This window comes from Salarias fasciatus, chromosome 14 (genome assembly GCF_902148845.1).
Source record: "Salarias fasciatus chromosome 14, fSalaFa1.1, whole genome shotgun sequence".
NCBI classification, from domain to species: domain Eukaryota; kingdom Metazoa; phylum Chordata; class Actinopteri; order Blenniiformes; family Blenniidae; genus Salarias; species Salarias fasciatus.
In genome coordinates, this window is record NC_043758.1 from 15,930,769 (window position 1) to 16,193,268 (window position 262,500).

The 262,500-nt window shown below is 42.2% G+C and overlaps 9 protein-coding genes across 15 annotated transcripts; 2 read left to right on the forward strand and 7 right to left on the reverse strand.

Moving 5' to 3' along the window:
• Positions 1–38,106: 38,106 nt before the first annotated feature.
• LOC115400777 (WD repeat-containing protein 49-like) lies at positions 38,107–72,256 on the reverse strand. Its single transcript, XM_030108796.1, has 18 exons — positions 71,769–72,256; positions 69,753–69,848; positions 68,824–69,132; positions 67,038–67,211; positions 66,490–66,573; positions 65,804–65,896; positions 65,482–65,653; positions 62,209–62,376; positions 61,348–61,496; positions 60,585–60,818; positions 60,076–60,240; positions 55,113–55,228; positions 49,910–50,040; positions 43,616–43,717; positions 43,305–43,376; positions 40,949–41,148; positions 39,088–39,285; positions 38,107–38,205 (listed from the first exon to the last, which is right to left on the reverse strand). The coding sequence occupies exons 2-18, from the start codon at positions 69,831–69,833 to the stop codon at positions 38,107–38,109; spliced, it is 2,547 nt and encodes an 848-aa protein (XP_029964656.1). The 5' UTR covers positions 69,834–69,848; positions 71,769–72,256.
• A 2,045-nt stretch (positions 72,257–74,301) lies between these two features.
• Positions 74,302–82,326, reverse strand: LOC115400293 (programmed cell death protein 10-A-like). Of its 4 annotated transcripts, none has more exons than XM_030108079.1 (9): positions 82,217–82,326; positions 82,017–82,063; positions 79,498–79,691; positions 77,569–77,622; positions 77,254–77,371; positions 76,371–76,497; positions 74,966–75,044; positions 74,784–74,866; positions 74,302–74,394 (listed from the first exon to the last, which is right to left on the reverse strand). In XM_030108079.1, the coding sequence occupies exons 3-9, from the start codon at positions 79,585–79,587 to the stop codon at positions 74,313–74,315; spliced, it is 633 nt and encodes a 210-aa protein (XP_029963939.1). In that variant the 5' UTR covers positions 79,588–79,691; positions 82,017–82,063; positions 82,217–82,326; the 3' UTR covers positions 74,302–74,312. The 4 variants fall into 4 exon arrangements, with proteins under 4 accessions (XP_029963939.1, XP_029963942.1, XP_029963940.1 ...); XM_030108082.1 differs by having other exon boundaries at positions 79,498–79,724; positions 82,217–82,279; XM_030108080.1 differs by lacking the exon at positions 82,217–82,326 and having other exon boundaries at positions 82,017–82,207.
• Positions 82,327–82,878: 552 nt separating this feature from the next.
• serpini1 (serpin peptidase inhibitor, clade I (neuroserpin), member 1) lies at positions 82,879–100,333 on the forward strand. Of its 2 annotated transcripts, none has more exons than XM_030108078.1 (9): positions 82,879–82,974; positions 92,262–92,559; positions 94,040–94,270; positions 95,042–95,236; positions 97,045–97,249; positions 97,944–98,041; positions 99,317–99,403; positions 99,512–99,601; positions 99,738–100,333. In XM_030108078.1, the coding sequence occupies exons 2-9, from the start codon at positions 92,283–92,285 to the stop codon at positions 99,812–99,814; spliced, it is 1,260 nt and encodes a 419-aa protein (XP_029963938.1). In that variant the 5' UTR covers positions 82,879–82,974; positions 92,262–92,282; the 3' UTR covers positions 99,815–100,333. The 2 variants fall into 2 exon arrangements, with proteins under 2 accessions (XP_029963938.1, XP_029963937.1); XM_030108077.1 differs by having other exon boundaries at positions 82,895–82,974; positions 92,216–92,559.
• Positions 100,334–110,336: 10,003 nt separating this feature from the next.
• Positions 110,337–126,909, reverse strand: golim4a (golgi integral membrane protein 4a). The gene is made up of 16 exons (XM_030109044.1): positions 126,234–126,909; positions 119,860–119,934; positions 118,684–118,733; positions 118,409–118,462; positions 118,089–118,239; positions 117,902–117,984; positions 117,683–117,766; positions 115,640–115,861; positions 115,293–115,553; positions 114,882–115,180; positions 113,766–113,842; positions 113,539–113,612; positions 113,187–113,396; positions 113,045–113,113; positions 112,860–112,958; positions 110,337–111,370 (listed from the first exon to the last, which is right to left on the reverse strand). Exons 1-16 carry the CDS (start codon positions 126,418–126,420, stop codon positions 111,215–111,217), a joined length of 2,151 nt encoding a protein of 716 aa, XP_029964904.1. The 5' UTR covers positions 126,421–126,909; the 3' UTR covers positions 110,337–111,214.
• Positions 126,910–129,000: 2,091 nt separating this feature from the next.
• LOC115401211 (lysosomal amino acid transporter 1 homolog) lies at positions 129,001–137,126 on the reverse strand. Its single transcript, XM_030109434.1, has 9 exons — positions 136,989–137,126; positions 135,588–135,632; positions 135,228–135,501; positions 135,013–135,142; positions 134,701–134,788; positions 133,961–134,070; positions 133,775–133,876; positions 132,571–132,756; positions 129,001–132,228 (listed from the first exon to the last, which is right to left on the reverse strand). Exons 3-9 carry the CDS (start codon positions 135,428–135,430, stop codon positions 132,112–132,114), a joined length of 936 nt encoding a protein of 311 aa, XP_029965294.1. The 5' UTR covers positions 135,431–135,501; positions 135,588–135,632; positions 136,989–137,126; the 3' UTR covers positions 129,001–132,111.
• A 1,290-nt stretch (positions 137,127–138,416) lies between these two features.
• Positions 138,417–219,307, forward strand: veph1 (ventricular zone expressed PH domain-containing 1). The gene is made up of 15 exons (XM_030107847.1): positions 138,417–138,551; positions 148,732–149,255; positions 149,763–149,981; positions 153,894–154,068; positions 179,493–179,656; positions 180,866–181,075; positions 186,825–187,045; positions 188,694–188,939; positions 191,073–191,449; positions 195,545–195,684; positions 196,083–196,217; positions 204,086–204,203; positions 215,564–215,700; positions 218,664–218,717; positions 218,810–219,307. The coding sequence occupies exons 2-15, from the start codon at positions 149,118–149,120 to the stop codon at positions 218,990–218,992; spliced, it is 2,517 nt and encodes an 838-aa protein (XP_029963707.1). The 5' UTR covers positions 138,417–138,551; positions 148,732–149,117; the 3' UTR covers positions 218,993–219,307.
• On the reverse strand, positions 162,251–168,904 carry ptx3a (pentraxin 3, long a). The gene is made up of 4 exons (XM_030107850.1): positions 168,606–168,904; positions 166,475–166,637; positions 165,942–166,366; positions 162,251–163,588 (listed from the first exon to the last, which is right to left on the reverse strand). The coding sequence occupies exons 1-4, from the start codon at positions 168,742–168,744 to the stop codon at positions 162,951–162,953; spliced, it is 1,365 nt and encodes a 454-aa protein (XP_029963710.1). The 5' UTR covers positions 168,745–168,904; the 3' UTR covers positions 162,251–162,950.
• Positions 219,308–223,123: 3,816 nt separating the features above from the next.
• ccnl1a (cyclin L1a) lies at positions 223,124–231,643 on the reverse strand. Of its 3 annotated transcripts, XM_030107848.1 has the most exons (10): positions 231,334–231,643; positions 231,013–231,087; positions 229,865–229,974; positions 227,943–228,063; positions 227,746–227,810; positions 225,558–225,657; positions 225,329–225,433; positions 224,964–225,217; positions 224,777–224,875; positions 223,124–224,697 (listed from the first exon to the last, which is right to left on the reverse strand). In XM_030107848.1, exons 1-10 carry the CDS (start codon positions 231,580–231,582, stop codon positions 224,202–224,204), a joined length of 1,674 nt encoding a protein of 557 aa, XP_029963708.1. In that variant the 5' UTR covers positions 231,583–231,643; the 3' UTR covers positions 223,124–224,201. The 3 variants fall into 3 exon arrangements, 2 of the variants coding, with proteins under 2 accessions (XP_029963708.1, XP_029963709.1); XR_003932770.1 differs by lacking the exons at positions 223,124–224,697; positions 224,777–224,875; positions 224,964–225,217 and adding an exon at positions 227,283–227,296 and having other exon boundaries at positions 225,415–225,433; XM_030107849.1 differs by lacking the exons at positions 223,124–224,697; positions 224,777–224,875; positions 224,964–225,217; positions 225,329–225,433; positions 225,558–225,657 and adding an exon at positions 225,658–227,296.
• A 6,313-nt stretch (positions 231,644–237,956) lies between these two features.
• LOC115400159 (leucine-, glutamate- and lysine-rich protein 1-like) lies at positions 237,957–261,359 on the reverse strand. The gene is made up of 5 exons (XM_030107851.1): positions 261,120–261,359; positions 253,500–253,575; positions 249,117–249,281; positions 247,701–247,880; positions 237,957–239,255 (listed from the first exon to the last, which is right to left on the reverse strand). Exons 1-5 carry the CDS (start codon positions 261,215–261,217, stop codon positions 238,818–238,820), a joined length of 957 nt encoding a protein of 318 aa, XP_029963711.1. The 5' UTR covers positions 261,218–261,359; the 3' UTR covers positions 237,957–238,817.
• Positions 261,360–262,500: the final 1,141 nt, after the last annotated feature.

Sequence of the window (262,500 nt, forward strand, 5' to 3'; positions counted from 1 at the left end):
AGTAAAACTTCTGCTCATCCACAGGGACATTTACTGTTGTTGGACTGTGAAGGTGTGATATATTTGTGAATCCAATAACTCGGAACATTCTTTTGTAGTCATATTTGCTCAGTTGCATATTTCTTCTTAACTTTTTTTTTCCCATTATTAAAAACTGTTACAGATAATTAAGCTCAACAACCCAGAACAATAGAAATACTTGACTGTTCTGCAGAAACTTGTTGTGAATGAAGAGAGGTCTTACAGTGCAAATTTCTAGCAGCGGATCCACAAATCATTCCTCTTCCTTTCTTTCCAGTCTTTTATCTCATCTTTATTATGGATCGCTGTAATTAATTCATTTATGAGTATTATTGAGCTCAACTTTTTTCCTTCTCTCACACATTATTATTGTGTGTGTTCATATGCGTGTGTGCATGCATGCAGTGCCTCCAGCTGCGACATCGCCCTTTAATGGTCCCATAAAGCAAGGCCTCATTTCCCCTCTCAGACCAGAGGATAAATTACAGCCCCTCCCCAGGGACTAGGCATCCCTATCAGGCTGCAAGCAGCATATCACTACACTCTCTACGCGACGCAGAACGAAATGAGGTGCTTTTCTTGTCTGGATGATTCTAGAATACAGCACAAAGGGGGAGGTTTGACATGACTGCGTCTCTGCACTTTTTGGGTTTGGTGAATTTTGTGCCAGTGTATGACGTGTGAGACACTTCTTGAAACAAGTTATAACACTGATATGCATATGTGATCATGTCTGGGAGAGAGAGAGAGAGAGAGAGAGAGAGAGAGAGAGAGAGAGAGAGAGAGAGAGAGAGAGAGAGAGAGAGAGAGAGAGAGAGAGAGAGAGACTGGTGTGCTAATGTGCTAAAGTGCAGTTTTCCGACAGAATGGCAGAGACAGTTGTAACACTTCCCATTATAGCCATCATTAAAGCGTGCAAGGACTATCCAAAGTGTGTGTGTGTGTGTGTGTGTGTGTGTGTGTGTGTGTGTGTGTGTGTGTGTGTGTGTGTGTGTGTGTGTGTGTGTGTGCATGTGTGCATGTGTGCATGAGTGTGTATTTTGTGGATGCATTTAGCCTACGTGGTTGCCCGTATCACGATAACCGCTGCCATTACGCCCATTACCGTGGGATACAGAGGGCAAAAGGTCCTTTATCGGACAGTGCAGTGTCATCATCATCATCATCATCATCATCATCAAATGCAGTATCCAGCAAATTACCACATCAAATGTTAACGCACTGTGGCTGCTGTTCTTAAATGGCTTTTTTCACCACAGAAGGGGCAGAAAAGGTCAGACGAAAAGAAAAGAAAGAAAAGAAAACAGGTGAATGTTAGCTCAACTGGTTTGCCCCCTCCCTGTCTTTCATTTCCTGTCAGTGTTGCTCTGTATCTCGCCCTCACTGCTCTCCTCCTGTGTCCCACAGTGTCTCAAAAGCATCTGTTATTTAATGATAAAGCCTGGTTCACCATTGCCAAACGTACAGTAGCTGAGGATTTAGGAGGTGGCGACGTGAGAGCAAGTGGTGGTCCGGCGAGCATTACTCAGCACGGCTTTCCACAAACACACGCCCCCTTATAGGTCTTTCCATACCTCGTTCACACAAACAGGTGCAGACCCTTGTCGCTCCTTCTGAGCACGAGTGGATGAAAAGTGAGGACGAGTAAACACAGTGCCCTCGCAGGTCTCAAGTATCGATGAATGAATCCAACTAAACTGTTATCAGTGCAAACACAAACACACAAGATAGGCCGACAGATTGGACAGTCGAGAAAGAGAGCCTGGCAGAAAGGAGAAAAAAGGAGGAGTAAACACGAGGGAGCTCAGAAACAGAGACGTACAGACTGAAAAATGGGCAGATGGAAAAGCTAAAGGAGAAGCGATCAGAAAAGGTGTGAAAAAGAAAGAAAGATATACATCGCAAAAAAGAGCGGAGTGGGGTCGGAATCACTGAATATCCCAATGACAGCAGAAGGGAGAGACTGAGAGAAACGTGCTGAGCAGGCACCAACATGAGCAGCCTGAACAGTTTGCTCTCTGTTTGACCGGGCCTTGATCCGTAAATCAATCAATAGCCACATTTTAAGCACCCACACATCCAAAGAGAAGTGTTCATACACCCCAACGAGCTTTTGATGGTCTTAACCAAAGCAGTATTAAATCAACAGTCTGCCCTGCACTCGAACCATCATCCTGTGATTTCTCTGGAAAACAAATGTCAAGAATCACTTCAGACACACTAAAACGTTCATTTTCAATATAGGTTGAGTCAGCGGACTCCAGACATGTTTAAAAGTACCTATTTTCTCAATTTGCAGACAACTTTTTGATATGTGCAACAAGATGTGACTGTCAATTTAGAACATCTGATGCTTTACATTTGCTTTTCTTGTTGAGAATGTCTTCCAGCAGAGTGGAAGGCTTCAAGGCTACAGTAGTGTGTGTGTGTGCATGTGTGCGTGTGTGCAATCATACCACTCCAGCAGTCCGGACTTCACACTGTCCGCAGGTCGTTCCTTTCAGTCTGCTTTTTCTTGTTGTTTGATGACTGAAGGTGGGGTCTGGAGGTGGTGGCTGAGGGGGGGCTGTCAGAAAATGTGCAGCTCTCAGCATAATTTTTCATTGAAAATTGGGTAGTAAACCAACTTAGTTGGCAGATTTCTTTATCCGTCTACCTCAAAAACTAACAAACATACACATCAACAGTGAAACAGTGAGAACAAAAGTAAAGTACTCCACAGCTGGGCATCAATGAATATGAGCATCCACCAAACTGAAATAACTGTGCACAAAGCACTGAAGCAATAAAATGTCTGAATGTTTCACTGCTTACGTGCTCTTAAATATTAAAGTCTGCATAAAGGATTGACAGCATTTCAGTAAACGGTCAACGTATTAGCAGTTTCTCAGTGCATATCTATATCTGTGGAGGTGTATCACACTTGAAACTTCTCACCTGTCAGCAGCGGTTCGTCCTTTAGCACTCGGATTCTCACTTTACCTGCTGACAGCTGTTGATTAGACACACTGTGAGTAACAAATCCATCTTCTGGAACTGCGCTTCAATATATGTGAATGATTATGATTCTAAAATGTAATTTAAAGCAGTAAACTGTGCACCAAAAAGGACTCTTGTGTTTCAATAAAGTTTGTTTAATAACCTACAAACAATGCCACATTTGTGGGATGAGCAGGGATGAATTTGTTTTTGTAGATATCTAAAAGCGGCCGTGTTCTAAAGCCAAGTTAATTCATACGCTCAGTTAGGACCGGTTTGCTGAGTTCTTGCACGCAAAATTGAGGCCATCTCACCGAAGCAATGGAATTAGACTTTGGATATTTCTATAACTCAAAGAACATGGTGCCAGTAAGGCAACAATGAATCAAAAAGCATTCAGTCGGGCTCAGGCAATCCTTGATGTCACAACCCAAAAGAAACCGAGACAATCAAGCCTGAGCCTCCAGGTTAGTTTGCAACCGTATTTAGCATGAAACCATATGTGTAAACAAATCAAATCTCCATAAACATTGCATATGATAATCTAAGGTAAATGCATGCAGAAGAAATCAAATATTAGGAAAAGGTTTGAACGTACCTTTTGGAGTCTGTTTTCTGTCATCTTCTTCAAATTGTTTACCTGGAAATTGCTGGTTAAAGAGCCATATTGTCCAGATGCCCATTTCACCCTAATGGAGAATTGAAACAATGGAAGAAGAGGGTAATGGTTTTACATGTGGCAACTCACAACAAGTTATAGAGAAGTATTCACTGACAAAAACTGCAGCAAGGCCACAGACACACTCTTTGTTTTTTCACATACTCTCAATCTACTGTAGCTCAAGAGTTTATTGTGCTAACAGCACTTGTATGAATGATCCATAGTATACAATAAGAGAGCTCAGTCAGAGAAGTAAACAGATTCTTTAATGTGCTCATTTGTCTTGGAGAAAATGCAACCAACATCACTCTAGAAGTAAACTGAGCTTAATTAGATTCACTAACTGCAGCACCTTGGTTTTATCTAACTTTGTTATTTTGACAATGAAAGGCAAAGCGGATGATAACAGAATGTTAAAATTGCCTAAAACCTCCACTTTCTCAATGAATATGAACACCAAATTCCCTCCAGTCAATGGAGTTATGCTGTTATTGAAGACACAAGGACATTTGTCATTTCATTACAGTAGAATTTATCATTATCAACCCATTTCCAAAATGAACTGCACAAAGGTTTTAGGAAACCGAGACAAATGTTGCTTTCAAAACATAAATGTATATATATATTATTTATATCACTTAACATAATACCAATTCAATTCAGTCAGTTTGTGCTAGATTTCAGAACTTTCGATGAGCTTCCTATCTAATCAGACTTTGCTAATCCCATAGGGGAAATTCCTTTTTCCACATTTAAAAAGACCAACCAGCTGCAGGATTTCAACCTGCGAATTCCCAATCTCAAATCCGCTTCTCTCGCCTCTAGGCCACCACCGCCTCACATGGTTTTCTTCAAGAGCTAAACAAGCTGTCTTACACTCAGAAACAGTCTGTGTCGGGATGATCCAGGTTTCACCTTTACTGCTCATATTTGGAGCAGCAGAGTCAGCCCAGTATCTCTAATTAGCTTAACAGCAGAGTGGATTGATGTGAATTATACTCTCCAGAAAGTTCAAGGTAAGTACTCGGGATGGTACTCTGCTTGACATGATACTTGCCAAGTTTTAGTAAACGGAATCCTCAGACTCATTATGGTAGCAGACCTGTTTACAATTTTCCCATCAGTAATAACTCATTGTCAAGTATAAAATGTGCTGACTGGGTCACTAGCTATAATATGCATGCAGAAGTGCACAGAAGCTGTGGTTCAACAGGGTAAAGTGAAGTGTGAAGGGCCACAGGTTTTTTTTATTTGTTTTTTTTTCCAGGGAATAAACCATTGCTCAATCCAATGACAACAGGCGGTGGGAGACATTCACAGTCTTTCAGTCAAAAAGTATAAAATTCAATTACATGGAAGGGCACTGAAGCCAAGCCGGTTCAAGTTTTCAAACAGCTTCCCTGTCGTATTGTGGTGTTAAAAGCAAAACTGGAATCCAGCCGGATGATTTCTCTCCGTTGAGATGGGTGGATCATAATAAAGATTCCATCCTGTGTGGATCAGGAAGCTTTCCATGCAGAGTGAATAGGTGGGCTGGCTTTATGTCTGGAGAGACAGCTCACTCACTGCACTTAATGACAGACGAGGTCAGAAGCTTGACGCCGGGATCATTCAAACACGTCACCGCTGATTTGTTGGTGATGGGAATCACATCAAGGGAGTGATGGCTTTGGTCGGGGAGATGGTACAGACTGTCAGCTCATCTACCAGCTGTTAGGTTTATACCCTTTAAACCCCACCTAAAATTTTTTCCATCCTCTGTTGTCTTTTGAGGTTTCATCCTAACATCAGCTGGGCTGATGTAAAGGGATCTCATTATCTATCTGAGCAGGCCCCAGTGCTCGGATCCATATTACCGTCTGGAGTGACTGTTGCAAACCATTAGAGTTCACTTGTGGTCACTTCAGTCAGAGAAAATGCCCGGCCACATATGTCACTCATGAAATGTGGATTGTTTTCTGTGAATTGGCCAATTCGGATTTCCTTATCACAGAAATGATTCACTCTGGCAGTCCTGAGTTCAGCCTCATTACCCAGTTTAAAGGGCCCAGCTCCCAGATTTTTAATAGTGCACGCCACTCTGCTGTGAGCCAAGGCGACAGTAACATCCTCCATACAATTGGTCCTATTTTTGGTCATATTTCTCAAAAGAGGGGATTTCTTCTGCCAAATTGAGAATGTGCCAGGGTTTTCAAAGCAATAATATGGCACTCGTGTGACTCCTCCTGACTTAAATAAAAAAGTTGGCAGGGTTTCAAAGCCGTGTTGAATGAAGAAATGAGTCTTACTGATAAGTAATCAATGTCATGGACAAGAGGAGAAGGAAGTCACATGGATGCTGCTGCAAAATGAGTTCATGAGGCTCTCATTTGTTGTTCGCACATGCAGTCTTATCCTCAATTTGCATAAAAATCTGACTTTACAGGTTATAGGATTATGCCTACACAAACAAACATAGAAGCGTGCTCTGAATACGTGGACACATGTGCACATGGCTCAGTTGACCAAAACATAGCCTCACTCAAATTTCTTGAAATTAAAATTTAATGACTTATGTTAACTCAATTAGCATTTTGTCCAAAGAAGAAAAACACAGCGCTAAATCCCCACAACATCAGCAGTACCTGGACGACAAACACACACACACACACACACACACACACACACACACACACACACACACACACACACACACACACACACACACACACACACACACACACACACCACACACACACACACACACACACACACACACACACACACACACACACACACACACACACACACACACACACAGGACACTCCTGTCAGTTTCAGAAAGTGAAGACGAGTTGAAGGATTCTCATTTAGATGCGAGTTATTCATGGTCGTGTTGTTGAATTATTTATGCTATTTATGCTATTGTGATGTCTGGCTGTCTTTGAAAAAAGTTTATTTTGGATTGAGCTGGCAGGCTGTCACGGCACAGGAACTCAGACACAGAACCTGCATGTGTGTGTATGTGATGGCGAGAGTTGCCAGCAAGCCCGACGCCGTCGCTGTGCAGCATTGACATTGAGGGTGGGCGTCAGGTAATCATCCTAGCACCATCGCCTAGGCAACTGGACTGTCGCTAGGGGAGACAGCTGAGGCACACCCCTGTCAGTGCAGGGTGACAGGGTGTCCCTTCGGGACAGACACCCTGAAAAGATAAGGTGTGTATGTCTGTCTGTGTGATTCCCTGGACCACATCAGCTGCATCACTGACACACACTAAATCACACCCACACATATACATGAGTAAACATGCTAATCAAAGTAATGATAGCTTAAAGTTCTTCTGAAAGACCCAGGCTCTGTTCAACAATCAGTGTTTGAAACACACACGCACACACGCACACACACACAAACACACACACACACAAATTACATACACAGAACACTGCCTTTTAACCACCTCTCTATTGCTCTAAGGTGCACAAAGTAGATTTGTATATATCTATGGATGGATGGATGGATGAATGGATGGATGGATGAAGTCTTCCTGTCCTTTAAAAATAAAAAAATAAAAAATAATTAAAAACTTTTGAACTCATCCACGTAAGTGCAAATTTAAGATTCAGTTTCAGCCGTAACTTTTAAACAAAAGTTTATCAGGTTTTAACAGTAATGGGCATTTCTATTACATGAACAAATGAGATCAGAGACCCTCAGATACAAATGATTCACTAGATTGTTTTGGCACCTGTCGTTCTCGATTGCAAAGGCAGTTCACAATGTGAAACAACCATCAAACCAGCCTAAAGCGACACAGTGTCACTTCATCCAAGTCAAAGCACGAACCATAGCAAATTCTTACCTGAGATGAAACTCAGATTTCTAAAATACATATAGATATCTCTAAGTAAAAATAGAGGGAAAGTCACACCAAATGATTCAATGGTGAGCCAAGGCAAACACTACCTGCTAGTTCTGGACACACTCAAGCCTGGGACATACGCTCCAACACACACACGGGTATCACCTTAAATTGACCCGTTTCACCCAAAGGGGGAAGTGACAACATCTGTGTCCACCACATACACACACATTCATTTGCAGTCAAACTTTGAAGTGCAAAGCCAAAGTAATCCTGTCTCAACTCAATAGTGTGAGTGTCAGATGAGAGGGTAGAGGAAAATCTGAGATAACTGAAAGAGGGAGGAACTTTTCAAAGGCAAAAATTCTGACATGAATTGCTACATAGACAGATGTTCGTGCATTTCAGTCAAACATGTAAATATGCACACCTAAAGACACACAGTTGCAGTGGCTGTAGTGTTGAAGTGAAAAAAACTCTGATATTCAACACATACAACACAATATGAAATTGTGAGTAGATTGTATTGGGCCTGGTGGTTCTAGGTCTGTAGTAACAGTGATCTAAGGAAGGAGAGACCGTGAACCATTGGCAGGATCAGCAAGCGCCAAAGATCATAAATGTCAAAAGTCAAAGGCTAACCTGTGTTTTGATCCCATGTTAATACTTACAGCAAATAAAGGGTGTCCGAACATACTGTGCTTCAGAAAATTGCTCCTTGTGAGTCTGTACAATTACAAACAACCCAAGGGCCTGTACAAGGAACTCTCCCCACTATTTGACTAGGAAGCAATGGAAAAAGAGGGTATCCTATCAGGATGACTGACTGCATAAGCACCTTTTAACTTGGTAAAAGAAGCAAGACGAATTTAGCAAAGAGGGCAAGTCAGAGGAGACAGTGCAGTGTGAAGCGCCTGACAATATTCTGCTGGGAAACCCTGGATCCTGTCAATCAAGTAGATGCTGCTGTGACACATAACACCTATCTGAACATAATTGCGGACCAAGTTTACTCCTTGATGGCAGGCTAATGCTCTGATGGCAGTGACCTCTTTCAGGCAGATATGAGCCCTGCCACAATGCAAATATTGCTCGGAATGATATAAGAAACTTGACAAAGAGCTGAAAGTGTTGACTGGAACAGATCTCAGCTCTTCTGAAGCCCAGCAGAGCCGAGGCCTCCGGGGGTGAGGACTGTTTAAGCAGCAAACAAGAAACGAAGACAACATAGTATAAAGCAGATGGTCATGGTGGACAAGATGATCAGTGTGCAAAGTTTAATCAAACTGGAAGCTGACAGGATGCAGCACAAAGCAAAAAGAGCAGAGAAGTAAGGGGGGAAAAAAGAAACTTCAACCGTACTTTTTTTAGATAAGACAAGAGCTAGTGTCTGTAAGCCGTGTGGCCTAAAGACAAAGCCACATTAAATCTGCGACTCGGGCGGGCCACAACAGAGAATGATGTACTACATTTGCCTCAGGCTTCTGCTCTGGCTTTATTATCACTTGTGTACCATCCACAAACTGATTATACCACACCTTCTCCTAGAAAACTGAGCTTTTTCTTGTCTTCGGGTCCAGAGGACAAACGCATACAAGCCATTTACTCTGGGAGTTCTGAGATCCAACAGACAAAGAGAGAAATGCACATCGGTGCTAAATAGATCTCCAATATGCTGCACACTGTACAGCTTAAGAGTGAATCACAGATGAAGGACCTCTATCGGCATCTTCACCATTTCCGTGATTCAGAAAGACTGTCGACCAACAGTCACCAAACACAGCAGCGCTAAGTGAATTTGAGGGAAAATAGTTATACAGCTACACATGAAACTTGAGAGGTAGCTGTTCCATATAAATCTTCCTCAGACATGAAGGGCACAGAGTGAGTAGCAGTGTCCCTCTTTCCCCTCTGCACGTGCTCAGAAATCAAAGATTTTATAACATTCACCCACGCAGTCCTTGGCAACTCTTCACAGCTAACGTTAACTGCACATGATGGAAAACTAGTCAAGAGTTACTGATGAACTATTGTCCTGTTGATTGATTTTCCAAACAAAAATAATTAAATACAAACTAATCATGAAATCAGTACAGAACTCTGCAGTTGTGGCCTTCAGCCAAGATTAAAAGCTACAGTTCACATAATTGCCGGCAGAGACTGAATAATATATAGAGCCCAGGGTGGTAAACCCATAATTGTTAGCACCTGACCAAACAGATACATAAAAAACATGTTAAAAATAAAGATTTGTTTTATTTTTATCCGACTGAGTGAAACTTCACAGCCACCCAGAGCGCACTATTTTATCTTTTAAACACTTTGTAGCTGAGCCAGGTGTGTCCTTCTCCTTTCTTTGCACAGTCCCTCTCATAGTTAGTTAAACTTCTGCTGCACTTTCAAACTTGCTCACACACAAATATCTTTTTCAAACTAGATATACCATGATAATTCAAAGACACGAAGCTTAAAATACCTGTGGAGTTGTGTGCGTCTTTATAGATCAAAAAAACCACAGAACACAAGAAAGAGACAGACATATACACACATATATACACACACACATGCATCATTATTTATGAGCGGCTCATATCAAAAATACAAGCAGATAGCTGCAAACACAGCCGTCGTATCTTGGGGCCAGCGGAGCAGTAAATGTTGCAGTACTTCAGTGTGACAGAGAGCATGTTTATTTGGGCAGTCTGACAACACAACAAGGACAAATGCATTACTGCTTAATTAGCACCTGGCAAACAATAAAACTGTTTAATACATACGAAAGAAAATTTGCACATACGGCACATTTGTTAACACTGCGTTTCAGAAAGAGATCTGACCTCTCTCTCCTCTCATGCTGTCTTCCTATATGTGCGTGTGTTTGTTGATGTGCATGTTTGTGTGAGTTTCAAGCTGTTGTTATTTGAGGGAGTATATATAAAACGCGTAATGTGCCTTTTCCTAAAGCTGTCTCTGAGTTTTGTCCCCTCATATTGTGATATACTCCCCTATCACGCTATTCGCCATAACTTTATGTGCAGAGCAACATCTCAGAGTTATTAATGAAATGAGATGAACTGCGAACAGACAATAAAACAATCTCATTAATAACCGGCATTTATTTTCATTACGCAAATTAATTTCCTGCTCACATGAGCTGGAATGCCTCTAAATCTGGATTTGTTGGATAGCAGTCAGACTATAATGGGGGTAGGTACACGCTCTGCAATGCAATCAGAGAAGAAATACTATTTGGTGTTTGTGGCGGTGAGCTAACCAATCCATGTTAAATAATGTCCAGATGCACTATCAAGACTTGTCATAGAAAAACTGATTGTTACAAAACAAAAATTTGCCAGTGTTATTTTGTGACATGCATGTATTTTGCAGTTGTTTTAATTATTCCATTTGACTTGAACATGGTGTACAGGACTCTGTGAAATCAATCAAATCAACAAATTGTACTGACATGCTCATATGGCGTACAAAACTGTTCGCGGTTTTGCACTATGGAGGTCTGACTATCAAATGTAAGCACTGGAATGTGTTGGGGTTTGGATTCAACAGTTCAACTGACGTTTCAGCGTCCTTCTCCATACAATTAAATCATGCCGATAATGAGGTGTGCCACATGGGGCCCATCAAGTCAGTACGATGCTGACATATCACAAAGCTGCTGCATAAACTGGAAAGACATCAATCAGTTATAATCACCACTCAAACACTCACAGTGAATCACTGATGAGTTCAAGTTTTAACTGTTAAAAGTGAATTGATGAAATTTAACATTGGAATAATATAATTACTGTCAGGATTCTGTTCAGGCAGGCAGCAGGCAGTCTCAGGCTCCCTGGGTCCATCTGAGAGGTGACTGCCTCCACCTGTGGACTCCGGAGACTCCCCCCATCAGGACAAGACTGAGCGAACTTTCGACGCTGCCACCAGCCAGCAGCCATCTTTGATGATCACCCGTTACAATAAACTTGGTCAAATGCCGACCCTGGTCTGGCCTCTCTGCATCTGGGTCTAGCGGCATACAGATGACGACAATTATGAAGAACACATGAGGGGGAAATAGAATAGAATTGAACTGAAAGTCCTTTATTTGTCCCACAAGGGGGAAATTGCAGGGTTACAGCAGCTCAACGTATAAAATAAAAGTGAAAATTACAAAGCCCAACCACACATAGAAAAGTTAGATATAATCTCAATATAAATTTAGGATAGATATAATTAATAACTGATATAAACTGACCGACATAAGTAAATATTGACTATAATTAAATTATATATAATTTAAATACAAAATTAAGACAGATAAAATTTAGAATAGAATAGGAAAGACGTGGCCAGTGAAGTTAAATGAAACTGAAAGAAGGGCAGGTACACAAGCAGACCACACAGAGGAGTGACTGAAAATCAAAGCATGGACTTCTGGACTGTAAAAGTAATGCTAAGCAGAAACAATACGGACTTTAATTCTGCTTTCCAACCCTTCACTTAACTGCATTTCGTGTTTTGTGTAACTCATCTGATGTCGGAAACATTAGCGATCAAGTTCACTCAAGCAAACCGCAGCTGCACACAAGTTGTCGATCCAATGACCTTTAGAGTCGCTCACCACGCGGGCACAAGCCCACTTCATCTATGACTGCCTCTTTCCAATTTTCTGACTGCACCTTTATTCCCTCCGCGTGAACCTTTTCTTGACCTTTACAGGAAAGGAGTCGGTGACCCCTCCTCCCCTCGTTTGATGTCCTCCTCTATCCGTCTCTATTACTCAGTGTCTTTCTTGCTTGCTCTTTCACAGCTGTTGCAGTCCTTTACCTTGTTGGCCTCCCCCTCTGCATTATATCTCTCCATTACTCCCGTGCTCTGTTCAACTCCCCCAGGTTGCCATGCTCATTCCTTGAACACTGCTGCGTGTACAGAATTTATCTCTTCTTTCCCCTTTTTTGATTCGGTCTCTCTCTTTCTTTTTTTTTTTTTTTTTTTCTTTTTCTGACGATTTTGTCCTTGTTGGAAAGTGACAGAGAAGACAGATAGGAAATGCATGATAAATATGATAGAAGGGGGACACCATGAAATCAAGGACCAGCTGGACAGGATTCAAACTATGTCCGTGCTGTGAAGGATATTTTTGTGAAGTTTTGTGTGATTCAACCAACCTGTCAGCCTCTCTTTCCCTCTGGCTTTTTCTTTTCTTTCCCGTGAAAATTTCATTTAATTTTAAAAACAGAACAAAATAACTGAGGTAAATTCTTTAATACTGGCCCATCCATCCTATCCATACTTCTAAGTTGCTTTATGCTCTACATATGCACAAAAATAGGACAGGGCTTTAAATAGTGTAAACACCCCTCCCTAGAATGTGTTGGAATGAGCCTTTAGTAATCGATCACTCAGACGGCGCCACTCTGAATCAACGCACTGGCCAGAAACCAAGAATAAACATACGTAGTTTGAGAAGAAGGAAGTCAAGGACAATGGTGACAGCAGGAGGTGGCAGTCATGTTGGTACTGAGAATGAGGCACCATCAGAAGCACATGGCAGTGGTCTACAAGTCCAACAGACATATTTGAGGTTTAACACAGCCACTCATTGATAAATTTTGCCAGTGGTTATTCCACTACCATCAGGCCAGTGTTTGTGCTAATGCTTATCTAACATCAAGCATATAATAGACTCTCTGAAGCTGCATTTTACAAGAACCGAACAGATTCAGAATCCTTCAGGAATTATATCAGAGAGCTACTAAATACCCCTACGTTCAAATGTTTGAAAATCTTCAAAGGAGAAACAACATAATTTGATCTGACTGACAGTTTAAGTGAATAGAGTGGATCAATGTTGCACAATGACATCACTTCTAACTGTTAGTCAAAGATGGCTCCACACTCGGTGTAGAGGGGACACCATACATATGTATTAGTATTCTGATTGGATGTAACCTTAGTGAACACCAACTAGTGCAGGATGAGTCATCCTTACATGACGTTGCCTTACATAAGAAGGAAAAAACAAAGAAAAAATAAAGTGACATTTTTTGAAAATTATTTGACACAGATCAGATATAATAGAAATGACAGAAGAAACGCATGGTTAAACTGTGAGAGGGTAGGATGTCAATTCACTCAGTGGTATTCATATCACTTATGTGCCACAATATTCCAAGAGATTTCTGAGTGAATCTTGTCGTATTTCCATTTTTTGAAATAGATTTCAGTATTTCAGCGTGTTGATCTTTTTTTTTTCCATTACACCATAATGATACAACAACTTCCATGTCTAAAGAAATACTTTGTCTATTACCACACAAACTTTGAAGTATAGGCGTGTAAATTACACTTTCTACAAGGTTCTGTATAGGTCAGGCTTACAAACCGGTCTACTTTTGTTGGTGTCTTGTGCATCACTGGTTTACCCAACAAATTATTCCATATAACAGAATGGAGAAAACACCAGGAAAAGCAAAAGTTTGCATATAAATGATTCAGTAATCTAAATTGTACATGTCCTGAATAAATATATGAGTGTATGATCAATTTTAGCTCCGACATAAAGATCGGCAGTCTTCCTACAGGTGTGCATTCTTTGTACAGTGAGCCACATCAGCCCTGCACCGCGACCGTTAGCAGCATTATGAACAATCTCACCTTCTCACTTCAAATTTCTCCAATTCCCTGTGCCGCACCTTTACTTCTGTGCAGTCCTTTATTCTGGGTCATTAAATGTTACGCCACCACTCACCCTCTCTCCTCCTTCTCTTTGCTCATGTTGTCTTTCAGCTGTTTCAGCTTCTCCTCCATCTCTCTACTCTTATCAGCCAAAGTCGCAGTCACCTTCTGCAGGTCTTGTAAGTTCCTGCGGCGACATAAACAAGCACATATATATACAATCAATCAACAGCAATCAATCATACAAATGACCTACTTTGTCAGATTGGACAGCCTGCTTTTTCATCAATACGTTCAATTCATCTTCTGCACTAGCGGATCCCAGTCGCCATGACTAATCGATACTTTAATCAATTAGTCACTGGATCAGAGTATCACCAAGACAGGCATCTATTTAGTCAATTACCTGGTGGCAAATGAGAAACTATAGTTGGGAAACTAGACAAAAAAAAAATAGTTGTGTAGAGCTTTATGAAGACAACAAATATCCTGCGATCAAAAATACACGATCCAGCTCAAGAAAGTCTATTCTGTGAAACAACCCATTGTGAAAATATGCTTTGATTGGTTACTATTGCGCCACAGTAATCCTAATAGGCTTATATCAAATGCCTTAAATCACACCACTGATCTCATCTCATCTTACCTGGCATTGAGCTTGACAGATCTGGCCTTGTTGTTTGGAGGCAACTGAAAGTCATTTACATTCATGTCTCTTCTTTTCGGTGGCTCAGGTATTCCTCTCGTGTCTTTCTCTCTGCTTTTTACGAAGAGTCTCCTCTGCAATAAAAAAAAGAAAAAAAAACCCACAGTAATGGCATAAAACTGGATATCATGCAGGGCTCAGGCTGAATCACACACGGCCATAAATGAATACTGCTGCAGTGAAACGGGCAAAATAGCAGGGACACATTCGCCCAAATGAATAAGAGGATGTTAAACCAAGCAATCCTGTGAGTTTTAAATTGTTTCTGACACACTTAAAAGGATGATAAATGGTTTTTCAGCAGTAAAAGCCAATTAGGGGAAAAAAAACGAGCCTGGAAAGGCAGATATTATTACACTAAGGTAGCCAGGCTTGATACCATCTCATCTGGTGGGAAAATGTAGTTAGGTGGAGGTGAGAGAGCCAGTAGGTAACTTCTTAACAGCCATCTATCCAAAATGTAACCTCTAAAGTGCTTTATTGAAACTTCTCACCACCCAACTGTCAGAAAGTGTCATATGAAAGAGACTGCATTTAAAAATGTAATATATTTTCATAGAAGGCAAAGTAAAGGTCTGACTGAAACATGAAGGGCTCAGTTAAATTTTACTACACTGACAAGATTCCATTAAGTCTCAACACACAACAAGGCCGCCCACATGCTGCATAGTCTGCTTTCTATGAGCTCCACACCCCTAAAATATCTAACAATTGCTTGCCCCTCCCAAAAGTCAAACTGTGAATGTACTAACACTAAATCGCTAATGCCCTCTGTCTCATTTATGCTCTAAAAAATAACCTTGATTCAGAGAAACTCGTCTCCACCTGGACTTGGTCATATGCCTTCGTAGACATTTGTCCAAAGTGGCTTTACCACTACATGAATTGAACTGATAAAGGTTGTCTACTCTAGTCTTGCACAACAATCAGACATTTTTTCACAGAGCTTCCTGGTGTAAATCCAGTGAAATCTGAAACCAAACGATGACCTGCTGCTCATACTGAACTTTGAGCTTTGTCTGTGTTTTCAGATCTGCTGAAATATCCGAAATCCTACCTGCCACAGAGTTTCTCTTTAGATTAATGTTGGCAAAAATCGTGTTGCTTCAGGGTGCATGTACTCTGCAGTGCTCGCGGTGTGCGTGTTTGCACATATTCACCCTGACAGCATGCCTTTGATGGTGTCGCTACTTCAGTGGATGAAGGTAGCTAGCTTTACTGCCGCATCCCTGTTCTCACGGGTCTCAGTGATGTTATGTCCTCGACTTATACTAAAAACCTGTGACAGCAGTGAATGAAATAAACATGTGAATCAATCAGAAACAGACACTTCTAGGTCTACTTTATTATTTATTTATTTTTTTGTTTTTTGTTTTTTATGTTTAAACAGATGCCTTTTTTGTACAGGTCATTCTGCAGGCTGGAAAATAAACCCTCAGGTAGGCCAGTTTGGGACTTTAAACTATATGTTTGACTCCCCTGGTGAGGCTCATTTAAAGCCAATATCTTGCTGCAAGTCTAGAAATAGCACCTTTTTTTTTTATCACAAACCACTGAATAACCTGTGGTAATCTAATCAACTGCACAAAAAGAGGCACGTGTTATCACATTCTCCCAAATGAAAAAACAACAAATCTATTTTAAAAAAGGAAAAGAAAAGCCTAAAAACATAAAAATAATACATCAAATCAGGAGCAAATATGCGGTTGTATCCACATCAGATGAGAAAGTAGAAACAGCTTTTTGGAAAGTGCGGTGAAGGTGAATCCGTGTAGGTGGCAGGTGCAATAAAGTCGTTGGCAGTAAGGTGTGTTTATAACGTGAAAACATGGAAACAGCAGCAGCTCAGCTGCTCAGGTGGGTTGTGGCGCTTCACACGCTTACTCAGTAAAATCTAATTACAAACAAAAGGAACCGTGATGTTGTATGTTAATATTGTAAATATTAACTGTCATCTATAGGATACAAATGTACCAAACATATTTCGAAGCGCTAACCAAGAACGCGCTAAACGCTCCAGGTGCGCCGTGACGTCAGTTTAATTTTGACAAAACGTACCTGAATCTCTCAGCGGCGCTCTTCGGTCGACCGACACTTCGTGGTGAAGTTACAACTCAAAACAGCGACGTCGACATTGATTGCCACCGGGTGACACGTTTCAGAATCTTCTCAGAGTGTCTGTTGAACTGTGGTCACTATGGAAACCAAATTTGGGCTTTTCTCGCGATATCTCAGGAGACGACGTGAGTTAGTGTGTGTGCGCGCATGTGTGGATGAGTGAGTGAGAGAGAGAGAGAGAGAGAGAGAGAGAGAGAGAGAGAGAGAGAAAAAAAAAAAAAAAACAGGAAAAAAAACAAAACTTATTTTCCCTGTTAGGCCCACTCCAGCTGAAATTGGCATGTACGTGGTCCCTGAACTAAAATGTGTTCGACTCTCTAGTTTGGATTATGTTAATTAAAAAAAATAATAAAAAAGATAAACACACAAGTGTTGTTGTTATGAAAATCTCGCTGTCTGAATCTGCTGACTAATTTGTGACTTGTTAAAAAATAATCAGTGCTCTATGTCTTTGTTTATTCAGGGAGTAAACATCAAATTCAAAGGCATCTATTCCCATATTGCCTGAGTAATCGTGGGTAGTGGAAATTCCCTTCTAATTAGAATCCTCACAGCATCTAGATATATTTTATAGCACTGATTCCAGCTTTGAACCCTCATTATTTTTTTAATTTATTTATTTATTTTTATTCAGCCGAGTCATCTTCAGTCATACAAGAATAATGATACATTTTATTTATCGGCGCCTTTCAGGACACTCAAGAAGAAGACTGGAGACAGACTATTTCATGTTGACAATCATTAGAGATCAGAGGCGAAATTATTTCTCATTACCCCTATAAGATAAATGTGGATTGCCACGGTCCCTCAAGTACAGTCATTTAACATTGGATTGTCTATAAGTAAACTACAATGTACAATATTAATAAATAATATGTCCTGTTTGAATTTTAATATCTAATATCATGACAAATGAACTTCTTAAATTTAGGGCAGTTTATAGCAGAGTATTTTATTCCCTGAGCAAAACAAATATGCAAATTTTGTTTTAAAAGTTCTACCTATCGTTTGAATGGAAAACACAAGAATTTTACATTATACAGAAAAATACATTGCACATCTAATCAAATGAGTTGACTGGAATAACAGAGACCGCAAACACTATCATTCCCAGGATCAGAATGTTAAGCACAGTGTATTAATTTATGGCATCGAGAATTGAATAATCAACAAGGATACAGTAAATACATGTTGGCGTTGATGAGTGTTTAATGAATGAAAGAATGAATGAATGGCTTAATATGGTCATTGCTCAAAACATGTCATGTATTAATGCAAACTATCTTTATAAGAATATGAATAGAAACAAAACAAAACAAAACCATTTAAAGAGCAATACCAATAACATTAAAAAAATATATATATTCCTTTCCTCTCCTGTAAAGCCTTATAAAGTCTGATGGCCACAGGAAGGAAGGATCTCCCGCGGTACTCTGTGGTGTATTTTGGTGAAAGGGGTCTTTTAGGTGCTCCTGCTGTTGACCAGTCAGGAGGGGTGCGAGACATTGTTCAGTGTTGGACCTCGGTTTGAAGCAGACCACCCCTGTGAAGTCGCTAACTTTTTGAACATAAACATTGAGCCTGTTGGTGTTGCACATCCTCACTTTGCTGCCCCAGCATAGAACAGTCATCAGGAATGAATACATGGGACTCATATCCTGTGCAGTCATTCCATGCATCATAGTTGTGATCTTCTTCCTCCTCTTTGTTTTATTATTGTGTTCATCTTCCTCTTCTTTTTCACTATAAATATTAGCGGTATTATCTTGGAGTCAGATATGTACATGACAGGCATGTTTGTCCCACAGCAGTGCGGCTGGGCGTTCGTCCATCCGGCCTCATTTGTATTCCAGGACAAAAGAAACTTTCTGAAGAGTACAAAAGCACTGTTCTTTTGCCAGCTATTCCTTCTCTTCTCCCTGTTTTTTTGTCTTCATCCTTCTGAGCTGTCCTCCCTCAAAACCACAGGACAATTAAGGCTCGGCAAGCACACCTCTATTTCATCCCTAAATCCTGCTTCCCCCACCTCCTCTCTCTCTTTCTCTCTCTCTGTTTCCTTCTCTTCCAACATTGTTGGCATATGACCTATTGCTCCTGCCATCAGAAAAGTGTGGGTGTATGACTTATTGAGCGTGCCTGCGCGTGTGAGGATGGTCATTTAGGGTCGTGACCCTCCAGCTGGATTCTGTCTCTGCCACTAAATAGTGACTCTCTCTCCTTATTTCCGTCCCTCCCTTCCCCTCCGCCTCCATCTGCCTCTCTCTGCCTGCACAGACAGCAGGGTGTGTAGCGGCATACCGATGAGTGGATGAGTGAGAAGAAGGGAAAGACGGGGTAAGAGAGGACGCGAGTGGTGCAGACATGAGTGGTGGAGGCTAGAGATGTCGAGGGGGAGGAGGGGGTGCATCGCGAGGGGCGAGAAGGCACATGGAAAGGCATTTGGAAAGAGAACAGGGGAGCAACACAATGCATGGAAAGTATGACTACAACAGCAGAGCAGTCGCAGTAAAGGACAAGCGTTGCGCTGTAAAATGTCAGGGCCATTTAATTCATTAGGAGGCAATGATAATGGCGCTGTACTGAATGTCATCTACTGGGTTAAACCTTCCTCAGCAGCCCCATGCTGGATATATATTGACTGTTTGGCAATGGCTGGAAACCTTTTAGCAATGACAGAGTAGCAGTCAGCCGGCCAGAATCAACACAATTTTTTTGTAACTCCCTGGTATGCACGGAGGGGGTTGTGGATAATCCTGGGAGTATATTGACGAAATAATGGAGAAATCGTTAAATAACCTTGAAAAAGGTGGTTGGGAGCTTACATCCATCCATCATCTATACCTGCCTATTCCTATTCAGAGTCACAGAGGGATAAAGACTAGGCCTGCATTCACAAATGGGAGGAAGGTCACCAGCCCATCATGGGATTAACAGGCGCATGTTTTCATACGGGCAATTTTAATCTTGTAATTTGCCTAATCTGCATGCCTTTGGATCACGCAGTGACATCAAAGCATTCTCGGGACGTTCCTGCTGTGACCGTCATGCTAACCACCGAGTCTGCGACTGTCCCCCACTGTAATATAATAGTAAAGCCTCATGCTGATTGGATCCTGACCTGAATATGTCGAACCAAATCAAACTAAATTGCTCATAAGTAGGATGAATATGGGATATATTAACCCAAATCAACTCACATCAACTCAAATAACCATCAGGAAAGTGAAACAGCATGAGATCAATTCATTTCGCCATTCAAGAGAGAGAGAAAAGGTGGGGAAGGAAGAAAGCTGGGTAAAAATGCGATGCTTCATGATCAAAAATGAAGAATATATTAATCTCTTTTCATGCTTTCAAACTTCTAGACATGACCAATTACCCCACAAGCAGCCAGGAATAAGAATTACCTGAGCAGTCACAGCTCATAGGTTAGAATGCAACCTCAGGTGGTGGGTTTTATTCACAGAGACAGACAGAGGCTGTCTTTTTGAACTTGTAATGCACGGCACTGTCTCTTACTGTGACGGTGAACAGGCATGAGAAAACAAGCGGCTTGGTGTGTGACTGGCTTTGTCTCACAAAACCCAGCAATGTTTTTTAAATAACATTTGAAACTATTTAGTTGCTTTTCATTTGAAATATCTGCCAAGTGTTTTTGTGCAGTCGGCAACTGCGGTGATCTTTACACTCACAGATTTGCACTTACTCTTGCTTCATCGTTTTAATTTGTCTCTATTAGCCTACAATTACAATGAATTCTGGTAAAATTTGTTTTGATAGAATAAGCTATCTCTCATGTAACAGTTATCATAGCTTTCTAAAATCGAATGAACACAATTCTGCTGGCAGATGGCACCCCTGAGGAAATGTTCTCCTCACACTTTGAAAACCACTTCTTCAAACCGTATTACATGCTAATAGAATTGTTTTCCGTTTCTAGACTGTATGACTTGTCAGCCTCTTTTACATAAAATTGGTCTTTTCGTGATGCAGGTGTTTGTGGGAACATTTTAAATTTGCTCAATCAGACTGATTCATGTTACTTTTGAGTTACAAGTGCACTTCATTCACACGTGATTGTTTGAGGTGGATTAACAAGAGTCATTGTTTACAGTTCAACCTGTGTTTTCTCTTATGCAAGCCAACACACACATTTTGTGAAGCCTGATAAAACACTGCTCTGAGGATTATTGGATGATAGTTTTGGCACTGACTGCTGAGTTTCCTTCAAAGAGACATTGGCTCAACCTCACCACGACTAGTCACGAGATGAAAACATTCCTGTTCTGCTTGCTGATGTCTAATCTGTTTCTTTATGGTCTTTATGGTGAACAACACAGCTCAGATTATATTGCATGCTTTACTGTTACCAACAAAAGACAAATACTGTGAAAGAAAAAGAATGTCCTCGTACAATGTAAACGTTTCTGTTCACACAATAGAGCATGTTATTGTTTTCACTTGTGTCGTCAGATATAACCTTTGACTCTTGTTCAGTTGCTGAAGGCTTCAGAACCAGCTCTGATTCCATTATGACTGGCGTCTTCTATGCTCCGCTACATAAAAATTAAACTTCTAAATGACAGCTTGCGGTTGATCCTGCCTCTGTCCACAGCGCTCCATCTAAAGATTTATTTTGAGAAGATGCTCTTTTAGAACTAAAAATTAACCTCTACCATATTACCGGCTGGCATTGCTGGTCTGAACAGATTTGTTAAAATTCAAAACATAGATAAGTTCTACCAATACATGTTTCAAGGAAAGAAGCTAATTTATTCTGAAGGCAGTGTGTATCCAACAGCAGGTCCCATCCTTGGAAAATAATGAGACATGTTCTGACAGGGGTCCTCATTGCTGGAAAAAAAAAACCTCTCTCAAGCCATGATTGTGAAGAGTGGTACTCAGTGGACACATGAGCCTGAAAGATGTGAGCAAGATGAGCAGAGAATGAGGTTCAGTGCCATCACCGGAGGCCACAGCGGGACCTGAAACATGGACAGGAATACATGTATGGGGTCCTTAACATCGTGAAGAGTCCAGTGTACCGACTGCACTAATGATGTCTTCATCCTCCTGCGACTGTGTGCTGAAGGTCCCACAGGGTGCATAATTAGCCAACGTGTACACAGCATGCATTAGTGTGTGAGCACGCATGCATATGTTTGCCTTTTTGATAACCATCTTAAACAACAGAAAGTAAACTGACAACAATAATCTGATGAAGTAAAACAAATAGGAAAAAGCAGTGCATTAGTCACTGATTGCTACTGTGAAACGCAACTGAATTTTTAGAGGCCTTATTAGTGTTGTTCCTGTTACTGGTCATCTGTGTATAAAGAACTTACTTCCTGATTTCTATTAAAAAAGAAAAGAAAAGCTTTTTTAGTGATCCTAATAGCATGTATGTAATTGAAAACACATTAGGTGCAAGGCAGATACACTTTTTGACATTACACTAAAGTTATGATAACACGCAGACTGAGCCTCTCCCTCTACAACTGAGTCCTGGATTTCTTTTACCCGCAGACCGTCAAGATCCACGACATCTTCTCCTCCCCCACCACCCTCAGCCCTGGCTCCCCGCAGGGCGGTGTGCTGAGCCCCCTCCTGTTCACTCTGCTAATGTATGAATGCTCTGCCAAACACCTGAACCGTCACACAGCGAAGTTTGCAGACAACGCAGCAGTGGTGGGACGTCTCACCGACGACGACGAGTCTAAACACAGAGAGGAGGTGGAACATCTGGAGAGCGGGTGCAGAGAAAATCTCTGCATCAAGGTGGAAAAAGAGGAGGTGATCGTGGAATTCAGGAAGAGCAGATACACCTCATAACTTGCTTCATCACAACATCATCATGTTTATGTCACGTTTGCTGCATAACAGGATCTTGTGACCATGTTCGTCGCTTCACACTGATGGCAAAATAGGGAAAAAGGCGTATTTGCTTTAATTGCTAAAAGTATCAGAGAGCGATGAGGTGACTGGCAGATGGGAGAGAAGGGACAAAAGTGAAATGGCACGGAGCGAGTGACATGGAGAACTGCAACAAAAGTGAAGGGAGAAATAGCGCAACAGGGCAAATAGGATATCAAAGTGTCAGGAACTGATGGCCAGGATGTCATTGAGAAAGAGACAGAGTGGTAATGAGAGCCCCGGGTGGAAGGGAGAGAGGCCAGAAGGGCTGGATGCAAAAGGCCAAGTGAGAAATTGAGAGGTTGAGTGTGGAAGAGAGGAAAGGCAGGGGGAGATGGATGAGCAAGGGAGGCGAAGGTGCACTTGGATGAGTAGGGAGAGGAGCGGCGAGGAACGCAAGCGGGTGGCTCTTCATCATGTGGAGGAGCTTAAATTGATGGCTCTGTGTCACACACATATACATACACACACACACACGCACGCACACACACACACACACATGCACACACACAAATTACATACACAGAGATCAGACACATCAGTCAAAGCTCAGAGGAGTTGCCGACAGTCAGTGGGCCTGAAGTGTCGATGACGGCAAGCAGTGAGTCTAATGATCACCTGATGCAGAAGGAAGACAGAAGGAAAGGAAAAAGTCATATAACGGGGCAACCCATCAAAAAAACACAAATCATTCATGATAGGAAAAAATATCTGATCAAAGCAATAAATGACAAGATAAAGGGTCTGCAGGAAATACAAAGAATAAAATCCCAATAAATGAATTGACTGTACAAGAGGGGATACAGTAAACTATACCCTCCTTCAAACAGCGGTGAACTGTCTGTTTTGGCTTGGGTATAATGTGTGACAGTCAGGAACACAGACTGTCTTGTTAAATCTGTGTTGAAATAAAATTACGTGTCACCCCTCCCTTTTTTGAACTTTCCTCAATTTTATTATATCAAACTCCAGGAACAAATGAGTGTCACAGTAAGTGCTGCGTGGGAAATCTGGGTCAGACATGACGGTTAATAACCAGGGAACAAGACGATACTGTTAGATCACATCTGCCTATTGTTCTGCCATGGATTATAGAGACAAACGGTGGCATGAACAAGATTTAAAATAGACAGCCCCCCCAACATCTGTAAAACAATGTGCGTGGAAGCACACGTAAAATAAACCTCCTCTACCTTTCAGTGCTGTTCTTTTTTTCCTGCCTGATCACTCTCTCTCTCTCTCCAATTCACACAAACACAAGCATATTTTTGGAGACAGATGCACACACACCTGTGCTTATGCACATGCACGCAATCACAGCAGCCTATCAGTGAGCCATACTTCTACTGCCATCTCGAGGTCACACGTGGAACACGTCTTCGATTGATTGCACTGCAGAGATGAGCCCTCAGAGTGACTGTCCCCTTCACCAACTACCTTGTGGAGAGAAGTGTCTGTCATATGAGGCGATCGGCAAGTCAACGCTGACGTCTCGCTCGGGTTTATTGCAAATTGCATATCAAAGTAAAATTATTGCACGGCCAAAGCAGGACATCAGTCGTACATGCGCTTCAGTGATTGCCTGCACCTCTGTGAGGTCTGTGTACACAACAGCAACGGCTGACTAATGCCTGTGTGTTTATCTGCGGTAGCTGATAGGACTGTTTGTACCCATTTGTATGGATGGAACAGCTGGAATGCACGAGGGCTGTGTGTAGGATTTTGGAAATACAGACAGATGCTCTTAAAAGGGGTTGAAAATACACACCTATCTCACATGTGAACTCACACAAAACACATGTTTTGACTTGATCGTGAAAAAAAACAACCAAAAGTGCCTCTGATGATGACATATTTAAACCTTTCATTTACATTCACTATACAAAAAAAGGAACATTTGTGGATGCAACATAAAACAAGAGCTTTGTTAAATCTATTTAAATAGATAAATAAATAATAACAACATGTGCAATGAAGCATTTTCAAAGGGCATGATTCCTGTTTGGAAGATTATTTTGATAATTAAATCAAGCACCACCCTTTTCCTTCATCTTCACACGACATTAAACTAAACTAAGCTGAAGTTAACAGCTGAATAGTTACTAATTACTTCTCTAAAAAGTTTGACTTGTCTCTTGAAATGAGCAAGTTGAAATGAGAAAAGTAAGTCCTACGCTAGTTTTAATTGTATTATTTAGGATGTTTGGATAATGAGTACATGCTGTTCCATTCTTGTAGTGTTGCTGCAACACATTTCTCAGTAATTTCAACTGATGTTCCAGTTACTTGGAAGTAAAATCAAAATGCTAACACATTCTTTTTGGTTCTTTTCAGGTGATTAATAATTATTAAAAGTTGGTATTTTGAAATGCACACGCTCCTGTGACAGGGAAACCATTTTTTTTTTTTTATCCACCATGTCAAATGAATGAAGCAGTAACAAACCAACTGAGATAAACCATACTCTAAAACAGATTGTAGAGATGTTTGTTTGTTTTAATTCCACTCGTTTGACATGTGGCTCTGTCTCTCTCTCTCTCTCTCTGTCTTTTGTCTCAAGTGTGATCAATTTTCCTTCATACAGTAGGCTACCCTGTTTCGTATATTTTCATATTATTTAGTGTAAACAGAATGAAATCCTGTCTCTCACACATGCATACACATTTCAAGCTCCGGGGGAATCAAACATAAAAAGAGGCAGAGGACATTATCATTTAAAATTTGTACAGTAGGTGTATTTGCCCCAAAAAGCCCGCTTCTGCAGTCACTGAGCTGACACAAAGACAGCATTGCAGTCAGTAACGTCATTAATTTCACTAGCTCCCAGGCACCATTCGCGTCTCCTCTCCTTCCCCACCTCCTCCATGTTGAACACTGAGGCAATGCCCACTGTTTAGTGAAGTGAAATGGCATTTAATTAGCTTTGTTGATCTGTGTTCATTTATTCAGCCCACACAGTAAACATTCCTGATTTTTAGTCAATCATCCCTGTATCAGGCTGTCCCACCTGTTGATGCTGATTACTTATGGATTAATGGCCAAATCTAAAAGACTTATCTCCCACCGTGCACGCGCACACGGGGAAAACACACCTGGAGAAAAGTTATGAAGCAGCACCCCATGTGCATGCAGACATACGTAGGCGCAGCGCCCGGGATGGACAGTTTCTGTCATCGCAGCACTTTTTCAAAACAGGCTCTGATTAAACAGCAGCTTAGAGCGCTTTAATTTCATGGAAGAACAGACAGCAAGAGAGGGAGCGTTGGAGAGAGAGCCTGAAAGAAAGAAGGTGTGGGAAGAGAGAGAGAGAGAGAGAGAGAGAATGCAGGGGCAACAGATGTATGGACTGGAAAAGAGGAGGGGTGCCCGGTTGGGGGGGGGGTCTGATAGAACTCCAGAGAATGGAACAAGCTGCAGCAAGAGAGTAGATTGAAAAAGATGGATGGAAGATGAGAGAGAACGAGTGGGACAGAGTAAAGAGGGAGATTACTTAAGCCAGTGAAGGCAGCAATGATGGACAGGATACGGAGGAAGGAAGGGGGACATGGAGAAGTGAGGGCACAGCAGAAAGGAGGTAAAGAGAAAAAAGAAAGAAAGTGAACGATGTATAAAAGAGGAGATCTGAGGGGCCGTCCGGAATTAAAAAAAAAAAAAAAACCTTGAACAGGAGGTGAGGAGAGGTTGGAGAATATATACGCTGCAGGCAGGTGGAGGGCTTCAATATTTCAGTCACATAAAAAATTAAAATCCCAACTTAAATCTGTGAATGCTGAATGTTTCTGATCGCTCCTATGTATTCGTAACACAACACGCGTTCTGATCTTATCATTATCACGACTCGCATATAACGGCAAACACACTCCCACTCCCACACACACACACACACACACATGCTTCTGCTTACCGGCTGAACGGAAAAGGGAGAAAGATTATAGGGGATATCAGTTACGGGGCTGTGGCCACAAGGCCAGACTGTCACACCACGTTCTGAGCCAACACACAAGTGAGCGTTTGTGTCGGCGGAGTGAATGGCAAATGAAAGGAGCCGAGCCAGCATCGTCCAGCAGTTTTAAGCGTGCAGTTAAGCGGAGCATTTTCTGCACTTTCAGATGTGTTATTCTATACATTTCCGCATTGAAGCGGTTCACTCAAGAAGGTTTTAGGCATTCAGAGGAGACAATTCGATCTGCAAGTGTATGTGCGCGTGCGCAAGCACACACATAACAGACACACACAAGCAGGCTTTTTGAAATACTGCGTTTTATAATATATGTTAAAGTACTTACAAAGCCATTTTTGCTTTGAAGAGCTTACTGTGGCCTAAAGGAGAACTGTGCAAGAAGCCTGCTATGGCACCAGAATAGTAATAATATATGAATATTAATGCCACATTCTCCATTCTCAACTGCCTATAGATGACACGAGACCTTTACTGCTGGATGTTTGCATGCAGACTACTTAATGTGCGTCCGAAGAGTATATGGACACTGGAGCTGGATGTGCAAACTGCTCCTTAACCTTTACCTCCAGAGACTCGACAGGATTAATATTACATAGATCTATCAATGGGCTGACAGCAACATCAAAAACGGGCTGCAGGCATGTTACGGTTGACTTTTTTGTAACTTTGAATCTTTTATATTTCTGATCATCCGCAACCGTTGGGGCCAATTTAGCAAAAATCCCACCATCTGAAAGGAGGGGTTTGAAAGATTTTCTGCACGTTGGAGAAGAAGATGCTCATCGCTGTGTCCTGTGGAGAAGCAGAGAGGAAGAGGAAATGAGGAGGAAAACGCAGAAAAGTGCGCCACATGACAGGCGGATGGAAGAGAGCTTGGCATGCACAAATTGGGACGGAGGTCATTAGCTGCTGCGCATAATAAGAAATGTGAGATGTGGAGTGAGATATGACGAGAGTAGAGTGTAACAATCGCGCGCTCGCGCTTTCCTCATTAAATGCACAGCGGACATCTAAACTGGTTGCTAATCAACTAAAGATGGACATAAAATGCTTCTGCCTTTTAGTGTTTTTCTTATTGAATATTTCTGGGGGTTTGTTTTCCTTTTAGCCGCCCGTATACCTTTACATTTCCTCTCCAGCACTTGTCTCCTGTCCTCTACTTCATCTACCCATCCTTGTTTTTCCGTTTTCTCTTCACTCCTTTGTATCTCTGCCCTCTTGTTTCCTCTCACCGGCCATTCATTTCTGTTTACGCCCCTCTTTCCTCCAGTTATTTTTCCGACTCCACACACATATTCTCCTCACTTACCTTCATCTTCATCCCCCCCCTCCCCTCTCTTCTCTACAGTTGGACAGACCAAGGTAGATAAAGTGAAAAAGAAACCTGTTTTGACTAGTGAGGGCATCAGTATTTACAACCGGGCCGTGTGTGTGTGTGTGTGTGTGTGTGTGTGTGTGTGTGTGTGTGTGTGTGTGTGTGTGTGTGTGTGTGCGTACTGATCGGTAGCAGCCGTAGCCCAGGGAAGCAGCACCCAGTGTCAAAGTGAATTTATTGCCCTACACCTTCTCGACATTAAGACTGCTTAAAAGCGCTGCTTAGCATTCTGATAGTATGCATCTTCCTGCTCTGAGTCAAATGTTCCTGCACTGATTGAGCCCCGATACACACATTAACGGACACACACGTCCATACACGGGCAAACACTAACACTACACTGCTCTCATGCACAGAGTTTAACACGTGCCACGTGGACTGATGGATGGTTTTCATCTAAATCTAGCGCTTTTGTCTTTGAAGACGAGCATGGCTGTAATTGACTGTGCTAAATACGATGCGCCGGTGGCAACTCTGGCCACTCGTACACACTCCACCACCCCCGTCGGGGGAACAATCACACAGCACGTTTGACCGACGGCCACGCGTAATGTCGGATTGTGCGGTAAATAACATGGGGAGAATGGACTGAATTGGTCTATAACATGACAAAAATGTGCTCTATTTTGCCATTCTGTCCGCTCCCTCCCGCTCATAAAAATATAATCTGCAGCTATATCCATTTGAACAAGTGCAGCAGTAATCATGGGGCAATTAAAAAGGCATTCAGGCCGCGTCCCCATCAAAATCAGCGATGATGGGAGATGAAAACACAGACTGGGAGAAAATGGTAAGAACCTCAGACACGCTTTATCTGCAAATAAATCAAGAATTGAACATACAGGCCTTTTTGCTTTCAAAGCAACATTTGCAGAAAACTCACTCAAAGTGAAGGAATTATTGCTGTGGCACCTGTTTACCAGTGACTGCTTGCATCTCTGAGAATTGCTCAATAGCGACTAAAATGTTGCACATGATCGTATTGTAGATAAATCTAAAAATGAAAGATGCAATAGAAAAAAGCTTTCACTTTAAGATGTACTGTGAATGTATATGTCGCTTGTGTTTGATGGGCTTACTAGGCCTCAACCAATGAGTTCACCACAGTTGGCTGCACTGGTGCATTTAAGATGAATAGAGATTTGATTGTTTAAATTTTGTGTTTTATGGATACTACAGTGCCTTTTTTTAATGCTGCTTAAATTGAATTGCTCCTTGGGGACAAATGAAGGGATCTAATTGAGTTTTATACTTTTGGTTTTTCAATAAAGCTCTCCAAAGTAATGACATACATTTTAGTTATGCATGCACGTATTGTTGAACAATTCCTTTTTTTTGTTATTTCTTCTGTAGAAAATAAAATCTGGAAAAATTAAAGTTTGTCTACATATCGCAAGGTATTTTTAGCCCTTTGACGTAGCATTTCTGTCACCTATGGTGAATAACAACCTTCACCCAATGCAGCTTTTAACTGGAATCTTAGAGGATAAGACATTAGACTCAGGACAGTGGTCTGCAACCTGAGGCTCTGGAGTGATTATTTAGTCCCACTGCAGTGACTTCTTGCAGAATTTAACCATTTTATTTTTGTCTTATTTATTTTCGACTCACACAACAAACTTTATCTCAAATCAACACTTCAGAATACATCAGTTTTTCTTTTCTGTTTCAGAAAAGTTTTGCGTTTACATGGCAGTGTTTTCTAAATGATGTTCGTTTAAAGCTAAAAAATTCCGAAAACCATGTAGTTCTCATGAATGGACACTAGTCGATGGTTTTCAGAGATCAGTGTGTTAGAAACATGAACAACAGTGAATATCTTGTAGGGAAAGACTTTATTTAATATTAACTCGTTTGCCTTCACTGCCAACGATAATCAATTTGGATTTTTTTAAAAACTCTAAAACTGTTAAAGGTTGTATTTAATTTTGCATTATGAAGGGTAGAATGTTTTGTGACACATTCACTGTGCTTATATGGTGTGAATTCCAGGTGAAGAGAAATAATCAAGAAATGTTTTCAAAAAAGAGAGAAAAAAAAATAACCTTAAAATGCAACATTGACCTCAGTCACTTTCAATTTCAAATGTTGCATTCTGTATTACCGAATTTTAACTTAGGCTTGATGTTGGTGAAGATAAAGGCTCGCACATGTCAGCCAATAATTGTAGCTCTTCAGTCTTTAGTAATATTCTGCTCAGGGATTTTACAACAAAAGGACACATTAAAGCAGGTGTTTCATTCCTGTTGGGGATCTGATCTTGCGTCTGTGGCAGTTCTGTTATACTTTTGTTTTCCTCATCACCGCATCTCATTTAATAAATCTACTCACCTCTGAATTTTTACATCTGTTAATGTGATAGTTCAGCAAATTATTGCATACACTATTTGGCGAAACCCTCACAGATGACATTTAAGCCATTGTTGTCCTCTTGTCAATCGCTGTTAAATGCATCTATTTATTTTGGATTACAGTTGTTGTTGGCAGAAGTAAAGTGTCCATTTATGCTGAGTCTTTTTTCAGATCTCCCTGGCCTGGAGAGATGAATAAAGATAAATGTTGGCGAATCAGTTTATAATGGCCACCGGCAGAAACAACGCGCATCAGTATTTTCTGTGCATGTTAATGGTCAAACGTCAGCTTCGATTTTGTTTATTTGAGGAGCTGAAATCTAAAAGCACGACCAGGCGACACATTTGTCTGGTCTGGATGTGTTTGTTTCCAGCCGCTGACAGGCAACACCGTCCAAAACTACCTGAAATAACTCAAATAGAACTCACAATGGAAGGGAAATGATCAATGTGGAATGTCCTACTTTAATTTGTGAAAGGCTGCAGTTATTTAAAGACGGCGTTTATTTGTGGAGTTGTCCACCTGGGCTCCCACTGGCTTTATTTTTGGTTGCCGAGTGCAGCTTTGAGAGAACATCTTCGTTTCATCCTGCTTCAAGGAAACCTGATGATTTCTGGACTCAAGGTGTTCAGTGAAAGCACACCAGGATGTAGACGCACAAACGTCTGTGTACTCGCTGAACCAACAGCTCTTAATAAATTAGAGGGTGTAAATTGCTTACTAGATATTTCATGAGAAGAAAGAAATATTCCTGCTTTGCATGAGAAAACGCTTAAGGGGTAGGGGGGATGGGCGCAAGCTCTGTTCTTCAGAAACTTCTGACATTAAAGGAAATCTAGGAGTAAAATCAACCTTTTTCAAGTCTAAAATAGCCAAGCGCAAACATGGAGACACTCTGGGTTTGAAGGTCGTGTTGTGACATCTCTCCCATGGCTGCCTTCTCGCTATGCACACCAGCCTTCTCCGTATCTCGGTAAAAACAGACGCACTCGGTAAATTGGCTGGTAATCGCACGATAGAGTGCGAGAAAAGGAGTGCGGGGCTGCGGGAGCAAAAGCCAGGCGGAGAAATATTGTATCTGAAGTGTTAAATGTTCACACACAGTCGGGGTATTATGATAAACTCCCTCGAGACACGCGTGGGAAGTGTGTGCGTGAGCTTCCCACGCGCGCCTGTGCGGTTTCTTTGCGCGTATGTGTGCGTTGCAGTTATTAATCTGTATGACAATAAATCTTATTTGTGGTGGACGCTAAAATTAACCAGGCAATGCCAAGATGAGAACTAAATTACATGACAAATGTAAATTTGATTTATGGTAATTATGCTGCAATCAGGCGGCCCGTGCTGCAGCGTGCATGCAGACTAATTCACCTGCCACCAAACTCATACATACAAATGAAGCCATCTTAAAAATAGAGTATATGAACGGAGATTCATGCACCACAGAAATAGATAAAACAATATTACACGTCTTGGTGGCTGCGGGCCAATTAATGTGCTGTGTATGCATGTGCAAACTTACAGTACTCGCACACACACAGAATGTATGTTTGCAATAACTGTAACCTCAATTATGACTTAAAATCAGCAATAAGTGAGCGTAATTCTCTGAAGGCAGTAAGTGAGGGAGCTCACATTGAGGAATTGCAGTTTAATGACTCTACAAATTATGTGAGCTTACCAAAGTTGCACAATGAAGATTCACTCGGAAAGTGTGCCTGAGCGATGAGACGTCCACAACCCGAATGTCACCTTAGAAATTAGGCGAATGACTGAAACCACCAAATTAATATAAATTGAACCTGAAAGGCATGCAAATTATGGAAACACACACGCGCACACACACACACACTGGAGATAAGAACGCTGCGCTGAGAGGGCCGTATAGTGGTGCACTTTAATCACAGAGTTCATTTCATTTCCTCCCCTCTCTCCTTTATCATAGGCTCGGCTCTTATTCATCTTCATAAGAAAGCAGAGGAAGAGGAGCCAGCTTCTAATAGCTCACTGATTTACATGATGAGTGTTTAGCCCCACAGACAAACTCCTGGAAAAACAGGGACAAGTACGCTCACACACACACACACACACACACACACACACCCAGACACACACACAGGAATTTAATGTGTTTTCATATCACTGAGACAAAGATTCAGACGCCAATAAGCACACACATCTACACCCAAATACACACAATAAGTAGAACAAACAAGGAGGGCCCTGCTATAAACAGATGAGTTAGCAGTCATGCACCGCTTTGCTTGTTTAGCGTGTAACTCAATTTGAAATGCTAACACTGCCATACGCTCAGGGGTATGCAACAGCAGGGCAGCAGCGTCGGCTCACTTCCTGGTAATTTAACCCAACTCTGTTGACACAGAACAGTTGTGCAGTGGCCTTATATTTCACACACACTGAATGAAATTAATTGTTTTGTTGTTTTTTTGTAGGGGTTGCACATCATTTGCACAATGGATCTACTTTGAATTGCAGATGATGTGAGGTTGCAATGCACCGTCCGCAGCGTGGATATATACATGTGAGCTGTGTGTTGCTGAGAGCTGAGATGCACACGTGCACGTGCACGTGCCCGGGACGATGTGCATTAACGATAATGACAATCGCGGCACACCATCCCCATGTGTTGGGCGATAAAGAGGACGGTGAAGTTGTATAAGCTAATGCACACATGGACCTTACAGATAAAACTATCTCCATCATCGTGTGTGAGCTGTGTGTATATGTGTGTATATGTGTGCATATATTTCACGACAAAGTGGATGATAGTGCACTCTAATATTCAGTTGAAAAAAAAAAACCTTTTCAGAATAAATTGCACGCTACTGAGTACTGCCAATAATCACCTCGTTCTAAAACTGTTCAACCAATTTATTAAAAGAACTTGGAGGAGGAACTGATGATTAGGCTGCAGGAATTAAACTGACTGAAGGAGGTTTGCAGGACTGACAGCTCCGCATTTATGTTTGCTGGCTGTCGACAATAACAGGTGGAACTCACAGCGAGGGCTCCAATTAAAATCAAAATCAACCTGCCTGCTTGTAATTGCTTTCCCACCTTCACATTGGCTCCGTGTGTGTGTGCATGTGTGTGTGTGTGTGTATGTGTGTGTGTGTGTATGAAGTTGATAAAGAATTTGAAAGCATCTAAATTTCACAGACTGGTTTGGCTGTTAGTCTTGTTTACAGTATTCACTGTTTCAGTGGCATTAGTTATAATTTTGAGCGTGTGTGTGTGTGTGTGTGTGTGTGTGTGTGTGTGTGTGTGTGTGTGTGTGTGTGTGTGTGTGTCTGTCACAGGGCAGCATGTCTTATTCCTCCTGTGGATACCGGAATACTTTGCGTTGCCGCAGAGATTAGACTGAGCGCCCAGACCCATCAATATCCATGACTCCTGTATTGCTCACAAACACACAGAGACGGAGAGAGCGGAGCAGACCTGACACACTCGCTCACTGGCGAATGGCTGCCCTGATGGACTGAGGCTATTTAGAAACACACACACACACACACACACACACACACACACACACACACACACACACACACACACACACACACACACACACACACACACACACACACACACGGGGCTGGTGATGGAGTGAAGCCATTCCCTCTCCTCACCTAACGCCAGGTCGCTGGCGAGGAGCCCAGTCAAGACCTGCCAATTGTTACTTCCACCAAATCAACCACACAAACTTTTTTGATGATCTCAGTGCAGCGAGATTCACGTTGTGATTTCTCCCCCTGCGGACACGTGGCACACATTTCTCCCCACAGTTCAGTTGTTTCAGGTGTTTCACAACTTAGTTTTTCTGCTAAAATGTGCAGCCCTTTGTCATTTGACTTGCCTTTGGGGCTTACAGAGACACTTAAAATTTCTTTCATCCCCCACATCTACCATTTTCATTATCCAAGTGAAACTATAACACTGTGGATTAATATTACATTATTCTCCTGATTGCTAACATTTTTATAGTCACATAATGAGAAACGGTGAACTTAGGTTCCAATCACACAGATAGGCTTTTTTTCTGGCCTCTGTTCTTTTATTTGAGCTAATATTACAGCTCAAAAATGGCTTTGACGGGGCAAACATGTCTGATAGACCTTTATTAACTGGTTTCGTCGCTCATCGGCTCCCACAGACATCATATAATTTGTACGAACTGTCACCATGACCCATGCAAATCCTCATACTGTTGACTGGGAAAACTGTCACTGCTGACACCACTTGAGAACATCTTTCTTCTTGACTTAAAGGGAATATCACTAACTTCACTGAAGTTACACTGGTGCTTTGAGTTTACCAATCAGAACATCATCTCCCAGTCGTTGCACTTTTTTGCCTTAATTTTAAATTCAACCTGATCTAAGGCTGTCTCAAAAATATAGGTGTGTTACTATGAGAAAGACTAATGACCTTGTTTACATGACATTTTCAAGTGAAAACAGGAAACTGTTGTTGCAGTTTGGAAGTCTGTTTACAGGACAGTGGAGCTCAGAATCACTGAAAACAGAACTCTTTAAAAAAGCACCAATGAAACGGGGGGAAAGGTGCCTCTGTGTATCTGCACCACAGCTATAGTAAACTAGAATTTGGCACTCAGAGAGCGCAGACCTCCACCACAGGTCAAATCAGTCACCAACAACAATAAGAACACCATATATAAATATAACTAAGCAGATGTAAACAAAGCCTGTCATCAATTTAAGACGTAGTACTGAGGCCCTCTGCTGGATAGATACAGTACTACACTGGTCAAATGAAAGTCGTCACCCCAACGTAACTCAGCAATAAAAAAAACAACACAGTGACGGACATGCAGAGATGCATAACAAAGGAAACAAACAGTCCAACATAGGGTGAAATCACTTGCAGACAAAGCTCTGATCAAGTTTTGAAGAAAAGCCAACTTGTGGCAATTTTCTCGTGCTGCTGGTGAAACAGGTCCAACTAGGAACTAAAACTAAAGTTCCGCTGGGCGGTGCACCCTATCGGTCAATGATAAAGAATCCTTTAAAAAATTCCTGGATCCAGACAGTGATCCAGATCATCACCAAAATTTAATGGATTCTAAGTTAGCCCAAGACCCCCCTTTCCACAAAGTTTCATTGCAATCCGTCCATAACTTTTTCCGTAATGTTGCTAACCAACCAACCAACCAACCAACAAACTGAAGTGATTACATAACCTCCTTGGCGGAGGTAATAATAACATTAATAACACTGGCGTCTCCAGAGTGGCATACGTCCCTGTCCATATGGGACTTGGTAGCTTTGTAGGTGAGAATCACCTGCAACAGCAAACCAACTAGGTCGTCTGTCCATATGAATGCCAGTGGACCGTATGTTTTGTAGCGCATTGTTCTCTGAGCGTGTGTGTGTGTGTGTGTGTGTGTGTGTGTGTGTGTGTGTGGTTTCATTAGGTAAACATACAGCCCTCAGAGATCTTGCAGTAGAATGAAGACGGCAAACAGAATTTCAGGTAAATGGTAACCTGATGCTCAGGGTTGATACAGTAAGCAAAACAGGGACTTCAATGTTTTCTGGTGCAACAAAAGAAAAGAGTTACAAGCATGCACAAACCTCACACACAAATGTTTTCACTTCCTCAAACAGTTCCTAGCAAAGTAGTGACAAAAGCTGTGATGGTACAGGAATACATTATTTCTAATTCTGGCAATTAGATATGGCATTTCAGCTAAGCAGTGGCCGAAGGAAAGCTATGTATGACATCTTGCATTATTGCTAGTTTAAATGTGAGTTTGGAAAAAAAGAACAAGATCTTATATTAGTCTTCTTCCAAACAGTTGTTACTCAAGAACAAACTGACAAAATCCTGAATCTTGAATCCTGAAGAATACCCTCACGGTTTATTTCCCAAAAGATAGAGCCGAGCATTCATGCTTCAAGTGATTTATGGTCTTTATGGTGTAGATACAGCATCTAAGCAAGTGCTCACAGCAGCTGTGTTTTTCTACAGCTTTCGTAGAATACAAAATCCAGATCTCAGTAAGGAAAGCTGTGTCACGCAGACAAATATCACCAACCATGACATTTATACTTTCTTAAAAGTTCATAGGAAGCTCAGGCAGAGGCAGTAAACCTTTGATGCACTCTCGCATTGAGGAAAGACAGCAAAATCTATTCATTCATTCATATTCCACTCTGCTTTGTCCGACGTAGGGTCACCAAGGCGAGATCCATGCTGACAGGGGCGGTGTACTACACCCTGGACAGGTCCCCAATTTATCTCAGGTCAAATACAGAGAGACAGACATTACCATAACACACCTCACACCTATGGAGAATTTAGAGTTAGAAGCAAGAGGAAACCCATGCACATTCAGGAAGAACATGCAAACTGCACACAGAAAAGTCTGAAGCTCAGAATTGAACCAGTTATGTTTATCTTTGCTGCAAACATCAAGAAAATTACTCGTTCGGAGGACATCATGAAAAAAAGGGTGATTATTGTGGCTTGTGTGAGTAAAGAAAACTAAAAAGTCGATAAATGCTTGAACGGGAACAGAAAGTTTGACTGAGAATGTGTGCTATTTTAGAAACTGTCTATTTCCAGGAACAGTGTGTCTTCACTTCACTGAGAAACTATACAGGGAGCCATGATCAATACACAGCTAAAAGAGTGGGAAACATATCAGCAGCCTGCTGGAAGTTTGGTTTGGTGATGATTATGAGGGTTTTCTGGATTTTCAGAGCTCCGTCATGCATTCATCCTTGAGTCACTCTCATCTGTATCTGCGACATGAAAATCTATCTCTATCTGGAAAACCAGACAATCCAAATCTTTCATTTATCTGGTCGAAAGTGCACAAAGGCCTGAAGGCACCGGCAGGGAACGGGAGTGACTCTGAAAGCCCCAGTACAGACTCCGACTACTTTTATGGACTTGTGTTATAACACAGCAATCACTTTCAAACTATAAGGTGCTCTGTGATTCCCCGAAAGAATGCTGACTGTGAACTCTGCTCCACAGTTTTCTGTGCATGAAAAGCAGCAGAATGGGAAACATCTCATCTGATATTTTGTGCTTGACGGCTGTGAACGACATTCATGACTGCCCGCTGTTTGTACACCACACTGTCCTGAGGCGGAGACATGAAATGTGGGGAAAGTATATGTGATTCTCTAATTCTGCCCGCACGATGGACAGGAACCAGTTTGTTTTGTGCAACTGTTTGGACAATCATTAAAAAAAAAAAAAAAAACTGATAAAGAAAAAAAAAAGTTTACACACAAATAAAATTTTCAGGAACAAAATCACAAAAAGTCCTATATACACACAAGACAAATTACACCAGACTCATTAAAAACAAAAACAAAGCGCAACTTCAGACTCACCCAGATGTATTGAGGCCAAAGTTTCAACAAAAATATGTCTTATGTCCATTCAAGGTTCATTCTCACTGTCCTCTGATGTGCCTTATGTTTGTTCTGTTTGGTTCTACCAGAAGGGATCATTCACCATCGTCTTGCCGTCTGTCTTCACTCGGGTCCTCGTCCAGTTCCTTGCGTGGATCCAGTGGTCCAGGTTGCTCTAAACACCAAGGGTCCTCCTGCCAATGAAGGACAGCTTTTTGTAAAAAGTGATCTAAAGTTTTTGACCAGTTTATCTAGGATCATATATATCTGAACATATGCAACCAACCTCGTAGACGTCACAGTCATGAGAAAGTGAGAGCTTTACTGTAAACTACTGCTTCTTTGTTTCCCTTTTGGTCTAAACATATTCATAATTAACAGGCTGAAAATGCACTGAATCTTTCATTTGCAGAATTTCTCTTTGATTAAATGCTACACAAGCAGTCTGTGAATCCTGCAGTTCACAAATTATCGGTTAAAATAGATCAGCTCCGATGACCATGTGCTGCTGCACGTGAGCCATTATCAGCATGCCAGAACGAAATCCAGCATATTTTCCTCAAGGTGTTGTTGCATTATATAAATCCGGTACATGAAGGTATACAGCACATGCATGTTTTCATTCCTTCATCCATGCTTTATGTTTGGCGAATTTCTATGAATATATTTAGTGTGACAGTGTGTGGGTGAATGCACGCGTGTGTGTGTGTGGGCCTGAGGCAAACTAAAATGAAGCAACACTCAGCAGACACCGCCCCGGGCCAACTTAATATGGACCTCCTTTGACACAAACACACACATACACACACACAGAACAGTGGCTTGATGCTGGGTTTCACATCCGTTTCGTCAACTGGATACTACCACCCACCGGCACACCGCAGAGAGGGCGGCGCGGCTTTATCAGAGCCAGGCTCTACATTTGAACTGTGAGGATCTAAGGCTGTCACCTTGACAGCGTGGTGCTGAACAACGCCTTCACCCCCCACCTCCCCCCCAAAAAAAATGATTTCAAGCGTACCAGTCCTGTTATGTAATTCCAGTTGCTGCGCTGTAGCACTGTAAATATTGTTTACCTGTCCGAACAAGCCAAGAGTCTCTCCGGGGAGGTGGCTGAGGGCCACGCTGCAGTCTGATGACGCCGAGATCAGGAATAGCCGATTGTCAAGTGAGAATATCTCCAGGTGAGTGACACGATCAAGGTGTGGGTGGAACCTTTGGAGCAGTTTTGGGGACTCCTTGATCACTTCTTCCATCGAACGTGAACAGTAATGCTATGGGAAAAACAGATATACATTATATACACAAGGAGAGACCACAATTCCAGCTTTGAAATGTTTTCTTGATGCTAATTCTTCTTTGACTCAACTCTGTTTCCACATATATGGGGATTGACATTTTTGCCGATAGTTTCAGCATTCTGTTCACACGAATTATATGATGCATCATGTGAGGGTGTGACTGCAACTGAACCGTAAAGTCGCACAATACCATATACCGCGCGATATTGTTAGTCATCTGCTTGAATCCAAGGCGCGTTCCAGACTTGCCGAAGGACAGGATTTCTACCAGAGCACTCAGCTCGCCCAACTTCTTCAACTCTGCTACATATATACATAAATCTCCATAAATTAAACTGGAAGCCAAATGAGACGCACCCATCTGAATTCATCCCCTCTTATAAACTGTGACAGAGAGTTGAGCTCTGAATATTGTGGCAAAAATACCCAAGAGGGTGTTCTTTTACTGCGATTAGGAGCTTGACAGTGATGCAGCTATGCCTCATACCAAGGGCGCAATCCAAGTCTCCATAATCAGAGTCAAAAAGTCAAAAGGCCACTCCGAGGTATCAGAAACTCTTCAGTCATCAAATGCATGAGATGTGCTCATGGAGCATTGAGTGGGTTTTCAAGAGTATTTCAAATAACTGTCCATGTGCGGACATGTATGTATTAATCATTGTTCAGATCATTGGGGACATCATGAGGTCTCTTCACGCTTCGGGGGAAAATTGTTCATTTTATTGGTGAGGGTTAGTGTTTTGGCGAATGTCACCTTTTGCATGAACAACTTTGCGTGCGCCAGCCTCAAACCCTTCTCCAGATTCCGCAAAATTAAAAGAGCAAAAGAAAAGAGTCGTCATCTTGTCAGTGTGGTGGGCTGTTTGTCCAGCAGCTTCTGCATTTCTTATTCACATTTATTATAAATCAGAACTGCTGTAAGATTGGAGTTTTGTTGAATGGAATGCACATCTTGTATTGTCCAAAACATTTTGTTGACTTTATGGTCTTGCCTACTAGCAACTTAGCACAACTCGGTTTGATTGCAGTTTGAGGGTTAAGACTAGTATAAAATAAGTAAGGACCAAATCAAGGCCTCGTTTACATGACAAAGTAAAAAAGTAAAGTAAAAGTAAAAAAGGACCTGAGGGCCAATAAACAAATATCCCAGATAATTCCAAACATTTAAGCATGCTTTTTTTAATTGAGAATTTGTTCATTCTCACAAATTTTTGATTCAACAAAACACGAAGGATTGTTGCATCCACCTTCTCGTCCTGCTGAGGTATCAGGAGATATTTTCTAAATGATTGAATGTCTTCATTGCGTTCTATCAAGCTGCCGAGGCTTCAAGATGACGGACAGCGCTGTCATTTTCTGAGGGAACAACGTGTCTGCTCTAATAGAAATATCGAAGGTCCACTATTTCTTCACTGCCTATTACAGTCCTCCCCTTTATCTCTCTCCCCCTCTGGCTCTGTGTTCTCCAGGACCGATTACCTCCCCTCTTTGTCACTCGTTGCCCTGTACCTCAAACGCCATGGCGAGGAGAAGACGGCAGTCTGAGAGTGAACTAGTGAAGCCACCTGCAGCTGGGATATACAGCGGCTCAGTGTCATTAAAAAAAAAAAAAAAAAAAAAAGGGAACAAAACCCACCTCTATGTCCCATGTCTTGATTGCTCCTTCTCTGTTGGCTGCAGCTAAATATTTTCCGCAGGGGCTGACGGCCATAACTATAGATCCGCTGGACCCCAGGTCTCCGCTGTGAGGTGAAAACTGTCCAACCAAACGGCCGTGTTGACTGTTCCACAGCCTGACAACACCCAAAATGCCGCAGGACACCAAATCAGCACCATCTGAGAGAATAGCAGTAAAAAACAAAAAAAGGCATTCAAAACATCTACAGGCATTTTATGATAGCGTGAGGTAGGTTTATAAAACCAGCTGCTGTTGGACTGGAGAAAAGCATTCAAGATGGAAAGGGCCCAACATTTAGACACCGGTATCCAAAAATGTATACCACCAAAACCCAGACTAATAAATACAGTGACCCAAAAACAAGAGAACAATCCGGCAATGTCTCAGGATTAACCAAGAGAAGAGATGAGGAGAAACAGAAAAAAAAACTGAACTCATTATGACTAAACTGAGGAGCAAAGTGAGGAAGAAAGACAAGAAAACCAAACAAGGATCAACAAATGAAGTCAAACAGAGGAACTGACAAGACACAAGGACTGAGTGAGGAATGCAATAAGACACGAGAGAGAAAACAAGTCAACTGGCAACAGTCAAAACTGTGGAATTGAGGGGAGACACATGGAGAGTGAAGAAGGAATGAACCAGAGTCAAGAGAAGAGAGGTGGAGCACAAATAGAGCGACATGAAACATGAATCAGGACACAACATGAAATGAAGAGCCAGGAGGGAAATCAGAAAAAAAGAATAAAAAAAGAAGTCAAGAAAACCAGTAGGCTAAGCAATGAGACTATAACAGGAGGTCAAAGTTATAAAGTTGGGTTAGTTGGACACACGAAGACTGGAATAGTTGAAATGTTTTTGTTATAATTCATAATTAGAATTTATTGTGAAATTCCAAAATTTCATTTGTCTTTCACATCTGCTTCAACCAACTGAGGAACGCAGAGGCTGGAGCCAATTCGAGCTGATTTTTAAGCAAAAGCAAGATTACTGGACAGATCAAACAATCACATACAAACTCACACCTATAGGCAAATTAAAGTAACCAATTAGGTTAAGACGCATGTCGATGCATGTTTTTGGATTGTGAGAGGAAGCTGGTGTATCCAGAGAAACAGAGTGCCTTTAACCATTACACCATGATTGTTGCTAAGGCGACTCTGCTCTTATCAAATTGATTTTCTATTGAACACCCATGTGCAATTCCCACATTTTATTTGAATGTCGACAATCTGTTCAGACACTGAGCGACAGTGTTTTAACTTCTTGTCAAACAAATTACCTAACAAGAAGAGTCAGAACAGAACCAAGGCTGCCCCGGCGTCCTTCTCTCAGGGGCTTTAGTCACAGGAAACGAGATGTATCTGGCTCTCTTGAAGCACACAGACTCAACAGCTCTCCACTCAGACCTTGTCGGCTTTGCCACTTGGTATGATGAGCAGACACGGAGGCCGGAGTGCAGAGGCAAGCTCACGCTCCATGATTTTATTTTATTGATCTCACCTTTTCAAGTGGTGAGATGAAGCACCGTGGTGTAGTGGTTACCACTCCTGCCTCATAGGGAGACAGCCGGAAGTCTCCTTTTGTGCTGGGTTTGCATGTTCTCCCTGCATGTGTTTGCCAGTCTTGTGTTTGCCCCCGTGATGGACTGGTGGACTTTTTGCAGAAGAACAGCATCTGCTTCCACTTATAGTGAATAAATCTTAATGGGTTTAAAAACTCCAGCAAATATGGGTAAACTTTAAACACACCATTGTATGGCGCACATACAAAGAAAAAGTCAAAGCTGAACTGCAGCCACATCAAATATTCATTGAAATGTAGATGCTGTACAGCATCAACTATTTTTGCAGAGTGTAAACACAATACACACAGAGTAATGTGCATCTGTGTATTTCAGCAGCTCAAACAGGACTGCATATACACAGTGTAGTATATTTTTAAACAGGATGTTGATTGTAGGATGCTCTAAACTTTATACTGTCTGTATCAACCACAAGCTTTAGATTTGTAGGTTCCCGCAATACAACTACAAGTGCAGTATTCACACAAGAAGGATGTATTTAAAGGAGCTTTGGCCACAAAACTGCGAGACACAATCCGCCTGGTTTCTGATTACTGTGAGACATAACTGGCAACAGTTTTTGGCAAAATATTCATGTTCAGTTTGGAAGCATCAGCATCACTTGAAACAAAACACAGAACTTAGTAGACACAAATATTTTCTTCCAATTATTATTTTCAGGAAACATTCCTCAGCCTGCTCACATTCTGACACGTCTGATCATTCCATATGTGGTTAAAGAAGTTTTACCTGTGTTTTCAGTCAAAGATGTGCGTTTCGGGATGAAGAATAATCTGGTGACGGCAGCACAACTGTCAGAGTCTTCTTTTCCATTCAGACCAAGTTGAGGAAATTATCCAGGGTAGCAGAGCCGAGAACAATTTTGGAGAAAGGAAAAAAAAAAAGCGCTAAAGAACAAAGCCAAAGAAACAAGACTAATTTGGAGAGTGAGAGTAAACATTAGCACTATTTATGTAGGGTTGAAGATGCAGAACAAATTGAACCAAGTAATTGCAGAATAAAGTGTTGAATTGGTTTGCATTTGTTTGTGCGTGTTAGACCTTGTTGCCGAGCGTGTCCTTCGTGTTCAGGCTGTGGTCGCAGTTTTTTCAAAGCTTTTTCAGTGCTGCTGTTCCACATTATGATCTCTCCATCGTAGCTTCCTGCACACATCAAGATAAAGCAGAGCGCAAAGTAAGTTTACGTACCACAGCCTGTCCCATTACTGCTCTTCGCCCCATTGCTTTAAGTTCTATATTCATGTGACTCATATCCCGGACAATGAGAGAGGCACTTTTTCTGAAGGTGTGATATCCTCCCACGAAAACTTTTTGTCCACATGCACACTTTAGTTTGTCTTGCAGCTGTGAGCATGCGAGCAAAGCCCATTAAAGCAACATGATAAAGCTCAACATCTGTCCTCAGCAACCATCTGTTCCCACACACAAGCCTCGGATGTCACCTCAGGAGAACGGGCCTTTCCGCTGATTTACATTATATAAGAAAGTGCGGGCATGTCTGTGTGTGTTTATCAAATAACTGCGGGGATCTCATCAGGTGGCTCCACAGCGAGACTGCAGGACTTAATGAGTTGTTGGCTATGGTAGGTGAGTGTGAGCAATAGGAGGTATAAAGTTTATGAGAGTGTGGGTCGTCTGCATTATTCATGCAGCCCAGAGCTGGCTTCACTATTTCAAGTGACTTTTATCATGTCCTCTGTGTGTGTGTGTGTGTGTGTGTGTGTGTGTGTGTGTGTGCCTTGAACAGAGTGGGACTGTGGGAATGAGAAAGCATACACATCTCCCAACGTCTACACAACGCCGAGCTTTAAGATGCAGATGGCTTAATTACCCTTGTTAGTTTTCAAAAGTGATCAGAAGCACTGAGCCCCGGCAGTACCGGCACACGAAGCACACAGCTCAGTGCCCAGGTCTGAAAACAGGGGCACAATAAGCGCAATGACGAAGCTACAAGAGCCCCGCAAAAAAGTGTTGAAGAAGCATATGACACAGATTCAAGTGTTCCACTCTTGAAATTTTGATGGACCGATTAAAAAAACGGACTAATTGCTGTACTTTTAAGAGCCTCGCTTTAAAGTAAGAATCTCATTGGGTTGAGTATAAACAGGGTCTTTCTATGCATTTTGCATGTTTCCCTGAACATCTGTGGGTTTACTTGAGGTACTCGTAGACTAATTGGCGTCTCTAAAATTGGCTGTTGGGATCAATGTGAGTGAGTGTGTCATTTTTTTGTGCTTTTTTGGTGTTTGCTCTGTGATGGACGAATGACTGGAGGGAATAACACCAACCCTCACACAGCAGGACATGCAACATGGATTTGCTAATGGATTGACTCGGATTGTACACTTCTTTCATACACTTCTTGATGATGAAAAGCACATCGATTTAGGATTATCTCACGTGTTCCAATTGTGAAGGCAGTCCAACTTTCAGCTCTTTCTGCTTAGTTGCCAACGTGATGAATATTGAGGGTGAAGAGTGTGCAAAATATGAAAAAGGCCATTCCAGCACATCCACAAACAGCTTAGATCAAATAGGGATAGACCAGAAAATTATGCCATAATAAACTGAACTAAAACTACCAACAGCCCAAAGATGTCCCCATAATTTTTATGACAAAGTGATATGAGTATATCTAGAAAACTCGGTGCATTATTTCACTACATCAACTTTTATTATTAATATTATGTTCTATTTCTCAGTGTTATGTTATAGGCCATACTCCTCCTGAACAATGCTCTGCCAGTGGACAGATCAGGGGAAACACTTAATAAATCATTTTTTTTTCCCCAACTCTCTGTAAGGTCACTCTGGATGCCAGATCGCGCCCTATTGTGAGCTGATTTTGGCCCCCAGGCCCCATATATAGCACCCCAGAGTTATAATGCATACTGCTTTGGTGTTGGGAAACTACACAAAATGCTCAAAGCATTATTTTACAATGCAGCCGTGTTTTGAATTCACAATCTGCAGAGTCTTATATTCCTTTTGGTTCTGATGTCTGTTTTAAAAAAAATCAAAAAAGACTTTGCATGTGAGAAGCAGGGATTAACTGGTGGCACATTGCATTCAAGCTAAGGTATTTATTAACTCCCGCTGAGTGAAGGTAGCACATCAATCACCGGAGCGCCACGGGCTGGAACAGTAACAGTTGGGCACCTCAGATCAAACTACAGCAGCGATCCAGCAAAAACAGCCTCCTACCACCGCTTCACCTGCTGCAGCCAAACAGCAGCTGGGCTCGCAAGCAGCAGCAGTTCGTAAAGATCAGACTTTAATGAAGAATAACAAAAAGCATCATGCAGCCAAAACTATTAGATGTTCTCTGCAGAGGGCTTCCCTCGACTGGCAGTGTGTTATCAAAGCAGCAAAATGAAGAAACACAAGTGTGTCATGAGGCAAACTAAATCAAAAGCATAGATCAGAAGTCGCCATCAACATGTCGCCAGCATAACTTTCAGGAGCTGCAGAGACGGCGTTCATCTGCTGGATGTAGCAAGGAGGAGGAAGGAGAACAGCACAGATGTGCCAGGCTTTTATTCAGTGGTGCTGATTGAAAAGGAAATGCGAAATTACATTTCAATATTTTTGAAACCTATGGATGCAAAGTATAAAATATAGATCCTTATTTTATCAGATTTAAAGCTGCACCCACTTAATGAATAAACAACTTTAAAAGTGCTTCACAATTGAATGAATATAAAGAGAAGAATGCAAATAACTAATCAACTGAGAGTTAAGCAGCTCCGGTCTGTTTTTTTAAAAACCAGATGGCACTGTCATTTCTGTTTGCAAAACACTTTGGCCATCAATCAGAGTTCATATGAGTTGGTACTTGGAAGACGCTCAGCCATCAAGGATTAAGGGATCTGAGGAATGAATGGAGAAAGAAAAGAAGCGGGTGGGATGAGGGAGGCATATAGGACCCCAGTGTACATGTGCCACAGTGTGTGTGTGCGTGTGTGTGTGTGTGTGTGTGTGTGTGTGTGTGTGTCGCAGGGTCTGTATATGGGAAGTCAAGCAGAACACAGCAGAGACTCTGAATATGGATGAGGGCGCTGCAGTCCCACATCAGCCAAATGCTCCTGCTGCAAGTTGAGACACACACAAACACATGCATGAACACTCCCAACAAAACTAAACACATAAACACACACACACACACATGTGGCTCCAAACAGAACTTTAAATTAACTTTTTGGCCCCGGTGCCCGCGACGCCGCCACTGCTCTCACTTGGCGGCTCCGGCGCGTAACTTGGCAGCACACACGCTTTGATGTGAAAACAGCATTACTCACTGCAAACCTGAAGAAGCGCGCTGCCAGCTGAAACTAATGCGTCACCGCTTTTCAGATGCCGTCTTTGTGCTAGGTGGATTTGTGGGAGAAAGAATTTGCAAAAGAAGTTAGCACAGAAGAAAAGACGGAGAGAGTTCACATGCACATTTTACTTCTGCGCACGCGGGCGTGTGTGTGTGCGTGTATATACAGCAAGTGTGGAAATGCAGGAAACAGGAATTTTTTTTTAACATACCTAAAGCTCAGAGGAAGAAAGCTATTCACAGGATATTAAAGCATAGGAGGAATTTCTGAATGAATTCCATCAGTTTGCTTTTTATTCTCTTTGGACAAGACATGAGCTGATGTGAGAATTCAGCACGTCGGATCATCACAGTAAACTATTTCAAAAATTCAAGGGTCGCGTTTTAGATCCACACAAAGCATTTTTGGTGACACTGTTAATGCGTTGCCTTTCAGAAGCATTTGCGTTAAAGCGTATGGTATGAAATACCATTCATGAGGGGAACCATTTGCATACGGTTGACAGGCTGCTGAGCCCTCGGGAGACATCAACATTGTAAAGCAACTGGCTGAGTGACAGCAGGTTATGAACAAAAACCAACTGCAATATGAAGGGAGGTTTTTTTGCAAAGCATCTGCCGGCAAAGTCTTCAGTCACATCGTCTACTTTGTTAGTTTGTCCACTAAGCATTCACACAGAGCTTGAATTATGAGAAACCAACATGCTAACATGGATTTATATGTTGCCTTTGCAACTGTGCAATACATATGTCTACACACACACACACACACACCATCTCATTTCCTCTCCCTCCCACTGTGAGAGTTCTAATAAATGTAATTTAAAATGGCTTCTTGGATTAAATGGGAAGGAGGGAGTGGTGTGTGTGTGTTTGTGTGTGTGTGTTAGTTAAGGTGCTGGGCTGCAGCAGGTGTAAAGACGAGCCCAACGCACCGGCAAAGAAATTGCAGAGGAAACTTTGAAGAAGTTTCCAAGTTGTTCACAAAGTAGCTCCTGAATTGTGCTTTTGTTCCAGCTCCAGCGATTCATTTCCTCCCAAACCATTTCTCCCTCCAGATTCGAGAACACCCTCCTTATCTCCCCCTCCACCTCCATCCCTCACTTTATCGCTCTCAGCACTTATCTCGGAGGCCGATCGGCCTCACGAGGCCACGGAGGGCCTGCGGTTTATAGTGAGCTCTCCGCTCGCTCAGGCTGCTAGACTGGAACTGAACTTTCAATATGAGAGCCAATGTGAAACAACTCCATGATCTGGAGAGCATACTTGGGCAAATTGGGTGCAGAGTGTTTGCAGTTTGATGGTGATAGAAGTGGACCAGAGACTGGAGTGTTGCCAGTTCAATCCCCCGGGCAGAAGAATCCAAGAATGTGATGAGCACTTAGGGGACTTGTTGGCATTTGAAAGTATGCCGTGTTCACAAACTAAAGACTGTAATGGACCCAGTTAATCCTGGTTTTCTGTCAGGATGTTGACTTTTGTCACGTAGCGAGCCAGCTCTTTTCTTTCGTGTTTAATCGTGGTTGACAGTCGTGAGTCGCTCAGTTTGACAGGTTGGCACGCCCGATCGAATGGCCACGGGGTTGAATATCGGGACTCGCAAAAATAATTTGAAAAACGTAAAAAAAATGGGCCTCAAAAAAAAACTTTGGAGACATGTCCCAGAGTTTGTGTGCACTCACAGAAGCAGAATTAAAAATAAAGTGATTGTTAGATGAGAGAAGCTTCCTTGTCTGCTGCTCCATTAGCCAGAGGCGCCCAGCGTTTCTGCATTTTAATAAGTGCTGGTGTGATTTTATGACTCTGCACTGATTTCATGTGTGACTCATTTCCATTTTGCACTGACCGGTCCGTACCCCGTCACTGCGACTGCAACCTCGAATTCTGCAACGTGCATTAGTGCATTTTTCATATTCTAGTTTCACAATGCCACTTCAAAACAAAACCAAAAAAAAAGCTCTTATTAACTGTTGCTGCGAACTCTCAGTATTCAGGGTTAGAGTATATTAATTCACATACAACCAGGGAGAGATGAAATAAAAGCACACTACATATATGTGGTGCTTGTGACGCTTTATCAGGAGATCTCGATCTTATTAGATGAATCCACAATTAAATGCAGCAGTGTGTGTGTGTGTGTGTGTGTGTGTGTGTGTGTGTGTGTGTGTGTGTGTGTGTGTGTGTGCGTGCTCTTTTTCATTACAGCTTGACCTTTCCAGTTTGCTTGCCTTTATTACAGCTCTAATTAAGAATTTAATTAGGAAGGAACTTGCAAATTAACGGGTTCTCACACTGGAAAGTTTCAGTCCACGGTGGCGGCAAATGTCGGCTCACAATGGAGGAAAACTGAACCTGCGGAGCCTCCGAGGAGCAAAATACTTGTTTATTTCAGAAAAATGTTAAAAAAGAAAAATAAATTACCATGGTAGCTCTGATCAGTTTGTCGAAGGCATCAGAGAAGAATTTTAAAAACAAAGCTTTGTAGATCTACTGCAAAATAAAGCCACAAGGGGGCTTCGAATTTAATCTTTCTCAGCTCCCTTGTGCCTAATCTTTCTTAGAATTACCTAATTGTTTTACTTCTAATGTTGTGTTTACATGTGCCGCTACAGAAGCATACAGGAAGTCTAATGCAGTTATATTTCTTACATCTGAGAGGTGGCTTTTCCTCCCACACATGTGCTCCAGCACACGAAAACACAGAACTGTTTCCAGCAGAGGAAAAGGAGAGTGGAGCTTGAGTCCTTTGATAACAACACCACTTACTTTAATCAGCAGACAACTGCTTCCAGTTATTTTCCATTTCGCTGAAGTTTTTTCAAACTCATTTTTTATTTTCCAGCCCTTGTTTTTTTTTCTCTCTCTCTCTTCTCCTTCTTCCCTACTGCATCTATTACTTTAGTGACGCAATAAGCACGCACATGTACCGTTATGGCACTTCGCTGCTGTAATTTTGACTAAAAATAAACAATATGAGACCCACTTCTTATGTTGGCACAAATAGACACACGCACCTGTGACGAGTGTGTGTGGAGGCTGGAAGGCAGCGCAGAGCACATCACCGCGATGCTGAACGCCTCCCTTCCACTCCGAGGGCTCCACCAAGGACTGCGAGAAGGAATGCAGACGGAAAACTGCAAACATCCTAGAGAGAGCGAGACGGAGGTGGTGAGAAGTCAGGAAAGCGCATAAGAATGTGTCACATGTGTGAATCTAACAGGAATACATTATTATTATTATTCACTCACCCTCGCCACATTATTCAAACCACATCCTGTTAGCTGTGATGAACAAAGGTGTAGTTTTATATATTCACTACATCCTCATCAATAGTGCTTGTAATATCATCATACCTGCAGCAGCAATATGCAGACGCGCCGTAGCAGCACTCGCTTTAGTGGTAAAACTTGTTATAGTAGTCACAGCAGCGATGGTGATAAAAGTAAAAGTAGAGGTGGCAGAAGCAGGGACGGGAGAGGGTGTAAAAGTCAGTTTCGGGAATTGACACATTCTCTCTTCTTGTGAATTATTTTTATTAGAGTAGTAAAAATCGGACTCCCTCTCACAGTAAATAAAGCTGCCTCGCCTGAAGACCAGACAAAACACATCAAATGACTGTATTTTAAAATCCATGTAAAAAAGGATGCCAGCCTGCCTAAGGCTGTTAGCATTTAAAGATTTTGTTGTTGGGGATCGAAAGGTGATAAAAAGCATTAATGGCAGGGTGCTAAACTTAAGAATTTACTCTGAAATACCTGTGGTACTTAGGCTTTTCTTAACTTCCGTCTGAGTCTTTATCAGGCAAATCGACTTGATAGGACCCACATTAATCCTGCTACTTTTAAATTGATTTTTGTAAATATATGACAACCAGAAAATACTAGTTCCAGTATTTTAGAAGTTCCAGCATGAACAGTCTCCATGAAGGAACTGCTGACACAGCAATACTCCCAAAGGAGTTTGGATACAAGATGGAGATGGTACATAAGAACCGGTATCCTTCATGGAAAAGACGGTTAAAGGCGACAGTAAAGGCAGCACTGAGAGAAGTCAACTGGCTGGCAGGGGTACATAAAGAGAACTTGGTAAATAATGTGTTTTTTGATCAAAATAAAAATTTGTTTTAAGCTCTGCTTATTCCTTTTTAAGCACATGATTTCTTCTTCCAAGACAAAATGCATCCTGGGAAATGAAGCGCCCCCATGCATAGTAGAAGGCATCCCTGACAAAAGGAATCAATTGATTGCTTTGAGATCATTTGAGATCACAGACGGACCATGTTGCTCCTTAAACACCCCAAATGTTTATTCAGAGTTGCTCGGAATCAGCTGTTCGCTGCGTGTCGCAGGGACCGAACCATGAAGACGGAGCTTCAACATTCCGCCCGAACGCCTCCCTGATCCAACCATGACCGACAGCTTTCATCTCTACACTCAGAGAAGCTGCCAGTCATGATGCCGCATAGTCGACTGCATTAATTGGCTCAATAACTAATTAAAATCCTCCGTATCACTTGGTTTGACTCCTGTTCTGTATTTCAACAAGAAACGTGAAGATTTTAGTCACTGAGGTGGAGTCAGCCATCAACAAGTAATGAGGAGTTTCAGGGGTTTTCTTGCAGGGCTGAGATTGTGAAGAAAAATGACATTAATACAAAAAACATTACCCAGGGTGCAGCTCACTTTATGCCTCATGAATGGATTGGAGGTAGAGGGAAGACAGGGAGAACGGAGGAGGAGGAGGAGGAAGATCTTTCAAATATTGATTCACTAATAGATAAAACATGAATCAGGTCTAGAACATAAAAATGATGGGAGATAGAGAAGAATAAAACCACATTGTAGGACAAGACATGTAAGATAAGCGTTCGGTCTGACCCAATAGCATTTGAAATGATTGATGAAAAAAATAATAAATGTGGAAATCTTCCGTTTCTGTCAGGCTTCCTTCAAGCCTTCACAAGTCAGCTCAACGTGCCTTACAAAGGCTAAAATTATCATTTGATACCTTTGCTGTGATGAAAGTCCATTTTTTTAAATATTTGTAAATCAAACTGCAATTTGAATAAAATAGCCAGTGATCATTTTGAATGTGTTTTACACAGCGAGTGGCATGTAAAAGAGGTATTTTCTAGTCTGAGGTGCTGCAAATTTAGGAAAATAAATTTGCTTGGGTGAGTCAATCATAGAAAATTCTTGGTTTTTAGAAGCTATTTTGCAAACCTCCTCTTTCATTAAGTGTTTTGTGGATCCAGTCTGTCAAGTGTACTTTAATGTAATTGATATAAAAGACAGGACAGCGCTGGACTAGCAGACATGACTCAGAGTCTGATTTGTGATAAACGCAGAAGGAGAGGATCTTATCAGCAATGGCAACAGGTGTGGCTATAGCTTTTATGTCGAGGAGCCAAGACAGAGGACCCAAACTCAAAGCAAAAGTGAGAATAATCCCAAATTAGAACACACAGTAACCCAAACTCAAGATAATACGGAAAACATGCGGGACTTGTGAAGGCTGAAGATACATGCCAGCATCAGAATGCAGGGATCGATGAGACGCAGGTAAAAACACTGAAGGGAGTAATCGGGGCGGAGGAGTCACACAACCGATGAGGGGAGGAGGAGCGCTCAAACAAACCAGACACGCAACAGACAGCAGAACACAACACATCAGCTACAACATGAATTCAAGAAATTCTAAAACTAAAGTCAGAAACAAGAAGACAACATGACAGGAACAGAAACAAACAAGAAAGCCTCAAGAGATGAATTGGATAAGCAACAAACAACACACAATCAGCGCAACAACCTGGACCTACAGTTATGATATATTTTATATGGAAAATACTAAGAAATTTGGAATTCAATTATAATCTCTCCCTTGAATTTTCTAGTTAACCACCAGAGTTTCACTCTCGGTGTACCAGAGGTGGCAGCCCTGCTTTAATTACATTTTACAATGCATGGATTTCCCAGGTTTTTGTCTCATCTGCTGCTGAAGTAGCTTGAAGTTCACCAGTAAAAATGTCTGGCTGTCGAAGTACACATCCTGCATGTTTTCACCGTTTTTCTGTTCCAAAAATACCTTACTGTTATGGAATTTGTGTGCTGTTTCTGCTGTGTGTTTGTAGCGTTGCTCATTCCACTCACAGAGGTGGGAAAATGAGTTTTCGCCTTAATGAGCAGGAGGGAATTCTCATATCCTGAGTTCAGTGTTTGCATATGTACCAATGTATCTTAATCCGATAACCGTATGGGAAAAGCTTCTCACGTTTTGATGAACTTTTTAAAAAGGGTTTCTATACCACTGGCTTGTGATTAACTTTACCGATAAATAATGGATCATCTATTCTTTGTGAAATGCTTTTGACTGCACCGGATTTAAAGTTTGCTCCACACCTGTGATGCATCAAGGAAATATTTGTAATGAGCATGGAAGTTGATCCTTTACTTCACAGCGCTGCTGCAGCGTTATGAATATGCAACACGTTATTATTCATTATCTCAGGAGGGTTTTTAAGCACACCTGCAAAGAGTTCTACTTCTTTAATCTTTTGTTCCATGTAACGGCAGCACTTTGGCTTCGTTCATTGTTGTGCGGGTTCCATATGTGGAATAAAATAATGATGCGCTGAGGTTTCAAACTGCGGAGCTGGTCTGTCAGTGGGATGTGGCCATTTCAACCGGCATGACACCGTTTGAGTAGCGCGAGGCAATAGGGCTTTGAATTAGGTGCCATGCGACGCGGCGCCGTGAGGATTAAACTGTGGCGGAGGTTGATGTGGAGAAGCAGGAAACGATATGAGTGATGAAAGTCGTAACAGAACTATTTTCTTTTACTGCCGCTGATCTGTCGTCTATGTTCTCTTCACCACTGTGACACCCCAGAGAGCAGGAAAATGTGGGCGCAGGAGTGTGTGCGTGTGTGTGAGTGTGTGTGGAGAGGAGTACAGAAGACAGAAAGAGAGGGAGTCGTATAACTTGACAATAGCACACTGCTGAGTTCAGCTCACTGGGTGTGAAATGACGATGATGATTATGATGAAGAGCAGATGTGATGTGGGCATACAACGCGCACACACACACACACACACACACACACACACACACACACACACACACACACACACACACACACACACACACGTGCACGGTAGTGATAGTAAAGTGAATGTGCGCTCCCTGGAGCGGTCTGACTTGTTAGGGTCCAGATGTCTGGTTGGCTCTGAATTGTCAGGCATGCACACAGAACAGAAAGGACAAACACACACACACAAACACACACTTGAAGCAACAAAACCTAACCATTGAGTATTTCCCTATAGTGTGTTTGAATAAAACTCTCAAAGTAATTTGTCCTGATGGTGATCGGCGGTGTTCGGGAAACAGCAGAAAACTTGTTAACACGACTTTTTTTTTTTTTACATTTCTGATAAACATATAAATAGAAGTAACAGTGAAAAGTATTTTCAACAACCTCTCAATACCACTTGAAATGTGAAGGAAGGGAGTTGAAGTGGGGTCAAGAGCAGAGGGCCACAGTCCACGTTTCCCTCTTCAGCCCACCTGACTGAGACGAGCCGTTATCAGGCTCTCTGCAGAGCGTCAGGACGACACATTCATTATGGTGGAGTAGGAAGACTTACGACTGTCAGTAGTTCATACGTGCTTGATGTTTACCACTGGCATCGTGTCAACAGCAGACTGTGTTTGCTTAGTGGACAGATGAAGTTGGTCTTGTCCGGTGTGAAGCAGTGCACGGTCAGTGATGGATGGAGTGCCAGCACACAGCACACCAAGAGTGTGTTTTCTCTGCATTTACATCACAATATTCTACTTGTTTCAAAGTGGTCTTTTAATGGTGTCTGCATAATGGATTTAAACATGTTTTTACAGTGAGTGTACATGTGTTTTCAGAGTGTAGAGAATTGGAGGCCACTTATTTTGATATGTAAAGCAGTATTTTATATTCATTAGATTCTAAAGTGTATTCTATTTTATCACTATTGTCTCTCATTAGTGTGGATTTCAGGATTCCTATCAGGTTTGTGTGGATGTGCTGTATCCTGTGTTTCCCATGTGCTCTGTGAGTCAGATATTTTGTCTAAACTTTCAGATTGTTTACACACATTACCATCATGTGATCGTGTGTCATGCTACACTGGTTATGCAGTACGAAGGATGCGATGAGCATTTTAAACACAGACGCTCCGAGTACCTTTGCCAGCCCATCACCAGGATGCTGCTTTTCAGCAACAAGATCTGGGAGATGTCCACACTGCGACCCAGTCCGGCATTCATTCTGTGCAGACAGCGGCCATGAAAGTCCCAGACCTGAAGAATAACAAAGATTATACACAGTGAAAACAAATGGGCATAAAAGTGGATGTGTGGTTTAAGTGACGTCTCTTTTGTTCTCTGGGTAACAGCAGTGAGTCAAGACCCTCTGAGTGCAGCACTATACCACTGTTTTTTTTTTTAAGTGTCTGAATTCTGCTTCTTTGGTTCTTGCACTGAAGGCAGGAAGAGTGATGAAATGACTCACTACACCTCCTTTTGACAGAACGTAGTGGTGCATTGCCATGTTGGGCAGGATGATCCTCTGATGGCTCCAGAGACAATCCCGCCAGAGACATAGAATCCACTCTCTCATCTCTCTCATCTCAAGTCCACTGGTGTTTCTTTTTTTTTTTCCTCCTCAGTGGCTCTCAGACCCGGTCCACCCCGACATACAGTCACAGAACCATCAATCCTTTCAGCGTGGCATTCCCTCAACTTTAGTCTTTGATCAGCCGTTAAGGAACTGTGTGGTACATTAACTTATCATTGCATTTAAGGTAATATTTTCCATTGTCTGTCCAATTTTCCACCAGGACACAGTTTGCATCTTTGTTTGTGGCATTTAGCGCAGACGCACTGATTGGCTCAATGGGGACGCTGTAATTAAAAGGTCAAAATTTCAAATTCCGAATGGCCCTAACTGCTACACAACGGGTTCAATGTTGATGAAAATTGGAGAGATGATGCATGCCGTCGGTAATTGGCCCAACGGGTGCCTGCCTCTTCTGCTGAGGAAGGCTTGTGCGGTTGTTTCAAATTGCAGTGTGAGCATATCCGCACATGGCTGCTCTCTCACAAAGGCTCATGGGGTCAGGGAGCTGATGTGGTTGATTATATTGATTACAAAACGCATAATTATTTTATTTGTCGGTTGAGAGCAACTGTAGTAAACTTTGAGTCATCACGTAGCGCTTTAATCTGTGAAACAACAACTGCAGACTACCACAGGCTTGAAGACGCTGACCCAGGGGTCTGGAACCTGCTGCTCTGGAGTCTGATGTGGCTCTCCAGCTCCTCTGCAGCGGATCGCTGAAGCTTTCAGGATGTGAAACAAATAAGCGTTTATTTCCATTTTGATTTTGTTTGTATTCCACACCGAGTTTCAAAAATGGTGGGATCTCCAGGTTAGAATCAGATAAATGAGGTCAAACAGCTCAGCCAGACAGAACTGAGGAAGAGGGAAAAAATGAAAAAAGAAAAAGGGGGAAAGAGGAAACAATCAAACAGAAAAGGAATAAAAGGAAGAGAAAAATAAAGGTCGCACACTGATGAGCTGGAATCAGGACGGCTCACATCAATCAATGATCATCCTCAAACACAGAACAATACGAGGAGGACACAACTGGACCACAAGAAGACAAAACTGAAAGAAAAGTGTGAAATTACTGACATGCATTCCAGAACAGCAGAAGGAGATGAATCAAAGGAGTGACTGATGAGACAGGAACTCTTGAAGTGGACCAGAACCAGACGTGTTGACATTGTGCAGACAGCGCCTCCTGTTGGTGTGAATGTGCAGAGCATGCAGCCAATGCAGTGAGGCAGATCAGATTCTTTCTGACTGAAGTTTTCTGTTTTTTGAGATTTTATTCTGGTTCATAAGATCTGGTTTACTTCTTTGAATCTATTTGCGATCAATTTAATGTTCCTAGTTTCACTCCATCGATCCCGTGAGTATGGACTCAGTCCATCCTCTGTCAGCACCTTCAGCAGGGTAAACTGCTATGTATTGAATAGTCAGTCATTGAAAACATTTGATTCAGAAAATCTTGGTTTCATTTTTGCTTATTTATTGATTTGGTTTATTGATATTTGGGACTGTGGGAAGAAATCGCAACACCCAGAGGAAACCCACGCAGACGCAGGGAGAACCAAGAAATGAAGGGAAGGGAGTCTCGGAGAGGGGATGGACATGAGCTTTAGGTGGGCTTTTCCAGTCCTGAAAAAACTGCAGATCCTTTTCCACTGTGATTTCTTCTTTTTCCGATGAGCAGTGCCAATCTAATTTTTTTTCCAAAGTCGTCAGCCTCTGGTCCAGCTCGTCCAAACACATCTGCTTCATTGACATGTTTTCTTGGAGAGCCTCCTTCATGGTCCTGATTGACTCGAGAAGCTCGGACTTCTGCTGGCTCAACCCGGACCTTTGGTCTTCCAGATCCTCCTGAAGCTGGCTGATGGAGGATGCATATTCATATTGAGCTAAGAGTGTGGACATGGAAGGCTATTATTTTGGTGTTTGGCTTCCGCATCTCCTCAAACTGCTTGTGTGGGACTTGAAGTACTTCTTGGCTGTGCTGGTGGTTCTGAGAGCGGGCATATTTGATAGTCTGGTGGTGCTGAGGCTGAGTTGTGATTGTCTTCCCCGCAGATGGTTTCCTCCAACAGTGCAAACACATTTATTAATAACTCATATAGGTATGATGCATTTCTCTCTATGTGATGAACTGGGGACTTGTCAAGCGTGCAGCCTGCCGTAATCCATAGCAGGACGGCTCTAAAGCCTCTAAAAAAGCGTTTTCCGCAATGAATGAAAGCGCAGCCGTCATAAAAGCGCCAATGGACCCTGCCTCGTGGCTTCAGGCACTCGGACCACAGGAGTCTGGAGATGTTCCGAACTGTGCCGAGCGGAGAAATTAATGCCGCAAGTTTGTAAAGTGCAAACTGAGCTGGCGGCTGAGCCCGATTCTCAGCTCCTGCTGCAACACTTTACAGTCGACACTCTTTAGGCTGTTTCTCACCACCGCTGCAGACAACTTTTCAATAGGTGAGCAAATTTATGAGGAGCATAAATGGAGACCAGTCTTAAATCTCAGCAATATATGCACATTTTAAAGTTATTTCTACTAATGTGTATTTTTTGTGCATACAGTATAAAATACATTATTTAAATTGATGGTGATCCATTTATCTTCATATAGCTATTGGCATTTTTCACTGCAGTGCAGGTTTATTTATCAAGAACCATAGTAATGCACAATTTAAGATGCTTTAGAAAAAATTGGAAATACTAATAAAACATTCAAGGCACATTAAAATTCAGTTTGAGATCATCCAAAACAGATGTTAATAAATGAATATTTGAAGAATTACAGGATTTAGGTAGTACAAGCAATTAAATGAGAAGAGTTTAAATGGACATAAAGTGTGGACCACCGATGGATACAGTCCATCTGAAGTTTGTTCTAAAGATGGCAGCAGAAAAAGAAAACGCTGCTGCACCTCGCTCAGAAAACTGAAACAAAAAAGACATGTTCCACATTATCTCAGAGGTCACACGGGTAAATCATACATGCATTTAATTTGTCCGCGCATCAAAATTAAAGGTGCCACTTTTCTAAATGATTGCAAACTGTTTACAGCAAACCAAAATGCATGCGAATATACATGTTGGTCCAAATTACCAGCAGAGATTGTGTGTGGATATATATGGTGAATCGTTATCATTCCTGCACCTCCCAATTATCGGATGCATCTTAATTAAAGTATAGTGCAGTGATGCAAACACAGTGTGTAGAGCGGCGGAACAAATTGCCGTCCACAGCAAATAATGAAGTAAAGAAACCAATTAGTTTGGTTCGCGTTGTGTTTGCTGCATCATTTTCTCTGAGCGACACATGAAAAACATTGATACACTAAACTGAGAAGAATAACTGACTTTTTGGAAAATATGTATTTCATTAGTGAACTGCACACAGCGATCAGCAAGATAACAGACTTGTTATATAAACATGATCAGAATTTGAATTTCTTTATTGTCATTAAACAGCAAAGCACAATGAAATCTGAAGTAACATAATTAGCACTGAAAGCAACAAGAGCACCAGAAAAAGTGGAAACCCCTGAAAATAAAACAGATCAGGGACTTTCATTGTGTGGGAGGATAGGCCCACCCTCCTTACCCTCCTGCCCTGCTGGTGTAGTAGAAATATTTGGTTGAAAGCCAGACTCTGTAATATTTTTCACTTCATTAGATATTATGGTTGACACCTGGGGCCTGTGCTACGCCGCTGGATTAACATGCTCTGGTATCTCTCCGTTTTCTGGGTTGACTCGTCCAGACAAGCGCCGTCCTTGATAAGCGGTACTACGAAGCAGGTTATCAGCTCTGTAATTCAGCCCAATGGAAATCAGTGCGAGCGCAGAGCCTGACCAATTATTCTAAACATGGAGAAATCCCAAAGAGCGACGTGTTTTACTCAGGAGGATCAGACTATCATTCTACGCAAATATGACGAATTCTGCACCATCATGCAGACCAAAAGCGACAACGTTGCCACAGCAAAAACCAGGAATGAACGCTGCCAGAACATACCGAGTCTCTACATGCGTAAATTCATGATATGATGCTAAATTAATCCATCAACATTCTAAATGGACAGCACTCTGATCACTCAATTTAACTTTTAAACAGCATAGGCGTTTCATTCCTTTTGTTTGTATTTTCTATGGAGTTATTTTGAGGCACAGCATTGGAGCGTATTGTGTTGAACCGTTCATGTTTCTGCAGCTTTGCCATGTGTGACCATTATTCAGTCACTCTCACTATTTCAGATACAACCTGAGTGCAGATTAACAGACTTTGGAACAAGTCAAGATCCAGCTCAAAAACATGACACTGGAAATCTCTGCTGTATACGCAATGAATCAGTTTGCAATGACGTGCGGAATGATTACCTTCACATTTTCTTTATTTAATTTTTATCCCGCTGTCTTCCGTAAAACAAAATGAATGAAAGTAATCTGCCAGACCCCCAGATTTTTCGATATAAATTGATATTAAACATTCCCAAACATGCTAAAATATGTAACGTGCATGTGTGCGTGCGTGCGTGCCCACCTACCTTGACCTCTCCATCAGTGCCAGCAGTAAACAGCCGTGTCTGCGTCCCATCAAGGGCGATGGTGGAGATCTCGGCGTTTCCATGGCAACGGTGAAACTGCTTGACCTTTCGGCCCGTGTCGGCTGACCAGCAGATCACAGACGATGAAGAGTCGCTGCTGACGACCTGCAGAGCGAGAGAGAGGGAGAGGGAGAGGAGGGGGAGGTCAGCACTCATTGATAGCTTGATCTACTTTGCGCTACGTGAAATTAAAAGTGCACTCGCGGATTCCCCAAAGGGTCTCACATAACCAATCCGCTCTCTATTCATCGGTGCCCTTCACTAATTCAGTGCGAAGCTCTTACAAGAAAAAAAAATATGCAGCCGATTCTGCCGTCAAGTGGATAAAATCCTGGCAGCACTTCTAACTACACACTAAAAAAATCCACAGCAGGACTGATATTATTTCTCTAAGGTCAAATAGAAATCAACATCTTGATTTCACAAAGTCTCATTTATTTCACGTGTACCTGTTTGAAAAGACTGTTGTACAGCACACAGGTGATGGGATGTTCATGGCTGCTGGTCTTCCTCTCCTCCTTCACCGTGTCGAGCAGCACAAGCAGGCTGTTGAAGGAAAGGATGACGTGTTGACGCTCCTCCTGGACGAAGAGGAGGGTGTGAGGGTCCTCGCGGATGTCTGGGAAGACCCCGGCCACGCGGTGGGCACACAGCCGGTTGGCCACGTCCCACAGGCAGAGCACCTTGACAGTTCATCAAGGAAAAGTTGGGATTACAGTCGGAACAGGATGCTGCGCGCAGTGACCCTGACTCATAGTTGTCAAAAACTCCACCTCGCCGCTTTTGCAAGCGCCCGACGAGATGACTGTTGTTTTTCAAGCAACTATTCCTGAGTAAGCTGAGGTGAAGCCTTCAGAGTTCCGCGCAGGAGCAGATGGTGTTTGAGCAGAAGGCAGATGGAACATAAATCACTCCTAAAATATTCATTCTCCTCAGAAAAGCCAATGAGAAAGCAAACATGCACAGTGCAACAACAGATAAAGGAAATGCGGCACAAGCAGCAACCTCCTCTCTGCATGAGGAAGAAAACGGGGCTTTAAAGGAAACATGTTTTTGGAGAAACACCTGCTCTTTCAGAGGCAATAGGAAATAGGCTTACCAATCATCTGCCTCGTGGCCTCCTTCCTCTGCACTGATTATGGCGGGGAGTCACAATTAATTTTACATTTATCTCCACATTATCTGCTCCAGCAGAGTGCTGCGCTCTCTCACCTTATCTTTGGAGTAGCTGAGCAGTTGCCCCTCGGTCTGCGTGAAGCGAACAGCGGCGACGGGGGCCGCGTGGCCGCTGAGGGCGCACACGGCCTCAGACGTCACGTACGGGTTCCACAGCAAGACCTGGTGGTCCACACCTGCCGTGGCTGCAGCCAATCACAGCGTGTCAGTTCAGAGCTGCCGTTAATTACAGGAAATCACAGCGCCTCTCAGGAACAAGCTGCTCAATGAGGCGTCTGATGCTTTTGACGAAGGACTGTAAACACGACGAAATCAGGTTTGTCATTTAATCAAGCGCTACGGCTCAGTATGTATAAAGTGCATCTTCTCCTCACTTTTTTTTTTTTAATTCAAAGAAAAAGCCTGAAGACAGTTTGTGTCATATCCTCTTGGGACCTGTGCTCAAAAGAGTTATTCAAGTTTATTTAGTTTTTAATTTAAAGTTTATCTTGGCACCCAGTATTTGAGTATACCCCTAAACAGAAATAAGAAGAGTAGTTAAAAAAAAAAAAACACGAAAAATTGCTAGTGCATAGCAAAAAATTATGAATTTTAATCAAAAAAAGGTAGCTGCGTGATCGTTAAGTGGATATCACTCTCACAGCATGAAGTTCAGGTTCGGATTGTGGATGTTCTTTCCTCACACGGTTCAGATGCATGTCTGAGGCTTATCGGTGACTCTGTTGTGAATGTGAGCGACTGTCTGTCTCTGTGTGTTTGTCCTGACTTGTTCCGTCCCAAACCTCTCTCCCTGTCGTCGTTTTAAAATGCTTCATGAATAAACATGGATAAATTTCACAAGATCAGATCAAAGCACAGAGATTTTCTCTGAAGTGAAGGAATATAACAGTGCCCCACCGATGAGACCGAGCCCAGCATGGTGGTCCATGTCCCACACTCCCATTTTTGTGAAGTAAGAAGTCACTCTGAGGCTCCTGCTTTCTTTTTCCTTCCAGCCAATCACCATGCTGCTCTGTGGCCTGGTGCTGCAGGACACCAGGGCCTCCAGCGAGCCCAGGTAGCGCACTGCAGAAACAAGACAGAGGCACACAATGAAAGCAAATTAGATGTGACACATTGCAATTAGTTTACCACATCCAGAGAGGAGTGAGTAAGACTGGGAGAAGAACAAGCCCGCTGACGACGGAGCCAATTTGAATGTGGATGGGAAGAACACGGCATACAAACAGACTATTAAGTATGCAATTAACGGGACAATTAAATTAAATTTCTGTCTGCGGTTTATGTACTTAACCGTAAATCTCTGTTTTGGCATCAGGAGCTCGTGAGACTGCAACAAAGCTGAACAAATCAGGATGTAGAGCTCAGAAAGCACATTTGATGAGATTATATTTCACAACAGCAGCTGACTTGTAGTTTTGTTTGGGTTTGGTTTTTTTTTTTTTTTTTTCTTGGTAAGCATCTCAGGAAAACCTCATGTCTGGGAGAAATATTTGATTTAAGGGAGCTGATTGAGTTTTTAATTGAAATAATAATTAGACAAAATAGGCTACATAGCTCGGCGCTGAAATACGCTGAAAACACACACACACACACACACACACACACACACACACACACACACACACACACAGAGAAAATGTTCATATCTAATAATGTCAAGAAAAATGTGGTAAAAAGCAGTTTCATGAGAATAAATAAGAAAGCGGTCCAGGTGTGTAGCAGTGATGTTCCTGGCACCACCTGAAAGTCCGACATATTTACAGTGGAATAATAATGAATATTTGACAAAGACACACTGTTTTGGGAATTTCTGTTCTTCCTTCTTCTGTGACACTTTATTTAACCGAGAGTTACGGGGAACCAGTCCGACAGTGGCCAAGGTAAGGTGTACACCCACCACTTTGCTTATTTACACGAAAGAAACAAGCATTAAATTCAGGTTTAAAAAAAAGCATTTATTCAAATGCTTCTCCTGAAGTGATGCTAAGTTTAATTGTTTATTGCTTAAGGAGATCTTTTCCCAAACACAACCAAAATCAAAAGTACTTCCTGTTGAGGGGCTGAGCTCGACAGTCGAGGGCCGCTCTGGCTGTGTATTAGTAAACCAAACCATTTTCACAGCCAGGCTCAGTGCCACAAAGAATTAGCTTGGCGTGATTTGCTCAGCGGTATTACAGAAACGTAATGGATCTTGCATCACCATCTATCTCAATTAACGCTTCGATTGAGAAAAGCTAAAGCGGATGCCACGTGTCTCCAGATGAAGCCGCTTAATTTCCAGAGGCTGCACAAATAACGGCCGGTCGCGAGATGCCATGTGACAGTCCCGGGTCAGAGATCGGCCATGAAGCTGGTGCAAATAATTACATCTGATTGGACTTCATACAGCACATCTTTTCTTCCACTCCACGAATTAAAAGATAAGATTATTTGCAGACGGTGTCGCATGACTCATTATTGATTCGAGTGGCCTTGTCTTGATCACTGACACGCACAAATCAAGCAGACTCCTGCTGCGGAGTTACGGCCATAAACTAGCAGCCTGCATGAAAGCACATTTCTTTCTTTTTTCATGTGTTGTTTTTGCACATTTAAGAGATATTATGCCCCCACTTATTGTTGTTTCTTTCCATTTCCGTAGATCACAAAATAATGATATGTTAATGTCTTTCTCCTTGACAAACATGCATCCCTGCGCCTCGCCACTCTTATCCTTATGGGTCTGTGTCCGTTTCCCAATTTCCTCCTAATTTCCTCTCAGTTTCCCCTCTGTGTTCCACCACCCTCTCCCCCTCTCTGGTGGCCCGTGAGCTGGAAGGTTTGGAGGTCTGGATAACCAGCCGTGTCTAATGGTACACAGCCCACTCGTACTGCAGGGTGGGAAACTTCAAAAGAACAGTAGCAGCACCCCAGAGGTATGCAAACGCTCACACAAACTCTCAGAGGCTCCCTCCTTTCCTCTCTCTCACACTCTGAAAGCACGGCACACGCGCCGCCTTGTGCGCACACACACACACACACTGCCTGTAAAATTTCAATTACTCAACGCTTCTAATGTTTTGTCACCCTCACCTCTGTTTCCCCCCTTTTTTGTTGTCCCTTTGTTTTCCCATTTGTTGTCCTTGCTTGTGTGTACTTTATTCTGCTCTTCATCAGCCGAGCTGGTCTCAGAGCGTTGAAACATTACCTAAACAGCCCAATAAACACTGTCCCGAATGATGCAATCCAGACAAAACTAAGCGACCTCTTTTAAAAAAAGAAAAAACCCCCGTGCTGAGCTGAAGTGGGGAGTCCCTGGGGGCCGTACCTCGAACCCGTGACTTCATGCCAATAGTCTGGCTCAGAGGTGGAAGAATCAGGGATCGATGTACGTGCTACAAAGCCTGTGCGCTTGCATCCATGAACAACATCTGCTTGAACATTTCTATGGTGTTGCATTAGTTGTTACTGTAGTGATTGCTTTAAAAAAAAAAAAGAAAAAAAAAGGGAGAAGCAAGCCTGGTATCTTTCCTCCCCAGTGTCAAGGTGAGCAGGTGCATGTGTTCACATTAGGTGGCCCTGACACCCGGAGTGTGTTCGCTTTGTTGTCTGCTCCTGCGTCATCCCAGCCAGTGATTTAGTATTCTTGCTTTCGTCCTGTCTGGCTAATGAAAGCTATTTTTTGACCCGGGGCCTCAGGTGAACGTGGTTTCATTCAGAGATGAGAAAAAGCGACGTTTCGGCTCCCATTTGGCAACATGAAACTCCAGCGATTTCAAATGACAGCAATCAGAGCAGTCTGGCTCTTCAGTTTCCGGTTATCTTTTTGAAAGACATCTACTGCTGTATGGCTCTGTCTGCCTCCTCATTCATTTGTGTACAATACCAAATAATAGATGTGTAAACAGAGAAGTACGTTCTGGGACGAGATTACAAAATGACACTGGCAAAGCATGCATTTGTTCAACAACTTCAGAATATTCTCACAAAGAGGCTGAAAGAGACTTTTAAATCTTTGTCTGGCACTTTGTGGAGACCTGAATCCCAATTAGGAGGAGAACAAACACGTCTCTGTGTATTAACAACATTAAGAGGTTAAACAGCATGATGGCTAAGGTTAATTTTAAGCATGTAAGCCCATGAAATGATTCCAGCTTCATTGTTTCTGAGCAGAAGTGTGTTTTCTACCTTTCCTAACCCAGGCAGGTGCGTGAGCTTGGTGCGTCACGGTGTAGCAGGAGTGATGCCTCCCTTTGACCAGGTCGTCCCACAGGACAATGTCGGCGGAGTCGGAGTCCGTCCTCCGACCGAGTCTCTTGAACAGAGAGATCTGGGCTGAGGTGAAATGCAAAGCATTGACCTGGGAGAAGGCATAAACACCCACACTGAGTCCCGGAGCGATAGACCGCTGAGCACAAACAGATAATGCAGAAAAATGAGGGCACTTCACAACGTTCAGCCTCCCACCGTCTGCTTTCGCCTCTCTCTGCTCTGCTTATGAATGTATTACCTGTCCTCCAATGTCACCGATGGCGAGGACAGCGTGGTCAGGCCGAGACGCATCCACCCAGTAGTCTAGACACCAGGGAGTGAACTTCAAGCCCTGGACACAAAACGAGCAGTCTGTGCATGTTTACTGACACATATATAGGTTGTAGGCTATACTGTACTCTATTGTTTGGTACTCACTTCATATTAATACTAAAAGGATAAAGGCTCATTTAACAGGAAAATCCAAACCGCCACATAATACGTATTGTTATAAACTGTTATTCTTTCCAGAGGATTAAATATCATTGCTCACGGCCAGTCAATTAGTCTGGAATAGGGCCAGTTCATGATAGTATTGCAAATGAGGGGCTTCAGAAACGTGGACCGAAGTGTGGCTGATCGAATTAAATGCTATTTATACAGTTCAGTGGGAAAACAGAGTGGCATCTTAAGAGTTTTACTTTCTAATGATAAAATATGCAAATGACATTAATAAAGCGGTGTATTATACTATGATGACACACATAAGGCCTTTCTACTGACATCTTTGCAGAGAATAACCAAACTTCTTGTGTCTTTTTCAGGTCAAACTAAAAGCCAGGTCGTTTATATAGATATTCATTCCTTTTTTAAGCACTAATTCCACTCAAAGTGTAAGCCTAAATAACCTCAGAGGCCAAATGAAACCCCTGCTTGGACTGTTACCTGGAGTTTATACTTGCAGCTGAAGTCCTGATTAGAGAGTATGTCATAAAAACACACCTCTTTACTTGTGAAAGACACAGCTATCTGCGAATGAAGACAAAACACGTTACACACGGATTTAACATTTTCCCAGACTTACAATAATCATTGCATCGCTGAAAAATCATGTTATCCAATTCAATTATGTATGTCACCCATTAATCTTTAGATTAAAGACATACTAATTGCAAGTAGTGATCAATAATTGATCAAAACATGAATATTTACTTTCTGAACTTTATGCAACAACTTCAACGCAATTAACCAAAACCACTGATCAATAATTCATGAAAGGGGTGAAATACTTGTTTACCTCTGTGCCTTACAATATCTGCCCCAATAACTTGAGATTGTTTATCAATAATTCATCTACATTTACATTTCAATGGGCAATAATTCTTGGAGGAACCAGAACATGACCCCCATAACCAGACGCGCTGCCAGCTATCTTAATTGGGCTGCTTTCATTGTTGTTACGCAACGTTTGGAAAGAGATGCGACGAGATGACCTTGTGTAGGTTGTGCAGCAGCGCGGCGTCTGTGACCCAGAGGTCTTTGGGTGCGACCGTGCTGTTCTGCAGCCGACGTGTGAGCAGGAGGGACATGTCCCGTCCGTCCCGCAGCCCCACCGTCCCTCCTTTGCTCACAGCGAGGTACTGACCCGAGCCGCGCTGGTACAGCACCTGGGAGACCAGAAGACATCGCAGAACGTCATTAAAGTCAGGCCCAGAAGCCGATCTGGCAACGGAACAGAAGAGTTCAACCTTCAGAACAGCGTCGACGCTGGGAAGCAGTTTGAGGAAACCAGAAAGTTAATTAGGAAAATTGATGCTTCAGATCTCAAAATAAAACTTTAAGTGTTTAGATTGTCTTGTATTTCTTGTTCTATGCTGGATATCGTATCGCCATAAATCGACAGGAGGATAAGTTCATTAAACGCAAGTTCCTCCTTAAATCATCGTCTTGCTGGGTGCAAGTGAATAAAACTGAGCAGGTCACAATCTGAGCTGGAGCCAATAAAACAGTATCAGATTAATGAATTGCAGGTTTTTACTGGCTGATATACAACAACAAAAACTGAGAGCTGCAAATTTAAAAGGCAACAACTGACGGAACCTGATTAATAAGAGACACTGCATAACTTTAATGAACAAAAAGATTCATTAACACTGGATAAAGGGCCAGGGTTTAGTTATCACAACATTTTAAATACTTCCAATTGTCGTTTTGATCAGTTTGTATAATCTCTTTCATCAGGGAGCCAGGAAATACAAGCAGACAGTTGAAGAGGAAAGGAAACTTGTTTTATTTCATAAGGTTGTAGTGAGTTGATGTAGTATCCTATCTGTTTTGAAATAACTCTTGAAGAAGATATAAGTCAGTGTAAATATTAAAAACCAATACAGTAACTGAGTTTTTTTTTTCAAAGATGCATTTTTAGAGCTCAGCAAAAAAAAAAAAAAAAAAAATTCAATGGAATTTAATTAATTTAGGTTGTTTTTTTTTTAAATAAATGTAACTGTATCTGAATAGCGATCATATTCTGAGAGCGCTGTTATGAATATGTTCCTTTTGTGATGCCAAACTCTCCTCCTTAGGTTTGGCCTGACAGCGGGCTGCTGCAGAGCCTGAACGGAGAATTAAAGTTGTTTACTGTAAACCAAAAAATCCATAGAAGTCATAGTCATGAGCTAATTCTATTGCAAACTGCCACTCTGTGCAGCCACTTTCATCTCTGTGAAATCTTTGCTGCCGTCACAGAAAACATTGATTAGGAAGCTTTTTTTCCCACATTTTCTATTTCACACTTTACTGAGTTTGGGCGAAGAAAATAGAGTTTCTGAATGACAATAGTCCGCCAGGCTCTTTAAGACTGATCTAAGCAAAAAGGGTCAAGACCTTCCAGCCATTTGGAAAACAACTGACGCCACAGTCTGACGTTTTGACAACCTCAGGATTGAAAGATTAAAGTGGCGAGCCTTCACTTTATCCACAGCAGTAGGCACTTTATACTTGCTGCCTCATTTACATATTAATTGATAGATGTTAAAGGAGTCCAGAGCCATTTATCTCAAAAGAGGTGTGCCATTTTGATGAGCAAGACCCTAATACTTTTGAACGTTTCCTCGCAATGTTTAATAATGTGGAATTTCTCCCAGTCAGCAGAGCTCTGGATTCTCTGTCAATGTCAAAATGTTTTTCAGATAACATGCCACGGTGGGTCATCCACATGTTGGGATGCTCGCAAACACACTCCTCTGTTCATTAATCTCCAAGAGGCCGGCGACCTTGTACCTTCTGGACGGGGTCTCGGTGTGGGCAGGTCAGCGTCCGAGGCGGCTTCCAGCGAGGTTTGTTAATGGCTCTGCCGTTTTTGACTTTTTCGGACAGCTCCAGCAGCAGGAAGGAGCAGAGCCCCGGCCAATCGATGCGTCCCTCTTCCTTCACGGCATCGCCGTCCAAAAAGAGGCCGCGGTGCTCCTGGGTGACCACCACGCCGTCAAAAAGGAGGCCGTAATCCTCCATGGACCCACGGTTGACCGATGACCAGGCCAGATTAATGAATTCGGTTCTGGACAAGGATCGAGGTGCTCCCGAGGAGTCCTGTGTCAACGGTCAACAGGATTATGAGACACAGCAGCACACGGGTGGAAACGGCTTTCCAGGGTTTTCGAGATGTGCTGCAGCTTGTTTCTGAAGCATTTAACATTAGATCTAAGGCCACAGTTTTATGTGACGCTGATAATCTCAGAGATATGTGGTGTGATTTGCCACCGTGATTAAAGCTACTTTACCAGCAGGGCAGACAAAGCCCATCAAATAAATCTATTTTAAAGGCCAAGCGGAGCGGAGATGCAGAGTGAAACACAACTGTGAACTCACACTCACACACTCCGTCTCACTTCAAGCTGTATGGATTGGATGTCCAAATTCCAGATGTGTTTCACAATTAAAAATATTACTCTGACCAAAAATAAAACACATTGAATCTCCTCTGCTAATGTAGTGACACTCCTTTCTATAAAGCCTGTAACGGTCACACCTGTTGCACACAGGCTTTTGCACCGTAGATTATCGCTAATATCAGTTTAAAAAAAGCAGATATTAGTTTCATCTCTACTTACTCCTTCTTCTGAGAATTCCTTTACAAAAAAATGCATTATTCATTTGAATCAAAGATGTGGCAAAGTCACAAAATCAAAAAGTGAAAATCAAAGACTCACAAGGAAGAGATTCTGCAACTTTCTGTAGTCCTCGGTGTTCATCCTGCTTTCAAGCTGTGCCACCTCCATCCGCGTTCCCATGGTTACAGCTTAGGCCTGTCAATCAATCACCGCCGCACCAGACGAGGTCAGAGAGGTAAAGCGTCTGTGCCAGGGTGTGCGTAGAAGGCTCACAGTCAAATAATAGATCTCCCGCACTTCCAAGTGTTATGGGAGGAAAGGAGATGTCCCCAGCCGGAGTAATCCCCCGGTAACCGTCTGTATCTATTTCACAGCTTGGTGCCGTGTCATCCAAATCATAGCGCAGGGTCACAGCGGCGGACACATTTTGTTGTTGTTGCTGATATTGGCTCTTTTCACTCCAGCCAAACATGAATAATGTGCAAGCGTCTGATTTAAAAAAGAAATGTCCTTGACTTGACAGCTGTCAAAGGTTGAATGAGCAGATCCCCCCAAAAAATGGAGAAAATGTTGAATAAAATGAAGTGGGACGCACATTGCAAACATCAATTACAAGAAGAACAAAAGGTAAAATTTGTTATTTTGGCTGTCATTAAGAGCACATTTCAAATGTGAGAGACAAATCTGAGATGGAAAGACTTTTCATTTTTCTTTTTTTTTTTAATATTCCGTAAAACACTAAAAAGGTCGGAGGAGGACAACAAATGCTCCCAGTTTCATTTTTAGCATCGCATAAACATTTATGAGACAATTTCATTGGTTGTTGCATCAAACTGAACAAAGATTTAGATGACACTGTGTGTAATGAAAGCAAAAATCAATACTTTGCTTCAGCTATTACCTTGTTTATATATCAGCAGTTAACTGCAGCGCGATCTTGATATGATCGCTCACTACCTTTTATTTACATCTCTGACAAGTACACAGGAACAGATGTCTTTGTGGAATTGTAACAAAGAAAAAGACCAGCGAAGCTCCTGGGATGATTTGTTCATGTTTTGTTTATGGGTGTGATAACTTCTAATCAACCACATCCGGGCCCGTTTTCTTACAAGCTGCTGGCATGTGGCTGCACGGACAGAAAGGAGCCCTTCACCAAGTACGCTCCGCATTGTTGATGCCAGAGGGCAGAGGGCAGAGCAGGCCCAGACTGGGGGAAGACGACCAGACGACGGTCGCAGCTCAATACTTGTTGGATTACAACCATCGCAGATTGTTTGGCTTTGAGGGTTCAGCAGCACAAAACCACACCAGGTCCCGTTGTTTAGCAAGTCAGAACTAAAGCTAAAGACAACAAAAACATTGGATAATAGATGATTGGGGGAGATGTTGCCAGCTGTGGTGAGTCCCAATTTCTGCTGCTTCATTTTGAATTATGTTGGCATCACTTTAGACATGAAAGAATAAATCTGTTCTGCTTTGTATCAACAGCACAGACTGTTGCTGCCTGTGCTGCAGCAGCTTCTTGACCACAGTGAGCGTCCTTAAAAGGCTATAATGTTCCAGATGTTATTGCTGAACATGTTACCAAGCTCCAGAAACCTCAAACAGTTTTCGAGAACATGCATGAGAACGAACTGGAATCCTGTGTGAATGCTCAGTCAACAAATGTGCAGTTACAGTGATGTTATCACATGGATCAAAATCTCAGATGAATGTTTTCAGCACCTTCGATCAATGCCAGCAGGTTTAAAGGCAAAAGTGAATCCATCAAAGGTTGTAGGAGTGAAATGAATTTGATGCTGTGACTTGCAAGTATGAATCTTGCAGTATATATTATTCAGTACAACCCAATTGCATTTCCTTCTGGAAGGCCACTCTAGTTCCAGACAATTCGAGAAAATGTCACTGCAATGTTTTTATCCGATACTTATTGGAGTGGCAGTCAGGAAAAGTAAAAAAAAAACAAACAAGAAAAACATCCCCGCCTCAGGCTGTAAGTGAACAATGACAGGCTCTTGGTCTGTAAGAGCATTCACACACTTCACTCAAGTACATTTTTAATCATAAAGGTCAAACACACCGCTCCTCGCTTAATAACAAATTCAAACTTACCAAGACAGCCAATTTCAACCTTTCAGTCCACAGTGGGCGCCCACAGTACACTGTCCAGGACTCCCCGTGCTCTCAGGTGTTCAAACACCATTTTTAAATCGGTGACATTTCAAACAAAATCTCCAGCCTGGGGTTGGTCCGTCTTGGCCTTGACTGGGTCTCTCGCCCGGAGGAGATGCGGCCGATTCCGGCTCGAGCGGCTGTGTCCGGGGGTTTGTCTCGGCCAGCGATGTCTGAGAGGCAATCAGCGTTAACAACCCCGGCTGCAGCACACACACACCCACCGAGAGTTAACTAACTGCCCCCAGTAGCCCAAGCAGTGGCAGAAGCCACACACACACACACACACACACACTTCGTTTCTTTTATTATCCTCACTCTTAAAGACTCAGACTAAGTTTCCTGGCAACCACATAGTCAAAAAGAGTTGTGTTTGTGAGTCAAGGCTCTATTGTCTGCATGCACCAGTGTGTGTGTGTGTGTGTGTGTGTTACATCTATTCACAGATTAAGCCCAGAAGAAAACACAGCATGTGTGAGTTACAACAGCTCACCCTGAACAATTTGCCCGTACACCATGGCTACAGCAACACAATTCACATTAGTATTCTACTGCCACTCATAAAAGAGTTCCAGCACCAACAACAACTGAAAACGTCAGAGCTTTACAGGAATCTTTAAATTCCTTTGAGAGGTCATCTTGTAGTTGTGCTCACAGCAACACACCCCAAACTGTTAAGGATTGCCCACATGGGTGACACAAACCTCCAAAAGTGTAAGTCGAGCGTCGATGTTATCGCTGCCCTTCCTCCCTGCTGCTTCAGCGCCCATGACCAATCCCTATATGGGAATTAATGGTCTGGAATAAGTTGAATTAGCTGATTACAGCGGTCGTCAACAGTGACAGGATGGGAAAATTAGGTCTCAGCAATTTCAATAATAAAGCTTTAAAAAATTAACACTATCACAATTGGATTACAGTGGTGCATGTAGGAGCCAGTACAGAGCCCAAAATAGCCCTCCATAAATCCACCGTGGAAAATCTACCATTATACAGGGAGAAGAATAAAGTTGCTGGAATGAGGAAAGGGGGAAGAAATTGGTACAGATCTTAGCACTGGAAGTGCAGTCGAAGAAAAAGAGAATGCAAGGGCAGCCGAACGGGAACAGAGCACTCTCCAACAACAATCCAAATCTGAAACCAGACCCGCCTCTTGAAATCTTTCAGAGCTCTTTAATTCGTAATAAATAGGAAAGTTTATTCACTTTTCATGCCTCGTTTCCAAAGAATTGCAGGTCCTGTTCTTTTATTTACACTTGGATGAAAATGTCAATGCAAACAATGTTGGGGAAAATACAATCAAAGAGTGAGAATGAGAAACAGAAGCGGTAATGGTACATTCATTATCAAATGCATTTTTGTAAACACCTCACATTTTGAGTAGTAATGACAATTTTTCAACTCATTTCAGTGAAGTCTGAATTGCAGATTAGTAGTACAAGCAGTATTGGCATGCTTGACATTGTAATGAAGAACTTTAATTTTTACAGCAACTTTCTTTGTCTGAACCTGGAAGCCAGCTTGTTTTAAGACAGTAGAATGTCTGAATCAAAAATGTCACATACTCCCTGTCTGTCAAATTGCTGCGTAAACTAAAAGATAAGCTACATTTTTCAATGCCGATGGTCTTAAATAATAAGCTACTCATGGATTTCTGGAAACTTTTGAATGCAAAGACGGCGGCATGTCAAAAATCTTAAAGCAAAAACGTTTAAAGACAATTTCAAAGACAAGGATCGTCTTAAAAGTCGTGGTGACACTGACCTGATATTGTTTGAGGTTGAGACAACATAAATAGACAATAAACACTCCCCATCTGTCTCCAAAGCAGTGCTTTACACCGCCTTAGATTTGACTGCAATGTGTTTTGGTTAAATAATCATGAGCTTGAGTGAGCAGGGAAAAAATAAGAAAAGCTGCACATGTCTGCAGTTCCTCTGTCCAGCTTTCTCAGCAATGATTTATTTATTGTCAAACTAAGTAATTGGAGAATTTTCACTGCAGAGAAAATGCAAGACATCTAAAGACAACCCTCCACTTGTTTTGCATTATTATTGATGTTTAAAACACCGTTGATCGAGTCCAAATGACAAGAAAACAACTCCCACGACTGCAACTTTACAAGACTGTTGCAATTACCAAACTTTTAAGTTCATGGGAAATAATCACAATTTTATTTTTTATTTTTTTCTCAACCAAAAGACTGAAGAGGGAAATATATGAAAGAATGAAGAAATATCGACTTCGGAATCTGATAAAAGGAAAACATAAAAGAGAGTTAAAAATCCCTGGCAATTACTGTCAACCTGACTTGCTTTGAAACTGGAGCTACCTGATCTTTTCTCAAAGCCACAGAATTATAAATTATACAGCCCAAAATAATAAAACGTCTTTACAAATTAGAAAGCCTCGCATCGTGTATTCTCTAATTGAAACCTCTCAGCATGTGTGTGTGTATGTGTGTGTGTGCATCTTCTCAGGCAGCTACACCACGGTCTTGAAGGCCTGCTGTATCATGTTGGTTTGGTGGATGAGCTGGTTGGCGCTGACAAACACGTTTATCGCCCTGGAAACAATCGTGGCAGAGACACAAGGACACACGTGTCAATCACGGACCGGAGAAATCCGCGGCAAAAAAAAAAAAAAAAAATGCTGGGATTGATCTCGGAAACACTTTGATCTGGCTGGAATGGAGAATGTCAGGCTTCAGAAAAATACAAGCCAGCGTGAGTCCGCAGGAAATGGGTCAAGGGAATTATTCAGCAATAGGCGGATTTGATCGAAGTGGGCAAGTGATCAAACAACCGCCATCTACATGAAGGCAAGGGTGTGTGTGTGTGTGTGTGTGTGTGTGTGTGTGTGTGTGTGCGCGCGTGCATGTGGCACGTATGACATGAGACACAGATAGGTGAGAAACATGAGGAAAAACAGAATAAACCAGGAATGGTGTCATACTTTCCATCTTTGAAGTAGAATTTGAGAGTGTCGCTGAAGCTCTTGGAGTATTTCACAAACTCTTTCTTCTGCTGTTCCAGAGCCTGACCAATAAATACAGACAGGCTTTCAGCTCCACTTACTTCACAGCTACTGTGTTTGTGTGTCGGCATTTTTTTTTTCATTCTAATGTATCTACTTACCCGTCTGTTCTGATACTGGTATTTCTTGATGGTCGTATTAACCGTATCTAGCAGCTCCTTGATGGCGCTGGCGATGTCTCTGCGGATAGCATGCACAAGCAGGAGCGCATTAAAGAGAGAGAGACTGTATCGCTAAATCTGTCTGTTCTTATTGGGCAGTGCTCCCCTGAAACTGCGGTCCTTTGATCCTGCTCATTGTCTCCCTTTCTCTCAAATCTTCTCGCAAACACACTTTCACCTTCAACTCCGTCTCCCCCTCGCATGCGCTCGAAATCGGCCGTTTCATAACTTTAATTTCTTAGCATTCCCTTTGAATTGATTTTATTTCTAAGCCCTCCGCTGGGTAAGTAACTTAAGCAGTGACTCACTAAGAGTATTGAATTCGATCAAAATAATGGTAAAGTGGGCCAAGAAGATGAAACATCTCTCACTTTCTTTCTAAAGTGTGTGTGAGCATGTGTGTGTGTGCGTGCGTGCGTGCGTGGCAAGGACATAAAACTGCACATACGACCTCAAAATTTTGACTTGATTTCTCACAATTAAAAAAGAAGAAAACTTGAAAAAAAAATACTGATCCAGCTCTGTATTTCCACTCCTCAATTAGAAAACGATATCAAAACTGTAAAACTGGAAGGCTCCTTAAAATAAGTGAATATCCATCCATCTGAGAATGTTTGACACTGTTTAAAGATGCAATATGAACAGGCTTCAGATGACTCCATTATTGACAACAGCTACCGCTTTTCAAAGTCATCGTGAATCCCCAAGATGCAGCTTCAAAAATGTTTCATCAATGCCTCAAGGTACAAACACGAAAACCAAAGTAGCCCACACACCCTCGCTCACTCATCAGGGACGGAGTAACTTGCCCTGAAGACGTCGTCTATTGTGGTCAATACAAACAGAATCACAACAGTGGGAGAATATTGACTTTCTGAAAAATGTCAAAGTGATCATTTGTGCAAAACTGTAAAAGGTGTAATTTGATCCTTTCTCTGGAAATCCTCGTTAACACTGACTGAGTCTCCACTCATATTCCCTATCGGTATCAGTGGGAGGCATTCGATTTCTAAAAAACTGACTCGATCCATAACTGTTGTGAAGCTATTCAAAAGTGGAACTTTAACAAAAAAATGATGTAAATGCTGACTGACCAGCCGAACAAAAAAATAATCCTCTCTCCTTGTACACAATTAAAAAGTAATTGGAGCATACTTATTACAAGCAGTGAATCTTAAGTCATTAATCAGCATTTGTAAAGGTTGGTTAAAAGTCCCCCTTAAGACAATTTGGTCGACACTATATTAAATTAATACAAGAAGTCTGATTGAAACTTTTATGAAGCATTTAACTCGACTTATACTGCGCGCACGGTGGCTCGCGCTCACAGCCACAGCTGTCTTACTTGATGGTTTGCAGCAAGCTCACTCTGTCATTGATCTCATCTGGTATGGTGCTCAGGATGTGTTTCAGAGCTCGGGCCCTCTCGTTCAGCTCCTGGAACTCTGGCTCTCGCCTGTCAATCCTGAAGTCTGTAAACAGAGAGGGAGAGGGAGAGAGAGAGAGAGAGGGAGAGAGAGAGAGGGAGAGAGAGAGCTGCAGACTTCAAACTCCTTGGTGATGAGTGTGTCAACACACATGCAAATAGGTGCAGGGGAACCCAAAATGAAGCAATTAATGACTGTGGCACGTGTGGAGGAACATGCGCATGCATGTGTGTGTGTGTGTGTGTGGGGTGCACACATACAAAAATGAAGGCAGGAGCAAGTACACACACTTTAAAGTGACAGTGCTGACTTTGTTAAGTGAAGGCAGGATTAAGGGAGAACTTGGGATGTGCCATGCAGGAGGTACATTTAAAATTCATCCAAAGTGTGTGTGTGTATGCGTGTGTGTGTGTGTGTGTATGCGTGTGTGAATTCATTACTACCATCAATCACTGTACTCGGCACAAAGAATTCAATTACAGGCAAGAAACAAGGAACATCTGAGAGCAGGAGGAGGAGGAAGAGGAGCTGATTTGTGATGAAACAGCTCCCCCTAGTGGATAATTGAGCTCATGGAATGGTGTTCGGGCATCAGAATCCAAAATGAAATGAGACTGGTAATGATCCAGTCTGCTGAAATGTGTTTAAGCGGCAGTGTGCATATCCAGGCTCTGCTTTCCAGCGAGTAAAAGGCTCCTCTGTTCTGAATCAGTGTTTTTATTGGACTTCTTGTTATTGATCTCATGTGAATCTTGTAATGGAACGCATGATCTCTGAAAGCACGACGACTGAGAAACCTACCTTCAACGTCCTCTGCGGCCATGCGGAGTAGAGACTCGCAATAGTTAATCTTTAGGTTCCTCTTCTCCAGTATTTTCATAATAATGTCCTGAGTCAGACCCGGGTTCCCCTTCTCTGCCTTCACACACACACACACACACAAACACACACATACATAAACATTAGTCTGCACTGTGCAACACTAACAACACTACCACATTTTTATCCAGTTGATTTAAGAAACAAAAAAACAAAACAAAAAAAAAAAATAGTATTAGAAGTGAGATGGAACATGCTTTGTGAAAAGTAAACCGGCCAAAAAAAAAAAAACTTTACCTTCTCAAACGCCGTTCTCAAGGTTTGCGCTGCTGATAAGTTGACTTTCTCCAACTGAAAGTTGTAATACACAGACACACAAAGGTAAACCGGCAGCACAGAGCAAGGCACACATCCAGCTTAGCTGTTATCACAGCACCTCGGGTCTGTCCTCAAACGTAACGCTGCCAGAAGTACACACAAGCCCAGGATCGAACCATATCAAAGAGGGACACTGTGGCGTGGTGAAAGGCAGCGCTGAGTCCCCTTGATCTGTATTATCCCTGTTAACTCCAGGAGAAGTAAAGCCTATTCAGCTCCACCGAGCTGAAATTTGTTATGAGACGTTGCATCACTTGTTCGACTTCAGAGTTGTGTCAGTCAGTTTGCACACGGCAAAATCAGAAAGCTTAAATCGCTGATTTCACATACCGATAATAACACAAATAAAAACACAGCCGACCTTTTAAAACCAGCTGTCGCTCGGATGTCATGTACGGATGATCACAGTTTGCCGTTCACAGTTTATTTGGAGAAGGAGGCAGACGTCTGAAGTGTGTGTTTGTGCTACCAGCTAATTTCACAGGAACAAGCAGGGATGCTAAATTAAGATGCGTCTGTTTTTAGACTTTTAAAGAGTACTTCTTATTTTTACAAAGCTATACACAAATAGCAGCACAATGACAGCACAACATATAGGTTTGTCATGGTCATTACATGACAGGCTAACTGCATTCGTGGTTGATTATTTAGAATCATCCATCTATTACACAGCTTGATCCAACTTCATGATTCTCAACATTAACTTCATGAAGCACTGGAATTAACCATAATGGTTTCCAACCACCTGTCTACATAGGACAAGCTTAATTCCATCTCATTTTCCATCCTTTGACTTTCTATCGGTGCTCCTCATCTCGTCACGTCGTTCCTTCTGCTGTGGTTTAACGGCACAGGTGGGAATTTACAGCCGATAGCTGTTTACCTCGAGCCACTAAATTTCTAATATTCAACTAATGACATTTTGATGAGAAGCAATTCGCACTAACATCATGAATTTAGTTGTGAAACCAAACAGAGGAGATCAGCTGTGAGAGCAATTTGAGACAATTGAAAATTAAAAGGGTGATAACTTGAAAGAGGTGATTTGTTGGATTTGTGGCTTGCTATAATATGGCAATAGAGAAGCACAAAAATTAGATAAAATTGTTGATCAAAATTATTTGTTGAACCCTAATTGTCAGCTAAAATATATGATTGCAGCAGGCCTCATGCAGGCTGATTCTAATTACTAGGCAGTGTTTGAATCCATTCACAACAAGAAAAATGTCATATTACCATGATTATTTCCACATTGTGACAGGCAGTCAGAGGAACATCCTTGAGCTTTGTTTACACTTTAATGCCGCAAGTGGAAAAATAGTATGATCAAGTATTGATGTGAAGGTGCAGTTTGTAATATTATGAGTCATAAGCAAAATAAAAATAATCCTCATGATGGAGAAATAGTGAAGAAGTCAGCTGTTCGATCAGTGTTGTAATATCACATTGTATCACAAGGTGGTGCATTGAGTCGATCTACTCTTCTGAAATCAGTCCAACAAGAGAAGAAGTAGCAGAAATACTTGAAACAGTGGAAGTGACTCACTACTGCCCTCCAGTGCTCACATACAGCTGTGTAACACATAAATGTGTTTTACTAACACTAAAGACATTTAAAGGACAAGCCCTGGGCCTGACTACAGTCACACCAACACGTGACTGCTGGATGAGTCGCATTACTGTAACTCCGTCCTCCGTGTTTCTTGCTTCCTGGTTTCCGTGTAAACCTTTGAACCTAACACAAGAGCCTTTCCATCAATAAATGCACATCATGCCCTCGTCTCCCCGTCATGCAGAATCTTTTAGTGTTTTTAACTGTTCCTTCATTTCTGAAACTGCTTTTCTTACCTCATTAAAGACAGGATGCATGACGGTGTACAGCGCCATCGAGACTACTGAGGCAGCGTCGGCTTCATTCTTCATGTCTTCCATGGTCATCCTTGACCAATCAGTGGCCCTTTGTGCATGTGCTTGTCCACCGACGCCCGTTCCACTGCATTCAATCACTCACACAGAGTGACAGAATGGGACCAGATGAGGACCTGGTGAAGGAAGCAGCACGGCAGGTGAGCAAGCTGAGAGAGATAGATGATAGTAGATAAACCGTTAGAGGTAAGAGGGAAAAAAACAAACCCTGTGCAATATTTACAGCTGGGATAAGTCACACTTAGCTTCCAACTGTTTAAACAGCCCCAGAAAGCTTTATTTGTCAAAGAAGCATCAATTCATTAAGCAAATCTTCATGACAATTGCTCCAGAGCACTCTTTATTTTCTACCAATTGTATGTATCTGATCCTGGGCGCACTACTTCCAAGAAAGCCCTTTAGTCACAGACATGATGGTCCCAAAGCAGCCACAGAGTGTGTGTTTTACTGGTCCTCTGGGTGCAATTGTGACAAATGGGTAAGAGTCACACCTGAAAAAGAAGCAACCTCTCCGAAATTATTGCTGCAATAAAAAAAGAAAAAAAAAAATCAGAGCGATAAAGACTAAGCTTTGGCACAAGGGTTTGCTGTTATTACTGCCCCAGTCTTGTCATAAAGAAACAGCAAACACTCGCTTGTAAAGCAAGAAAGAATTATTCAACATGTTCTCTATGACCGACCTGGAACGTCTTTCAACACACCTCAACGTGACGCCACCAGGATGAGTTCTTCCTCAGCCATTGTTCACTGTGTGGCTGAGTTACAGCCCGACATGACGTCAGCCCGCACTCCACTGATCACACAACTTATTATTCAGAGGGTGGGGACACACACACACACACACACACACATACCAACCCTTTGTTCACTTGTGTGACAAGGCATCAAGCAGTCATCTGTCAGAGAGGACTCTGAAATTTATCATATGATTCTGCCAATGGCTGAAGTTCAAAACAGCAGAAACACAGAAGATCATAAACGAGTCCAAAGTGGCAATCGGTAACTGATTGAGATAAGATTACAGTCCTAAAACAAAGCGGATGAAAGATATGAAATTATACAGAGGGTTGCATAATGGCTTTTACAGTAAATTGTGATGAAGCATTGGAAAATTCAATAAACATGAAGTCATCTTTGTCTTCCAAGGAGTACATTGTGGGAATTCCTTTCAAGTGTTTCAGTGTTGCTTTATCATCCTGAAAGTGTTAAAAACAACCCACTTTTAACTTTGAAAAGCATTCTTTCTTTCTGTCTTGAAACATAAAATTGCATTGAAAAGTGAACTTTGGTGGTTGCACAGTGGTTAACACTCTCATAGCTGGAAGGTTGTGGTTTGAGTCCAGTCCGGGGCCTGCGTGTCCAGATACTCCGGTTTCCTTTCATAGTCTTTTCTAAAAACATGCTTTAAAAGCTAATGCTTGACCCTAAATGATCCAAAAGGATGTGTCTGTGTATATCTGCTTTAGCCCTGGACACTAAACTGTACAGAGCAATATAGAGGATGGAAGACTGAATGGTGCACTTTATGTCTCAAAAATCAATAAACAGAGCTCTTCTCCTATCCAAAATCAAACAAATGCAGTCATTATTGTTTGAAACCACTCATGATCAGACAGGGTGAAGTGACTCTTTAGGTAATTCAAGTGTCAATTATACCAGGTTTTTTTTTTCTTTGTTTTCGTTTTTTTACACCCCATAGCAATCTGCGAAAATTGGAGGAGTTGCCTGCCTAGCTGTGTACATGAGCCATAAAAATACATTAGGGTATAAATAATATATATTTTCCTAGATACAAACCTCGTTTTGACAAACACAATCCTCACAGACAATCATAACAGCATTATACTTGGGTGTGCCTGTAAAAATAGATCCTGGTATTGTGCATGCAGGGTTCATTGGTCTCACTTAATGGCACGCTTAAAAGGAATAAAAAAATAGCTTTATGGAAAGTGAAATACATGCCAGGACAAAGGTCTCAGACTACTTTTTGAGTCATTTGTGTGAACCATTATTATTCTACCCGAATTAAATGGACAATAAAAGCTCGAAAAACCACCACAGCAAATAGCCTGTGTGGCAGACCACCCTCCAGCTGCGTTCAAAGCCATCAGGGCACTTATAGTTCCACAGTGGTGAACCTTGCATCCAAATAGTGTAATTTACACCAAAACCGGTGTAATCTTAGCTAAAAGAGACATTTACGACTCGAACGTCATGGCTTTCGTGAGGTGTTAAATTTCACTTTAATATCTTCACTGCGGTTGCCGTGGAGGTAGCACAGTGTTCCGTTTTCCGACTACTTTAAACACAACATTGCGGTAATTAGCAGGCGAGTGACACCGTCGAGAGGTGATGAATCATACAGTGAAAACAAGTCAATGTTTCACCTTCACTCAGTAATAATACATTCAAGTGGGGAACGGTAACCACGCGGCTCTTACCTGCTGTCAATGAGGGGAAGAAGAGCGGTGCACGGGACGTGGATAACCTTTAAAAGGAGAACAATAAGTTACCTCTGTAGGTAACGAGCTAATGTCAGATTATCAGCTTAAAGCAGGTGAGCGACTCCGCTCTGCCGCACGCATTGTTAGCTTGATTGGCGATAAGCAAAGCAATAAAGCAAAGATGTAGAAAGACACACTCAGACAGATGCCTTCGTTGTTTGCCCCTCTTGTTGTGGTTTGTGCGTTATTCAGGAAGTTTCTGACAGGCAGAACTGTAGCCGGTGTGGGCGGTGTTGTGAGTTTGCTGCTGGCATGGAACCACAGATTGGCTGTAGTTCTTTCCGCGAGTCTCCTCCATGCATAATAACAGCAGCAGCAGCTGCGACGGACTACAAATCCCTGACAGGTGCAGGTGAAACGGTCGTGAACCCGTACGACCTTTTGTTGTTTGGGTGGGGATGAAGAATTTAAACTTAAGTACATCGAATTTATAAATCAAAATTTAAAAAAAAAATGTATTAATTGCTAAACTAAAATTGAAACATAGCTGCACAAAATTTTGAGTTTCAATGTAGGTCAAGATAGTTCACAACTGTCCAAATTTAATTAAATAAATGTAAACAATATATTGCGGTTAAGGTTTTTGGAAGTACTTTTTTTTTCGTATTTATTCTTAATCAAACTTCAACCAAGCTGATATGAGGGCTTACAGAGAGAGTTTTGTGCTTTATATGGCTATAGTCTAATGAATAACACGAGCAAGCAGACGCAATGTACAGATATCTTTCTTGTTTAAACGCTATACTCTTTGGCAAGCATTGATTGGACCAATCGGTGTGGAGGGGGGCGTGGTCTGCGGCAAACGACCAGGCAGCGAGCTGCGGAGGAGAGCAGCAGAGAGAGACGCACTTATCCCTCCATCCATCCATCCATCCTCACCGCACAACCTTTATCGGTAAGACCCGATTTATGCAATAGCCTATAGCTGGTTCAGGCACAACGCCTGCTCTGATTTTTCTGAATTACACGGCAGGGTAACAAACCTTTTCTTGCTCTGGTTTTGCTAGATAAAAAATAAGTATACCACAGGCTATTTCTGAGTTTTTCCTTAGGATTACTTTTTATGACCAAGGTGCGGGACTGTGGAGGCGTTATTTAATGGTATGGTATACATGGATTATGATACCGTAATCAACATGTGTGGGCTTTAAATAAGAGGGCGGGTGGAGGCGCACATCGGAGCCAAACATATTGATTAAAGCCTTTTTCCCGTTTGTCCAACACCCAGGGCTATTTATTTTTGTTGATGGTCGATTATTGCATTGCTTTTGTTGATTTTCTTCTAATATTCAAATCCTCCCAAACCGGTTCAACGGGTGGTTCATGTCCTTGAAACACAAGCAAAGGCGCATTGAGTGTATGTGAGTGAATTAACGAGGCAGATTGTAGTAGCCTGGACCTACCTTATCCCCACCCCACAGTCACCACACACACACACACACACACACACACACACACACACACACACACACACACACACACACACACACACACACACACACACACACACACACACACACAGACTGTGTTCAAGGTTGTTTTGATCAAAAAATATAGCAGGTTTTATCACTCAGTTAGAAATGCTGCGGGTACCTAAGAGGAAAATTATCCAAAAGAAGTATCAAATTGTAAATCCTTTTAGTACATCCTGATTTATAATACTATCAGAAAATTGTAAGGAAAGAGGTCAAGCATTTAGTGAAGAAAAAAGGAACATGGTAAAGAGATATTTCTGATGGAGCTGAGATCAACTTGTTCTAAAATAACTGATATACGTTTGAAACTAGAAAGCTTTGGGATTATTTCAAATTCCAGAAAAATTACATAAATGTTTCACTCTTTCTCTCTTGTCTCATTCTCTCAGTCCATGGCTCATCTGTTAATCTCTCCCTCTAAGATAATACCTTTTTAAATCCTCATTTAGGCCCATAGTTGCAGTTCCATATTCAGTGAAACAGAGCATCCTTTTAAATCATAATCTCAATCCCATATGCATCTGAATCACTGGGTAATCTCTGCTAATATCCTACTGTTTGCTCCCTCTGCCTGCTTACGGTGTGTGCTTGACTGTGCGTGTATGTGTGTTGTGCCTATTCCCTCAGACGCTGCATTAATTGCATTTCAATAATTAAATGTCTTTCAAATCATCCTAGCGAAACAAAACAAGCAAGGGGAGAAGCAAGTGCCTGGGTTTGGGAAAACAAAAAACAAAAAAACTGCCCTGCACACCCACTAAGGCTGCAAGCAGCTGTTAACCCTTTAAAATCTGTGTGCGTCAGTGACACAGTTTGTTGCATAGAGTAAGAGGATATCTGCAAAGAACTGCAGGTTTCCGCTCTAGATTAGATATTTTCTCAAGCTTGTTCAGTGCTTCATTACAATCTGGAGGTAAATCTGTCTTTGACCTGAAATACTACTCTTTGCTGCCCCCCCCCCCCCCTTTTTTTAAACAATATTTTATTACATTTTCAAATAACAGAACAAATAAGAAACCAGTCAGCACAAGGTGCACCCAATCACATCAACAGATTGCAATAAGGAAAAATAAAGATAATAATCAGCACACATGGTCATGACATTACACGAATTACATTCTTATCGTCTAAACTTCTTGCCCCCCCCTTTTTTTTGTAATGCAGTGGAAGAATAGCTGGTTGTGATCAGCATGAAAATCTGAAAATATATTCTCCAGAAAAGGCTTCAAAACACATTAACAACATTTTAAAGAAGATGTTGACAGTTCAAATTAGGTATTGAATCAGCCAAGTGTAATTAGAAAAAAAGAAATAGGGAGAAACTGAATTTCTATAGTTTAGTTGGGTTTTTTTTTCTGTTTTAACTCATTAAAAAAAACTCCTACTGAAGCTGCCCACCTGGACATAGGCACAGGCAGGCAGCAGGTTTGTCCTCAGCACACTCTGCTGTAGCAAAGACACAAGGGAGTAGTCTGTACACGGAGAGAGCAACGAAGTTCACAGAGAAAAGAGGGCATGTTTCACAGAGAGACAGAAGACATCAACCGTGTGGAAATTAATTGGTGATTAGGTAACAGATCTGAGCACTTGGCACACAAATGTATTGTTTTTGGCAGAATTTACTGGAGTTTATATGAAATTAGGAAATAACTCAAAATACAGACGCTATGCAGTCATTCTTGGCATTTGAAATTATTTTATATTTGTTCGGAGGTGTAACTTTCATCCATCCAACTTGGAGACCCCATCAGGTTAGATGGTGGCTTTAACTCAGCCAGAAGAGATGATCTCTCCTGAAGCAGGTATTTTCAACACTGAGCAGCGGCGGCTCTTCCTCAGTAAAGCACAGCATGCAGATCTTCCTTTAAAGGTTTTTCCTCTTGGTTTCACTTTACAGTTCTGGCCAAATGGCTCCAAAAACCAATCAATTTAAATTACTCTCCTAATTTTCAGACTGTGCTGAGTTTGGTGCTAACGCAGCACCTCCTGAAGTCAGCACCACCCGTCAGGGTTCGGTTTTGTGGGCAGTTCAGTCACCCTGATTATCACCGCCGTCATTTTTCACCTTCCCTTCGTCCCGCCCTCCTCGCCTGCCCCGACTCCTTCTCTCTCTCACCTCTGCTCCTCACCCTTTCAAACATACTGACACATATCTGCCCTCCCCCGCCCCCGCCTCCGCCCACACACAGGACTAGTTGATGGTGACCTTTCCGATATTCCTCTATCTCCCTGGTCTTTAGTAGATTTGAAAAAAAGCCTCCGGTCCTTTCACTTTTACCACTGACCCTGAATAGAGGCCGATCCAATTACAGCTCAAACCTCCGAACCCCGCTCCCACGGCACCGTGTGTGTGAGTGTGTGTGTGTGTGTGTTTCTGATCTAGAGAAAGAAAAGAGACAGTGTGTAGTGCACCTTGGCAGAGTGTGAGGCTCAGCCAACCATCTTGCCGCGCTTCTTTGCAGGAGGTCGTTAGATATTGGCTCGGAGTCAGAGCGGCTATCTGCAATGAGGCTACCTCTATTCTGGCATTCAGAGAGCCTCCATCTCCATCTGTTTGTCTGTCTTCTCCAGCTTTGTATCTTATGCTCTTTTGCCAATATTCTTTTTCTTACTCACTCACTCTCTCTCTCTCTCTCTCTCTCTCTCTCTCACTCTCCCTTCCCTCCTCCATCCATTTAACTGTCTTCACACCCCTGTGTCTCTCCCACTGGGTGTCTCTGTTAGCAGGGATTAATAAAGAGCTGTTAACCTCTGCTCGTCCTCGGTGGAGAGCGCAGTGAGCACCACGGGATTTTCAGCAGGTTTCTCATTTTGTTACTTCCTAACGAGACCGAGCTGAGATGAGGACGAACCACTGGTCATTTTCCCCTGCAGCTGGAACTGGTGCCGACCGCTCTATTCAAATATCGCTTCAGGTTGCATAAAAATATAATGGGATCAGTGTTCCAACAGGTGCAGTCAGTTGTGCTTTTAAAGATTTGCTGAATATTGGTGGATGGTTAGATAATCCTCATTACTCACCATCGTTGTGACAATCGTCCTTTCCCTATTAATTATAGAGAAATACTGTATATAGCTTAGTCATTCAGTCTCAGGCCTCCTGAATCAATCTGGGTTTCTCGTGCATGAATGTGCCTGTGTATATATCTAACGTTGCCTTCTCAATTACGGAGGAAATCTATAACACATTTCACACTTGATTATTATTTCCCATGCATGAGGAATTGAATTCATTGGATTGCCCACTTCACAAATTAAAAGCTGTAAATGAGTCGATCATGAAGTTGTCTGGGAGTCAATTCCGACTTTATTTTTTTTTCTCTTTCGTTTCTATTCTCTCCTAACTCAATTTAAAAAATGCCATCTTTTACCAGCTCCAATCATCAAAAACACAGCTGGATTTTAAATGAACAAAAACATATCTGTCATGATTTGCATTTTGTTTGTGCAGTTCACATTATGTGAAATATTATTTACAACCGGAGTTTCTAAATTGTCACATTTCATTAAATATAACATGTCAACCAACAGCTGTGGAGCCTTAAAAAAGTGTGAGAAACTGAAATGAAGTATGATTGAAATCCGTCTGACCTGGTTCAAGCTGTTTTACAGTCACAGCTTTGGCTCACTTGAATAAAATAAAGTTATTTTAACACCACCACCCCTCCCTTTTTTTTTAGAAACGACTATCTCCAGTCAAAACGGTGCTGTGAAAAAGGTCAAGTACTAAAGAGCCCCTCAAACACCACTAGTCACAACAGCGGTGAATTGTTAAAGGCACTAGTATTAAATCTACTCCTAACTTTGGTCTGCAGAAGGATACAGGTCCAGGTTTGCTGTTTTTTTTTTTTGCATATTTCAATATTTATGTTTCATAAAAAAATATTCTTGTGTGATAATGATAGTTAAAGTGGGGACAATTTTCATACTTAGATCATGTTGTTAAGTCTTGTAAGATATATTTATCATTCACAGTTTCCTTCAAATTCCCGTGCAGCAAGTTTGTTAAATTTACACTCGTAAAAGACATTAATGTAGACATATGAAAACTTCAATACTGCTCAAATTTTGACCATATTGTTGGTCGTTCTTTTGTATCCTGAGCTCCCAAATTATGCTCCAGTATCAGGATGCTGAGACGTTTCCTGCTCCAGACAGGTCAATCAAATCAACACATCGTTCGTAGGCCAGTGATACGTGGGAACCAGGTGTCTCGTGAGGTTTGTAAGTGATTTCAGATTGGTTGTGTAGGTTTTATGAAGGTTTAGTCATTTTTATCTTGGGTTAGTGTGGCTCTTTTGCATTTGCCTTGGTTGAAGTTCCTTTACAGCATGGCCCCCATGGCACCTGGGAAGAAAAGTCGAAACTCATGAATGATAATCGAACTCTATTATCTTTGCACTGCAAAGCCCTTTACCCCCTAAATATATTCCTGGTGAAACCATGCCAGACCATCCTGCCCTTGTAAAGGGAGCATCCATTGCAGATGTCAAGCTTCTGTTTTTTTGTTTCTTCATGCTTTTAAAGATTCGGAGGGGTTTCAGGCCTCAGGTTACAAATTAGTGTTTGACTCTGAGCTAACCCCATAAAAACAAAGCCGTTTGTCTGTATGTGTCTTTTGAGACATGGATTTAATGCTTTTGTGTAGGAATAAATTAGTCCACATGCTTGCATTATGAGGATGTAAATCCCCTCAATACAACAAAATGGATGTCTGGGTGAATGCAGGTTTCGATCTAAGGCAGGAGTTTCCAGAGTGTGGGAGGATGATTCCCCCTCATGGAACCTGGTTCAGAGTTCTCTGCTCCCCCTCAGCTCTTACAGCGACTTTGTCTCACACCAAGTCGTGTTTTGTTGATTTCCTTTTTTATACTTTTAGAGATATTGATATTGGCTGTTTGAATCCATAGGCAATAAAAAATATTACTCATCTTGTGCTTGTCAGATGCTTCTAAATCACAGATCCCCTTCGTGTGTGTGCGTGAGTGCGTGCGTGCGTGCGTGCGTGCGTGTGTGTCAGAACCGGTGCTGGTGTGCAGAGTTGTTGCACTGAGAGGCCTTACGGGTGACAGAAACCGCTGAGCAGAGTAAGAAAAGAGGAAAGAGTTTATCTTCCTATATGGAAGAAGGAAGATATCTTTTAAGGGTAAGAAATTCTTTCTGTCAGCATGGCAAAATGAAAAATGTCCATCACTCGCAGTTGCCTTGGTAACCTCGGCTTTCAGTTCTGCGTGGAAACTTCAAAGCATGTGTGTGTGTGTGTGTGTGTGTGTGTGTGTGTGTGTGTGTGTGTGTGTGTGTGTGTGTGTGTGTGTGTGTGTGTGTATGTGTGTGTGTGTGTGTGTGTATGTGCTCAGTGTGTACCTGTGGATGTGAACCGTGAATGCAGATGCTCGTGTTTAATAAATTCCCCTGGCCCCTCGCCGTCTGGAGGTGTTCGGTTTAAATGGCAGTAAGGATTAACGGACGCGCCGCGGTTTTGAGTGACGTCATGTTTTAATTGTCTAAATGTCAATGAATTAGGATTACACCACGAGATTAAAGGCTGCCTTTAAAGTCCACTGAGTTTAATTGTATAGAATTCATCAAGTGGTCAGGATTAAACTCCTGCAACTTAAACCTTCTGGTCACGAGAGAACATTTCATCGCCCGGCGTCTGGTGTCTCTGCTTACCTGCGGGCATGGCTGCCAAAGTTGGGCTCCCAGTCATCAGTAACCCAACTGGCAAGAAAACGGGACCTTTTTACAGACGGCGTGCCGCAGCGCGAAAGGTCACAGCGGTGTCACCGTTACAAGTAAAAGCCAGCCACCCATGGTGTTATTATCCACTCACACATGCACACTTTGCGGGCCGACACACAGGAGTTCCACACACAATTATCCTGTAAACGACTTTCCCTGGCTTAGCTGCATGGCTGCGTCTTTTCCTGATGGAGAAACAGGGCCGGCTGTCTCCGAAAAGTTCAGCTCCCACAGCTCAGAAGGTCAGGAACATTACCTCCATTTACATCTCTGCCAGCCCCCCCCCCCCCCCCCCCCCCCAAGTCCCTCTCACCTTCTCTGGTTCGCTCTTCCTCCCTTTCCTCACAATCTCTGACTCACAGTGTTACCATATGAACTGCAAGGCATCGGGTTTGTTTCACTGAACATCATGTCTTTAAGATTTGTGTCATTATTAAAGCAACAAGGCTGCTCCTAAAACTTCACTATAAATCTGATGTGCAAATCTTTACATTAATCGTACGTTTCTGACTTGGATGCATCTAAACTGAACAGGCGGTTCAGTCTGTTGCCATGTCTCTGGCGATATCTTACAGAATTCTGTATCACAAGCATCCATTTTCTATATTCTTTATTTGTAGACTGGGGCTTTTGGGGCATTGGCTGAAACAGGGCACATATTAAGCTTTCAGTCAGTCATTAGACTCATAGAGAGAAACTGATTCACCTCCAACACACAGGAATGTTAGAGAAATGGAACAAGCCAGAATACACGAAGAAAAGGTCTATTTTATTATTTGGACATTTTATTGAATTAAATTGAAATTTCAGTTGATTAATATATTTTCATATTGTTCAATTGAATTCAGCTTTGTTTATCATCCAGTACTGAACAGTCATTTCTATTGACTTTTACAGAGAAAATTAAGAAATACTGAAACTTGTACATATAAATAACGTGTGCCTGCTCTTATGAATCCTGAAGCATCTCTGTTCTCTTAAAACCAAACAAAAGAACTTCAGCTTATTCATCTCTTTAAAATATAATTATAAAACAAAGGTAGTTTTTGCTGGCAAAACTCAGACAAAAGGAAAATATTGTTTGTTTTGAACTCTTTTCCTGTGCTCCACAAGGTTTTTATTTTTAATTACACCCACTTAGTTCGTTTTGCCTCGTTCAATAATACATTGGAGTGTCAATAACATTATAGAAGATTAAATGAACATGTCTCCTCATGCAACAGTAATTTGAATCCGTTCGGTGTCATTTATCATTTTTAAACTACAGTGGAGCTGTATCAATACAGGAGTGAGATAAGCTGTGTGTGTACACACACACACACACACACACACACACACACACACACACACACACACACACACACACAATATTATTTAGTTGCGACAGATCATTGCTGTCTTTTCATAGGATGTTTTGACAGATTTGGAAATGTTGCATCTGGCATAGTGGCACTGAAGCGGTTTATTTCGGGAAGCGAGATTGTTTGTCACATGCCAGAGCGGAGCAGGTGAAAGGACAGTACACAACAGGATGGGGCACTAATTTTCTGGCTGCTGCCCATTGTTAATGTTGTTGACACTCAGGTACATTGTCGCTGCAGTCACCTGCCATCTCACATGCACAGCATTAGCCAGCAGATTCCAGCCCTGCGCGGCCGCGCTAATTGAATTCCTCTGTGTGAGCCGCACAGCAGAAACAAAACAAACGTCTGTGTGTGATTTCACTCTTTATCACTCTCTCCGCACTCGATATCCTCCTCTGTGTCAGTGCTACATATCGTTGACTCCCCGTTTTCAGTTTTGGACTGCACAAAAACAGTGTTGCTTGGCTACGGCCGGCGCCGGAGATGCAGTGCGGCGTGCGTGCGTTCCTCGTTGTTTCCAGGAGGTAAAGAGACCAGAGAGGTGGGGAAGTGGCGAGAAGAGAAAGAGACAGAGAGAGAGAGAGAGAGAGAGAGAGAGAGAGAGAGAGAGAGGAGGGGAGGAGATCGGGGGAAGATGGATGAAATATGGATAAGAGGAAGATGAAAAAGGAGGGAGCTGCGATGGCATGGAGGGATGAGGGGATGGAGGGTGGTGAAGAAGAGGAAGGGGGGAGGCTTTTTCCTCACCAGTCATTCTGAGATGTAAACTCATCCATTCGCATAGGAAGTGTACTCACACACACACACACACACACACACACACACACAACATATTTTGAAGGACAGAAGCTGATTGAACTGGGGATGATAAAAATGGCTATGAAATATGTATAAGCTCATTTAGCAGTTGTGCAGTGAACAGTGCTGACTGCAGTCAGCAGGACTGTTGTTTCGTGTGTGTGTGTGTGTACAGTGTTTATGTATGTTAACGCCACACACCATCCCAGCTCCTCATCCTCACTCCAGCTCTTGTTTTCATCCCTTATAGGTCATAGTCTAAACTGAAACTGCTGTTTTCCATCTGAAAGTCTTTCTTTTTTGCAGTTTGAATTGACTGAATGACTGATGGTGTCTTCCGTTTCTCTCTTGACCTCCTGTTTTCTGTCCCATTTTCATTTCCATCTCATTTTTTTTTTTAAATCCGGTCGTTCTTCATCTTCATTTCACTGTTGCACAATAATATTCTCCACCTTCATCTCTTTCTCTCCACTCTTCAATCCTGTTTTCTCCCTTTCCACTTGTCTCTCTCTCTCTCTCTCTCTCTCTCTCTCTACTTTTGGCTCTGTCCTCCTCTCCCTTGCTGTAATCCCTCCATCCTTCCCTTTGCACCTCTTTGCCGGCCCGTCCCCCTGCCACCTCTCCAATCACTCATTTCTTGTCCCTCAACCCTTCATCCATTTATCCTGTTTTCCCCCCTTCTCTCGCCGTTCCCCTCTTCATTTCATCCCTCTCTATCCTTTTATTTCTCTCACCATCGCCTCGGTCCCCTCATCAGATCTCTCTCCTCTTCCTCCCTCCCCGGATCTTTCTGTGTCACTCAGCTCCCGGTGGTCTGTGCTGCGATGTTGATGCTGGACGTTTTGTCCCCGCTCCTCCTCCTCCTCCTCTTCTCCATCCTGTTGCCGGGCTACGGTTGCCGGGCGGCGGACATTCCAGAGGACGCGACATCGGAGTTCTCGGTCAGACTGTACCACCAGCTGCAGGCGGCGGGGGGTCAGGACAACATCATTTTCTCCCCGCTGAGTGTGGCCGTGGCCCTGGGCATGGTGGAGCTCGGCGCCAGAGGGGCTTCGCTGGAGGAGATACGGCAAACTGTGGGATTCAGCCACCTGGTGCCAGGTGGGGGGCACATTCCAGAACAGATTCACACACATCGGAGCTTGATGAAATTCAGAAAATGAAACAAAAGAAATGCAGAAGAAGTTTTTAACTTGAAAACTCTGTCAAAAGATTATATATATATACTCTGGTATGTAATACAAGTTACAGAGAAACTGTTACTTGCAGAAACTTAAGGTACTTAAATGAAGTTTACTGTTGTTGTTTGCTGTTGCTGCTTCACTAAACTCCTGTTAAATCAGCAGAAGTAGCTCTGTCCTCCTGACAAGAACTGAAAAATGTCCATTTTGCTTCCCAAATTTTTGCTCTTATCACTTAATAAATTAGAGTTTTTTTCCAACAAGCAGTAAACATTCATATTATACATCTTTAACTGACAGTACAACTAACTACATAATTATAATGGTTGTTATTACTATTTTATATTAGAAAAAAATGTCTTGTACATTATTTTTTTAAAATGAAAATGCGTATTTTAAAACTCCAGCATTTTATCTTGGCCAGCTTGTGACAATAGCTTGATCGTCCCAGTTTTTCTGAAGATAGCTTGCCTGTTTTATAGTCCAAAAATAATCAGTGTGTGGTTTTAAAGTGCAACAGGCAGCTTTGTGTGTCAGATCGTCTCGCAGCTCGCTGGAGCACTGGACAGAACAGTGTATTCTCCCACACAGAAACGTGTGCGGTGTGCAGTCTACGCAATGAGCAAGGTTGAATGACTTATTTAGACCAAAATAGCTGAGTTTATGATTTTTTTTTTGACACGTTTGCATTGTTTGTGCATCAACTAGATCTGCTTTGTGTTCAACCTGTGAACAGGGCCGGCGAATAGGCTGGGCATCCGGGGCACTTGCCCAGGGCGCCGAGCCATAGGGGGGCGCTTGATGTCACTGTGAGGCGCACCGCCCAAGTAGCGCTGCTGTGATGGCTGTTTGAGCAGCGCACTGCTTGGTTCGCGTGCACGGGCCCTTGACAAATATTGCCGACTGCCCCCCCCCCCCCCCCCCCCCCGACAACTTTCGACGATACCCCCCCCCCGCTCAACAACTCTTGCGGCGCGACACTACCACGGGGCGTCAGGCTTGCCCAGGGTGCCTGACAAGCCCGCGCCGGCCCTGCCTGTGAATAGCTGACATCCTGTATTCCAAGCTCAGTATTGTATTCAAAAACAAGAACATAAAAACAAAAGAAGTGCTTTAAAACTGGATGTACGTCGCAGTAATAGGAAGACATTCTAGCACCTGGGACTTGATGAGGTGGATACAGACAGCGCAGGGAAAATGGATTCGCAGGTTAACACAAATCAACAAAAACTCAGTCATAAAACCAGCGTAAAGCTTATTCGGTAAATGAAAACAACTGGCAATGAGCAGATTGCACAAGAAAACAATGCACAGCTGCAGCACATGGCTTCTCTAATGGGATTATATATGAACGTGTGTGTGTGTCTCTCTCTCTCTCTCTCATTCGCCCTGTTCTGCAGGTGTTGAATTCTCTTTGCTCCAGAACCTGACGACGGCGTTAACAGACGACGACGCCCACTACGTGATCCGCTTCGCAAACAGCCTCTTCCTGCAGGAAGGCGTCACCTTTAACCCCGAGTTTCTTCACCTGATGAGGAAGTACTTCCGGGCCAACGTGGAAACGGTGGACTTCAGCGAGTCGTCAGCAGTGGCCGAGCAGATCAACAACTGGGTGGAGAATCACACAGAGAGTGAGTCTGAATGAGGAGAAAGAAGCACAAAGACACGAACACAGAGAGCACAAAATAAAAAATGGTGATATAGTGTGAAAGCCACAGTTAAGAAGATTCAAAACTACCAGGAAACAGTGCAATGGAGCACATATACTAGTCTGTACTGTGACTCCAATGACTTCAGGAGAACATTCAGTGACAGACAGGATTTATCATTTTGTCACATTATGTCATATATTTGCAACAAGCACAGTCGGATTGAAGAATTAGCAGATTTAAACTTGATTAATTTATCTGGAAAAGGAAACCAGAAGCACTCGCTGATAATATATTTGACAATTCTGTACTACCGAAATCAAATTCCAAGATGTTGAAGTCATAAGAGACTTTAAAATCAATGACTTGTAAAGAATTTTCCAGAACATTTGAGGGAATGTAAGAAAAGAAAAAACAGCTGTCCATTTTGTTTGTCGTGCTTTAATGCCACAGTGTGTTATTTGGCTAATATGTTCTTGCAAAGTCACACTTTTAGCCCTCTCAATACCAAAGCGATGAAAACATCAGCGATACCACACAGCCTTACCTACTGCAAAGGAAGGTACATCCTGGAACACTAATGAGAATTTAACCCTCCTTGTCGCTGAAGATTTACAGGTGCTTATGGTGCTCATTAGAACTTAGAACTATTGGCGGAGGATTTTTCACACATTCATACATTTTTCACTGTGCACTACAGCAAGCGATGCTGTTGAGTTATTTGACTCTGATACGCTTCCAAACGTCCTCCAGGTAAGATCCGTGCGCTGCTGTCGGCCGAGGACTTCAGCAGCGTGACTCGCCTGACCCTGGTGAACGCCGTCTATTTCAGAGGCTCCTGGAAAAACCAGTTCAGGCCAGAGAACACCAGGACCTTTTCCTTCAGCAAGGACGACGGCTCAGAAGTCCAGACTCTCATGATGTACCAGCAGGGAGACTTCTACTATGGTATGGATGAGAACGGATCTGTCTTTGTGTGAAGCACATTTGTGGAATTCTACTTATAGCTCTTTCTCTGGAGCCCCAGATTCCCTGCTCATTTTTCCTGAAGTTATTTAATATGTTAATCTTTGATCTAAAATATTCATATTTGGAGAGTTATTCCCAGGAAAGGCTTCTCTGCGCTGCTCGGCGCTCACTCTTCTCTTCTCTTGCACAAACACCTCTGGTGTGTCGATTTGATTCCCTGGTCTGTTTTTAAAAGGCTATTTTCTTCCGTCTGAAATGCTCCCAGTGCCGTGACGACGTGTGTGAAGTTATGAATGACTGCAGTATGTTTTACTGGTATATTCAGGGCGACGTTTCGTCTGTTGAATCAGCGACAAAGCGTGTAAAGTGCATTTAGATCACTCAATCTGTACAATGCGCTGCTTGAGTAAAGTCTATTTACCGTTTCTAATAGCATTTTGTGTTTTGCCATCATGCTGAGATGTTAGACTATTTCAAAAAGAGTCCTTCACTTTGGCTTGTGCGCTTTTCTATGCGAAAAGATTTCATTTTTTTCTTAATAATCATCCTTTGCTCCCTCTAAGGTTGCTGCATTATTTTGGTGTTGTCCTTATGCGTGTAGTAAGCCTGCAGAGTGACACACACCGACGTTCACACACACTCACACATTCAGGAAGGAAAAAAAAAAAGAAAGAAAGAAAGAAATCTGTGTATGCGTAAACCATTTTGTGTGTCTGTGCAGATTGTGCATGTTTGAGAGCTGCGAAACAAGGACAGGTCCTGAGGGAGAACGCTGCATTTTAGAGCACAATCATATTGGTTCAAGTAAAATGTTTTGGGAAGCGGCATCCCATCCTCTAACGCATCGCCGCCTCGCCCAGCGCCAGCAAATCCTGCCCAGAGTGTCAAGTTAATGAAAGATGATCACTTTTAATGCAATCATTTTCCTTTTAAGCAACTTCAAAAGAAAAGAAAAGAAAAAAAACCCGGCATGCAACAGACTGGGTTCGGATCTGGATTTGGTGGTTTCTTTATAATCTCACTCTGCAAAGCCTTTACAAGCGGGATAATCTTGTGTTTTGAGTTAAAATCTATCTGGACGTCTTTTGGGTATAAAAGGATTATCTCGTGCACGCTGAGAAATACACTCCTACTTAATGCAAGTAAATGTTTCTTTCCTTGTCTTTATTAGATTTTTTTTTTTTAATCCGAGAGTTTTGTTTAATTAGACTAAAGAATGAGAGTCTGTAAAGACCGATCTCAGGGTGATAAAGCTGTCACTTTCTAGTCTCTGTATCTTAAAAAAAAAATGAGTTTCTACTGTGCGTGTGTGTGTGTGTGTGTGTGTGTGTGTGTGTGTGTGTGTGTGTGTGCACATGATGTGTAATGGCACATGCAGAATTTTTGTACATGTGTGGGCAGATGTATTTGCAATTCTAAATGTTTTTTTTTTTCATGTTCTTAAATTTGGAATCTTCCTGCCTAAAGACAGTGCCAAGTGCATGTTTATGTTAAAAAAAAAAAAAAAAAGGCATTGCTGACAGTCACACAGAAACCCAGCATCCTTTTCTGGCTTAATTGAATTTTGTGTGGGATTCCAGCGAGGCACTGCCAGTAATAGTAGGCGAGTGTGTATGTAATCCCTTTTCCTACCAAGTGGAACAAAAGGTTACAAATTGTTGCATCAGTGGCTTTTAATTCAAGCGTTAGAGAAGTGACCGTAAACACTTAAATCAATAGATCATCCCTGCATACGCATGCAGGAATATCTTTTAACACCTGTGTCGTGCGTGTTCCCACTCCGTCAGGTGAGTTCAGCGATGGCTCCCAGGAAGCTGGAGGCGTGTACCAGGTATTAGAGATGCCCTATGAGGGAGAGGACATGTCCATGATGATCGTTCTGCCTCGACAGGAGGTACCGCTCGCTTCCCTCGAGCCCATCATCAAAGCCCCACTGCTGGAGGAGTGGGCCAACAATGTCAAACGACAGAAGGTGGAAGTCTACCTGCCAAGGTGAACGATGACACATGTCTGGGTGCTATGATATGACCAGCAGGGTTATTGTGTCCCGTGCAACAGCGTCTTACTGCGCCGTGCTACAAATAGGATGTAATTTGTGAAAAGAGATGTAGAAGGGGGGGGGACATGTTTTCCCTAGCATGCCTTTTTTCCTGCCATTTTGAAAGTATAAATAAGTGATGAAACAAACAAAGGCATAAAAGGAGTTTAAAAGAGAGTTTTAGATATGAGAGTTGCTTGATTATATTAATATAAGGCCCTGGTTTTGCAGTCCTGGATGCAAGTTATTTATTGTGAAATCCAAAATTTGCAAATGAGATGTACAGCATGTGATCTTAGACTTCGTGTTCACTCTCGATGAATGAGGGTTCATCGCCCTGCTTTACCTGTTTGATGTGTTTTGTCTGTTCTGCCAACTTCAATCAGTAAGAAAGGGAAATAAATCTGATGCCCCTCAAATAAAAACAGAAATTCAGCAAATATTGTGGAAATCGAAGCCTACCAGTACTTCATGATCAGTTTCCTAAACACATGCGCAGAAACAGTGACTAACGAACTCTGATGACAAACATTGGTATCCATTCAATATTCAGCTACATAATCTGTTGGCCTTTTCTTCTAAAATCCTTAATAAATCATCTATTTCTTGGTTTGCATAATGTGAGCTCCTTTATGACTTATTTCCCAGGTTTAAAGTGGAGCAAAAGATCGATTTGAGGAACACCCTCCAGGAGCTGGGAATAAAGAACATCTTCACCAGCGACGCCGATCTCTCTGCCATGACAGGTGACGCTCAACTGCCTCGAAAACACAGAGCTTACCAAACCCACTGCGCACATCAGTGAAACGTTGACGTATTTACAAATAAAGTCTCACAAAACACTCGTAGACACAAGAGGAAAGAGCCAGCGACATTCCTGAAAGGGCTCAGGGTGCTGATTTGATATTCCCCCTTTGCAGCGACAGAGGAGTCTTTGGTTCGTTCAGTGAGGTATCCAAGGTAACTGGCAGAGAGTGGGCAGGTCAGATCTGTCACATTGTGTGTGAAAATAGATCCAAAAAGAGAGACAAATCTATCCATAGACATCGTGGGACTGAACTATAAATACGCCGGCGTGATCTGCCACTGAAAGCCACAGTAACATCAAAGCATGTTGAAGGTTCAATGCAGGGCCAACACAGAGAAACCGTTTCACTTTCCAGTCAGCAATTAAAACTAATATTCACTCCCAAACCTGGAATATTCTCACGGTTCAAGAAAAAGTGCTGCTTCATCGAGGCTGAAGCTACTCTGTTGGCTGTGGTGGATTTTGTCTCATCTTGTTCTCGCTAAAACATCCCGGGCTTGACTTGCTCTCTGAGGACGGGGTTTGTTTTGACAGGCAGGTAGATAAAAGGGGGGGAGGCGTAAAAAGCTTTAAATCTTCGGGGAAATTATTGTTCTGGATTGTCTGTCTCAGCTGACATCACATTTTAAAAGGTGCCACCTGATGGGATCCCTCCTGTCTGCTTTGCAGCATTGAATCAACAGAAAACAGCCTTTTACTTTGACTAACATGCTTTACACCAGGAGCCTTGACCCTCTCAGCAGTGGCTTCCTGACGCTTCATTATTATTATTTTTTTACAGTAAACAATCTTTTCAAGGGAGTCTTACTGTGTAGTTTATTAAAATCACACTTAAAGAGTAGAATTTGTCAGTATTTTGCACATTTAATGAGTATATATATCACATGAAACTGCGTCACTTTACAGCTCCGCAGCCCTGAGTAAACTTAACCACCAAACTAACAATAGTAACACAAGCCTCAGTTGTATTTAATGTCATACATAAAACATCAACTAGTTTTGCAAGAAAAGTATGAACAAAACTTTCTAAGCTTTCTTATCTGAATTTCAAATGAGGTTTTTCGGTGGAGTGAAAGATTCTCTTTTGATCGTGCAGGTTGCAGAACCTTCCTCCAGACCTTCAGATGTGCACGCCTCACCTTTTGTGCATCACTCTCAGATTTCTTGTCATGAAGATGAGGCAATAAGCTGTGGTTCTGTGTGTGTTTTGCAGATGGTAAAGATCTGTACATTGGCAAAGCAGTGCAGAAAGCCTACCTGGAGGTGACAGAGGAAGGAGCAGAGGGAGCCGTCGGCTCAGGTCTTTTTCAATAAGAAGAAGAATTCTTCTGTTATGTGACCAAACGTCTTTCAGCTACAAACTTTGACAAAATGACAATATTCTCTTCTGTCCTTTTTTGTTACTTAGGAATGATTGCCCTGACCAGGACCCTGGTGCTGTACCCGCAGGTCATGGCCGACCACCCTTTTTTCTTTGTCATCAGAAACAGAAGGACAGGTGTGTGTTAGTCCAGTGTTCGGTCTTGAAGCAGTCACCAATGTTCAAGTGACTTTCACTGGCAACCAAACAACCTTTATTCAAGTATTCATGATGCAATGTGCTTTAATCTGACTTTATTTGCTTCCTTCTCCAGGGTCCATCCTCTTCATGGGCAGGGTCATGACCCCTGAAGTCATCGAGCCCAGCGACCATGACTTTGACTCCATGTAACCTTGCTGTGGGGTCAGTCAGCAATCTCAGCCAATCAGAACCTGACGTCATAAATTGCTACCTATCGTCTATCACCATCTTCAGCTGTGTTTTTTACTCTTTATGGGGAAAGAAAAGTATTTAAACTGAATATTATATGATATATTCTATATTGAAACATGACATATAACACATCATGTGTCTGTGTTTTGATACTTGGAAGCTTTAAATTCTTGGATACAGACATGCAAAATGAGGAAGCTGTAAATATTCTCAAGTACAAGTTTGGTTTGTATGTCAGCGAGAACAACACATGCTATGTAATCCACGCACAACCCCTTTAAGTTCAGCAGCTTTGTACTCACTTGCACCCACACACATACACACACACACACACGATGCACAAAAGTATTTACTCCTCCTCCTCCCGATGCAGCAAGTGCAGGTCGTAAGTTCCACGTTTTAATTACACCCTTGTACATTTGACTTTGTGTTCTATATAAGCTCAATATTTATTGCAGAGTAAACATGTGCAAACATTTTGTCCTTATACGATAAATCTTAGTAATATATTTGTTCCAGACAGTATTGAGACATTTCCACACTGTAGGCACATGGCTAAACTGCTGATGAACTAATATGCCTTATCACACCTGCGTGATTGATGAAAGCTCCAGCTGAGGAGGTTGTAACTACAAGGCAAGTTTTAATGAGGATGGACTGGAGTATACAGGCCCACTGGGAAAAAAAAGATCTGCTGCACTGTTGTGGATGCACATACAGGGAGAAACAGTATCACCAGCTGTATACAGTCTTTTATCCAATAAAATATGAATGTGTACCCATTAAATATTATAAACATCCTTCTTTATGAGTAGAGGTTGTTTTTATTTGTATGTTCCTGTGACACAAGGACACACCGTGACTATGAGGAATGCAAAGCCTGATTAATGAGTGAAAAAACAACTTTCAGATTACATCTAGATTTCCACTGGGCCGTGCAAGTACAACACAGATCATTACAATAAGACTTGTATGCAGATATGGCTTAAATCTCGTCACCTGGTATGGAAAATGTCAAATGTGTGATAAAACAGGTGTCCACTTCATGACAAAGTGTTGGTGCTGGGTTTGATTTCCAGGAGGCCTTCATCAGTGTAAGTTTTGATTTTGGAGAAGTAACAAACACCCGGAGGAAAAGCTCTTCTGTTTGTTGGGGTTTTTGCACCATCAGCTTCAACACTAGCCTAAATGAATGCATCATAAAGGGAACATATTGAAATTCTTTAATTTGTTGCTTAACTCTGCAGTGTACATTTTTCACCTTGACTTGCTCAACCATCCAACCCGCAGCATATATGCAGCGCTGCATCAGCAACACACATAAATATATCTTAAAATGTGTGTGAAATTGCCTCATCATACCTGAAACTTACATGAGCATACCTGTTTCTCTCGGCACCAAATAAACCCTGAATGAAAGCATCCACAAACAGACGCTCCTGCAACAAGCTGCAGAGAGACCTGCTGCGATGTGCAGACTGCCGTCTATCTCCAGCCATTGTTTCAACGACAGCAATTATCTGTGGCGTGATTACAACACGAAATGAGACGTGCAGTACAAGAACAGAACAAACGAAATCCTTTAAATAATGCACACAATCAGCTGCATACACGATGGATTACTACCTCAGACGACAAGTCTTTGAATAAGAAGCAAAGGTAATAAATCTATCAAAAACTAGACAGTGCTTTCAACAAGTTGGGAAGGAAGTCATTTCTGCTATCCTGAGCAGTCCTGAGGATTTTAATTTACCTCGAAGAAATATCTAATGGCTTTTTCATTTCAACGGTGTGCGCGGTGTGTTTCAGCGGAGCAATAGCTTAAACACAACGAGCTACATTATCGAGGAAGGACAGCTCATGGGTCTAGGAAGTTATTTATAATCTAAATTGCTTTCACCAGCTGCTGTGGCGTCTGCACCATATGTCTCCACTGCGCTGCCTCGCTTTATCTCATGACAGTGTACAGTGTGGAAACAGAGAGAGGTGAGAGGGCAGGACTGCTTCTCTGAGGGAAAAAAAACCACTAATTTACTTGATAATCAGAGAGGTAAGGTGCTTTTGTGGGTGATTTAAATGTATTATTTTGTCTGATTATTTGTACTTAACGGAGCTACATGGCTGGGAAGCACTGCAGTCTAATCAGAAAGGTTTTTAACACCATATATGCATTTGTCTACCTCTCAGAGTTAGAGTTAGCTTTGAGTTCAAGACTTGTTCAGTCATTTTAACTTATGTTGTAATACAGATTCTGTTCCTGAATATGGGGAATTGTGAAAAATGGGATTTTCCAAAAACATTTTTTTCCTGTTCCCAGTTCCCAGCTGCATGAGTGCATCTTACACCCTCTCAATATGTTCCACTCTCTGCAACCCTCTTCTGGATAAAGCAGGTATAACAAATTAGAGGAGTCACACAATGTAGGCCTATTTAACAGTAACTTAAATGTTTACATTTCTGCTTTTTTTTGGGCAGATTTATTTATTGAAGTTTACATTTATCAGCCAAAAGAGGATAAAAATGTTACATTTGCTCTGCTTTGAAAGGTTAATGTTCCATAAAACAATTTTCAGAAAGGTTTCTGACCTTAATGGCAAATCAATGAATTTCAGTAAGATCGAAAATAAAACCACAAATATTGTGCACTTAAAATCAGGAAATACCAAACCAGATGTGTATCAGCCAGTGTTGGACAAGTTACTTTTGAAAAGTATTTAGCTATAGTTACTAGTTACTTGCTCAACAGTAACCAAGTTAATAACTAAGTTATATTTAAAAAGTAACTAATTACTAGGCAAAGTAACTGTTGCATTACTTTAAAAAATGTGTTTAATTTTGTTGGCAAATTTGGATCCCCTCTAAGATGCATTTTCAATTATTTATTATAAAACTGAATATATGATTGATGAAATGAACGGACATTTGACAGAATAAATTACAAACAGGAAACGCTACATTAATCTGAATTATTTAAAAGTTGCTGTGTGATAATATGAGAAAACAAACCAATCACAGTTGATTTGTAGCTGTAGATACTGAAATTTATCTGTAAAATAATAATAAAACACAATAGAAACATTAGTGCTATATTATGGTAAAAGAGACAAACAAGCTGCATCGTCATCACTTGCATCAGTTATTATGAGGATATAACTTATCTTTTATAGTGGTGTTTGCTGAATGTTTGAATGCAGATTCCCCAGTGAAAAGTGGGATCTTTTCCCAACTCTTTAGGAAACATCATATGACAACGGTTGGGAAAAAAACCCTCTTTGTCTGAAGTTTTTAGGCCATTTGAGGGTTAAATGATCGTTCTGAAGGCGAGCTGTGCTTCGGTTTCTCCCTCCGCGGTGTGATACACCTGAACGGCGTTGCCTGGCAACCGGCTGCAGGCTCGATGACCTCGGTGTCTTCCTGCAGCTCCGGCCGCATCTCACCGGAGCCGCAGGCCGCGGACGCCGCTCTGTTCCTCGCCCAGACAGGCAGCCGGATCATGGGTAACAGCTACAGCGCTGCGATTGGGACATGTCAGAAAGGTAAGATAGAACCAACTTCTCCCACGGCCCTGACCTGCACTTTAAGGAAACAACAAGTGTATTTATACAGCTATATAATTATTTCTACAATAATCACTAACATTAAACTAACCATTACATGTCAAACTGTGTCAATATAAGCCATGGTTCAGAGTTTAATGCCACATTCTGCAAGCCCGCACACTGCGACCATGACAAGCTAACAGCACCTGCTCAGGTGTCTGCTGCTGCCCTGGCAACGGGTCCTAATCTGTATTGTCAGGCCCAGTTCACTGTAACTCTAACCACTCCGCCGGTGGTCAGGGTTTCATCACACACCAGGGTTTACGTTTCGAAAGCACAGCTCCCCTCCGGAAGGCAGCCAGAAGATGCGAGAGTGAACCGGGTGACTCTGTCTTTGTCTTTTTCTCCCTCTTCGTTTTTATTTCTGTCCGTCACACACAGTTCCTCAGGTGTGAACACTCTCAGCAGCAGTTTCCCTAAATCCCACTCGTCCCAGTACTCTGACCTTGGAGTTGCACGGACTCCTCTCTCTGTGGACCACAGTCTCGATTCTGGGCTAGCGTCTACACCTGTGAGTGACACACACACTCACACACACACAGAATGAGCTGGTCATGGTCCAATGTGTCCACAAACCTTTCACTTTCAAGTGCCTAGGACTCTCTGAGAAAACTTAATTATTTTAAAATATTGAAGGAAAGGAGCTCAAATATTGTTGAGTTTCTTGAATAAACCCATGGCTGAGACCAATCTTTGCCATTCTTATGAACCAGAGGATTTCCCTCATCCAGCGAGTATGAGAGGAAGGTCTGCTTGATTTCCAGGTGATCAGTCTGAACCTTGGAGCCAAGAGAGTTGTGGAGGCTTTAATGTCCTTTTTGGTGAAGTGAAGCTGGTGAAGGAGAAATGCCAAATAAAGCTCAAAGTGCATTTGGTTTTATGTGCTTGGACAGAGTATCTCAAATGTCTGTCCATAATACCTTCTTTTAGTTAACCATACCTTTATTTAGAGGGCACAGTGCACCAGTTTCCATTGAATAAAGTCATGCTTTTCACAAATTGAGGATTAATTATTTGAAATAAAAAATCTGAAACAACAGACAGAGAAAAACTGAGTCAAACAACAGCTACAAAACTGACAGATGACACACCTCTGCACTATAACAGCCCAGCAGTGAAGAGGAGTCTCAAGTCCCTAAATAGAGCTGCTCCTCATCAGGGGAATGAGCTCCACCCCGGCACCAGGTGAAACAAATCTACAATCAACAGCTCGCTCCCTGCTTCTGCACACAGCCTGGACCCTGAAAACAAAACAGAAAAACACAGGACCAGAGACCCCACTGTGGCAGAACACGACAGAGAAATTCCAAATATGTTGACTCATGAGGGAAGACACACACTCTTGCTCAAAGTCGGACTAGCAGCAAACAAGGACCGCATGAAATTGACTTACTTTCTTGAAAATTGATGCTTATTGTGAAGTTCAAAGGGAGCATATTCTATGAAAGATGTATAAAATGTGATATGGCCAGTGACCCCTACTTTTGTAATGTGAATTGTTCTTTTCTATTAATTATGCAGAAAGTTAAGCAGTAATTTATTGCACGGCAAGCTGGATTATCAGCAACATTTCAATCATTTACATCAATGTTTTTGTGATTTAGACTGGTTAAATAACTTTCAATACCAGATCTAAAACCAGTTTTTCTTGTGCCTCTTCATGTTTTTAGCAATTGCTTCCCTTTATCTTTGAAAGCGTCCAGTGTCCAGTCAGTGAGGAGCTGTGGTCAGCAGAGTGGGGTCACTTGTGTGTTTTGGTGTAAGGTTACACTGACACAGTCAGACTGAACGGGGTGACTGTAAGAAGGGTGAAAAGGTCAAGTGAGGAGAGTGACTGGAGTCTGTCACTGTGTCATAAACAGCAACCCAGACATGAGCTTAGAAGTCTTTGAAATCATTAGAACTGCTGACACATTTTGATCAAAGAAATCATTAAATACAAAAATTTTCACACCGATTTTCACAAGAGCCAAATAGATTCACTGATGACAGGTGGATTTGCTTTTTGATCACATACAGTGTGATATGATCCCTGTAATACTGTAGTTAGTAGAACTATCTGTATTGGAAATAATATACACTGAATACACAACAGAAGGAGAGATGATGGGTGCTGTCGGTGAGAGAGAAGGTGTCATGATTCTAACATAAAACACGGGCGGTGGGGTCTTTATTTTCTATGTAGTCTGTAGTTGTAACTGTTTCACTCAGTCATGTTCTTGTAGTATCTCTTGTATGATAACATACTGAATCTCTTGAGTCCTGGCAGATCAATGGATTTCTCCCTAGTTTGAATAAAGGGAATGTAGATGCTGATGATTGCTCTGGACTTCCTCTGTGTCCCGGCAGCTTCCGTCGAGTCGCTTCCGGTTCGTGTCGTGGCATCGTCTGGAGCAGTGCGACGTCACAGGTGATCAGCTGACCTGCCCCAGGGTGAGAGAAGGTGAGAAAAGATGGACACACACACACACTCACCTGGAACGTTCAGTTCTCCAACTCGATGACACTTACAAAAAATTGTGTTTGATTAAACTAGAACTAAAAAAGGAAAAACATCAAACATCAAAATCCAGTAGTGAAAAAAAAAATCATCAAGCTGTTGCTTCAATTCAAATGATGTAATTTTAATCAGTGACCGAACTGCACAGTTAAAATGACACTAAGAGCTACAGTTCTTTTCTTTCTTTCTTGTTTTTTTTTCACTGAATGATGAACAGCAGTGTGAAACTTTTGAGATTTTCTGCTTTTGATACAATCAAAAAGGGCCGTCAGAGGAGGAGCTGAGTCTGAGAGACGGGACTGGACACTACTGGGAGAGAGGGAGGAGGACAAGACGGGAAGAGGGGCAGAGATGGGAAGAGAGACGGCAAGAGAACTGGGAAAACTGCGTGGTAGGTTATCGCCCAGTGTGTGTGTCAGAGAGAGGAATGTTAAAGGAGAACAGGGACGAATAGAAAGAGATAAGATGAGAAACAGAGGGAGACAGAGGGATGAGGAGTCTGACAATCCTGCCGTCTGTCTCTTCTCAGGAGTTGAATCTGTCATACCAGGATTTGGGTGATCCCTTCCAGCGAGAAAATTTCCTCCGAATCCTCCGGCGGCTCATCCGCGTGGAGAAACTGCAACTGATTGACAACTCGCTCACCAACTTGAGTTCTGTACGTCTGCCAAGGTATGAACTGCAACTCATTTCGTGGATGATGTCGGCAGCGTTTCTGCTTCTTACTCCACGCTGTTCCACATGGCCACTTGGTCAGTGGGAATACATTCTTTCTGATGGAGAGATCAGTCTGCCCCATTGAAATGAACATTGAATGAATTGATCAGATAGATGTGCAGGTTTAGAAGCACTGAGAATATCATCCGATTCAGTCAGAGGATCGATCAGATAATGCTCTTCAGAGTGACAGTGTTGTTTGTCGCATGCATCGCGCATCCAGTTTTGCCCAGAGGCGTGCCGGTGTCGAAGATGGATTTGTTAGGCAGCAATAATCGGGATTGTTCTGATTCTTATCCAGCTTGTGTTGAAACTGCAACAGTTTGTTTTGAAGAATTAACATGGAGCACCATTTCACCTGTTGAGCTTCATAACTGCCAGTTTTCTCAAAACATATGTTTGTTTGAACCTATGTTTGAAATGTGGCGATGTTACGTATCAGACATGCTTATTGTTTTTAATGTTTCAATGGAAAATCCCTAAAGCTTTGAGCATCTTTTTTAAGTCTCTAGATCAGTTTTGGAAGTTAGTCATGACAACTTTTTTCTGACAATGTTGCTTAAAAGCAAAATGGAGGAAATAAATAAAAGGTTCTTACAAAAGCATCAAACCCGTGCTGCTCTGTATTTTGACTGAAAACTACCGGCACAACAGGACATGAAGTGATATTTGCATTTTCTCGTGACAGGTGCAGAATGTTAAACCTGCACAGAAACCACCTGGTGTGTCTGCGTCAGCTGCCAAAGCTCCCAGCGGTCGAGCACCTCTGTCTGTCTGAGAATGCCATCGCCTCCTTGGGGGGGCTGGCCGCTCTCGGGAACAGCCCGCTGCGCTCCCTCAACCTCAACCGCAACCCAGTGACTTTCACTCAGGACTACCGCGCACGGTGAGACGACCGTAGAAACACTACCTTATGGAGGGAAACGTATCATTCTTTTGTTAAGCTGTTGGTTTTGCCTTTGTTTTGCAGTGTTTTCTCCTGTTTGCCAAAGCTTGAGATCCTGGACGGGATCCCCAAACTGCCAGAAGACTCGCCGCCCCGCAGAATCCCAGAAACCACCAGGATGTGTAACATTTTCTGACAGCCGCCAAGTCGGCTCTGGCAAAAACTGCAGCAATTTCGGAAAAGTTCTCTACACTCAGAAATCTGACTGAAACTACGAGAGATCTCTCTGAAGAAACCCAGCGAGGGGACGTTTCCTCATCAGTGACAGTGTTCAGACAGACTGTCACAACTACTGCCGAAAATCTTTTAAAGCCACCGTGACAATGTGATATTAGGAGTATGATAATAACAATGTGCTTTTCTTACAAGTGCAAATACACTCCTAGTATTTTTTTTAATGAGTTTTTGTAAAACCTTGACAGGGATTCGAATAACAAATGGGAAATACAACAGTTCTTACCATCCTATTTTCTATCTTTACTTCTTAAAGTAGATGAAAAACTTTTATTGTAATGGCTGGGCCAGAGAATAGGCCAATCAGATTCATCTCCACCAGCTCAACATCTCTTTCCTAAGATGACACATTCACAATTTTCAACTTTTATTTAGACTGACCAGGCTTAAAGAGCAAAAAACTATTTTCACAGAATCCTTACGCTTCTAGTTTTCTGAGCTTTTAACCAGCAGCTGTTTGTTTGACTTGTGTAACATATGAGGAGAGAAACAGGACATCCGCTTTGGAGGCTTATCAAACATTTAGTGTCCAGACTCTGCGGGATAATGGCCCTGTGTGTCCTCGGGCTGACTGGGTAATGACCCGTGAGCGTCATGGTGCAAGCCACACAGATGCACACATCCATACATACATAAAGTGAAATCTATAGCGGCATGAAATGCGCTCACACCGCTGGGAGTTCATATCCACTAAAAAGTATGTGTGCTCTTGCTACTGTGAAGAGATGTGGATAAAACAAAGCAAATCACAAAGACAATGGTGCAGCAAGCACGACACCTTGGATGTAGAAGATAAAAAAAGGTTTTATCATGCATCTACACACACATACTGCCTCATCCCATTGTTGATTTATTCATACATTGCAGCAGTGTGTTCTTCTTTAATAGTGGTCTCACTTTCATCCTGCACCTGCATCATAAGCACACTTGGTTATCTGATGCTGCAGAACACGAGTACGGTATGCATAATGCCACGTGTGCACCCCAGTAACCGCCTGTGCATACAAACAGGTATGAAGTGGGGCGCGAGCAGCATCTCTCAGCGCCCAGTAACACGGGGAAGCACGGAGTGGCTGCTGTCTCGCTAACGAGCATACAGCCAGTTACATGCCTCATTGGGAAGTGTTTAAGTGTGAGAGATTGTTTGTGCGATTGTGTGTTGAATGCGCAGCGAGCTCGAGTCTCCGTGTGATGGATGAGAGATTGTTCCTGCTGCAGAGATGCGGGATAATGAGCTCAGTGGATCTTTTGTGCGCCGCACAGAGGATCCAGGTCAAGAGAAGGAGAGGCAGGTCTCCGTAAGAGCTGCTTATTATGTGCCATCAGCTTCTGATGCGACGGGTTCCTCCAGTAGAGTCACTCTCCCCTGAAAAATTGTAGGTGGAAAATAAAATAAAAACAATCTTCCTGTAGCTCAGAGCTGTAGCTCTCAAATCAGTCTTGCATTGGTTTTAAATGGAAGGTTTGATAATCGGTGGCAATCGTGTGGGCATTTGTCTCCAGATGGATTTCAGCTTAAGGCAATCGACAAGTTAAAATTATTCATGCTTGGTAATTCACCCGTGAAATGACTGAGTGATTGCAGGAGGATAAGGAATGTGGGAGAGTTATCCACTCTGCCATTGCTTGTCACTGTAAAAATATATGTGTGTGTGTGTGTGTGTGTGTGTGTGTGTGTGTGTGTGTGTGTGGGGCTGTGCATCTCCCCGTGGCCTGCTATTAGCACAGTAATGAGACACCTGTTACTGTCGTACTCTTCCAGCATCCCACAATCCCTCTGGGGAGATCAACAATCTGAGCACAGCAGAGGGGATGATGACAGGAAGAGGCGCAGGAGGAGGGAGGAGGGCAGGGAGGAGCCCAGGGAGGGGGAGCACATCGAGGACGACAGGAGCAGAGGTGGAGTGGAAATGGAGCCCGAGAGGGGGAGGGATGCTGTGATTGAGACTGTGAGCTGGGGACAAATGTTGTTCATTATAGGTAATTGCCTTTCGCAGGCTGCCCCCTCTCCTTTGATTTTCATTCCGTCCTGATTTGTCGGTTCATTTGCGAGCGAGTTCACGCGCAGTCTTCTCATCTCTGTTTCCAGCCAGGGAGGGCTTGATAAGAGCAGCGGTGACAGGATTTATGCTTGGGAACTTTGGCGTCTTTGAATTGTCAACTGAATATTTATGACTGTGTGTCTGATTTACGCATATTGATTATCAGCTTGACTGCCTGGAAACATACCTGGTGGTTCCAATCCACCACTCGTGTTTGCTACAAAACAAGCATACATCTGTCAGTTGTTCTTTTATCCAGTGAATTTGGTGGCTTCTTCAGTCTGCAGTGTGCATCCTGAGCAGCACAAAGTCTACCTTCTGGTCAGTAAATCCTGCAAACTTTAAATTAAGCACAAAATAATTTACCGATCATTTATTCCTCGTTAATCCACTCATGGCGTAGTGAAACCAACATCCCACAAATACAACCCGTATACAAATGTACAAATAGTCAGCATTTATTTTACTATACATCGTACAGTAGACCTAATACGCCGCCAAAAGGTTTGCGGACTGACGTCACATCAGCAGCGGACATGAGGCATGCTGACATTTAAGGCCATGCTCAGGCTCTGTATGTAAAATAACTAAAACCTACAGGAGGTTTTCGTAAGAATGCAAAGGCACGTGTGAGAGTGACACTTAAGAGTAAAGAACAGTTTTCTCCCCAAAAAATGCCCTCTTGATTGACATTTACAAAAATACCCAGTGAAAAGTGCTGCCATATATCAACTGCAAAAAGTTGGTAAACACATATGACGCAAAGTACTTTTGTCAGTCAGACAAAAAAAAAAAAAAAAGGAAAAAAGATGCACCTTTAACGATTGTCATAGTTGTTTCCAGCAACAATAAATAACAGAAACCGACTTGAACAAGTGGAATGCGAGATGTAAATTAACATCTGAGCTCTAAAAATGTCATCAGCATAAAACATACATATAAAGGCCTGAAAGTGAAGACATTAGAGTAACATAATTTATCTTTGCTTTCTTTACATATACTCAAAGGACAGCAACTGGATAGAAATACATTCTGTTTGATAAAAAGAAAAAAAAAAAAAAAAAAAAAGGAGAACCAGGAAGAACAAAAGGCAGACGTAAAAGTTGACGGAAATGCAAAAAAATAAAAAATAAAAGAAGGTACAGTATGTGTCCGTTTCCACAGTGTAAGCCGATCCGGTCCGACCCCCACAGTCTTTCAGGTTCAACGTCCCAAAGTTCACAGCTCTGACTGGATGGCTGTGTTCCCTCCCCCTCAGGACCCGGCAGGTTCTGGAGGCAGCTGCAAAGGCACTGGAACATGTCTGCGTCGGCGCCCAGCCTACATTTCTGCCCTTCGACGGCCTCCCTTGCCCCCAGCGAGCATCTCCTCCTCATCCTCCTCCTCGTCTTCCTCGTAATTTTCTTCCTCGTTATTTTTTGCGTCGTTTTGGTGAGCTGCCTCCTTCCTCGGTCCTGCCTGGTTTTTTACGTCACCCTGGAGAGAAATCACAAGCAGCTTGTTGTTCTGTGTTCTAACTCGTGTCCCTCTCATGGATGTAAAAACCCAAACAGATCGTGATTATTTTTTGTATTTTTTTTTTTTTTCATCCGCATTGTATTGGTGCACAAAGCCAAGCTCCTGAACACGGTGTCAGTGTCCAAACATTTATGTCCTCCTCAGTCCAGCAGTGCATGAATGGAGCTGGAAGTGCATGCTCCGCTGAGCTCAAGTTACTGAGAAGGTGAGAGTATGAAAGATAAGTCAGGGAGCTTTTGCAACCAAACCACCAACTCTGTGCACGCTAAAATCATTCCTTTAAACTCACTCAAATACTGTAAACACCTACTTTTTAATGATATAAAACATCAACAGGACCTTTATGGACTTGTTTCTTCTCAGTTCCCACAGATTTTCCTTTTTTGGGGACAAACGGAATAAAACCAGCGCAGGTGAAAACCTGACACTCGGACAGACTCAACACCCGATCCCCTCATTCACCAGGAGTCTCACCGGTCCGGTTCAAGTTACCCGCACAAAACACACAAAAACACTCCCACACTCTGGAGCTCACCTGAGCCAGTGGAGGTGAAACCAGTCATTTTAGCGAGACAGAACAACCGTTTCACCCAGGGAATCCTTCAGTGTGTGACATTTTATTGAAACTTCAATAAAAATTAATTTCCCATCTGAACAGTAGAAACAGGCTTATTAACTAGTTATTAGCCACAGAGTGCTACTTCCAGGTGCAGTTTCTATAATGGCCACTAGATGGTGGATCAATTAGAACAGACCACAGAACACTAAAGTTCCATTAAAAGGATCATTAAAGTTCTATTCTTTGCTGTGTGCTCTGATGGACTGTACAGTGTTGTATTTCAGGGATGACACACTCATTTTAGTGTAGCTGCCACAAATAAACTAACATGATTTTGCTCAGGGGAGCAAAATGATAACTAAAAAAATCCAAATATTCTTATTTGTTTGTACAAAGATTTCTGATTATATCATTATATCATCAGTCTATGTTTACCAATTTTTTTTTTTTTTTTTTTTTTTTTCACAAAACCTGAATTTAAAGCTTTTTGAGACAAGCTCAGATGTTCCAGCTTCTGTTGTCGTTTTAAATTTTTGGCATCATTTGTCAAATCTGGTGAAGGACTGAAATCATAATCTGCCAGAATGTTTCTCCTGGGACTAAAAATGGCCAGAACCTGTCACTTCTCATTTTGCACGACTTGTGCAGCTGTGCTAATTCAGCACTTGTGTGTTTGCACAAATTCAGTCCCACTCTTTGATCATGAAGCCATAAGGTGCATTACTGATCAGTCGATTCTGGTCTCTGTTGTCTTTTATTTCTTCTATTCTGAGTGAAACAGGAAGAAACCACCAACAGCAGATCCTTTTTACTGAAAAAATAAAGTTTGTATTTTCTTCAGGCTTCGCCAGGAATGAATGACAGAAATGCTGAAGACGGCTGACCCACCTGCTCCAGGTTCTCTTCATTATATGTATCATCATCTTCCTCTTCTTCCGCCCCCTCCTCCTCCCCTCTCTTCTGCCCTCCAGCGATGTCCTCCTGAGCCTTCGGCACATCGACACAAACAGAGAGGAACACAGTGAAGCTCGCAGCAGATCTTTCTGTTTGACTCTCTGTAAAGCGCCAGTTACCTCGTCGTCTGCTTCCTCTTGATACTGGTCGTCCAGCGTGTCTTCCTGTTGATCTGGATTTCCGGCCATCTGGAAAAAAAACCCACAAATGTTTAACTTTCACCTCATTTTCATTGTGTTGTGTGTCGGTTGCTGCGCTCACCACCAGCTCCTCCTCCACGGCGGGCTGCTGCGGGCCCGGGTGTGCGTCCCTGTGCTGCGCCGGTGCGGCCGGCTCCTCTTCCTCCTCTGCGGCTTCTTCTTCCTCTTCGCCGACTCGGTGCTGCGGCCGCTCGTCCTCCGCCTCCTCAAACTCGTCCTCTCCTTGGTTGTTGGGGTCGTCCTCGGGGTCCAGCTCGCCTTCCACGCCGCCCTGCAGCGAATCAGGACGTTAAATTTACCCAAGAGAACAATTACCGGCTAAAAACGCAACGCTTATACATCTTCACGCTGTGTTATTTTTCCTTTCTAAACATGAGCGAGCAGGACGTGGAGGCGGGCGGCTCGACCATCACCTGCTGATGTGGTGCCACTCTGTGATCCACATTCATTTTCTCCTCGTCATCGTGTAACATATGACCGTCTCGCTCTGTGAACACAAACAGAATCCGCTGAATGCCGCCGCTGTGATCTCCTCCAGCGCACCGGACACCCTGGAACAGTCACTCACAGAGCCCGTCACACTTCACTGCCGGGAAAATGTCACAATAAGCGTTTTCATCTGATCACTCTGCGGTTTCACCTTCTTCGTCGTCGGTGCGACGGTCCTCTTCTCCGCGGTCGATTTCATTGCCGATGTTCTCGTACTCTGACCTCTTCCTAACAGCAACGGTAAATAATAAAAGACCGTCAGACACATAGTTTTGAGTGCATAAGTGTTTTTAAACAACCGCAACATTCAAATATTTTCTCAAACCATTTCTATCACCTTGAAAAAAAAGAGTAAACACTTGTAGCTCCATAATCCCTCTAAACAATAATTATGTTTGGATTTAAATGAGGAAAGATAAGTAATGGCTAGAGGACAATGTGATCGTCTGTGTCTCCTCAGATGTGGCGTTAGTTACACCAGACGGGCCTTCAACAGTCACAGGGACATCTGGCTCTGCTGCTCTGTCACACTGCAGCTCTGTATCGCAGATATATTCATGTCATAAGAGTCATTCCAGTTTTGTGATCATTTTCTAATCTACAATCTTTGGTATTCATAATGTGAAAGTGTGTTTCGATGTAATAATCATTATCAAGAGCCGCTTTAATGAAGAGGTAAACACCACAGCTAACTGTTACATCCATTATTTCTGCTTAGGAGCAGGGAGTTCAGTCGGTCACGCATGTTCTGAATAGGAAGCGGACTCTGTGCATAAAGCAGTCTGTTCGATCTATTTGAACTGATGATTAACTTGAAAAGCACTGAGACACGGTTTATTTTCTACTGACACAAAGTATGACGTCCTAAATCAGGGGTGCGATCGATCAGTCTGTTCGATCACGTCCTGCATGATAAATGTGTCTACTGTCTGACTGTGTGCGAAGTGGCCGTGACGTCCTGTCAGAATCATGGACAACACTCTTTATTGCTTGGCTGCAGTTGCACAGCCAGCTGTGAGGTGAAGCCAGTGTTTTAAATTCACTGGTTTCTATGGCAACCATGGTTATTATTACTTATTACAGCAAATGTGACAAACATCAGCAGATGAAATGTGTTGTAATCCTCAAAGCAACACATTACTTGATCGAGAAACTTCGCAGTTGTTTGAGTAAACGTGTCATGTTTGGAAAAAGCTTTTTTTTTTTCTCTTTCTTTCAGAATCTATTGTCAGCAAGAAGCAGGACTATCAGATGCTGCTGGCGTTACCTCTGGTGCTCCTCTCTGAGCAGCTGCTCCCGCCGGTCGGCCTCCCGGTGCTGCTGCTGCTCCCTCTCCTGCTCCTGCCTCAGCCTCTCCTCCCGCTCCTTCAGCACCTTCTCCCTCTGGGCCTGCAGGGCCTCCTGCCGCAGCTGGATCTGCCGCCGCTCCTCGGCCCTCTGGGCCTCCAGGCGCTGCTGCTCCTGCTGCTGCTCGTAGGCCGACTTCACGCGCCCTCCGTCCGGCGGCGGCGGCGGCGGAGGCGGCGCCTGGTGCTGCAGCTGCGGATGCAGCTCCGCGTGGAGGTCCTGGGAGAAAACCGAACGCCAAAAGTACAAGAGTTACGACAGTATGACCTGAAGAGTTGAGTAACATCCAATAAATGTCATCCACTTGAGGTCGGTTTGATATTATTCTGACCAGCTGTGGCTGGCGTCTCTGTCGGTCCAGAGCGTTCTCGTCCGGCTGTTCCTCCTCCGGCTCCTCCTCCCCTTCCTCCTGCTGCTCGGGGTCCTCCTCCAGCTTCTGAGGCTGGCCTGCTTGGGCCATCTCCTCCTCCGCCAGCTCCCTCCTCCTCTCCGCCTCTCCATCCTCGTCTTTCTCCGACAGGTTGTGCTGGGACTCTTCGGGATGAGACTTGATCTCCGACTGGACCTTCACTTCCTGGACTTGATTATCCAGCTGAGAAGAAAAACACGTGAGAAATGAAAAGATCGAATTTAAAAACTGCGGAAGACTCCCCTCTTGGACGACGGATCCCGTTTTACCCTCGACTCGGTGTCTCGGTGAGACTCGTCTTCTGCACCGTTGGGCTGGACATCGTTGATCCGGTCCAGACCAGGACCGTGCTGGACATCGACGGCGTGAGACTCCGGTCTGGGGGCGGCTGCTTGTGACAGCTGCACATTCCCGGGGCTCTGTCCAGGTTGTGCCACATCGGGCATCCTTTTCAGAGATTCTTTAAACTGTTTGTATTCATCCACCTGAGCCTAAAACCAACAACACACACAAACTGTTAAGCTGCATAGTTCTTACAATACAGAAATGGTTTCTCTTTGAAATTAAACACCTAATAAAGTATTTGTTGCTCTCCAGTGTTACATTTTCTGTCTGCAATTTCACCTCCGAGATGTGGACACCGGATCACTACATTAGATTACCATATGGCTGATTTAATTGGTGATTCCAAACATTTTTTACTGGAGATAACTCGCCGTTAAGTTAATTAGAAAGTGAGAAACTCATGACCTTTTAATAATGGCCAGGCTAATGCCACGATCATTAATGAAACACGGACGACATTAAACCAGCCGGCCTCGCAGACAACTATTTATTTTTTATTAGCACTAAAAGTAATTAATGACACTTTACTAAAAGGTGGTTGAGGATGACTTGGGGGACTCAACATCAGAGGATAACTACAAGCAGTGCCAAGCATACAGTGACCCCCAAAACAATAAGACCACAGCCAGGGGAATGCGAGAACAACTCATTTTTCATTTTTTAATCAGTTTTTAATCATAGCAGCTGTTCGAGCAGGGGTGAGCAATTTGTCTTCCTGAAAGGACAACATGGAAAACTAAGACAGCTGTGGGGGGCCAAACCATGAGGTCAAATCGCTTCGATTCAACATAAATCCATTCTTTTCACAGTTTCTTCATGTTTCTGCTCAGCACTCTTAAATTCTTCTAATTTCTTACATGAAATGATTTAAATATTTGGCTCCGGCTTTAACTTCATTCAAAAGGTACTTCAATGTTTCTGTAAAACATCCTGTTATCCCGATTCACACTTCCAGGCCACATCTTGCAGGGCATTGATTTTTTAGCTCTGCCAGGGAACAGTGCCTTCAAGCAAAAAACCTGATGGCCTGAAAAAAAAGAAGAGCGTGAAGCTCTAAGTGACAGGGATCGAATTATGATGGCTAAACAGGGTCACGAGTAGATAAGGCACAACTAAATGTTAAATCAATATGAGAAATTTGTGAAGTCAAATACAAAAGATAAATTAAAGGCTGAAAGCCACTGTGAGCTCTCTGGAGTGCAGGCTGTCTGTATGGAAGCCTGAAAACAGAGCCAACAAACCAGCTCAGACACTTTAAAACTGTAAAACAAGGCAATCCACCTTCTAGTTTCAGCTCATCTGTAGAGACTACTCTACCAGATCAAACCAGGCTCGCCCGTTATTCTCCCTAAACTCTCCCTAAATTTCGCCTCTGCTTTGTCTGGACTCAGTCTCTCCATTACAGCTTTCTGGCTGATTGGCCGCAGAGCTCCGACAGTCCGGGCCAAACCAAGCCCCCCGGAGTGAAGGGAAGAGTGGAAGAACGTGAGAGCGCGAGTGTGTGTGTGGGGCTAACTAGAGGCTCTGATAGAAAGCAGGACAGGCTTGAAAGCAAATTAGCAAATGCAGACAGACAGAGAGAACAAACACAGTGAGCAAATACTGAGAGGTGCAGACAGAAGGAAAACTAGGAGCACTGTGATTAATATTTGCTCATTTTAAAAGGTCACTCTCAAGGAGAAACAACATCATCTCTTCTAATTAGACAAGAAGCACCCATTTTTTCCCTGCTATGAGGATCCTGCAGCACAGAGGAACACACATTCTTCAGCTCTACTGAGGAAATTCAATTAAAACCAAGAGGAGGTTTTAGTTCTGCTTGATCAGGCATCATGAGATTTCCATCGTCTGTAGCGCATGGCAGATGTGAGAGACTTTATGGAAGAGGCCGACGTCGCGTTTCAGCCGGCTGCTGCGTCCACCGCCTGCAGAAAACAATCAGACTGCGTCTCACGCTGTTCTCCTACCTGAGCTGCAGCCAGCGCACTCTTGTGGTCTTCCAGCGTCAGTGCGAGCAGGTCGTGGGACGCTTTCAGGCCCTGATGCTGGATCTGGACACAAAGGAGCACATAATGAGCCGTTCTTCTTCAAATGAAGAGAAACTCAACGAGAGAAAGCAGGTCAGGTGGACTCCAGGACTCTCTTTAAAAACACACTATCAGTCAAACAGCAACGCAGAGCCTCACCTGTGCGTCCTGCAGCTGAGTATGGATGTCATGGTGGGCTTTCCTCAGCTGTTTGTTCTCCTCTCTGAGATTATAGGCACTTTCTGACAAAAGTAAACAAAAAAGAATAAGATTCATTTTTAGTTTGTGACACTTATTCATTTCAGCCTAATACTTTTTTTAGGAACAATCATGTCTTTTTTTCTACCTTTAAGTTGGGAGATTTCCATCTCTTTGGTTTGCTGCAGCTTCTCGAAGCGCTCCTTGTGTTCGTCCAGCTGCCGGTTGTGGTCCTTGCTCTGGGCCTGGTGCTGATCGTGCAGCTCGTAATACTGCCTCTTCAGGTCCTCGTGCTGATTCTGGCTCAAACAAAAGGCTGCTGTCATAATCCCGGCACAGATAAATGAAACGGCGGAACGGAGGAAGGATGTGTGATAAGGTCAGGGATGGTGTCTGTGTGGAAACGACAGGAAGGCGACAGGATGATACATAAAGGGGTTTATGTTTGAGAGAGAAAGAAGATCATACCTTCAACATCTGATGCTGCACTTGTAAAGAGTTAAATCTGCTCGAAGAATCTTGCTGTGTGAAAAGAACAAAGGGAATTTAGGAAAGGACACACAGACCACTGTCTTTGCACCTTATAGAAACTGTCGCTGTATCAGTTAATATTAGATTATATATGTGTCTGACACTACAGCGTTCTTCATAGACATCTAGCAGCATCATGTGTATTTGATAGAATAAAATTTGATAAAAGCAAATAAAAGTCATGTAAACCAGTAACAATGTAGTAAACATACCTTCTCCTTGTTTATTGACTGTTGTGCTTCGAGTTTATAAACCAAGTAATCTACAAAAGACACAGAGGTTAATTTCAACTACAATACAATATAAAACTGTCAACATCGTGTGAGGAACTGAATCAAATCCGTGGATCGGGTGCTTGCAGACATGTTTCACCTGATTCCCAGCAGCTATCAGGACACAAGAGTAGTGGCAGGCAAACCTCACTCTTTGACCCTGCGCCTGACTCATGCCTGTGGAGTGTGTGTGGTTTGAGTTCCTCCTCTCTGCTGGATGGCTTTCGATGTGTGGGGCCCTCGTATCGCAGGTGGTCTGTGTGCTGCGTCTCAGATTACAGTAGAGGTGACATGGCGGCTTTACACTGCACTGTACTTCCATTCCCTTCTTTGTTTTTGTCTGTCCTACTTCCATTTTTTCACATTTTTGTGACTTTTTCATGAAAAAAAACTAATGATGATCAATTATTGCTTTTCTATATAATCTTTAGATGAAACTGCATCTTTAAAATCACATTATACTACAGGATTTCTAATTGAGACGTAACATACCATTTACGTGAACGCTGAATAAAGCGACAAGAACGATGCAGTTTTCTTGGAGTTCTACACACCAAGATAATCATTCCAACCCACATTGTGACGTTTGCACATAATCCCACATCTAGTCTTATCATGAAGATCGCCAATACTGAAGACAGATTTATTAGCTCCAGACTCTGTTGGGACTTTCTTCAACAATTCCCCATTGCGACCTTTACTTTGTCAAGCCTCTCAACCATTTCAACATTTCTGAATATTTTAACAGGCAGTTTGTGTCCAGGCATGCACACAAAGCTGCACAAGTGGGATTTGATTTGACGTTGACACGGAACATTTAAAAAACAGAGATACCAGAAAAATTCCTCAGATTAGATCATGATTATGTTTACATGGTGCATTTTAATCAGATTACTTACAGTCACAGTCAATGTAACTGATGCGAGTTCGTTAGCAAACTGATGCAGGGGCAATTTTTTTTTTTCTTACGTTTCTTTTTTTGGCGGCGGTCTGGACCTCAGAACCACAAGTGTGAACACCACTTCAAGAGTGCAGCAGAAACTTCCTCCCAGAGCTCTTTTGACAGGAGATACACCAGTGAAAGCCGAAACTGAGAACGGATGTCATTTCTCTCACCTTCTTTGGCCTTTTTGTGCTCTAGCCTTTCCTTCTGAAGGGACTTCTCCAACCTGGAGCGATGCTCGTATACCACTGAAAACACAAAAACAAGGAGGGGAAGAGTGGGAATCAGTAAAGGCACGGACGACACACAGGTTTAGCCGAGCGCTTTTAACTCCATTCGGCGAAATCAAACAGAAAACGGAGCTCCAAAACAAACATGCAAGGTGAACAAAACAACACAAACACACTCACAGATGGTCAAACATTTGTTTTCAAGGGGCACGCAGAGAGGACGTGCAATTTATAGTTTGCGTGAGAGCAAGGTGTGATATTTATTCAACTGGACTGTGATCTGAGCGCATACACGGCCCCTCTTCAACAGCACAGAGCTGTAATTTATCCCAGTGACTCAACAGAGACCAAAGAGAAAGAGACTGCTCATTTGGTTCAGCCTGATCTTGAACCCGGCGGTTGGAGTTCACCTCATGCATTAGTAAAACCACAGGAAGCAGGTCATCGCAGGAGTCGGCACGAGCCTGTTCTGCCTCAAAGTGCAGCATTCAAGGTGAGACTTTAGTCAACCACAGAGATATATGTCAGCATAATAAGAACAGTCCTGAAAAGCTCACATCTAATACCACAATCTGGCCTCTAAACAGGTTCCTGCTCTCAGTCTCTCACACAGCTCATCTTCACCAGATCTGGCATCAAATTATTTCTATTTAAAAATCAGTCAGTAGCTTGCAGAAGGTGCCAAACTCAGCAGTAAGCTCCAAACAACATTTGCAGGACATGAAGAAACCTCTTCTCTTTCTAGATGCTTCCAGAAATCTCCTCATCCTGAGGTAAACAATGCAAAAGCAAGAATTTTCCCCTTATGGAGATGCTTTGACACACGCATCAACTATAACTTTCAGCCACTCTCCTGGATCATTTCAATGAAAGCACTGCTTTCATTCATCTACTTCCACAACGAGACATTGACAAGTGCTCAAGTTACAAATTATATACACCACTCTGGCTCTAATAGCTTGTTGTGGTCTGAGGGCAGCCTCTGATTCAGCCATTAATACCAGGACTGTGAACATTAAGTCTGGACTTGTTCTTGCCGTTGGGAGTCGGGCGGTCAAACTGATGATGTGGCTATTCTTCCCTCCGAGTGCCACCTCAACAGATTCCCGGGATAAACTCCTCGCTGTCTCTATCATGTGCTACTTTCACAAGGGCAGCAAAACCGGAGAGGGCAGGAGGAAAAGGACAGCGAAGAGAAATGAGGGAAACAGAGTGCAGACAGAGAACACATCAAGACAAAATGAAGGTATCATAATGTCAGAGAACCAACTCATAGGAGATTAAATGCCTATTTTTCTGAGATTCTGAATTCCGTTTGTGTGCATTTTGTGGGCAATCAATCCAAAATAGCTGAGAGTGACGGACAATACAAGAAATTAATAAAAGACAACAAGGATTATTTAATATAAACCGCTCATAATTAAATTTCTGGAATTAAGCCTGTTGAAGTCCAGCTCAGTACAAGGGCATTTCAAAGGTGAGCAGATTTCTGCTTTTGTCATGAATTTGGGCCATGAATCACACCGGGCATGGTAAATTACCTATTTGCATAAAATATTCCCTGTATTTTGCAATCTCTGATAGAAAAACCTGCAACTTAATTTAAGTAAACATGCAGATTTGAGAATGTGTGTTATTATGACCATCAGTCAGATACAATATACCCTGTTAGCCTGCACTCATTTTTACACAAACAGGCCTTTAGTAAACCTGTTCATCCGCTGTGAAACATGCAGAAGAAGTCGTGATGGATGTTTCCTGTACACTCAAGTGCAGAACTAATGATTCATGCTACCACTTACAACACCAGAGGTCAACATTTGCTACTTTTTCAATTGTTGAAAATGTCTCACAAGACAGTACCAGTACACAAATCTTCACATTTATTCATATGGTTTCAATTGAATTTAGTCCCACAAATTCATTCATTTTCTGGTGAGGTTGATTGCGTCAGAGATGTTTTGGATTGCTCATGGGAGGCGGCGAGCTGTTCGAGTTGAGCCAAAGATGAGGCCATGGTGCCATTGGATGAGCTTAGCTCACTGCATACGCCCTCTCCCATGGGGTCAGCATGACCAGGCAACAGCTACAAAGAAGCCACAGACTTAAAAAAAAAACAAAAAAAAAACAGCAACAACAGCTAGGCAAAATGGATGATCTTCTGAATTATTAAAACGTACTTTTAGCACCACTAGGAAAAGTCTGATTTACATGGTGCATTTCATCTGTGTATTAAACAAGCTTCGCATCAAAACCAATGCACCGAAATGAGGAAGAAAACCTTAAAATAGCATTTTTTTTCCCTTCTGCATTCAGTTTAATCAGAGGATTAAAACATGACACTGATAACCACTCTCCCAAACCAGCAACAACATCCTGAAACACTTCCACTCACACATGGATCCACTTTTCACCTGCCCTTATCTCCCTCAAACCTCTGAGAGCATGAGAGCGAGCGTTTATTGTCGGAGGATTTCCCTTCAGGCCAGTGAAACGTTTCCCTTACAGTGCAGTTAAAGTGCATCCGCCGGGGCCAGAACAACGGCGCTCTCTATAGTGGCGACCTTTACCGACCTGCCGGTTTCGGATGTGGCCCAGATTGGATCGGATGGATTTGGACAGACAGACAGACTCCAGGATTTTGTTTGTGGTGCATCTGTGTGAGTTCACATTCCACACTCCTGTGTGTACAAACAAATACAGAAGTCCAACAGCGGCGCAGACCGAGAAGTGATCTCAGCTCAATCCAATTATTCAAGGTGTCGCATGCATGTTTCATGAACACTGTGTCAGTTTCACCTGCACAACAACACACAAACGGCTGAGGCGCAAATATCAGGTCAAAGAAGCATGTGTATATCCGTTTCTACTCAGCGCAACAATCACTTTTTTCCCCAGCATGTACATACTCTGCAACATTTCTGAAAATACAAAAAAATTGCCACCTGCTTTCATTTCGCAACAGGACTCAACATTGTCAGCATTCCTGCTGTCGCCATCCAACCTACAGTCACACAAGTATTTTTAGGCTCCTCCAATTTCATTTGAATAAAGTTAAATGGAAATGACACAAACAATAAAGCGACTTGATGTTAAATGCAGTTAAGATTTGGCTTAAGTGTCGGCATCCCAACAACTTGATCCTGACAGCTGCCAGCTTGTGGTTACAGTGGGGAAACTGTGAATCAATACGGCTGGCTCACAGTCCCCCCAGGCTGTAGCCAACTCCTAAATATAGGACAACAACAAAACAGCCATCAACAGTTCAGCGGTGGATATCAAGTGGCGGCGGGACTTCCGACTGGCTGCTTCACAATGAAAGTTGAGGGTGCGGCGCACAAGCAGAGTGAAGCAGACTGAGTAAAGCTACGCTTGATGTATGGAAAGGGGGTCATGTTATACAGTCACTCTGTTTCTGAGCACACCAGCTTTAATCTGAGAGCCGCAGAAGGAGCCATTTGTACAATGTTGACCTGAAGGCGAGAAAAAAAATCTTCTTAGATCTCAGAAAGAAGATTTGAAAGCTGAATAACAACCAAGGGAATGCGGGTCGACGTGTGTGAGTGTATGCATACGATTTTCCAGGACATTATTAGAGCTCAGAGGCAGTTCCGAGGTCGAGCTGCAGGAAACAACAGAGGACACTGCTGGATGGCTGGAGATAATCTGGGTTAAATTATCAGGTTCAGAGGGCTTTGCTGAAAACTGGACACACTCTTTAACTATCTGATGTGGGCACGACGAGCCTTGTTCTGAAAATGTGGGGGCCGATTCTCCACCCGGCTGCACGACACAGACCCTCACATCCTGCCAGCACAGCAGACTGTGTTTAAGTTTGTTTATAAGAAGGGAGTAAATCACCGAAGTTACTGCTAGAAAAGACCATTCTGTCGACTGTCGATGTGGAGGAAGCACAAACTTAAAGCATGAATGCTGCTGATTTAACTTAAAATACAAAATATTCAACACCTGCATTTTAAAATGCTGCAAAAGTGAAACATCTGAATGTATTTTTTGGGGTACATACAGTAAATTATTACACAGTTAACTGGAACTGAACAGAAGACATTTGACTGAGAAAAAAATACTTCTACAAAGCTGATATTAAGACAGAATCACACACTCCGCTCCTAAAAAGTACATTTATAATTAATATCATTATGTAATGTAGCGTGAGTCACTTCACACATTCACTGCTTTCACTGTGGTCATGCAGGATTGTCCACATTTTGCAGGAAGGCAAGCTCACAGAAGAACTTGTTTTGCCTTGAACAATGAGAGGAGAACAGATATGCTGGCAGATCGGCTGGTTTAACATCAAGTGCTGTAGCATTTAATTTTTTAAAGACAGTCACACCAAATCAAAATACTATTTTTTTTTGCTACAAAAATAATGAAATCTAGTGAGACAGATCCCTGAAGAATGAGCATAAAACAAGAGAGCATGACAGTAGTGTGAGTATCTTGACTGAATATCTCAAGTTTATCCTTGGATTCAAGAAATCTGAGTGTAAATTTGAACAACTCGGATAAATTGGGTCCATTATACACTCAAGCCCAGAACACTGGTTTACAAAACTTTACTACATTATTAATCATCCGTTTTTCAATGTAAAAGACCTCTGAAGCTCATCCCACACTTTAAAATCAGTGTCCTACAACTCCAGGAAGAAGATGATAGTCTATTTAAACTGCTCCTTTTTCACAAGCACCACGACACTACACTCAGATTTATCTCCCTGTGTCAACAGTTATGCAGAAAGCACCACCTTCCACTATTTACAATAGAGGTAATGTATAAGTATGACCTTTCTGAAGCTTATTGTGTGTAGGGAGGGTATTATGTTCACAAAAATACATCAATCACAGCCTCAAAGAAGTCAAACTCCACACCAGAGGGGATTGCGATTATAAGTTTTACTTCTATTTAACACTGTGCTTCATCAGTTTATTAAACATGAAAGTGAGATGACCGCGCTCCTGTTCCCTTCTGAGCTGCTCTGCCCGAGTCCGGCAGCAGCAGATGTTCAGGCTGACCTCTGACCCCTGGAGATGCTGCCGAGGTGAGCTTTAGGACATGGCAAACACAACCAGGTGTCTGTGTATCAGAGGTCCTGAAACAGGAGTAAAACTATTGTATTCTGAAAAGTCTTGGCTCTGATTTTATTGTTGCAGCATGTCTGTCCGGCACAAATAAATAAACACAACATTAAAAAAACAAGATAAGCGAAAACAAGTAAACTGTCTGGAGAAGCTTAAACTCAATCTGCTCAGACTTTAACAAGATCAGAAGGTCTCTTGAGGGGAAAGGTCAAACAGAGGTTGTTGGTAAATCACAGCTTGCCTACAGTGTTGTTACAGTCCTGTCTGGCCAGTCGTATCGGTTGGCTATCTGCATGGCGACATTCCTGCATCTGACCCACATCAACATTCAAATAAATGCTGATTTTGACTGGAGTCAGTATTTCACACAAACAGCAACAACTTTTCAGGGACGTGTGAACTGACAGTGGCTGTTTGATTCGTTTTTCCATAGGATGTCTCTAAAATAATGTATTCAGAAGGTGTGTTTTGTCTGCAAGTCAGAAAAAACACACACCCAGGTCTAAAAATACACACTGAAGCAGGTCAATCTACATTATATAACATACATTTCAGATTAAGAGAATGAAATAGGATTCGTATGGAGAATCCCTTTTAAACATGTTAATCTGCTGATAAAAGCATATTTATTTTTCTTGTATTTCATGAAGCCACTGATGCAGGCTTGATATGACAATCCATATACTGTAAAATACACCTTAAAAACATGCAATGGGGTGGTTTGGGTGCAACATTATTGTAACTTTATCCTAAATTGCAAATTCTTAACATAAAGCAAAAGGCAAATGCATAAACAAAAAGTTAATTCCATCAGTACATATTTATTTGGACTTAAAAACAGTAACTTCTTCTTAAGAATATATTTGTTTATCTTTTGCATCGAAAGAGTCAATTAAATAAAAAAAAAATCACAACACTTCTAAGAAACAAATGTAAACAGATGGTGCATATGCACTTGAATTGGTCACAGATCTGCTAAATTTGCTTTTTTCTACTTATTCTGACAAATTAAAGGTTAAAAATGTACGCCGAACTGAAGTAAGACACGCAAAAAATCTGAATAAATCTTTACTTTTGCAGTAGTTGATGTGAGAGTTTATCAGTGCGGAGGAGAATGTTAAACGGGATGTTTTCTCGGTGCGGTCTGGTGTCGGGACACGCCGAGAGGAGCCCTGCCCTCAGCCGGGGAGAGTGAACCGTCTCCGGGTGTTTACCTTGGAGCTGCGCCGAGAGGGACTCCTGGTGCTGCTGGTACTTGAGAGCCATGGCCTCGGTCCTCCGGAGCTGCTTGTGCATCTCGTAGGAGATCATTCCTCCGTACAGCATCCCGCAGACCACGGTGACCAGCAGCAGACACTGGAAGATCCTGCGCTGCCTGCGGGAGCACACCCCGTTTCCCATGTTGGACCGGCCGCCCTCCTCCCCGCGGTCTGAGCCAGAAAGCCCCGTCTCTGCTGCTGGAAACTTCCGACTCAACTTTCCACTTCCCGAAGAACAAGAAGAAGAAGCAGCAGCAGCAGCAGCTTTCTTCTTCTTTCTCTCTCTCTTTCACTCCCCGAGCATGTCCACGCAAAGCGGTAGAAAACAATCAGGACTGTTCTCCGCGCAGCCTGCGTTACATTTTCAGCTCCACTTCCAGAAACTTCAAAGTAGCCGCTCAGATTTTTCTCCAACCTCCCAAGTCAGCTCCGACCCGTCGGAGTGCGCTCCAACCCGGCCTCGGCGCTCCCTGCTCCCCGCTCCTCTCTCCACCCGCTTTCCCCCAGGTACATTCAGTCCGTCCGAGAAGGCAGAGAGAGAAAGTTGAGCCCGGGACCAGGCCTCCGGAGCACCTTTAACTTTAGTTACGTGTCAGCCCGAGCAGCTGCCTGCCATCCGACCGCGACCCCGAAGGAAGTCCCTCCTCCGAAAACCACACATTTCCCTCCTCCCGCCCTCACTGGGACACATTTTATCAATTGGTCGCCGGAGAGCTCCATCAAAAAGTATGAGGAGAGCCGTGATTTCTCCACGGAAAGTCGACTCTCACCGGTCACTTTATCAGGTACCAGCTTCTCCACGACCCAGAGAGATCCGGAGCCAGAGGAAACCTGAGGCCAGGATGCTCACAGATAACATACGGTTTCAATCATTTTTAGATCTTTTTTTTAATTTATTTATTGACATACGTACATAGGAAATTATTATTGCTGTTCTTATTATTATATCACTCAAGAGTAACACTCTTAATTGCTTGCTTTAGTGTCTTTCTTTTTTGAGAAGCAGCCTTGTGTCTGAATAGTGCTCTATGAATGATTTTTTTTCTTTTTTCTCAAATATGTTTATTATTCTATGAATGAATTTGCTGTATACTATACAACTTTCATATCTTCATTTTTTCCTCATAATCCTCTATATAACGTCTATCTTATGTACTTAAAATAAAAATGTGCTTTATTTTGAAGTATCAGAAAATTACATAAGGTTGGATTTGATCTTTTTCTGTGTTCAGATCACATTTTTCCCATCACTATAACGCCGTTACTGCCATTCCTATAATTCACCTCTCTCAGCTTGGCTTTTCCTCCTCCCCTGTTTGAGTTCAGAAAGATTAGAGCAAAGTGCATCATGTGACATGACAGAGATCCAGCCATAGAGAGCCCTGATCTTTCAGACAGCTTTTAAATGTAAGTACCGTACATGTATTTATTGACATACATCTTCATTGTTGCCAACTCCTCAGTCAGGAAAGTTCTAAATGATGTCATCCTTTAATTCCATAGCTGCTCATTTGCTTTAAGGCCAAATTAGATGATGACATCATTAAAATGAGACATTGTTGCCAACTCCTCAGTCATGAACTAGAGATAGGACCATAGATCATTCAAAGACAGTTGTTAAATGGAAGTCCAGACATCTATCGTATTTTATTATTCTTTTACAAATGTAGAAATGCTATCTACAGCTACAAATCAAATTTGATTGGTGTCTTGGCTCATATAATCACACAGCAACATTTGAATAATTTAGGTTAATGTCCTGTTTGTAATTTATTCTGCAAAGTGTTCATTTATTTTATTAATCACATATGCTGTTTTATAATGAAAAATTGAACATGCATCTTACTGTTCCATTAAGAAGGGTTCCAAATTCTTTGACATATACATTACTTTTTTAAGTAATTAATTATTTTGCCTAGTAATTACTTTTAAAATATAACTATTACAAGCTCACTTACTTTTTTGAAGAAGTAACTAGTAACTATAACTAATTTAATTTTAAAAGTAAGTGCACGGTGGCGCAGTGGTTAGTGCTCTTGCCTCACAGCAAGAAGGTCAAATGTTCAAATACCGGCCGGGGGCTCGGGGCCTTTCTGTGTGGAGTTTGCATGTTCTCCCCGTGTGTGCATGGGTTCCCTCCGGGTACTCCGGCTTCCTCCCACGGTCCAAAAACATGCATGGTAGGTTAATTGATCACCCTAAATTGCCCCTAGGTATGAATGTGTGAGTGAATGGTTGTTTGTCTATATATGCCAGCCCTGCGACAGACTGGCGAACTGTCCAGGGTGTACCCCGCCTTCGCCCACAGCAGCTGGGATCAGCTCCCGCGACCCCGAAAGGGATAAAGTGGCAGAAAATGAATGAGTCGCCCAACACTGTTGAAAGTTGTAAAGTTAGCTGCAGTGTCTCAAAGCCTGTGGTTCCAGTCTGGTCGCATTTCTGTGTGGAATTTGCATGTTCTTAGTCTGCACATTGATGTTTGTCACCTTGTTTTCTTTGACAGAACAGGAGGCATGTCAGCTTTGAAAGGTAATTTCTTCTAAAATCAAAGATTAGACAACTGAAAGAAGCACATACATAAATTGCTAATTTTTGGGGTATTAAATGACAGATTCACAGCTACTAAAATCCAAATAGAAGGACCAGAAAAGACAGCAACTCTTAAAGACATGTTTCTTGAGAGCAGATGTTTATTCAATTTTTTATTTTTTTTTACAATATAATTATCATAAGAAGACCAAACAACTCGAAAAGTTCACCAAAGGAATGTAAATCATCTGACAGTGTACATAAGGCTTAAACACTCACTAAAGTCTTACTTGTTATACATTATGTGTTGGAGTTGTCTGAATAATCACATGGGAAATGTATACATTTAATGCTGGGTATCAAAAAGGCTCATTCAGAATGGAGAACATGTGAAATATAAAATGAATATGAAGCTGCATTGAGGCAGAAATAAAAAGGAAAGTAATTTCAAAGAAAGCTGCTGTAACTTAATGAATATCAATCAAGTTTGTATTTCTATTACATTTGATCTATTGAGTTTAGGATAAAAAAAAATGCTGCCAGTAAATTTCCTCTTGATCTACTGAATGTTGACACATAGAAAACAGTTTTATGTAACCTTCATGCAAAAGGAAAAACAACAAAAAAATACGAGGTAGAGAAACCTGCAGTGCAAAAACACAACTTCTGTTAATATCAAATATTGACAGCACCACCTACGTCTGGCTACATCTACAACGCTGAAAGATCACAGGTTTTATAAGACTTACCGTAAAGCAAATAAATAATGAGTTTGCATATTTAGTACAAATGTACAATTGGTGCTTTTCTTTATACACCTGCTTCTATGAAGCAAAAGTAATTCCACATCATTATTAAAAAAACAAACAATATTCCAATAAATGGCAACTCATAAAACTTTGAGTTAAACTCAACAACACGTGCAGAGGTAGGTCACACCGAGGGCTTGGAAGCTTTAGAAAAACACAAGGTTGACTCTGTATTTTATACAACATCAAAAAATTAATAAGTACCATAATAATTTGATTGAAAAATGCTTTTGAATTGTGCACTCAGTGCATCTGTATTATTAGACTGTTTCTAGATTAAAAAAGGCACAGGTTGTTTTTTTTTTTTTTCAAAGTCAAAATTAGCTATTAAACTGCAGAAACACAGAGTATTTTCAGGTGGAGAAGTTCATACCCAGTTAAGTTTTTTTTTTCTCCCCATGAGGGCAAGTTTGGCGGAAACAATTTCCTGTCAACACCAGTTAACCCGTTTACTAAGAGATTGACATAACTTCAACAGTCTGTATATGTCACACACAAACCTCGATTTGTCAGCTTTGCTGTTTTTTTTTATACTTCCTTGAGATCTTAAAAGGTTTAGATGTTATGGTTGTTATAATTACACGTGATTAACCCTGCCACTGGTGACAAGATAGGAGAAATACAGTTAAGCACAGAGAAACTATGCAGCATTATTTGGCACCCAAAAGACGAACACAGGTTAGTGCACTACCAGTCAAAAGCTTTCCCAGTTATTCTCTGAAATTCAAGTCATTTAAGTCTGATGAATAGTTTGAAATAGTACATAGCAGTGGAATGGCAGAGGTCAAAAAAGGTGAGGTTATTCAGAAAGAATCATATTGTCCATTTCAGAAGTTAGCAAGAAGGCTGTTCTGCGGCAGTGGAGGTTGATCAAGCCTTGCTGCTGCTACTCCTACAGGTGTTCCACCTTTTTTGGATTACTCACAACCAAATCTGTCTGTGTAAAAGCAGCACTGGAAGACACCAGCATACCAAACCCTCAAACATCAGCTGAACAGTGTGTGCTGCCATAAAAATGGCAAAAAAAAAAAAAAAAAAAAAAAAGCCAATGGTGCTGGGAAGAGGTCTGGGGAAGATCCAAAGCACAACAGAATCAGAAGACAGGTTTCTGGGAGTGAACAGTTTGCATGCCAGGCGGCTCACAGGGAAATACCTTTGAGCACAGTCAAATAGTGATCGTCGTGAGCAAATTTCAACTATGAAGAGAAGGCTTGGATCTGCAGGTCTGACAGGATGAGCTACAGCAAGAAATCCAGAATAAGACAGAGTTGAAATTGAACCAGGAATTTTCAACAAAACAAACTAAAACATGGTTTGTCCATGCTTAGATACCGTCAGATCTCCTCGAAATGGAGATGTTTTGTAAGGAAGAATGGTCCAGAACACATGAATCCAGAACCCAGACATCCATGAAAAGTTAAAGGAAGCCTCTCGTGGCTTTTATTTACAATAAAAAGAGGATCTAATAAATTGATGATTTTTTTTGTGAGGGTGCTCAAATTTCTGCACTTATCTAATTTTACTTTGATGCACATTGCATATTTTTGGTTGATCAAATAAACCTTGTTTCACTTTTAAAATATTACTGTGTCCATCCTGTGTAGTTATTTGATGTATGAAAATGAAGTTGCTGATAAAACAATCAATGATTTCTAAATGAAAACAATGAAAATTCTCAGAGGAGCAGAGATTTTTCCATGATTGTATATGTGCCAAAAGTGGCGACTTTGATGAATCCAAAGTTTAAAAAGCATTTTGATTGGGCTGTATTTTCATTTCATGATTGTTTTCTTGTCCTATGCTTTCACTTCATTGTTCAGTGAGACATTAAAAAATGAATATTGTCAATATAAAAAAACAGGAACATTTCTAAAACTTTTGAGTGGTAATGTAGACTTAACATATTGTACTTTCCATTGAGGATTAAATGAAGGTTTCTACACCACCAGAAAAGTGTATATATAAAATGTATCTTACTCTGCCATCAAGACAGTCTTTGAGAAAAAAAAAAATCTGGCATTAAGCGCCCTCTTCTGGATGTTTAAACCCCCTTCACACGTATAAAATACAACTAATCCTGCCAAAACAATAGCAACAAAGCCCTAATGCAGCAGTTAATCAGAGAGGACTGCGCTCATTACCTGGAAAAAGCCCCGAGTCATGCCGACAAGCCTCACTGGAAACAAGCTGTAAGCTGGTAATTACTCTTAGCATAATCTCAGGTGTTAAGAAATGTATTGCTCACATCTCTCCTGCATCATTAATTCACTAAACTAGAGATGAGTTCATTATCTCCCTTGCCCTCCTGGCAGCAACAAATTAAGACGATGAGGGTTCATCAGGACTATCTCCAGACATCATCGGCTGCGTCTTCAACAGTTCCTCGGCAGCGTTTCTGTTCTTGAAGGTGTTCAGAACAGAAGTGAGAGAAACTCTAAACTGGGAGGTCCAGACTTGGAAGAGTGTCCTGCAGCAGCAGCTGTCCGACTCACGACCTAGAAAACTGACAGCTCCTCTTCCTCGCACAGGAGAGGCTCCACTTCTGGGACGCTGAGCAGAGTGCTGCTTTTAGCAGAGATCTTCTTCCGGTATATGATGAACTGTGCAGTCACCTGACAAAAGGTCAAGGGTCATACACGCACTCAGTTCAGGTCACATTTGACACTAAAAACTCTGACTTTGACTTTAAGTCAAGGCAAAACTTAGCACAAAGCAAAATTCTGAAAAGAGTACAATAAAAGGAGTAAAAAATGTTTGAGAAAAAAAAAGAAAATTGAAACTCTGCCTAAATAGACACCAAGAGGTTTCTCCACATTATTTTCCCATCAATGAGAGTCATTTGATCAAACACGCAAAATAAGAATATCATGAGCAAAACGACTGTCTGGATGTGACCCGAGCTCAGGTTTAGGAAGTGATGGAGTATTTGTGTGGAGTTGTGTTTTCAAGGATACGAGAAAGTCGAGTACGAGGACCCCCATGCTGCCGATGAGCCAGGCCAGATGTTTGATGATGAAGGAGTGTTTGGAGCCCCTCAGGGCAGGGAGGACCACGATGACGCTGAGCCCGTACGTCCCGTTCCCCATCATGGCCAGAGCAAACAACAGGTAGGAGGTTCCCTCTGTGGACTGCCGCTGGAACTGGAACAGATGGAGTTTACGTGAAGGAGAGAAGCGCCGCGCCGGACCTGCTGTGCGATGTGGGAGGTGTTTTGTTTATTTTGTGAGCAGGTGAGACGTCTTCAGCACGGCGTTATCAGTGATGTACAGACGGGAAAAGAGAAAAGGTTAATTATTTCTGTGTATTTCAAACAAATGCAGGAATTAAATATTCAGTTGAATTCTTGGCGTTTTCATCTTGCTGTAAGATAAGACTTCCTGTGATGAACTCTGTAGCAGTATGTACAATCAGTCGCACACCTCATGAAGTGATCTGTCTTCTTTTTCTGAAAGGAGTCATCCACAATGCTTCAAAGCACGTTTTAACCTTGATTAAATCAAGGACTTTTATTATCTGCCGGAGCTGCTGAGCTCCATCTGTGCTTGGCAGTGCATTGTGAATTCTCTATGGATTATTACCTGGGTGGACCCACGCGGTGCTAGGCAACCACCCAGTGATGGTCGTAAAGAGGCTGAAGGGAATCTTAAATAATGAGCAACAGTTGTTCTGCTTTTCATTGCTTCACTAAACTTGCCATGTGGTGGAAAAGCTTTTGCCATTCTGCTTAATGGGAAAAAAAACAAAAAAAAAACATCAACAAATGTGCTTGAACATGCACCAGTGCCTCAGGGCGAAGCTACAATTTAAATGATTTACAGTAGTTCAAGATTGTATGTTTTGTACCCAGAAGTTTCTCCAACACTGGAACATCGCTGAGATGATCCCCTCCAGTGATTAATGGCCTCATTCAAGCCAGGCCCATTCTTCACAACAGCACTATTGTCTTTAATGTCTGGTTTTCATTTTGACACAAATACACACAAACACACACACACACACACACACACACACACAGGGTGCCTGTTTATGACTGACTCTCATAAAATAAGTGCAGCTTTCTTTTCATCTGGAATTCAGGGTCAGACCTTGAGAAAGCGGCACTGATCGCACACAAACCACATTACAGAGCAGCCAGTAAAGAAATGCGTAGTCACTTACATTTTTATACAGCTGAGGGAAACGTGAGCAGAGGTAGAAGACTGAAGCTGTGTATCCACACACGTAGCCAGTGATTTCCACCGATCTGGAGGTAGCTGAACTCTGCCAAAGGGAAGGGCACAAGGAAAAAGGTTCATTTTGCTCCTACAAAGACAGCGCATATATAATAGTGAATGTTCATCCTACCTGAGAGTCTAAAGGCGTACTATTGTCCATGATCAGTTTGGGTAAAGCCAGGAGAACTAAGGTAGCAGCACCACACCAGGTGAAGCATATCCACTTCAATACAGGCCTCTCTGGAGGATAAAACACATTTCAGATGAAGCTTAGCATTTAAACATCACCGTTATTCGTCCATTACCACCTGATAAGTAGCGGTGTATCAGCAAAGACAGCAGCAACTACATCCAGCTACAATTACAAACACATTTGTGTTAGATTGTGAAATCCATCGGAGACCTATTTATGTTGATGTTCTTGGGGTATCAGGGTGTGTTTATTGATTTTTTTGTTGTTGTTTTTTTCTCTCCGATTACCAAATTGAGAAAACAAGAATGTGTTGAACTACTTGAGTTGTTCTCAATCCCACAGCCTCAAAATAATCAAAAAAAGTCCACACCATGATGTTCAGTGTTTCCTTTTGGCGGAACATCAAGTTTTTTTTACTTTCAGGAATCTTATGTTTGCAATTGAAGTTACAGAGTTTAAAGCTAATATAAAATGGGTAGTTTATTCATAACGGAACTTGATGAGCTTATCTGGTCTTACAACTGGGAGTCCTCGTTTTTCACTCTTTTATGCTCTTGGAAGTTTAGAAAAAACACATTATTTTTCCATTCACCTGCAGACTCAAACAAGAATGCAAGGCGTACTAATCGGGTGGGGGTGGGGCTTCATTTAGAAACAAAGTTAATATAATAACTTACTTCTGTTGGAGCTATTCTTGATTTTATAGTAGAGAAACTGTGAGATGAGGATCAAGTCTGTGAAGATGTAAAACACCACTGTGACCACCTGAGAGTCAGAGAGAGAGAGAGAGAGAGAGAGAACAGAGGAAAGCAGACAAAGACATTTGATCCCATGGAACGCATTGCAAATGAGTTACTTCATGTACATCTTAAAAATTATGTGCATTCATGAGCTGTTGAAAAATCTCTCCCAAAAAGAAAAGACCTTCACAGAGGTTTGAATCTATGCTGGCAGCTGTAGCAGAGCTGGACCAGGTCCTGTTCGCTCACTTGGATCGGTAGCTGGCTTGTGAGGTAGCAGCCTGCAAAGCTGGTCACGTCTCCCCCGAAGAGGAACAAGAGGAACCCCAGTGACATGGCCTCCTCCACTTTACCATTCCTGTAGGCCTCATACACCTGCCTACAGACGGACGGATAGAATGAGAGCGATTACCAAGTGAAAACTCCTGCTACATAACCCGCCAAACAGCAAACGCATCACTCACGGTAAAGTGGACAGCAGAAAGCAGAACATTGAGATGAGTCCTATCACCACACTGCAGTACTCCCAGTTGTTATCCACACACTCCTCCAGCAGGTTGAGGATCCACGCAGTCCCGTTCACGCACAGCGGCCGGCCCACCACCGGAGGGGTCCAGTTGGAAGCAGCAGAGTCAACACTCTTCCCCGGGAATCGTGCCGTGGCCATGGTAAAGGTCGCGCTCCGCCGACCCCTCAGCTGCCGTGTCTGTGCTCCCGGTGCTGATTCTGCTGCCCGGCCTGTCGCCACAGTGTTTGTGAGCAGATGTTTACATTGTGATCAACACCTAAACTTGATAAAAGCAGACGCGAAAACCACCACCGACCTCATTAAATAAGCGGGAGAGGACTGGTCCTGTCATTTCAGGAGACTGAAAAGGAAAAACAAATGGGTGACAGCTGTTTTTAGCATTTAACACCTTGATGTGACTCGATAAGTACTGCAATATGCAAATGAATCCCAAATGGCAAGTAGACAGAGCTAACAGTGCTCATTGTAACAAGGTGCTGTCATCCAGACTGTCTATTTTGAATAATCAGGTATTTCTGTTCTTCTCTTAGAAAAGGCTTATAACATTTCCTCTGAGGCATCTTACTGAAGTGCTTCAGAAGTATGGGATACTTGGGACTTTGGAGCTGAATCCATACACTGTACTCTGCATTAACTTGCACGAGTTCAAGGTGGGTGTTTGACTCCTTTTTTGCTCATGAGCTTCATGGATAGCACCCTGTATTAGTGTTTGATTTGGACCAAGAATAGAAGTTGGAAAGCAGCATATATGAAAGAGAACTGTGAATGTACTGGTCTTTTAAAGATATATTTTAAAAAAAAATGACTGCAGATATCCTTGAAATCATCCATGAGAGAAATAATACAATTCATGTGGACAGGTCCTTTCATTCAGGACTGTGTGGTCATTAGTATTCTTGCATCATTGCGGGAACTTCCCGGAATTGAAACATGATTTTGTGGTAGACTGAGGTCAACAACATGCAGTACTTGTTTATTTCAATATCAAGCAGGGAAGAAATATCCCTTTTTTCGATCTGAGTACTCTTGTTTTCTTCCACAGTCTTGAAGCATGTGTTTTAAATGAAGTGGTGAATCCAAATCTCTTGTAGGTGTGAATGTCTGTCCTTTAGTTTGACTTCTGATTTGGGAAAACTCAGCTGTGACCCTAAGTTTGTTGAAGCAGTGTAGAAGGATGGATGGATGGATGGATGGATGGATGGATGGATGGATGGGTTTCTCAATCTATTTTTTAAGATTACATTGTAGCATTGCTGTCCACTGTTGCCAGATCATGTTGTCTCTGCTCCAGAACAGCTGATAGTGATGAAATAGACTTCATGCAGAGCTTGAAGGAGTCCTGTTCATCACAGTCAGGTAGGAAACGTCTCAAATGCACACAAGAACACTTTCAAGTGTCTCCTGTTGGCTTGAAATGACTGTTTTTCTTGAATAATTCTATGGCTGATCTTAAAAGCATGATGGTCACTGTGACTCAGACTGTTTGAAAAGATGAACTGAAAGCTGAAGAAATGAGAAGGGATGGCTGGCATCCACAGTGAACAGGTTATTTATTTACTTTACAGCCTGGGTTAAAAAAAAAAACCTAGTGAAGAAACCCACTTTCAACCAGATTTAGTGTTTGGCGTCATTCACTTGATCTGCAGGAGACGCTAACTCATAAAAAAGGGCAGATTTAGCTTTAATGGCCGCTCACCTGACGAGAGGAGCTCCTCGGAGTCCGCAGACTGTTTCGGGGTCTGGAGGAACTTGTCAAACATCCTCTCCTGCTCCTCCAGATGACGGTAGCTCCAAGAAAACGGCGGCTTTAGCTTGCTGAGGTTTTCTCCATCACCGGCGGTCTGTCTGCGTTCCACCGCAGACACAACAAACCGGCCACATCCGCCGATTTTTCAAATTAATAGGCGGCATTAACATTGGTGTTCATGTGAAATCTTAAAACATTCGGATGCACATATAAAATTCATAATACAGACAGTATAACGGTTATATCAAATTCTTCAAAGTAGCTTGGATTGATGAAAGTCATAAACGCTCGTTAAACGAAGCAGGCCTTTTGTTTTGAAATCCGTAACCGGAAACACCGGAACATAAACACATGCATTCCAACTTGACTTCAGACATCCCAGATAAGGATTATACCACCATCTACCGATCAGAAACAGATAAATTCAGATAATTCATTGTAAAGATGCTGTAATAAAGCAGAAGTCCTTCACCTGATTGGCATTTTCAATTTGTGCAAATGTGAAAAATGAAAAAAATACAGACTGAGTATATATACCTAAAGGTTATTTTGTTTTCATTGATTTTTACTCAAACAGCATCTGACATTTTTTATCAGTTCGTCTACAGGAATATGGATCTGGCACACTTTCACAACTCTCTGACCATTTCCTTTTACATACATTTAATATGAAACTGACCTTTTCTTACCTTTTTCTGATGTGATTTAAATGACAGTAATGTATATTTATTTGAAGTCTTTTCTTGTGTGTTAGTATTGAACGTATGAAATGGAAGATACTGTATCTGTAAGGTGGATGTGAAAAGTTGTCAGAAAAATACATATTTGGATTGTGTATAAAGATACCTTGAAACTCACGTGTTGTAAAAACAGGAAAAACAGATATTGAACAAGTAAATTAGTTTGAAAGTGTGAAAATGAAGGAAACACTGGTTGTTGAGTATAAGCAAATAAGCAAATACTGAGCACAGTGTCATGAAAAACATCCCATTTGATCATTTTGACACTTGCACAACTTATCTAGCTATAGTTTTCTATTATTCAAATATTTTTATTGTAATGATTTACTATAACTTTTACTGCTTCTGCAGTTACAACTGCTTTGTAAAATATCATTGAACAAAAAAGTAAATAAATTAAAGCAGGCAGGCTGTAGGTGTGGAAACACTAACTGTACTGACTCCACTGGGGTTTGTAAATATTCCTTTTCAATAAAGTTCTTTAAAAAAAAGAGTTTTTATTGAGTGTATTTCTGGAGTGTTCCTGAACGCATCATCCTAACCTGTCCCCCCTCCCTCCATACACCTGTTGCGCAGGTCGCGCTCGAGTCTACCACGCGGTGGCGCGCTTTCCAATGATGGCCGACGAGGACGACATGTAAGGACTGCTCTGTGGGGGAACCTGCGGCTGTGCAGGGAGAATTTGTGTTGCTATGTGCCGCTTTGGAGCGCGGCTTGTCGGCACCGGTCGAAGCTCCTCACTCGGTGTCCGTGACCGCGCCGCACGGAGCAGGTAAGGCTGCAGGCGTGCAACCTGCCGAAGCGCCTTCATGCTGTATTTTACTATTTTTTTTATATTCTAACATTTCAGTCTGTCATTAGAGACCAGGAGCGTTGCCGGGCGATATGCATGAATGCTACCCACATTCCATGATGTCTGGAAAGTTGACCGGATGAGGGGAAATCAGTAGTCGGTGCATCAGTGTGCACCTTTTCTCCAAAGAGTGAATCAGATACTTTTTTTCTAAGGAGATGTTGACAGGAAAGAACAGGTGAGCGCGCGAGTGTATTCAAGATGTGTCTTTGTGGGCGACTTGTCACAATGATTTAAATTCTTGTAATTGTTGTGAGTTTTTTTCTGGGTTATGTTTGAAAGCCTGTGATAGACCGGACTACTTCTTTAAGCCCTCTTGTGTTTTCTTGCTGTGTGTCTGTTTCGGTGTAAATACAGAGGAATGTGTGCTGGGAGCTTGAAAGGCAAGTTTAGTTGCATTACTCGCGTGTTGTGTGTGCATTTCTTCCCTGAATACTCCATTCAGGTCGAAATCTACAGTTGCTGGCACTTGTGTGATAACAGACGAGGTGTGTGTGTGTGGAGGAGGGAGGGAGGGAGGGAGGGAGGGAGGTGGACGACTCTTCAAGGTCACCGACTTCTCAGACAGACAGATGTTGATGTTCTAGAAAGGGAGAATTTGTTTGGACTCTTTATTGAAACGCATTCTTTCTGTTTTCACAAACTATACTTTTTTTCATGTGCATTATTAATTAAATGTACTTCAATATATCTGGTAAAACTTTACTGCTTCAACAGGAGGTGGTGTGTTTATGTAAGCCACGCTGCTGTGTAGTGGTTGGCATGCCTGGCTCACAGAGAAAAATCCTGGTTTGAGTCTGGACTTGTGGTTACATGTTTGTGTGTAACACTGTCTCCCTGTTTTTTCACCCCTGTAATATTCTGGTGATATGTTTTGATTTGAATTTTTTTTTTTTAAATTAATTTTGTTATTTATCTTTTATCCCTACTAAATACATAGACTTCTGTGTTTAAGTTGTCTAAACACACTTATGTTCACTTTCACTCATCATGTTGTGGAAACAGCTGATCCCACTGTACATGCTGGTGTCATAATCATGTAATTTACAGAATGTTTCTCTTCTTTGAGTGAAAGTACATAGCATTTTGAGTCTAGCATGGCAAAGCTGGTCTGTTGGGAGGTATCTTGTCACAACTGTGTGTGTGCCTGTATATTTTTAGCAGACAACTTCAAGGATTTGGACCATGTTTCTTGTTTGGTACATTGCCACCAAGTGAAAGCTGTTCGTTCATTCATTACTCATCATTGCTATTTATTCCTCTCACTCACCCTGGAAACTTGGATATCTTGCAGGAAGCAGACTATGAAATGGCTCCTGCACTTAGAACCCCTTTAACCAGACGCTAAGGATGCTCGAAAGCCGTAAAAGATCAGGCGCATTTATTTTAGTCAGTGAAAGTCGTCCACTAAGCAGTTGCTGCTCCTGGGCCAGACCCGTGCTGCCACTGAGCGCTTGGACTCTGAGTTTGGGCTGCAGAAGGCAGCTAGGAGGAATGAATAATGAATGGTTTTGAAAATATGCGTGAATGTTAGTTGGCTGAATGTGACGGTAATGCTCTATTCCGGCCAGCACTCCTCTGTGTTATGGAAATCCTCTCAGAAGTTACCAGTCCCACAAGCACAGCAGAACCAAAGCAGGGAAAAGAGAAATACCCCCTCGCTTCTGCACTTCAGGCTTTATTCACAGCCGTTTGACACAATTATGTGTGCAGTGGCTTTGCGCACACACACACACACACACACACACACATAAGTGGGGATGAAGTCATACACATCAGCCCGTGGTGGCTCTCTGTAGGAAGTGCTTTAGAGGCTCTTTTCTTTGAAATGATTTCTTTTTCACCATCTGGTGTTAAGAATTGTTTTCTCTTTTGAATCTGGCTTGGTGAGTCCCACTCCACGCAACATTTTACTAAGATCAGTCTTTACAATAACAGAGTCTGTCACAAACTGCTGCAACATTTCAAACTAAAAGAATAATCAAAATCCGCTATTGAATCTACACATGGTGTGTAATTGTCATACTTCAACAACTGAGTCAAAACTCTTGAATGACATTGTAAAAAGCATCAGTTTGTCAGGTGCTCATTGTTTACTTTTTTCTGAAACCAAAGAAATCAATTATCAATTATCAATTAATTATGGAGGAAAACAATCAAATGGTCAGTTGAAACAGTTTTCCCAGCACCTTTTTTTCCATCCATTTTCCACTGGTTGTCCTTTTCAGGGTCGCGGGTGTCTGGAGCCTGTCTCAGCTGCTGCCGGTGAGGGCGGAGTACACCCTGGAGAGGTCGCCAGGGCACATACGAGGGGGTACCCAAAAAAAACCGGAATTTGGTCAGAAAACAATAATAATAATGAGTTCAGACTTCTGGCCGTCAGATGTGCTGCAGGTAAGCCTCATGCACATCTGTGAGAAATTTGAGCTCCGAGAGTTACACTGACGCCTGTCAGGAGCTATTTAAAGCAACAGAGTGCAGAGGCAGTCTGCGATTTTTTTCCAAAATGGCGACATTGACTGGGAAGCCAGAGCAGCGCGCAAACATTAAATTCTGCTTTTTGCTGGGAAAAAACAGCAGCAGAGACACTCACCTTGTTGCAGCAAGCCTACAAGGATGATGCTCTGGGGAAGAATCAGGTCCATGAGTGGTTCGGGCGGTTTAAAAAGGGCCAGATGTCGGGGCGTCAGGTGCGCTCAGCCATGAAAACAATGCTGAGCTGCTTCTTCGCTGTCCAGGCTCTCGTCCACAGCGAGTTTGTCCCTCCAGGTCAGACTGTAAACCAGGACTACTACATGGAAGTCCTCAGACGGCTCCGTGAGGATGTGAGGAGGAAGCGGCCCGCGGAGTGGCGGAGTGGAGCCCGGCTGATCCACCACCACAGAGCGCCAGCGGACACGGCGCTGCGCGTCACGCAGTTTCTGGAGAAGAATGAGATGAATCTCCTCTCCCATCCGCCTTATTCGCCAGATGAAGCCTCGAGTGACTTTTTCTTGTTCCCCAAGTTGAAGAAAGAGATGAAGGGACAGCGGATTGCAGATGTGGAGGAGGTGACAGAAAAATCGCAGCCGGCAAAAAATGGCACAATTACGCGCGGGTCTGACGACGCATTGGTGAAGTGGGAGACACGGCTGGAGCGCTGCATTAATGCGGATGGAGACTATTTTGAAGGCGACGGTGGTGTTTTATTTTGAAATGTCATAAAAAGTTATAATAAAATTCTGGTTTTTTTTGGGTACACCCTCGTAAAGACATACAACCATTCCCACATTTGTACCTAGGGGCAATTTAGGGTGGTCAAGTAACCTGACGTGCATGTTTTTAGACTGTAGGAGGAAGCCGGAGTACCCGGAGGGAACCCACGCACACAAGGGGAGAACATGCAAACTCCACACAGAAAGGCCCCGAGCCCCGGCCGGTATTTGATCCCAGGACCCTCTTTCTGTGAGGCAAGAGCGCTAATCACTGCACCGCTGTAAAATGAAAAGCATTTCAGTTGCAAGACAAGAAATTCAAACATCTGCTAACAGTGTCATTGATTTCAGAAAAAAACATATGATGAAGAATATGATGAATGTGTCTCGGTCCTGGTGGAAGGACCCACGCACAGGCAGCACAGGTTGACTTGAATCTCCTTTATTTTCCAAGACACAGGAGTAAGCAGGGTTGAGCTGGTGCAGGCACGAGAAACAGAAACACGCAGACAGACGCGCAAGGAACCGACAGGGACAAGTGAGGGAGCAGGCTTAAATAGGGTGGACACAGGTGTGGCACATTAGGGCGATAACGAGGCAAGAGAACATGAGGAGCAGACAGAAACAGGTGGGGCAGGGCAAGCACAAAGGCCAAAATGGACCCCAACTCGAGCACCCCCATATGGCCGCAGAGGCACAGGGCATGACAGAATGTGATCCATCCTGCCATACTCTGAGAATCCCTGATCCTTATGATTTGACATTTAAACATTTTCCTGATATTTTACAGAGTGAACGATGCAGTGCCTTCATTCTCACACTGGTACATGAGCTACCACTGGTGGTATGCGAAGGCAAGTCATAAATACATATTTGTTTATATATTTAAGTAATGAATCAATAGCTTATAGGATGAGCCTCCACTCCGGTGTTTTCAGGTCAGCCATACTTGGAGAGCTGTGATAACGTTGAGAACTGTTGATATGGAGCCATGACGGATAGGCTAGCTACTCATGAAGCACGAGTCTATATCCTTGTGTTTGGATGTTTAAACTTATCCCTTTGCTTTATCCTGTGAGACATCCATTACTGTTTCATTAAGTGTCCCTGTGGTCTGGATTTCTTTCTCTTATCGAGGCCCCATTACCCAGTCAGAAGAGAAGAGAGCTCGTCACTGTTATGTTTTCCCTTCACTCTAAGTCCTCTACAGCTTTCCATACTTCCTGGTCTCTCATTTGCTTATGGTGTGTGTTGTTCAGTGTGTTAAAGACAACTATTTTCTACAGCTTCTCTCATTCCATAATTCCCAATCGTTGTTTCACAGCTGCATAACCATAAGACATAAATAATGGACAACTCTCTCTCTCTCTCTCTCTCTCTCTCTCTCTCTCTCTCTCTCTCTCACACACACACACACACACACACACACACACAATATAACACTTAACAGTATTTTTCTATTTTTCTGCGCTGAACCTCGAGGGTCTATCTTTCAAGTCCTATAAGTCTGTTCTCTGCGGCGATGCGGACCTATTTCCAAAGACGTCTTCAGGGAGACACTTTGTGACTTATTCCACTTACTTATTCATGGAATTCACGGCATCACTTACATAACGATTGGCCCAGTTATAGAGTAACTACAAACATGCCAATATGTCATTGTCAGTGGGTATTTCACTTCATCGTGTTACAGGAACATTAAAAGCCTTTTTATTTTATTCTTGCTTTATTTCTTTATCTATTTATGATTATATAGCAAGTATTTTTTTCTTTGCATGTAAGAAAATTTGTATGTTGCTACACAACATACAAATGTGCTCCCAAATTTTTTTTCATAAGGTGTGACTATAACATCATTTGAAATTAGCTCAATTTTATTGGAAGAAATTCGGTTTGTTTCTGAGTTTCAGTACTGGAAAAGTGACACATGTTGGACCACATTCTGTCTGTGAAAGAAGAACCACTTCTTCTTTCTCTATGGAGGAATACTGCAGCTCAGCGGTTCCTCTTTTCAGGTGGATATAATAGATCCTGACATTGTTATGATTTTTCATATCATTCCCTCCTGTCAGTCAATCAGAGCTACGGTATTTTTATTTGTCGGATGAATCAAATTTGCTCACAAACAATACATCGTGCAGGATTTTGTCCAAAAGCAGGTTCAGTTGTGTTTTGAGGATGATTTTCTTTTCAGCAATTCAGTTGATCTTTGTCTTCATAATCTGAGCCAACAGACTTTCTCTGTCAGACTTTGTACCTCAACTTCTTTACCTCTGTTTTCCCATTTCACAACCTCACACAGTGAACATTAGCATAAACAGTGAATGAAGAATTAATGATAAAGATACATTGGAATCACTTCATAACATTTCCAGCCTTTTAATTCATACTAAATCGATGTTAAGCTTTAATGAAGAGAAAACTGTGGAATGCAGTTTTTTTTTCTTCTTTTTGGGCCTCCTCTGTGTCTCCCTTTCACTCAGCTCCTTTCTAAAGTGTGTGCGTGTGTATGTGTGTGTGTGTGTGTGTGTGTGTGTGTGTGTGTGTGTGTGTGTGTGTGTGTGTGTGTGTGTGTGTGTGTGTGTGTGTGTGTGGTGTCTTGCGGGCTGAGCAGGTGCACATTACACAGAAAGATAGGGCCGACTGAGCAGAAAGAGAGAGAGGAGGGCAGGGGGAGACTGGTGAGGAATGGAGGGAGGTAGGAGGAGGCGGGGGGCAGAAGTGGGGTGGAGGGGGGGGGGGGGGGGGGGGGCTGTCTTCATAAGTCCTACAAAAGACTCAGTGTTTTCTCTCCCTCTCTCGGCACTCCGGGTGAAGACAGTAGTGGCAGCGGTGGAGGCCAAGAAAGAGAGAGGCCCTTCGGTCACATTGTCCTCACGTAGCCCGTTGTCCCTGCAGAGACACCCTCCCACCAATCGCACCACACCCCCATGTCACCCCTCACCCAGTGGCCCACTCACAGCCTGAGTGCAAGATGTGGGCGCCTGCTCCAACCTCACAGTCAACTGCATTTCACCAGAGGATTTTAGTTTTTTTCCAGAAGACAGACAACACAACACACCACCAAGATGAAAGGAAGGGAAGCAACTTATCTTGCTCCAGTTCATACTGTTCTGGACGTGTGTGTGTGCGTGCGTGGTTTATGCAATGACATCGTGGGGATCTCCCTCTCATTTGGGCATGAAAGGCAATCCCCTATTGTATACATCTATAAACTTTAACACAAAAGGTGAAGTTCAGCAAACAGTTGTTATTAGTGGCTAGAGTTAGAACAAGTTTCCTGGGAGAATGATGTAAATCAACGCAACGTCCTCTGAAGGGATGGAAGCATGACTGTGTGTGTCTGTGTGTTTAAAAGCTGCATTCCTCAGCTTGCTGAGCCGTAGCTCGGTGATTAATAGTAACTAGCTGATTGTTTAAGAACTGAAATTCCTCAGGTCCATTTATTCCTCTGCTTTTATGTGCGCATACACACACATGCGCGCACGCTCACACGCGCACACACACACACACACACACACACACACACACACACACACACACACACACACACACACACACACACACACACACACACACACACTTACTTGTTACACAGGCAGGCTGTGACATCGCGGAGGGGGAGCAAGCAAGACAGGATACAAAGAACTAACATAACAAATCACTTGAGCCGAGAGAACGAGTATTGATGTGTGTTTGCAGGAATTTCACGATATAGCACCATTAAAAAAAGATTTCAATTCAACACATCAATATAATGCTGTATTCTAGGTGTCTTATTTTTGCAACATTTTCAGAAACTCCAAAATACACCATTACCTAACTTAAATGTGTTTTTTCAGCACCTTTCATGCCAACAAGCAGCTCAAAGAGCTTCACCGCTTAAATAAAAGCTCTCTCTATGTCATTGCTGCACATCCACTGGCAACATTTTATGGATTGTAGTAGTAATTATGTTACTCATAGTTTAATGAGTAACATAATTGCAACATATAACTTAGATGTACTGCACACATTTAGCTGGTATGTTCACAAGCATAGTTCTGGAAGCGTCGCATCTCAAAGCTTCTCTCTCGGTTCAGTGAAGATGTTCCAGAGAGCTTGGCTTTAATGTTTCCATGCAGCTTTCTGTCCAGAGATGTCGGTCATATGTTGTAGGGTAATTTACTTGTTATCTTGTTTTAGAAGCCGCCATTACAACGGGGCAGATTTCCCAGGTGGGGTCTCAAACTCCAGTCCTCGAGGGCCACAGACCTGCTTGTTTTCCATGTCTCCCTGCTTCAACACACCTGCATCTCATGAAGGTTCGTCACCAAGTTCAGCAGAAAGCCAGATAACGAGCCTCATTGCAATCAGCTGTGTTGAAGCAGGGAGACATGGAAAACATGCAGGTTTGAGGCCCTCGAGGACTGGAGTTTGACACCCCTAAGCTATTTTGGTTGCATCAAGTGAAGTTAGCTGAGTGGATTTTATACTGGTTTATTCTTTTAAATGCTAATCAGTAGAGTATATTAAAAAGTGTGCTCACCTATTCATCTTTCTTCCTTTTTGAATTATGGCAATATGGTGTGAGTTTTGTTGTTTTCAGTGTATTCTATCCCACCTCCACAACTTGAATCCCTTTGCAGTTGGAGGTGATTTTTTTTTTTAGTCAGCTTGTGTTGTGCTACCCAAGGGTTTTCTTGTTCTAGGTTTGATAAACTTAAAATTTCAAACACTTTCTAAAGTTTAGACCAAACCTGGAAACTGTCCATTGTGTGTATCAGCCAGCGTTCGGCTTTACTGTGAAGTTTTAACAGGTCGGGGATCAGAAAGAGGAAAGTTGGAAGCCAATATCCTCGATGAAATTCATCCAACTTCTTGTTCTGTAGGATAACTGTGCTGTCGTATGTGTTCTATGTAAATAAAACTGAAAACTTCTATTGTTTTTAAGTCGTTCCTTTTAACCAGAAGTGAGACAGGAAATCAAACATGGTTGCACTGCTCGATTATTATTTAACAAGAAAGATTAATTGAAAATAATTGAATTAGCAATTTCTTCCACATTTTTGTGGATTCATTTTCAATGTCGTGCAGTCTGCTGTGTGTGAATGTGTGTGTTTTTGTGACTGTCGGTGGCCATTCAGGTGGAAAAATGTGAACTCAGTGTGTGGGTTGTCTGCAGTTTGCAGAGGGAATTCAGGACAGTGAAACATCCATCTCTGGCTCTCTGTGGTCCTCTTTCAATCTGAATCTGTGTGTACAACAGTGTTTCTGCTCCCTCGTGTCGCTTGGCATCACCAATGTTTCCATTCCTTTCTGATAATCGTTTTTTTTTATTTTACTGTTTCAAAACTTTACAAACGTTTGAAAAGTTGTTTTTGCTGCTGTGAAGGTTATATTTAGCAGTGCTATTATTTTTTCTCTACTCATTTTTAAAACGAGACCCTTATCCTTAAAAAAAACAAAAAAAAGTAAAATTTCAGGTCATACTGTCAATTTTGTCATTGTATGCAACAATTCCTCAAAACAAGTACAAAACGGCTGTGCTCACTGCACCTAGCAACAAGAATAATAGGTGAGTGGCAGATAAATCTCTGCGCTGGATGTTTATGGTTGTTTTGTTGTTATGGCCTCAGAACTCTGGCTCGGGCCAGTCAGAATTCCTGATGCGGTATCCCGGCAATTCGGTGGGTTTCCATGGTCAAGACCGGCTTGGCAGGAGAGATAACGGTCCCCCAAGTGCTCGGCTTTGTGGTCTGGTTCGGGCAGACTTGGGCTCACTCCAGTGTGTGACTGTAGAGGGAAGCGGGAGCAGGAAGCTCACAGTGACACAGATACATACGTTTAGCTGTTCGTCGTCTGAATGGAGGCAGAGTCGTGATCAGAGGCAGCAGCCGGGCTCGGCGGTGGCTTCAAAGAATACACCGAATATCACAGGAAGCAGAGATGCGTTCAGGTTTATTGTGTATGAGAGATGGCGGTCCTCTCTTCACTAAGTAATCATGTGTTATCAAGAAATTCCTTTTCTTTCCCTACATTGACCCATCGGTGAGCAGCTGGTGTGCAGGCTCTTATGGACCCACAGTGGTGACCTGTCTGCAGTTGAGTTTGATGTAAAACTGCAGGAAAGAAAGACAAACCAATGCAGTGTTGAGAAAAAGAGTGTGTGAGATCCTCTGCCCTCCCTGTTCTCCCGTAGTGTTAATGTTTTAATGTTTAATTAAGGCCAGCAAGAACAGCGATAATAGTAAGTAAATGGTTAACGTGGGGCGTTTGACTTCCCACAGCTTGAGCTTCATTCATGACACATTATAGTCGAGGAATGTGTTTTCTCTCTGAGCCAAATGTATTTTTTTCTTTTTTTCTATTTTTGCAACAGTTCTTGTAATACTAATGATATGCATTGCATAAACAGTGTTTGTTCAGTATGTGTGGCTTTGCAGCAGGTGTGGGATAATCTTTGAAGTAGCTTCACTAAAATGGACATTTGGGTTGCGTTCAAACTTTGTACATTGTAATATATTGAGGTATGTTTCAAAGAAAAACCCTGTGAAGTTTAAAAAAAAATGGATTATAAAGTGTGTCCGAGAGATTTCACAACAAGGCACTTTGTATCAGATGTCTTTTTCTGTCCAAACAGCAGTGACATGAAGCACTCTTGAGAAGTTTCTTACATGAGCTGTGTTTGTTTGACACATTTTCTGTGTACAGATTGTAAGTGTCATGTGAATGTTGACAGAAGTGTACTCCATAAACTCAGACTCAAACTGGGGTTCATTACATGACAATACCACTGCGCAATGCTGCATGAGGATAAAGTTCACATGTGTCAGGTTTTGTGGTGAATCATCCTTGACGCTCCAGCTGCTCTGCTCGTCGTTTTTGTTTTCCTCAGCTTTATCTTTGTCCCTTCTCTGTTTCAGGACTCTGCTGTAGACTGACGGTCTCTTCCAGAATATGCCTTATCTCCATGGTAACAGGCCTCAGGCAGACCCAGAACTGGGTCGAACGGGTCCATCGTGGACCAACAGTTGTGATCCCTGTCTTCACTGAAGAGGATTTTTATCAAGAATTCTTCAATTTATGTCCACAGTGATGAGAGACACAGTTCATATTCCTCCATTTAACATTTCTCCAGGATGTCTAAAACACTTCCGTTTAGCGAATATTAAGTTTGTTTCCTAAGAATATCAAATGAGACTTTCCGGGACCATTATGTCGGGGATTTATTTGTTTGCATTCAAGGGATCATAAACCGGGAGACAGCAGACAAACACTGGTCTGAGAGGAGAACTCACCCTGGGCCAGGATGCACCAGCTGTTCAGCCAGGTGCTGGGACAGAAGGATCTGTCCAGAGCCGGAGACCTCTTCTCACTGGAGGACGCAGAGATCGAAGACTGCCTGTCTCAGGCTCTGGATCAGATCAAGGCAATCTCCTGCTCACCGGTCAGTACAACCTGCCACGCCCACAACAACCTAACAGTGAAAGTGCATTTTAGAACATATGTCATTCATTAAGCTCAGCATCTCTGGTACGTCACATAATTTCAGCTCCTCTCTACCAGATCTGACACTCTCGTGTATGTCTTTCAGGGTCTCTGTTTATCACTTTTCACATGAGGTTTCCTCGCAAAGACTGTTGGCCACATGAAAATCCTCTTGATCTCCACCTCTGTTGGCTCCTGACTTGTTTATCTCTAAAACTCCTGTTTCCATATTTTTTTTTTATGCTGCCTAATCTGTAAGATGCTTCTCATACTTTTGCTTTGGTACGTTGGTCAGCCTCCATTTTTCAGAACCAAACAAGAGGCGCTGCCTTCACATACTCAGCAACACACAGGGCAAATATTAGTTTGATGAATTATTTATGTTCTTTTGCATAATTCATGCCTTGCTGTCCCTAACTTGTCATTGTATTTTTTTTAATTTTGCATCCTCTGCGCTGGCCGACAGGACTACTTGACCAATGACAACGACCAGGCCGTGGTGGAGATTTGCATAACACGCATCACCACCGCCATAAGGGAGACGGGCTCCATCGAGCGGCACAGCACCGCTCTGGTGGGACTGTGGGAGTCGTGTCTGGAACACAACCTCACGCCGCAAGGTGAAAGCACAGAGGACACGCCACACGCCAAGATCGCTTCTGACATCACCAGCTGCATCCTGCAGGTGTGCTCACACACACGCACACACGCACACACACACACACGCACACACGCTAATACATAAATGGGATTGATATTACAACCATTTTTAAACAAAACTGATTTTCTAAGCATTTCATCATCAGCAACAGCTCCACTGTATAGCTGTATAAAATTAGCCAGAGACTGGTGTCAGGAAGGCATTCATGGCTGTAGTCATTAAAGAGTGCGGTTTCTACTGCAGGGTGTATGTAGTCGTTGAAGTGAACAAATTGTTTGACAACATCTGACAACATTACTGCAACGTTACAGCGATGGTACTACTGCGCTAAGTTGAGGTATTGCAAACCAATTTGATATTAACGGTACAGTGTTTAAGCCCACATAGATGAGAGACCCCCAGGTGTGTTTGCTGCATTTCCTCATAATTCATGTAATAGCTGTTTTGCAAACAAGATGTATTTATATGTATATAACAGAGTTGTGGTTAATTTACTAATGGTAAATTTACTGGTCACTAAATTCAGTAATGAATTGAAAAGTACATATTTAGTTGAACTGCAATGTGCTGCATTTTCTTATGTTTTAAACCAACAAATAAGGTGCTTTTAGACATCAGTTCTTTCATTACAACATAAGCAGTTTCTTAAGAATCCAAACATTTACAAGAATCAAAACAAAAAAAATTAAACTGAACTTATTTGGCTCTGCCCACTGCATCAGTTCGTTGTCGCAGAATATTCTGCCTCAGTTTCTGAACGAAGCCACGATCATAAGGCCAACTTATTGGACTATATCAGAATTGAACTTTATTTTTACAAGATACAGGTATGAATAAACTTGATCATTGACTGAATGCAACCAGCAGGAACAGGGAGAACATGCAAACTTTAAACACATATCGCTAGATTCAAATCACCCTAAAGCATAGACTATTACTGTCCCCACTGAAAAATGCAAAACTGCTCTTGAACTGTCCCAGACTGACTTTGAATGTGCTTTTAACACTTGAAATGAGCCCCTTGCTTCAACTTAGAACTTTGCATAGTTGGACAATTAGAAAATGTTCAAGACGCAGATTTCAGTTGTTCTGCCGTCTAATTCTTCCATGTCGAAAACTATAGTTAAAGGCATTGTGAGTATTCTGTAGTTGAAGAGGAAAGTTTGGATAAAAAGGAAAGCAGAGTAGGTCAACAAATAAAAAAAAAATGTTGAGTGAATATACAGATTAATGATGCATGGTATCCTATCATGGAATTTTTGCTGCAAGAGCAAATATAGTTACTGCTGAAAGGCATGAAAATGTAAATTATAATCTTGCTTACTTTAAAATCAGGCTTTTAAAAGGCTTAAAAGTAGAGAGAATCTCTCCTCAGCCTTCATTCTTCCTGTGCTTTCTTTGGGAAAGGAACTGTGTTTTTCATGGCTGAAATGAGACTGATTCATCAGGAAAGGTACACACACACACACACACACACACACACACACACACACACACACACACACACACACACACACACACACACACACACACACACACACACACTCACTTTGTTCTGAAAGCTCTGACAGCAGTTTCAGGCTCTGATGTTGTCCCACCTCCCATACTTACCGGCGGTGGGCCCCTCTCTGTCTCTGTCATCCAGAATCTGTTACTCTCTTGATTTCCACTTTCTCTTTCATTCTTCCTTTCCTTCTCCCACTCCAACTACCTTCATCTCTGATCTCCTCTGTTCTCTCGTTGCGTCATTTTGAATCTGCCCATGCAGAAATACTCATCCTATCCTCTTTCTGAGACTCCCTCAGAGAGGAACACAGACATGCGCAACAGACTCTCCTGGAAACTTATCACCAGCTCTCTGTCCACACATGTATGAACCAAAGGATGCGTTATTTACCTGACGTTTCTGATCTTTAAGTTTCACATTAAATGGAATGAGCTTTCAAAAATGGCAGGAGGCAGTGATGTACATACTGTATATTCACCTGGTACTTCATGATTTACACCTGTCCTACATTTTCATTGTATGTTTACGTCTTCCCCAACAGCATGAAAAAAAGCTCATTGCTCCAGTGACACTCAGGTCTAATCAGTATTTTATGGATGTCTTTTGAATCCACATAAGAGACTTATATATGAAGTATTGTATGAGTTGATAAATGCCCGAGACATACCGGCTTAACATCATGATTTTAAAGTGATATCTGTACTGCCATCTGGTGGCAAAACTGAGGCATGGCAGAGAGAAACTATCTAAAAACCCTAACTTTTAAATAAGAAAACTATCCCAAACATTCGGCAGTATGAGCATGTGGGGCTGAAGTATTCACAGGAGAGGGTCAATATGTTGTGTTAGATGTGTTGTTAACATCGTCTTGGTCTCAGACTGTCCTGTGGAGGGTGCTAGTGCGTTTCAAATCCCAGCGTGTCCCCTTGATTTCTCTGTGAACGTTCAGAGAATAATCTCTTGCATGTGCCTCTCCTTTCCAGCATGAGACAGTCTCGCTGCTTTCCCCTCCATTCTTGTGTCACATGGTATGTGCCGGCACTGAAACTCTGCCTCAGAGCCTGTCTTAATCCCTCTTGCTCTCATTATACTGCTGGAGGCAAGTGCTACTTTCAGCAGCTGCTCATTGTTTGAAGTTGCTAAATATATTTGATGCATGGCTCATCATTAGTCAGAATATTTTTAGGTTATGCCATCTTTTGTAGCAACTCTGTGGAAAACACACCTGTGCTCTGCCACTGCAGATGATGGGTGCAGTCTGAGAAAATAATCATTGTCGCTTTGAGGGAACAATGTCATGCCACTGGTGAGGTTCACGTTGAGTTTCACATCATCTAAATTATTTAAAAAAGCTCAAAACACTGAAAATGATCCACATGAACACCTCAGGGGGTTGAGTCCAACCTTGTTACAATATGTTCACATGACACTGCTGTCTCCTCCGTTAATCAAGCATGTTGTGTATTTCAAAAGTGTGTTGTTTCTGTGCACCATACTCCTTTTCTTCTTGAGTTTCAATACGCGCTGATAACCAAAAGTGTGCTTTGCCTTCTCTGGTCGGCTTGTGTTGTGGATTTGGAACATCACAGATCTTTATATCCAACCACTCATATGCACAGAAGTAAGCAAGTGTAATTATTTGATTGAACTTGACGTGGATCAGTTTGTGCTAGCTGGGTAACAGGATCAGAGCATCTCCAAGCAGTTCTACTATTGTGTATCAGGTCTTCAGTGGTCAGTATCTTTCAAAGTGGTCCAAGAAAGAAAAAGTGATGAGTCTGTGAAGGTGTCATGGGCTGCCAAGGCTAACTGATGAGTAGACCTGGGTAGTGGAGGTTTCCCAGAGAGTGAATGTCACTGCAGAAGTTAAAGCTGGTTTTAATAAAAAAGCAGCAGAGTGCTCAGAGGATCACAGTGTGAATGAAGCTGCAGAGTTTGTCGCTCGTGATCTGTTCAGTGTGTCCAAGCTGTTCCCCTGCCCACTGCCAAAAGCATCCAACAGTGGACACGTGGGCATCGTAACTGCACCACAGAGCTGTGAATGAAGGCTGTCTGCTCCCACGAATCATGTTTTCTCTTACATGAATGGCTGGGTGTGTGCATCCTCGGTCGGAGCGCTCTATGGGGGAGAGTGAAGCCGGCAGAGGCAGAGTGATGCTTTGGGTATTGTTTTGCTTGGAAGCGATGGATTCTGCCATCCCTCTGGCTGTTCCTCCAAATTCCTCACGTCAGCATGTATAATAAACTACCGAGCATCTGTAGGATATGCTCTGCTAAAAAGCCCAATTCTTCCCTGATATTTTAGTACCAGAGACCACAGCAGACCTTTCAGATGTGTGGTGGATGCAGAGTGCAGTCCATATCCTGACAGCTCCAGGCTGCTTTGCTGGTGTTCCTCCTCACCCTCATGTCTTCTTGTCTCTTCTCAGAACTACAGCTGTCCCTCAGTCATGGTGCTCGCGGTCCCGGTCGCCGTGCGGTTTCTCCAGAGAGGCAACAGGGAGCTGAGCAGGAACATGTCCAGTTATCTCTCTCTGGCAGCGATCGCCAAGGCCGACCTGCTGGCTGAGCACACGGAGGCCATCACAGTCAGTGTGCTGGGAGGTAGGACTCCATCATGCATACTCATCTGTCTTTAACCAAAAAGACAGAGCGCCTTGTGCGATAAGTGTGGGAATGTGTTTTTTAATTGTTATTATTAATATAAAGAGAAAGAGCGGTATAGACAGAGCTCTACAGAGAATGGTATATTCTAATAAGGTCATCACTGATGTGTCTTGTGCTGCGTTACTTGTTGACACTCGACATGAGGGTTTGGTTTGAAGGAATACAGTTTGTTGTTTGGAGAGATGTTTGGAGAGCTGGAACAATGGGATCGGCTGTTTTATAAGAGTGGAAAAAGAAATTACCACTGTAATCAGCTTTAGTAGCAACCATTACGGATAATCATGATGGTAAAGAGCAGCTGTTATGCATTTATCTGCTGGAGCTTTAATGTAAGGTGGAAATTTATACATTAGGTAGTCATGTTTCCTCCTTTGCAGTGTGTAGATTTTATTGCCTTTGTGTGTGTTGGTGCTCCACTAAGACTCTTCAGATTGCTTTTATTATCTCTGCCAAGACCGAGGGCCTTGGCCAGGAGGTTGTGTTTTCGGTAGGTTTCATTTGTCTATTTGTTTGTCTGTTAGCAACATAACTCAAAAAGTCATGGATGGATTATGTTGAAACTTTCAAGGAATAAGTGATTATATTTTAGGAGAGACCCGGATTAAGGGGGCGGGGGAGACTGAGCAGTTTGGTGGAGGTCTGCGCTCTCCAACTGCTTCTCTGAGTTTCACATTTGCAATTCTGGAATTTGCACCCTTTACCTTATGTATCTCTATTCATAAAGTGAATCAGTAATCACATCAAAGTGAAGAGTTTTGACATATTTCACATCTGTTGGGTTCATCAACCTCTCACAGTTAACACGCTGTTTGTCCATTTATGAGCACAAAATATTGAAGTGTTGGTGACCAAAGATAAATAAATATATATTTTTTAATTATTTCCAGTGAACAGGTAACAGCTGTATGTTAAAACAGGTCGCTGAGAATTGTCCAGTAGACTTGACACTCAAACCCTAACCGTAACCTCAACCCCCAGGCTCCCAGACTCTAATTTTGATAAAATAGAACCCCATATTAGAAGAGAATAGAATTTTTTATGTATTAATCCCCAGAGGATTAATGTAACATAGCATGGCAGAATAAAGTTAAATAGGTAAAGAAAAAAAAAAAGAAAAAAGAAGAAGGACACGCATGAAAATTTTCCAACAGATGCAGGTCAAGCTCATTTGTTTCCTTTATTTAACTGAAGACTTACAGCCTGTGCTGCGCTGTGCTGTGCTCTGGGTTATCAGACCAGTTTGTCACTCAGTTTACTCACATAAGGTTTCATTTTCTGTACCGCTTACCCTGTTCAGGGTCACAGGGTGCTAGCCTGACATGCCAGACTGACCTTATTTATGTTACACACATAAAAAGACATGTATCCCTGAGCATGGAGAGACAGTCTGGCGTGCCAGGCTAACGGGGTGCTGGATCTAATTCCAGGTGTTTATGGGCGAAGGCAGGGTGCACCCTGGACAGATCGCCAGTCCATCACAGGGCCGACACATTAGTGATCAATAACCACAAATCCAGCTGAAACTGCTACTTATCTGCTGGTTGTAGCAGTCCCCATATGCCAGTGTGCAATTGGGTTTGGCCTCGACATATATAGAAAAACAAAATGTTGTACCCATCCACACACACACACACACACACACACACACACACACACTGCTTGGGGCTGAACACCTCGCACCATGCCAGATTGGGATGCTGTCAGCAGCGGTGCCCTGCCAGCAGCACAGCACATGAAACAGATGCCTGTTTTATATTGCAAGTGAAACTTTGCCAGATATCAACCCTGAGATAACAAAAGAAAGACACTTGTTACCATTAACGCTTCAAACTGTAAATAGAAACACGAATGTGTTTCTCGCCAATGTAAAAACAACACATGCTTTTTTTTTTCATGGGAGGAAAATCTTTATCGGAGAATGAAGATCCTCATGGTTGTAATACTGGATGTGCTCCTCAGGTCTGTAGTCGCGCGGTCATGTTGCTTTTTTATTCATATAAAATACAATGCATTCTGTCTCATATCCTAAAAAATATCCAATCCTAATAAAAAAGGTGTCCTGTTATGTTCTGGTGATGGTAATGGTATGAACAGGGGAATATTAATGACAGTGGGGTTTGCAAAAGAATACAATACAAAACCATCATACAACATTAATTCAGGACAAATAACTTCCAATTCCAGCAGCTCAAGTGCTTAATTCAAGACAACACAACCTCACGAAAATAAGCAGCAAACCCCTGAATGGACTTGTGTATTTTTGACTGTGACGCTCATCATTACAGTAAAAACACAAGAAATGCAAAGCAAGAGGCGTTACTCTGTCTACTCAGTCATCACTGAAGCACAGGTGACTGGACAGTGATTCAGTTATTTTCTTTGTTTCACTTCAGCATTAAGCTTGCTGAAATGTCTCTTGAAACAAAGGTCAGGATGTTATGAAAGCAACAAGAAACAGTTGGATATTTTACAGCTGTAAAATCTATAGTTTTTTTTCTGTCAGGTTAATTGCTTTTGAGTTTTTTCCCCCCACATGGTGAACAAATTTATAAAATTAGAACAAAAAGAGATCTTTGAAAAAGCATTCCCATCAGCACTCAAAAACTAATGTGCATATTTGTAATTGTGGTCATTATGGTGAAAATATGAGCATAAGTGCTGTCAAACATATTGCTAGGAGAGAGCAACAGTTTGTTTATGTGTTTATTGAAATGTTTAAAGTAGGTATTTTACAATGAGTCAAAAATGTGCACTCACAGTTATGTTTTTAAGACAATAATTAAAGAAAGGAAGACATTTGAGAATTTTTTTTTTTTTATTGTACTGCTTAAATGATGAGGTGACTTCCAGCTCATTTGAGTTTGGGACTTCTGCTTTAAAGGCGAACACGAAGAAAATGGTGTCAGACATTCTGAACCTGACTTTCTCAACCTGACTTTCTTTTTACCGTTTCACTTGAATGACAGTTTACATGTACGTGACATTTTGTGATGAATAGTGTTTCGGTATCTTTGATTTTGATTTGATTTATTTATTTCATTCATTTAAATAAAACAAAAGTGAATGCAACATACTTGCATCTGCATACTTCAGCACAGATATGAATGAAAAGGTACAGAAAGAAGCAAAAGCTTATAATATCTGCCCCTTGTCAATTCAGAAATCCTTTAAACTTCCGATGTGCGCGCTACATTCAATACATAACAAAGAAACAATACATAACAAAAAAACAAGTTGTCATCATACAACACAAATTTCAAAGATGTCCTACATGGCGTCTTTGTATCTATCCATCAGAATTAGTTTCACACTCTTTTTGAAACAATGGATGGATTTTGAGGTTTTGATTTCACACTCAAGGCTGTTCCATAGATTTACACCGTGGACTGAGATACACCTTTCCTTTGGTTTAGTTCTAAACTTAGGTTTACAAAAAAAATCTGATCCTCTTAAATTATACTTACTTTCTTTCTTTTTGAATCTATTTTGCAGGTTTTCTGGTAATGTTTTCTGGTGAGCTTTATACATACATTTGAGAACGTTAAGTTCAACCAATTCATTAAATTTTAATGTTCCTAATTGTAAAGAAATTGGATTTGTGTGAGCTCTGTATCCACTGCCATTTACAACACGAAGAGCACGTTTCTGTAAAATGCAAATTGGATCAAGGTAGGTTTTACATGCATTTCCCCACACTTCTATACAGTAAGTCAAATGTGGAATAATTAAGGAATTATACAACAGTAATAAAGCATTCTTATTGAGAGACTCTTTAACCTTGTGTAACACAGCAACAGTTTGGGATAATTTTGTTTTAACACGTTCTGTGTGTGATTTCCATGTTAAATGTTCATCAATTAAAACACCCAAGAACTTTACTTCGTGCACTCGTTCGATCTCTAACCCTTGAATGGAAAGTCTTGCACCAATATCTTTTTCTTTACAAGTAAAGACCATAAATTTTGTCTTGTTAATGTTTATAGATAGTTTGTTAGCATTAAACCAATGTAATACTTTCTGAAACTCATTTTCCACTGTTTGTAACACCTCATTTATGTTTTTTCCCGTGTAAAACAATGTGGTATCATCTGCAAATAAAATACATTTTAGTACATTTGAAGCAGACACAATATCATTCACATAGAGGAGAAAAAGAATTGGTCCAAGGACTGAGCCCTGGGGTACCCCACAAGTTATATTGCAAAAGTTGGATTTTGTGTCATTAACTTCCACAAACTGACTTCGATCTTTTAGGTAACTTGCGACCCATTGATGTGCGACTCCTCTGATACCATATTTGTATAATTTTTGCAGAAGTATCTCATGGTCTAATGTATCAAATGCTTTCTGAAGATCGACAAAGATGCTTACTAAAAATTGCTTATTGTCCATAGCATTGGTGATTTCTTCAGTCAGCTCCATTAATGCTGTTGCAGTTGAATGATTTGCACGAAAACCATACTGGCTGGGACTTAAAATTTTGTATGTTTCAATAAATTTATTCAGTCTAATCACAAACAATTTCTCTAATACCTTTGAAAATTGTGATAGCAAAGCCACGGGTCTGTAATTTGAAAAATCATTTTTATTACCTTTTTTAAATAGTGGTATTATTTTAGCTACTTTCATATGGTCAGGAAACAGTCCGGTGGTGAATGACAGATTACATATATACGTAAAAGGTTCAATAACAGCATCTATAATGTTCTTTATCAGCAGCATATTCATGTCTGTATAATCGTTGGATTTTTTGTTCGCTAATTTATTCACAATTGACAAAATTTCGTTCCCATGCACTCTCTCCAGAAAAATACTATTTACATTTTCTGCTATATTACAATCATTGTCTGTGTTTACCTTAGGAATATGCTGTGATAAAGTTGGTCCAGAGGAATACTAATCTGGTTCAAAGCTGCTTGAATTTTGAAGGACTGCCAGCGTTGCGCCTGATCCTTCATTCATTACGGAAAGGCTAAAAAGGAAATCCCACATGGCTGCATCACTTTTTCATTTTATTGAGTTTCATTTGAACATAAGTACTTTCTAGCCCCCACACAAGTATTATGTTCCTGGCTGTCGGCTGCCCAAGGGATGTATGCTCGATGTGTTTGTTTCAAAAATCTGAATTCCTTTCTAACAGATTTATGAGGCCTCCAAAGTCATCCCTTAAGGTCACACTACTAAACATGAACACACAGAGGGGTACAGCCTTCCCTGTGAGCTTTAAGTGAAAAGAAAGAAATATTCCATGAAGAAATTAGAGAAAATAAATAAAAGGGATGGTTAATAATAATAGTAAGTTTCCACAAAAGCAGTAGAATGCAAGACATCCAACTTTACAATTGTTAGTCAGCTAATACAGTAGTAGATGTCTTTTATTTAGGAATAATGAGAGATATGCTTCAGTAGCCTTCATCCCATTTTCAATCTGCTATTTCTTTCAAAGAGTCTGGTAACTGTAGAAGGTCAAGATCACTCTAATCTCTTCAGTTTCAGCCTGGTTTCTATCCTCAGCACAACACAGAAACATCAAAATCACCAAGGACGCCCTGATTGCGACTGACTCCAGACTTTCATCCATATCCTTTTTGATCTCAGTGCAGCTGTTGACACTGTCGCTCCATCCTCCTTAGACAACATCTGGACTGGTACAAGTCATATCTCTCTGGTTGCATTCTGTTCATTCAGGCAAAATCTTTCACATTGCACTCATCCCCCAGCCTCTCCTCTCCGGTGTCCCCCAGGGTTCGGTCCTCGGTCCCTTTCACATCATTGTCTGTCTTCCACCTTTGGTCATATTTCCCATAAAGAAAATATACAGTTTAATTATATGCAGATGACATCCAGCTCTACCTTTTAACTAACATTTCATTTTGCACAGTGGTGTTTGGTGTTCTAATAAATCAAATGTTATTGATAGTAGTAGTGTAATATTATCATTAGTAGTAGTGGTTGATGATTTAACTAAAGATGATATAGTTATAGTTATAGTTATAGTTTTTTTTTAATCTCCAATCAGAACACTTTATTCTTCTAGTAGTAGTTGTTATTGTGTCAGATTCTTTTTTTTTTTTTTTTTCCTCCTGTTTTCACCTCATGCTGACTATTTTTTACAAGTCCGGACACTTTTCATCCCGGCTCTGACACCTCAGCACAAACAAAGGCGAAAGGTTAATGATGGGTCGCATGACGGATGGAGTGAACATGTGTGTGCATGTGTGTTTGTCACAGAAACACAGATTTTGCTTGTTTTCCGGGAATGTGGTTACTGGTGCATGACTTTTGTGTTGTCGTGTTTCTGCTGGTAATCGGCAAGTTCAATGCATGCACAACTTTATGAGCTTTTTTTGAGTTACAGGAAGCTAACAGCAGGATACAGTATGAAGGTTTTATAGCTGTTAAGGGACTCAGTCACTTTCAGATGTCTGACATGTACAACATATGGCCATCCCCTCAGGATTTAAAGCCCAGACTTTCTTCCATCCCCGAGTAAAACCTGAACTTCAGGTCACAGTAAAGTTTGGAATTTCCCACCTAACAAAGTTATGTCTTCATTTCTCTCTTTTTTCCCCCACTGCTCAAAGTATACTGTAAAGTTACTGAGTGAGGTTAAAGCGTGTCAGGGTAAGACGAGTGGGGGGTTTAGAGTGAAAGGTGAAGTTTCCATTTTGTAAGAGGTTGCAGTTGGAGTCTGCTGAACAAAAAAAAAAAAAAAAAAGTAAACTAGTATTTCTCTAATAAGCCAGCATGTGCCGCCAGTAAACTGTAAGCACATGTGTGCAGCAGCCAAAGTGGAAGCAGTTTTCCTCCACAGTTTCAGATGTATTTTCAGAGGTCTCATTAACGTCCCATTAGCAGTTAAAAAAAAAAAAAAAAACCTGTTTTCATAGTGTTTCAACCACATTTTCATAGTGGTCATCAATAGAACAATAGACTTTGACAAACTAAAAAATTGTGACAAGAACAAGATTCAGGTTTATCATCTTCAAAATAGGGAGTGTTTTGGGTTAATCCATGTGGTTAGTATCTACCAAAGAGGTCAAAGGAAGGGAAATCAATGAACCTCCTCCAGGGTCAAGGGCACATACACCCCAGTGACGCTGGTCCCAGAGAAGTACCACCACCTGCAGAAAATCCTAGGATGTCAGCTTGATGCACGTGGAGTGGCACCATGGCAGACTGGTCAGGGCACACTTGGTGACCCCACCACTGAAAGTGTCAACAGCAAATATGAGAGTAGTGGGACGTGGCCGTCCTCCGCTGCCAGGCTTCCTTCCTCTATAGGATGGGAAGGGAGGGTAGTCTGGTGTGATGTTTATCATTTGCTTTTACATCTGATGGCCTGTTTCATGCATATTGTTTACCTGCTGATTACATGGCACCAGGATGCAGCCTAACCCTAAATCTAATCCAGTGGAAGCAGTGTGAAATCATACACAGCGTTGTGCTGGTAAACTTTGGACGCTAGTTTGTATCAGTTTTGAGAAATTGGCCCACATCATGTAGCTGTATACAAACCAAATGGAGAAATGGATTCCCATTGGAAACTTATGAAAGATCGGTCTGTGGATTGAAAGATAGGAAACAATTGCACTTATTTTTCACTGAGAGGGATCAGTTTGAAAAGTTTATTTAAACCTTAGTTTCCTTTTATTCAGTCATGTTATGCAAAAATATTTATATACAAAATACATTCAATTTCACCATTTTCACAAGAACAATAGCAATTTACAGTATAATACAAGACAGCTTAGTTCATAAAGATTAGATTGTGTAAACATTGTCCTCACTTTAAAAAAAAAGTCAAATTCACTTGACAATTACAACTGTATTTCTATTTTAACATTTCGCAGGATCATTAAAAGACACACACACACATTTCGCTACAACTAAATGAGAATTATCGACCAAAAAAAAGACAAAGTAGAACGGAAGTCACATAACTCGCATAAATGTAAACGCTTCGATGAATGAGAAATATAAGATCTTCAGAATTAGAAAAAGGTTTTCACAAATTAAAAAAAAAAGGCTGCTTAAATCATTTTTTTCTTCTTGCTTGTTGGTCATGGTTGAAAAAAGAAATCAAGTACAGCAGTTTTTAGTCACTCAAAAATATTCATACGTGATATGTTGTTTCAGACATATCAGCTCATACTAATATCATACAGGACTGGTACCTTTCATCCAATTTGTAGTACGAATAGATGGCTTACAACTGTACCCACAAAACAAAATGAGTAGGAAATCAAACTCTTGTTTTATTTTGACGCAGGGTTTCCACTGTTAGTCTGATTAACTGCATTTTCCATTTCCTTACAAATGCTACAGTAAAATGGGGAAACTCCTCTGTCTGTGTGATAATCCCGTGTAATTGTTTGACCTCATATTTACCCCTTCTGCTGGTCTTGTCGGGTGATTACTCCGCTTACTGGCTCCGGACTCGTTTGCTTTGACAACAAACTCTTTGTCTTGCACTCTAATTAAGTCTTTGGTAAATGCTGTTTGCAGCACGTTTTTCTGCTACAATACAGAAACTGAATGCATGTGTGCATGTGTGTGTGTTCGTGTTCAAAAGGCGATGATGTTACAAAAATAAACTTCAGTCTCTCACAGCATTGGCTTTCTCTCATCTGAACAAGTTCAGCGGAGTTCATTGCAGCATTAGCATCCGTAATAACAATAACAGTGAAGACGATGAAAAAAAGGCACATTTTAATAAGACACGAAACTGTAAAAACAAAGACGATAGGATCAACTGTAAGTCTCTTCAGTTTTAGTATGAAGTCTTATCACCATGCTGAGGATGCTCGTGATGAGGATCAGAAGGTGAACTGAGCGCCTCCGTGTGGCACCATCTCCGTCAAGCCCCACGCCACCAGGCTCCCCCTTTGATTGCAGCCGTGACCTTCCCACAAGGCCATCTGAGAGATCTCCTCCTCTGGGAGCACCCTGTCCCACAGGTTCACCCCCGCCATCTTACCCGCAAACGCCAGCTTGGGATCGAACCCCGCCTCGAACCCGCTCAGAGACGAGGGGCAGCAGCCATTTTTCTCCTGCCCCAGCTGGAGCAAACCCCCCGCCGGGACCACGTGCCCCTCGGCCACCCCAGGCGTGGACGCCACCTTTTTACCATCGGCCCAAAGAGTTGCCAGGCCCTGATCGGAGGACCAGGCCCCACACAGGTGGATCCACTGACCCGGGCTCACCACGCCCTGTGCCTCCACCAGGTGAGCCTCTCCTCCGACGGTGAAGAGAGCGGAGTTCTGGCCGAGCAGCAGCTGGATCTCATACGGGTTGCGGTGGTTTCCGTAGGAGAACAGCACGGTCTTGTTACTGACGGCGGATGGCTTCACCCACATGCAGACGGTGAAGGAGGACAGGGAGAGAGGAGCTTCCGGTATGACCGATGTGTATATGCGGCGGGAGCGCATGGGGAAAAGGAGCGCCATCTCACAACCTGTGAAAGAAGATTATTACCGCTGGTTAAAATCTATTTTCACACCAAGATTTATAGCATAACTAGAAAGAATCACAGCAGCAAGAATGATCTGCTGTTGGCTTCATGCTTCAGTTTAATACTTCATGATGAAACAAAAAGAAAGATGTGTCTCACTTGGACTAAGGTTCCTTTGCAGACAACAAGCAAATATTCAAATTTGTGTCGATGTATATAAATTCTACTTGTAATGTATGCATTTATCTATCAACAAAGTTCCAAAATTTGGAAAATTGGGCATGACATTTCTGCTTTAAAATTCAATTTTGATCATTAATGGAATGACATGAGATATGTTGACTGTGCTCCTTTTTACACAAAGTATTAGTGTTGATTGGGGGTCATTGAATCCTGTCTTTATCTACACTTTTCACACAATCTTCATATTATTAGAATGACAGCGCTGTTGACAAGACAACCATTATTTAACTTTGAGAAACAGTTTTGATTATTTCGTGGAGATTGTCGTTTGGTTTGGCAACTTCATACTAAATGTTTGTTTATCTAACTTATTGTGAAAAGAGATAAGTTAGGCGTCATGGACACCACATTGGAAAGACAGTTTGTTTAGATTGTTTCTTCTTTTGCCATTAGAGGAAAAAAGCAGAAGGTCTGAAAACAAACCTCGCTGTACTCCAATATAAATAAAAGTTGAAGATTAAACACAAACTCCCCTGACACTTCGGTCAGTCATATGAAAATATCAGAATTTATATCAGCGAGAATCAATGTGGGATTAATCCTAATGAACTAAAGACTTCAGATCTCCCAGATTGAACGTTGTTTTCGAGTTCAGATGGCAGAGTGAGACTGAACGAGACCATCAAGGTTCAGCTTATGGTCAGGTGATGAGATCATGAATCATTGGAATTTCTATTGCTCACAAACACATCTTTGTGGGTCATCCAGTTCATTGCGTTGTCTACTTCATTTAATTCTCTTCCCTCTGTTCTTTTTTTTTTTTTTTTTAATACCTTGATTTGCAAACATCGAATTTCAAACTCACTTATGAAAGTTGCGGGAGCAGCTTCGGTTTGGAAATGAAAAGTGTGTTTGCGTGTGTCTGTGTGTGTGTATGTGCTCCTTTAAGCGAGGCCTTTTGGGGTGATTTGACCCACATCACCTAATGCAGTGGAAATAACCGTGCTGAAGCTGGAGAGCTCTGTTGGAGGTACAGAGCACGACGCTGGACTACAAACGTGTGTGTGTGTGTGTGTGTGTGTGTGTGTGTGTGTGTGTGTGTGTGTGTGTGTGTGTGTGTGCAAACATTACACACAATCAGTTCACCATGTGGAAATGCTCCTGCTTATTGTCTCAAGCTGTAGCCTTCATCCACACTCGCCTTAATGCTCTTTGGAGCATTCTTTTCCATCATTTCTCTTTTTCCCTGTTGTTCTTGCCCCACCAGTTAGCAGACACAGTCTCGACCTGATAAAACTGGAGAATCCAAATATTGACGTTACATTTGTCTCAGGTTTCTGTGTGTGTGTGTGTGTGTGTGTGTGTGTGTGTGTGTGCACGTGTGTGTCATGATGATTTCCATCTGGCTGGCACTTCTTTCCCATAATCCTTTGGAGTGGGTTTTGTAGCAACTGGCGAACGATAATGTGTCAAAGCGCTCTTTATATAGGACATACTTTTACAGGTGTGTTTGTTTATTTATGTTTATTTTTCTTTTATCTAATGTATTCCAGGAAATGAAGTTGTGTGACTAATCATTGGTTTATTTACTCAAGCATACGCCCTTACATACTGACAGATCTGATCCGAGCATCTTTTTAAGTCAATGTTGATTTGATTAAAACATGAATTAACAATGAGCCAGTAGCTAAAACCATTTTAGGTTATATTCACTTCCCAGTTGTTGTTCTTTTTCCTGATGGCTGTTTGTCCATATTTTTCATTATTGCCACAATAACTTCAGGTAATATCAGCTCAAGTTTCTGATTGAGCATTTTGGAGATCTACGAAATTTATTTAGAATAGGTGTCAAACTTAGCAGAAAGACGAGGAAGTATGTTTTATAAAGCTGATAATCTTTCCTGGCCGTCACGACTGAAGGACAGGTTGCTGTTCGAGGTGGCCAGTATGGCTGGAGACAGGTAAGAGAAAGTGTGTAAGGTGTTTTGGACAAAGACAGGTTGGATGCTCGGTTGTTGGAGGCTCTGAAGTAAGAGGGTGGTCTCACTTTTTTGCCGGAAGCGTGACCTTAATGTGTCAGCAGAGGAAACATTGGAGGCAGAACGTTGTTTGGGTGGCACAGAATGGAAAGGAAGAGGTAGAGGCAAGTTTCTGCGTTTAAGATTGATTTTACCTGCAGGAAGTTTTCTTTGCCTGGTCCATCTCGTCACCTCCTTCAGCTCCTCCCGGACGTCTTGCAGTGCAGCCAGCAGCCCGTCTAAAGTGGCGCCTCGAGTTGTGACCTCTTGCTCGATGTTCCCCGGAAGCTGAATTCTCGCCTTGCCATTCACCCCCGCCGCAGCTCCTGGGCCAGTCAGACAGCTGGTCTCCAGCTTGGCGAGTCGGGAGGCCTGTGCTCGCGTTGCGACGAGGAGCTGCTGCAGCGTCGACTCGAGGTCGCCGGAGCTCCTTGAAGAACCACTATCAGCAGCGGAGAGCTGATCTCTGATTTTCAGGCGCTCAAGAGTTGCTTTGACACGGTCCTCCAGCTGCATGGCCATCTGTCTCCCTGCTGTCTCCACTGCAGCCCCGCAGGAGCCTCCATACTGCACCACGAACCTGGCCAGAGAGACAAAAGCTTCTCCAGTGATGACATTCGTTTCAACTGTGAGTCGGCTGACAGAATTTGACCTTGACTGCGTGACTCATTGATGTTTTTCAACCAACCTTAACATTTCATTGCGCAGTGACCCAATCTCCACCTTGATGATGTCGTCCGCGTACTGAAGCAGCATGTTTTCCCTCATTTGACTGTTCTCCATCATTGAGAAGAGCTTGTCCCACTTGGTCAGGTCTTGAGGATCGCAGGGTGCCGGACTCTGCGTGGTTGCTGAGAAGGACGGTAGAAGAGGAAAGGTCAAGACCTCCGGCGGAGGCTGAACTCATTGAACGGTTCCGCATCGCGTAAACCCAAACGCGGGTTTTACCTCCTGCACCGAAAAACATGTTGCCTGCTCGCTAGACCCCCAGACACCGGGGTAAAGGCTCCGACTGGCCCACCCAAGCCATGGGGGTTTGTTGAGGCAGAACTCATGGTGGTAGGTTTGTTAGCAGCAGGTAAAACGAAGCGGGAACGCAAAGAGGATGTCAAAGATAAGAACGTGAGAAAGAAATAGGACAATTGGTTCGTGACCTAAAAAGCTTGAGCGACCGCTCTTCCTGTGAGATTATGAGGCTTTCTGCTGTGAATGAGGTGAAAGACGGAAGGAAAGGGAAGGGGAAGACCTGCTGAGAGACGGGCTGGAGATAACGGGAGCAGCGAGAAACGTGGAGAACGGGGGGATATGAGAAACCTGGGGTGTCCGACACACTGCTCTGTTTAGCGTCTGAGCCTCTCAGACTGTGTTTATACCTGCAGATTTATTCCAGAGGGGCATGCAGGGCTGCAGGATTTGTTTTGACTTCTTGTCCCCGGTGTTCAAAGTAAATTAAATGGGAAGGTTCATGCACTTTGCCCCACGTTTTTTTCATAGAGATTCTGGTTGTTGAAACTATTTATGTAGACGTTTTCAAGGATTGTTGTGAAAAGATTTGCTCCATGTGTGCGTTTGTTCGGCTCAGTACATTGGGAGAACTTCCATCCTGGCATTTTGTTTCGCTCCGCTGAGTTTCAGCCTGTCATTTATTTCGAAATGAACTCTTTCAAGACCATTCACGTATCAGTCAAAGGCTGAGTGATCTCAGGCTGCCTGGACCAGTGATCTGTGTCTCCCAGCAGGCTGAAGCCGCTCTACTCCCTCTAACTCCTGCATACAAACTGCACTGTCATATCAGTTTTTTACCATCTTGGTCCAACAAACCGATCTCAAAGCGTTGTGTGTTTCTTCGTCATGCTTTGCTAAATGTGTGAGCGTTTTACTCTCCTCAGCTGCTGAGTTTTTTTTTTACCTCTATCCCATTTAATCACATTACAGATAGCGCCCAGTTTCCTGCCTGTTAACGACCGGTGCTGCAATTACATCTCCTGCCAGGTTTCACACAGCAAACACAAGCTGTTAAGAGTCGATTAGACACGCAGAAGAAAAAAAAACACACACACACACACATACACAACCGCTTCATGTGCACACTTGAGCCCATTCTCTGCTCGTTTTCCCTGTCAGCCTCTCCTGTTCACCACACACGTGCAGTCCTGCACTCAGGCAGAGGAACTGCGGCGCTTTCCAGAACAACTGAGACAAGAATTTCTTAATTATATACCAAAGTATTTCTGCAATTGATGTCCAGTCACTCATGCTTTAATATGTGTTAGGCATCTAAAAAAGAAAAGAAAGAAGGCTTGGCGCTCAGCGTGTCATTTAATGCTGCTCATCCCTCACCAGCTCTGCAAATAGTCTTTAGGATGTGATACTTTTACTGGGCTCACACTCTCGCTGGAACAGTTTATCAACACAAAATACATTCCGTTCATAGAATTTTCCCAAATTATTGCTCTTGATTGTCAAGGAATATGCATATTTAAGACTTATTTAAGTTGTGCTTTTTCTTCTACATCTTACTTTTTTTTAATTGTCACTCAACAAGCAGAAAGGCACTTTAAACTTTAAAATATAACCATTTTCAGTTTCTCACACAAACTCAAAACTTCAGCCTGTTGTATATTCACTCTTCTAGAGGCAGATTCTGTGAATCAATGTCCTGATCTCACCTCTGACACATCTGCAAGCACGAATCCCACAACTAATTGATTTCATGCTTGACGATTTAATTAAATTGCAATCACATCCATTGTGAAGCCAAAATCTGATAAATCTTCTCTTGTAACACATACACACACACACACCACATCATCACTTACGTTCTGGCGCGTCTCCCTCTGTGATTTCGTTGTAGTAGGGGTCAGCGTAGTTGACCTCGATATCATCCTCATAGGCGAGAGCCACACACAGGCAGACTGACAGCACACACGCCGCCTGGGGAAGCCTCCGCTGAAACATGCTGCTGCCGCCTCAGTGTGTGTAAGCAAATCTGTCTGTGCGTGTGTGTGTGTGTGTGAAGGTGAAGTGTGTCTCCTAAGTTTCAGGTCCGCTGCCTGCCTGTCTGTCTGTGTTTGTCTCTACAGCTGCTGCTCTCTGTCTGTGTCACGTTCTGCAGCCCCGCAGGTCCGCCACTCTCTTTTTCAACCCCTCGCTCTCCCATACTGTATTCGTCCCTCCTCCCTAATGACTCTCCACCTCTTCCTCCCTCTCTTTCTCTCTCCCTCTCACACTCATTCTTTTTTGTCAAATGCTGAGCAATCCTTTGGCGGGGAGCCCGGCGGTGTAGAGTCCCCCAGTCAGAGGGAGAGAGGGGCTACCTTGGCTCACACGTACAATTTCTATTTCTCTGTAACACTTGTTTCACTGTATTTCCCCCTAAACTCATACCTGCTGTGCTATATCGTTAGAGCACTACTTTTCTCAGCTTGAATATTAATTTTTTTTTCCCTCATAATTTCTTTCAGCTATAAAATATGTGCCACTTAGATTTAGAAACCTGTTGATAAGTCAAGAATTATGAACAAGTTGTTGTTAAGTAAGGCGTAGTTTAAGTCATTTATCCAAAAACTTCATGTCCGATACTGCTATCTGGGTAAGTGACTATTAATGCAGGACATTTTTAAGCCATTATATTGTATGTTTATAGTAAAATCAAGATCATATCACTTGCTTTGTTTCCCTCTTGGGAATGATGAAGGCTACTCGTTCACTCTTGTGCCATGCTTGTGATTTTCTCTTCTATTCTCAGAGGTGCTTTTCAACATATTTTCAAGAAGAAAGTAACAAAATTTCTCTCTTGTGAAATGTCACAGGCATAAGTACGATAGAAAGCTGTGGATGATGTTTCCTGTTCTGCCTTCAGCTGCAAACAGGCTCCCAAACCCAACGTTTGCTACGATGAGTGAAATAATTGTTGCCCTTTAAAATCGGACTTCAGAGTAATCAATACAGCAAAAACTTGTAATTGCCTTTTTATTTATTTATTTTTTTTGTATTTGTACTTATCAGTGCTTTAAATTTAAGATGCAAAAGTCCAGTCATTACACAAAACTGGAAAATACCAAACACTTGAACCATGTCAAGGAAATGAGGAAATGTTTGAAAATCTCTATGAATCTCCCGTCTTGTGAAAACTTTTGGATCTCATCAGTATAGAAATGCAAGAACAGCAGCTCAGCCTGCTGGCGAGGGCGATGAGTAATGCGTCGTTGGAGGTTGCCTGTGTGTCGTAATCAGATATAACTGCAGCTCCCGCAACTCGCGGAGAGAACGAGAAGGAGAGCGGGAAGGAGGTAATGGAGGGGGGAGGGGGAGGAAGCAGAAAGCATAAACTTTCCTGATTTTTGCCCCATGCTGAGATGATGTGTGTCTGTGCGTGTGTGTGTGTGTGTTTGCGCACAAGTAGGAAGGAAGCTTGAATGGAGCTTTGAAAAGAGTCTCTAAAAGGGTTTATTGTTCTGCGTCACTTTATTTGTTTCTGTGTTCCTATATTTGTGTCTACACACTGCATGCGCATCAATGCTGACTGCACTGTGTGTGTGTGTGTGTGTGTGTGTGTGTGTGTGTGTGTGTGTGTGTGTGTGTGTGTGTGTGTGCGTGCCTGTGTGTGTACTTGCCTGTGTACTTTCAGTGGGATGGAAATAATAACTTCCTCATGTGATTTTAGGATGTGCCCATACTCATCCCGCTCCCCTCCCTCCACCTTTCTGTCTGCCTGCGTCTCTCGTTCATTGCACTGTGCTTTTGTGTTTTTGTTCCTCTCAGAAACCGACTGAAACACACACTCGTTCACGCCTTATCTGGATGGAGTCTTTTCATGTAGCAGAGACACACGTGGGGTAAAAGAGAATAAATAGCGATGGCAGGCCCTCTCACCTTGCTCCATTATCACTTAATAAAACACAATATTGGTTTCATCTGCTGCAAGTTTATCAAGCTTTTAATAGATGCTTATTACCAAAACGTGTGGAATTTAACACTTATTTGCGTGAGTTCGTTCCCGAACGCTCTTTCTTTTTGAGGCCGCAGCTCCCCGGTGGGTCTTTTTTTGGAAAAAGAACCAAAGTACGAAATTGTTGTTTTATGATCTCTATAACTGACCAATAAATACATATGCCACAGCACTCATAGCAGATAATACATAAAAGACAATGATTAGAAAGACACTGCATTGTTACATGTTTTACAATGCAGCGTTTTCAACTTCTGTAATTATTACTTACTTTTCCCTGCTTGAAGTGTTTCCCTGAGGAGTCAATTATGTTTTCATTTTAGATTTAAATTTAAAGCAATGAATAAGATCAATGGATTTTTGTACAAAAACAGCGAGTCCACACCAAGGACAATCTATTCATATTTATGTACACCAAGAATATCATCAAGTTCAGTCTGGGTTAATTCCATGATGCTTTGAGCCGTGATGCTGGCCGTTTGTAACATGGAAGCACACGAGTGAGATGGGATTGTTACCCAGAGCAATCAAGATTTTTGTGTTTCTTTAAAAACGTCCGCACCAAAGAAACATTGTTCTTTCTTTCTTATGTGAAAGAAACTCATTGTAAAGATAGTTTGACCACAACTAGGAAGACCTGATAAGAACAAATGTGTGCAGTGACTCATTTAGAGTTACCATCAATATGAATCATCAGGGTTTCTTTCCTCTAAGTTAACTGGAATCGATGACACAATAAAACGATGGATGGATGGATGGATGGATGGATGGACAAACGGGTGGTTGAAAACATCAGAAGCTGTGATGCTGATGTGTGTTTAAAGTGTGAATTCACTGCTGGACCTGATTATAGGTATAGCTGATGTTTCACAGAGAGCAGCATAAACTTCGGATTGCTTCCTGTCGCAGAATGTTCGTGTTCACCCTCTTGAACTCGCTGTCAACGCCGTCAACAATAAGATGTATCTCCCAAAAAGTCGTGCAAGCCCATCTGTGATCCTTCTGCCTTGCTTTAAACAATGGAAGGAGAAAACAAGAGCAAGAGTGGACAGGCCTGTGTCTCGTCAATCACAGCACATAAACTAGCAGAGGAGATTTGATGATGTTAATCTTTCAATCCAGCCCATATTGAAGTCAGCGGATCAAACAGCCAGTGGGATATTGGCTGAAAAAAAATCAATCAAGGAGTCTTGTGTCTTCCAAGGACAACTTTTTATAACGTCAGCCAAAGTTTATCCTTGAGTGACTTTACAAATACAGATAAGGAAACTGGAGGACTGAACTTGAAATATGTGATCAAGGTTGAATCTCCACTGCTTTATGGCTGACTCTGAGGCTGGCTGGTGCTCTATGCTTAAACAAAGCAACTATAAATACTCCTTTGTGATAGTCATAGTTTGTGTACTACAAGAGGGGCAATCTGTGTGCAGTTTGCATGTTCTCTCTGGGTTTTCTTCCAGCATCTTTCCCACACCAGACTCCACTTCGCTGCAGTAACATGCATTCAGTTGATTGGTGGCTTTTGATTGTCTATATTGAATGCGAAAAATCTTTCTTGCAACTCCAAGTCAAAAGGCTGTTTTATCAGCTCTTTTAGGAGTACCGACATCTGCTGGTCGCTTGATGTACAGCTGTCCAATCATGATACGCAACATATCAGTGGATCTGCCAACATATTGACATACTGTCGACAGTGTGTCAGAATCCCCTGGTATTCTTATTTGTAATTGATCACATGCAGTTCAGCATGTATCATATAGGATTTTCAGAACTCGGCCCCTAATGTGAGTTTTTCAGCGGTTCCTTGTTATTCAGTTTGACATTCCGCCTCAGTCTGAGCTCTTGTACAGTGAACTTTGTCACATACTTCAAAATAGTCTGTGTGAGTGTTCAAGTACGCTACTTGAGACGCGGGGCTTGTGTTCCAAAGTGAAAAGGGAAACAGGAGATTAGATGTACTGAGCTGAAAGTGACTTTTAGGTCACTTTTAGTTCGCTCAGAATAAAAACCCTCCTGACTTGAGTTTTCAATGCAAATGACCTACTTCATGTATGATTTAGTCACCTTTCGCCACTGAGTGTATATTAAATTAAGCAGGCATCTTGAATACACCTCCAGCTGTGCTCGGTTCGGTGCTGACTCAGCAGGAAGAAGTGCCGAGTAATGCATCTGTCTGGGACTTTTCTCAGCTTCTCCGGTGCATCCTGTGCTCCCCGGTGCAGACGGAGGATTCAGAGGAGTCGGGACGGACTGGATGTGTTGCGTTCCGCACGCAGACGGAGAGAGTCGTCAGTCGTGACGTGATCTAGGTGAAAGGGGACGATGGCCACGGAGTCGAAACCTTTGCTGGAGGGACTTTTCTCTGGATTTATCAGCCGTCCATCTGGCCTGCTGTTATGGTACTCGGTGGACGTAAAATATTTTCACGCCTGAAACACTTTGAATCGCGTGCACACGTGAGGAGGATCCTTGGAGTCCTTCCGTGCACGCTGGTAACTGGATGCCTTCCAGAAATGCGGGCAGTCATGTTTCATACGGACCCGAATAGTTTGAATTGTTTTTACGGCGTTGCAGGGAGGCGGAACACGCTCACGAAGCAAAAAATGCACACCATCTCTGAGATATTGGCCGTCAGGGAGCGCTCGGTCTTCAGACTCTCAGATTTAGATACGACGGTTTCTCGCCCACCTGAGGTTATTCGAGTGGCGTGATATACGATTTGAAGGACGCGCACACAGTACATGGAGTGAATGTTGGAAGCTGCTGAAAACACGTTCAAGCCATAAAGTTCTCCAGAAACATCCCCCAGGATGTAATTTGTGCTGATCTCTGCAGTTCCGTCCCGTACAGTAACCTCCCTTACATAAGAGCTCACTGTTTAGGAGTTTGTTTTGGCAGGTGATGCGCATTATTAGATAGGAAGAAAATGTTCCCCTCTTTAAACTGCAGTCGATTCATTGGTAATTGATTTTATCTGAAAGAGCGCAGATATTCAATTACCGGCTGATTGTGACACAAAAATAAAGCAGCCTTTGGCTTCTTGAATCTTCACCTTTCACAACCGTTCTGGATTCAATTTGCAATTCATTTTGTTTTTTTTATCAATGGCCCTAACTGTAATGTGGTTATGTAGCAATGAAAAGGGAAACATCCTGATGATAGGAGGCCGATACAGACTCCAGGGTTGGGGTTTTCTGATTTTTTGGATGTTGCAAGAGGAAAGAACAGGGTAGAGAACTTATAACTTGGGACGGCCACACGTCCTCAAATTAACAGGATTGTAGCTTTCGAGCTGATCACAACATTTCACCCTGGGAAAACAATAGGAATGCATCCATAAAAGCTGTCCGTGCGCTGTATACATTTATACAAAATGTGGAATCTCATTCATACACATGCATCATGTCATTAAATTGGTTAATTTTTTTAAACAAACTTACTATATTAAAGGGATACTTCAACATTTTGGCAAATTGGCCCATTTAGCGCAATTCCTTAGTCATTTGGAACAGCATACTTACTTTTTTTGTGAGGGCGAGCTGTTGTTTATTCAGAGGTGAGTCGGGGAAGGTTTTCGGGACGGACACAATGGAAGTGAATGGTATTTTTGTTCCCCTCGTCAAACTCATCAAATACACAATCCAACAACCCCAAAACACTTTGGTGGACACGTTATAATCCGCACATTCACTACGCTGTGAAATATTAATGCAAAATTACCAGACTGAGTTGTTATTGCGAAGATTGCTAAGACGGAACTGCTTACTAAACATGGCGTCTGGGTGTAGTGATTTCAAAAGAAAAAGTAGTTCCCAGTATTTGCTTCAGTGTCGTAACGCTACAATATTATTTGTTGGTGTTCCACAGCGTAGTGAATGTGCGGATTGTAACGTTTCCACCAAAGTGTTTTGGGGTTGTTGGATTGTGTATTTCATGAGTTTGACGAGGGAAGCAAATGTACCATCCACTTCCATTGTGTCCGTCCCGAAAACCTTCCCCGACTCACCTCTGAATAAACAACAGCTCGCCCTCACAAAAAAAGTAAGTATACTGTTTCAAATGACTGAGGAATTGCGCTAAATGGGCCAATTTGCCAAAATGTTGAAGTATCCCTTTAAGACATTTCTTAGTTTCGCATGGCATACTGCAGTGAGCCTTTGATAAAATCTCACTTATCACTGGCTACCTGAGTTACTTTGATGTTGTATTTTTCATAACCCTGTTGATTATACTTACAGTTCAGTGTTTTATCATGGATGCGGGCCATCACTTTTTTTAAACCATCATTTCTACAGCAAAAACACAAAGAAAACTTTTTTCCCATGACTTTCAGCGTCCACCTCAGAGCTTTATAGCAGTGATTTCCACAGGTATTTTAATATAGTAGGGTCAAAGAAGGAATCTTACTGTAAGATCCAAAAGATTTAATGAAGTCTCTGCAGAGTTGATCATTTTTTTTGTGGAGTCATGTTGAAACACACACACACGCACACACACACACGCACATACACAAAAGTCCTCTTCTGCTTCTGTCCATTCAAATAACGCTAACAATAGCTTCAGTGGTCACTTTCAAAATCATCTCTTCTTTTTTTTCTTTCTTCGTTGTGGGAAAAGGTCACCGCATCCTTTCATAATGTCGCCTTTGTGTGATAAGCAAAGGTCAAGCAAAGGTCGTGACAGAATGTTCCTCTGGGAATGGAAAGTTATGCTGACGGTTTGGGTGTTTGTTGGTATGGAGGTATGAAGGTTGAATACTGGACACAAACAACGTGCACATGCACACTGGTGCGTGCGCACAGTCTTGTATTTCTATCCTTGTGGGGACCGTCCATTGACTCCCATTCATGTCTAGCCCCTAACCCTGACCCTTACCTAACCCTAACCCACACCACAACAAAGCCTAACCCTAAAGAAATGTTTTTGCACTTTTACTTTTTTCAGTAACAACAACATGGTCAAGAAAACACTGTTTCTCCTACTTAGGACCGGAAAAAGGTCCCCACAAGGCACGTCGTTCCACGTTTTGCTATCCTTGTGGGGACATTTGGCCCCGACAAGGATAGAAATACAAGAACGCACACACACACACACACACACACACACACACACACACACACACACACACACACACACACTTACACTGATGCACAAAATACTCAGTTAAATAAGGATCCTACTAAGTACAGTATGTTGGGTCTCTCACATGCTGCTGCTGTATATAGATATGCGTGTGTGTGTATGTGTGTGTGTGTGTGTGTGTGTGCACGAGGGCCGAGGGTACCCCAGGGGGTCAGCTCAATAAATCCTGCTCAGTGTTTCTCCCCCTGCCTTTTAACATTCCTCTGAACAGACCTGTAAATGATACAACTCCTGCTTTATGGTTATTACCATACCGGCTCTCTCTGTCTGTGCGTGAACTGCATCTGTCCCTCTTTAAGGTGATTTGTGTTGAAAGTATAGGGGCTTGCGATGCTGCGTTGTGTAAGCGGTGTTTAAAGTAACAGAAGGGACATGACAGGAGCCAGCGACCATAATTTAAAGAGCATCTCCCCCTCCGCCGTCTCCTCACACTAGAGAACAGAACAGCCAGTCCTTTCTGCTCGTCCTGTCTTATCGCCTTCAGCCTGCAGCCTGTGGGTACAGTCACTTCTGGACAGAAATCATCTGTTGTCTTCAAGAATTTATAGATGATCCCTGCTGTGGGAATTCATAAACGACTAAAGTGCACTGCTTTCAGAGGCTCCAGAAAAAACACAAGACTTGTTAGTAAAATCGCTGACTCGGCCATCTCAATGTACGTTATAATGGTTTTGTATCCTTCCTGAAGACAGTTTGCGTGGAACCAGACAAAAATGATCTTAAGAATATCAAACATATATCCCTTTCTCTTCACACTGTACACTGCTCTGCTGCGTGTCAAGTGCAGAAGTATTCAGATGACACTGCAATTGTCGCTTGTGTGAAGGGTAGGGATGAAAAAGAGTACAGGGAGCTCATCACGGGATTCATCACCTGGAACAGGGACAATGGTCTTATTCTGAACACCTCTAAGACGAAGGAGTTGATCATTGACTTTGGCAGGAAGCCCTCTCATCAACCTGTCATCATCAACGGAGAGAGTATTGAGGTTGTTCACACCTACAAATACTTGGGCGTGCACCTTGACCACAAACTGGAGTGGTCAGAGCAGGCTCGGACCCTGTATAAGAAAGGACAGAGCAGGCTGTTTTTCCTGAGGAGACTTAAATCCTTTGGCGTGTGTGGTGACATGCTGTACATTTTCTATCAGTCTGTTGTGGCAAGTGCTGTTTTCTTTGGGGTTGTCTGTTGGGGTGGCAGTATGACAAAAAGAGACAACAATCGGCTGGACAGACTGATCAGGACGTGTGCATCTGTGATGGAGAGGAAGGTGGACTTTGTTGGAGCAGTCTTGGAGAGGAGGATGAGGGCTCTAATGCAGGGTATCTTGAGGAACCCCAAACATCCACTGCACAACACAGTTGCAGCTCAAAAGAGTGACCGGAGTAACAGGCTCCTGTCACTGCGCTGCAGAACTGAGCGCTTCAAGAGGTCGTTCATCCCCTCAGCAATCAGGCTGTATAACAGATGTGCCTGAGTACACTATGAGCACTTTATTGTACTTTTGTTATTTATTTGCGTGCGAATGATTTGGGTACCCCTATTTCTCCCTTGGGAGATTAACAAAGTTTTTATCTATCTATCTATCTATCTATCTATCTATCTATCTATCTATCTATCTATATTTGATATCACACACCAGATGTTTGTTTTTCTCAGTTCTTTTTCTATTAAAAAAAGTTTTGCACCGGAAGAGTAATTAGACATTTTTTGAGATACAATTTGTTTTAGCTTCCCTGCTAAATCATTTTAAGAAATGAATTATCACTCTTAACTCTACCATGTAAAAAGCAACTGGCAGAGAAGATCAGCTAATGCTTCGTACAAATGAATTAGATGTGAAGTTTTAATTAAACTTTAAAGTAAGCTTGCAATCAAACCCGATTAGAACTTTTTCAGACTGACATAATTTGCAGCTCTTGGAATAACAGGCTACGAAATGATGTGTTTCCGTATTCCAGTTACACATACATTCAATTTCACACTTGAGTGAGTTTGTCGTCTGTAATCTTTGTTCTATTTAGTGAATGTAAAGCTGCACAACTGCTGTCCATAACGTTCTTTCCCAAGTTTTCTCTTAGCTATAGATGCATCCAAAATATGTAGAAAGAACATTGAAACCTCCCACATAATTTCTGAATTAAGTCTCCCTGACATCAACATGCAAGAAAACCAAGCCATATGAAGCATTAAATAAACTTTATGCTGTCTGACGGTACTTTAAGTTGTTTCCTCTTTGTGTCATAATATTATTTCTATGTTTCTTCTATGAACCCCAAACATCCAAATTTCCAGCCTCGTGAGATATTTAAAATTACTGATTATTGAAGTTACTAGTGAAGTAACTTCAATACTAATTTTTAGAGGAATTACTAGTACCTGAAGTCAAATCCTAGTTGTCAGCGATGTATGAAATATGGTCAAGCTCTTTCATTGGCCATTCTAGACGATGTCTTTCTGTTATTTCTAGTCCTTGTGCCGTTTTTTCACTATCTTGTATTCCATCTGTTTTCCATCTAACAAAGGACCATGAGGATAAATCTCCAAATATCAAGCCCTCAATTTTTTGAACATCAGCTGTTGTTCCACAGTTCTGATCATTTCTAACCAAAACTTTTGAAAGCTGAGAAATGCTTCGATCCTCAGTCAGCGGCGGCTGCGTAATGCTGGAGACTTTGCTGCTGATCTGCTTTGATGTTCAGTTTCATGTCAGAGCTGACTTACTTTTTTTTTTTTTTAAACCAGCATCGATATCACCAATATTTCACAACTTGGAGCCATTGCTTCGAGCTGGATATTCATACATATTTGTGGTTTTCTTACACAATCTGTTAGTTATTATCAGATTTTTGGCTGCTGATTTACTTGAAAGTCATAAAAATCTGAGTCACAAAGATAATTGTTCACAATCTGTGAATGTGGTGGCTAAAAAAAAAAAATTGACTGATTGAGCAAGTTATTTGTACAATTTTTGCAAGGTTTTCAGTGTAGCCAAAGTTATGTGTAAGAACCAAAAAACTAGATCGATTTCAGTGGGCCACAGCTTTACAATCATACAAAGACTTTTTCCAAAAAGTAGTGGGAGAAGATCGAATAAACAACATTTGCCTCAATATTTTCACAAACTCCATTCTGGTTTTAATACAATGCAGTCACATATTTTCAGTCATTATGGTTCTCAAGTTTATCTACTGTTTCGAAGCTTTGACTTGAATTGACCCTCAAGTATGAACCACATTAAGACTTTTACGTTTATTGGTGTTTGGAAGCTCTCATGAAACTCTGCTCCCTGAAATAGAAACTTTATATTTGTACAAAGAAAAATGTGGTAAAGCATCCAAATTAGACACGACAACGTTGAAAACGAGTTTTAAAGTCGAGCTTTTCTACATGCAAACAGTGAAAACAGAACTTTTCTGAAGAAGATTGCTCACCACTATTATGTCTCATAAGCTCAATGTATTGCAGTAATCAGAAGAAAAAGAACAGAATATTCTGTAACGTCTGGTTTTAGATAAAACGTCTACAGTCTCTATGTTGAACAACGTCTCAGATTTTGCGTACAGATTTCTAAACCTGTCCAGATGAAAATGGTTTTCTGTCTGTCTGGCAGGTAACCACATGCTGCTACGAGTGTTGCCTTCAGTCTACCCCCAACAGCCAGACACGATCCACCGTCACCTTGGTAACCTGACCGCGATGATGTCACAGCTGGAGTCCCCCGAGCAACAACACCTAATCAGACTCATACAAATGGTTGCGGAGCAACATCCGCTTGTGAGTATCTGTGATGTTTCTATTTATTGCTGTGTTTTGTGTGTGTGTGTGTGTGTGTGTGTGTGTGTGTGTGTGTGTGTGTGTGTGTGTGTGTGTGTGTGTGTGTGTGTGTGTGTGTTCTTGTATTTCTATCCTTGTCGGGGCCAAATGTCCCCACAAGGATAGCAAAACATGGAACGACGTGCCTTGTGGGGACCTTTTTCCGGTCCTAAGTAGGAGAAACAGTGTTTTCTTGACCATGTTGTTGTTACTGAAAAAAGTAAAAGTGCAAAAACATTTCTTTAGGGTTAGGCTTTGTTGTCGTGTGGGTTAGGGTTAGGGTAAGGGTCAGGGTTAGGGGCTAGACTTGAATGGGAGTCAATGGACGGTCCCCACAAGGATAGAAATACAAGACTGTGCGTGTGTGTGTGTGTGTGTGCAGTTTCATAAAGTGTGGGTAAATGTAATAGTCACCTTTTGGTGACTTACTTAAGTGAACAGTAAGACCTCAGTGTGTGGCAACCATTTTTAGGAAGCTTGGCACTGACAGTAAGATGTGTGGGTGGCTTTTTATAACCTCTCTCAGAGGTTTTTTATTTATTTATTTATTTATTTATTTTTTCATTTGAAGCTGAACTATAGCAAAGCTCACTGGAACAAAGATAGTTCTGAGAAACTGCAGCAGTTAGTTTGAAACACACATTTCCCTGCAGGAATTCCCTTAAATCGTGCGTCTTTTCGAGCAGAGCTGCCGATGTTCAACGTGAGGGGGGCAGGGAAGTACCACATACAAGCACACACACAGCACATGGTGGTAAAACACAGTTCGTCTCAGTCAGTGGAGAAACAAAGGCAGCCATCTGGAGTTATTCTCATCTGCACCCCCCGCACAGACTCTTCAAAATAGTTATGCTGTGATTGAAACTGCGTTCGTCACAGCGCTTACCAAATGTTTTTGCATGCTGGTGCTCACTTACGCGAAGTGATGCCGCATCGGAGACATTAAATCTGACACTTATATGGAAACTTGATGTTACGCAAGCTTACTTTGAGCTATTACTGATTCAAAAACGGCATTTAATATTAAGGTGATTATTCAAAAAGAGTGACTCAGTAGCAGCAGGAGGGCTGGCAGTGGTGGGCCTGAGCAGAAGCAAACAAGTCTCTTCTGTAGTTTTCTTTTTTTTCTCATTCATTCTCTCTGCTTCTTGTTTCCTCTCATCTGTGCAGATGCTGAGCCCTCAAGTGTCTGTGTTGGTCAGCTACCTGGCAGACCAGTCTTTGACCGAGGCCCTGCTGGGTGCGCTGGTGGACGTGTCGCAGGCAAGCCCTTCCTCTCTGGTCAGCTTCCTCCCGGCACTCAGGATGGTGGGGCAGCAGTCTCCAGCTTTCCTGGGTCATGTGGCCAAAGTCCACAGTGCCGTGGGCATCATCAGCGAGGTAAAGTTTGACCGAATGGCGATGTGTTCGAAGCTGCACGGTGCAGCAGTGGTTGGCGTTATCAGTCATTAAAATTGTTCTCCTTGTCTACAAAAGGCGAAATGACCTCAGACCAAAATAAGCGTTCGAGTAACCTGTTGGTTGTGAAGCCTCCAGACCTCTCGAGTCCTATGAGGCTGGCTGACTCACTGTTCCCAGAACCAGAACCAAACAAGATGAAGCAGCATTCAGTTATTCTGCTCTGCACCTGTACAACAAAACTCCGAAAGCACTGAGGTCTGCTCAAACCGCTCATTTAAATCAGACCTGACAAAACTTTTGTTTGTTGCAGCTTTTATAGAAATTCTATTCCTTTTATAATATTTTTGTTCCTAACTCTTTTCATTTTACAAACTTCCTGTGCAGGTCCTTCCTGTTCCTGTACACAGTGGTCAGGAGAATCCCTTTGACTGGACCAGAAAAACACTAAAATGCTCATTTACCATGTCAGATGTCTTGTTCTCTGTTGCTCCAAGGTTGAAACACGTTTGTGCTCCGGACACAGATCTGCAGCTTTTGGCCACTGTCAATTACATTAATGTCATCATTACATTAACGGTTACATTAATTTACCGAATAGGTATCTCCAGTGTACACTGAAATAAAAATCCCCTGAATTCTCCGAGAGGCTCTTCGTCAACAGAGTCTGATATCCCCTTGAAGGAGGTCTGTTTTAATAGAGCAAATTATGGTAGAGGTTGAACCTGCAGCGCAGCACTTTGTCAACTTCAAGTTGAAAAGTGGCTTTTCAGCCACTTTTCAACCTGTGTGGCTACGTACCGCTGCTGAATCGCCGCTAAATTTATTAGCCCAGGAAATGGAGCGAGCTGCTTGGTGGCATGGCTGCAGATGGATGAGCAGAGGTATCAGAATACTATTTGTAATTCTAAATCTGAATATTTCACCAGGTTGAGCCTCATTTAAAGGCTGTTTTTTGTGGGATGATTGCATTGATGCACACTAAAATAAAGTGAATAGGAAGGAAGGACTCGTCCTAGCAGTGTTGTTTGGTGTGTATTGGTTGTATCATATCAGGGGATGTTATTCCCACCACAGTGCGCTCCAGCAATCATTAACTCACCATTTAAGCAGGTGCTGCTGTTCGTCTTGTCACAGGAAGTCCAGCCATAAACTGACCTTGAGACGGGACTGACACAAGTCTGATACTCAAGGTGCCAGATACGGTGTTGTTTTGAGCGCAATTTGTGCTGATATTTGAAAAAGAAAAACTCTCGATAGTGTCCAAAAGATACTGGAGTCAAGAGCAGGTGGATGTGACCAACCACAGAGTGGAAATTTCCCCAAACATATGACATCAGTAGAAGCGGAGGGCAACAAATGTGATATCAGGCATTTTGTTCCTCGCAGAAAATGATACTTAAGACCAGGAATTTTACATTGTTTCAGTACGCGACCTGTTTGTTGGTCTGTGTGGACAATAAGCCCCTTTACATCGGATAAAGTAAAAGCAGATTATACATAATCAAATACATGAACTTTTTTTTTTAATGTGAAACTGTTGAATATTGTCTGCTTAACATCACTGTGTTCATTTGGCTTATTTACAATTGTTCTGTTTATATTACATTTCCTTCCCAGCTGAAAGTAATTGAAATCATTATGTTTGTCAAGATTTTCTTTTCTTTTTTTAATGCAACACACAGAAACCTGCACTAAAGAAAAAAAAAAAAAGAAACCTGCACTAGAGACACACGGTTTGTGTTGTCAAGACTAACTTATGACCAATGACAATGATAATGAAGTCACATGTCATATCTTAATCCGTGTGTGTGTGTGTGTGTGTGTGTGTGTAGAGGGACAGCAGTGACAGGTGAGGGCTCCCACGCTCTTCGTCTCCTCTGGGTCCATTTAGGGCCGTTTAACATCAATTTCAGGGAAATTAGCAACGAGGGAAAATACATCATGGCTGCCTGTAGATAAAGTGTTCCCCTTCCACACAAACACACAAACTGGCACACCCGAAAACCCGAAAACCACAATGAAGCTTTCTGTTTCTCCGGGGCAACGCTTCGTCCTCAATCTTCTTGTCAAATAACCTGCCAACCCAGCTTCAGCAGGCGCACACACACACACACACACACACACACACACACACACACACACACACACACACACACACACACACACACACACACACACACACACACACACACACACACACACACACACACACACACACACACACACACACACAGTGTTTCGGACTTTGGTGTCCTGTCTTTCTTCACATTGGAACCATTTGGAAAATAACCCATTCTTTCTGGGAAATGCCCCTGCAGAGGCCTCCTGGTGATGGCAGTGGAGAGTGCTGCCTCCTCTGGGTTTGTGTACGTGCCCGACACACACACACACTCGTGCGCACACACACACGCACACACATACAAACAGATGCATTTGCTCTTGATTGCACAACTTTCTCTCTGGATCCCTTTACCTCCTGAAGGGAGTTAGACTGTATTGTGTTTCTGGACCTTTAACTTGTTAAATCTAAATATGTAACCTGTTTTAAAACACACGCACACACACACACACACATACTACACTGCTAAGCCTTGTTGTAAATATACCCCCTGGTAGTATCATTTTTTTATTTGCTGCAAATACAATTTCCAAGGATGTATTAATTCGATATTCAATATTTCTGACTGTGTTGCACAGTGAGCAAAGCGCCTGAGTGTGTGTGAACTTCTGGCATTGAGCAGAAGTGTTTTGAGCTATTTTGACAGAGAGAAGCCATGTCTGATGGTTTCATGTGAAGCATTATAGTCGAGGTGGTGAGCATTGAGATTAATTTATTATTCATGACAGTCAAAAATCCACACAAGGCTTCCAGGTGGGTTATTTCATTTTCAAATACAGAGCACCATGCAAGGAGGCACTGAGATTTTTGCACAATCACCTTGTTTGTGTGGTTTCAGGTCAGGAAATGTCCTACTGGATTTAAGTTGAGGGAATTATTCTATGTTCATGTTGCACCGCACACTTTTTTTTTTCCAAATTTGTGAAACACATATATCATTTTCCTTCCAATTCACAAGTAAGCAGCATGTTGTGTTTTCCTGTCACATAAAATCCAATGAAACACAGTTACATTTGTGGTTGGAATGTGACAAAATGTAGAAAAGTTCCAGGTTATGAAAACGTTTGCCAGCCACTGCATGTACGTGGTTTTCAGAACTATCAGTAAAACATTTTATAACCAAAGTTCACGTTTGAATGGATCCTAAATGTATTACTCTACATTACCCAAAAACAATTATTTGTACAAAAGAAATCCTGAAACGGTTCCTAATTTAGCCTCACTCAACATCTGTTGTACATTTCTATATAAGAACATGTAAAGTCTTAAATTTCTCCCACTGCATCAACATGCTATTGAAACTGGGTCATTTCTGATGCCTCTGTTGAAATCATGACTTTATAGCATTTTTTTTCAATCTGATAGTTTACTGCTTACATCTGTGATGATTCAGATCTTCTGCAGCATCTGATAAAGTTTCAGTGTTGTACATGGCATTATTAGAATTCTGCCAGATGTTTTTTTTTTTTTGTAATTAGCTCTTTCATTTATTGTCTTTGAATTAAATAATGAAAATGTAGAGATCAAGTTTTTTGTCGTGACATGTTTTTACAAGGTAGAAAGTTAAACAGTATTTGTTGTTTTTTTTATTTCACGCTCAGATCATCTGTGAAACAGAAAACACACAGTCTTACACAAATACAAGCAGGCTGCTGCATTGGTAAAGTCCAGTTTGTTGTGTGTGTTGTGTGCGCTTCGAGGAAAGCAGGGTTATCAGCGTCCTCAGAGGACAGATCTTGCTTGTCACCAGATCGGTGCAATGTTTTTCTTTCTTTGCTTTCTTTGCTTTGTGCACCGACATGTGCAGCTTCCAGAGGAGACTGACTCCCACTGCTGTTGGATTTGTGATAATGAAGACAATGACAGTGAATGAGCCGGGGTGTGCATTTCACAGAGGATGTTTATGTGTGTTTGTGCTCAAATGAGAGTGAAGAAAAGTGACTTGTTTCCCCAGATTTGCAGGTTTGGCTGAAAGCATTAAAAACACAGTTACCTCGTCATTTTTGGCCGAATTTCATCGAACAGTTTAGTTTTCCTTTTAATGCATTTTAGCATTTATGACTCGAAATCAAAGCCGAGTGGTGTTTCCAAATAATTAAACAATGTTTTATGAGCTGGCAGCTTGCAACTGCATCACTGTGAAATATCTCACTTGCTCACAGTTCCTGATTGTGCTCTGATATTTTTGAAATATCGTCCAGAAATGGTGAGATTAAGCCTGAGTGGCGTTGCAGAAGTAGCTCCCTGTCTTGTGAAGTCTTGATACCTGGTGGCTGAACTGCTCTAAATACCTGCTTGGCATGTTGTTACAGAATAACGTCAACTCATGCCTTTTTTAGGAGCCCGGTTTAAATTTAGTATCCTCCAAAGTGCTGGTGAAACATGCCTGAACTATGCAGCGGCTGCATTCCTCTCTTCTTACAAGGTGTGTTTGACGTCCGACGCCTCCGTCCATCCTTCTGTCCCTCCATCCGCCGTCTCTCAGCTGCAAGAGAAAAGAGATTTTTCTCATTACAGGATCATGATGCTCTCATTTTTTTTCACTCAAGCATTGCCGGTTTTTCCAAGCGTTGAATAAAATGTAGCTTTTGTTGTGGTCTGCACAGATGGGGAAGTTTAGCTTTGGTTTTTACCCTCAAACAAAGCCAGAGGGCGGTTACTGAATCATGTCACCTGATTTCATGTTTCACAGGTTTACACCACTTTCAAATGTTCTACTCCAAATAAAAAAGGGTTGAAATTAAATTGTGCAGTTTAAGCTGTGATGAAATTCAGATATATGTTTATGCAGGCATAGATTATGATTAGAGACACCTGTGGCTATAAAAGAAAGACCTCAGCTGTCATTTGAGAATACAAGTGTGTGTGACATTGTTTACATCCCTCAGTGTCAGCAGTAAGCAGATTGTATATGTGTTGGGTTTGGATTGCACCAAAAGCAGAAAATGATGAAATGCGAGTGTTTTAGCAAAGCTCGATGGAGAAGAAACAACTCCGAGCGGGGGGGGGGGGGGGGGGGATTATATTTGTAAGTCTGCTCAGAGCCAACTGCATGTGTTTTTATTTATTATTGTTCGTCATGATTTAGAAACTGAAGAAGTTGCCCCAAACTCTTCAAACTGCCTGGAAGTGCCGAGCTCATATGAGTACTTCCAAACCTTGTCATAACAGGTCACTCGTCCCATTTTCTGTCGCACTCTGGCATTGTTCACATGCTGGTGTCGCGCCAAAGGTGGAACGGTAGGAAGAGACGGGGCAACACGATCAACAAAAGTCAACAAAAGATGTTCATTCCTGTTTTTTGAACAAAATGTAATATATATTGGGTTAAATGCAACACAGTAATTGAGTCTTAATGCTCAGTCAGACCAAATGGTGTCAATAAATTGCCCCATTAACTCGTCGAGTTTTATAGGACAAGTTGCTATAGCAACCGCAGTAAACAAGAAGAAACCGGACAGACTCTCAGAGGACTTAACCTTTTATCCCTTTTATTGTGCAACAACACAGAAATATAGGCAGAAAAATATATATTTACATAGAATGCTCTATAAAGAGTGCATGTCTCTAAGAAATGATCATGTAGATTTGCTGCTGTCCGTCCTGCAGGCTCACGCTCACGGCTCGCTGGTGTACCTGGTGTCGCTTCTGGGCAGCATGGAGCACAGCTTTCACCACACCCTGCTGCTGGAGATCAGAGCCCTGACCGACCGCTACCCGTCTCTGCTGGGCGGCTGCGGGAAAGACATCTACAGGATGAGCAACTCGTTCACGGCTATAGCCAGGCTGCTGGGGAGGCGGCTGGAGGAGAAGACCGCCGCCCACTGCAGGTCAGCGCCGAGAACGTTAACACTGCCTGACAGGAGAGATGTAAACACAATTTATACAACTCTGCAAACCCACCTGGTGGTCATAAACCACAAGGAGATCACTGCAGATTGATTATCAGTGTTGTTCAGATTGTTGCTTCAGCTCAGGTTTCATTCACTCTGCAGCCTAAAGTGGCCCAAATCTGACGTTCTTGCTACAGTGTGACCCATATCTGATTTTTGATGACAGTCTGAAAGGTACAAAACCTATTCTTTTCCCCTCTCTCTCTCTTTTCCAAATCAGATCCAGGCCACTTTCATATGCAGTCCTAAACCAGTTACATATGTGAGGCTTTTCGAATTGACCTCAGCCTGAACGGTCATTCCTCACTTCATCCAACTTCAGCGCGACAGAAGTGGAACAGGCATCACAGTTCTGGGCTCGAGGAGGCAGGATGTGGTGCGATCACTTTAAAACAATGCACAAAACTCCTCGTCCACACATAACTCCCGCGCAGGAAATTGCTCAAATTTGTGGTCTTTAATTTCTAAATCTTCCTCTCTTTATTGTTTCGTCGTTCTTTAGTCATTACAGTCAGAATTGATTACACAGTTGGACATGTGAGCATCCATATTCTCTTCTGTGAACACAGAAATGTGATGAGGGACATCACATTTACACATATTGATCACTTCAGTATCCTCATATAGAGATATTAAAAAAACATGTTTACATATATAAATGGAACATTAATGCCCGCAGTGTGAACACGTACATACAATTACACTAAGTACATAAAGAAGCATTAAAAGTGTTTCCTTTTGTTATATAGAGGTTTGTTGGAAATATAGAGTCAATTCTTTAGTGAAGCTTAATGTAATATTAAAACACTGATGTTTATCTTCGTTACAGAATATTCATTAGTTTTTGAAGTTACTAAATTCAAGAGAAAACACATCTTGAGTCCACATAACAACCACAATACTATTGTGACATTAAAACCTTCCCAAAAAATCTGAGTTTATAACTTTCAGCAATTATTTATAGACCAATAAAAACACTTAACATTTCTGATATCTTATTCTGCCTCCCCCACTAACTTGCTGTTTATGGTTGTTGGGAACCATGAGAAGTGCTGCATGGAGGCGGATGTCACGTCAGGCCACTGCGTGCATGCATTTGCGTGTTAATGTGCATAAGTTGACTGGGATTCATCTGGCTGCAGTGTGGGAATCACACGCACAGCGCCCTCTCTCTTAAATAAGAACAGCATGTGCAACACTGGAGACTTCCAGAGGCTTTGCTTGAGGTCCTCCGGAGGAAAGATGGAGGGAAGGAGGGATTGGGAGAGACAGGCTGGTTTATTAGTGACGGAGCAGGAGGGGGTGAGGACCCAACAAAGACAATATGGCATTTTAATGGGGAAAAAACAAAAAAAGGAAGAGAGAGGTAGAGGTCATGAGAGGCGGGTGAGAGACAGTCATCAGACAAACAGATGGACACAGGAGGTGAAAGAGGAGGACCGAAGAAAATGTGTCCCTTCAGCTTGATCTCACACTCCTGCAATCCCGTCTTATCTGTGTGTGTGGTGTGTGTGGTGTGTGTGTGTGTGTGTGTGTGTGTGTGTGTGTGTGTGTGTGTGTGTGTGTGTGTGTGTCTATGTTGCAGGTTGGACGATACGTGTCCGTCTCACCACCTGTCCCTGCCCGGTGGCGGAGGGGGAAGAGGCGGGCTGTCGGAGCAGCGGCTGCAGCTGAAGATCCAGGCCTTCGAGGAGAAACTGAAGGAGGCCGGCGAGGAAGAGGAGGAGGAAGAGGAGGAGGAGGTGAAGGAGGAGGAGTCTTCGGTTCCCCAGCGACGGTTCAGCCTGAGCCAAGCTGTCAGGGAGGAGAGACGCGAGATGAGATTCAACAGGTCAGTCAGTCAGAAACATGCTCCTGTCATCCGGCTGGATCGTCTGACTTATCGCTGGTGAAGGACGGGCTGTTATCTCCGTCACCGTGCAGCCGGGAAGGTTTTATGCCAGGCCATCAGTCAAGAGGACATTAATCTGTCTGTTTATTGAAAATAATTTGGTTTGTTAAAGAACAGAATGAGGCAGAGACTACTTCAAACATTCCCCACAGAGCGCCTGACCAGACCTGCAGGATGTCCTTATGTAGTGTAAAAACCACAGAGAAACCTTTAACAACTCACTGTTTCACAGTTTGCTTCCATCTCGCCTCTCCGGTGTTTGTTCTCTCGGGGTTTTTATTAAAAAGTGTTTTTCAACCACCGTCGTGTTTTTCTGCTTGCTTTTGACCGTCCTGCTTCCCGTTTACTGCTCACGTCATCACGTCATTACGTACGGGGGCGCGCATGCACAGAACAAATAATCCCCATTTAATCCGCTCCGCTGTCAGGCGGCGTTTATATGAGACACGGAGCGGATTGTCGATCGGTGTAGACGACCTTGTACAATCGGCTCCGAAATGCAATCCGCTCCAAGTGAAGCGGATCCACTCGGGCGTTTACGTGACGCATTTACAATCTGCTCCGCCATATAAGCGGATTATACGTGGTCCATGTAAACGTGCCTAATGAAAAACTAAGATCAAACTTTCAATTTCACAGATATTTCTCAAGACAATTCATCCATATCAGGTTTTGTAAGAATTTATCAGATGTTAACATTTTTCAAATATCCTTGTGCGACTGTGCACTGAAGCTTAGAGAAGAATTGGATTGGATTTGTCTGCTTGTAGGTTATTAAATTATCCTTTTACTGCTTTAACAGTGCAATGCTCATTTTACCCAGATTTAAAGCTGGTTTTGAGCTGTTTGTGTTGCACCCTCTCAGCTGAATTCAGGTCAGCCTTATGGTCTTTACAATAACATTAAACTCAGAAAAGCACCTTTTTGTTTATTGCTAATAGAGCTAAGAATCCTATATTTTGACAACTGAGACACTTGAACTAGACCCTTAGTTTGCATCACATACAGAATTTATATGGATTTTTAAAAACCATTTTCCTAAGCCTTTTTTTAAAACGCCATATCATGCAATGATTCTTAATTTGAGGGCCTGGGCTGCTCACTGGGAGGGCACACGCTGACCCTTGTTCAGTCTTAAAAAAGCAAACTGTGTTATGGGCAAGTGAGAGTAAGAACTGCTGGGTTTCGTAGTAATGGAAGAACTGTTCTGTTGTGGTTGGCTGAATGCTTCGACTCTGCGGGGGAGAACTTGCAGAAGCATCCAGTATAAAAAGAAGCTGTTCTGGATAATATTCAGATCTGGAACTTTGGTATATGGCTCGCTGTAGCTGTGATGGCTGCATAATGAATAAATAAATATGTCTTCTTCTTAGAGAATGATCAAGGAAACCCATCCGGAATAATTATGGGGAGGTGAGAGTGAAAATAAACAGTGACTTGGAACTGATGCTTTCCGTCTCACTGCAGGCTGTGTTGAAAAGTAACTCCGTAAACCATTAAAGCCAAAGGGAAACGAGCTTCCACTTAGTGCTGTTTGTAATTTAGATTTAGTGGTCACAGCAGCAGTGTGTCACGCCACTGAGAACTGCATAATGAAGTAAGATTGCAGAATCCTTTCAGAAAACATTAACAATGCCGAAATGGTAAAAACAGCTATTTTCTTTTCGGCAGTAAATTGTATTCAAAGTTAAACGCTGTTTAAAGAAGATTGCTGTGTTTAGTAAATGATGTGCTTGAGCCTGTAATCCTCGTGTCACGCTCTGTTCTTCAGGTATTTTGCCATTTCCTGTTCATGCTAATTGTTACAAAATGACTGTCAGTGTCTCCTCGTCACTTTCACTCAGGGCTGTTTTCATCTGGAAATTAAAACCAGATAATCTCAGCATAACCTTGCTCTAAAGGAATGACAAGGAAACTGGATACAGTGCAGGAGTTTTTTCAGTTAAATAAAATTAGGAAGTTTTCTAGTTGATGTCCATAAAATTCCGCCTCCTCAGGTGAAGCATTAAACAATGTAGATCCATATTTTTCCCAGCATTATGCTATCATGTTATTATTTCCTTGCCTTCACAGGTCAAAGAGTCTCGCTCTCCATGCCGTACGCTCACGCTCCATCAACTCTGACACGGGGGAGGACAGCGAGGCCGTGGAGCTCGGCATAGACAGCGCCTTCTCCTCTGCTCTGACCGATCCAAACCGCGAGAACCGCCAAGACGCGTCGCCTCCCGAGGCGGAAGCGGACGGCGACGGAGCCCCGCCCATCCCCGTCCCACTGGACAACGGGCTCAAAGAGACCGTGAGAGGTCAAAGTGGAGAGAAGGATGTGGAGGAGAAGCAGGGGGAGGGGGACAGACTCTTCGTCCATCTACGAGACAACATGGAGGCCATCAGGGAGTTCTGCAGAGACGCGGCGCAGCAGATCCCCATACCTGAGCAGTGTGTGATAGAAGGTAACGTGAGACAGGCGGAGGACAGAATGTTGTCGGTATTCAATAACATAACATTGAGTGAGTGATATAGTGCGGTCGTCCACCGGCAGCGGTTCAGGGAGGATTTATTTAACCTGCTGAACCTGAAATAGACGACTGTCAGAGTGGCTGGGGTGATTCATGGTGAGGTATGTACACGCCTTCTCTTCACCTCGCTGCATCTCACACACTCACACACACACACACACACACACACACACACACACACACTCTCACTACTGCGGCCTTGTGTAGCAGAGACTAAAACGTAGATTAGCGTCTCTTCAGCCCCACTGGACAAGGATTTATTTCTGTCAGTGGGGCGATTTGATTGAAATCTGTGTTGATTACAGATTTTAATCCTGTCTGGAGGACAGGAGTGTGTTTTTTCCTTTAGTGCTGAATTTCTGTGCATGCCGAGGTCCTCTGGTACGTTATGTCCTGAAAAGACATCGCGCTCTTGTATCTTGTGTATCTTGTGTGCTGAGAGCTGCTGCAGTAATGGAGTCTGTGGAATATCTTTGCCGGTGGCCCCTCCTGTAATTTGGCACAGGCTCTTCAAAATGACATCAGTGCAGTTACAGAGATGCGCACAACAAATATTTCATTACTGACATCCTTTATTAGTCCCATTTAAACATCGTCTTTCAGGGAGCGTTTGACCCTGACTTGACACATGAACAATAGTGAGAGTAGCCTTTATTTACCACAGCGCTTCTCTCCTGCTGAGCTCCTCCTGGGTTTATAAATTATGCAACACAGTGTGGAAGAAGAAACGCGAGACAGGAGGAACTGTTGTTTGATATTCGATGTTTGTAATCGATTTAAATGTTATACAACACCAAAGCAGCCATTTTCGGCATGTTGGTTTAATGAAAGCATGACTGAAAGTTATAGTTGGTAATATGGACTTACTTTCAGATTTTCTAGAGTCATCTGCATCTTTCACTTTCAGATTACTAAATTTTTGCACCAAAGTTATTCTAGACCAAGAAACTAAACTAAGAGGTCTACTTATAAAAACTGTTTAAAGCTTTGGATTTGCTTGAAAGATAACAGGAAATACATTCTAGGGTCAATTCAGGTTCATAATACTAAATAAATATTAAAAAAAAATGTGCTCACATGAAAAACATACCATTTCTATGTACAGCTCTTAAAGCCAAGACCTGACCCTGAAATATTGTAACCGTGAACCTCTCCAGCACATGGTCCACTGCTGACTCATAGGAAAACCTTAAAAAAAATAAAACATGTCAACTTTTTATCATTCATTCATTGGTATTTTGACAGGGGCGACATTCTGTTGCCATTCACGCATTAGCTTAAATGCAGAAACCAGCAAATGTAAATAACAGATTATCTCCGCTGTTTCCTGCAGTGATGTAAAGTCTCAGATCTGAGCACTCAGGGGCGAAATGTCCTGGAACTAATTTGTTAATGGAGAAATTAATCAAGGTAAAGAAAATGAGGATTGTTTTGAAGTGGGCAGGGTCTGTGTGTTTGGTTTCATTATTTCAGCATAATTAGATCTGAGGGGAAACAGATGAGCGTCACTCATACATGGTGTATAGGAAGAACATGTAATATGTGGGAGCAGCGCTGTGGACGTACATGACGCCGTTAACGCTGCAGAGCCAGCAGGGAAACTGAAGTTCAAGCAGTTCATTCGGAGGATCAATGACCATTTTAATCTAATCCATTTTCTGAACCTTTGCAATCCATTCTTATATTTCCCTACTCTTTTTTCCCTTCATATTTGGGGAAGTTATCTTTTATTTGTAGTCATATCGAGTACTTTTTGCTTATTTTCAATATTTGAATTTGATTTGCTCCACTTGAATTACATCTTCACTGCCATCTTGTCGCGGTTCCTGTCAGCACCTCTCCTCGTGCCGAGTCGTATTTTTTAACTTGATCCAGCCTTGATTGTATATTTTTTACCTGCCATTGACAGGATTGGGATTGAGGGAGCTGGACTCAGTCCCTGCTAAGGGACATACCTTTAACAGGTCGCCAGTTCACCTCTCCTCCAGGCAATTTAGAGTCACCCATTAACCAAATAACCTTTGGATTATGGGAGAAAATCCACACAGGCATAGGTTGAACATGCAAACTACACATAGCAGCTTCCTTGGGCCTGTTCAACGCATTACAGATGACAAACTGGTGAATACAGAAGTTGACCTGTTTTAATGATTTCTGGCGGGTTGTTTTAACCTCAAAATAATACTCAATGGTCTGAATTCGTTAACATAATATTTTTTTTACATCTATTTTGAGTCTTCATTCTCTCTTCAATTCGTTCTCCTCATTTTATTGAGTCTCTTCGTGAGAATCAGCCAGAGGACAGGATGTTACAGGTGGTCTCAGCTGAATCAAGTCATCATTTGTTGCGCTGTTGGCCCACCTTGCGATTAACCCTCTTTCTTTGAGGACGAGGATTATAAAGGAGGGCACTCCAATCTCACCTCACACGCGCACATGGAGACACAAAAAAACCACACATGGCATCGCAGCTGTTTAACAGACTGACCAGTGTGCTCCTGAGTGCATACTCCAACAGAAACACACACAATCTGTAAATTTATCGTGTTGATTAAACATTGCCTCAAGTCTCCAGTTTACTCTTATCTTTGACCTTTAAGAAGTTGACAAAGCGATCTTTCAGGAGCTGCTTGATAGGGAAACAAATCTTTTACAGGGTCAGTGTGTGTGTGTGTGTTTGTTGAGCTCCAGGCTGTAGGATTAACCCTCACCGGTGCTCCTATTGATGCCGCATCAACTAAATAGCTTTTTCCCCATAGTCTGTTAAGATTAGCTCCAGTGCCTCATGACCGGAAGTTGGATAAAATGAAGCAGATCACCACTGTGGGTCCTCCACTTACTCTTGCAATGCATCATGGGAGCCACGCAGCCACTGCCTACTGCACCTTGTGGATGGGTTAAATGCGGCCGTCATGTGAAATATAAATGAAATTTCATCCTACACAGAGAACTACATGGTGATTTTTTTCATGACTTTGAAACGCTTCAAAGTGATGAAACATATAAAAACGCCAACAGGATTATGAATGACGTAAAAGAGTCAATGTTGTTTTAACTAATTGTTATTCTTAGGCCCTATTATCTGTTTGTGGATTGCATATTTTAATATATTCAAAATGGTGAGATGAGACTATCATCGGTTCGGACAGAGTTTGCTTTTTCTGCCTGTGTGTGTTTGGGTTTGCTCCCACAGTCCAACAACGTGCACGTGAGGTTAAATGGTCTCTCTAAATTCCTCATTGTTATGTGCCTCTGGTTGTCCTGTCTCTCTGTATTTACTGCTCCCCTGGAGGCCTGCAGTCAGCCAGTCAGCTGAGACTGGATGCAGTGCCGCATTGATGCATTGATGGATGGATGGATGGAAGGATGGTTGAATTTGGCATTTAAGCAATTCCCCTCTGCTATTTATACAATATTTTCTACTTCTCAACTTCTGTTTAGCTTTGTTTGATCACATCTATGAAGAAAATTCCATGTGTTTTTTTTTTTTTTTTTGTATGCACAGATGCCTGATAAGAGCATTCAGTGCTTTTTACGAGAGACATGACTCAGCTCACAGCTGAGTCAGAGATTCAGCTGTGGTGAATAAAAAGAAGGAATGTTGGTGAATAAAAAGAAAGAATGTGTACCAAATGTACCCGAATGAATCATATAAAATGCAATTTTACATGCTTGTCATACAGTGAAAGACTTCTGCCAAAAGAAACTGCGTCTTCATGGTCATCATCCTTCCGACGATGATGGAGATGATGATGAGTGCATGTGATCCTCGTGATATGCATAAACAGTTGTCCCATTGCTGTTTTCTTCATGATAGTGGAGAGATGGACAATTGTGCAAGTTACTGTGCAACAAGAGATGACGTTCTCTCAAGATGACGGGACTCAGCGTCCTTGCATGCTGTGAATAACTCTGTAAATATGTTCCCAAGGCTACACGGGTCCATTTGCGGAAGAGGCAGAGCGGCGTGAGGTGGATGTTAGAGAGATCAGTAGCTCTTCAGTTTTCTCTTTTCTCTGTGTCTGACAGATTCAAATCGAGGCTGTGTGGCCAAGCTGTCCTTCTCCTGTCCTTTGAAGGGACACTACTGTCTGTACGCCAAGTCCAGCTTCAACCTGACCAGCCGGCAGCCTCACCTCTGGATTCACATCATGCTGCTGCGTCTGCAGGTGCTCAGAGAACATGCAGCCACTTGTTATGGGAGACAATGGCGAAACTCCCCATCTGAATTGTTTTTATAATCGCTTCTCTTATAGTGTTTGAAACCACATCATCAGCAGAAGCCCTAAAATTGCATTTTTAAAGCCTAAATTAAAAATGTGTTGATTGTTAAAGATATATTTTTATTTTTATTTTATATAGAAATAAAGATATAAATGTATTTTTAGTCTATATAGAACATTTAGAATCAAGAATTTAACAGAAAACTCTTTTTTTTTTTGTTCTTTTTCCCCCTTTGTGGCCTAATTTTTCCTGTCCTCATCCCATCTGTGTTTCTGCTTCACATTAATTTAACCATTTGTTTGTTCTCCCGCTGTGTTTTTTCATTCTCTCCTCTTCTGACCAGAGTAAGTCCAGTGTCCCACTGTGCACCGGGGACGAGTGCGTCCAGAGACTGGCGTCTCTCTGGGAGAAAACGCAGCTGAAAGGAGCTCACAGCTTCTCCATGGCCATGACGCAGAACGCCACCCCGCACAGGAAGGTAACTGGACTACAGTGCGAGTGTGCTTTCCCGTAAAATCTATCCATCTCCCAGCAGAAAATGAAGTCACTGGCTGTGGGAAAAAAAAAAAAACAATCCAGGGGAGAAACATTTGTTTAAATGTGAAATACATTAGTTGGACATTTTTTGTATACAAGGCCTCCCTTCCACCCGCATACCAGCTTTATGATGTCTGTTTGCATGCGCAGATGTGGGAAAGCCAAAAACCGAAACGTGCCATCTTTATTGGTAGATCTCTGCGAAGATTCTGGTGTGTGGTGTCCCACACACTCTTCTCCATAATGTGACAGTCTAAGTGGTCGTTAGGAAATAATTTGACCCACAGAGAGAATACAGCTGTCACTCGCCTCCCTCTGCACGTGTGCAGGGGCTGCTGTGGTTACCATATGGAGCCCGGACATACCAGCACACACGTGCGCCCACGTGCACACGCCGAGCCTCGTCCGCTCATAAACAAGCACATGTGCACGCATGTTTTTACACAGGACTAACAGATAAAGCAGGCCGATCGAGCAGTTCACGTAACAGGTTTTGTCCCGTGTCTCATGGACTCGCTCATAACCTGAGCTGTAACTCATCTCCTTTCAGTCAGGGTCCCAGCGCGGCTCTAACTACTACTTATTTAAATTTAAACTTAGGAGTTAAAAAGATTTTACTCTTAACAGTATCGAAAAGAGAACAGATTCTCTCTTGACACAGTTTTTCCCCACAGCAGGATAAAGGTCCTATTAAAATGAGTTTCATATGCAGATTGTAATATGAACCTGATTTTTTTATATATATATATATATTATTACAGCTGATATCATGGCGTGTGCTTGAGTTTTCACATGTTTTCGGATGAGTCACTTCAGGCAGCTGTGAGCCAGGTGGCAGAGCGGCCCATCTTAAGGTCTGTGGGCCAAAGTGTGTTTAGACAAGACGCTGTGAACCGTAACTGTCCTCCAGTGGTGAATTTCACTGGACAAGGAGCTTTGAGATGTCTGAATGGATTAAAAAAAAAAAAAGACCTCTGTCGGTAAGGTGCATTCAGTGTGCATTGAACATTTTGACTATTTAATCACACAAGAGCAGACTGTATTGTATTTGTATTGTTGAGTTCAGATCGGGCGGCCGCTGGGCTGTTAGCAGGGCGTGTGCAGCCTGTGATTTCAGCAGCATTTTAAAGCTTTAAGAAAATTCCCCTTCATCAAGATTTGCTAGTTTTTAATGACATTTACTTCATACTCTTAATATGTGAACAGAGTTTTCCACCAGAAAGGGGCAGACAATGTCAGAAAAACACTAAATTGTTGTTACCGCAAAAGCTAATGACCCGCAGCGCCTGACATTAAAAAGCACTTCTTGTGAAACATGTGCAGGGTGTGGCAAACACTATATTTAGTGCAAAATGTTTAAAGTTTGCCTGTTTTTTTTTGCTTGTGAGCAAGCCATAAACGAAGACGGTTTCGACCTCTCTTTCCCTGCATTTCCTTCATACCCCTCTCTTTTCATCAGGCCCGCAGTTTCAATCCCATCGCCGTCAGCCAATCAGAAACACATGTCGCTGACAACAGGAGAAGAGATGTAAAGAGAGCTAAAGCTGTTACATATATGAGATAGGAAAGGTTGCCAATTATATCAGTACCAACAGGGAGATTTAAAGGGAGACTACAGGACTTTATGGGGCTTCGGCGATTTAGGAGAGACTTATGTCTGGCTTCCGACAAGTCGGTCCAGTCCTTTTATGACGGGGAGAAAATGGAAAGCCGGTGGGAGAGAGAGGATGAGAAGGAGGGAAAAGGTAGAAGTGAGATCTAAAGGAGGACCGGCCCGAGAAAGAGATGACGGTTCAAGCTTTAAAGGTTGGAAATGGTTAAAAACCGAGTTCAGACGTAACGAGTGGAGAGAGCTGTGCCATCACTGCATTTATCACGAGAAAAGCCTGTGACAAGCAGGAAGGCGGGGGCGGCCGGAGTGGAGGGCATTCAGGAGAAAACAGGCACAAACACACAGACGTGATTAAAAAGAAAAACTCAGAGAAAAGAGGAAGGTTGGGATGTACTGAGGACATCAGTTAAAAAAAGAATGTGAGCCTGAGTCGACGGGTTGGAGATACAGACGTTTGTGACGGATTAAAGAGCAGAGAAGAGAGAGAGAGAGAGAGAACGACGGCGTGAAGGGCAGAGGAGACACAATGGATGCATGATGAGATGCAGGTGGAGAAAGACGAAAGGAAGGAGGAGGAGGAGAAGATCAGAAAGAGCAGGAAGGTGGAAAGCTTGTTGAAACAAAAGTGTGGATTATAAAAGATTATCTTCCATAGCAAAGGAACAAACATGGAGATTGTGATGAATTGCTGTGAAATTTGAATTAGAGGGCCGATTTTCAAACAAGGTGAAGAAAAAAAAAAACGAAGGAAAGGAACTCTGCTTGAGCAACATCGAAATACTGAGAGGTCAGGCCTGGAACACAGGTTTCACTTCTTTTCTTCACTTATCCCCGAGCCAGAGCGCTTGTTGATACAACGGAGGAGAAGATAAAGCTTAATGGAGGGAGAGGAGCGAGGAAGGCAGGAGATAACGCAGCGCTCAAGACGGTGATCGGATAAAGATGTTTGTGGACGAAAACCGAAATGAGGGGATGGGCTGTTGATGTCAGGACCCCTGCCGTACGGCGAAGCCCACACCTGAAGATGAATGTGCTCAGAGACAGAAGTCTGGTTCTGGTTTATTGTCTTATTTCACCCTGTTGTCTGCGCTCACCTCCTCTTCAGTTCATACCTAATGAAGTACAGACACTTTCATCTGTGGGTTTTCAGGTGTCTGAACTCCACTTCAGCGTTGTTTTTACTTTGTTCATTTCAGACTCGACCTGGAGAAAACCCATACATGCACTGGGAGAACATGCAAACTTCTCACAGAAAAGCCCTCAAGCAGACTCTTACATGCTGTAGCTGTGAAGTGAGCGCTAACCACTCCACCCTCTGTTGTAATCAACTACATGAACGTTTTTTTTTTTCCCTCCATCTTGATGTGATTATAATCCAAAAGCTCTGATAAAGAGAGTGAGGCAGAGATGGAGGTGAGAGAGGGGCACCTATTGGAAGGGGTTACACGAGGATAGACGGATTGAATTGACATAATCCAGCCTTTGTTTCCTTCATTGGATCCACCTTTCTGTCCCTGATGAATCGAGCACGGGGTCGAGTTTGACTCTCCAGGCTGTTTGTCACAGTGACCTACATGATCATTCCATCCATATGTCTGCGCACCAGAGCCCACCGGCGCCACTGAGGATGTAGACACACACACACACACACACACACACACACACACACACACACACACACACACTCATACAGTAGACAAGTTTCCTGTTATTGAACACCAGAGGCAAATTTGTGCCATCTTACTCACTTTTCCTTGCTGGTGATTCATTTCTGATGGTGTTATGTAGCAGATTTAGACTTTTACACACTCCTACCGACTGTTGCTCAACATGTGACTCACAGACTCTTATTATATTCCTGCCTCCTTTTTTTCTCTCTCTTTGTTGCTTTTTAGACTTTCTGCTTTGTAATCGGTGAACATCTTTTGTAGATGCCTCAGCTTTTGATCAGGCAGAAAATTCAAGCAAGCGTCCTCTTCCTGTTGTCTGTGAAAGCCAGAACCGGACGGAGGATATCTGCAGAGTACAGAGTGATTCAGCAGGACTCGGTGGGAGGTAGAGAGTCCTGCTTGTTAGCACCAAGGCGCAACATTCAGTTCAAGTAGCATCATCATTAATCAGCTGAACGTGACTAATTGTTTTTTGAAACACAGTCAACCATCACTTGATGTTAAAGCTAAAAGAATGAAGGTTATTATGAGCCATTATAAAGAAATTTGATGGAATAATGTGACAGTGGCAAGCTGTGAAAGGTTGGATCTTTCATAGAGCAAGGGTTCTTGCCATTAGAAAGATATTTATGGCTGAAGCAACCGTCAACATTGTCAGCAAACGTATATTTAACATTTATTTAATTGAGGAAACTGTCATTTGAGATTAAAAATCTCTTTTTCAAGCGAGTCCTTTTCAAGAAAAGTGACTGTTGCAACTAAGAAATGTACTTAAATATATTTTGACATGAAAGCTTGTGCTACATGTTGACACCAGAATAAACAATAATGAAAGCGACGGTTATTTAACGCTGCGTTCGGGTGGAGTTCATTCATACAGTCCTTTGACGAAGACAACACTCCTGCTTCTGTTTCTGATTTATCAAGATGGAACCTTGTAATAACTTTTTTTACTTAATGAGTAGTCTTTTTATCTAACCTGTACTTTGAGAGACAGGTCCATTATTCCTGTGTTCTTAGACTGCAGAGAGGAAAAGGAAACATTTCCTACATGCTCCTTCACACGCTGGCCAGTGCTCATGATGCTCAGCAGATATTCTTATGTAAGATCCGAGGAGTTTCTCTCATTGGGGAAATGTTCTGTCATATTGACGACATGAGGATGTAGTGAGATGTGACATCAGTCACTTGTTTGTGTTAGAAACGGTTCACAGTTCAAGCTCACAGTTTATAGTTGACTCCTTTGTTTCTTATCAGAGCCAGAAGCCGAGTGATGCTAACAGGGCCGATATTGTAGTCGAGTACAAACAATAAATGATCTAATATTGCTGTGTGGATCTTATTAGTGTAACTCTGTAATCACAAACACATTGGAGCTGCATGTCTGCAGGGGGGGGGGAGGGAAAAAAACGATCAGTTTATTCACTGAAGAGAAACTCAAGAAGTCGGAGATGTTGGAGCAGTGAGCTCCACTGGCTTTAGAGCCTTCTGTGTTTTCTTATCTTATTTGTTATGTTACCAGCTCCATCAGTGGAGAGCCGTATGTAGGACTGACACAGGAGACGCTCTTCACCACAGATCCACTAAACCACTGAAATTTCCTGAAAATATAGATCTGTAGAGGGGGAATATTTAAATTGAATGCTGGGGGGAAAAAAGTCAATTTCTCAACAGCTGTTGTATGTTTATTAGCATTAATAATAATCATTAGTTTAAATACCTATTTTATGCAATTACCACAAATTAGAGTCATTGATCAGCAGGCATGCTTTAGCACATGGAAAACATAGAAACTCTGTAGAGAAAGCCCAGAAGTCCACCGGACTGTTGTTGCTACATCTACTCTTTACAAATAATAAAATTTGATTTGTCATGAGGTAAAGTGACTTTCAGTCCAATCAAAACTACAGATTTTTCACCCCCGTCGGAGAAGTAAAACATTTGTACTGTCCTGGAAATAAAAAACATTCAGGAAAACAGCATGTATATACTGCTGGATATTATTTTAGCAAGGTTTTTTTTTATGCATGAATATCCCCTTTAACCATTTGAAAATTATTAAAATGGACAAAAATATATTTTGTTGTTCCATCATACAATATTTAGAGTATTTAAGTATACAGTGTGCACCTGCTGCAAATATCATGGGTTAAACCTTTCCATGTGGAATTTGCATGTTCTCCCCTTGCATAGTGCCTCAACTTGATAAGGTGGCATTGAAGACAGATACATTGTTCATTTTTTGTGCACTTTTTGAAGAATACAACATACAGCATGGTAATATGTGAACCTGTGTTCTGCATTACCAGTTTTTATTGTCTTATGTTCCCAGCACAAGCATGCTCGCTAGTTATGTTGCTAAAAATGACTCGCTCACAATTCCATTGTGCAACAGTTTCTCTCAGAAGATAAAAAGCCGGAGGTTAACACAGCATCAGCGTTAGTTTGTCTTCTATTTCCTGTTGCTGCAGTAATGATGAATGGAATGATTTCCATCCTATTAAGGCACTAAAGAAGCCTCAAAATGAAATTAATGTGTACTTTTTACATGGACAAAACCCCTGCTGCTACAGTGACGAAGGAAAAACGTATCACGCTTGATATTTGAAAGGAGTGTCTGTCACGATATTCATGCAAAATCCTTCCATTTACTAAAGTTTTCCTCATGATGTAAAACTATGTATTGCATTATTTTTCAGTATAGCTTTACAGAAGGAAGAGTAAAGCAGCATGAGCTACTCTGCTGCTGTTCATTCTTTATCACCCATAATTTTTGCCTTTCATATCTTGTCTGGATTCTGCATTAATCATGCTGTGGATTACTCTGTCGTGCAGCGCGTGTCTCCTGAGGATACCTCGTCCGTCCCTTTCGCCCTCTGAGAATATTAATGTTGGTGTAAACCCCCAGTCGGGCCGTCTCGCTGAGTCACACATGGTCCTGGTTTATCTGCATCCGCATGCAAATCCTTTTCACCTCAGTTTTTTTTTCCTTGGAACAACACAGAGAAAGCTCTGTCATATGAACAAATCTGAACGGACCCCCACTGATTCAGTCACATTTATGTTAATGACCTGTTCAGTGTGTGTCCTGAAATGAGAGTTTATGTTTCAGGTCCACATGTGAGGGAAAAAAGAAAAAGAAAAAACTCTTACATCAACATCCTCGCTCATTAACATCCAGACGAAGAGGTCAAAAGGTCCAACTAACTAGCAGCTTAGCTCACCACCGCTACCTGTTTTTCTTCCATTTGGCTCCGTCTGCACGTTTCAAGTGAGCTTAACTGTGATGAAAAATATTTCTTGCTCGCTTCAAAGGATCATCTCAGAGATCAGTGAAAGAGAAATGATGAGGAGGTGTTTTTTATCTGAACCAAATCAAATCAATCATCTGAATGTGTACATCGGAATAATTTCCTAGCAGGTCATATCAACACTGTAGCGTCAGCATGGGCTTATACACACACACACAGGAGGAAATCTGCTCCTCTGTCATAAAGACTAATGACAGTAATCCATCATCTCCTTGTTTTTCCTCCAAACCGACATGAGATAAATATGCATTATCTCAAGGGTTTCAGTGTCACCGGAGTGTGTTTGTGTGTATTTAAAGAGAAGTATAATTCTTACCATGTGGAAGAGGTCTTTAGGGATTTTTAATGGGGGTCTGGGTTTCCACTGCTTTCTGTTCTGACACTGCTGTTTTCTGTGTGCAGCAGTCCGTGCTTGCAATGTCAAGCTTTCAAGAAGGTGCCTCCTAATCTTGATTCATGGTTTCCACATCCACGCATGCTCCGTATCGGGCAGTGTTGCAACAATTGAGAAAGGCTGGATATTCCTTATTCCTGTAGCGGTTATGTGTAGACTGGCCTGCAAAGCTCTGCACACGGCTGAAGTCTGCCTCCGAGGTACAGTGGGATGCATTGCATAATTCCGCTATCAGCTCTTTCAATTAGCAAATCCTGCAGCTAATCCTGCAGCTAATTCAGCAACTCCAGTGAAACGGTTTCATTTTTCTGGAGGGGTTCTCGTATAGTTGGTTTGGAAAATTTCAGAGTTCATTAGGAGCAGACAGATAACATTATTACTGTATGGATGAAGCTTTAAAATAAGCTTTGGTGCAACTCCATAAGTGGAAAAACGATAATAACCTTGATATTTCGAAATTTCCCTGCAAGAACTTTTGCTTTTTTGTGGATGCCAAGCCCAGTTTGGAATGAGGTCTGCTGTCTTTTATCAAGATATATGACGAAATATGACTTATCAAGGGATTACAACTAAATATGAGCAGACATAATCTATTTTACAGTGATATTTTTAAAGCAGGGACACTGATTGGCTCCTGAAAATCATGGGAAGAAACGTGATTTCTCCAAACCAGTGATTAGAAAAGGACCTTTTCTAATCATTTTATGCATGAAATTCAATATGATACTTTTAATAAAGATTTGCTATCAATCATGAACAACTAATGGTAATTACTTGTATCTTCAAAAAGTGACAACTTTATGTGTGTCCCTGTGTCTTCAGGATCTGGACAATCTGCAGATCCAGCTGGAGGAAGTGCGCTTCTTTGACCTGTTTGGATACAGCGAGGAGGAAGGAGGCTGGCTCTGCTTCATGTGCAACAATCCAGAGAAAGCCACAGGTACACACACACACACACACACACACACACACACACACACACAAACGCAGAGGAGACGTGGGCGTAATGAAAGGATGAGCCGGTATTATCGAAAAATTGGTCCCTTCTCCTTCTCCAAACAGCTCTGTGTACGTCGGCCCTCGTTCTTATCACTGCCATCAAATTACTCACCTAATCCCGCCGCGGTTTTCCCTGAATTGCTGCTTGAACCATTTTCTTCTCTAAACAAAGCAATTAGCCAGTACAGTTGGTCGCTAAACATTACTTTCTTCCATCCCGTCGTCTCGCCACCTCTCTGGGACGCGTCTTGGGGGGGATTTTTACTTGATATGCCTTCAAGGGAAATAATCTTTTCCCAGAACAGAACCAAGTGAAGCAAAGAGGAGCTCTTATTAAACTGCTTCCAGCCTGATTTCAGTGTTGTGAAGGGTCACTGGAAGCTCTCACTCTCTGCCGTTATGGATCAGATCACTTCGGACCTGCAGTGGAGTAAGATTTGGCGTAAAGAACAAATCCAAAAGTCACATTCAGTGCGCTATTATTAAACATACTGCATCAGAAAGCCTCAAGAATATGACATCTGTCTTGTTTTTTGAGGACAAGACATTGTCAGGAATAATGTTGTTGTGAGGCCCATGTGCAAACCCCTAACCCTCTGCCCCTGGCATCTGTAATTCTATTTAAAGCACTTATACACAATTGCAGTTGTAGTTGATAATAAATCAGACGGGTTTTCAGGAAGCTGGAGAGAAGGAAAACATATTTCTGATTTGCAGCCTCTTTATTGTACGTTTTTCCACAAAAAACAGCGTGTAGCTGAGTAAATTTACTCGTACTGTATTTTTAAATCAGGAGCTGACAGTGAACCAGTGAAAGAGTAAATATTGGGCTTTAAGTCTACATCTTTCTCTTTGTTTGATGTTTGGGACAGATGTGTTATGATGAAGAAGCACAGACGAGAAAAAAAAAAAAAGGTTAAAGTGAAAGGAACCCGGCTTCCAGTGAAGAAGAAAGTGAAATGTCCCTAACAAGCAGCTTTTAAAGCTTCCTCTCCATACATGGCCACGCTGTTTTCAGACTCTGCCGTTTGATGACTGGTAATGAGAAGTCAGCAGGTATTTCCCAGAAAGTAATGGCCGGGAGCAGGAGGATGTTTGTTGGTGGAAGGAAGCAGGCATACCGGGCGCAGTTAAAATTTAGTGTGTGCATATGTGTGTGTCTTCATTTGCTCTGGAGAGAGAAAAGTTCAAATTCTTGATGATTACCTCACCAGTACTTAGCAGATTTCTGTTTATAATATTTTTTATAGGGAATTAAAAACAACATGCCACATTAGCACAACAGAAAACTAACTTTTCCCTCATTTTATTAATGGAACCCATGTCTGCATGTTTGCACACGTTTGATGTTGATTGGCATGCTGCTGCTGCAAGGGTCAGTGGAAATGTCAACAATGTTGTCTGCATAATTATGTGATAAATTGTGCACATGCACAAATGTGTGGGGCTGCAAGCAAACTGAGCTCAGAAGATTAGCTTTTTGTATGTATGTTAAGATGGTGATGATGAATAGTGTAGCGCTGCTGCTGGACACAAGGGCCCTGATTTACTGAGATTTTGCATAAAGCTTGCTAAATTACATGCTTACACACATTGATTGCATCTTCAACATGCATGCATGATTTGCTAAGAATAACACCGCGAGTGTTCAAATGAGGGTTTTTGCATCCATTAGAGCCTTTTGACCCGAGATCAAGCTGCTGGAAATTGAACCATTTCCATGTTCATTCGCTCATGGTCGCCATGATTAAGACCTAAAATGTGAAGTTGGATGTGTAAGTTTAGGAAGTCATGGAATAAATCATAAATATGAAGTGGGGATGGGGGGGGGGGGGGGGGGGGTTAAAGTATAGACAATAGCTTGCATTAAAGTCAGAACAGAAAAGTCATAGTGAGTCAGCTCAGAAAATATATCTCACCATAACGGCAGCATCTCTGCTGAAGGGCGAGTCAGTTTAGCACCTTTTCAATCTCAGTAAAAACAGAGAAAAGAACAATGCAAGCATTAACAGAGGTAGTAAATCAAATTGTACATGGTACATTAACCTTTTCGGATATACTTGAACACACTCCTGATATTCCACATTCACGAAGGCCAGTCCTCCTTCAAGCGTCCCGTTAGTACATCAGCTTCCACACGTCTGTGCATGCAATATCATGTTTCTGCAGGTTTTTATATCGTGCAAAACTTTAGTGGATCGGGCCCCTAGTGTGACAGAAGCAACGGCTGCACAAATGTCCTTTGGCATCATGTGCTGTATTTGTTGGAGGTTTTCTTCCAGTGATGAAGTCCAGCTGCTGTGAATCTGCTTTTCCTGAAGCACTCCTGCTTTGACTCACACAGTCACACACTGGGCAAGTTCGCAGATCGACCTCAACTGTACGATCAGTGATTACACATGACTCATTGGAGAAGACGGACATTTTCGTCTTGGAGGTATGCTTTGTAGTACAGGACAAATGTAGACACATTACTATCCCTTAGCCTGCCACTTTAACCAAATCCAGCACTTAAGTGCAACATAGATTTATCGCTACAAACAAGTATTTCATACTGAAGTGTTGAGAAAAAATGGTCTTAATGTATGGCTGAATAAGAATGTAATCTAAATGTATTTTCATCAAAGCGATGCCGTATTGAATAATATCAGATTTGCATCTGAGAGCTGTCAAAACTTCACACTTCCAATGAAAGTCTTTCAGTTTAAAGGTGCCTTGATGCCTTTGTCCCACCGTCTTCCAGTTACACCTTCAGCAAATACTTTTTAAGATGGATCAATAACACTTGCATTTCCACCCTGCCATTCTGACAGAAGCCCAATGCATGGGAAAACTCTCCTCATCTATAAATGTATGTCAGTTTAACCTAGAAAATGATTCAGGGTGACCTGAGTCAACGAAAAGCCTCATTAAGGTGGAATCTTTTAGTCTCCTGAACCAAAACTGTGAGCTGGGTTCATGTGAGAGCTCAGGTCTTTGCCTCCTAACCTGTTTTTGAAAACTCTTCAAGCCTCAAACAAGCCAGCGCTGTGAGTGCAAAGTGCTTGTTGGATACTTGCATCTTATTCTTTGCGGGATATGATGGATTTTGGAACTTAACATCAGATGTGTTCATCAGAAGAAGCCATAATAAGACACTTAGTTTAGAAAGCACTGGTCTATTTAAATTGAAACTGTGATCATTTAATGAGCATTAAGCAACACTGAAACAACATTTTCTCAACCTCTGAACATCTTTAGCCTAAAAAGGAAAACCTCTGTAATGGAACGGTTCAGACTTACATTTCTTCACTGGTTTCACTGTTTCCATTGTACGTCTGTGTTTAAATAAACCAGTCCTGATGGTAAAGTAAATGTTAATGTATGAGTGTGTCTAAGTCAACTTAAAGCCGTTTCCCTGTTTTCTGCATTTATTTTGTTATCCTGCCATCACCCCTCGTTATAGTTCTGTCTCTTACTGTTTATTGCTTCTGTCAAGAGCATTGCAGACCAGAATAGTCCTCTGGAACTAATGGAGGCTTAAATCCCCCCCTTGAAGCCTTGTTCTACGAGTTGAATCCTCTCTGATGCAGCCACATGTTTAGTCGTGTCAATATTAGAAGGAAAAAATGAGCAAACTTTGCCATGGTTGTGTAATTGTGATTTTTGACTGATGCAGACTGCTCCATTTAACTTTTTAGAAACAACCAAAGGAACTCTCAGTCACAAAGCATGCAACAGTGTAGAAGTGTAGAGCCTGAGTTCCAATGATATTGAAGTAATTATCACAGCCTAAGTGACAAATTACATTTCCAAATAGAAGCTCCACAGAGGGTGAGACTACAGGGACGCCTTGTTTAATTAATATAATTAGGCTTTTTCATATAGTTAAAAAAAAGTTTTTGCTTATAAGAGGTCTTTGTGTCCCAATACTGTGAAGTTCAGTCGGATTCACTTTTTTTTTTTTTTTTAAATTTTTGAAATGTTTACTAAACATCACACATTATAGTTCCTCATCAATTCAGGTGGAATTGACATTTAGACATCTCATATGAAATCAGGGGTATCACACTTCTGTTCGGGGTGTCACATTTGAGAGAGAGAGAGGTGCAGGGAGGAGGACCCATGAAGCCGGACACTGCCGGAGAAGCAGGAGTCTGCCACAGATTCAGGCCCAAAGTCCCAGAAAACACAGCGCTGACACAGCCGAGGGCAGAAACACGCAAACCGACACAAAGTATGAAGACAAGACGATATGACGACCAGAACACAGCCACAGAGCCCCTTATAGGCCCGCAGCAGCAGGTGATGGCAATCACACAATCAGCCACAGGTGAAACGACATCAGGGTCGGGAACAACGATCAACATGAGAAACACAGAAACGCCACAAAGACAAAAATATGAACCATGACTCAGGGCCCACGCATCTCCTATAAAATAATAGCATAAATAATGTGAAATAAAAATGTTTGTAAGAGCACATTTCGAAAGCATATATTTATTTTGTCATCTTATTACCAACTTGAACATCTAAAAGCCAGTTTTGGTCCACAGGCCCTATGTTGGACACCCTTGATTAGATGGAGTCTGACTCTGAGCTGAGTGCACCGTTCTTTATTGTTCCCATTCCTCCAAGTCATCGAATCATCGTCACCTGATTCTGCACACACACACACACACACACACACACACACACACACACACACACACACACACACACACACACACACACACACACACACACTTCTGCCTGGCCAGTATAAACAGCACTCTGGCCAGATGAATGAAGTTCCTCCAGCTCTGCTGCTCAGAACGAACCATTAAAGTCAGTTAAAGAGCTGAATGAGTGTCAGAACTGGACGGCTCGCTCCGCTCTCACATTCATGCCAGCCTCTCTTCGTCTCAGGAGGAATCAAGAAGAGGCATGAAAGAGTTTTGCCTCTGACACTGTGTTTATAAAGCATCTGTGTCCTTTCGGCTCCGGACAGGACTCACGCTGTCCTGTCATAATGCGAGATGTGGATAGTTTTATCAGAACAGACAGTTTCCAATAAATAAGAAAACTGCTTCAAATAAAAAACACACAAATTTTAAGTGAAAAGATATGTTTTAAAACTTTGACATACTTTGAAGCTCCCATTTGATTTTGCAATGGTAATGTTAGTTTCATGTTTTTTACAGAGTGGGGCAGTTTTGGAGCAAATCTTGAAAGCACTGAATGTTGAAAAAGTAATTGTTGCATTCCAAAAATTGGAAGATATGATGCTCTTTCAATCATTTTAATGTTTTGATTTAAAGAGAAAAAATAATTTGAAGTGTTTAAGTTTGTACTTTGTATTAAGCATAGTAAAACTGTGTGTGTATGCCAAAAGGCGCTGCCTGGTAGGAAGAGTTTGTGAATCGCTGCATTAATCGAACTCCAAAACATGTTTCCTTAAAAAAAAAAAAAACAATATTTTAATCAGGAAGGATGGTGCTCATAGTGTTGTTATATAAACACCTTAAAGACTCTACAGTAATAAATACTCGCCCAAACACACATGCACACTTACACACATGCACGTTGTGGGGCCCAATCCTTACCATATAAATATCCGAACCCCTTCGTCTAACCTCAAGCATGTCTTGGCGTCTTAACCCTGACCGGACCGTGTAACGTTAGCCTTTAAGCCCCAGCTTCGCCCTTATACACATTTCAGAGATTGTGGGAAATGGTATCTCGGTACACTGAACTCCACCGCTGTCCAGTGCTCCATTGTTTCAGTCTCCACAAAAAGAGTAAGAGTACGACACGTTTAGAGCCGTTATGCAAAAAAAGCTGAGCTATGTTGTGTAACTCATCAAATTCGTCGCAGTTCAGTGAATGTGACGATGTTTGAGATGACCAGACAAACACGGACCTGAACTTAGGTTAATTATGTTTCCTTGAATGTCATTTGTCTGCAGCAGTTTTCTTTGGGCCTCATATCTAAACTTTCCTTTGTGTTTGATCAGTGATGCTTCTCTGACCTTCACAGCCTGATTGTCCTGTCACAGAGTAGCCTGCTACATGATATGAAGAACGCTCAACTTTGTTTTAATTGAAAATATATAGAACAAACATAACCATGTATTATTTGGCACAGTGAACAATACATCAGACTTTGGTGCAAGATTCAAATTTTGGACTGATACACAGTACACAAATATATGTGTCAGTTTTCTGGCGGCAGCTTATTCCTGAATCATACACTTGATTATTTTGTGGCCATTATGCTGTAGGTTGACCGAAAATGAAACCAGTGACCCAAACATCTGGAACACACTCCAACACTCAGATTTAACTTAAAGTATTTTTAGTAATGTCAATAAAAACTCTGCAGTTTTAGTGGATGTTGTGAGCCTCCACATGGGAATAGACAAAATGGATTAAACTCGTAAAATTTAACCTTTTTTCTGTTTTACGGAACACAGATGCAGATTTTTTTTTTCCCGACGTGAACGCATTCACAGGAAAGTTGTTTCTATTTTACACACTGTGATCGTCTTGAGCTGTAACAATAAATATGGGTCATTATCTGCTCACATGTTTAAATAGCACAGATCATTAACGCCTTTTTGAAACATTTGAACATGTTGTTCACCGGGATGAAATCAGTCATGAAGGAAAGCCCACGGCTAAAAGTGAGGGCCAGAAAGTGAGAAAAAAACCCTCCTCTGGAGGCAGCCGGGTCGATCTGAAAGCCGTCCAGCTGAATCCAGTACATGAGGTCAGGTTACAGTAAATGACAGGACTGACTCAACTCATCTCCCTCAAACAAATGGAGCAAACAGACATCAGGTCCAGAGAAATTTAGATTTGAAACATCTCACTTTCATGTGACCCATTTTTTTTCTCCTGCTCTCATTATAAATATGGCAGTTTGCAGATTATTCGTACGTGTACTGCTCGTGTTACAAGCTGCATCCCGCCAACATTTCACTTTATAATGCTTTATATTGCGGTTCCATAATGAAAACTTGCTGACTTGGCCTTAGCGACTCAGGTTATACACACACACACACACACACACACACACACACACACACACACACACACACATCCACGGAACTGGTCTCATGTTTTAATGGGGAGGAGAGGGGAGGGAAAGGTGAAGTGTTTTCCACGGTGGAGGCCAGAGTGGAGCCGGTGGTTACTGCAACTTTTCAATACTTTATGGTATACTGCTGAGTTTTTAACTACAGGAATGTCTTTGAAGTGTGTGTTAATGAGTGGAGGCGCGCATGTGTGTGTGTGTGTATGCACGCACATGCCAGGTTCAACAAGTCTCCCTGAAAGGTGACGGCGTGCCACCTCCTGATCGCCATCGAGGATGGGCGAAGCGGCAGAAACAGGAGGGGAGAAAATTAAAAACAACCTCAGTGAACTCCAAACTTTTTACCGTACCGTATATACACCCTATCTGTGATGTCCCTCCATATGTATTTGCTCACACTGAGAAATTGGAAAACCCCAAGTAAAACTCATTGCAGCATCGCTCTGGAAAGACACCCTGGACAGAAATACTCACCTTCAGGAATTATGCTGCGAATCCTGGAGACTTACTGGCGAAAGAGAGACATCATCCAACATGTGGTGAAGGGACGGCACTGCGTCAGGAAGTTTTGAGGTGATGAAATTTTGCATAGATTACTTAAGACAGCATCTCTCAGAGGTGCTGTTAGGAATTCTAGTTATTTCATCAGGCATGGTTAAAAAGATGTCAGCTAGTATACATGGTTAATGACCAGGGTTAATCATTTTGATATAAACCCATTAAATTGTTCAGCCAAAGCTTACATTTCCTGTCATTTAAATCTTCACAGTTCAACATTTAATATTTGTTCCCAGCACCACTGAACCTGTTTTCTTTTTTTGGTCCCATCTGCGATAAAACAGGTTTCAGTATTTATTTAACTCATTATATTTTTTAGTTGTGTGCAGGCTTATTGTGGGTTTGTCCGTCTGTTAAGGTTTTATTTTTCCCAAATCAGAAACAGTAGCCAAAATAAAATATGTGAGTTTTCAGGGTCCATCAGGCTCATTCCAGGCTTCAGTAAGACACTGGGAAAAGTACTCCATGACTATTTTTACTCTTTATTATCAAACATAGTCAGTCAAGGATCTTGTTTGTACCACTGTTGTCATTCAGGGGACATATTGGGTCTCAGTTTCTCCCAACATGGCAGCTGTTTCCATGATGTGTGAATGATCATGTAAAACATGTTGAGATATCGAAGTCGCAAAAAATCCCTTTAGAAGTAAAATGCATTAATCTCGAGCCAGTCCTACTCTGATGTGAGCTTGACAACTTGTTGTGACACACACTCGCACTCACACACAGTAAAAAAAAAACAAGTAAATTGACAAGCACGACTCCAAAAGCATGTGTCTTTTTATATTTTTATACCTGAGGGTGGAATCTGACGGGAACAGCTGTTTCTGGTAATGATTTGGGTTGGACGACTGACTCCTGTCATAGTTTCGAAATTCCTGTCACTCCAGCGATGCTGTAAATTAAGATCAATCGCTGTTGTCGGATTTCTTACTACTATTAAAAAGTGTGAAGTGTGACCACATGTGCGACCCTGCGGTAAAATGGTCAATAAACTGCTCAAAAAACCTGGTAGCTGACAAAAATCTCAGCATTTTGATTAAACAGATGTCCTTAAGGCTTGGCCAGGAGTTCCTGTGTGTTTTTGGTCGCCGTCTTTGTCTGACATGAGTGTGTCTTTATTGAGAGGCTGTGAACCGGAGCGGTCACCCGGGGCTTGCAACAAATCAAGCGATCACTTTCCAGGTGTTGACTTCAAAGCTGAGGGACGAGGCACGGTGATTTACAGAGCTTTGAAACGGGAAATATTTGCTGAATGATGAAAAGCTGCTTCCATACAGGGATGACGTTTCCATTCTGTTCGCTCTCGAACATGTAAATGGCTTTGCAGGATTTTCAACACATAAATTTAATGTTGTTGGAGAGAACAGGTGAAGGACTTTAATTGTCACATTAGCAAGAGAAGTATGTTGGTTTCACTGTCAGGGTAATGCTGGGTTCATTCTCCAAAAGTGCTCAGGGAGAAGTTCTGATGTTATTAAATACAGTTAACAGCACTTGAAAAGTGCTTTTTTTCAAATAGTCATGTATGTTTGTCGTTCTGTTGTTCTCCTTTGCTCCTGTCATATTTACCACAGCCAACAGGGGGCCCCAGTTTCCAGATGTGCATCATTTTAAACAAAAAAAAAACAGGCCTTCGCTTCAGAACTTACGGTGGAAACCTGTCACTGTGGGAGCTGTGGACTAGAGATGTTTGATCTTCATACGTTTTATCGCATCTTTTGGATGCACTAAAACTACGTTTTGATGCTGTCTGTTTTACCATATGCTGAGTTTTTATTCAAAAGCTGTTTTGATGTGTAAATGTATTTTGACACTAAACAGACTGAACTTACCCTTCAAAGGTTGACTGTTCTGTCCACCTGTACATTACGTACTGGCTTCACATTGACTGCTTTTGACTGTATTTGGTATTTTTCTTCTCTTGTATTTTCTGAAAATTTGGGCTGGAAGGACTTTCTTACTCAGACTGTTTTTTTATTTTTTTATTTTTTACACAAATTAAGTACTTTTCTTTCTTCATTCATAAAATGTGGAACAACACACAAAAAACACTTTTTTTTTTTTTCTTATGTCCCTCATCACTTGATATCCCTGAAGCAGGAATCAGTCGTGCAGAGCATATTTACCACTGAGTAATGCTTTGGACTGACTTTTATTATTGTTACCATTTCAACTAATAATCTGTTTTGAATGAATTCACCGTGTAATCTTTAAAGTGTCAAAACATACAATCAGAAGATTTCACACCATCAAATAAACTCTTCAAAATGTTGTCAAACGTCGTCTGACCGATTTCAAGAAACTAAAAATATTTCATTTACAATAACGTGAACCGGGACAGCAGCCAAGGAGATCTTCTTTCCTCTCTGTGTTCTCCTGATAAATGTGTCTGATGACCTTTAACAGTTTGTTTTTGGTGACGGGCATCTCTGAGTCATCGGTGCAGCACACACACACACACACACACACCCACAAACTGATTGGACTGCAGCAATCTCTGGACAGCTTGACTCAGCATTGTGGATACAAAGAGTTACTCTGTTCGATCATCAACATCTGAAGTTCAGGTTTACTGACTACTAATGTGAGCATGCCAAAAACATCTAACCTTGAATTAATAGCCCTCACTAGAGTGTGTAGTCATTGTTACTGCTGTGGATATGGAAAATTCATGTATGACGTTTTTTTTTTTAAGGCATAACAAAAGATGCTGTTCACTCCCATGTACAAAAATACACACACAAAAGTCCTGAGACCGATCTGAACTCATCTGCGGGACAAAAACAGTGAGACAAAAAAGCCCTGGGTAATCTTAACTTAACAAGTCACTGGGACTCATTGTGAATGAATGAGATCACATTTGTTTCCAATCAGGCACAGTCGTGCAAAAAGCAGCTCCAAAGGATGGAAATAAAAGCAGAGGAAATAACTCAGCTAAACTTTATGGGGATGTTTGGCTGGTTAATGATGTGAGTGTTTGATCGGTGGGGTGGCTGTGTGTCGTGCTTCTGATGCGAAATGTGTGTCAGTTTTATTTGGAGAATAACCATGGTTATATGAGGAGGACATGAGCTGCCCGGCTCTACGCATGTACGCATTCACCGACGTGTTTTAACACATGTTGATGCTGTCTTTGTGCAACATTTTTGTATGGCAATACATGCAAATGTACAGCAAAAATAAAGTTCAACAGCTGAAAACGAATGAAACTCAATGCCACAGCACTATGAATCGCATTCTCTCAACCTAAGAAAGAATACTTATTTTTACTGTTGAATCTATGACTTATATCAGTGACTCATTCTGAAATTGAAGGTATTTACTTTTTCCAGTAGAAAAGCTTTCTTTGGTTTTATTGTCCCTCCCTTCTATTGAGGGAATTCCCCTCTCCTGTCGACCAACAGCAGCGCCTGCTTCCAATATCAAATCCATCCACTGCTTCTAAAATAAAGATGGAATCTGGATATATATTGGGATTGTGATATATTTTTTTTCAGTCTGCGAACAGACAGCTATTGTTTTTCATTACTCTGCTGCGGATCAGACTGAAACTACCCAGGAGGCCATTAGGTTCCTCATTACTCTGAGGGTGTTCTTTAACGTTTTATGGAGTTCTTTAGTAAACAACCTCTAATTTGAACCCTCCTCTCTCCCTCCCTTGTTGTGTTTGTGTGAACCTTCAGTGGTGAACCAGGAGGGACAGCCTCTGATCGAGGGGAAGCTGAAGGAGAAGCAGGTCCGCTGGAAGTTCATCAAGCGCTGGAAAACCCGTTACTTCACTTTGGCAGGAAACCAGCTCCTCTTCCGGAGAGGCAAATCAGTACGTAGGCCTTGAAGACGAGGCCTCCTCTCTCACACACACACACACACACACACACACACTTACACACAACCAAACAGGCACATGTTGTCCATCAACTCTGACTCAGACAAATCTGCACTTCTCTTTTCCAAGTCCTGTGTCTTTTAAATCGTGATGAAATTCTGCTTGAGACAGTGGAAATCCCTTGTCGTGGTACGATCAGTGCTCCCTCGGGAGTGTTCCCTGAATCCGACCGTAGCACGCTTTGGCTGTGGCGGGGACTCCTGAGGGACGCCCAAGGCCACAGCGTGAGTCACTGCCACCCGCAGTAACTTGGAGCAGATATTACGCACTGGTAGCAAACAGCAGAGGAGGCGGCAGCTCGCACACGATGTGCTAAAGAGACAAAACACTGTTTGGTCTCATTTCGGCGAAGGTGGCCAGCAGTTTTTCTTTTCCAGAAAAGCTCAACAATTTCTCATCTAACAAAAGAAGAAGAATTGCTTCACCAAAAACACCAAAGTGGCATAACAGAAAAAAACTGTTTTAGCAATGGTTCTGAAAAAGTCTGTGAACCGAGCTGGCCAGATCTCTTCCCTGATAGTTTAAACTACTATAATTAGGATTAATGTGGCAGCAAACGGCAGATTGATCACGCTCCGGGTCGTTCAGCCATGTCATGTATACACAGTCGGCTCTCCAGAACTTAAAAAAGACAAACATGTAGCCAAGATGCAGAAATAGTGGTGAGAGCTCCTTTTTTTTTTTCCAAAGAACTCCAAACAATAGTCTTTGTGTTGCTATCCAGATGGTAATGGATTCTACCGCAGCCACAGATTGGGAAGGTTTAGTGTCTTTGTTCTCCAAGCTCCGTCTATCTGTGCCAGCAGGACTCTGGAGGTGGTTGGTATGTTGTGAAAGAGATTTTTTTTTCCTCTGGAGTAAAAGATTATAAGCCAAACATGTTTTGTTTGCATCAGACCGAACGGCAAAGCTCAAACGTTTCCACAAGCCTCCCTCTGATCGATAAAACATCGCAACAAAAGGAGAAGAAAAAAGCAGATTTGTGTCTATATTGTGGTTTCTATCCCCCCTGCAGTCTGTCCCAAAGTGAATACCGCTAAACTACATGCAGGACTGAACTTCTCTTTGGCAAACATTCATGTTGAGATTCAGAGAGATGAATGAAGCATCAAGAATCTGATAAAACACAATGGAGTTTTAGTCTGTTTGCATTTTTTCACTACAATAGCTGGTTTGATGGTCGTGGGAACGCTGTGCCCTCCGTGTTTCTGCGGTCCTCCTGTTCCAGCACACCTGATTCAAATGAACCGATCGCTATCAGATGTGTTGGAGCAGGAAGACCTCTGAAATATTCAAAGCAGTGATTCCCCGCGACCAGTATTTAGAACCACTGAGATCATATAAACATCTTATTCCAGTTATTTATTTTTTTGCCATCTATTGGAGTCATCATTTCTTTCGGGTTATTGCTGTTCCAATCTGCTGACTATTAATTTTTCAGCCTTCAGGGAAGCTTTCGGGTTCCATTTAATTCACTGTTAAGACACCTGAAACCGGCTTGCATTACATAATCTATTGCAGTGAAAAATGTTTGGTCACGGTTGTTTATGCAGCGCTGTAACCTCTGACATCAGGGTCGCCGTGTCTACGAGCTGATCTGTCAAATATTACCTGAAGTGACAGTCAAACCAAACATACATATGCTTCTGGTGAGCAGCCAAAGGTGATCATGCTGCTGTTAATGCCTCACAAAAATCACAAAAATTCCTGTTGTTCAGGGTGAAAATATAAGTGCACAACACAAATTACCAAGCAACATATGTTTTCGGAATACCACACTTTCTAGATGTTTGAAACTAAGCTTAATGTAGTCGGAGGGAGACAGGCCCAGTAAATGATGGTACAGTTTTGATTAAATGGGAATCTGTCGTTTTCAAGAAAGCGAAACAAGTATCCTCAATACTGTCAGTCTTATCTTCCCTAAACAAAAGTGGGATGTTTTATTTATGGTAAAGGAATTTAAGGTGCGTAAATATTAGAATTCTGACTTCTTCTGTGATACTTATAGAGATAAAGGTATAATGGACGATGTTTTAGCCAATGAATGGCGTGATGCGAGTGTCAACTATTGGTCCTTCGACATGTCAATCCCGCTGAAGAAATGCTTGCGTCACGCCGTCAAGCGCGCTCGTAGGAGCAGCAGAGCAGGTAGGATGGTCTGGCGCATGCGCGTTTTTCAAAAAGCGAGTAACAAACGTTTGGCTTCAACTTTTTCGAGAAAATCGTCCATTACACCTTTAATGAAACCAAAAAATGGGACTTTCGCAACTGGCTACTTCCAAAAGTCCCAGCTGTCATGAAAACATCAGGACAAGCAGACACACGTGTGTTTGTTTACTGTAAGTTTCACTGATAGAAACTCTCATAACAAATACTGTCACTGAATACAAGCATTACTTGCTCCATCCTGCCACAACATTAAAACCATGGACTGGAATCATCGATATCATGAGGACCTGATTTAGTTCTCACGAGGACACGTCCTCACCATGTGGTGTGGAAATACCTGAATCTCACACACACACACACACACACACACACACACACACACACACACACACACACACACAGAAACACTGTGGCCATTTGCCACTGCTCTTTCAGCTGCCTTTGTTTATGTGGTTAAAGCCATATTAGTAATGGGGTCGGAGGATGAGGCACATAACTGCGGCTCCCCGCTCTCCCAGATTCAGATTCAGATTCAGGTTTACACAGAACTTTCGCACTGCAGAGCTGGGGGTTTCATTTCCTGCCCCGCAGAATGAACAACAGAGGATAATTGTTGGTCCCAGAAATGGATTGTTTCTAACACATACTCGACCGCCACTGAGAAATCCGCGTTTCTAAAGTTAAGCTGCCCAGAACTGTGCTTCAATCGCTGCTGTTCTTCTCCACAGAAGGACGAGCTGGACGACATCCCCATCGAGCTGAGCAAGGTGCAGAGTGTCAAGGTGAGTGTCATCTGACCTTAAAACAGTCTCCACTCTGACAGCAACAGCAGGTTGAGATCCGGGTTCTTCATCCTCCCTGCCTTTTTCCGCAGGTGGTGGCCAGGAAGCGGCGGGATCGGGGTTTGCCGCGAGCCTTCGAGATCTTCACCGACAGCAAGACGTACGTGCTGAAAGCTCAGGATGAGAAACACGCCGAGGAGTGGCTGCAGTGCATCAACGTGGCCGTGGCTCAGGCCAGAGAGCGCGAGAACCGAGAGGCCACCACCTACCTGTGAAAAGGGCAACGTTCAGCTTGTCCTCACCGACAAACGCCTGAGCCGACGAGGAGAGGAAACGTCACAGCAGGTCACCGCGAGGAGGAAAACTGACCCATAAAACACAAAACACACACTGCCAGTAGCATCTCAGTAGCACCTGTATTCAGTGGTTTCTATTTTCTGTCTTAACGGTATTAAAATGCCACTTTAAACAATCAAAAACACTCGTTATGCAGTATTTCTACAATCAACCAGTTGTTGAAAAAAAAAAAAACTGTTATGGAGGAAAAGTGTGAAGAGATTGAAGCTGATATCCTTCTGACTGGACCAAAACCCGTTCAAAAAACCAGCATCTGCACACACGTTCAGGATTTAATGATGCCTGATGAGCGAGATGTGCTTTCAGCCCAGAGTAGCATCCAGCAGTAATGGAGCTGCAGACCTCAGAAGGACTCGTAGCAATAATGAGAGTGAACGGCTCGTCTCATGAGCAGCCGAGACGAAGACCAGGCTGATGGACAGCAGGTGGGAAGAAGGACATCGATCACTCAAGATCTGTCTGTGTGTGTGTGTTTGAGAGAAAGAGGGCAAATTCACTGGGTTAAAACGAATGGTTGAACAATTTCCTGATACACACTCACTCACTCACCTGCCAGGAGAAGGAGCACAACATTTCCAACATGTGCGTCTAGATTTGGAAGTTAAAATCGACGCTCCTGAAACATCAACCTCTTCTTTTAAACACACGATGTGAATATACGAATGTAAATATTTCGTCGAATGTGTCTTTTCTATCAAGTGATTTGCTTCATATTGTCTTTTCATTTCTAACATAAGCGTCCTCTCTCCTCTTTCTGTTGGTGCTGAAGCGGCTGGTGAAGCGAGGCGCTGGTCAGATTTCTGTCCTGTATGGATGGAGCTATTTCTGGCTTCTACCAAATGAGAAACGTCTGCAGCAGTTTTCTCGGATGTTTTACGAGGAACAATGTCAGTACAACTAGTTGCCTAATAGCAAAGTTTGGACCACAGAGTTCTAAGAAAACATTGAAGTAAATTAGTGGTTTCCTTGTGGATTTGGAAACTCTGCCAGTTTGGCTGATTTAGGATGAGTCACTGAAAGGTTTTGTTTGGACAGAGAACAAAGGTCAGCCCCCTTGTTTTTTCTCTAGAATCTGAAAGCCTGCGTTTTGTGGCGTTTAACCGTTCAGCATGTGTAGGGCACTACGGCATCTTGGTGATCCTCACCGGTAAACTAAAGATCTGGACCCGGTTAAGACCTGAAGCGCCTGCACCAGAACGGGCCGTAGCAAATCCATTAGTGTGTGCGATGTCTGATTTCCATGTTTATCTGGAGCCAGATCTGAGGTGTGTTTGTGTGTCTGCCCACTGCACTCAGTGGTTTTGGTTTCGATGGGTTTTAAAAAGCCTGAAGGTGGTCTCGCTTTGTCACCAGGCAGGCAGATTGTCTTCTCAGATCGGCTCGACGACGAAACTCCCATCAGCTGTGGACTTCCCGCTGGGCTGAGTGACCACTGTTTGTACTTTAAGTCATCTGCTCCCCCGACACAGCACCGCTGCTCGCACATTATTTTATTTACATTGTGCCTCTTAATCACATTTTGGTCCCTCCCTTCCTCCCGCTTTAGTTTTTTGACCTACATCCACAGCTGGCTGTAAAGCGAGGGGGGTTTCCCACCGTGTGTTTACGTCCAGCGTGAAAACATCTCAATTTCTACTTGACGTTTTTAGGCTCACATGATGCTGGATTTTTAGTTGTAGTTTCAGTATATATATTTAGTATATATTTTTTGTCTTATATTAGATACACAGATGTTTTCCAAATCTTTCAACTGATAGCAGATCATGATGTCTAGAGCTTTTTTTATTTTCACCTAATTGCAAATATCACGTTTCCACTGTCCTCGATTTAACATATGACTGCTCAGATGTTGGAAAATATCATTTTAGACTGATGAGCTTTGGGATCAGCTACTCCCGACACTGAAAATCCAGATAATTTTTTTTTTTTTTTATCTGTAACTGAGCTAAACTTATTAACACTGGTCTTCATGACGCCTCAAATAAATATATGTACATGTTTGTCTATGTGTGATGAAATTCAAAATGATCCACAGGTATATATTAATGCACTATAAACTCAATCAAATATGCATAGACATCTGTCAGATATGATTGTGAAGTTGTAGGTAAGATATTATCAAGATTACATCTGAAAGAATTGTAGAACATCAGCAATCAAATATAGTAAAAAAGATATAATCACTTCACTGGGTGAGAGCATAGAAACAAAAAGGTAAACAACTCACACTCAGCTCATTGTGCGATGGAAAACACTGCTACAGTAACAAACTCCAAGCTCGAGCAAAGAAATGTATGTTTTGGTGGATTATTTCTGTGCTGCAGCAATGAAATAATGGACCAAACTCAAATTTCCATACTGTTTGTGTGTATTTAATATACGAATATAATCTTGAAATACTGTTCCACTTACGTAAAATGCACTTTCTGTACGCTGTGAGTACCGTGAAGCTGAGTTTAAAATCTTTTCCGAGCAAAGTATTGATTTTTTTACTGAAGTGAATGTCTGATAATGTGAATGTCAGAATGGTTTATCTATCTATCTATCTATCTATCTATCTATCTATCTATCTATTTCAGTAGTAAGTTGTTAGTTTGGAAGCACAATGAGATTATGTGCAGTGTTGAGGAGCCGACTCTGCTGTGGATTTCAACAATCAGAAGCCTGTGAACATGATTGATAGAAGTTTTACAATATCTGAATGTATACAAACATAAAAATCAGCCTTGTGTAAAGAATCAGTTTTCGTTTCCTTTATTGAAACACTTGATTTGTGAAATGAGGTCAATATTTATTTTTACATGTGTGAATGTGAGGATTTAATCATTTCTCCAAAGCCCGCGTGACTCTTCTCCTTCTATTTTAATATTACTCTGAGTTCAAACTACAAACAAATGCTGTATTGACGATTCCACCTGCCTTGTTCTGAACTGTAATGTTTTCCTGTTGCACCTTTCGCATGTCCGCCTCCTCGTCCCTTTTTTCTGATAGAATTGTACAATAAATCATTGGAATCATTCAAATCTGACTTTGTTCTCCTTCTCTGGGTTTAGTTTTGGTGTAAAAAAAAAACCAACTACAGTCACAATTACCAGTATACATTGTGTAAAGTAATATAATTAATTATGTCCTCATTTAGCTCATCTGTTAAGTTGGGTCCTCTGAGTCCTGCCTGCAGCAGCAGCGATCTGTCACTCACAAACACAGACAGCAGCATTAGCATTCAGTATGTCTGACTCTTCTGCAGATCATTGCATTAAACCCTAATATAATCTACACTGAGACACCTGTTTAAAGATGCATACCACTCTGTGTAAACTAACACACACACACACACACAGACAAAGAGGATCAGTGAACTTATTCCATATTATGTGAACTGCATCGATGCAAACATCACTTCCTGTGTGCGTTTGTCTCAGATCCTGCAGTCTGCGTCTCTCTCCCACGCTCAACTCAGAATGATGTGATTGAACAAATCAAAATACCGCAAAACCTCTTCAACCATTAGTTACTCTAAATGATCTCACCTGTGTGTGTCCTCACGAGTCTGACACCTGGTGATGTCTACAGTTCCTCAGTATGTGGCATAATCTCATACAGGATGAATGAGTTGATGTTGCCTGTATTTTCCAAACTCACCACTGGATGGCGCTACATCTGACACATCTTTAAAGATATATTTGGCCCTGGGTTGTATGCAAACCCAACACTTATGTGCTCATGTTTCCGGGAACAAAAGTCTTCAAATTGGCCCCATGAGACCGGAAGAAGTTACAAAATCATGACATCCTTATTTCTGCGCTGAACCAGAGTGAAGTTTCATCTAGTGTGAAACAGTGGAGTCTGTCACTTTGAACAAGCTCCACAGCGCCATCCGGTGCTTTAATAAGTTATGGGCTGTAATATCTGCTCCTTTAATGTCACAACTGAACTCCAGGTAAATTTGTTTTATATTCTAGATTGAACCAAGACCTAAACATAATTCAACATTTATCTATGATCAATTTTTATTTTACTCATCCTAATTTTCAAGACAAATAGAAGCAGAGTTCAGTGGTGTAACTCTTTTATTACTGAATAAAAATTTGACATGAACACGTGCAGACTAAAAACCAGTGTAACAAATTAACCCTAAAATGTTTTTTGAATCGTCTGCATCTCCCTGAAAAAAAAAAAAAAAAGCCTTAAGCGGTCTGCTCCTCTCCAAAACTGTACAAAACACAGCTTTAGCATTTGTACATACATATGTCAAAAAAAAAAAAAAAACAAAACAAAAAAAACACTTGCTGTAATAATGTGCAAACATACACATCTTTCCTGAACAACTTTTATTTTACATTTACTCATTCAATCCTTCCACTGAGCACTTTAGCTTTTATAAATCAAAGCATTCACAACGTCTCAGCGGATAGCAGGCCATCTTTACACTGTAAATAAGTTTCTTTTCCCCCAGAGTCCAGAACTTTACATGTAAAACCAAGAACACAAGGGTAGGCTAGATGGTAGGTGGATGTAGAAAGTGTTGGTGGAACATTTTGGGACAGGAGGGCGCCGCTCGGGGCTGACGTCTCTGCTCGGGACTGATTGTGTCTGACCGGGTGGAAACGGGCTCGTTCTTTGGCGGTCTGGGTTACTCAGATGCATAGAGGATGATCAGTCTGCGCAACTCGCACTGTGCGTGTGGGAGCTCGGCGAAAGATTTCGGCAGTTTTAAGTTAACTGCGAAGACAACATTGCTGATTTGAAAGCCCGGTTTTAGGATGCACGTGAGAAACCCAGGCACAGAGCTACAAGCTGCACGAGGCTGGAAAAAAATCCCAGAAACCAAGCAAACGCCTGTCAGATGCATCAGACGAGCGGAATCAACAAAACAATCTGACGCGACGCTGAACATTTGGTTTACTTTCACAGAAGTTGTACTTCGCTTGGTTTGGGGAGGTGCGATCCCAGCTGGCTCTGACAGAACAGAGCGGCTCGTGCTCGCAGCCTGTTTTCAACGCAGCGTTCAGAGAAGATCCATCTTGATAGTTTTGCATATACTGGAGACGTTTCAGTGACGGTCAGCCCCACGGCTGCTCTGCTCTGCCGTGTGTGTGTGTGTGTGTGTATATATGTATGTGCGCCTCAGCGCCGGTGGCGTCCGTGTCCTGAGTGTCCGCTGCTGCCGTGGTGTTTGCTCTTGTGGCTGCGCTCCCTCTCGCGCTCCCGGTCGTAGGAGCGGGACCTCTCCCTCTCCCTGCGGTCTCCCCGGTGGCCGCCGCCGCCGCGCTCGTGCTTGTGTTTCTTTGACGAGAGTTCGAAGGAGCCGCGGTCCCGGTCCCGCTCTCGCTCCCTCTCCCTGTCGCGCTCGCGGTCTACCTTGACCGGCGTGCGGGACCGCGAGCGAGAGCGCGAACGCTTCCTCTTGTGCCCCGACCCGCCGCCGCCACCGCCGCCGCCTCCGCTGTTGCTGTGGCGACCGCTCAGCTTGGAGTCGCTGTTGCCGTGGTGGCTGGATTTGGACTTGAGGTGGGGGAGGAGGGGGGAGGGCGGGTGCCGTCGAGGCGACAGACTGCGACTGTGGGAGCGAGAACGTGAGCGAGAGCTGTAGGTCCCTGAGCGACTGCGTCTGCTGTTGTAGCTGTGGGACGAGAGACGGACGGTCAACAACCTCAAATGTTGCAAACTTCCCATTCTGACGCTGCGTCCGACTAACTTACTGTCTGCGGGGAGAACGCGACCTCGATCGGGAACGTGTTCTTGAGCGGGAACGACTCCCGCTTCTGCTGGTCCTCCCAATCTTCACCTCCTTCCGTAACCTTCGCGGAGAGAAAGAAAAGAGTGATCAGATTTGAGAGAATCGCTGATTACTGAAGAAGCCCGGTCTGAACAGGAAGCGCCACTCACCCGTTATGAGGACTTTTGTTCATCTGGGCGCGGTTATCCGGCTCCTTCTTCACCGGCTTGAGGGTCTGGGGGTTTGGAGACTTCTCCTCCACTTTGACCACGTTTGGAGAGCAGGGCTTCGAAGCAGGAGAGAAGCCCCCCAGGGTGGAAAGAGCAGGGGTCCCGTCGGGGTTCAGGCCTTTCGCCTTCAATTTCGCCTCCGCCAGAAACACCTTCCTCCGCTCCACCTCCTTCTCCAGCTGCTCATAATTAGGCTGGGAACACAAAACAAAGAGCACAATGAGTGTCTGCCTTCACTGCAGCGGCGTCAACAGTTAACGTCTCTGTGATCTCAGGCCGTCCTGATCTCGCCACGGGAGCGATACCTTCTTCCTTGTGTAGAGTTTGAGGGTGGTGATGCAGATCTCTTTAATCTCCTCTTCAGTGGCTCCGAACAGCAGGTACCAATGAGGTCTGGATGGCAAAGGAATCTAGGAACAGGCACAAGATTTAAGTGAGCAAAGCTGGAGGTGATTTTAATTGGCTACAGCTGAGAAACAAACCAAACATGTTAGGTTAAAAAAGAAAAAAGAAAGAAAGAAAAGAAAAGCTCACCTGTAGAGCGCGGGCAGCCAGGTATATGCAGGCACAGGCAATTGTCTCCGCTTGGAAACGCACAAAGACGTTTGTCCTCAGGGTATCGTTCATGTAGTTCCTATAAACAGAAAAGAAAAGACAAACAAAAACATAGCATCTTCTCCACACAAGGTCTCACTAACTCAATCATAAAACACCTACGGCCAATCTGCAAGTTTTTAGACTGCCAAGTCTGGACAAGGGCCAGAAAACTTCCAAACCAAACATCTGTGGTTTGTCTCTTAATGTATTTTGCTACATTCGGCCCTGACGTCCAAACTAAGAGTTAAGTGAAATGTATTTTCGTTATTGTGTTTAACTTTGTCCGTTTCTCTCTCTCTCTCTCGGGGGGGCATCCACAGGACCGCTGCTGGTCACAGATAAAGAATGAACACAGAGAACCAAGTCTACTGATGACCTGCTGAGACCATCTGACCACACTGAGACTCAACGGTGACTAGTTTAGACCCGACGACGACTGACACGACGACACATGCCTTTAGTTGAGGGACATGCACGAAAACGACTAGAACACAGCTTGCAGATCGGTAGATCTGGAAGATGCATGGACGAAGAACATGTATGGCGGCATGCAGCAACTAATTTAAATTAGTGGTGATGCATTTAAATGAGTCAAACTTTAAAAATCCCTTGTTTTTCAAGTTTCTGCTGTGCGAGAAAATTCACCATCTTCTGGGGCTACAGGTCAAAACAGACCGATGTAAGAAGACAGACTGTGTCGGCCAAAGGAGTTCCCAAACGTATCAGAGACTTTCTGTACGTTAAAGTCCTGACTCTGGCTCTGAGTGAAACCCCTGCGCTCCCACACAGACGTGTTAAATGAGGGAGTCAAAGAGGACCCATAAATTAGATTAACCACCGGGGAGTGTTAGAAGACACAACAGCCAGAATGGGATTCAGTGTGGCGTGAATCTCTGTTATTAAGACACACAGAAGATATCAGGACCAAAAAAAAAAAAAAAAAAAAACAGTGTGATGGTAAAATCTTCCAAATGAAACTCAACACTGGAATCACTCAAACAAAATATAGCAACTTCTCTCAGAGCAACCACACGTCCTTTACAGACTGGTAACGCCTCACAGACTGTGTCAATCCATTCACATTCATATCAATATTTACATTTTCACTTCAGTGGAGGTTTGCAGGTCTGAAAACCCGCCACAGCCAGAAAACTCCCAGCCTACTCTGCCCTCGACGAATCCCGACCCGTTATCGCTACTACATATATACGAACGGTGCGTTCTGACTGCTGTGTGGGTGAGACAGGTCCTTGGAGGCAAAACCTGAGAACTGGATCAGCCTGTAAGAGACACATGTCTGAACACCACGTCAGTTGGGGACAAGACAGTATTTTACTTAATCAAACTGTTGGAACAAAAAAAAAAATGAAGTGTTCTGGCTAAGTTTACTTCATTGGTAAATGTAAGTAAACTACAAAAAGTGGAATCTACCACAAAATCAGGAATTACAGTTTGTAGCAAGACCAAAAAAATACAAATCCTTTTGGACACCCAAGAGAAAACAAGGCGATGCTGGCTGTTGGAAAAGGCCCGCTCGCCCCCGTCAGAGAATCTCGGCATTGGGATTGGCTGTCAGGAGTGGGCCAGCCAGCCAATGGGGGGAGCTTCCTGAGGTCATGTGGTTGGAGGAGGCAGAGTTCAGAGGCTCTTTATGTGACTTACCAGCATGGACTACCCTTTAATCAAAGAGTAGAGAGAAAGGACAAAGTTAAACCAAGTTCCCTGGGCACTTCAAATCAAAACAGACTTTAAAGCAAGCCATGTAAGGGCAGACAAGAGAGTGAGACAAGTAGCGGGTTTGCAATTAAATTGCTCCATCGGGAAGGAAAAAAAAAAAAAAAAAAAAAAAAAGGATGTGGGAGGGTTCAAATGGAGTGAGGGGATGTCTCTGTCAGACCTGGGTAAAATGGTTGGTTGAATGCGTTTCAAATTGGAGGGCACTTGAATATGACTCAGGGTTTTTTTTCCGTTATGAAATGAGATCAATCAAGTGCTCACTGGAAAAGGCGCCATTTGAAATTCGCTCAACTTCATCTACAACCCAGGTCTGGTGGCACTTCTTGCAGACATGACACGGGTTGCTGCTGAAGGGGGATGGTGAGTGCAGAACAGCAAGGGAACTTACCAGGCCGTCTGGACCAGAGTCTGGTTCTTTTCACAGTCCAGGACTTGAAGGTACATGACGATGATCTGGAATCGGACATTTACAACATGAAATATACAGTCACAAACCCGCTCACTCCTCTCCAGAGAAATGAGAAAGTAACAGTTTGGGTTGGAATTTCAAGGTTCAACAAAGGTAATAGTTGAGATTCAGCTCACCTTGTGTGGATGCTTCACATGAACACAGAAGCCCAGCTCCTTCAGGATGCGCCGTTCCGCTTTGATGACTTGGTTTTTGGTATTTATGTAGTTCTGATCAAGTATCAATGAACTTGGAGTCCTGGTTTTGTAAAGGAACGAAAATATGATGTTGTTCCCTCTTATTGTAAAGAGACGTAAAGAAGAAAGTGCCCTTCAGTCATCCTCCACTCTTTTTTCCCAGGTTCAACCAACTAAAAGCAACTGCTTGCATGCCTGACACTTTGTCGGGGTTTGTGGACTCCTGTGGTTCTGCTGATCTGCTGGGATCTGACGACGGCCCTCCACCTCAAACACCCTGTGCCACAACTTTCAAAGAAATATCCTTCAATGTTACTGAGACACACACATTTAAGTCTTCAAGCCTTAAAAACACCCAACCATGCAAACCTCCATGACACTCTTTCACCTCCTCTGGCAGCAAATCACAGTCAAATCTCAAACCACAGCTCACAGTTCTTTAGCTGAACAAACAAGTTTATGTATACAGGAGAGAAAAGGGTACAACAGAAACATCTGTGTGCCAATAATGACAATACCACCCAAAACACACAGATAACAGAACGCTTCAAAAATATACAGAAGCTGAGAAACTATAAAAAGTAATCTGAAAAAAAATTCTAAACAAAATTTGTCTACCAAATCCCGATTGATTTAAATGCCTTTCAATCTGAATCTGTTGACAAGTCGTCTCCTGGGTAAATCTTACAACTATAAATCATGATCACAACATTAATCATCACTAGTCATGACTAATGTGGAGAATCTGAATATGGATTTGTCATTGTCAGTAGTCAAACTAGCAATCTGACCAAATCCAACCCAAACCTGAGCTTTAAAACCCGAAGCTTTTTTGTAGAAACAAAAAGGTGAATATCATGCGACAAACCACATGCATTGCAAAAGTCAAATAATCTCTATCATGATGTGCAAATCTTACAATCTCACATTAACATCAAAGAAAACTTCCTTTCATAAGTACAGCGCAGCTAAAGGCAGACAACACCAACTCACATTACCAGCATGTAATTTACTGCAACTAATGTTCATGCACTGACAGCTCGGATGGACAGGTAACCTCTTCGTTGTCTTTACAGGGACATTTCTTTAAAAGCCATGGGTTACAACTGGTGAATGAGGTTTTGCTCTTGCAGCACAGTCAAAATGCATGGTGAGGAGCAGTCAGAGAAGAAGACTACGTTACCCAATGGTCCACAGACTGACGGACAGTTAGATACCCAAAGCTTAAGACTGAACCACAGGAGTCCTCAAGGGGCCCCGGGGGGCCAAGGACCTTCGGCCAACCTGTCATCCCCGATCCCAGTGCCCCGCGGTGGCTCAGACCACGGGAGTCTCCCACAGGTCGGGGGTGGGGTGGGCCTGGGGGAGCAGAGCGACCCCCTCGCATCATGGTTGTCATGCCGACTGCTTCATCTTACGTACCATTCCACATCACCCAGGGTTTGGTAAATGTAGCTGGTCGCTGTTAGTTGGTTGCAAGGGAAAAGAGAGTCCAAGTTAATACCAAGGTCTAAAATAAGGACATGAACAAATTTCTAGTAGGACAAAGGCACAAAGTAAATGTGCATTGTCTTACAAGTCTCATTATGCACTTCAGTTTGTGAAGTGACTTTGTTGAGATATCAAATTCATTGTAATCACACTGGTGTTTAGGGTAGCCAATTACACTTCTGAAAACTGGAAAGTTTTAAAATGGTTTAGAGTACATGGATAAACAGAAGAGCACTTTCACAACAACAAAAAAAGTAAAAACAAAACAATCATACAACATTGTGTAAGAAACATAATACAGTGGCAACATGTTTCATGTAACAAACAGTGTAACAGTCTATCAGGGTGATTTATTGAAGGCTGATACTTACTTTTTAACTCTGATCTGTCTCAGGTGATGAAAAACGTTGATGACGTCTCGTATTCGTCGCGGTGCTTCTTCAATCTTGGATGCCAAGTTGATGCAGGCCATAGCAACAATCTGGGAACAAAATGATGGGAGTGCAAAGTTGGAAGGGAGAGTTTTCTGAGGACACGCAACCAGAATAGAAGCCACATGCGACGAGCACAGCTCGGTAAAGTCTCCACAAACAGTGGATGACTGATGATTTCTTTTAATAGACAGAAGGCATTTGGCTTTTACATCTATAAAGTATGAGTGTTTTATCAGTTTAGTGAGTCCGTTTGGACCACAGTTACAAAGTGGAACTCTCCCCAAAGCTGCAGTTAATTGACTTTAGTAAACCGAGTTTGTGCTTTTAAAGATTTACTGTGGTTAGCACTTGAGCCACAACCTGTTACAAGTCAAGACTCACCTAGAGTTTCAAATGGTCTTAAATTAATCTGTACCTTTTACAGTGAAATATTATTTATAACACCACAATCATAAAAATCTGAGAAGAAAGCATGCTCATTCTTTCTTATCCCCAGATATTACAGGTTTATTGCAAAATGAGCCACCAAGTGCCTTAATATGTAATAGTTGTGTTTTGGACAGGATTAAATGTAACTTGTGGGTCCTACATTATAATATGACTGGTATAGTGAAAAGAAACCTATTTGTGATACTAACTGAACAATGTCCTGTATGTTTTAGGTCTCTACATGCTCCTCAGTGAGCTTTATCATTAACTTGTTGATAATATAGTCACAAAAGACATCCATAACAAGCAGGACAGAGGTCCTCTGGGGTTATAGTCAAACAGCCTTCCCAATAGATAAAGTGTATGTATAACTACGATTAGATATGCTTGATAAATAAGTTAATATCTCACAGATCGAGGCGCAAGGACGATCAAATGACCACGAATTGCTATTATTTCTGATGTTAGGACTTGAAATCTACGAATTACAGATAAATTCTACTTTGATTCACAACGACAATGATAATAGGTGGTAAAGTTGGTAAATAGGAGACATTTCCTGTCTCGCATCGATACAGATTGATTCCTGTTGACAACATGGCTTCCACCAACGTAACTGTGGCGTTGTGCTAATCTGATTCCAGGCTCCAACTTACCTCAAAGCTGTGCTTGACGAACGATTTGGAGTAGAAAAAGCGGTGGAAAAGCACCTGACCCGTCGCCATCGCCACCTGAAGGAAGGAAAATAAAACCACAACATGTGTGCTTCGTACAGAGTAAGCCGGCCTAACCTTGCACAATAGACCGCCGCCATTTTAACTCCACCACGCCAGCGTCAAAGAGCTGACATTAGCATAAAGCTAACTGCCAGGCCGCGGGAGAAGGAGGCTAAAAAACCACACAGTCTCCCGTTTCTACTCGGAAAGCGATACTTCATGGCAGCATTTCAGAGCTAATGACTCCTACTGAAGGTTTACCTGAGGCAACCGGAGAAGAATACCCGCCGACTGGATCAATTCACAGCCGAGGATGCGAAGGTCGGTCTCCGTGTTCAGGTCGAGGCCGTCGAGCATCGACGGCGTCGGGGAGAGCCGCTCCTCCGGGATGAGCGAGTTGTCGATGGTGAGGGAAACCTCCGAGTAAACCTTGTCGCCAATAAGGATGCCATCGTTGTTGGTGGTGGTGGGAGCGTTGGTAGCAGATGCGGAGACTTGACCGGCAGCCATATTAACAGGAACACTAGGCGGTCACCAGCAGCGGCGGCTCAGCCTCAACAGCGTCAATGGAGCGCGGCACGCGACTAAAAACGTGACGTCAGGGTGCACATCCGCGACTGTGAAATAGTTCCCCGTGTTGAGCAGAATAACAACGCCAATTTGTTTTTTTTTCTTTTGTTTTTTTTTCCAAATCCTAAAAAAAAAAAAAAAAAAATGCATTTTTTTTACAATGATCTATATATACTTTCCAGTTGTTTTGTTTCCCAAGCGGTTGTGGACACTTTAAATATAAAACTACATATTTTCTGGGATATGTGTAAAGAGCAACATTTCTTCTTAATGAACATTTGGAGACACGAAAGATTAAATCTGGATGATTATTTCATAAACCATTCCATAAACTCCTACATCTTTTTCTTCTTTTTTAAGTAAATCCAATTACACGTGTTGGCCAACAAAAGTCATGTTAAATGTTGCATTCAAAAAATTCTGGGACTTGATATTTCTAGACTGATATATCTTTGTTATAAACCAATGGCTTTGACCAGTGGATGTTTCGTTATGCTCGATTGATGCATATTTGGTATACATGTTTATCGCTGATGTTTTTATACAAGTTGTTACATAACGGCAAATGTTATTCATAACGTTGCCGACATTTCCCGAACGCAGCACGCGGAAGCGACTCGCCGCCAAAGGTTTCTGTGACGTATTTTACAGGAAACTCCGGACTTCTCACCACTGGCGCGAGTACATATCATTCCGCCAACAAGAAAGAAAGAATGAAGAAAGAAAGAAAGAAAGAAAGAAAGAAAGAAAGAAAGAAAGAAAGAAAGAAAGAAAGAAAGAAAGACAGACAGACAGACAGACATTTCAACATACTTTATAGTGAAATTCCAGTTTGTTTGCTCTATTAACTTTGTGAAAGGAGTGTATCTCGTTTACTTGTCTAAATATACAGTAATCTCGGATGAGAGTGAAAACAATACTGGACAAGTCATGAACTTAATTTCATCAATTCAAAGCTTCCCGCTTGCTGTTTTGTCCTAGGAACACTGTGTCCATTCTCACACAATCTGACCCTCACAGCTCAGATTGTAGGAAGTTCTCAGACAGAAGCTTTGCAGTAACTATGAATGGACAGCAGAGGAAACCAGAGTATCACTAGTGGAGGTTTGTGATCCTTCAAGTGAGGCAATGTCATCAAAGTGAGAACAGTCAACCTGTATCAAATGTCCATGAACAATCTGTATCTACATCAAATAAAATGTTCGTTCTTTTAATGAAAGAATTTGTAAAGTCAAAGCAAAATGAAGGATTCTTTATTGCCAGCATGTCAGACGTACACACATCTTTTAGGTGCATCTTTACGTAAAGTTTATGCGAATCTTGGACCAGAGCCTCATCTCCTTGTTGCATGTTATACTGACTGATGAAGAGGAAACAGGGTCATAAGGCTGCCAGTGAATTTACATTGGAATTGGAGTTTCACCTGAAGATCATCATGTGCTCCCTGTGATCATCCTATGCACTCTTATGTCCTCCATCACTGCATCCATGAACCTCATCACGGCTCTCTTGTTCTCCCCTTCCCTACCACCCCATCCTTTCGTCTACAAGCCATCATCTCTCAAATATATTCAACAGCACCATCTCAGCCCGATTTCACTCTCTTTACCATCAAACTCTCCATCATGACCTTAAATGCTCATTAAAACTCCTTTAATCCAAAGAAAAATAAGAGGAATTTTAAAATGTTCCCAAAAACAAGTCTTCTATTTGCAGCATTTTACAGCATGCAAATTCACTCTGATAATGTGGCTTTGATGAGAAGGGTATCATCATCACTGATTGATGATGATTTAATCAATCAGCATCACTGATTGAGCAAAGGCTACAGCAAAAGTTTCCTTTGTAATTTTCACAACTTGCATATTCACCATGTCAGCCAGATTGGACTCTAGTGTCCCGGCTTTTGGGTCACAGACCTTAAGTGTGACCCCCTTTGCAATAAATGTTTTCACAGAATGTTGTTGTGATCCTTTCATCACTCCTGATCTGTCTGGTCTGAATGCAGAACAACAATATGAAACAAGAGAACTTTACTGATGCAGAGCAGTAATTTATCAAAACTATTCAACATGCAAATTTTTTTTAGAAATATATTATTTTTAACAAAATTGAGATCAACTGTTGCTCAATCCACCAAGGAAATCCTCTGTTTTTCCTGTGTGCCTGTCAAAATACAATGAATTTTTCCAAATCATCCTCCATCTCCTGTATTATCTTTTTTTTTATTGTAACTACTATTTCTATATATGTGTATCTATCCACATGTTTAAAGTCATATGCAAGGATCAATATACCAAAACATTGTTAAAATTAACAGTATGGTCATTATAGGTTGTAATTAGGTCCTCATGGCAATTCGTTTCAACAAAAGAATCTGATTGCATGAAAGACTTTCTATTAGTGCTGATGATCATCAGCAGCGTTACACTTCACTGTTGTTTGTCATGTTAATGACACCAGTCACAGCTGAGTCACTCTATAATATATCATTGATGAAATGAGAGTTAAGAGCACAACACAGAGTAACATATACAATTTGTGTTAGTAATCAATAAAGTAAGTAAGTTGGTTTTCGGTTTTGACACACAGCTAACATGAGGCCATTTGCCACAGAAACTCTCAGACACAGGAGACGGTGAGTTAAGTAGGAGCCCACCGGCAAATTATTGCCTCAGGCCCGGCGCACAGTTTGATTTGGCTGCAGTTATTTATTTTTGGGCACTTTGGAGGCAAAAGCTGTAATCATGTAGAAGTGTAACGAGTGTCTACTTCAGTCTTTTCTCTGTACCGACGCCCTGTAGCTTTCACAAGTTCCCATGGAAATGGATGGTTATGTTATGTTTCTGCAGCAGAGTATCTTATAAAGAGACTTATATCACAACGTTGGAGGCGACCGAGGTGATGTTCAGGATTTTTGTGCAGAGTTTGCTTGTTATTTCAATCTGCAGCTCTTCTCCAGCTGTAGTCCAAAGCAACACATATTTGAGGTTGATAAGTGACTCTAAAATTGTAAGCAGGGGTGAATATGAGTGCATGTGTGACTGTCTCTATGATGGACTGGTTCACTGTGTACTCTGCCTTCACCCATATTCAGCTGGAAATGACTCCAGCAACTCTAAATTACAGAAATATATCCATCATGAGCTGATGTGTCACCTGGTGTGGTGTTTCTGACCCTGGCCTTCAACTAAAATGAAATGAAAAGCTTTGCTATAAAATAAAGATTTTAGTAAGAGAAAGAAGAAAAGGAGTTATGTTCTAAGAACCACACAGCTTGACTATAGTAGGATGTTTTTTAATAGTTGGGCTGGAGAAGATCCCAGCTGACTGAAGACGGCTACGTCTAGACCAGTGGTCTAGATGTAGCCTGGCCATCTTTGCCTTTTTCAACCAAATTAAATTAATCTGGAGCCATGAAACATGTTAAACATGAAGATAATACAGTTAAAAAATCTATAGTGGTTTGAGCCACTTCATTCATTTGATAAATTTTCCTCTTTTTCAAGAGAAATGTAGCTGTTTTACTCTTTTTTTTAATCTATCACCAAGAGAAAGTAGGTATGTGTACAAATAAAAATGAGATAAAATGTTTATTTTTATCTGATTATCTAAATCTTCAAGGATTCACTGCAGGGGAGTGCTACTCCTCCAAGCTCAGACTTGACCCCAGGACGTTCCCGCTATGACCCCAGAGTGGAAACCACTGTGTGGCCCTGGGTAATGGGTACACACACACATACATAGTGTACAAATATGTACGTATAAAAACAGTTGAGCACAAATCCATTTGGCAGGAGAGGTTGTGAAACCTCTGGTCTCCTCACTTCGACTACCTGTCAGGGGGTCCAGGGGACACACACACATATCTGCACGCAACACAGAACACCTACTGCAGCGCATACAGAGGCAGACTGAGGTCTCATTGTCCCCATCATTAACCGACACCTACGAGCAGCACCTCCGGCCCCCGCACTTACGCAGTTACCACCGCGACAAGAATACTGAGCATTCTTTCTCCGGTTGCCCGGGTGACACTAATTATAGGGTGTGGGAGGGCTCACGGGATGACAGGATTCCAAAAGCAGCGTACAACAACGCCGCAGCGAGGCGTTCAGGGACACCCAGTGACGAACAAGGGCTTAGTTATACACACACACACACGCCACTCCCTGGAGCGTGTGTGTTTACGAGCAACTCGCACAGATTCCCCAAGGACACGTGTGCATGCCTGCCCTGCTATGATAATTACTGCGAGGAGATCACAGTCCCTGAGTGTGTGCGCGGGCTGCGCGAGTGCGTGAAGGCCGGGCGTGCGCGGGGCATTTGTTTAGGGCGATCACATTTGAATGTTCACCAGCGATCATAACTCCGTCCGTGTCAGCTCGACGGAATTCCGCGCCACATGTTTACAATAAAGATATCGAGACGAGGACGGAGTTTGTTAAGAAGTTGTATCTATTTAGACCACATTTCATTCATGACTTCTTCTGAAACGCTTATACACCAGGAAGGACAGCAGGTCAAGGGCTGCGAAGCAAGGGCGCGAGCAAAGGAAAACGCCTCAGCAGAAGAGCAGAGGGGAGTAGAAAAGAGAGAGCTGACTGGATCAAAAATCAAGTACAGATAGCCGAGGAGGAGGGAATTGCTTTTTAGCAGCAGGGTCAGAGGGGCTGAATACCAAAAGAAGGCCAAGAAGATTAAAAGAATATTGACACAGAGACAGATTTATGTGTGTGTGTGTGTGTGTGTGTGTGTGTGTGTGTGTGTGTGGGTGTGCCAGAGAGATGGGTGTTTATGTTGTGAGCCAGACAGAAGGAGAAAGTGTGTGTGGTGGCACAAAAGGAGGAGCAGGGAAAGCAGGGCAGGTTCACGCCTGCGACCGGGATAGTAATAGCTCGTCTCTCTGTATGAAATGCAGGTCACGGAGGGAGGAAGCAGAACACGGATAAAAGAAGGGGTCGAAGGTCAGCACATGTTTAGAATGGACTCTTTCACGGCCGCCGTTTTTGACTTTACAGGGCACGAAACACACACGTGTCAGTAACGACATGAAGAATGGCGTGTACGAACGCAGCGCTGCCTGTGAGCCCTGGAGCCCGATCACCCAGATGAGAAGCAGACATTAATAAAGCTTTTAATTCCAGCTTCACGCTTCACAGCTCGAAATTATGCATCTTTCATGTCGCTGTCCGAACATTCAGACTAAAACTACAAAAAAAAAAAAAAAAAAAAAATGCCAACGCTAACAGCTGACTGAGCAGAACAAAGAGAGACAGCTGGTTTTTTTCTTTTTCTTTTTCTGTGCAACAAGTGACTAATAAGCTCACTAAAACTTAGCAGCATGTTATTGGCAAAAAAAAAAAAAGTATTTTGGTATTTGATCTTGAATGGATAAACTGCTGAATGGAACAACTTTTTATGTCTCGAAAAAGAGTAACGCCTTCATGTTTTTCACACAGACACAACCACACACACTGTAGTGATCACGACATTCTGATACTCTGTCATCATCGCGCATGATTAAGATTAAAGTGAGCGTCTCTTGTTTGTCTGCCTCATATCGTAGCTCAGCACTGAATCTGTCCAGACCAACCTTTTCTTTTGGAAGATGTTGCAAAGAACCACAATGGCTCATTTTTAAAGTTGCAATATATTTTCATCCCTTTTAGACATCAGTAAAAAAAGTGATAATTAACATACAGAGTCTTGAGTTGGAAGATACCAACACGTTTTGTGAAGACAAACTGTCTTTGACCTTTGACCCTGACTTTATATTTGAGTCCAGTTGAACTTTTGGACCGGACTATAAAAATCCTCCAGCTGTTCCTGCGAAATTGTATTTCAACCTGAAAACATAATGGCTCTGGTCACAGTTGTTGCCTCTGTGGAGGCATAAAAAGTAAGTAATGGTGGTGTCAGGACAGAAACAATCACTGCCTGGAAACACAAACACACACACACACACACACACACACACACACACATGCACGCACACAGTAAACATACACAAGGCCACACGCTCAAACACAGGAAGGCAACAACAAATCAGCAGCAAAGCACAAAAGAGGTGCTTCTGTCACACAGATCACATCAAGGGAAAATGGCGTTTTCAAAGGAAACCATACACACAGAAAATAATGGGTTTTGAACACAAAATACTTTGGAGTTTTGATTTTTTTTAATTAAAAATCATTTTTTAAAATTTATATATGATCTCACGAATAAAAGTAGACTGTCCTTTTTTCTTTTTATTCCTGATAGTACATCATTAGAAAATGTAATTTGTGTTGTTTTATAGGAAATATGCCATTTAAACCCTCAGAGAAACACATCAAAGGCAGAAAAGTAGGTTTCAGCAGCACAAAATGTTCATTGTTCAGTAATTCAGCACATCCTCTCTGTATGGACCAAGGTTTTCAGCAGATAAACCGTGTGAGTGTGTGTGTATGTGTTTTGGCAAACAGGAAACGTTGGCAGGATGAAAAAAAAAAAAATCCACCTTTTTTGAGCAAACGATGTGCACATGTGCGTCCTCTCGCAGATGGATTGGAAGGAGGGACAGAGAGAAGTCGAATCAAAAGCTTGTGTGCCGTGTGCCAGCGAGTGGGGAAATTACTTCCATGCCACACACACACTTTACGCATCCCGAAAGGGGAGGAAGTGAGCAGAGAAGGGGAGGATGGAAAGACCTTCCACTGGAGTGAATGATGTCAGTAACACACAAAGCCTGTCACATACGTGGTGTGTGTGTGTGTGTGTGTTTTACTGGGGGTGTTTGCTGTAGTTTCTTTTGTGTTTGCCTGCCTTTTGTTTGTGTCCATGGGTGGCAGGGGACACGCTGTCATGCCACTTCAGCCCTGCCCTCATGACAGGCTGTGCATGAGTGTATGTGTGTGTGTGTGTGTCGAGTGCGTGCCACTGAGACTGCATGAGTCAGGTTGTGAGGGAACAAGTGGATGACTGTTGGAGAGTTGTGTGTACTGGGAGTTTACTTTTGTATCAACAAGATCAGACGTCGTGCCCTGAGCTTCATTTGCGTGTCAGTTTTCAGAGGCGGTGATGAAGGAGTCTTAAGAGCAACCAAATAAATACTGTTAGAAACAGGGAGGCACCAATACCACGATCTTGCTTCTGGTTCAATACTGCAAGGAGAGCTCACATAGATCTGCTCCCTATACTTTGTCCTTCCTTGTTGTCACTGTGCTGACCTTGTGTTTGACTTCACTCGCTTTCAGCCGAGGCAGGGTCTCCTCGCGTCTTTTGTCTTCGCCGAACGCCGCAGCACTTTTCCGGGACTCCGCATTCCTCTCTGCTTCCCCTCCATCTGTTCCCCGGCCTCCGTCTTTGTCTGTGCCGGGAGGGGAGTGTCGGAGTGTGTTTGGGGAGGCTGGAGAGCGAGTGAGAGGTGCCCGGGGTTGGCTGTGGAGATGGAAATTCTTCTGCCCCCGGGCAGTCGGCCTCTGTATGGAGTCTGGCCGAGGCCCCGAGGCGCCCTGGTGAGACACACGGGATCGCCGCTCGCACAGCTCCTGTTGGGCTCGAGAAAGGGCGGCAGTCAGCTCCTCCCGCTCCTCGCACTCCCTCCTCACGGCCTCTTGGAGTAACGCCACCTAGAGGGAGACAAGATATCAACATAAGTTTACTGCTAGTTCATGATATTATTTATTTCCTAGCAGTGTGGGAACATTTGTCTAGATTCACAGGGTTTTGAAAGTGTGATCTGAGGGAAGGTAGAGCTGCTCGCCCGAGACAGTGTTTGCTTTGATATTAAGCCTCCGCCACAGTTAAAGTGTGTGTTGTATCAGAAATGTAAAAAAAAAAAAAAAAAATGCTATGAATCAGATTAAGTATACACTTTCATGATTCCACTAATAAAAACGGGATAAATATGGAGACACGGCGACCTGGGCCATCCACTGAGTTATTTTCTGTGTCCACTTCATCCACAGCAGGGTCATGAGGGGCGGGTGACCCTCCGGCTGACCTATGATGTAATGCGGTGGACACTCTGGACGGACAATCAGTTCCTCGCAGGGCAAAGACAGAAAGACACAATTAAGAGCCACCATGCCAGCAGGCCAAGCATGTCTTTGAGACGCAGCCAGACAGTGTGAGCGGACCGTCACTTTAATCCTGGAGAGAACATAGAGAGAAATTCCTTCATGACTGTCTGGAGACGTCAAAGCACGGTGACTGTGACCTTTGACCACCACAGGGTGACCAGAGCATTACAGAGTTTGTGTTAAATATGGACACATTACCTCAAGGCTTTCTTAAGTGACCGCATTCATAAAAATGGTGAATAGGTGAACCCAGAGCAGCCTTCATCTTTAATCTTTGGAAAGGAGAACATGAACACAATGCAATCCTTTTTAAAGCTGCCGGGGTAAATATAAAACAGATAGTGAACGTGAGGTTTAAATTCATGAAGTGGGGGCATTCAGGAGACAATGTGAACTGGACTTATGCAGTACTACCCAAGGATGAATTTCACTTTGTGTAATTTCACCTGATTCTTGGTGGGGAGCTTTAAACTCAGGACCAAATCTTTCAAATTAAATACACTGAAAGCAGGTTTACCTGCTAAGATGCCCCAAAGTAAATTTTTGGAAATTTGGAATTCATGTTAACAACCTTAATCTGGACGCCTTTTCGTCAGTACACTGATCAATGCGATCGTGAATATTGTGCCACCTTTGGAATGAATGTGTACTGTGTCAACAGTAAATCTGATGTCACATATAAATATGGGATGAGAGGAAATTGCTCAATAAATGTGTTAACTGTTGATATAAGCTAAATGTCATTGTCGTGCAAGTGAACATGGCTTAAAAAAACACGCAGAAAGTGCATGAAGCGGAGATAATCAATCTTGCTGCGTGTGCAGTTAAAAAAAAAGGGTTTCCATGCAGAGAAACACGGTGACACTAAGAACGTGACACAGTCAAAGACACTCGGTCAGTGAGACCCAACAGACACGCTGCTCTAGCACAGTGAAAGCAGGGCAGTATTAATAGCAGGCAGCAGACTATCACAGCACGACACCGCAGAAACAAAAGAGGAAAGAAGCACATCGGGATACATGAAGGCAAGAATTCAACTTCAATTGCAGATCAACTGAGCAAATAGAAATCCATTCATCTAGCTTCTATGCTGACTTGTTTAAATTATGGGGGCTGGAGTCGAGTACCTGGGAAAACCTACGCAAAGGAAAAACACGCAGATGCCACACAGAACCCCCCCCCCCCCCCCCCCCCCCCCCCCCCGCCCCCACAAACCTGGAATAGAATTTGGAAAATTCTTGCTGCTTGCCAACATGTGTGCAGATAAAAACAGATAAATCCACAAACATGAAGCGAGCTGTTAATATCTAAACCACTAAAGTGTCTGTTAGTGAAAAGCATCAGATGTGGAAAAGAAGGCAACATGTGAGGCATTGCTTTATCAAAATCTGATGTTCCACTGAAAAATAAAGCTTTTGTAGTGAAAGTTCAATTAAAACCATCCACAGTTGTCGTGTGACCGATTCATGCAAACAGTGGGAGACGGGAAAGCTGCTCGCTTTATGTCCCAGGCCCGAGTTGGGAAAATAAAAAGCTATTTGTTCAGAGCGTTTCGTAGCTTTCTTGTGATTTTATATGCATTTCCCACCAATATGGAGCACGGCCATAAATACTGCTCACTGGCTCGTTTAATTGTAAACATGTGCCATTTGAACGGTTCACATCACCACGGCCATCTGCCGTTTGGTCACAGACGCATGTTTGCATCGTGAAATGATGAAGCGACAAACCTGAACATAGGAATTTCACTTTTAGAGAAGACTGAGAAAGGTGGCAGTCTGTGTGGGAATATAACGTAATTAAAACCACAGAAATTGTAAATCACATCTGCCACGTGTTGTTCTGAGGCGGAGCTTCCATGACTGACATGCAACTGATTGGACTGAACAGAACAAAGGGAGATTGCTTTACTCTTATCAAGCTTGTGAGATTTGATTTTTTAACAGCTGCCATTTCCACCTCCACCGAGTAACAACCTGACCTGCAACGTCATTATTAACAGTTGGTGGTAAAGCAGCCGTTTCATTTCACACTGACAAGAAAACCATTTGAGAAACGTGTTCATATCAATAGTGTTTGCATAATTACATCAAAAATAAGATAAATGTAATAATCTTTATCCTAATGAAGCTTTTTCTATATTTATTCTCCTTTTTACACTATTTTAAATCCCTTTGTTTGAATGTATTTCATAATCATAATCGCTTAAGATTAAGATTAATCGCTGTATCCTGGTTCTGCCTTACATGTTGGAAACTACAGCTTTTAAATAAATGCAACCCAGCACTGATTCTATTGTAATTATTGTGGCCACCAGGGGTGAAATAATTCTAGCTGGACCCGTCCAGCATGTAGCCTCAGTTAAGCAGCAACATTAATGTAAAGTTTTCGAACATCTGCTGTGAAGGCTGCTCTTAACAGAAAATTAATCAATGTTACATTTCACTGCTATTTTATCTCCTAAATACTTTACCCCTTTCAAGCTGACATAATCTCACTTTAATACTAAATCTATATATATATATATAAAAAAAGAAATACTGTTATTTAATGAAACGCATTTCTCGGCTAGGCTAACAGCATTGGGTAATGCATGCTGCTAATTGTATTATAACACTTCCCCAGATGTGTCAAACATCAGATGAAACACCTCGATCTATTCACAGCTCGGTAAAGAGCGGCGGTTTGGTGGTTTTCAGTAATTCTGGAGCTTTTAATGTTCGCACCAGCCAGACTGCACACCAAACATTCATGAATCCATCAGCTGCGACAGGATGATAAATGACATGGTGGGAACGACGCACTCTTCCAACCTTAAACACATGCCACCTTGCAGGGAGTGGTGTGTGTGTTTTAAAGGTGAAATAACTCTAGTTTCTGTCCAATGTCTCATATTAAAATGAAAAAGATGAAATATTAACTGTGTGTGTGTTACTTTCATATTTTGTGCATAATTCATATGTGTTTATAATTCTGAACACATGTTGATGTGTTAGAATGTGCGTACGATCCACATTATTCATGTTCCGTGCGGTGTGTGTCACACCTTGTGCAACCGTATCACTTTTTACTGAGTGTGTGTGACAGTCTACACGCATGTGTGGGGCCACTTCCTTGTGGTGTGTGTATATGAGTCTCTTTCCTTCCCTGTTAATATGCAGGCAAGTGTTAGATCATGTAAGTGTGTGTGTGTGTGTGTGTGTGTGTGTGTTCTTGTATTTCTATCCTTGTCAGGGCCAAATGTCCCCACAAGGATAGCAAAACGTGGAACGACGTGCCTTGTAGGGACCTTTTTCCGGTCCTAAGTAGGAGAAACAGTGTTTTCTTGACCATGTTGTTGTTACTGAAAAAAGTAAAAGTGCAAAAACATTTCTTTAGGGTTAGGCTTTGTTGTGGTGTGGGTTAGGGTTAGGGTAAGGGTCAGGGTTAGGGGCTAGACATGAATGGGAGTCAATGGACGGTCCCCACAAGGATAGAAATACAAGACTGTTTGTGTGTGTGTGTGTGTGTGTGTGTGTGTGTGTGTGTGTGTGTGTGTGTGTGTGTATTTTGTGCATGTTAGTCTTGCTGCACAGAGAGACAGCCATCATTAGGGGCTCCCAGTGAGAGCAGGATTACAGGGCTATTAGAAGGAAGTCACACGCAAACTCACAGAGCCCCTGCTTTTAATCTAAAACTGTAAACCACATTCCAGTGGTGAAGCATGCACATGCACACGCACGTGAACGCACGTGCGCACTCGCTGATCGACATAATACAGTTTGTGAATTTTGCGCTACTGTACACACACAAACACAGGAGACACGGTAAGCACGCAGATAGAAAATAACACTGAAACACATCGTGTTTTCTTCTGTTGTGTGACCTCAGAGCTTAGCGGGAGGTTAGAGGTCACGCGTCTTTTCTCCCAGACACACAGTGACCTTTCCCTCTTGTCCCGGTCAACAGCAACGAGCTTCAGACAGGCGGAGGGGGGGGAAGGGGGACGGGAGGGGACGGCCACAGTGCAGAGTGACGGGGCAGGGTCAGACGGCGTAAGCCCATTTCACAAAGCCAGTTCAAGGCAGGATTTTTGCTTTCTGTCTGTTCTGACTTTCACTCTGCAAATCAAAGGTGTAGTGGTATAACCTCTGAGCTGAAAGGTTGTGGGACCGAGTCCAGAATGGGCCTTTCTCTGCGGAACTCGCATGTTCCCCCTGTGCACAGACATACATTTAGGGTGTTTGGTGACTCTACATTAGGCCACGTCAAGACATTTCATAATTTAGAGATGCTATAAGTCTTCCAAACACATTATTTCTGTAAAAGCTGCATACGTGAAAATCTATTCCATCTCCTGAGGAACAAACCTTGGAGTGCTCGTCACGACTGTTATGCTCAAATCTGCCATTTGGACTGTGTCTGTGAAAGGATATTACTTTTTGAAGGACAGATACCACAAATATAAAAGTGGCTGCTTTGATAACTTGTGGAGAGTGTTGTTCAAGACCGGCTCTATATTTGTGGTCCTAAAAAGACTAACTCATCTCAGGAGATTGATTATTTTACCGTCTAAAAATCCTGGTGGGTGAAAGGTCACTGATGTGCTCCAGCACTTCAGGAAAATACATCAGTATCTTAGCAACAGAGTGATATCGCAAGGTCACGATCAAAAGCCAATTACCTCAAATACACACGCACGCACGCAAGCGCACACACACACACTCTTACACGTATAAAACGTATAAAAAAATGACAAGTGCTAGCAAGAGTTAGATAAGAACCGGGAGCAATCGTTAGAGATTGGAGTGAAGAACAGAAGGAAAAGTCTGGGGAAAGAAAGGGAAAAAAGTCATGTAAAGGGATTATCTGTCTGATCAGCTTTAACTACAGACACAGCACATTAAAAAAAGAGGTCGTTTAAATCAAATGAGAACAGGAGTACAGAGGTGGTGGTGGTGGGGGGTGGGGGGGTAGGAGCCGCTGTGCTGAAGGTCCATGAATGACATAAAAGAGCATGTCAGCTGTGAAATTGGCATCAGGGCACCTTGAACTGGCTGAACCTATCTGGACAGGCTGTCTGAAAGGGAGGCAGTTAAAGAGACAGTGGGTGGACACAAAGGGAGGGCTGCCGGAGGGCTGTCAGGCTGCAGCCGTACAGAGCTCAGCTGCATGAGCGAGGGGGGGGCAGACATGAAGTGATCAAGGAGTGATGAGTGCAGGAAAGGAGGCAATGACTTGACTTGATAACCTCCGAAGACAAAGGCATCAGATTGTTTCCCTTCTGTGATCATTCTGGGAGGACTGGAACAACTTTTAAATTTGGCTTTGTAAAAGCAGTACAATACTGTGTGATAGCAGAATGCTCTTATACAACAGGTTTAACACCTGTTCAGCCATATGCTCTGAATAAAGACGTTTGAAAAGCTACAAAAACAACTATTGATGCAATGGATATTATCACCTATAATGAGGAAGTCGTGCCTCCCCGATTTGTGGAAAATCTACTGATTTTGTGCTTTTATAGCGTCTCAGCTTGTCTGGATTAAACATTGTCCACTTTGTTGTGTTTCCTCATTAGCTGATGAGAAGCAGCCAAAGGTGGTTCCAATGCAGAGCGTTCAGAAGTTCAAACATTCATCACTGCTATTTCCACAGCTGCAAATATCAGACATACAAGATATACAAGTGAAGTAAATAAAAGCCAATACGTTGGAAGCAGCTAAAGGATACTGTCTGTAGAAAAAGTTCACATAAGGGGGGGTTATGGAGTAAATGTCCTATGGCCACAAAATTCTTGTTCATCATGGCCTCCATCTGAACATTTGCAACCAATAACACGAGATCCCCTCATGGCTTATTGCTTTTATGAAAATAGGACACATGTGGTCTCAGTAACTTTCACCTTCGGCCACAAAAATTAGTCCAACTGAACTTGTGCGGCTTTCTGATGTCAAATTACTTAATGTAGGACCTTATGAATGGCATTTTATTTTCACATTAACCCCAATTTATTTCATTTATCTAAAGTTCTTTTTCGCTTAAAAAAAAGTCAGCAACAGACACAAGCAATTGACAGTTATGTCGCCTGCTTCCCAACATTTTTGGCATGAAGCTATTTGGTTTTTCAATGCATCTCACACGCTGAATGCAAACATTCAAGACAAAATGTTAGAACTCATTTAGTTGAAAAGTATCTCGCAACTATCAGCTGTGAGGTTATTTTTTCACTCTCCAAAAGATTTCAAAATGTAATAAACGTAATTAGATGAAATGTTCTTAAAACATCCACAAATTCTGTGCATTTTGGTCTTCTTAAAATCCTGTTTTCAAGTCTCCAATCAGTTATTTCCAATGAAGTTTTCACATTGTAGATGTTATGGTGCAAAAATAAAACAATGAGGAACACAATGTGGAGAATTTAATTAACTTTTCTTAAACCATGTTCATTTTCAGAGTAAATTTGCTCTATATTGAAAATATAATTTGTCTTGTCAATGGCCGATCTCATCCTCAATGAGTTTAATTTTTCTCTTTTCAGTAGGTCAGATGGTAGAGTGAAAAACCTAGATATCCGAGTTCATGGGCTCAACTCAGACTCAAAGGAGATGCTCTGGGGTGGAGTTTGCCAGTTCAGTTTCCTCCCACAGCCCAAAAACGTCCATCTGAGGCTAATAGATGACTTTGAGTAAAGTTTTATGAGTTCCTTTCTGTGGCTGATCTGGTGATCTGTCCATGGTGTACCCGGAGTTTGTCCATAAAGATTATGGTTCCAGTGCCTTGTAACGTCAAGTTGGATAAAGCAAAATAAGACGGATGAATGAATGAAGATCGCAGATAATTGCTCATAGATGCAGTGGCTTAAAGCTCTCCCTCTTCCTCATCACTTTGCTGGACTTGTCAAGCTAACAATAATAGAGTTGTTACATTTTATTCTTTGTATTGTGTTCTGTTCTGCTCCATTCAGCAGTTTTTCTTCCATTAAATTGGTTTTCTTAGTGTTTAGTTACATTCAACACATCCTGAAAAATGAAGGCCTTATTGTAAAGAAGATACACATTAAAATAAATAAAGCGAAATGCATATAAACATGAGTTGATGAAAAAAACGAAAGAAAGAAAAGTCAATCGAAGGGTAGAGTTGAGGTAGAGGGCACAGAGGGAAACACGTCCCAAAAAAAGGGACTTGATTGTGTGTGTGTGTGTGGTTGTGTCTGCATGTGCGTGTGTGTGTTAGCGGTCAGACAGCTGAGATGTGTCGTGAGTACAACCTCAGACTGTTCCCCTCAAGACAGGCAGCCCCATGTGTCCACACACAGCCACGCACAAACACACACACACACACACACACACACACACACACACACACACACACACACACACACACACACACACACACACACACACACACTGTCCAGCAAAGCCACTCTTGCTCATTACTTCAGGGAGCTGTCCATCCTGTTCTGTCTTTCTTCCTGTCGGTGTAATTTGCTCTCTTACTCTCTTCCGCTCAATCCAACACACATACACACACACACACACACACTCGCATGCATGCACGCACGCACATACACAAAGTATCTTTCCTTCATCCCTTCCTCGCTCTGAGCATTGATCCGTCCTGTTTCCTTGTTACACTGGCTTCCACCTTTTCACGTGTTGTTTCACAATTTAATTCAGCTCCATTTGGTTCGCGCTGGCACTGAGATCCATCACGGCGGACCTCGCTGCCAAAGCAAATATGAGATCTGTCTGTCTCCAGTTCTCCTCGCTCTCTCAATCAAACCAAACCTCACTCACTCGCTCGCTCACTTCCTTTCAGCTGCGATCACGATTCACGCTCACACAAATACACACTCAGTAAATCTACACCAGCTCAGAGTGAACAGAAACACACATGAAGCAAATTCTAATGATTTTGGTTCCTTTATGCACTGGGTTAATTTTCTTGTTTCGATTGAGCTAAACGCCACATGGATAAAAACGTGATTAACACACATATACACGGACACACCTCTTGGTGAAGTTCAGTGTTCTCCTCAGCCAGTAAGTCCACTTCAGTTTTGGCTTGGCTCAGCTGTAGCGCCTCCTGTTGGACTCGTTCATCTTGTGTTCTTCTCTGCTCCTCCATGCTGCTCTTCTCCTGCAGCAGCTCGTCATGCAGATCTTGCAGCTGAAGATTTTTCTCCTTCAACTGGTGAAAGATAAAAACATATCAGACTGTTTATAGTGTTAAGCTGATCTTTGTGCATCAGGAGGAGAAGAGGAACATAGTGGGATTTGTTTTTTTTTTGTTTTTTTTTTGAGGATCTCTGTTGGGAGGCCTCATCCAGCAGCTTCTACACTCATTTCTATGAGCTCCATTTTGCATAAGGTCTGATGACACAATGATTGTTGGCCTGAGGAGGGACTCCGTGTTTACATGGTCAAGAACTGACACATGACAGTCACACATTTGAGGCAAGATTGTAAGACATTCACAAACCGAAAATTCTTAGTTCATCTGGTGAATGTGGAATCTGCACGCAAACTCCAGGCATTAGAAACCACGACTTTCCTTGAAGTTTTTTGGGGCGTTCTTGAAGCGTTCTTGTGACAAACACAAAGCAGCAATACAGAGTTGTTCCAAATGAAAACTGTTGATGTATTCAGATAATGTTCAAAGCACGCAAGGGAAACAATCACACACATACAAGGTAAGCAGACGCACATGTTGAGAACAAGGTTCTGCATTACACTTGTTATTAAACCTCACAGCTATAAATGTGATGCTTGTGCAGATGAAGCCCAACAGAGAGAAAAATTCCTGCCACAGTAAAAACAGCAACATGTGTAAAATTTGAAAAATGAAATTCTGTTACACAGCTGAAGCAACCAAGTCTGTCTGTCCATCCCTCTATCCATCCATTCATCCATCCATCTTTTAGTTCGCTTCATCCTGTTTAGGATTGTCAGGCATCCCAGCTAACTATACGTGAGGAGTCACTCGTCCTTCACAGGGGGAAACACACAAGATCACATTCTCACCTATAGACAATTTAGGATCACTGTTAAATTTCACATACATTTCTTTGGACCTGCAACCAAGTCCTGCTCATTGAATTCCACAGAGAGAAGAAATGAAGCAGAAAAACAGACATGTCAAGAAGTGAAAAGGCCAAAGCAGAACCGAAATAGAAAAGAAAATGACAAAAAAAAAAAAATATATACAGGAAGTGAAAGACATGCTCTTTCCTATTATCTGTATTCATATCATTTGTTATTTCTTTTTCCAAGGACCTGATAGGCAAGAAAGATAAAAAAAATGTAATAGGACAGTTCAAGAGTTTTATTTTGAGAACAGATGGGTTTTTAAAGCAGTGTATCACACTTGATTTCTTGTATGTCCTGTGATGTTGATTAACAGCATTTCTGGCCAACTGGTTTGCACCTTTTTCTGAAGTTGGGAATTCTCTCGTTGCCAGTGTTGCAGCAGCAGCTGGTTCTTCTCCATGTCGATACTGAGCTCAAGCTCCACTTCTCTGCGAAACTTCTCCATCTGCTCTTTTAAGTACAGTGCATTCTGGGATCTCTGCTCTTTGAGGGCATCAGACACCTAAAAGAATCAAACATATCAAACAGGAGATGATTGTTTTACTAAATACCAATTCACTAGTGCACATAACGACGATGCAGCATAAAAGTGAGTATTGAAACAGACAAAGGAAATGCCATTGAGAGTTTTATGAAATGTACACACTTTTTCATCCAAAACTGTTTGTCTGTTCCAAGTTTGTTTTGGCAAGTCCAAAGTGTACTTCAGTTTAGCCCACATCCTCAAGCTTACCTCTAAATCAGAGCTGAAACAGTCCAATAAGAGTAGATCTATTCATAATATAAAAAGGAATCAGGAAGGTCACAGAGAGATTTGTCAGTATTATGAAAAGAAAAAAAAAACAAGGTGGTGGGAAGAATCAATATGAATTGAAACAGAATCTAATTCGAAGTACCTTGAAAGCTGAAATGTTACAGCCCACACTGCATGATCTTGCACAGTCTGGCTGGAGACCATTTTTCGATTTATTGGACCTCTAGCTCTGAAAATTGATATATGCTCAGAACATCCTGATCTACTGCTGCACTGTGGTTCTCCAGCTGCACAGAGGAGAACAGAGAGGACCTGCAGTGGGTGGTGAGGGTGGAGAAGCACATCACAAACAGACCACTGCGCCCCCATGCCAATACATTGACTGTAAAAGAAGGTCAGTTGTATTTCAGAGGACCCCCACTCATCTCCCACACAAATTCCCTCCACATTCTGTGCAATAAAGTCCAGGATCACTTGGAATGTTTATTATTGTATTGTCTTACTCATTTTGCGTTGGCAGTTATAGTTGCTGCCACAAATTCTGTTGTATTTCATTTAATTATTTCCCTTTTTAAATGTTATGTTGTCGTTTAACCTGTAAAAGAGACTTTTGAAAGCTGTATTTTGGGGTGAATGTCACTGCTGATGAAAGCTCAGAATAGGAAAAAAATTGAACTCTATTCATAAGAGGAGCTTTTGCAATAGGAAGGTTTTTTTTTTTTTTTTGGCTGGTCTGTTTTTCCAATGGTGCGTGACAGTCAGAGCAGTTTGCTGTGTGACTGGCCCGATCATCACACTCCCACAGGCGGAAAAAAAAAAAAAAAAAAAATGAACGGTTGGGGGAATTAAAACACCAGCTCCGTCTCTTTAAATGAGGCACCAAAGTCGCATGTGACATATTCTCCACAAAGTTTTGCCAAGGCCACCGTGTTTTCTTTCTACCGGGACAAGAGGTCTGACAAAGCGAGCGCCGCTGCCATGAAACCATTGTGTTTCTGAGCGTGTGTTTATCTGTGTGAGCCCCCGTGTGTATTTATGCCTGCGAGTGTGAAAGAGGAGAAGAAATAGTGGATGTGGGTGTGAGAGAAAAAAAGCAGATTGGCGTGTGAAAAAGTGCATATTTGACCCTTTGCGTGTGTGTTTACTCTGGTTTTGGTTTGGGAGGCTGCATGAGAGACGAAGATTGCGTGTGTTGGATCAAATGAGAAAACACCACTTCCTCTTAGCAGGGTGAATTTACGTGTGAGGAACATGGACAGTTTGTGTGTGTATATCCTTTTGTGTGCGTGTGTGTGTGTGTGCGTGCGTGTGTGTGTGTGTGTGTGTGTGTGTGTGTGTGTGTGTGTGTGTGTGTGTGTGTGTGTGTGTGTGTGTGTGTGTATACGTGCGTGCGCAGGCGTGTGTGTATGTATACAGCTGTCGCTGGTATTTAAGAAGTGACCACTTCCTTTTCATGGGCATAAACTCCTGTGAGGTCAGGAAGCCCAGATTGAACAATGACCTGGATGAATGTGTGTGTGGGAACCGTCTTAGTGGGTCTGCAGCATGTGTCAGTGTCTTCAAATGGATGTGCATCGGTGTGTGTGCTCAGCTGTCCTTCAGCATGCACTGCAGGCTTAGCAATGCCATGCCGGCAGCACTCCCACAGCTATGAAGTCGGAGAATGAAACAGAAGAGAAACGAACAAAGCACAATAGGCCTCGGCATACATCGAAAGTGACTGGAGCGGCATTTTTGACCTTGTGTCCCACAGAACAGATAAGCTTCCAGTTCAGTGAATATATAAGTCTGCACACTGACTCAGAGACGTGCGCATCGCTGTGGGATCTCCCGGACTTTTTTAGGCTTCAAGTCAATTTGTATTCCCTCCTGTGTACTTAATGTCGAGCTGTCTCATCCAGCAACAGATAAAATCACAATAAACTTCAACTTTTTACATGTACTGGAATTATTAACAGTATCTGAGACGAGGCTCCTTCTCAGCCAGTTTCCCAGAAGAAGAACTCTCCAGCGTCACTATAAAATCAGTGAGTTAATTCATAACAGCGGATTTCCTTATACTGAGCCAACGCAAAAAACTATTTCTGTCTCGTAAATGTGCTCTGTCAGTCAGTGTGGTGAAAACAGATTGTCCAGTCACTCTCGTCTCGGTGCTTTAAATGGCCGCGCCGCTGACAGACAGGCAGCTGCTTCTGATGACAGGGTTGGCTTAAGCGAGGCTGCAGTCTTTGCGGACCGAGCTGACCGAGCGCTTAGCACGTCCGCGGCTCGCACGTTCGGCCTTTAACAAAAAAAAGTCTCGGCAAGACAAATTTCTCATCATCTCGTTTCTCGTCGGTTTCGAGTTCTGCTTGCAGACTCGCTTTGATCACCGTGACCAGAAACGCTCGATGACAGAGTGGGTTTTGTGTGATGCAATTTGTGGGATTAAATGTGTCTGGAATGCTCCGTGGGGTTGAGGTGGCAGTGAAGGTCAAGTGCGTGTCAAGTGACACACACACGATATGAAAAACCTAAAACTATTGGTCCTACAGCAGTTTTTGTGTTACAACCTTCTACCACTTACAGATGTTTGGTTGAATTGTTTCTAAGTCTTCAAACCGCTGTATTTTGGGGAAAACTACAGCACATTTTTCAATTACAAAGATAAATCTGTATCAAATGAAAAAATAAGAATGATGGAAAATAATGTAAATTTGAAACAGTGTTTGATGTTTTCCTCCTTATTCTCCTGACGTGTCTTCTTTGTTGTGACATACAGTTAAAACTCAGTGACTTTTCCCGTAGCACGACACACTATGACACTGTTTCACTAATAAAGGACAGATCGGTTTTCTATGAGTGTCTGTATTTTTCTGTTTCATTGTTTATCTGGTGTTGTACAGACTGGTGGTCTTGGAGCCTCTTAATCTCAACCACACTGTGTGTGTGTGTGTGTGTGTGTGTGTGTGTGTGTGTGTGTGTGTGTGTGTGTGTGTGTGTGTGTGTGTGTGTGTGTGTGTGCGTGTGCGTGCGTGCGTGTGTCAGGATTCCCCTATTAAACTCCTCTGAGCTGTGACACTGCTTTGGAAGCCGTCCTAAAAGTCTGTTTACTTCAACAAACTGGAACAAATCACTAATCACAAACTGATTCACATCCACAGTTACTGAGCTGAGTCTTGATTTGTTTGAGCTCATGATACATAATTAAAACATTATGCTTTTAGCTCTGCAGACAATGGTGTTGTAAGGCTGAAACCTTTTGTGAGAACTATCTGAGCTGAACCTGGTGCTCAGCTAGTGAGCAGCTGCGACGTGTTGACATTATGATTGTTGAATCCGATCAAAATTAGCAGGATGGAATCGATCAAGCGTTGCAAATGTAACGCTATTTACATTTCTTCTTTTAAGACCAAAATCATAAACCAATGATAAACTGTCCTTGGATGTAAAGACAGGGGAGGGTCTAAACTCCAGCTGTTTCTGATGGTGTTTAACTGTATTGTAAAGAACCTGATAAAGAAAGGAGACGAGCCCTCGAAGCAATCCAGATCCAACACATAGGAGATGCTTGGAGTCATTTGATCGGAGTTAAATTTTGATAAATGTAGAAAAGGTCAACAAAGACCAATGGGATTTTTTTTTTTTTATATTTTTTTAAATACATGGTCTCTGAACCTTTCAACGGTATTACCCCTTAACCAGGACCTTTTGGGAAATAACCCTGGAACTAAATTCTGATAATGGTTGAAAGGAACAAAATGTTCCTTTAAATAGTTCTGACTGCATGAGGAAAGTTCCTGTGGTCAAAATAGCTTAATTATTTTGGAAAAGTACTCAATACTTTAACTTGAGGATTTTTTTTCTCACAATACTTTTACTTGTGATTGAATACACTCGAAGCAAGGTGAAGGTTGTTATGTATGGAAGCACAATTTTCAGCACTATTTTCTCTTTAAGCATGGGTTAAAAGCGGTCGATAGTTACCTTTGTGGCCAGTTGCTGCCTGAAGTCCTCCTTCATTTTTGTCAAAGCTCTTCCATGAGACTCTATGAGAAGGTCCCTGTAAGCACAAATACACAAACACTCAAGTGTTAAAGCACTCCCACATCTTCTCTGTTGAGAATTATGCAGTGTAACTCAATTTTCACTCAAGACTTCAATGCCACGGTGACATTAAGCAAGCGATGTCTGTGTTGGGGAAAACAAATGTCGCATCCAGTTGAGAACTGCATTTGATATCATGTTCGAATAGCAGCTGCCGCAGGACTAAATAACTCATTGTCTTACTTATTACAGCAGAAGCAAACAGCCATCTGTTTTCAAATCCAGATGGAAGACTGCTGTAAATGCCCCGAGATTAGCATATGAGACCAAAGATGTTCACACTCGCTGGCTGCTTCAGCTTCTGGAGTTTGACGAAACCTTGTTTTGGAAGGCCTTGTCCACACGAGCCAAAATGAGCTTTTCTCTCCCTGTCATTCTTAAAAAGTTTCTCGTCTACATCAGTACAGGAAGTATCTGCGTCCTCATGACGCCGTGACAACGGCTCAAACTGATGGAGCTCCAGGGCTATTTGTGCCACAGAAATATACCAAAAACAGAGGACAGGAGCGTGCACGTGAAGCTCGCATGCTGTAAACAAACAGCACAAGAAGACATCGCCTTTATTAAACCAAACAGCATCAGGAGCTTCTGCGGCACGATCTGGAGCATGTAGTCTGCCAGTCAACTGTGTAAAAGTGAAAAATGCACTTTTTAACATGCACGCATGGACGCACACATACACACACACACACACACACGCCACACTGCATTAACCATTTCACCAGTGCAGCATTTTCTGCAGTTGAATAGATAAGCGCGGCAAACGTAAGCCAACATCATATCTATATGTGTCACGATCCGAAAAGCTCAGATAATATTTACACATGCTGCTTTTTTGATGATCCTCTCAGCATGTCATCCTGCATAGAGCATATTTAACAAGACTACTCCCAACAGTCTCCGGGGAAATAACAGAAATATGGCTGGTCGAAGAGGGAAAGCGACGAAGAGAAATGGAAAAGTGAAGAAAAACACGGATGGGAAGAAAGACACGATGGGAGAGCTAGAAAGGGTAAACTTCATTGATTTGTTGATCTTCTGTCCAAATATAACATGTCGTTACAGCAGCTGCTGCGGCTGATAAGAAGTAAACCAGCAGAAATCTGAGAGCAGTCAGAGACATGCTGACGAACCGGCTGTTTCTTTTTGCAAATGTTTGTACAGTTCACTTGGCAGAGAACTGTTCTGAAAGCAACTCTCAAAGAAACTCTGAGCGACCCTCCGAACACATTCTGCTGTACTGCATAAAATCACAGAGAACACAGAGACGCCTGTAAACACACTGCATCTTAGAAAAGCTGAAAAAATAAAAAAATAAACAACTGCACAGAGGTTTGGGCACATGCAGGGACACACTGAGAAAAACTCTATTCAAGGGAAACTTATTTCACTTCAGGGCCCACTTTCATCTGCATGAGGCCAGAACAGTACAAAGACTTTTTCCTCTTGGTTGGAGTCCAAGGAAGCCTGAATACAAATGTGAAAATATCCATGTTTAATGATCTTTTGACTAAAAAACTGAACAAAAACTTCTCTGGTTTTTGTCCTTTGAGCTGGATCTTTGACACACCTGCTGCTACACATAAAAGAAAACAAATCTTCACCCTATATGATCCAGCGTTATATCTCATTGTAAGTGAGATCATTTGTATATATTTAGAAAAAAATGTGTGAGCTGATGTCCATGCATATATGCCTGATAGAGAAGCAGAAGATCTGCAGTGTAATAAAGCGCAGCAGCTACATTCCGTCTCTTCCTAGTCAGGGCAGACACAATATTATTCACTCCACTGGCTCTGGCTAATCACATCAGGGTACTCCCCACACACACACACACACACACACATACACAAACAGGGCCACAAAAATAGATGCAGACAGACAGCCATGCTTGAACGCACCCTGAGAGTTGCAAGGTTGATGCTGAGATACGGCTCCTATTTAAATGTCTTCCAGCCACGAGAAAGAACAGGATTCTGGGAGAGGATGAAAGCTAAAGAACCTCTGAATATACTTCAAGAAATCATCCATCCATCAGAGTAAAACCTTCTCGAATAGATGTGATTGTTGACGCAGTATGCACACTCATGTCTGTTCTGTATGCGCGCGTGTGTGCGTGCGTACAGATTGTGTGCATGCTTTGGAGCTTTTCTGGTTTGATTTTTGACTGTTAAAATCCCTGGATGTGAGGATTTTACAGTTTTAAGATGCCAAACCTTTTTAAAAATGTGACAAACTTGCTGATGCATCCAGTATTAGAGGACTCCTACGTGTGTGCGTGTGTGTGCGTGCGTGCGTGTGTTGAAGTGCTTGCGTTTATGTCTCACTCTCACTAATAAATCCGCATTGCCAAAAAAGCACACCCCTGCAAAGGTGAAGTGCCAGAAGTTTGTAAATTAACTTTGAGCCTGAGCGTGCGTGTGTGTGTGTTCGCGTGTGTGCCGCTGTGTGAGTGTGTGTTTTTGTGTGACCCCCCAGGGAGCACGAGCGTGCAAATTCAGCCCTCAGAAGGAGGTCTGGGGGGATTACAGGGAGGAATGATGGGAAAATCTGGGAGCACTCTCTCATTCACTCACACGCCAGGCTGCTTTTAAGGACAGGCATGCGTGTGTGTGTGTGTGTGTGTGTGTGTGTGGAGGGAGTGTGTGTGTGCAGCACGAGCGGCTGCTTCCTCGTCAAAAGGCACATTCCATTTTTCCACTTGGTGCTGATACAATCTTTGCGTGCACACGCAGACAAAGACCACTGACTCCCCTGATGTCCAGCTTTTTGCAGCGGAGCTCAAGGGCGATCCTGAACGGTTTGTACTGGGTACGGATCAACAACGGAGGTAAACGGCGGACAGGAATCTCTGCTGACATCACGCTTCCTCCACGTGAATTGTCAGGGACATAATTTTCCACCTGGAAAGGTGATTAAGATTTCAAAGTCAAGAATCTTCTCACACTCTCACAATTTTGCAGCAGACATGAGCTGCCTGTACAAATACGGCAGGGTAAAAACACAGTGACCCCAAAAGTATAGAAGCATAATCACACCATAACAACAAAAACCATCACTATTCCGACTCTCTAAGAGATCAGTGTTCTGGAATTTTGGCGTGAGGATGTGTCACGCATTTGAAATCATCATCATATTTAGTGGATGACCACGATAATCACATTAGATTTAACTGTGATTACAGTAATTGGCTTTTCAATTGCAGTATGTCATTCCTTAAATTACTCTTAGCTCTTCAGTGATTTGCAGAATAATATCATCAGACTTGCCTTGAAAGTATTTTTATAGTGTACTTTGGTTCAATCAGTTCACCTTTAGCGTCAAGACTCTGACGGACATTTTCCAAAGACTTTCACAATAATGGCACAGCTGTCCAGGACTTTCAAACATGACTGATGAACCTGAATTTTTCAATTAAAAGGACACTAAAGTGCAAACTTCAGCAAAAAGCTTTCTCTCTGCACCACATTTCTGTTTTGGTTCTCTTCAGACTGACTATATTTGTAGGATTTTAAACCAATATAGATTCTGAAATATGTTCTGTATGGATCTCTTGACATGTAGTCATAATAAAGAATTATTTTGATATTGTTTACTGATGCATGTCTGATGGTGAGCAACAAAAATATCTTGAAATGAGCAGCATGACAAAAAGCCTTTCAAAGAGAGTAACTTAATGAAGGAAAGAAAATTCTTTAAAGAGTATTAGTCAGTAAAAACTGTAACAGTGCTTAAAATGGTGAAATAGATTGGTCGCAGAGTTAATGAATATCATCCAGTTGGGTTGTTTTAGTATGTGGTTGTGGTCGGGAAAAAAAAAGATGACAGTGAACAGAGGAAACCGTTATCTCAACGACCAGTTGTTGACATTCATCTTTTCAATTCTTTTATGAGTCTGTTGGAATAATAATAAAAAAAAACATGACTTAATGTTTGCGGATGGAGATAGACTGCAGGGCTTTACAGATTATAATTTTTGTCACGAAAACTTGGCTGCTGGAAACCACTTGAAACAAGTCCTCTCACATTTAACAGATGGATGAGGAAGCACACGGATACTCCTGACCTCTCTTGACTTTTAAATCTTTTACTCTCTCCACTTTCTGCCACTTTCGCTCTTTTCTCCCCTCTCGCTTCCCTTTTCCTCACTCACCCTGTCGCTATGTTTTTAACTTTGTGTCAGTTATACTGAATCAGGGGCACGCTGTCATGTTATGCCTCTGTGTGTGCGTGTGTGTGTATGTGTGTGTGTATGTGGCCTTGCGACCCAGGCCGTGTGCATGCGAGGGCCAGACTGTGTGTGAAGTAACCACTGAACCCACAGTCACGTCTCCAGCCCTCCTCTCTGCCGCAGCTCCTGCCTCCCACCTCCTTTTCTCCTCCTTCCTTCCTTAATTCCTTCCTTCCGTCTTTTCCTCTGCTTCTTACAGTCCTCCTATATCCATCGCCTCTTCCCATGGGTTTTTTCAGCACCAGTGCTTCCGCCATTTCTCATCAAACTTTCTTATCAAACACCTGTCCTTCATTACAAAGACTTAAATTTGAACTTTTACTTGAAAAACTCTATCTTTATGATTGTCCCCAATTTGAATGTAGTTGGAGGCATTTGTGTGTGGAGTTTGCATGTTCTCCCTGCACAGGGATGGCTCTTACCCTTGTAGTAGTTTCCCTACACAAGCCAAAACACAGGTAGGTGTCGATATGCTTTTTTTGTTTGTTTTCAAATGTGCTGTTTTTTTTTTTTTTATAGTCTTTCAGTTTAAAATGAAATAATCACATTTCCCAAAACTCATTCATTAACTTTAAATGCAGAAAAAAAACAACAGTGAACAACATAGTATAAATATTACATGTTAGATAAAACGCTCTAAAAGGTTAAATGTTAAATGCTAACTCGGTAAAGGGCTCCTTGCATCAGTAATTGTTCTCAGTAATATATACATTTAAACTCCAGTGAACAATTAACCGCCGTACTGTCACGGTACGTCCAACTGCATAAACAGACCCTTAAGGGCAGAGGGATGACGTATGTGTCTGGCGAAATTATGCAACCAAGACGCTGGAGCAGGGCCTGACGGCACGGTGGCACAGAGGCCGAAGTGTGCATTTGCTCGAGTGCATCACTGAGGTCAGGAGAGGTCAAAGAGAGCTGAACCAGAAAGAGCTGTAAAAGGAAGCACTGGAGGAATGGAGAAAAGCGAGATGCTGTAGAAGCGTAGCATGAGGCCAAGATGTAAACTGTGAAAGAACAGTGAGAAAGAAAGAAAGACCGAAGCCGGAAGGGAACAGAACGTCCTCACATAGAACATCAGAAACCACCCATAAACTGTCACCGTACATATGCTGTGGGATTTTGGCTGGTCCTTGACAAAAGAAGAGCAAATTCAGTACCTTTTGCTGAGGTTTAAAAATGGTAATCTTAAACCACACTTTGAGAGGGGTTTCTGGATTTCCAGGATTCTTGCAAAAAAAGACACTCTGAGATAAAAGAGTCAGCTATGAGACGTGCATGACTCCATCATCCATCCAGTAAAACTAAAGGTCATATTCAGGTTTATGAAATCCATGAAAGTGGAATGAGACCTGCTTCTTCAATAAGCCTGCCTACAAACTTGAGATGACAACAAAAAATGAAACTACGCCAAAACTTGAAAAAGAATCAACCTTGAAATTGTCCGGTATTTGACTACATTCATAGAGCCACACGACCATAGAAATACGTTTGGGTATTTGATTTGGGTATTTGATTGTGCCCCACTAAGTTTTGCATTTACACTAAGTTATGTGAATGATAGAGGAAGCACCAACCTGCAGAACTTTTTTTTTTTTACCTCACAATTTCACACATTGTAAGCAAATATGGTTTTCACAATATTCACAAAATTAAGAGTGAACTTAATGGCAAAAATCTGCCATTTCAATCATCTGCAGCAAAAAAGGCCTTATAATAATTATAATAATAATAACAATAAAGGAACTTATAAACTGGAGATGCACCGATTCCACTTTTAAGGACAAGTATGAGCACTAACCTTTAGCTACTTGCCAACACTGAGTACGGATACGGAGTACTTATGAAATGCCATGAAGTCAAATTTACTCCATAGCCTATGTAGACGCGCTACGCACACCATCTTTCTGCTCCATCATGCCCACTGCCATCCCTCCAAGAAAACAGATTAAAAGTTAAAATGTGAGGATTATGAAAAACAATCCACAGACAAACACTGACGAGGAGGGCATGCCTCGGTTCAGAAACTAGGAAAAGTCTAAATTTCTGCCTGGCTTACAGAACTCTCCAATAAATTCAAATGACATACAACATATGCATAAGACAGAGTCATATATCTGACATTCCTGCCCTATTTTTTTTCTTGTGCCGATGTCTTGAAACTATTTCATGGAGAAACAAGCTGCTCAGTAACAACTACCTGAAGAAACTCCCCTGGAGTTTCTCTTTGTACACTGAAATATTAATCTTTCATTTTCATGTTATGGCTTTTTGCAGTGTGCATCACAGGGTTTAAAGGTCATCTGAGGGAAATTGGAAATAACAGTTGGATACACAGTAAAGGCCCACAAGCAAAATCAGTCTCACACAACAATGTAAAAAGTGTTTCTGGGATGTTTGTATCAACTTCCTGAAACAACAGAACAAGCTGCTGTCTTCATGAAGTTTCACAGGTTAACATCAAAATTACCCAAATCCTTTACACTGATCACATGCTAATTTGAATTTAGAACTTGCCTGGATCACACATCATAATCACATCCACAACAACAACTGAACGTTTGTTCTTGAAATTCCATCATAAAAACCTGACGTCATTCTCTCTGGAGATGTTGGGAGAATGTTAATTTAATTGATTGCTGAGAGAAAAACAGAAATCTGAAGAAGGTTGAATTCACTTGAGATCCAATCTACCTCTACCTCAGACGTCTTATGGTGGAAATGCTTCCCTGGGCCACAAAGCTTTTTTTTCTCTCTCTCTCGCAGCGGAATATGTTGAATTGATTATTCCAGCAGAGCAAGCTTTCAACCTGACAGAAACATTTTGAGCTCTGTGGTCACAAGCCAGTCATCCTGCTTGACAGATAATGCATCTGGAGGTGATTCTGTATCCCTGCCCAAAACCAAGGCGGCATCTTGGCTTTTGTGAATCTGAACCAAAGGTGTACCAACAAACAAAGCTACAGGCTATAACTGTCTATGATTGGTCAGCTGCGGATTTCACTGGAAGGCCAGAGTGCCCTTTGGGCTTGTTGTCGGAGGAAAAACAAAAACACTTTCATTATCTCATGTCAGAGGGGCGTGTGCGTGTGTGTGTGTGTGTGTGTGTGTGTGTGTGTGTGTGTGTGTGTGTGTGTGTTCTTTATTAATGGTTTCTGCTGCAAGAAAGATATAAGTCTTGTCACAACGAAGACAATGATCCTTTTGAGATTGACATTGGCGTACGCTGTATTGTGGAACACAATAGAATAGACAATCACACTGCTGACCTCTCTTTCCTCAGTTGTGTTGTTTCCTGCTGGCTCCTCTCCAGGACTTTCCTCCCTTGTGTGGCTTCCTCCACAGCTGCACGGTACTTCTGCCTCATTTGTTGCCCTCTCTGCTCCTGAGACGACAGCTGCTCCTGTACACTGTTGCACCTCTGTTGACATGACAACCACTGCTTGTGTTTCTGTTCCAACTCCACTTTTAACCTGTTGAAAAGAAACAGAAGATGAAAGAGTCCAATGATACAGGTACCGGATGTCCTGATTATTCCAGGATGACTTGTTTTTTTTTTAAAAAATCTGCTTGTGAAGAGCTCATGAGAGTGCACATTTTAAACAACTGAACAAGCACACATGAAGAAAACAGACGCCAGTAGCATTAGATCAACAGGTATATGTTAAAGAACGTTCGATCGGTAAGTTAGAGACCATTAATTCTCCAACTTTATCGTGTTTTATTTTTAGGATTACAATCAAGTATTTGACACAAATAGGTCTTATTAAACAGATCGTAACAGTGCATTTTCATGTTGTCATGAAATACACAAAAATTATGCTCGCCCAAATATATAGTATTCAGTTGAGCCTTTAAATATGTCATGTACAATAGGATGACACAAAAGCTTGAGGCTAAATTGGTTTCCCTGAGGTGCAACATTCATCTAAACGGGTAAAGCAACAGTTTCCTGAACCACTGAACATCAAAGATTAATCAGTGTATTTTTGAATGAATGTTTATCTGAAATCAAACACGCTCCACTTGAAGAGATTCTTCTTCAGGTCATGGTAATAAGGATGTGACATTCATAAAGAGGAATAGTCTGACAACAGTGCTTCTGGTCTATAGTTGTAGTTACGGTTTTAAACACATAAACGCTCTTCTCGTCATTACACCCTTTTTTTTAGACACATACTCCACCATGTGTTGACAGTATTGACCAGTCAGAGCAGCTTCTGTTTCAGGTTAATGTATCAAATAAAAGTTCCAAATATACATAAAATCCCTTGTAAAATCCATCTCAATAATGTCAAAGTGTGCAGATTCCCAGCTCATCCAAATAAAATCAACAAAAGCTGCTCTGGATATCATAAATTCAAAGAATGTTCAGTAAAAGAGCACCTTGTTTTCCCCGGGTGAAAACAGTGTGTTTAGGCATCGATGGTCTGAATTGTTGAACAATTTAGTGAACTGATGTCTCCCATTACATTTTCTCACAGTTACAGGGGTGCCCCCTGCCCCCACCGCCAAACCACTCATCCCTTTTGAAATAGCCTCCGCCCCCCCGCTGGAGCGCTATCATATGTTGAGTTGTCTGGGAGCTGGAGGGGTTAGATCAGAGACCACTGTGTGAGAAGGGAAATAAATCGACAGTGTAATTGAACA

Coding starts and splice junctions, on each gene's coding strand:
- LOC115400777 (XM_030108796.1), bottom strand. CDS start 69,833: ATGGGAACGCGGATGGAGGTGGCACAGCTTGAAAGCAGGATGAACACC. Junction 66,574..67,037: donor TGCTGCACAACCTACACAAG/GTCATCTCGTCG, acceptor CTTCATTCGCAG/ATAGCTGTGTCTTTCACAAG. Junction 55,229..60,075: donor GCACTGATGGAGAGGTCAAG/GTAGGTGGGCAC, acceptor GTTATTCTTCAG/GTCTGGGACTTTCATGGCCG.
- LOC115400293 (XM_030108079.1), bottom strand. CDS start 79,587: ATGACCATGGAAGACATGAAGAATGAAGCCGACGCTGCCTCAGTAGTC. Junction 77,623..79,497: donor TGCATCCTGTCTTTAATGAG/GTAAGAAAAGCA, acceptor TACAACTTTCAG/TTGGAGAAAGTCAACTTATC. Junction 74,395..74,783: donor TTCTACTTCAAAGATGGAAA/GTATGACACCAT, acceptor GATTGTTTCCAG/GGCGATAAACGTGTTTGTCA.
- serpini1 (XM_030108078.1), top strand. CDS start 92,283: ATGTTGATGCTGGACGTTTTGTCCCCGCTCCTCCTCCTCCTCCTCTTC. Junction 97,250..97,943: donor GTGGAAGTCTACCTGCCAAG/GTGAACGATGAC, acceptor CTTATTTCCCAG/GTTTAAAGTGGAGCAAAAGA. Junction 99,602..99,737: donor CATCAGAAACAGAAGGACAG/GTGTGTGTTAGT, acceptor TTCCTTCTCCAG/GGTCCATCCTCTTCATGGGC.
- golim4a (XM_030109044.1), bottom strand. CDS start 126,420: ATGGGAAACGGGGTGTGCTCCCGCAGGCAGCGCAGGATCTTCCAGTGT. Junction 118,463..118,683: donor AGTCAATAAACAAGGAGAAG/GTATGTTTACTA, acceptor CTTTTCACACAG/CAAGATTCTTCGAGCAGATT. Junction 113,613..113,765: donor TCGCACCGACGACGAAGAAG/GTGAAACCGCAG, acceptor TTGTGTTCACAG/AGCGAGACGGTCATATGTTA.
- LOC115401211 (XM_030109434.1), bottom strand. CDS start 135,430: ATGGCCACGGCACGATTCCCGGGGAAGAGTGTTGACTCTGCTGCTTCC. Junction 134,071..134,700: donor CAAGAATAGCTCCAACAGAA/GTAAGTTATTAT, acceptor TTTATCCTCCAG/AGAGGCCTGTATTGAAGTGG. Junction 132,229..132,570: donor TCCTCGTACTCGACTTTCTC/GTATCCTTGAAA, acceptor ACCTTTTGTCAG/GTGACTGCACAGTTCATCAT.
- veph1 (XM_030107847.1), top strand. CDS start 149,118: ATGCACCAGCTGTTCAGCCAGGTGCTGGGACAGAAGGATCTGTCCAGA. Junction 154,069..179,492: donor CACAGTCAGTGTGCTGGGAG/GTAGGACTCCAT, acceptor TCTGTCTGGCAG/GTAACCACATGCTGCTACGA. Junction 191,450..195,544: donor TGAGCAGTGTGTGATAGAAG/GTAACGTGAGAC, acceptor TGTGTCTGACAG/ATTCAAATCGAGGCTGTGTG.
- ptx3a (XM_030107850.1), bottom strand. CDS start 168,744: ATGTTTCAGCGGAGGCTTCCCCAGGCGGCGTGTGTGCTGTCAGTCTGC. Junction 166,367..166,474: donor CTGCGCAATGAAATGTTAAG/GTTGGTTGAAAA, acceptor CTCTCTGGCCAG/GTTCGTGGTGCAGTATGGAG. Junction 163,589..165,941: donor GCAAAGAAAACTTCCTGCAG/GTAAAATCAATC, acceptor CTTCTTTCACAG/GTTGTGAGATGGCGCTCCTT.
- ccnl1a (XM_030107848.1), bottom strand. CDS start 231,582: ATGGCTGCCGGTCAAGTCTCCGCATCTGCTACCAACGCTCCCACCACC. Junction 229,975..231,012: donor TCGTCAAGCACAGCTTTGAG/GTAAGTTGGAGC, acceptor TTTTGTTCCCAG/ATTGTTGCTATGGCCTGCAT. Junction 224,698..224,776: donor TCGCGTTCTCCCCGCAGACA/GTAAGTTAGTCG, acceptor CTCGTCCCACAG/CTACAACAGCAGACGCAGTC.
- LOC115400159 (XM_030107851.1), bottom strand. CDS start 261,217: ATGAGGCAGAAGTACCGTGCAGCTGTGGAGGAAGCCACACAAGGGAGG. Junction 253,576..261,119: donor ACACAACTGAGGAAAGAGAG/GTCAGCAGTGTG, acceptor TTGTGCTTACAG/GGACCTTCTCATAGAGTCTC. Junction 249,282..253,499: donor GGCAGCAACTGGCCACAAAG/GTAACTATCGAC, acceptor TGATTCTTTTAG/GTGTCTGATGCCCTCAAAGA.